The sequence below is a fragment of the Macaca nemestrina genome, chromosome 1, assembly GCF_043159975.1.
Source record: "Macaca nemestrina isolate mMacNem1 chromosome 1, mMacNem.hap1, whole genome shotgun sequence".
NCBI classification, from domain to species: Eukaryota; Metazoa; Chordata; class Mammalia; order Primates; family Cercopithecidae; genus Macaca; species Macaca nemestrina.
The window spans coordinates 54,639,200-54,886,963 of NC_092125.1; the positions used below are offsets into that span (position 1 = coordinate 54,639,200).

Consider the following 247,764-nt stretch of genomic DNA (forward strand, 5'->3'; position numbering starts at 1 on the left):
TAGTCTCTATACTTTTTAATCTTGTTTCTCCTTCACTACACATAGACTTCTGGTGTTGGGCATATTGATATGTGCTGTCTTCAGACACTTGATTTTTGTGTTATGATGCCAATTGATTTGGCACAGGGGTGGTAGGAGTATTCCTGGAAGTCATTCTTACACTTGGAGGACCATCAATTATCAAATTATATTTAATTGTGACTGTAAAATATACGACGTAAATCTCAAACTAATAGCATTCTAAGTGTCTTTTTGTGGCATCCTTCAAATGCCTAAAACTGTAATATCAACTGACTCAGTGGAAATGCAGTGAAGGGGAAATCAGCATAGAATAAGAGAGACAGCCGTTCATTCTCTTGCAATTAAGATATTAATTCTCTTCAATTTTTTACAAAATAGATGACCATGCAGAAACGTTACTAAGGGCCAGCTCAGGTCCTTGATGGTGTCTATTCAAATTAGGAGCCTTGAAACTTCAACTTCATTAGCTTCATAGAAAAATCAAGCTCTGTTATAAATATTAGTTTTTACACTTTTTCTTTACATTGAGATGCTACGTAATTGTTGTATTATGAATTCATTCAGTAATTTATTTAATTTATATCCATTTCTCTGAGTCCTTTTTCTTCCATCCATTTTAATACAACTGCCAAAGCACCATTACTTAAATAACGCATTACCTACATTTCTTCCTCAGTTAGATCTATCAAAGATTCTTTATTGCCTGTAAAATAATTCACAAGTTTTTGATCTGGAATTCAAACCATTCCTCATTTAAAGCTCCTTTTACTTCTTCCACAATTTCCTTGTGCAAAACCACTGCTCCAGTGTGAGTCTTCTCATTAATTCTAGATTTGTCCCTACACTTTCCTATTCTTCACAGTCTCAGAGTGTTCTTAAAATCATCACTGACCAAAACCAGTGTTCAGTAATTTCTCTTTCCTGTAAACGTCCTTCGAAAATTTCAGTCATAACAGTCATTTGTTACTTAGCATAGATATTAACTATTTCTAATTTTTTAACTATGGATTTTTCTCTAATACAAATTTATATCCTTACCCTTCTAAATTTTTAATGTCCTATGTATACATAGTACGTATTTGCTGAGAATGAGCCAACATGAATATTGAAAATAAATTGGATCCATTTCAGGTTTAATCTTAGTATTAAGAGTTAAGTATTTACTATCTGTTCTTCTAATGGTAATCTAATACTACATAATAATTTTATGAGTTTAAGGAATAATATGTTGCTAATTTTCTTATGTTCTTCTAAATCTCTTTGTAATAGACTTCTATAGTTTTGAAAAGCATTGATGAATAAAAGGAAACAAAAGCACTCAATTGACGTCTTAACCATCAGTCTTTGAAAAAAGGTAGAATAAAGAAAAAATTATAAAAATAATACATCTGAAAGATATTTGTTGAAATTAATTCAAGAGGATTATTTTTACTTGGATAGAAGAGTGGCATTTTACATTCAACAATTGCAACTTAGGTGAAGATTGCATAGTAAAATCATTCCTGCATGTACTTTAAATTATCACAAACATATATATATGTGTGGGTGTGCGTACATTCAATACTTTTACAGTATATAATTTATAATTACAAAATAAATAATGTGAAGCATGCACTAGAGTACATATGTAAATATTTTACCATATTTTTAAACACATATTTTAAACACAGACCACTGGATTTGATACCTGGTTCTAGCAATGTCTTGTGACTTTAAGGGAGTTGCTAAAATGTTCTGTGGCTCAGTTCAGTCATCTATACCTTTGAAAGAGTAATAGTCTCCCATTTCATTGTATTGCGTTAAGTATTGAATAAATGTGCTTAGATCTGTGCCTGGTATATAATTAACACTCAATAATATTAATCTTGATAAATTTCTGGAACACTCTCCAAGTGATAATATTGTTATTAGAATAGAAACCGCTATTGGAAATTTAAGCCCAGGTAAAATATTTGGATTCATACTCAAACAGATAAAGCTAAGGAAAGAATAAAGAAGAAGTTTAAATGATCTATTATGTCAGCATATGTGTTACCAGTTAAACTTCAGAATGATAGTTCAGAATTTGTATTTACTTGATTATTTACATTTCTATGTTATTTTATTTCTTATTTTTCTCAGAACAAATGACTAAGTCTAACTCTTCAATCCTTATATTTTTATTATACAAATGAAAATAAAAATAAAATAAAATGTAAAATTCATACTGGAAGCAAAATTAGAGTTAGGGTGGGCCATTTAATGTGAGAAAATGACCAAGAGGAGGATATCACAACTCTAAATACGTATGTAGACATCATCATAGCCCTAAAACATATAAAGATTGACAGCATTAAACAGGGAACTACACAAATCCACATTTATAATGGGAAATGTAATACACCCATTCAATATCTGATAGAATAACCAGACAAAAACATAGTAAAAATACAAAAGATTTTAACAAATTACAAACTTGACCTGCTGACATAGGTAGAATTTTGGCTATAATGGGCTGTAAAGAAAGACCCATTAAATTTTAAAACAGTATAATTATTTAGAGTATGAAATTAAATAAGAAATCAATTTAAAAGATAACTAGAAAGCCAAAGTTCCCAGAAATTTACACTTTAGAAAAGTTTTAAAAATAGACTATTACAGTCAGAAGAGCTTGGTGATATAGGCCCACATATATCCAGTACCTGACTTATGACAAAGGTGAAAGCGTGTCATTACAGAGGAAAGACTGACACTTTCATTAAATAATGCTATAACAATTGGATATCTCTATTTTAAAAATGCATTTTATTCTGCTATTCACAAAAGACAATTACAGCTGTTCTAAAGGTCTTAAATGTGAAAGATAAAATAATTATTTTAGAAGAAAAGCATTGTGCTCTAGGACTAGGCAAGATTTCATTAAATAAGACATAATGCACTAGTCATGGAAAAAAATTGAAAATGTGCTCTATTTTAAAATTAAGGAATTGTGCTTATTATTATAAAAGCCGTGTAACACTGAATGGAAAGAAAACCCACAGACTGGAAGAAGGCATTTGTAATACATATTATAAGAATATTTCCATATCTAGAGTATATAAATATAACAATTCCCACAATGCAATAAGTCAAAGACAAACAACTCAATAAGAAAAAAAATATGCAAAGGATTTGAATAGAACCTTCACCAAAGAGGATATCTAAATGACCAATTACTACAGGAAAGTTTCTCAACTTCATGATGTTAAGGACAGGAGACAGGGAAATACTGGGTACAAGAGGGTGGTCACCAAGTAAAGGCCCCAGCCTCAAGCCTGAAGCTCTGTGGACCGAAATGAGGACAGGCATTTCAGTTTTCACACTCAAAAAGTTGCCTTTTGGTCCGCCATGCCCCCCTGTCCTACCCCCATATAAATCCCAAACTCCAAGCTCCAGAAGAGACCTGCAAATGAGGAGAGGGGGAGGCAAGGTGACAAACAGGCCTGCGATGGCAGAACGATGCAGCAGAGAAAGAGAGGAGGCACGTCTGGACTCCGAGGGGAGTTTGGCCAGGGACGGGTGGAGAATAGTTCGGCCACTGGGAGGCCTGACTCTGGGCGAAGGTCACCTTCCCACTCCATCTCGCTGACAGCCACCTCCACCACTCAATAAAATATTGCCCTTGTCCCTCGAGCCCGCGTGTGATCCGATTCTTTTGGGACACTGGGCAAGAGCTCGGGATACAGAAGGCTATTTCACTGTCCCACTGCCCATGACATAAGGAAGAGGTCTGTTGAGCTGATCAACACATAAACCATTTGCAGATGGTAAAGCTAAAGGAGCACACTGTAACATATGCCCACTTGGGCTTCGGAAATCGCAGACACCCACCCCTAGATGCTGCTGTGAGGCCAGAGCCCGAAAGCGCTCACCCCAGTTCCTGCACCTGTCCATCTGTGTGCTCCCCCTCCCATAAGGGGTTTGAGCTGTAGGGCGACCTAACTGGCAAACCGCATGGCTGTTGCACGTCCTTCAAGGGGAATCAGGGATCTCTTACATTCCAATTAGTCATCAGGAAAATTCATATTATAACCACAGAGAATTATTGCTTTGTGTTACCAGAAAAGCTAAAACTACAAAGATTAAAATTGTCAAGTATCTCTGAGGGTGTGGAGCAACTTGGACACTGCTGATAGAAATGTGAAGTGATGTCCAAGTGTTATAATCCATTTGGAAAATTGTCTAATTTTATCCATTACACCTAAACATAAGTTATGTCCCAGTGTTTCACTCCCAAGTACGCACTTACCAGAAATGTGAATTGTGTTTACCAAAAACCACTTAACATAAGGCTCACAGAAGCACTATTCATATCAGCTCCAAACTAAAATCTGCTCAAATGCTCACTAATAGGCACACAGATAAATAAAATGTGAACTATTCAAAAAATGGAATATGAAATCACAATAAGAATGAACTATCTATAACTACATCTCACGATGTGTTTGAATGATCCAAACATAATTCTTGGTGAAAAACTCTAAACATAAGAGTAAACTGCTTCTTCTTCATTATACAAAGTACAAAAGCCAGACAAATATATTCCATGTTCTTGCAGATCACAACTGTGGTCTCTGTTTGTGGGGGATGTGGGAGAGGGTTGAGAGGAGTATTGACTGGAGAGGAGTACTGGGGTTTTCTGGGAGGTAATAATGTTCAGTGTTTTGACCTCGGTGGTGGTTTCATAGGTATCTTTATCTTCTCAATTTCAGCATACAATTTGTTTATGTTTTCCTTATACGTATTACACAAAACAAAGTTTCAAAAATCAGGATTTTAATTTGTTGATTTTGGAATTATTAAACCTATTTATGTCAAATGAGAGTGAGCCAGTTGCTTCAAAAACGTATATATAAAAAGTATTTAGAAAACTAATTTTATGAATTGCTAGAAAAGCAGGCCCCTAAATTCATCCAGCACTGCATTCTTGGCAAAGTTTCCACACATTGCCTGGGTGCTGATTGTGAAAACATTGCCTAAACCAAAGTTTTGTATGTGATTTCTTTTAAAGTTTCTCTTATTTCCTGTTCTGAGGTTTATACACAATAGACCGGAATAGAGTTTGAATAATTGAAGGATTTATGAAATCCAGAGGGTATCACCAGCTGCTGCTTTGCACATACCAAGGACATGAACATTTTCCAATGGAGAATTTACCTAGCTTAATAAATAAAAGTCCAAGAGCAGGTCACAGCATTAACATTCAGTGGGAGTGCAGCGAGAATCAGATTCAATCTCTGGCATTGCTGGGCTTGTGGCTTGTGGTTGATTTTTTATTTACTTTGCAAAAGTTCCTGATAGGCGGAGCATCTAGTTTCAACTTCCTTTTGCAGCAAGTTCTTTCCTGCACTAATCACAGTTCTTGGAAGAGGAGAATTGGACATTGTGAACAGAGTTAGCTGGTAAATGTCCTCATAAAAGATTCAAAAAATGAAACTTCTAGCAAAGATTATTTGCCTTATGTTATGGGCTATTTGTGTAGCAGAAGGTAAGATTAAAAGAGTCTCTTTTCCTAAAACTGTGTTATGAAACATTTGCTAATGATGCTTTTCACAGTAGTAATAAAAATTTGATTTAGAAAATGTGCTTAAGTATTTTGTAGCTTGACAATTGAGTGACTTTTGACATTTTGAGTTAAAAAACTAAAAGTACCTTATTTGAGCGATATGTCTAAATATTCATCATAATTGTATTTAATATAAAATAGAATAAAATATTTCAATGATCATTTCTGAAAAACTATAATGTGGAATAATCATTTCCATTGTAATTATCATAAAATGTAACTTACTTTTTTTGCTTAGAAGTATAACCAAAATGTATCATGTGAAAGCATTAAGAAGGATGTGAATATACAGTCAATAAAAGCTGTCAAATCATAATGATTAGATTTATTTCAAATATGATTTTAACTCTTCCTTAAGAAAAATTCATTTATTGTTTACAACTGATATTGTCATGACCTTAGAATTCTTGTAGACAAGCATTACTTGTATTATCAGAATAAAAATATTATACAAATTTGAAACACAATTGAATATACAATATTCGTAACAATTAAGTTGTTCAATAGGGATTTTTTTCCTGTAGTTGTATATAACATATATTCTTGAAGACCAGTCTTTTGAAGTAGTGAATATGAGTGTAGGAGTTTTTTTCTGACCTCCAGTAAGACAATTTCTGGATTCATAATAAAATTTAATTATATCATTGCTTCTTGATAGATTAAAAAGCTTATTCTTGGAGGAGGTTTGCTTTCCTAGTCTATGATAGGTAACCAGTTATGTGATAGATATTTGATCAACATTTTTAAACTAAATGAATTACATATTATTCATAATTTCCAAAATATTTTCACTTAGTAAAGAAATTTTAATTGAGTGACCATTACATAGCCTCTAGGAACTGAAGAATATTAGCAAATAACACAAAATCTCTGTTTGAGTCTTCCAATCTAGAAAATAAAGGCACATATGTATTTATATTTATATATTTCAGTAATTTAAAAAATATTCAAATATGTTTAATACCTTTTGAAAGGTTGAACTTTTTTCAGCTATATTTTCTAACGTTATTGCTTGTTATTTGGCTTATAAACTTTATATGTAGCCACTTTTTAAATGAAGAAGACAATTATTTCCTTGTACATATAAATATTATCATTAGTATTTTGAAATGAAACATTTTTATATTTACAAACAGTTCCAGACCAATGTTCATATTACCAATCATAACAGACATCTTTTTCTGTTTCTTTGTGCAAATATTTGTCTTTTCTTACTAAATTTATGGGAACGTTTCTAATATTTCATACTTACATACTGTTTACTCAGGTTTTACATAGATATCATTTGTAATATGAGGGAGATTTGTTTTATTTCTAATCTTTAAAATCAAGAATCAATGGCAAGTTTAATAAACAGTATAACTTTTTTAAAAGTTGAATTTGAAATATTGTTAAAATAGAGTACATCAAAGTATATGTGGTAATTAAACTATAGTGATTTAAACATCTTATTTACATAATTGATTATTGTTGACTCGTTTCACTTGAATTTTATTTTTCATCAATGTGTGTTTAAATGTGATATCGGTTTCTACTGGTGAATTGAACATCAGCACTATATATGTTATGGTGAAAATGACCTAAAAGATAAAGCACAACTTCAGTATTTAAAGCAATGCTTAGGTCAGTCTCATAATTTTCATAAAAGCACTTGTAAAAAGCCAATGGAGAAAAACTACATGAATTTCCAGTGGATATCAAACTCCCATTTTATTCCTCATTTCCCAAATACTCTCTGAAACTAAACTAGTTCGAGATGTCAATCAATTCTGTTAATCTACCATCTCTAAGAAATTTTTACTTAACAGAGTAGCCTTGATCATGAAAAAATACTCACATATACTTCAATATTTGCTTCTGTTTATATTTTCCACATTGAATACTGAATACCAAATTGAGAAAAGATAGTTTGAATACTATCACAATCTGCTTTACTCAACTGCATAACGTTTTAGCATTACTTCTGCTCTGTTAAGAGTGAATTTTCTTAAAAAAAATACTATTCATCACTAAGAAAGAATTTTAGCCAGCAGGAATAATTTATGATTTCAGCTTTCTATTTGTTTTCTTTTTTTAATATATTGGGTATTACATAGTACCTTTTTAATGCAATACATTGTCTACAGTAACATTCCCAATTATGTAAGAACGTTAATTGCTTCCTTGTTGTAACGGTCTGTGGCTCAGGGAATCACTGCAGGCTACTAAGAATTGGGTCAGATTTACAGGAAAGTTTAAAATAACAGTTTCTTAATCATACCACCTAATTTCACCTTTTCAAAATATATTATGACCATGCTTTTGAACATATTATGATCAAGCAGATTTTTTAGATTTAGGGTGTAACAATTGTGTACTGTATGAAATTAGGCCACAGCCCAGAAATTCCAAGATGATTGAAGTGAATAAATTAAAACTCTACTGAAACATGTCCAAGTAAATACTGGCTGCGTTGTTTGGCAGACATGTTTTTTAATCCTAGAGATTTTAGAGTGCAAAAATATTATTTCAGGTCCTAGAAGACATTATAGATCAAAGATTGATGGATTCCATTACAATCAGAAAAAGGAGAATAGTGGTTTAAAATTCCAAATTGTATGTTTGAATTTCAGTGTGATAAATAAGAATTCCACCTTGCTCCCCCAAAACCCCCACATTTTCAGAGATAGCAGTATGGGTAGTTACCTATATGGTGTGATTTAAAGTTTTGCAATGGCCCAATTGGCTTCAATATCTCATCTCCTCCTAAAATATTTTACATGTTCATATTAATATTACTATAAATTTAACCAATCTGTCATTTATATGGAATGACAAATACACTGAATATGTGTTTTAGGATAGTTAAATTTAGTATTATTCATAATTTACTTTGAATTATTATCATCTGACAACTTCCCTGGAACAATTTCAGTGGGTGGGGTAGGGTAGAAATGGATGTTGATGAGGGTAAGGATAGGACAAAGTGATTCGGGAAGATGAGGTATTCCCAGGTAGGACAGATCTGCTGGTTGAAGTGTTATAGTGAGTGCTACAAGAGAAGGGATAGAGAAAATGCCCACAGAAATGGCACGAGCCTGAGACGTCTGCCAAGGCAAGCTTTGCTTATTTTAAATTTAGGCATATCCTGGGAATGCATATGCTACTCTTTTGCCTACATATAATTTAAACTAAAAATGAAATATCTAAGTATTGCTAACTAAAATTATTCTTAGGTAGAAGTAAGTTCCCAAATATAAGTGCAAAAGCAGATCGGTAAATATTCTTCATGTGTGGCCTTTGGTTTCTAAGATCTGAGCCAGTCTACATTGACCCACTTTTATTTGTTTAATGCTTGGTTGTTTATTCTGCAGTCTTTTGCCACTTTTCATTCTCCCCAGTTATGCCTCCTCCTCCTCCCCCACACACCATCCCCCACCTGCCTAGGCCTTCGAGATTCTGCCACCTAATCTATCCTGTGCTCAGTTAACTAATGTGTACTTTACCCATTTCCTCACAAAACCATAGTATGTGGAAAGGGGATGATGTAATTGACAAAAAAGTATTGCATTTTAGCTTAAAATTATAAGGAGTCATAAAAAGATAGCTCAGAGGAAATAAAGTAACTGAACATCAAAAAATGAAACAATAAAAAGGAAAGAAAAAACATTTGACAGAACACTTTTATTTCTTCTGACATTTTAACTTAGCCAAGTTTTTCATAAACCTTGTTAACTGGAAATGTAATAGATGGAAAAGTGATTATAGAAATCTTCTTTCAGGCTGGGCGCGGTGGTTCATGCCTGTAATCCCAACATTTTGGGAGGCCGAGGTGGGTGGATCATGATGTCAGGAGTTTGAGACCAGCCTGACCAACATGGTGAAACCCCATCTCTACTAAAAATACCAATATTAGCTGGGCATGGTGGTGTGCGCCTGTAATCTTAGCTACTGAGGAGGCTGAGGCAGGATAATTGCTTGAGCTCGGGTGGCGGAGGTTGCAGTGAACTGAGATCATGCCATTGCCCTCCAGCTTGGGCGACAGAGGGAGACTCCATCTCAAAAAAAAAAAAAAAAAAAAAAAAAAAAAAAAAAAGAAAGAAAGAAAGAAAGAAAAGAAAAAAGAAATATTCTTTCAGAAATTCCTAAACTGTGACATAAATTTAAGCTTAGGACACATAGGTCAGATGTATTCCACAGGCTGTCCATAATCTACAGATATAATGGAAAGGCTTCCAAATCGTTTCGTTGTTACTCATCTGTTCTTTCGCTCATTTTTCCATCACTTTAACTTCCTCAAGTACTACTTAGTAATACTTGGTACAATGGTGTGTTGTGTTTTTTTTTTCTCTCTATTTTCAGGGTCCTAATTGTACTGTCTCTTTGTGGCTGAGTTCCTTTTTCCTGACTGGAACAGTAACTGGCATTATAAATTAGCTAACTAAATACTACACATTTCAAGAAAGTTCTGGAATTTCAACCCATGTTCTGATAGTATCTTGTTTTATCTCTAATTATGATAAACTTGTTATTCTATCCAACTTCATATGACCGTCGGCTATTCTCTCATCTGCTTTTTATGATTCTGGAATGTTCTTCATGCTCTTTTCACTGTTAAGGTTTTTGTTTGTTCGTTTGGTTAGTTGGTTTTTTTGAGACAGGGTCTCGCTTTGTTGCCTGAGGCTGGAGTGCCCATGCTGGAGTGCAGTGGTGTGATCATAGTTCACTGCAGCTTCCAACACCTGGGCTCAAGCAATCCTCCTGCCTCAACCTCCCACACCTAGCTACATTTTTATCTTTTCTTTTTTCTTTTGCTTTCTCAAATGCCTATTAAGTGTGACATAATCTCTATTCCACTTTGTCTAGAGTTTATTTCTTTAAACAATTCTTTACTCTCTTTACAAAGGTATATATGTTACTTCTGAAATGATCTTTAGTTACTCTCATGTTATTTATAAAATAATTTGAATATTTCTTATTTTGAAATGCTAATTAGATCATATCATATATATATATATATATATGCATATAGAATTGACCCTTGACCAATATGGGCTTGAACTTCAGGGGTCTGCTTACTATGTTAATTTGTTTCAACTAAACCAAGGTAAAACAGATAGTATTGCTGGGATACAAAACTTACGCTTAGGAAAAACTGACTTTTCGTACATGCGGTTTCCACAGAGTCAAGTGTAGAATTTAAATATGTGCAGATTCTGGCATATGTGGGAGTCCTGAAATATATATACCCTGTGTATACCAAAGGATGATTGAATAAATAGTGTTAATATAGATCAGTGAGGAGATAAGAAAGAAATTTAATGCAAAATACCTATTTTTGCTATTTCTGTTTTGTTCATTTGCTTTATTTTTTTCCAAATTGATGTTGTAGTTTTGCTTTATAGTATATTCTGATATCTACTAAGTTTAGAAGTAGGCTATTTAAGAAGTAATAGGTCTTGATTTTTTACCCACAAAATAATTTTAGAAAAATAGAATAATTGAACAAAGAGATCAATTTTAGTCTACCAAAACAATCTGGCACAAATTTGATTAAAGTTTTTGCAAATATATAATTTTATCATGATTTATTTCATTTGAATAGAAACACTTTTCAAGTAACAGTTAAAAGACATATTGACATTGAAAATAAGTAATTAATTCTATGTTTGTATGTCAATATGCCCCCTTAAAATTTGAAAGTGAAAAAATTAGGTAAATTAAGGTTGTAAAAAATATAAAGTAACATTGATTTTTAGCTTGAACCAAAATTATATAACTATTTTCCTCAAATTATAATAAAAATGTTCTTACTCTTTTCCAGTAGCTAAACATATTCACACTCCTAATACGTGGGCTTAAAAAATATATGTTTTGTTTAGTATTATTCTTATTTTTTTTTTTGAGACAGGGAGTCACCTTGTCACCCAGGCTGCAGTGTAGTAGTGCAATCATGGCTCACTGCAGCCTCGATCTCCTGGGCTCAAGCAGTCCTCCCACCTAAGCATCCCAAGTAGCAGGGATTACAGCTACCTTGCTCATGTGATTTTAAAATTTCTTTGTAGAGACAAGGTTTCTCCATGTTGCCCAGGCTGGTCTTAAACTCCTGGGTCTATTGATCCTCTTGAACTTGGCATGCAAAGTGGTGGGATTATAAACGTGACTCACTGCATCCAGACTAAAAATAATTTTAAATTGTAAAATAAAGCCAAATGAATTAAAGCTTCAACAATGTGGTGTTTTGTAAACAAAATTAACTGGCAATTAAATGACTATAAACGTAAGATGAAGTATTCATTTAAACAATGAATACTCAAATACTTAGATATGATGACCTAGTCTACTCATAATCTAGAATGAGAAAAATGATATGGCTATTTTTTAAAAAGTTTTAAGATAAATCACATCTCAAAAAATGTTTCTGTGCCTTTGAATTTGTATGTTTCCTATTTAATAAGCCTGTGCCCTATTTCCTTCAAGAATTGCCAATTTAAGGCAAGCAAATGTGGCTGTTGTCCATATATGCTGAGAGTTTGACTACTTGGGCCAAAATAACGGTTGGTTGTCTAATTGGAAGTCTTCGAGAAGGGGCGTTAACTGAGCTTGAACATTCGATTGTTAGTCAATTCAGGCAAATAAAAGTCATGTTACAAGATATATGTAATTATTATTAGAACTCAGTGCAGTGAATCATTACCTTAAATATTTTTGCTATGGCATGAGTTGATAATTATATAGGACAGCAAGCCCCCAAATTGGGTCTTGCCTGGGAAGTTTCTCGGTTTTGTCCAATAAAGAATTCAAGGGTGAGCCAGTGGTGTTAAACAACACTTTTTGTTGAAGTGGCAGTGTATATAGCAGCAGCAGAGGTACTGCTCCTTGCTGGGCAGGGCTACCCATAGGCAGTGTGCCCACAGTAGCAGCTCAGAGGCAGTTCTGCACTCATATTTATACGTACTTTTAATTATATGGAAATTAAGAGGTAGTTAATGCTGAAATTGCCAGGATGAGGATGGTAACTTTCAGTTGTTGGGTCATTGCTGTGGAAAGGGCTCGTAACTTCTGGGTGTTGCTATGGTAATGGTAAACTGGCATAGCACACTGGTGTGTGTGTCTTACAGGGAGGGACTTCCACCCAGACCTGTTTTGGACAATCCTCAATTTGGTCCAGGGTCCAAGTCCCATCTCCTACCTCAGTAATACTGAATATAATAATGGTTAGAACAAAAGCAGGCAGGAAAGTGTATTTGAAGTGAGAAGACCTAGACATTGATGAAAATTCTTCCACTAACTGTGAAAAACATTGTTCTTCAATTGCGGGGAGCTTACATTTTGATGTGAGGGGATAGATAGAAAACTTAGTCAACAAAAATAGTTATAGCATTGTGAACAATGTTGTGAAGGAGGTAAAGTAAGGCCTAAGAGAAAATAAGAGATGTGGATGGTAGTATGTAGAGACATTAGGTGGGCTGGTCCTGGGGACTAGAATGAGTGGATCACTTTGAGGACAGAACATTTGAGTAGAGGCCTGAAAGATGAGACAAAGCCAGTCATCAGAAATCTGTCATAAAATTATTCTAAGAGGAGGAAATAACCTGTGCAAAGGATCTAAGAGAAAAAGCGAGTTTGAAATGCTCAACAAAATATAAACAAATAAATCAGCGTGGCTTTGCATGGTGAATACATGCAAGATTTAGCATGAGATCCAAGGAAGTGGCAAGAGCCAGATAAGGGGGTCCCAAACCAAGGGAAGGAGTTAGCAATGATGGATAAGTAAAAAGGGAAGTCATGGAAGAATTTTAATCACAGGAATGACATGACCAGATTTGCAAAAATCACTTGTCACTCTGTGAATAGACTGCAATAACAGGAGAGTAGAGGACTGGAGGCTGGTTAGCAGGCAGTTTCATGACCAAGGTGACAGTTGATGATCTGAACTAAGATTTTGAAGATGGTAGCAGGAACATGGGAAAATAGAACAGGGAAGATCATATCTTTTTCTTACAAGCAGAATCAAAAGATGCCATTTAACATTGATGGAAAAGCACCAGAATTTTAAGTACTATTTGAAGAATAAAGGTAATCAATATGAGAATTCTTTATATATAGTAAACATATTCACGGAGTAAATATTGTGAAAAGCTGGCAGGAAGATTTTGCGGAAGAGATGTATCCTTATTTTCTACATCTGGTTAAAAGCAATTAACTATATTTGGAAATCAAGAATTAGGGGCGCAAATATATCATCTGGAAATATAATAATAACCAGAAGGGAAAGCATTTACTTCTCACCGGGAAGTGAGCGGGCTAAACTATTGACGGATTACTTAACTTACTTTTTTTTTCCAGTAACCTGAACATCATCAAGTGGATCTGAATTTTGAAAGTGAAAAACACACGTATCAGCTTGTAATTAAACTGTTTTCCTTTTGTGCGGAAGGGGCCGGGGATTGTGTTGTTATGATAGAGTATTAGCACCATCTAGTGGAGTAGAATATGTTTACTGAAATTATTATAAACATCCAAACAGTGCAATGTAGAATCACATATTACACGAGTTCACTAACACAAATGTATCAGAAACTTGCAAAATGTTCAAGGGAAAATTAGTGCCCATGACAACTTTCATAAGCATTTGTTTTATTTTGTAACATATAGTTTTATATGGAGCTTACTTTCTTATGAAATATTGCAAAATGTTTTCACATGGATATGTTCCACCATGTTAATGGGCACTTCTAAAACTTGTCTCTTTGGGCTGCTACAACAAAATATTATTAACTGCATAGCTTATAAACAACAGAAGTTTTTTTTCTTACACTTCTGAATGCTGGAAAGTCTAAGAGCAAGATAGTACCAGCAGATTCAGTGTTTGGTGAGGGTGTACTTTCTGGTTCATAGATAGTGTGCCTTTTGACTGTGTACTCCAATGATGAAAGGGACAAGGCCGCTCTGTGGTGCCTCTTCTATAAGGTCACACATCCAAATCATGACAGCTCCACTTTCACGACCTAATCATTTCCCAATGTCCTCACCTCCTAATACTATCACATTGGTAATTAGGTTTAAACATATAAATTGGAGGTTGTGGGGAGGTTGCATATATTCATAGCATAGCATATGCCTTCTTAACTTACCAAAGTCCAATACTAATTTATCACTCAGGGTTCAAAGCGGAAAGCTTAAGTAGAAGTAGAAGATTACCTATCTATCAGTCAATTAATCGATTGACATACCAATCTACCTATCTAGCTACTTAAAACGAGTTTTTTTAAAAAATAAATTGCCTTATGGAACTGTGAGCATGAGATAAGCAACTCTGATATCCACAGGGCAGGTAGTCAGAAAAGAAGATTACAGACAGCCTGGAACTCACAGGAAAGGAAGCTGCTTTCCACAGAATTCCCTCTCTTTTTCAAAGGAGCCTCAGCCCTGTGTTTCACACCTTTCAAATGATTTGATCTGGCCTATCTAGATTACCTAGAATGATCAACTTGTTTAAAGTCAACTGATTGGGAGTATACCTGGCAACATATTTTCCCACCAACATTTAGATTAGTTGGACTGAATAACTGGGGATGCTGACTTAACCAAGATGACTTATTAAGAAAACTATCACAACTCATTAATACCTTTCTGTTTTTCTGGATACTGTGAAGAACTTAAAAGACATTAATTTTATTTATTCTTCTCACACTTTACACGCTATTGTTATGTGTTTTATGTATATGGGTGTGTACACATACATGTTTGTATTTAAAACCATATAAGGTAATATTTTTATTGTTTTATAGTTAGTATTCATTTATATTTACTTGAACATTTACCATTTTCTTTGTTTTTCATTTCTTCTTTCATCCTAAGACCTTATATTTAGGATCGGTTTCAGTTTTCTGAAATATATCTTTTTTCTCTCCTTAGTGTGTATTATATTGGCAGATTATCTCAAATTGTGTTAATCAGCCCAGGCACGGCGGCTCACTTCTGTAATCCCAGCATTTTGGGAGGCCACGGTGGGTGGATTGCTTGAGCCCAGGAGTTTGAGAACTGCCTGGGCAAAATGGCAAAACCTTGTCTCTGCAAAAAATACAAAAATTGGCTGGAAGAGGTGGTTTGTGACTGTAGTCACAGCTCCTTGGGGGGCTGAGGCAGGGGCCACTTGAGCCCAAGAGGTCAGTGCCTCAGTGAGCTAAGATCACGCCACTCCACTCCAGCATGGGCAATAGAGATCTTGTCAAAAAAATAAAATAAAATAAATGCTATGAATCAAAAACTTTATTCTAGAAAAATTATTTCTGTACATAGAATTCTATATAGATAGCTATTTCTTCCTGCAAATGGAAGTCATTTATATCTTCTGGATTCTGCTATTGCTATTGAGAAGTCCTTGTAAATCTACCATTACTGCTTTTAAACTAATATTTCTCTCCAACAAGGTTAAGATATTTTCTCTTTGGTTTTCTAAATATTCCTTATGATGCATATTGGTGCATTTTTTTTTTACTGATTGGAATTTTTTAATTCTTGAATTTATTAATTGGTATGTTCCATTCATTTTCTAAAATTCTCTTCCAACATTGCTGTGGCTTTTCTATCCTCATTGACTCTTAGCTCATCTTGCGTATTTTCCACATATTTGTGTCTTCATGTTGCATCCTGTATTATTTCTTTCGACCTGCCCTCCTGTCCATGAATTCTTTTTACAACTGTGTTATCTGCTTTTAAGCTGTCCATTGATGATTAAAACGGGTTTTTTTCATTTTTAGAAATTATATTTGGTTCTTTTTAAAATCTGGTACTACTTTGTTATAATTTCTTTCCTCAGATATCATTAGTCAATCTTTTCTCTTACATTTAAACCACAGAATTAGTATTTTTGATTATAGTCCATATACATTTGTTCCAATATCAAATATCTATTTTGTTCCTTATGAAGTTTACAGTGGCAAGGTGCTTTTTCCCCTATAATGTCTTTGACATTTGTAATAATAATTTGGTACTTAAGAAAACAATCTTCCTCATATTAAAGTTGCAACTTATCTTTTCTGGGTGGCTATGAGAACTTTCAGTGTAAGACTACCTTAAGCCAAATTTGTGTTTTGAAATTCCTTGGTCCTCTAAGCAGTTCAAGGCTGGGTTCCTGTAAGAAGAGCGTGGTTTACTTCCAGTTTTCCTTTATCCTGTGGGTGAATTCGTTTAGCTTTCTAACTTTGAATTTTGTTGCTTTAGCCTAACACGGCTATCAAAAAGCAAGCTCTTATCTTCCCCAAACGGCGAATGCCCTCATTGCAGACAAAATTAGGCTGCTTGTTTTCCTCTCTGGGTTCTGATTATATGAAGATTTGTTATGGCAATTCTTTACTGTCTTGTCAACTTTCTAAATGCCTCTATGAAAGTATTTATTTCAAAACATATGTTTTCCTGTTTTTATTTCCCCTTTTGTGACAGGGTCTAACCCTGTCTCTCAGGTTGGAGTGCAGTGACATGATCATAGCTCACACACATCCTGAGCTCAAGAGACCCTCCTGTCCCAGCCTCTCACAGAGCTGGGACAAGAAGTGTGTGCCACCATGCCTAACTAATTTGTTCCTTTAATTTTTTGTAGAGATGGGATCTTGCTATATTGCTCAGGCTTGTCTCAAACTCCTGGGCTCAAGGGATTCTCCCACCTCAGCCTCCCAAAATGTTGGGATTATAGGTGTGAGCCACCATGGCCGGCCACCTGGTTTTATTGTGAAGATGTCCTAAGTGATAAGATTAATCTGAAATAATGCATCTCAAGGCACTCAAACTTTTTGTGAAATAGCCAGGCAATAAATATTTTAGACTTTATGTGTCATAATGTCTCGCTACTCAGCTCTTCTATTGTAACATAAAAGGAGTTATAGACAACATATAAATGCATGAACATAGCTATGTTCTACTAAAATTTTATTTACAAAACAAGCAGCAATTGAATTTGGCCCACAGGTTAGTTTTCTGGCCCCTGACCTAATGTATCTCACTATAACAGAAAATATATACTACCTTTCCTCCTTACTATTGTAAATTTTATGCACATAATTAAATATTACCCAAACCACAGTTTTTAATTCAGATGGGTGTAGCATAATTTGACAATTTTCATAAATATTCTAATTATATCTGTTATTAAAAATGCTGGAATAAACACTCTGTACCTAAATATTTCACAAAATCTTTAATTATTATTTGTTACTTTTAAAAAATTGAAATTCTTTATCAACTAATATACTAGTATTTTTAAGATTCTTTATTGCTAAGTTGCTTTTTAGTGAGCTAATAGTCATTTATACTTCATTTTTATTTAATAATAATATTTATATTACCTAATTTTCCAGCAAAATTGAATATCATCTCCTTTACATTTTTGTCATTAAAATTGGTCAAAAAATAATTTTCTTTTAATTTTTATCTCTTTTAAAAATGCCTGTTCTTAAGTAAATGATCTATTCTACTCTAACATTTTTCTTTAGTTAGTGTTTAGTGCTTTTGTTACTGCAAGAAGGGTGTTTGTGTTAAGAATAATTTTTCAGCTAAATTTTCTTTAAATTTTGTATATATAATTTTTTCACAAATATAGTTTTTAATTTAAAAATGTTGTAATGTGTATATGTTCTGTTTGCAAATTGCTTTATGCATTAAGCCTTACATTTTTGATATTTACTCATACTTTTTAATAAATATATTTATAAAATAAATATGATTATAGATAGATGGCACTAAGATAATAGTAAGTTAAAAATGACACAGCATCAAATATAGCAGACAATTTAAAAAAGAATGAAACATATATGTATTTTAAATTTGTTTAAACCTAATTCTTTAATCTACCTGGCATTTGTGTGCATGTGTCTGTGCATGCTTACAAATAAAGTAAGGATTCAAATTTATTCCATTTCATTTCCAGTGGGTTTTATTTTTATTATTGTTATTATTATTATTATTATTATTTTGAGACAGAGCTTCCCTCTTGTTGCTCAGGCTGGAGTGCAATGGCGCGATCTTGGCTTACTGCAATCTCCGCCTCTAAGGTTCAAGAGATTCTCTTGCCTCAGGCCCCCACGTAGCTGGGATTACAGGCATGTGCCAAAACAGCTGGCTAATTTTGTATTTTTAGTAGAGACGGGTTTCACCATGTTTGTCAGGCTGGTCTCGAACTCCTGACCTCAGGCAATCCGCCCGTCTCAGCCTCCCAAAGTGCTGGGAATAGAGGCGTGAGCCATCGTACCCGGTTCCCTTGGGTTTTAATTGCAAGACTGCCAGAGTGAGTCAATTTGAGATTGTCCAAGGTTACACAGTACAATAGACTTACCCATTGTCAACGTTACTCAGTTTCAAGGAAAATATAGAATAAAGATAAAGGCAGTATGCACAAGAACAGCTTGATGGAGATTTCAGGTACTCAAACTCAGCTTCTGATATCTTAACCATTCCATAAGATAATTTTGCTGAAGAAGGATGAAAGTTGATGCCAGTATAGATCACATCCATGCTGGGTAACAACAGAATTGGGTATCCTTAAATACTTTAGTCGTCACCTTGAACTTGGAGGGTGATTTATGTGATCATCACTATTATTTGCAGTCCTCTATTTTCTTTAGATTTAATTTAATGTTTTACTAGTTTCTTGAATTAGAAATTTGGATAATTGATTTCCAACAGTTTTTTTATTTCTAATTCATTCAGGTTATATATATTTTTCTCTCTAATCACTGCTTCAGCATCAGCCCACAAATTTTAACATATATTTCCATTACTGTTTATTTCAAATCATATTCTAATTTATGTTGTATTTTTTCTTTTACTCGTGAGTTATTTATAAGTGTTGCTTCCCGGGCGCCGTAGCGCATGCCTGTAATCCCAGCACTTTGGGAGGCCGAGGCGGGTGGATAACGAGGTGAGGAGATCTAGACCATCCTGGCTAACATGGTGAAACCCTGTCTCTAGTAAAAAAGCACACACACACACACACAAATAGTCGGGCGTGGTGGTGGGCCACTGTAGTCCCAGTTACTTGGGAGGTTGAGGCAGGAGAATGGTGTGAACCCGGGAGCGGAGGTTGCAGTGAGCCGAGATTGGGCCACTGCGCTCCAGCCTGGGGGACAGAGGGAGACTCCGTCTCAAACAAAACAAAACAAAACAAAACAAAAACAAAAACAAAAAAACAGCAACAACAACAAAACAGCGTTGCTTAACTTCAAAAATTTTGTGACTTTTCCAGTTTTTTTCTATTAGTAATGTCCAGTGGTCAGGGAGTATACTTAGAGTGATTTTAATTTTTTGAAATTGGTAGAGATTTGCTTGGAATGAATATGCACCTTACAATTGTTGAAGACAGTGTTTTATTAATATAAAAAAGCTTAATTTGGTTAATAATGTTGCTCATATCTTGTATATCCTTATTTTTCTATTTCTTTGTCTATTGGATATTGGAAACAGTGTGCTTAAATCTCAAACTATGATGGTAGATTGCTTACTTCTTTTATTTCTGTTATATTTGGAAGATATATTAATAGTTTTATGCAAAGAAGCATGCTGGTAAATGTAAAACAACCAACTATTTTTTGAAAGGAAAGGAAACAACCAAGATTTGTAAAATTTGCTGAGATTCATGTGTAAATTCTCACAATATGGTCAATTTCAAGTTACCAACGTGTCATCAGTGAACATTGTTTTAGCAAAAGATGTGTATAATTGACTCCTATGAGTCAGTATGAGCCAGCTCCAGTAAACATTGTTCAAACACATTTAGAATTATTATGTCTTTCTGTTAAAGTAGCCTTTTTATTAATATGAAATGACTCTCTTTTTATCTAGTAATACTTTCTAACTTAATTTATAATTTGCTTGATATTAATACATTAATATCATTCTGACTTTAGTTGATACTTTTCTAGCATGTTGGTTTTTATCATTTACTCTCAGTTTGTATGTACAATTTTATTAAAAGTAATCATCATATATTTGAGTTTTCTTTTATGCTTTTATCCAGTCAGACAATCTTTGCATGTTAAGTGTAGTGATGAATCCATTTACATTTAATGTAATTACTGATACACTTCAGTTTAAGTCTAGCATCTTGCTATTTATTTTTGCCTCATTTTTTCTTTTTTCTTTTCCTGCCTTCTCTTATTTTAATCAAATAATCTTGACTATCTCATTACATCATGTATACTAGTTATTTTATGCATCTCAATATTTTTGGTTTAGTGGCTAACCTAGCAATTACAACAAAACATACTTAAATTATTACAGTTTATCCTAAATTAATATTTTTACCACATCAATACTATGGGGAAAATATCACAACACTTTTATTTGCTTTACCTTTTCCTGACACTTTTCCTATTATTGTTTCATATTATACTCCTGAATTTATTAAAAACACTATTGAACATGGTCATTATTGATTTAAACAGTCTAGGTTCTTTTTCATTTGAGTAAAATATACATAGCATGTTTATCATGTTTCAATAGCTTTTTTATTTACTCATCTATTTATTTTCTTCAGTTCTGCTTATTCCTTTTCGTACTTCTTTGCTTATATTTTAGATCAGTTTCCTTCAGCCCAGATAACTTTTTCAGTATTTTTATATAGCTGAGTCTGCTCTTGTTGAATTCTTTCTGCTTTTGTTTGCTTAAGAATGTGTTTGCATGCTCTTTCATTTTTGAAGTATATTTTCACCATTTATAGAGTTCTCTGCTGACTTTTAATTTTCAACACTTTAGTGATGCGAAGACATATATATTCAGACTTCAGTATTTACTTCCACAGACTTGGCTGTTATTTTTACTATTCTCCTGAAAAAAAAAAATGTTTCCTCTGTCTGTGATATGGTTTGGCTCTGTGTCCCCACCCAAATCTCATCTTAAATTATAATCTCCATAATCACCACATGTCAAGGGAAGAACTCAGTGGGAGGTGACTGGATCATGGGGATTGTTTGCCCCATGCTGTTCTCATGATAGTGAGTGAGTTCTTATGATATTTAATGGTTCAAGCATCTGGCATTTCCCCAACTTGCACTTCTCTCTCCTGCTACCATGTGAAGAAAGTCCTCTCTTCTTCTTCACCTTCCACCATGATTATAAGTTTCCTGAAGCCTCCCCAACCATGTGAAAGTGTGAGTCAATTAAACTTCTTTTTCTAATGAACTACTCAGTCTCAGGTAATTCTTTATAGCAGTGTAAAATGGACTAATACAGTCAATTGGTACTGAAGTAGTAGGGCACTATTATAAAGATACCTCAAAATGTGGAAGTGACTTTGGAACTGGGTAATGGCCAGAGGTTGGAACAGTTTGGAGGTCTCAAAAGAAGATAGGAAGATGTGGGAAAGCTTGGAACTTCCTAGAGACTTGTTGAATGCTTTAGACCAAAATGCTGATAGTGATCTGGAATATGAAGTCCAGGCTGAGGTGGTCTCAGATGGGGACAAGGAACTTATTAGGAGCTGGAGCAAAGATCATTTAGCAAAGAGATTGGCAACATTTTGCCCCTTCCCTAGAGATCTGTGGAACTTTGAACATTGAGAAAGTTGATCTGAAATTGGAACTTATGTTTAAAAGGGAAGCAGAGCATAAAAGTTTGGAAAATATGCAGCCTGATGATGCAATAGAAATAAAACCTCAATTTTCTTGGGAGAAATGCAAGCTCACTGGAAAAATCTGTGTAAGGAATGAGGAGTCAAATGTTAATCACCATGACAAAGGAAAAATGTCTCCAGGGAATGTTAGTGATCTTTAAGGCAGCTTCTCCCATCACAGGCCCAGATGCCTAGGAAAGAAAAATGGTTTTGCAGGCCTGGGCCCCACTGCTGTGTGCAGTCTCAGGACTTGGTGACTTGTATCCTAGCTGCTCCAGTTGCAGCCATGTCTAAAATGGGACAACATACAGCTTGGGCCATTGCTTCAGAGGATGAAAGTCCTAAGCCTTGGCAGCTTCCACATGGTGTTGGTCCTGTGGGTACACAGAATGCAAAACTTCCACCTAGATTCAGAGAATGTGTGGAAATGCTTAGATGTCCAGGCAGAGGTGTGTTGAAAGGGAGGAGGCCTTATGGAGAACCTCTGCTAGCGCAATGAGCAGGGAGAATGTAGGATTGGAGCCCCCACACAGAGGTCCCACTGGGGCACTACCTAATAGAGCTGTGAGAAGAGGGCCACCGATCCTCCAGACCCTAGAATGGTAGATCCACTGACAGGTTGCACCATGTGCCTAGAAAAGCCACATAGACTCAATGCCAGCAGTGAAAGCAGCCAGAAAGGGGGCCATACCCTGCAAAACCATCGGGGAAGGTCTGCCCAAGGCTGTGGGAGCTCACCTCTTGCATCAGTGTGACCTGAATGTGAGACATGGAATCAAAGGAGACTGTTTTGGAACTTTAAGGTTTAATGACTTCCCTATTGGATTTCCAACTTTCATGGAGATTTTGGCCCCTTTGTTTTAGCCAGTTCATCCCATCTGGGATGGGAGCATTTACCCAATGCCTGTACTCCCATTGTATCTTGAAAATGACTAATTTGCTTTTGATTTTACAAGCTCATATGTGGAAGGAACTTGCCTTGTCTCAGATGAGACTTTGGACATGGACTTTTGGGTTAATGCTGTAGGGAGTTAAGAGTTTGGGGGACTGTTGGGAAGGCATGATTGTGTTTTGAAATGTGAGGGCATGAGATTTGGAAAAGGCAAGGGGCAGAATTATACGGTTAGGCTCTGTGTCCCCACCCAAATCTCATCTTAAATTGTAATCCCGATAATCCCCATGTGTTGAGGAACGGACCCAGTGAGAGGTGATTGGATCATGGGACTGTTTCTCCCATGCTGTTCTCATGATAGTGAGTGAGTTCTCATGAGGTTTGATGGTTTTATAAACATCTGGCATTTCCCCTGTTTGCACTTCTCTCTCCCACCATCCCATGTGAAGAGGTCTGGTCCTTGCTTCCCCTTCCACCATGATTGTAAGTTTCCTGAGGCCTCCCCAGCCATGTGAAACTGTGAGTCAATTATATCTCTTTTATTTATAAATTACCCAGTCTTGGGTATTTCTTTATAACAGTGCAAAGATGGACTAATACAATCTGCTTTTAAGATTTTGCCTTTATCTTTGGTTTTCAGCAGAGTATCAGTATAGGTTTTCTTGGTATATAGCATTTTGGGGGTTTGTTGAAATTTTGATTTTGTGAGTTGATTTCTTTCATCAGTTTTGGAAACCTTTGAGCTATTGTTTCTTCAAATATTGCCTATGTTCATTCTCTTCTGTGTTGTTAGAATTCCAATTACACATGTTTTATAACTTTACACCACATTTTTTTTGTACTCTGTTTTGTTTGTTGTTGTTTATACACTTTTGTCTTTCCATACTTCAGTTTGGATATTTTTACATTAAACTTCCTCCAAGTTTAACAAGTTTGTATTGTGCTATGTCCATTTGATTCTTAACACCATCTGACAAGTTGTTATTTCTGATTTTTTATGCAATTTTAAGATAACACTGATTTATTATGAGTCAATTTTATTTTGAATATCTTCTTAAAATTTACATCTACTTTCTATAGTTCCTTTAATGTCCCTAAAATAGCTGTTATAAAGACCTTAACACTAATTCTAACATCTGAATCTGAGTGTCTAGTTCTACTGAATATTTATTTTCTCTTTTTCGTTCACAGCTGTTTTGCTTCTTTATGTATCTTTTAATTTTTATTCAAGATCGTATTTTTAAACAAAAATATGTAATGAGCAAAGTTTATGTAACTTACTCTCACCAACAAGATTGTTTGCTCTTTCTTGAGCCACTCAAAAATTTAACTCAGAGGGACCTGGGTAACACTTTTAGTTTGAGTCAGTTCCACTTCTGGTTTCTAAAGTCTCAAAGATTAAACCTTCTTGGGTTTTTAAAATCTAGAGTCTGGTTGGTTTCTTCTATCCCAAAAGACGAACACACACACACACACAGAGTATATACATACATACATATATATATATATATATATGTATATATTATACTATATGTGTGTGTATATATATTAGATTTTGAGATAGAAGAAGCCAACACATATATATTATGTATGTGAGCATATGATATATATATAATAGTTGTTTATATATGTTTGCTTTTCTGCTGTTTTGACATCTGCTCTTATATATATAATCTTAAATGCTCATATATATATGAAACAGCAGAAAAGCAAACATATATATAAAGAACTTTTATTGTATATAAATAATACATGTGTATATACGTATGTATATACATAAATACATATATGTATACAGCTTTTCTGCTGTTTTGACAACTGCTCTTAAATATCACCCAGAGTGACTTTCAAATATGGCATATTTTGATGAGAATGCTAGCTGTGTATTTGAGTCAGATCCCTTTTCTTATTGAGACTTTTTTTCTATGAGACAATGGGAAAGTCAGTCTTCTTGTCAGAAGCTACCTAGACTGTAGCAAAGCAACCTGATTTGGCAAAGTTTCAGAATTTTTCATGCTAGATATAACCTCCTTATGTTTGGTTCTTTCTTACCTCGTTACCATTCTTCCATTCAGAGGAAGGATCTTCAATCCATATCCAGAGTTGACAAACATAACCAGGTAAAAAATGGCCAGAGACCCTATATTTACTTGAAACAGGTCCTTCCTACTTGGATTTTGTTCATTTAATCCTCTTTGCTCCCACAACTTTGAGTGTACACATGCACACACAATTTGTTGTTGTTCCAATCTGGAGTAGAAACGTTGTTCTTTTCCATCCTATTCTATCTTATTTGGAGAGCTCATATAATTTTGTATTAACTTATCATGCTTCATTTTTGTAAATAGAATTTTTCTACCTGTAATTCATATTTTACATCTCTTTGACTATTTATTAAATAACTGGCTTCCCTACTAGAATGGAAATGCTTTGAGAACAGATAACTTGTTTCTTCATTGTTTTTGCTTTACAACTTACGATAGTGCTCAATAAATATTTCCCAAATTAATGGAAGAATAGTAGAATGCTCTCCAGCAATTAAGCGTAGTATAACAAAATATATCTATTGCTTTGCAAAGTTTTTAAGGTATTCTTCCACAGTAAACATTCTTATAAAATTATGTAGATACAAGTTTTATAAGGTGAAAGGTATACTTACAGTACATGCATGAAATGTATGTTTACTCCATAGATATGGGAGTAGGAAAGAGAGAGGAAAATTTAGGTAGGTCTGTAACTGTCTAGACATTTTTAAAAGCAACAATTACCCAAACATACTGTACATTTAAATAGAGACTTTATGCACTTATTTTGTTTTTATTTTTTTTTAGATTGCAAGGAACTTCCTCCAAGAAAAAATACAGAAATTCTGACAGGTTCCTGGCCTGACCATACATATCCAGAAGGCACTCAGGCTACCTATAAATGTCGCCCTGGATATAGATCTCTTGGAAATATAGTAATGGTATGCAGGAAGGGAGAATGGGTTGCTCTTAATCCATTAAGGAAATGTCAGAGTAAGTACTTCATACATTTGTGAAATTTATGAAAACTTTTGGTTGTAAAAATACTTAAGATTTAATATTATAGCAATTATGGCTGAATTATATCACTGTTGCTGCTCAAATACAAAATAATACATCATACATCTTTTTTTTTTTTTTTTTTTTTTGAGATGGAGTCTGGCTCTGTCACTTAGGCTGGAGTGCAGTGGTGCAATTTTGAGATGGAGTCTCCCTCTATTGCCAGGCTGGAGTGCAGTGGCCCTATCTCGGCTCACTGCAACCTCTGCCTCCCTGGTTCAAGCAATTCTCCTGCCTCAACATCCCGAGTAGCTATGACTATTGGCATGTGCCACCACACCTGGCTAATTTTTGTGTTTTTAGTAGAGATGGGGTTTCACTATGCTGGACAGGCTGATCTCGAACTCCTGGCTTCGTGATCCACTCACCTTGACCTCCCAAGGTGCTGGGATTACAGGTGTGAGCCACTGTGCCCAGCCAATACATCATCATTTTCAAAAAGGGGTGGTCTTCCTCCAAAATTAAAAAAGCAAGCATATAGTTTAAGTCCAATTATGAAATAATAGCTCTACTATATTTAATTTTCCTTGTATTCAATCTGTCTTCTTATATAATATCAAATATACTTGTACCCCCACTCCTACATAGAATATATTCCTTGTTATTACATACTAATTTATAACTTTTTTTGTTTTCGTTTTAGAAAGGCCCTGTGGACATCCTGGAGATACTCCCTTTGGTTATTTTAGCCTCATAGGAGGAAATGTGTTTGAATATGGTGTAAAAGCTGTGTATACATGTAATGAGGGGTATGTAGTCCATACAAAAAGAGGTTTATAATTAAGATAGTAAATAGGAACTGTACTAGTTTATATATTTTAAGGTTATTATATTTTTCTATGGACATTTTAAAATGTAACATGCAAGTACCTGAAAATTTAACTATGATGAAAATAATTAAATCTGGATAACATATTTTCTCCTTAACATTGAAAAATTTAAATGAAGTATAACTTCTCTGGTAGAGTATAATTATAGGAGAGTGGGAAAACAGTATGCACATATATAAGTATTCACCCAACAAGTCTTCATGACATTCTATTTTGTGCAGAGTGTCATGGGAGTTCAATGTGTCAGGAACAATAGGAATTGAAACCAATTTATATTGTATGATAACTGTTTTGACAGATTTTATAAAATTTAAGGAAAGCAAGACTTTTACCTGCTTATAAGTTTTACTTACAACTAATGTAACTTAATGTCCCAGGTCTGCAAATTATTCTTACCACATCGACTAAAAATACTACTCTTTCAGAATCATTGACTCTGCTCCTTCTAACCAACTGCTGGGTTTTCATTGCCAAAATCATCACTGTGTATCCTCAGTGTCTCAGTGTCCTTTTATCCCCCCTATTCTCTGCTAGATCAAAAATTATTTTGAAGAAAAAAATATATATGGGAAAACTAGGATTAGATCACTATGATCTTATACTTCATAAATATAAATGTAACCAAATATTACAAATGGAATAACATCATTCTTTCCTCATTTTTTTTTCTTAATTCGAAGCAATAAAATATAATAGCTTAAAACTCAATCACTGGAGTAAGCCTGCCTTTCAAAACTCTTCCACTTAACATTTATGGGTATTTAAAAAAATGTCTCTTCACTACCATTTCCTTTCCTACAAAACAGACACATTTCATGTGCTTCATGGATTGGTAGGAAAAATAAATAAGACACACATCTGCATCCCTTAGAAGAGACCTTGAGATATTGTAGATACCAAATAAGTATTATTTCTTATGAATTTATTCTCTCCTTAGTCACTACCTCAGGGAGGATTTTCAAATACATTTTTAGCCCTTCAGTCATTACTGCTTATCGTATCACACATAACCAAATAGGTTGTAATTTCCTGGGGCTGAATTTTTTAATTTGCTACCTTCGTCACCTCTGAAATATTTGTTTTATCACAGACTTGTGTCCTCTCTTTAAGTTCAGCACTTGATTTGGCTAAGGAGATAAAAATGTATAGATCTGAAGCCTCTAGCAATGATTGCACATTTTGTACATGCCCCAGGGAGCTCATATTCAAATAGAGCATTTTTAGATTCAAAGGGCAGGCTTCATGGGTTATTAAAATTACTTAAGTTCAACATTAGATGGATTGGATAAGCAGATTTGATTCACTGGGTATTCTCTGGAAAAAAGGTCTAGGATAGAGATGGGGAGATGGAGGCAAGTGCTGAAATTAAATCACACACTAACAACTTTTTGCTGGCACTATCTTAAATTATGTAGAAAGCCTAAGGTGTTTAGAAAATATCAGAATCGTGGAGGACAGAAATATGGTCTAAGACTGGAGGAGAGGGAAACATAATGTTAGCTGTTGGTTACTATGATATTTTTAGCTTTTGTTTTGGTGATAGTTCATGGAGCTTACTATATTATTGAATTTAACTAATTAGATAATTCAATGAAAAATAAGAACACTTTGTATGAAACAATAATGAGTTTGTCATGAACCAAAGGTTATGATTATTTTCAGTCCATGCACCAAGGAGAGAAAGATAAAGGGAGATAGAGATTAAGAAAGAGAGAAACTTAAGAAATCTAAGAAAGTGAAGGAGGAAGAGAAGGAGGAAGGGAAGACAAGAAACAAGAAAATGTATATGCTGTTCATTTTCCTTATTATGGAGTTTCTTAACACTCAGAATGGCATTGAATTTAAAACTGCATATAAACACACATTATCTCAACACTGTTATTTTTGGGTTTTCAGGTATCAATTGCTAGGTGAGATTAATTACCGTGAATGTGACACAGATGGATGGACCAATGATATTCCTATATGTGAAGGTAGACATAAAATGTATTTACAAGTATATCAAAATACCTTAAATAATCTAAGATTTTTTAAAATGTCTTACATTGAAATATCTTAAAGTCTCTAATTAAATATTTTTATTTATTTATTTTTGTTTCTCATATAATGTAGAGTGGGAATCTAGTCATTTTATGACTATATTCTTGGTGTTTCAAAAGCCAAATATGAATGCAACCTGATCTAATCTAATAATTGAAGTATTAGACATTAGAGAATCTAAAACTCATTTTTATTTCCTTTTGGATTTTAATGGCTAGAAATGCATATAAGCATCATTAGCTATGCTTCATTAGCTATGCTAATGAAGACCAGAATTTTACCTTTATTAATGAAGAGGCACTCACCCAATAACCACCCAAATGCAGGGATCTATGGTAACAGCTGAAGTGGAGAACATGACTGAGACCTCCCACCAAGGGAGGTTGCCTGTGAACTTACCTTTACCGAAAAGAGGAATAAACTAAGGGCGAGCTCTGTTATTTCTTACTGTTCTGTAAAGCAAACAGTGAAAATGAGAAAACGTAGATTCTGTTTTCATGCTGTGAGCTAATAATTCAAATCCCTAGTCATTATGGAAATAAAAGAAATCAATCAGGGTAGTATTTCCTAATTCCACAGTAAGTAGTAAGTGGAGAGAGATACAGAAGAAGTGTGACAATCATTCAAAAATTCTGTCAACTACAGAAAAGAATGGAAGATATTTTTCATCTATGAAAATGAGAGGAAGAACATTAATGTTCTAGAGAACATCTACATTGAAATCACCTGGGATGCTTGTTAAAAATTAAAATCTTTGGTTACTAAAAAATGCCCTACTGAATCAGTATCTTTGGCGTGAGCATACAGGAAGATATCCCTAAAACTTTTATTTTAACAGGCATCCTGAGTCATTCGATAGTACGATAAAGTTTGACCACAATCTTAGAGAAATTGGAAAATATTAAGTAGAATCAAAAGAAGTACTCAAATTATTTTGAACACTGAAGTCGAAGAGGATGGAAAATTAAGGATGATTTCTCTATTGAAGTTAATGTCATAACGTTTGCTTTTATATCTTTTAGGCATGCGGTGCTATATTATGCTGGGGCATAAATTAAAATGTTGTATTTAATTATCTCAAGCTTTATATTTCTTAATTATTTAAAAATATTTGTTTGTTACTACAAAAATGCAAGCTAGCATTGAAAGTAGTAATTTTCATTGTCCACTCCCATAGAAAAGAATCAGGAATAAACATTCCATTTGCTTGTTTCTTAGAAACATGTATCTCTAGCAAACAGGTATATCAAATGCTTCTAAAAATAATTTAAGTACATTCCTCCAATCTTATCCTGAGGATGATTTTATGCATACACATATTTTTCACAATAAACTTTTGAAATTCTGTTAGAAAACATTGTATGTATTTTCTTCAGTTGTGAAGTGTTTACCAGTGAAACCACCAGAGAATGGAAGAATTATCAGTGGTGCAATGGAAGCAGATCGGGAATACCATTTTGGACAAGTAGTACGGTTTGCATGTGACTCAGGCTACAAGATTGAAGGAGATAACGAAATGCATTGTTCAGAAGATGGTGTTTGGAGTAAAGAGAAACCAAAGTGTGTGGGTAAGATACACTTACTCTTTTAGTATTTTTAGCTTTTCAAATGTAAATATACATTTAAAACATCATTCATTCTAAGGAGTATCAGCAATATTAACAATAGCTAATGTTTATTGAGCACTTACTATCTACCTGTAATTGAGCTAAGTTCTTTGCATGCATCATTTCATTTTACCTTTCAAAAAAATTCCATGATTTATTTACTCATCACTTTTATTTTATAATTGAGGAGACTGGTGCAAAGAAGTTAAATACATTCCCTGGATTATCATGGCATAAAGAGTCAAGTTAGGATTTAAATGTAGGTTATCTGACACCAGAGTCCATGCTTTAACCATAACTCCATTGTAGTTGCCTCTTAGGCTGAAAGAGAATGCTGAGCATTTTTGCTGCAAGTTGTAAGACCTCTGGAATAGACATTTGTTTTTAATTTTGAAAGCCATAGATTCATTATGTATTTCCAGAGATACATTAAAATGACATTCATTTTTGAATAACACTTCTGGGAAGCAGACCTGTTTTATATTTGTACTGCAAGTTTACTATAAGTGTTGCTGAAATGAACAGAATCCACTAAATAAATCATTGCCTCTTAAAAGAAGTTTTATAGTAAACTGTAAGCCAGAATATTTTTAGTCATAATACTGCCAACTTGTGCATCACGACCAATCAATGATTTTGACTGCTGTGGTAAAAATCGTGGTTGATTTGTTTAGTAGTACCATAGTGCAAGTTCATTTTACCAATAAATGTTTGGCCGAAGTTTCTGTTATATTTATATTTTAATATTATCTAAAATCTCTAAATTATTTTTACTTTTAAAGTCTTTTCTATCTTATAGTTAGATACAGAGAAAAGAATTTCTCTTCTTAAGAACTCTTTCTAACAACAATAGTTCTTTATGTTAAAAACTAATATTTTTATTCAGCATAGCAAATATCATGTACTTTAGAAGTACATGGACGGAATTTACATCCTTACAACTAGATTCTTGTGGTTAGTGAAACCTTCCTGGAATGGCTGATACCTACGATTAAGTCTTAAAGAAAAAAATGAGATTTGGTACATGAAAATGAGAGCAAAAGCATACCAGAGTTCAGGGAAAGGGAAGTGGAAGGGCAGTAAGGTTTTAAGGAGCATGAAGCACCACTGATTCTTGTCCATTGTTCCTAGGCACATTAGTGTAGAATGCAAGTAGGGAATGAGTCAGTGATAAATAGAAGGTGGGCCAATACAGAGTGCTGCATGCACCATGCTGAAGAACACGCCTTTTATTCAGACTGAATTGGGAATCAATGAAGGATTTCAAATGGAGTTATGATGTGTCTACTTGAGAGGTCATTAAGCTACACACAAGGAAAATGGATTAGAAAGTGGGAGAACAGAGTTTGGGAAACTACTTATGATTGGCATAATCCAAGGTAAAAATGTCTGAGACAAGTGGGTATAAAAGAAGATGGCCCTTTTTTTTTTTTTTTTTTTTTTCTGAGGAAATCTTGGCTAAATAGTGATGGCACAAAAACAGGTCAGTTGCTTTTCAGAGGTATAATGACAATGAGTTAAATCAATGTCTTTGACAAAGAGTCCTGTTGATAATTGCTGTCTTACCAATAATTTGAAGATGTGTAATTTTTTGCAGGTCATTCAGTGAAAACATCACAATAAAACTGTATTTATGGTCAATTTTATATATACACTTGATGAATGTTACTGGTCACTATTTATTTCAAGAAGGCTAATTTGTCCTGAAACTAAATAAAATTAGGAGGATAATTTTAATCAGAATTTTAACTTTCTTCAGATAAATCATTTATTAAGTGGTCAAGTCAAAACAGAACTTTTGTTTGGTTGACTGATTTACCTGATGGAAACATTTCTGTTTTCATATAATTATGTCCTGGTCACAGTCCTTTAATTTGCAATAAACATTTTGGAATTTAATCCCTTCTATTTAGAAATTTCATGCAAATCCCCGGATGTTATACATGGATCTCCTATATCTCAGAAGATTATTTACAAGGAGAATGAACGATTTCAATATAAATGTAACATGGGCTATGAATACAGTGAAAGAGGAGATTCTATATGCACTGAATCTGGATGGCATCCGTTGCCTTCATGTGAAGGTAATGTTACATTTATTTTCTGGATCTATACAAATTTATCACATATTTTAATTAATTCTTTTAATAAAGCCACTTATTTTAATCAAAAATAAAGTGCTAATTTATGTAAATAAACTATTATTTAAAATACATAGAATTTTCTGTGTTCAAGGTTCATTTTGAGAACACTTCATACGATACACACACTCTGAAAACAGACATAAACAGGGCCGGAAAAGTTCAGTAGCTTATTAAGTCATTGATTTATCATCAAAAACCATGTCTGGAGCAGAGCCAGGACAATAATAGACTTCCTAATGCTCAGTAACATACAACTCTCAAACAAGTAGATTGCTCTACTAATGCCCAGAATTTATTTAAATTATATTAATATTTTAAAATACTTTAAAAGTAACTTATATTACTAACAGGTGAGGAAACTCTCAACTGACAATGGAATTAAGTGGAAGGAAATGAATATTTTGGTTAACAACAGGCTCAGTATGACTCAACAGTGATAATGGTGCTGGAAAATGGAAAAACCAAAAAAAAAAAAAAAAAAAAAAAACACCCTAAACTCTCTTAAGTTTCGTTATGGAGGGATGTTATACAGAGCCAAAGAGTTCATTTCAACTGTGCTCTTTGCCCACCAAAAAGTATATCTGGAATAGAGTGTTCTACTTAACCCACTTCATTTTAAAAGGGAAAGTTTCAAACTATCATGGCCAAGAAGAGAGAATACAGACAGTGGCGGACTTTAAGAAATTATGCCATAAGAAGTACAGTAAGAAGCTATAGCTATAGTGTGGTGATAACTCTTTTGAGGTATTTTCAAACATTTATAAAATGAGTGAGTTTGCTTTTGATGAGGACTCCTACAATGAGTGAAACGAGGAACAGTGTTACCACATATGGTCTGGAAATCTAAACAGGTGATACTGCCATACTGTGAGAGAAAGAAGAGTTGAACTCTTAAGAGCCCTCTGAACTTTAAATCCTGTGATTCATAAATACATGTTTAAACTGTGCTTTAGTAATCCTCTTTTATAAAAAGAATAGTTAATTTTGGGTTAATTTTATACACTAAAAAAATTTTGGTTTGAGCTCACAAGTGTCTCCTTGGAAAACATATTTTTCTTCACAATTGCGTGATCTCTACTTTTAGGCACTGTTAAGAACATATTTTAGAAAAAAAAAATGAACACGAGACAGTAATAACCCACATCAAATCCATGTTTGGCTAATGGTGTGTGGGGTCCAACTATTTGTCTTCATGGCATTCATAGTTCCTAAGCAAAGGAAGTGCATACACAAGTCCTTTGACATTAACTTCTACCTGAAGTATATTACTTCCAGAACCCCTCTCAAATCTACAGTGAATTTATCGAATTTATCCATCCAATAATCAAAATGTAACTTATAAACCACTTATTTAACATCAGAGCCTTGCTGTGTATTGAAGATAAACATTACAATAAACCACCATTTCAGCTTTCAATGAATTCAAAATAAGACTCTAGGAATTTAGTTTTATTTGAACATGTAACTCTGTAGCATGACTACCCCCTTGTAGTCATCTGATTATTTCACCTCTTTTACTTGTTCACTTTGCTACCTACTTAAAAGTCTTCCTTAGCACATATTTGTTTTCACAATGAGAAATTCATCTGTTTTTCCCAAATGTGTTACTGCATTTCTATTCTTGCTTCTCTTGAACACTGATTGATTCACACACACACACACATACACACACACACACAAACCAAGACTCTATATTTATAAAGCATTTTTCTTTTATATATTTTTTTCCATTTCTCAGTCACAAATACAAGTAAAACCTGAATATTCAAGGCTATGCTTGAGGGTCCTGCTTTCTTTAGGAAAAGAGATACCAAGAGAAGGCACTGGGATTGAGTACTCCTTTTCAGAAGACAGTTCACTAATAATCAATATAAATAAAGGAAAATTCATCCAAAGTTAGTTAAGCATACACTCTCTCACCATGTTTTATTTTATTGAAATATATTTTACACTGATTAGATATAGAGAAGTCTTTCTTAATAAAAGAATTCCACTCTTTGTATGCCAATATAGCATAAACATGACTATTTTCTTGGTACAAAGCAAAGATCTACTTTCTGATATAAGATGAATTCAAAATCTATGCACATCATTTTCTCTGAAATCAGGTAACTTCAAACTCTCTTTGTTGCTTCTAAATCTATAAGAAGTTTGGAACTAAATAATAAGATAACATTAAAGTAAAATAATCTACTTAAATTTTAAATACTTAAATTTTCTTCAATCTGGTCTATGGCACATACATGTCAGAGGACTGATTGAATTGTCAAAACTTTGGTCTCTGTGTCCAATAGGAACAATCTGTAACAGAAACAATCAAAGGTACCAAGAACTGTTAAATTAAAGCTATCTTTGATCCAAATCTATTTCTTCCCTGTACAGATTGGATTTTCTATTGGTTCAAAACACAGAGTGCTAACCTTGAATTAGTATTCTAACTTCAAATGACTAATGCTTGTTTCCAATAGTAGGAAAATATGGATAATCTCAAATATTATTTTGGATAAAGGTACAGGTTTGAACAATGTTTTAATAACATGATTTATTTTAAAAATGATTGTGAGTATACGAAATTAAGGTTTATCACAGGATTTATGTCTACTGCTCGAGCATAATCACCAGAAGTCCTTCTATTCTTAAAAAAATTGTTCCGTATTATTTTATTGATTTCTTAGTTAAACTCTTGTTTTTTTGTATCTCATAGCTTTTGACTTCAAAAATTGGTATTAAATTGAGCTATATCATAAGGAAAAATAATTGAAGATACATAAACTGAACTTTAATGAGTATATGAAAATATGATAGAGAAGAATGAAGTGACAGAAAAAAAGAAAAAAGGAATACATTTAAGACTCATTTGAAGTTAGTGTCAACATCAAACACTGAAGACATTTTACATAAAATAGTAAAATTTTAAAATAGTAAAACTTTAAAACTTGTATACTAAGTCACATACATATTATTTCTCATATTATTATTGCTAATCTAGATATATTATCCTGTTAGCTATAGAGATATATTAAAGTTTATTCTGTCAGAATGAAGTATAAACTTAGGAGCTGAATGGACACAGTGGAAGTATGGTATTGAGAAGAGGAAATATGTAATGAATAATTAAAACTTTATAAAATTTTATGTTTAACTAAATATACAAGTTATAAGAAAGGAACAGTGGTAGTATAGAGAAGAAGTAGGAAAATGGCAGGAGATGAGATGTGACAAGTAGGCAGGGCCTAAAAATTAAGTAAAGTAGAAGATGAGAAGCAAAAAATATAAAGTAAAGGAAAATAATAAAATATAAAAGAAAAGCATCACTTAGACAAAGACAAGGAGAAGCAGGAGAATATAAATATATGAGGTAATGGAGAACACCAAAAAGTCCATAATCAACAGAGTCAAATATTACAGAGTTTTGTCTGTTCAGTTCAATACATAATTAGGAAGCCCATAGTATGTACCAGTGACTAGAATATGTGAAATGCAAAGCATTTCTGAATTTGGACATTGGAGCTCATTGGTAGCTTTTATCAGAGCAATGACAACAAAAGAGAGGTGTCAGAAACTAGGCAGTAGTGAGTTGAAGAATAAATGTGAGACTGGAAAGTGGAGACAGCAATTATAAAATGGTATTTTAAGGATTTTGGTTTTGAAGGGGTGGGGAAATGTAGTACATTAGCTAAATTTGAACAAAGTGTTGAGAGAAGGGATTTAAACTGCAAAAGCTTCCATATCAATTTAAGAGCATGGTTGATAAGGTAAGAAAGAAGGAAGGAATAAACAATGGTTTAAAATACAGGGGGAAATGAAAGAATTAAAGCTAACCTGAATTTGAAAGCAACACCTTACCATTGAAGACTAAACAAAATACTTAAATCAGTATAGATACAGATATTGTAGAGGAATGCTGGAAAGAAGTATAGGGAACTCACTACTGGTGGTCTCAATTGTTTTGTGTGAATGGAGACTTATTATCTGTTGATGAAGAGGCAATTGTTTCAGGTGACTTGAGAAAAGTGAGGAGACTATGGATCATTTACTGTGGGAAATCAAATAGTAAATAAATTGGGGGTATATAAATTGATTTCAAGCAATGCTGAATGTCCACCACAGCTTTTTAGTCCAAAATAAGACTCCAATATAAGTGGTCATATAGCTTTTCTACAATACTTAAAATGCATAGTATTTTATTTTAAAAGGAATATGGCAAAAGGATCCAATATTGAGATATAGCAGAGTTAATGGAAAGGAATGAGAAGGTGCTTTATAGATTAGGACACACTGGGCCAAAGGATGGCAAACTATAGGCTGCAGGTAAAATACAACTTGCCCCCTTTGTGTAAACAAAGTTTTATTGAAACACTGCTGTGTTCATTTGTTTATGTATTGTCTATCACTACTTTTGTACTGTAATGGCAGAGTTGAGTTGTTGCAGCAGAGACCTTTTATCTGGCCCTTTACAGAAAAGGTTTTCCAAACCCTCTGCTCTTTTATCCTATTATAGTAAGAAAAATGTAATGCAATATCTCAATGTTTAAGATATTAAGACTAAAGTTTATTTTCATTCATGTTCACTTTCAATGTAGATCAGAAGAGACTTTACTCATTGTATTAATTGTAAGAATCAGGTGACAGAAACACCATTTTTTTCATGTCCTTCTTTACTCACTGTGTCATTGGGAAAGAGAAAATAAAAATTCACACAATGGCTTTTAAAACTTCTCTCTAAAGTGAAAGATACTACTTCCACTTTTATTATAGTCTCTTACGCAATCACATGGCCACAGTTACTTCAAAGAGAAAGGGTTGCGCAGTCCTATCAATTGTCCAAAAAAAAGAAACCCTGAATATTCGTAAACAATCCTTATGAGAACCACAGAAACCAAAGAATAGAAGGAAAATGAAAGTAAGAATTGAAGTTATATGTGATGAGATCATTGCCAGTTATGGAAAGTCATGAAGTATGGAACGACTTTGGAGAAGAAGGGATTAAGAGCCCAGGAGATACAAATATGTCAGATGACAATATAGTGAAGGAAAAAATAAGTGACATACCAGAAAGGATACTATGATGTGTTCATTTTAATGCCATTTTGTATTATGCTAAGGACAAATAAATAATACCTACTTTTAAATGTTTGTATAAATGATGAATTTTAATGGATATTTCTACATTATCCACACATCCATTTTCTTTTCAGAAAAAACATGTAATGTTCCTTATATTCCAAATGGTGTCTACTCACCTTTAAGGATTAAACACAGAACTGGAGATGAAATCAGGTACCAGTGTATAAATGGTTTTTATCCTGCAACCCGGGGAAATATAGCAAAATGCACAAGCACTGGCTGGATACCTGCTCCAAGATGTTCCTGTAAGTTCCATTCATATCTTGACCCATTTCTTAATTCTGAAATTTCTTTTAAATGCATAAAAATGGGGACTCAATAGAACCAAATATTTGTCTTATTGTGTATATAAAGTAAGGTTGTTGGAAGTATTCCTTAGTTTTGGAAGTTGCCAAAACTCAATTTTTTTGCTACTCAAAATTAAATGTGTATGTGTGTTTATGAATGTATGTTTCCCTTGTTAATAAATTCTTCCAATATCTGAATTAAAAAACTAGATTAAAATAATGTCATCTAACACATACTATATTAGTTATTTAATGCATTGTAACAAAATACCCCAGAAATATATTTACTTAAAACAACTAACCTTTATTATCTTACAGTTTCTATCGGTCAGGAATCTGAAAATGGCTTATATAAGTAGTTGTGCACCAGACTGTCTTCTTGTGTTGCAACCAGGATCATGGCCCAGGCCACAGTAATGGGAACTGCTACACACTTTTAAACAACCAGGTCTCATGAGACCTCACTCACTATCATGAAAACAGCAAGGGGGAGATCCACCCCCATGACCAAATCACCTTCCTCAACATTGGGAATTAGAATTCAACATGAGATACGTGTGGGGACACAGAGCCAAACCATATCAATTATCTACTCACACACCGTTAACTACAGTCATATCTATTTTTTTGAAGTGAGACACTAAGTCCTGCATATATCCAAGGGGAGAGAAATTAGGCACCACTATTTGGAGGAAGGAGTGTTGAAGGACTCCAAGTCTTAGTAATTTCCTAGTGTTGGAGGTAATTTCCTAAAACCATTACACGTAGCAAAATACCACTCAAGTCAACAGAGTATTTTATTTCTGGGATGCTCCTTTACCCCTTTTTAATATTTTTCCTATCTCTACGATCAAATTTATTTTCTTTCTATCTAGCAGTACATAGACAAGATGTACCACACTTAAACTATATATTCCATGAAAGAAAAATACGATACAAATGATTGATCAATGACTTCAACTCTAATTCCTGGCATAATTCCAGTCCCTAAGAGAGGAAGCTATTATCAGTATGAAACAGATTTCAATGTGCATAAGAATTATAAGGAAAATATTTAATGATTTTATGGTTGGCTTATGACAATGTAGTTCAGCCCAAATGTATCTAAACTGAGATCCAACTATATTTGGATTTCAATTATTAATGTTCAACAATGAACCATTTGGCGTTCTCATGGGCAATATAAAGAAGTTGATCAGTTATATGGTTTATCAGTTTGTAATTTCATTAAATAACCATATCTAATTATCAGATGCAAGACTTTATTCTCAGGCCTGCTTCATTACTCACTGTGTCATTGAACACTTTAATGATTTAGGGGAAGGGCAGTACAAATTAACAATTGGAATGATACAGACGATGATAATGAATCTGCAATAGGGCAGATTCAGCATTCAAAGAGGATCTTATGTTCTAAGCTGAATCTAATAAGATGAAATTTAACAATGTTGATTCTAAGATCCTGGGCCTGGGTCAAATAAATTACAGTATGAATATATTAGCAGTAGTTATAAAAATTAGTGAATATTTTTATCAATTTCAAGATCTGTCTGAGCCAACTTTATGATGGAAGCACCATAAATGCTGTGAAACCAAAAACTACATTTGCAGAAGGGTAACAAGTGAAATGAGGCTATTTGAAGTCCTTCTATTCTCAGCCCTGATGAGACCCTCTGTGGGTACTAATATTTGCTTCAAGGAATCAATTTGTAAAATGGATAAAAACAGATGTAAATGTGACAAAATTAGAGAATAGCTAAATAGCTCGAGCCTGTGGTAATGATATACGTTTTTAATTATACCTCCTTTTTATTCCTCTTGGAAAGAAATCTCAGTGGACAATTTTATTTTATGACATTCTGGGAAAACCCGTAATAAGATGGATACTCATACTTGTTTTGAAATCAACCACAAGCTTTCAAATCCCTGCTCTACCATTTAATGTGAAATTCAATTGAAATCTTTAAGACACAGTTCCTGCAAATCTAAGACTCAAGCTTTCTCAATGCAGAATTATTGTTAAGCAAAGTCCAATAGTAAATAGAAACCATTCCAAATCTTTAAAAAGTGATGGGGAAAAATGTAGAATGTTACTTAAAAGAGATAAGACTAAGTAAATGTTTTAATTTCAACACGGGGAGCTTCCAATAAATAGGGAAAAAATCTATCAATTACAAGATATGTGGATTGCAGGCCAAGAAACTATACTGAAAGAAGTATCATTCACTAGTCTTTGTTAGAGAAAGACATTTAGGATATACAATTGTTCAGTTTATAATCCACATAATAAATATTTGTAGAAACTACATGAAAATTTCTCTAATCAAATACCAAAGAAAATAAATCTCTGAATTTAAGAAAGGGAGATGAAAAAGAATATTTATATGAGTGTGTGTGTGTGTATGTGTGTATTGAAATTCTTTTTAACCTATTGCATAAGGTTTATCAAAACTGAATCAACTTTCATGGAAAACATTAATACCATTTTGTTATTGAAAGTGCTAGATGGTTGCAAATAATCTCATGAAAAGAGCAAATTTTCTGAAAAATATATAAACCTGTTAATATGATAAGCAAGATAGCACTCAAATGTATTTGTCAAAATAAATATATAGTAACTCGGTAAAATGTAATTATATTGTACCTTACTTAAACATAGTTTATGACATTAAAATTATTTTGCTGTCCAATTAAAATTGGGAATAAACAAAAAATGTTAATCAAAATCTTAACTATTTGGATATGAAGAAATATTTCTAGTGTGTTTCTCTGGTTAAATAAAGACTGGAGAATTTGGCTCAATGAATTGTTTGAGGCATGAATTAACTGTTATTTTTCTGTGTGGTATCATCAAAGAAAAATTTTTGTGTTTCTGTATATTTTTACATTGTCTTAAATAAATAGGAAAGCGCCTTATTTATTTATTTATTTAGATTTTTTCGAGATGGAGTCTCGCTCTGTAAGCCATGCTGGAGTGCAATGACACAATCTCGATTCACTACAACCTCTGCCTCCTGGGTTCAAGCGATTCTCCTGCCTCTGCCTTCTAAGTAGCTGGAATTACAGAGGCGCACCACCAGACTGGGCTAATTTTTTTTTTTGCATTTTTAGTAGAGACAGGGTTTCATCATGTTGGCCCGACTGGTCTCAAACTCCTTACCTCAAGAGATCTGCCTGTTTGAGCCTTCCAAACTGCTGGGATCACAGGTGTGAGTCACTGCGCCCAGCCCATGAATTCAATCTAAAACAAATAAAAACCTTAAATCCCTCAAAATACTACCTCCTTACATTGAGTTGTTCTGAGAAGAAAATGCAGGGCTCTTGTTTACTGAAGAGAATAGAAAAAAAAAAAAAAAGAAATACATGAGCTAAGCAGTAACACTGACATATTTCTCAATCGAAAACCTTGTTTAATTAGCCAGAGATAAGGTATGTGTATTTAAGGGAAATACATTAAATAGGTCTGTACATTTTTCTTTCTGGAGAGCCTTCATACAAATTTACGCATCATATGATCCACAGACATAATTTCATCTTCATTAACAAAGACCTTCTCGTCACATATCTCAGTCATCAGTTCTATCATTTGTTTGACCTAGAAACCCTAATGGAATGTGTAATTATACTAAGAAGAGAATATAATTCAGTGATAAAAATTTATCTCTAATATGATTATTTGTTACAGTAAAACTTCTTTATACTTTCTTTAATTTTTGTTGCAAGTGAGACCTTGTGATTATCCAGACATTAAACATGGAGGTCTATATTATGAGAGCATGCGTAGACCATACTTTCCAGTACCTGTAGGAAAATATTACTCCTATTACTGTGATGAATCTTTTGAGACTCCTTCAGGAAGTTACTGGGATTACATTCATTGCACACAAGATGGGTGGTCACCAGCAGTACCATGCCTCAGTAAGTAAACCTCTAAACTGCTATACATGTATAAAACTTTCAAAGATCGAAGAGAGGAGGGCACTTAAGTGATTACACTTGTCTTATGTAACAGAAATAGGGCCAAGAAAAGAGTTGTTCAAGCAAAATGACCAAAATAGTTCTTTCCTATTATGAGGATTTCTTCTTGAAAATCACAGGCGAAATAAATATAGGGACTTGATGAGAATATCTATGTAATTTATACATCTTTTAATTACAAAAACTAAAGATAAGTAATATTGAATATTGATATTTCTTTTTGTACAAACCTTTGTTAGTCACTTCAGTTCGTCTCCAGTCATACATTATTTTTGGATATTTATGCAATCTTATTTAAATATTGTAAAAATAATTTTCATATACTATTTTGAGCAAATTTATGCTTCTCCTTTACTTTATTTATTTATCATTGTTATGGTCCTCAGGAAAATGTTATTTTCATTATTTGGCAAATGGATATAATGAAAATAATGGAAGAAAGTTTGTACAGGGTAACACTGTAGAAGTTTCCTGCCATCCTGGCTACAGTCTTCCAAAAGAGCAGACCACAGTTACATGTACAGAGAATGGCTGGTCTCCTACTCCCAGATGCATCCGTGTCAGTAAGTACACTGCTCTGAGATCCCAGCATGTTCATGTCTTTCTAAATAACAGAGATGACATTCTAAGACTCATCTATATTAACTGTGGCAAAATGTTTATGTCAACTTGTTTTGCCAGCAGACCTATTTCATTTTTGGTTTTTCAATTGTGTATAAATAAATATACAAATTTCTTGATAAGTACATAGTAAAATAAATTATCCTATTAATGGGCATTAGTCAAGAATACAGTAAAATAATTTGAACACAATACTTGTTGGTTAAATTAAGTCATAATGAAGCGGCATCACTCTCTGGGTAAATACCCGAGGTTCATTATCTCACACCAAGAAGATTAAGGGCATGGACACACACACGGAGTGAGTTTAGGGGCACAGATTTAATAGGCAAAAGAAAGAGAAAGGACAGCTTCCTCTCTCGTGAGAGAGAACGGCACCTGAAAGTGAATCCCTGCCCCTGGTGGGGTGCACTGGATTTTATAAACAGCCTTGAGGAAACAGTGTCTGATTTAAATAGGGCCCAAAGATTGGTTAGACCAGGAGTGATATTTACATAATATGCCGGGAAGTTGGCCGCCACACCCTAATGTTATAAAGCAAATGGGATCTTTGCCTGGCCAGCGTCGTGTTGCCTTCTCCTTACTGTACACGTGGCTGGCAAAGAGAAGGAAAGATGCAGCTGCCATATGAACATGCCTAGTCCCAGGTGGCCTTTTCCTATTGGCACAACTGCTGGCATTCACCTTGCAAGCTTCCAGCTTGCTTGTCTATGTTTGCAGTTCAATTTTATAGGCTCCTCTTATTAGAAAGAAAAGGATTTGGGGGCTGCTTTTCATTAGAAGGAAAAATCTTACCATTGACAACTGTACCCGCATTATCTGCCTAAACAATTTTTTCTTAACTCCTATATCAATATTAATATTTACATTGGAATCAATCATTCGACTCAAAGTAATTATACAATTTTATTTTAAAATAGAAAGTAAATATAGTGATAGCCAAAAATTCATATATTCAAGCAGTGATATGACATTTTTACAGTAAAGCTATTTGACTTTCTCTAGTATATGTAAGTACAAATGGGTATTCTGGGATATCGTGCATATTCTACTCTTAGAAGGTTTCCTACAGTGTTTATTCTAATATACATTTATATCAACAGTTCCTTCTTTGTTTACATGTTGTTAATGATTGGTGATGTCACATTTTAATATTTACAAATTGAGTGGCTATGAAATGTTATAGCACTGTAGTGTAAATTTGCATTTCTTTCTTTTTTTTAAATTATACTTTAAGTTCTAGGGTACATGTGCACAACGTGCAGGTTTGTTACATATATATACATGTGCCATGATGGTGTGCTGCACCCATTAACTCATCATTTACATTAGGTATATCTCCTAATGCTATCCCTCCCCCCGACCCCCTTCCCACAATAGGACCCAGTGTGTGATGTTCCCCTTCCTGTGTCCAAGTGATCTCATTGTTCAATGCCCACCTATGAGTGAGAACATGCGGTATTTGGTTTTCTGTTCTTGTGATAGTTTGCTGAGAATGATGGTTTCCAGCTGCATCCATATCACTACAAAGGGCACAAACTCATCCTTTTTTATGGCTGCATATTATTCCATGGTGTATATGTGCCACATTTTCTTAATCCAGTCTGTCACTGATGGACATTTGTGTTTATTCCAAGTCTTTGCTATTGTGAATAGTGCCGCAATAAGCATATGTGTTCATGTGTCTTTATAGTAGCATGACTTATAATCCTTTGGGTATATCCCCAGTTATGGGATGGCTGGGTCAAATGTTATTTCTAGTTCTAGATCCCTGAGGAATTGCCACACTGTTTTCCACAATGGTTGAACTAGTTTACAGTCCCACCAACAGTGTAAAAGTTCCTATTTCTCCACATCCTCTCCAGCACCTGTTGTTTCCTGATTTTTTAATGATTGCCATTCTAATTGGTGTGAGATTGTATCTCATTGTGGTTTTGATTTGCATTTCTCTGATGGCGAGTGATGATGAGCATTTTTTTCATGTGTCTGTTGGCTGTATGTTTTCTTTATTATTATTATTATTATACTTTAAGTTCTAGGGTACAGGTGCATAACGTGCAGGTTTGTTACATATGTATACTTGTGCCATGTTGCTGTGCTGCAGCCATCAACTCGTCAGCACCCATCAACTCGTCATTTACGTCAGGTATAACTCCCAATGCAATCCCTCCCCGCTCCTGGGTGCTGGGAAAATTGGCTAGCCATATGTAGAAAGCTGAAACTGGATCCTTTCCTTACTCCTTATACGAAAATTAATTCAAGATGAATTAGAGACTTAAATGTTAGACCTAATACCATAAAAATCCTAGAGGAAAACCTAGGTAGTACCATTCAGGACATAGGCATGGGCAAGGACTTCATGTCTAAAACACCAAAAGCAACGGCAGCAAAAGCCAAAATTGACAAATGGGATCTAATTAAACTAAAGAGCTTCTGCACAGCAAAAGAATGTTTTCTTTTTAGAAGTGTCAGTTCATATCCTTTGCCCATTTTTTGATGGGGTTGTTTGTTTTTTTCTTGTAAATTTGATTGAGTTCTTTATAGGTTCTGGATGTTAGCCCTTTGTCAGATGAGTAAATTGAAAATATTTTCTCCCATTCTGTAGGTTGCCTCTTCACTGTGATGGTAGTTTCTTTTGCTGTGAAGAAGCTCTTTAGTTTAATTAGATCCCATTTGGAGATTTTAGCTTTTGTTGCCATTGCTTTTGGTGCTTTAGACTTGAAGTACTTGCCCATGCCGATATCCTGAATGGTATTCCCTAGGTTTTCTTCTAGGGTTTTTATGGTTTTAGGTCTAACATTTAAGTCTCTAAACCATCTTGAATTATTTTTGTATAAGGAGTAAGGAAAGGATCCAGTTTCATCTTTCTACTTATGGCTAGCCAATTTTCCCAGCACTATTTATTAAATAGGGAATCGTTTCCCCATTTCTTGTTTTTGTCAGGGTTGTCAAAGATCAGATGGCTGTAGATATGTGGTACTATTTCTGAGGGCTCTGTTCTGTTCCATTGGTCTATATCTCTGTTTTGGTACTGTACCAAACCAGTACCATGCTGTTTTGGTTGCTGTAGCCGTATAGTACAGTTTGAAGTCAGGTAGCGTGATGCCTCCAGCTTTGTTCTTTTGGCTTAGGAGTATCTTGGCAATGTGGGCTCTCTTTTGGTTCCATATGAACTTTAAAGCAGTTTTTTCCAATTCTGTGAAGAAAGTCATTGGTAGCTTAATGGGGATGGCATTGAATCTATAAATGACCTTGGGCAGTATGGCCATTTTCACAATATTGATTTTTCCTATCCATGAGCATGATATGTTCTTCCATTTGTTTGTGTCCTTTTTTATTTCACTGAGCAGTGGTTTGTAGTTCTCCTTGAAGAGGTCCTTTACTTCCCTTGTAAGTTGGATTCCTAGGTATTTTATTCTCTTTGAAGCTATTATGAATGGGAGTTCATTCATGATTTGGCTCTCTGTTTGTCTGTTACTGGTGTATAAGAATGCTTGTGATTTTTGCACCTTGATTTTGTATCCTCAGACTTTGCTGAAGTTGCTTACCAGCTTAAGGAGATTTTGGGATGAGACAATGGGGTTTTCTAAATATACAATCATGTCATCTGCAAACAGACACAATTTGACTTCTTCTTTTCCCAACTGAAAACCCTTGATTTCTTTCTCTTGCCTCATTGCCCTAGCCAGAACTTCCAACAATATGTAGAATAGGAGTGGTGAGAGAGAACATCCCTGTCTTGTGCCAGTTTTCAAAGGGAATGCTTCCAGTTTTTCCCATTCAGTATGATATTGACTGTAGTTTTGTCATAAATAGCTCTTATTATTTTGAGATGCATTCCATCAATACCAAATTTATTGAGAGTTTTTAACATGAAGGGCTGCTGAATTTTGTCAAAGGCCTTTTCTGCATCCATTGAGATAATCATGTGGTTCTTGTCTTTGGTTCTGTTGAAATGCTAGATTATGTTTATTGATTTGCATATGTTGAACCAGCCTTGCATCCCAGGGATGAAGCCTACTTGATCATGGTGGATAAGCTTTTTGATGTGCTGCTGGATTCGGTTTGCCAGCATTTTATTGCATATTTTTGCATCGATGTTCATCAGGGATATTGGTCTAAAATTCTCTTTTTTGGTTGTGTCTCTGTCAGGCTTTGGTATCAGGATGATGTTGGCCTCATAAAATGAGTTAGGAAGGATTCCCTCTTTTTCTATTAATTGGAAGAGTTTCAGAAGGAATGGTACCAACTCCTCCTTGTACCTCTGGTAGAATTCAGCTGTGAATCCGTCTGGTCCTGGACTTTTTTTGGTTGGTAGGCTATTAATTATTGCCTCAATTTCAGAACCTGCTCTTGGTCAATTCAGGGATTCAACTTCTTCCTGGTTTAGTCTTGGAAGAGTGTAAGTGTCCAGGAAATTATCCATTTCTTCTAGGTTTTCTAGTTTATTTGCATAGAGGTAGTTATTGTATTCTCTGATGGTAGTTTGTATTTCTGTGGGGTCCGTGATTATATCCCCTTTATCAGTTTTTATTGTGTCTATTTGATTCTTCTCTCTTTTCTTCTTTATTAGTCTTGCTAGTGGTCTATCAATTTTGTTGATCTTTTCAAAACACCAGCTGCTGGATTCATTGATTTTTTGGAAGGTTTCTTGCGTCTCTATCTCCTTCAGTTCTGCTCTGATCTTGGTTATGTCTTGCCTTCTGCTAGCTTTTGAATGTGTTTGCTCTTGCTTCTCTAGTTCTTTTAATTGTGATGTTAGGGTGTCAATTTTAGATCTTTCCTGCTTTCTCTTGTGGGCATTTAGTGCTATAAATTTCCCTCTACACACTGCTTTAAATGTGTCCCAGAGATTCTGGTATGTTGTATCTTTGTTCTCATTGATTTCAAAGAACATCTTTATTTCTGCCTTCATTTTGTTATGTACCCAGTAGTCATTCAGAAGCCGGTTGTTCAGTTTCCATGTAGTTGAGCGGTTTTGATTGAGTTTCTTGGTCATGAGTTATAGTTTAATTGCACTGTGGTCTGAGAGACAGTTTGTTATAATTTCTGTTCTTTTTCTTTTTCTGAGGAGTGCTTTACTTCCAACTATGTGGTCAATTTTGGAATAAGTGCTGTGTGGTGCTGAGAAGAATGCATATTGTGTTGAATTCGGGTAGAGAGTTCTGTAGATGTCTATTAGGTCCGCTTGGTGCAGAGTTGAGTTCAATTCCTGAATATCCTTTTAACTTTCTGTCTCGTTGATCTGTCTAATGTTGACAGTGGTGACAGTGGAGTGTTAAAGTCTCCCGTTATTATTGCATGGGAGTCTAAGTCTCTTTGTAAGTCTCTAAGGACTTGTTTTATGAATCTGGGTGCCCTGTATTGGGTGCATATATATTTAGGATAGTTAGCTCTTCCTGATGAATTGATCCCTTTACCATTATGTAATGGCCTTCTTTGTCACTTTTGATCTTTGATGGTTTAAAGTCTGTTTTATCAGAGACTAGGATTGCAACCCCTGCTTTTGTTTGTTTGTTTGTTTTCCATTTGCTTGGTAGATCTTCCTCCATCCCTTTGTTTTGAGCCTATGTGTGTCTCGGCATGTGAGATGGGTCTCCTGAATACAGCAAACTGATGGGTCTTGACTCTTTATCGAATTTGCCAGTCTGTGTCTTTAAATTGGACCACTTAGTCCATTTACATTTAAGGTTAATATTGTTATGTGTGAACTTGATCCTGTCATTATGATATTAGCTGGTTATTTTGCTCATTAGTTGATGCAGTTTCTTCCTAGCATCGATGGACTTTACATTTTGACATGTTTTTGCAATGGCTGGTACTTGTTGTTCCTTTCCATGTTTAGTGCTTCCTTCAGGATCTCTTGTAGGGCAGGCCTGGTGGTGACAAAATCTCTAAGCATTTGTTTGTCTGTAAAGGATTTTATTTCTCCTTCACTTATGAAACCTAGTTTTTTTTTTTTAACTTTTTATTATTATTATTATTATTATACTTTAAGTTCTAGGGTACATGTGCATAACGTGCAGGTTTGTTACATATGTATACTTGTGCCATGTTGCTGTGCTGCACCCATCCACTCGTCAGCACCCATCAACTCGTCATTTACATCAGGTATAATTCCCAATGCAATCCCTACCACCTCCCGCCTCCCCATGATAGGCCCCGGTGTGTGATGTTCCCCTTCCCAAGTTCATGTGATCTCATTGTTCAGTTCCCACCTATGAGTGAGAACATGCAGTATTTGGTTTTCTGTTCTTGTGATAGTTTGCTGAGAATGATGGTTTCCAGCTGCATCCATGTCCCTACAAAGGACACAAACTCATCCTTTTTTATGGCTGCATATTATTCCATGGTGTATATGTGCCACTTTTTCTCAATCCAGTCTGTCACTGATGGACATTTGGGTTGATTCCAAGTCTTTGCTATTGTGAATAGTGCCGCAATAAACATACGTGTGCATGTGTCTGTATAGCAGCATGATTTATAATCCTTTGGGTATATCCCCAGTAATGGGATGGCTGGGTCATATGGTACATCTAGTTCTAGATCCTTGAGGAATCGCCATACTGTTTTCCGTAATGGTTGAACTAGTTTACAATCCCACCAACAGTGTACAAGTGTTCCTATTTCTCCACATCCTCTCCAACACCTGTTGTTTCCTGACTTTTTAATGATCGCCATTCTAACTGGTGTGAGATGGTATCTCATTGTGGTTTTGATTTGCATTTCTCTGATGGCCAGTGATGATGAGCATTTTTTCATGTGTCTGTTGGCTGTATGAATGTCTTCTTTTGAGAAATGTCTGTTCATATCCTTTGCCCGCTTTTTGATGGGGTTGTTTGTTTTTTTCTTGTAAATCTGTTTGAGTTCTTTGTAGATTCTGGATATTAACCCTTTGTCAGATGAGTAGATTGCAAAAATTTTCTCCCATTCTATAGGTTGCCTGTTCACTCTGATGGTAGTTTCTTTTGCTGTGCAGAAGCTCTTTAGTTTAAAGAGATCCCATTTGTCAATTTTGCTTTTGCTGCCGTTGCTTTTGGTGTTTTAGACATGAAGTCTTTGCCCATGCCTATGTCCTGAATCGTACTACCTAGGTGTCCTCTAGGATTTTTATGGTATTAGGTCTAACATTTAAGTCTCTAATCCATCTTGAATTAATTTTCGTATAAGGAGTAAGGAAAGGATCCAGTTTCAGCTTTCTACTTATGGCTAGCCAATTTTCCCAGCACCATTTATTAAATAGGGAATCCTTTCCCCATTTCTTGTTTCTCTCAGGTTTGTCAAAGATCAGATGGCTGTAGATGTGTGGTATTATTTCTGAGGACTCTGTTCTGTTCCATTGGTCTATATCTCTGTTTTGGTAACAGTACCTTGCTGTTTTGGTTACTGTAGCCTTGTAGTAAAGATTGAAGTCAGGTAGGGTGATGCCTCCAGCTTTGTTCTTTTGACTTAGGATTGTCTTGGAGATGCGGGCTCTTTTTTGGTTCCATATGAACTTTAAAGCAGTTTTTTCCAATTCTGTGAAGAAACTCATTGGTAGCTTGATGGGGATGGCATTGAATCTATAAATAACCTTGGGCAGTATGGCCATTTTCACGATATTGATTCTTCCTATCCATGAGCATGGTATGTTCTTCCATTTATTTGTGTCCTTTTATTTCACTGAGCAGTGGTTTGTAGTTCTCCTTGAAGAGGTCCTTTACTTCCCTTGTAAGTTGGATTCCTAGGTATTTTATTCTCTTTGAAGCAATTGTGAATGGAAGTTCATTCCTGATTTGGCTCTCTGTTTGTCTGTTACTGGTGTATAAGAATGCTTGTGACTTTTGCACATTAATTTTGTATCCTGAGACTTTGCTGAAGTTGCTTATCAGCTTAAGGAGATTTTGGGCTGAGACAATGGGGTTTTCAAAATATACAATCATGTCATCTGCAAACAGACACAATTTGACTTCTTCTTTTCCTAACTGAATACCCTTGATTTCTTTCTCTTGCCTGATTGCCCTAGCCAGAACTTCCAACACTATGTTGAATAGGAGTGGTGAGAGAGGGCATCCCTGTCTTGTGCCAGTTTTCAAAGGAAATTTTTCCAGTTTTAGACCATTCAGTATGATATTGGCTGTGGATTTGTCATAAATAGCTCTTATTATTTTGAGGTACGTTCCATCAATACCGAATTTATTGAGCATTTTTAGCATGAAGGGCTGTTGAAATTTGTCAAAAGCCTTTTCTGCATCTATTGAGATAATCATGTGGTTCTTGTCTTTGGTTCTGTTTATATGCTGGATTATGTTTATTGATTTGCGAATGTTGAGCCAGCCTTGCATCCCAGGGATAAAGCCCACTTGATCATGGTGGATAAGCTTTTTGATGTGCTGCTGAATCCGGTTTGCCAGTATTTTATTGAGGATTTTTGCATCGATGTTCATCAGGGATATTGGTCTAAAATTCTCTTTTTTTGTTGTGTCTCTGCCAGGCTTTGGTATCAGGATGATGTTGGCCTCATAAAATGAGTTAGGGAGGATTCTCTCTTTTTCTATTGATTGGAATAGTTCCAGAAGCAATGGTACCAGCTCCTCCTTGTACCTCTGGTAGAATTCAGCTGTGACTCCATCTGGTCCTGGACTTTTTTTTGTTGGTAGACTATTAATTATTGCCTCAATTTCAGAGCCTCCTATTGGTCTATTCAGGGATTCAACTTCTTCCTGGTTTAGTCTTGGAAGAGTGTAAGTGTCCAGGAAATTATCCATTTCTTCTAGATTTTCTAGTTTATTTGCATAGAGGTGTTTATAGTATTCTCTGATGGTAGTTTGTATTTCTGTGGGGTCAGTGGTGATATCCCCTTTATCATTTTTTATTGCATCTATTTGATTCTTCTCTCTTTTCTTCTTTATTAGTCTTGCTAGCGGTCTGTCAATTTTGTTGATCCTTTCAAAAAACCAACTCCTGGATTCATTGATTTTTTGGAGGGTTTTTTGTGTCTCTATCTCCTTCAGTTCTGCTCTGATCTTAGTTATTTCTTGCCTTCTGCTAGCTTTTCAATATGTTTGCTCTTGCTTCTCTAGTTCTTTTAATTGTGATGTTAGAGTTTTAATTTTAGATCTTTCCTGCTTTCTCTTGTGGGCATTTAGTGCTATAAATTTCCCTCTACACACTGCTTTAAATGTGTCCCAGAGATTCTGGTACGTTGTATCTTTGTTCTCATTGGTTTCAAGGAACATCTTTATTTCTGCCTTCATTTCGTTATGTACCCCGTAGTCATTCAGGAGCAGCTTTTTCAGTTTCCATGTAGTTGAGCGGTTTTGATTGAGTTTCTTAGTCCTGAGTTCTAGTTTGATTGCACTGTGGTCTGAGAGACAGTTTGTTATAATTTCTGCTCTTGTACATTTGCTGAGGAGTGCTTTACTTCCAATTATGTGGTCAATTTTGGAATAAGTGTGATGTGGTGCTGAGAAGTATGTATATTCTGTTGATTTGGGGTGGAGAGTTCTATAGATGTCTATTTGGTCTGCTTGCTGCAGAGTTGAGTTCAATTCCTGGATCTCCTTGTTAACTTTCTGTCTCGTTGATCTGTCTAATATTGACAGTGGAGTGTTAAACTCTCCCATTATTATTGTATGGGAGTCTAAGTCTCTTTTAAGTCTCTAAGGACTTGCTTTATGAATATGGGTGCTCCTGTATTGGGTGCATATATATTTCGGATAGTTATCTCTTCCTGATGAATTGATCCCTTTACCATTATGTAATGGCCTTCTTTGTCACTTTTGATCTTTGATGGTTTAAAGTCTGTTTTATCAGAGACTAGGATTGCAACCCCTGCTTTTTTTTGTTCTCCATTTGCTTGGTAAATCTTCCTCCATCCCTTTATTTTGAGCCTATGTATGTCTCTGCGTGTGAGATGGGTATCCTGAATACAGCAGACTGATGGGTCTTGACTCTTTATCCAGTTTGCCATTCTGTGTCTTTTAATTGGAGCATTTAGTCCATTTACATTTAAGGTTAATATTTTTATGTGTGAACTTGATCCTGCCATTATGATATTATCTGGTTATTTTGCTCGTTAGTTGATGCAGTTTCTTCCTAGCCTCGATGGTCTTTACATTTTGGCATGTTTTTGCAATGGCTGGTACTTGTTGTTCCTTTCCATGTTTAGTGCTTCCTTCAGGGTCTCTTGTAAGGCAGGCCTAGTGGTGACAAAATCTCTAAGCATTTGCTTATCTGTAAAGGATTTTATTTCTCCTTCACTTATGAAACTTAGTTTGGCTGGATATGAAATTCTGGGTTGAAAATTCTTTTCTTTAAGAATGTTGAATATTGGCCCCACTCTCTTCTAACTTGTAGAGTTTCTGCCGAGAGATCTGCTGTTAGTCTGATGGGCTTCCCTTTGTGGGTAACCCGACCTTTCTCTCTGGCTGCCCTTAAGATTTTTTCCTTCATTTCAACTTTGGTGAATCTGGCAATTATGTGTCTTGGAGTTGCTCTTCTCGAGGAGTATCTTTGTGGCGTTCTCTGTATTTCCTGGATTTGAATGTTGGCCAACCCTACTAGGTTGGGGAAGTTCTCCTGGATGAAATCCTGAAGAGTGTTTTCCAACTTGGTTCCATTTTCCCCTCAGTTTCAGGCACCCCAATCAGACGTAGATTTGGTCTTTTTACATAATCCCATACTTCTTGCAGGCTTTGTTCATTTCTTTTTCTTCTTTTTTCTTTTGGTTTCTCTTCTCGCTTCATTTCATTCATTTGATCCTCAATCGCTGATACTCTTTCTTCCAGTTGATCGAGTCGGTTACTGAAGCTTGTGCATTTGTCACGTATTTCTCGTGTTATGGTTTTCATCTCTGTCCGTTCGTTTATGACCTTCTCTGCATTAATTACTCTAGCTATCAATTCTTCCACTTTTTTTTCAAGATTTTTAGTTTCTTTGCGCTGGGTATGTAATTCCTCCTTTAGCTCTGAGAAGTTTGATGGACTGAAGCCTTCTTCTCTCATCTCGTCAAAGTCATTCTCCGTCAAGCTTTGATCCGTTGCTGGCGATGATCTGCGCTCCTTTGCAGGGGGAGATGCGTTCTTATTTTTTGAATTTCCAGCTTTTCTGCCCTGCTTTTTCCCCATCTTTGTCGTTTTATCTGCCTCTGGTCTTTGATGATGATGGTGTTGTACTGATGGGGTTTTGGTGTAGGTGTCCTTCCTGTTTGCTAGTTTTCCTTCTAACAATCAGGACCCTCAGCTGTAGGTCTGTTGGAGATTGCTTGAGGTCCACTCCAGACCCTGTTTGCCTGGGTATCAGCAGCAGAGGCTGCAGAAGATAGAATATTGCTGAACAGCGAGTGTACCTGTCTGATTCTTGCTTTGGAGGCTTCCTCTCAGGGGTGTACTCCACCCTGTGAGGTGTGGGGTGTCAGACTGCCCCTGGTGGGGGATGTCTCCCAGTTAGGCTACTCAGGGGTCAGGGACCCACTTGAGCAGGCAGTCTGTCCGTTCTCAGATCTCAACCTCCGTGTTGGGAGATCCACTGCTCTCTTCAAAGCTGTCAGATAGAGTCGTTTGCATCTGCAGAGGTTTCTGCTGCTTTTTTGTTGTTGTTTAGCTGTGCCCTGTCCCCAGAGGTGGAGTCTACAGAGACAGGCAGGTTTCCTTGAGCTGCTGTGAGCTCCACCCAGTTCGAGCTTCCCAAGTTCTTTGTTTACCTACTTAAGCCTCAGCAATGGCGGGCGCCCCTCTGCCAGCCTCGCTGCTGCCTTGCGGTTAGATCGCAGACTGCTGTGCTAGCAATGAGGGAGGCTCGGTGGGCGTGGGACCCTCCCGGCCAGGTGTGGGATATAATCTCCTGGTGTGCCTGTTTGCTTAAAGCTCAGTATTGGGGTGGGAGTTACCCAATTTTCCAGGTTTTGTGTGTCTCAGTTCCCCTGGCTAGGAAAAGGGATTCCCTTTCCCCTTGCGCTTCCCAGGTGAGGCAATGCCTCGCCCTGCTTCAGCTCTCACTGGCCGGGCTGCAGCAGCTGACCAGCACCGATTGTCCGGCACTCCCTAGTGAGATGAACCCAGTACCTCAGTTGAAAATACAGAAATCACTGGTCTTCTGTGTCGCTCACGCTGGGAGTTGGAGATTGGAGATGTTCCTATTCGGCCATCTTGCTCCGCCCTTCTCTCCTTCACTTATGAAACTTAGTTTGGCTGGATATGAAATTCTGGGTTGAAAATTCTTTTCTTTAAGATTGTTGAATATTGGCCCCCACTCTCTTCTGGTTTGGAGAGTTTCTGCTGAGAGATCTGCTGCTAGTCTGATGGGCTTCCCTTTGTGTTTAACCAACCTTTCTCTCTGGCTGCCCTTAACATTTTTTCTTCATTTCAACTTTGGTGAATCTGACAGTTATGTGTCTTGGAGTTGCTCTTCTTGAGGAGTATCTTTGTGGCATTCTCTGTATTTCCTGAATTTGAATGTTGGCCTGCCTTACTAGGTTGGGGAAATTCTCCTGGATGATATCCTGAAGAGTGTTTTCCAACTTGGTTCCATTTTCCCCGTCATTTTCAGGCACACCAATCAGATGTAGCTTTGGTCTTTTCACATAATCCCATATTTCTTGGAGGCTTTTTTCATTTCTTTTTACTCTTTTTTCTCCACCCTTCTCACTTCATTTCATTCATTTGATCTTCAGTCGCTGACACTCTTTCTTCCAGTTGATCGAGTCCGTTACCGAAGCCTGTGTATTTGTCACATATTTCTCGCATTATGGTTTTCATCTCTGTCAGTTCTTTTAAGGTCTTCTCTGCATTGATTATTCTAGTTATCCTTTCATCTATTCTTTTTTCAAGGTTTTTAGTTTCTTTGCGCTGGTTACATAGTTCCTCCTTTAGCTCTGAGAAGTTTGAATGACTGAAGCCTTCTTCTCTCAACTCGTGAAAGTCATTCTCCATCCAGCTTTGTTCCGTTGCTGACGATGAGCTGCATTCCTTTGGAGGGGGAGATGCGCTCTGATTTTTTGAATTTCCAGCTTTTCTGCACTGCTTTTCCCCCATCTTTGTGGTTTTATCTGCCTTTGGTCTTTAATGTTGGTGACATACTGATGGAGTTTTAGTGTGGGTGTTCTTTCTGTTTGTTAGTTTTCCTTCTAACAGTCAGGACCCCCAGCTGCAGATCTGTTGGAGTTTTCTCGAGGTCCACTCCAGACCCTGTTTGCCTGGGTATCAGCAGTGGAGGCTGCACAAGATAGAATATTGCTGAACAGCAAGTGTTGCTGTCTGATTCTTGCTCTGGAAGCTTCGTCTCAGGGGTGTACCCCACCATGTGAGTTGTCAGTCTGCATCTAGTGGGGGATGTCTCCCAGTTAGGCTACTCAGAGGTCAGGGACCCACTTGAGCAGGCAGTCTTTCCATTCTCAGATCTCCACCTCCATGCTGGGAGATCCACTGCTCTCTTCAAAACTATCAGACAGGGGCATTTACCTCTGCTGAGGTTTCTGCTGCTTTTGTTTAGCTATGCCCTGTCCCCAGAGGAGGAGTCTACAGAGGCAGGCCGGCCTCCTTGAGCTGCAGTGGGCTGCACCCAATTTGAGCTTTCCAGTGGCTTTGTTTACCCACTTAAGCCTCAGCAATGGTGAGCACCCCTCCCCCAGCCTTGCTGCCACCTTGTAGTTAGATCTCAGACTGCTCTGCTAGCAATGAGGGAGGCTCTGTGGCCGTGGGACCCTCCTGTCCAGGTGTGGGATATAATCTCCTGGTGTGCCGTTTGCTAAGACCCTTGGTAAAGTGCAGTATTAGGGTGGAAGTTACCCGATTTTCCAAGTGTTGTCTGTCTCAGTTTCCGTTGGCTAGGAAAAGGGATTCTGTTCCCCCTTGCGCTCCCCAAGTGAGGTGATGCCTCGCCCTGCTTCAGCTCTCGCTGATCGGGCTGCACCAGCTGACCAGCACAGATTGTCCAGCACTCCCCGGTGAGATGAACCCAATACCTCAGTTGAAAATGCAGAAATCACCTGTCTTCTATGTCCCTCATGCTGGGAGCTGGAGGCTGGAGCCATTCCTATTCGGCCATCTTGGGCGTGCCCCCAAATTTGCATTTCTTTTACCACCAGCTGGGTTTAGAATATATATTCACAGTTTAATTGGTATTTAATGATTCTAATCTTTGGAAATGCAGTTTGATTTTTTTTTTTTATTTACCTTTTTGGGAGTTTTGGTATTATTAGTTGGAATCATCTTAATAATTCTGAATATAAAATCTCTTTTAATTATATGTAATGCAAATGCATTCTCTTTGTGGCTAGTACTTTTCTTTCCTTTTTTATGCATTATGAACATAAGTTGCTCATTTTACTGCACAATAGTCAATCTCTTTTCATGATGAATGTTTCTTGTTTCTATTTAAAGGAATATTTCAAAAACACAGAGCCACTATACTATTCTTTATTCTAAAAGTTTATATGTTATCTATTCTTTTCAAATTTTGAAAATATTTTGTGTTGATTTTTTCATGATAATGGCTGTATTTCATTTCTAAATAAAATATGGTAAACTCAACATTTCCCTAACAATTTTTGTAGTACCTTTCTCATACAGTATATTTTTATTGTATATTTTGTACATTGTGCATGTATATACACACACAATGACTATTATTCTGAATATTCTCCACTATTAGTAAATAATTTTTTAACCAGCATTTCAGTAACCCTCTGTTGAATTTTATTTATTTATTTTATTTTTTGTCAGAATCTCACTCTTGTCACCCAGGCTGGAGTGCAATGTCACAATTTTGCTTTGCTGTAACTTCCACTTCCTGAATTTCAATTAAGATAGGTTTTTAATAAGTATGGATATGACTTTTCACTCTAATAATGACCTTTCACCCAAGTATTTTTGCTTCATCATTTTCTTTTTTGTGTCTCATCATTCAGTGTCAAATGATACCATTGCTTTCATTTTTTCTTCATAGATTAATTGAGGCTAATAATATGCCTTGATAAGATATGCAATTTCTCCTGATATTGAACAACTCAATCAAGGTTTATGCTTCTTGCTTTGGTTTTGGAGCTGATTGTAGAGTCAACTACTCTTTTCTTTCTTTCTTTCTTTCTTTCTTTCTTTCTTTCTTTCTTTCTTTCTTTCTTTCTTTCTTTCTTTTCTTTCTTTCTTTCTTTCTTTCTTTCTCTTTTTCCCTTCCTTCCTTCATTTCTTTACTTTCTTTCTTTCTTTTTCTTTCCATCTCTTTCTTTTTCTCTCTTTCATTCTTTTTCTTTCTTCCTTTCTTTGTTTACCTTTCTCTTTGTTTTTCTTTTTTCTCTTTCTTTATCTCCTTTCTTTTTCTTTCTCTTTTTTTCTCTTCCTTTCTCTCTCTCTCTCTTTCTTTCTTTCCTTCCCTCCCTCCCTCTCCCCCTTCCTCCCTCCCTCCTTCCCTCCCTTCCTTCCTTCCTTCCTTCCTTCCTTCCTTCCTTCCTTCCTTCCTTCCTTCCTTCCTTCCTTCCTTCCTTCTGTCCCAAGTTTTTCTGGCTCAAGTTATTCTTAAGAATGTTTCTATTTTACTCTTCATGCTAGACCCTGTACTTCAGTCAGGTTGTTTAGCTGCTTTACAGTGGTAATATAATTAACAAGTCTTAACTTCATCTTCAGATTGAGATATCAAAATTTTATTTTCAATGGACAGTCAATTGTCAGTGAATCACAGTACTTTTCAATTTAATAAAATCTAAATTCCTCATAACCATGTTGTGAAAATATGCAGAAAAAAATTTGGCTGGGCATGGTGGCTCACGCCTGTAATCCCAGCACTTTGGGAGGCCAAGGCGGGTGGATCATAAGGTCAGAAGATCGAGACCATCCTGGCAAACTTGGTGAAACCCTGTCTCTACTAAAAATACAAAAAAAATTAGCCAGGTGTGGTGGTGGGCACCTGTAGTCCTAGCTTCTTGGGAGGCTGAGGCAGGAGAATGGCAAGAACCCGGGAGGTGGCGGAGCTTGCAGTGAGCAGAGATCGTGCCACTGCACTCCAGCCTGGGTGACAGAGCGAGATTCTATCTCAAAAAAAAAAAAAAAAAAGGAAAAAAATAATTAAATATACTTGTGTGAGTACAGTAGATATATATCGGAGTGTATCCTGTATGAGTGCAAACTAGCTGCAGTTTCCTTTAAAATAGTCATTTAAAGAAAAGAATTGCCAGATAAATCATAGAATATAAATTTCTCTTGACTTGTAAAACTTGAATTACTAGTGCCATCTGAATGATTCTTCTGAAGGTAGATAGAGTAGTCTCTCCTTACGTGTGAAAGAAAAAGGCTGCATTAGTCCCTCTTACTCATGTGGGATATGTTCCAGGCTCCCCAGTAGATTCTTGAAACGATTAATAGTGTAAAACCCAAGTAGACTATGTTTTTCCACCTGATAACTTGGAAGACTGCTAAGTAACTAACAGGCAGGTGGTATAAACTATGGATACACTAGACAAGAAAGGATTCATGCTCTGGGGAGAATGGAGCTGAATGGCATAGGATTTTGTCACACTACCCAGAACACCTTTTTTTATTGCTAAGTATTATTCTATTGTATCATGTATCACGGTCTGTTAATCCATTCACTTGTTGAAGGCCATTTGCGTTGTTTTTGGCATTTGTGAATCATGCTGGTAAGAAAAATATTCATCTACAGTTTTTATATAAACACAAATTTATTCATCATGGATACATATCTAGGAGTGGGTTTGTTGGGTAAATGGTGTGTGTGTGTGTGTTTTCTTATTATACTTTAAGTTCTGGGATACATGTGCAGAATGTGCGGTTTGTTACATAGGTATACATGTGCCATGGTGTTTTGCTGCACCCATCAACCCGTTATCTAGGTTGTAAACATCACATGTATTAGCTATTTGTCCTAATGCTATCTTTCCTCTTTCTCCCCATACCCCAACAAGCCCTGGTGTGTGATATTCCCCTCCCTGTGTCCACGGGCTTTCATTGATCAACTCCTACTTATGAGTGAGAATATGTGGTGTTTTGTTTTCTGTTCCTGTGTTAGTTTGCTGAGGATAATGGTTTCCAGCTTCGTCCCTGTCCCTGCAAAGGACACTAACTCATTCAATTTATGGCTGCATAGTATTCCATGGTGTATATGTGCCACATTTTCTTTATCCAATCTATCATTGATGGGCATTTAGGTTGGTTCCAAGTCTTTGTTACTGTAAATAATGCTGCAATAAACATATGTTTGCACATGTCTTTATAGTAGAATGATTTATAATCCTTTCGGTATATACCCAGTAATGGGATTGCTGGGTCAAATGATATTTCTGGTTCTAGATCCTTGACGAGTTGCCACACTGTCTTCCACTATGGTTGAAATAATTTACACTCCCACCAACAGAGTAAAAGTGTTCCTATTTCTCCACATCCTCACCAGCACCTGTTGTTTCCAGACGTTTTAATGATTGGCATTCTAACTGGCATGAATTGGTTTCTCATTGTGGTTTTGATTTGCATTTCTCTAATGACCAGTGATGATGAGCTTGCTTTCATGTGTTTGTTGACTGCATAAATGTCTTCTTTTGAGAAGTGTCTGTTCATATCCTGTGCCTACTTTTTGATGGGGTTGTTTGTTTTTCTCTTATAAATTTATTTAAGTTTCTTGTAGATTGGTGATATTAGACCTCTGTCAGATGGATAGATTGCAAAAATTTTCTCCCATTCTGTAGACTGCCTGTTCACTTTGATGATAGTTTATTTTGCTGTGCAGAAGCTCTTTAGTTTAATTAGATCCCATTTGTCAATTTTGGCTTTTGTTGCCAGAGCTTTTGGTGTTTCAGTCATGAAGTCTTTGCTCATGCCTATGTCCTGAATAGTACTGCCTAGGTTTTCTTCTAGGGTTTTTATGGTTTTAGGTCTTACATTTAAGCCTTTAATCCATCATGAGTTAATTTTTGTATTAGGTGTAAGGGAAGGATCCAGTTTCAGTTTTCTGCATATGGCTAGCCAATTTTCCCTGCACCATTTATTCAATAGAGAATCTTTTCCCTATTGCATGTTTTTGTCAGGTTTGTTGAAGAGCAGATGGTTGTAGATGTGTGGTGTTATTTCTGAGGCCTCTGTTCTGTTCCATTGGTCTATATATCTGTTTTGGTACAAGTACCATGTTATTTTGGTTACTGTAGTCTTGTAGTATAGTTTGAAATCAGGTAGCGTGATCCCTCAGCTTTGTGCTTTTTGATTAGGATTTTCTTGGCTATATGGGACTTTTTTTGACTTCATATGAAGTTTAAAGTAGTTTTCTTAGTTCCGTGAAGAAAGATAATGATAGCTAGATGGGAATAGCATTGAATGTATCAACTACTTTGGGCAATATGACCATTTTCATGATATTGATTCTTCCTATCCATGAGGATGGAATGTTTTTCTATTTATTTGGTCCCTTTCTTATTTCCTTGAGAAGTGGTTTGTAGTTCTCCTTGAAGAGGTCTTTCGCATCTGTTGTAAGTTGTATTTCTAGGTATTTTTTTCTTTGTTTGTTTCAATTGTGAATGGGAGTTCACTCATGATTTGGCTTTCTGTTTGTGTATTATTGATGTATAGGAATGCTTGTGATTTTTGCACATTGATTTTGTATCCTGAGACTTTCCTGAAGTTACTTATCAGCTCAAGGAGTTTCTGGGCTGGGATGATGGGGATTTCTAAATATACCATCATGTCATCTGCAAACAGAGACAACTTGACTTCCTCTTTCTATTTGAATACTTTTTATTTCTTTCTCTTGCCTAATTGCCCGGTCCAGAACTTCCAATACTATGTCAATAATAGACAGATCGATGAGACAGAAAATTAATAAGGATATTCCAGATTTGAACTCAACTCTAGACCAAGCAGATCTAATAGACATCTACAGAACTCTCCACCACAAGTCAACAGAATATACATTCTTCTCGGCACCACATAGCACTTATTCTAAAATCGACCACATAATTGGAAGTAAAACATTCCTCAGCAAATGCTAAAGAACGAAAATCTTAACAAAGAATCTCTCAGACCTCACTGCAATCAGATTAGAAATCAGGATTAAGAAACTAATTCAAAACTACACAACTACATGGAAACTGAACAACCTGCTACTGAATGACTACTGGGTAAATAATGGAAATACTGCAGAAGTAAACTTGAGACCAATGAGAAGACAGACACAACATACCAGAATATCTGGGACACAGCTAAAGCAGTGTTTAGAGGAAAATTTATAGCTCTAAATGCCCATATCAGAAAGTGGGAAAGATCTAAAATTGACACCGTAACACCTCAATTAAAAGAATTAGGGAAGTAAGAGCAAACAAATTCAAAAGCTAGCAGAAGCCAAGAAATAACTGAGATCAGAGCAGACCTGAGGGAGATAGAGACACGAAAAAACCTTCAAAAAATCAATGCATCCAGAAGCTGGTTCTTTGAAAAGATTAATAAAGTACACTACTAGCCATACTAATGAAGAAGAAAAGAAAGAAGAATCAAATAGATACAATAACAGTGATAAAGAGGGTATCCCCACTGATCCCAGAGAAATACAAACTACCATCAGAGAATACTATAAACACCTCTACACAAATAAACTATAAAATCTGTAAGAAATGGAAAAATTCCTGGACACATACACACTCCCAACACTAAAGCAGAAAGAAGTTGAAACCCTGAATAGACCAAACACAAGTTCTGAAATTGAGGCAGTAATTAATAGCCTACCAACCAAAAATAGACCAGGACCAGATGGATTCACAGCCAAATTCTACCAGAGGTACAAAGAGGAGTTGGTACCATCCCTGTGGAAATTATTTCAAAGAATAGAAAAAGGATTCTTCCTTAACTCATTTTATGAGGCCAACATCATCCTGATATCAAAACCTGGCAGACACAACCGAAAAAGAAAATTTCAGTCTAATATGACTGATGACCATCGATGCGAAAATCCTCAATAAAATACTGGCAAAGTGAATCCAGCAGTATATCAAAAAGCTTATTCACCATGAGCAAGTTGGCATTATCTCTGTGATGCAAGGCTGTTTCAGCATACACAAATCAATAAATGTAATCCATCTCATAAACAGAACCCATGACAAAAAAAAAAAAACAAAACATAATTATCTCAATAGATGCAGAAAAGGCCTTCAATAAAATTCAGCACCCTTCATGGTAAAAACACTCAATAAACATATCTCAAAATAATAAGAGCTATATTTTAAAAACCCACAGCAAATATCATACTAAATATGTGTGTTTATTTTTATAAGAAATAGACAAACTGTTTTCCTGAGTGATCATATGTTCTACTTTCACATACTCAGTGCATACGAATTCCAATTGTTTCTCAACCTTGCCAGCCTTTGAGATAGTGTTTTTTTTTCCATTAAATTATCCATTCTAATATGTGTGTGATAGTATTGCATTCCCTAGTGACTGATGCTGCTGAGCGTCTTCTGTGTGCTTATTTACCATCTATGTACCTCCTTTGGTGAACACTGTCTAAATTTTGCCCACTTTTCATTGAGCTGTTTCTTCCATTACTGAATTTTGAGACTACATAATATATTGTGGCTACAAGTCCTTCAATGAGTAAATATTCTGCAAATATTTTTCTTGCATCTGTAGCTTTACTTTTCTTTCCCCTAACAGTCCCTTTCAATGAGCAAAAATATATAATTTTGATGTTATCAAATTTTTCATTTATAGATTATGCTCTTTGTGTCACCTAAAATTTCCTTGCCTAAACTGGGGACATATTCAGTTCTAGAAGTTAACATTTTACACTTAGCTATATGACCAATTTTGAGTTATTTTTTGTATGAGGTATGAGGAATATGTAGAGGGTTATTATTTTGCATTTGGTGCCTTGCTGTTCCAGTATCACTTGTTGAAAAGACTATGTTTTCTTTATTGAATTGTCTTTTCTCCTTTTTTAAATTGAAAACATCTTCAAAAAAATCTTGTAAAAACAGTTAAGGAAGAAAAAGTAAAATTCAACTAGGCTTGCAGGACAATCAATGGTAATCATTAGGCTAGCTTTCCATTGACCCACTTCCTTATAGTTGGTCACTGATTACTAATCTAGGATAACATAATCTTTGTCACTAGAATCTTTGTTCTCTTTCTGTTCTTTAGATAAAACATAAGACACTAAGAGATGCCAATCTTTCCACTTGAATTTATCCTTTAGGTTCTTCATACTAACAAAACTACTGATGCCAGCCCTTCTGAAATGCTTGGCAAGAAACTCAACTTAGGGAAGAATGTAGTTTCCATATCCTAATGATTTCAGCCGCCTTGCCCAAATCAATTGATGACCTCAATTTTCCAGCCACTCGCCCTTCAAAGATTCTTGCCCAGAAACCTTCAGTGAAATGAGTTTGAGTCTTGAGAATTCTTCTCATGTCCTTTTTCAGTGATCTTGCAATTAGTAAACTCTTTCTCTGTTGCAAACCCCACTATCTCGGTGTATTGTTCTGTTGCTGCACAGCAGGCATACAAACCTTACAATCTTGTAAAAATTCATGGCAAGCAACTGGGCATGGTGGCTCACACCTGTAATCCCAGCACTTTGGGAGGCCACGGAGGGCAAATTACTTGAGGTCAGGAGTTCGAGACCAGGCTGGCCAACATGACAAAACTCTGTCTCTACTAGAAGTACAAAAATTGCCCAGGCATGGTGGCCCATGCCTGTAATCCCAGCTAGTTGGGAGACTGAGGCTGGACAATCACTTGAACCTGGGAGGCAGAGGTTGCAGTGAGCCGAGATTGTGCCACTGCACTTCCTCCTGGGAGACAGAGTGAGACTCCTTCTTAAAAAAAAAAAAACAAAAAGAAAAAAAAAATTCATGGCAAGTCCCCACTGGGACTGACCCAAAGACAAGCCCAAACAGCTGCTTAGTTATGATGAGCTAAGGGCCATTGCTGGGGCCTTCTTTGTTGGCAGGGCAGTGCTGAATTTCAGCACATAACCTTGTCTGCAGCAGAGAAACCATTTCTGGTCTAAGAAGAAGTCTCAGGTGAGTTTTCTCAGAGCAGCTGGCACCCCACTTCCTTCTGTGTGTGTGTGTGTGTGTGTGTGTGAGTGTGCGCGCATGTGTGTTTCAAACTTAGAGGTCTTGTGGCCTCTTTTGAGGTCTTGTTGAACTCCCTAAGTCTAGGTAGGGATTTATTTGAGGAGATCTCCCTTCAGATGGAAGAAGACTAGAGGGCATTGCTTGGGAGAAATGGTCTTAGATTTTGGAATCTGAAACTTTATATGGAAAGGTCTTTTGTTTGTCTTTGTCTTGTTATATGTATTTATGTTTGTGGAGGGGATCCTTGAGGAAATTACCAGTGGAAGAAATTACTAACTCAGGAAACTCTTCCTGTTTGGTCAGTCACATTCAGTTAGTCCTGAAGGAGTTGCTAGTGGAATCTCAGCAAGCCTAACTCAGGGTAACCGTCTGCTCTTCATTCTTTCCCAGGGTTCACCCACTGAACTCCTGATCAAAGGCCATCCCTCTCCAGCTTGAGTGGATCAAAGGTGACAAGGGCCAATGGAACCAAGTTTGAGCCTTGCCAGGTCAATACTTGGGTCCTGAGTATGGTGACTAGTATCTGTGTTTTGTTACGTCTGTATTATTCCAGCCAGAATGGGAAAAGCTAATTCAGTTCCTCCAGGCAGCCCAATGGGGCTGGTTGCTTTGAGATTATTAAACTCTTTCTCTGCTGCAAACCCCACTGTCTCAGTGTATTGTTCTGTTGCTGTGCAGCAGGCATACAAATCTGACAATCTCATAACTATTTGTGGCAGGTCAGGTAGAGGTCACTCTCCTTGAGGGCATTTACTCACAGCCTAGTGCCCCCTTGCCACTGGGGCAGACCCAGAGACAAGCCCTAGCGACTTCTCAGTTCTGATGAGCTAAGGGCTGTCCCTTAGTTCTCCCCAAGTAACCCACAATGCAACCCTGATGGGCTAGAGCTTCCAAAATTGAAAGATCTTTGTCTATTATTCTGTGAAACTAAAAAAGATTATCTTATTTTGTAGCATAGCTTGACTTTAATACCCGCTGGATTTCAGAGAACGGTGGCCCCTGCATGTTTCTCATGCTTACAGTACCATCCTGTAGCTAGATTTGTTTTGTAAGAAGGAAGAGGAATGAGATGAAATCCTCTATGTATAATGTTTTATGTTGTTTTGGAAAAGTAGAACAATGTAGAAAAAGGTAAAATCATGATAAAGCAAGAAATTAAAAACTGTTTGGACTGATTTACAAGAAAAAGATGATGATGCTATGGTGGTTCAGTTAAAGGAACCTATGACTTACCCCCCTCCACCTTATGGGGGAGCTGCAGCAGCACTACTGGCACCTCTCCAGAGTCCCTACCACCAAAAAGTCACAAATCCAGGGCAACAGGTATGATCTCTGCTTCTTATACCCAACAGGGGACTCCATTTAAGCAGGGTGTCCCTTCTTATACCCAGCAGGGAACTCCCTTTAGCCAGGGTGTCACTCTGGTTCTGAGAGGCAGTTTCCTCATAACAACTGCTTATAGGAGGTGTTGCTGCCACAGGTCAGCCTACAGGATTTATCCTGGTTTATTCTCTGTTCTCCACTTCCAACCTACTTAATTAGAAAACTAATAGGCCTGTTTATTGAGAAGATCTAAAGTTTACAGAAGGAACAGGATTAAAAATACATATATATAAAGATCCAAAGTATATGGAGAATCTATTCTCCTCTGTATTTGCCACCCACAACCCTATTTGAGCAGATACTCAAATTTTGCTCAATATTTTGCTGAGTTCAGAGAAGCAAAGTATGGTTTTAGATAAAACTAAGGAAAAGGCTGATCTTATTCACACTGACTCTCCCAGTAATCCAGTAAGGGCAGCTGCTCAGATTGCAGTTCCCACCTCTGACCTGGGATGGAATATAAACACTGGAGATAGATTTAACCTCAAACATAATCAAGACTGCATTTTGATCAGCCTCTGGAAGGGAGTGCCCAAGAAAAACAGCCTCACTAAGATCCAGGAGATGAAGCAGAAGCCTAATGAGGGTTGCTTTGGAATTCTTAGAACAAGTCTTTGAAGCTTTCAGGCAATAAATGGATATTGGCCCAGAAGCCCCAGAAAATTTAATGATAGCTAACATGATGTTTATCCAACAAAGTGCCCCAGCTATGCAGAGAAAGTTACAAAATGTAGCTGAGGCTTTGGACATGTTTATGTCTCAATTAGTGAAGACTGGTTTTAATGTATTTACTGATCACAAAACATAAGGAATAATGAAGAGGCAAGCTGACTTGTTAGCTGTGACTCTGACCCTAGTAGTCCCTGGACCACAACAAGGGCCACCATCAGACACTCCATCTATGGTAGAACCACCTGGGCCCCCAAAAGCCAATAAAAAGGCACATCCCATTGCAGGTCCTAAACAGTGTCCTTACTGCAACAGGGGGGACACTGAAAGGAAAATTGCCCACGCCTTACAAAGCCTAATGTTAAACAGAGTCAGCCTTCTGCCCACCGAATGCCTGGGATAGCTGGGGAGCTTGAGAGAGATGCTGAAGAAAAAGACCAGAAATGGTGGCATCCGGGGACTTCTCCTGACCCAAACAACACCCTCCATATTTCCCATATGGGACTCCAGATCCTGATGATGGTGAGAAATCAGCTTCTGGACTTTCTAGTAGACATGGTGTCTCCTATTTGGTGTTAAATATCTGGTTGTCTAAACTTTCCTCAGAAACTATGAAGGTGACTGAAATCTCGGAAAAATTTCTGATGAGGTCATTCCTCCAAATTTTGAATTGTCAACTAGAGCAAGATCATTTGAAGCAGAGCTTTTTGGCTGTGCGCGGTGGCTCACTTCTGTATTCCCAGCAATTTGAGGCTGAGGTGTGTGGATCGTGAGGTGAGGAGATCGAGACCATCCTGATCGTCTTGGCTAACACGGTGAAATGCTGTCTCTACTAAAAATACAAGAAATTAACTGGGCATGGTGTTAGGCATTTGTAGTCCCAGCTACTCAGGAGGCTGAGGCAGGAGAATGGAGTGAACCTGGGAGGCAGAGCTTGCAGTGAGCCAAGATCATGCCACTGCACTCTAGCCTGGAGGACAGAGCAAGACTCTGTCTCAAAAAAAAAAAAAAAAAAAAAAAAAAAAAAAATTAGAGTTTTTCTGTACATCTGCCAATGTCCTATCCCTTTGTTGGGGCAAGTCTTTTTTTTTTTTTTTTTTTTTTTTGAGACAGAGTCTTGCTCTGTCACCCAGGCTAGAGTGCAGTGGCACGATCTCGGCTCATTGCAACCTCCACCTCACGGGCTCAATTCTGCCTCAGCCTCCCAAGTAGCTGGGATTACAGGTGTGTGCCACCACGGCTAGCTAATTTTTGTATTTTTAGTAGAGACGGAGTTTCACCATGTTGGCCTGGCTGGTCTCGAACTCCTGACATCAAGTAATCTGCCCCACTTGGCCTCCCAAAGTGCTAGGAGCTGGGATTACAGGTGTGAGCCACCATCCCCGGCCTGTTGGGGCAAGTACTCTTTTTTTTTTTTTTTTTTTTTTAAATTATTATTATTATACTTTAAGTTGTAGGGTACATGTGCATAACGTGCAGGTTTGTTACATATGTATACTTGTGCCTTGTTGGTGTGCTGCACCCATCAACTCGTCATTTACATCAGGTATAACTCCCAATGCAATCCCTCCCCCCTCCCCCCTCCCCATGATAGGCCCCGGTGTGTGATGTTCCCCTTCCTGAGTCCAAGTGATCTCATTGTTCAGTTCCCACCTATGAGTGAGAACATGCGGTGTTTGGTTTTCTGTTCTTGTGATAGTTGGGGCAAGTACTCTTAACCAAACTAAATGCTAAGATTACTTTTTCTCTGAGGATGATTGGACATCCAGGTGCTTTCAGACCAAGTATGTGTTCTTCAGGCCACATTACTACAACTGGAGATCCTTGAAAGTGCCTGCAGCCCTGAAGAGATACTCCAAAAGGTTAATCCAGAAGCATGGGCAGATGGGAGGCCAGGGAAAACAAAAACTGCATCTCCAGTACAAGCCAAGTTTTGTGCAGGAGTAGCACTGTCAAATCTAAAGCAGTATCCTTTGAGAGAAAAGGCATAGCAATGCATTTAACCTCTGCTAATGGCCTTCCTGCAATATAGGAAGAATTCCTCATTTCCCATGAAATATACCTGTCTTGCCAGGACAAAGAAATGGGACTGAGGAATATTGGTTTGTACAGGATTTGAGGGCTACTAGCCAAATTTTCAAAACCATTTATCTGGTGATACCCGATGCTTATACATTCTTCATGACTTTAACCAGTGAGTTGTACTTGTGTTCAGTCTTGGATCTGACGGGTGCCTTCATCTGTATTCCCCTGAGTCCAGAGTCCCATGTAGTGTTTGTCTTTGAATAGGAAGACTCTGACACCAAAGTTAAATGATGGTATTGTTGGACAGTGCTTCCTCAAGGCTTCAAAACCTCACTAACCATCTGGGGGAAATACATGCTAAGGAGTTTTTGGACTTTCAGTTGAAAAATGAGACTTTGCTTACATATGTTGATGGCATATTAGTAGCTGGCACAACTAAGGCAAATTGACCAGAATACTATACTGACTTTACATTTTTTGTCTGGATGAGGATCCAGAGTATCCAAGAAAAAAGCACAAATCTTGAAACCCTCAGTTATGTATCTTAGGTTTGAACTTTCTCAGGAGCAGAGCAATCTGCTTTTGGACTGGAGAGAAACTCTTGTCAGGGTGGCCAGATTCAGGACATGGCAGCAACTATGAGGGGTTTTTAGGTATGGCTGGATGTTGCCATATTTTATTTTATTATTTTGGGCTGATAGCAAAATGTCCCTATGAAGCCCTAAGACCAGACACTTGACTCCTAGAATGGACTAAGGAATGTCAAAAGGCGTTTCTAACCATTAAATAAAAATTATTAATGGACCTGACTACTGGGACTGCCTGAACTAAGAAAGCCATTTAATTTGTTCATACATGAGAGAGAAGGGGTGGGTTTAGGAGTACTAACCCAAGACTTGGGAATATCATGAGACCTGTAGCCTACTTTTCGAAAGAGCTGGACATTGTTATGATGGGTTGGACTTCTTGTCTCTGAGCCATTGGCACACTTGTGATCTTCTCCAGGAGGCAGAAGAGTTCACTTTGGGTTAACCTAGCACAGTACACACCCCACACTGTGTATGCTATTTGTTGGAACAGAAGTGGAGCTACTGATTTACTTCTAGAAGAATGAATAGATATCAGGCCATCCTCCTGTATAATCCTAGTGTTACTTTGAGAGCCGTTCCTACTCTAATTCCTGCTAAATAAACCTATACAAGATTGTATATAAATTATTGAGCAAGTGTGTTCTATTCAACCAGACATGACCAAAATTCCCTTTAAAAACCTGGACTTAGAAATATTTACTGAGGAAAGCAGCTTTATGAACCACGGACAACAGAGGCTGAGTATGCTATGGTAACCCTGTGACAGATCCTAGATGCAGAGACACTCCTTCAAGGTTCATCGGCACAGAAGGCAGAACTTAGAATCGTAATCAGGGCATCCCAACTAGGTAAAGACTCCTGAGTCACCGATTACTCTGCTTCCAGGTATTTTTTATTGTTGTCCATGCTTATGGGGCTATTTAGAAAGAAAGGGGACTCTTAACCTTTAATAATTAAAAAAAAAAATAAGCATGCTAAAGAAATCTTAGCCTGACTAAAGGCAGTCTTGTTACCCAAGAAAGTAGCTATAATACACAACCCTGGACATCAGTGGATGGACAATTTGGTAGCAAGAAAATAAATCACTAGGCAGACCAGGCCACTAAAAGGGTGACCAGAGAAAAAAACGCCCAAAGCTTTGCTAATGCCATTAATCCCTGAAATAAACTTCAGCCTAAAGTCCATACCTATTTGGAAGAAGATCTAAAACCACTCGATTGAGGCTTTGACTCCAATCAAAGAACCCAAACTGAGTAGATATGTAACACAGAAGAAAAGGTTCTGGTACCCAAGTATCCTATGACAGGTATCATCAAAGACATACATGATACCACACAGTATGGCAGGCATGCCACCCTTCAACTGATCCAGGACTACGTCTTTGGGACACACTTAAAGAAGGTGATCCAAAAGATAATTTTTAAATACCTACTTTGTGTCCAGAACAATCTTAAGACTGGTCCTCCACCCCAAGTACCAGGGATTTAAGCAAGAGGTTCAAGGCTAACAGAGGACTGGCAAATTGATTATACTGTGATGCCAAGGGTTGCAGGAAATTTTAAATACTTGTTTGTATTTGTAGATATATTTTCAAGATAAATGAAAGCATTCCCCTGCAAGACCAAAAGAATGTCTGAAGTTATGAAAGCCTTCATAGAGAAGATTATTCTCGGGTTTAGATGGCCTGTCTTCATCCAGTGTGAATATATTGCCACTTTTGTAGCCTAGGACACCATGTATTCCAGGTTCTCCGCATAATCTGGAATCTTCATACAGCCCGGAGACTGAAGTCTACTGAAAAAACTGAAAAGATAAATCATACTATAAAAAACAAAACAAACTTTAGCTAAGATTTGCCAATAAACTAACAGCCTGGAATAACATTCTGTTCATTGCCCTGCTCAGAGTAAAGGTGGCCCCCAACAGTGGGCTTAAATTAAGCCTTTATAAATTTTATATGGGAGATCATTCTTCTGTTCTCTTCTCAGACTAAGGAATGCCAATAATGTACACATAAAGAAATTAGATATTATCAAATATACACAATCTTTAGCTTGCACTTTAATTGCTATTAATGAGTTTGTGGTTCCAGCAGATTGTGGTATCCAGCTGACATTCTCTTTCATCGCCTCCAACCCAGAGACTGGGTTCTGCTCAAGACCAGGAAAACTCAACATCTTGAGGACCATTTAAAAACACAGTGAACGAGGCCATGCAAAGCATGACTGGTGACTCATTTCTCTCTTCAGCTTGAAGGACGTAGACCCTGGATTCACCACAGCCATATAAAACCCACCCCGCGAGACACTAGAGTTATCAATAAACGTAGAGAGTGTCTTCAACTTCAGAGACTGTCTCAAACCTATTTGAATGGATAAGTAAATCCTTTGATGGACCTCAAATATCTTTTGAAGAAAAATATCAGATAAATAACTAACTTTAATGAAATTAGACAAAACACATGTCCTCTTGACTACTACAATAGTTACTTTGAACATAATAGGAATTTTCGTTATTATAATTATTTTATATAGAAAGGTGAGATAACTTCCTGTCTATTCCCTGCCTTACTGAATGCATAACCCATATATTTACTTGGTCATTATAATTGCCTAAGTCATTATAATTACTACATTTATAAATTTTACTTCATAATTGTCTTGGTCATTACAATTGTTAGACTTACCGATTTGCTAGACATCCTATGCCATGCTAACTTAGTCTGTCCCTCATTATTTGGACATTCTAACATTTAGAAATGGTCACTCTTGTTTTAAAACTTCTAATTATACCTTTCCTGTTACTACAATGCCTAGACAGGCATAACAACACTGTAGCTCAACTGTTTCAAGGTATTGCCACTGGAAGAAACTTACCAAAATGTTCGATCTGTCAGTTACTCCCCCAAACTATTCAAAATAAGCATTTTCTGTTAGTCATATTTGGCATTGACCTTCTGGGTGCCCCAAATACGACTACCTATGTGCACTAGCTTCTTTCCATGGCTACTTTCCAGGTCCAACTAGTAGTACACCAAGAAATCACTACCCCATGTTTCAATCTCTCTTTCCCCATCATAAATGGAAAGTCATTCCATTACATAGGCCCTCCCTGGCCCATGGCATACTGGGCAGACAAACGCAGCCAGGAGAAAGGAAATGCAACTAAAAGTTTCTCCTTACTATGCCAAAAATATTTACAGTGGGGAATATCAAATTCTGGGGAGCCTATAAAAAAAGATTCATAGTTCAATTCCATTTGTCTACATTCCCCATGAAAAAAATCCATGAATAAATGCACCCTTGAGGGCTTTACCTGTGCGCCCCCTTGGTACATGTTTTTTTTTTGTGGCATAGGATCAGACCCTCCTCTGTTAGGACAAGCCCACTGGTGTCTCAATAACCTGTATATTAAGGGCTCTCACTTATTGAGATACTTCTCAGTTCATGCTAATGACAAAAGATTCCCACGGACTCCAAAAAGGACTACCAGGCATATATCAATATATCGGATGGCAGAGCCTTCTAGGCATCACGAGTCCTAGCTATGGAGTATACACTCACTGGGACGTGATCAGAAACTTATTGGCAACCATAGACATAATTGCAAAAGAGGCTGCTAAGAACATTAAGGCTGAGAAAACTCTTCAAATTTACTTGCCCAGATAGTTCTTGACAACAGAACTACACTTGATTGTCTCTTGAATTTACAGAGAGGAGTCTGTACAGTGATGAATACCACCTGTTGTACTTATATCAGTGCTTCTGGTAAAGTAAAAGCCAAGCTAAAGAAAATCTTTCAGCAGTCTCACTGGAGACCATACATCTCTACCACAGACACTATGTCTGAGTAGTTTTTTTGAGATTTTCCCCTGCACACTCCATGTTTTCCAGTCCTTTTTTCAAGGGCTCTGAAAGTTCAAGCTCACAATTCTGTTTATAGGGCTTATAATTTACATCATAGGCTGCTATTCAATTAAATATTACAGTAAAACCATAGACTGAAGTACTAGCATGTTCATGCCACACCCTCAGCCGGGTATAACAACTTGCAGGTTGTTACAAGACGGATTCATTCCTCTAATCCTGACTCATTCTCTGTACCCCTTGTCAGCAAAAAGAAGCTAGAATGGCCATTGCCCGATTTACACCATATTAGCTGTTACACCTCAGGATTAAGAAGGGATCAAGTCCTGGAGGAATTGAATGTGTCCCTAGGAAAATTATATAAAATTGATTAAGGGGGAAAAATTCAACTATGTTTTCAGGACAATCAGCAGTAATCATTAAGCCAGCTTTCCCTTTGTCCTGCTTGTCTGTAACTGGTCACTGTTTACTACCCTAGGATAAAGAAGCCTTTGTCAGAAGACCTTTTGGTCCTTTTCTTTTCTATAGATAGAATCTAAGATGTTGCGAGATGATAATCTTTCTGCATGAGTTTCTCTTTCAGGTTCTGCATACCAAAAAAAAAAAAAAAAAGAAAAGAAAAAAGAAAGAAAAAAAACAAAAACTGCCAACATACTGGTCAACAAGACAAAACCTTATTTTCACAAAAAATTAAAAAATTAGCTAGGCATCATGGCACAGGTCTGTAGTACCAGCTGCTCAGGAGATCTGAGGTGGGAAGACCACTTGAGCCTGGGAGGCAGAAGTTGCAGTGAGCAGAGATCATGCTACTGAAATCCAGTTGGGCAACAGAACAAGACCATGTCTCAAAAACAAAAAGCAAACACACACACACACACACACACAAACACACACACATCAGCTGGTCAAAAGAGCCTGGCAAAAAGCTGACTCAGGAAATAATGCAGGTTCCACATCCTGGTGATTTCATCCCCCTCACCCTGACCAATTGATAACCCAAATTTTCTAGCCCCTCACCCTCCATGATCCCCTTGAAGTCTTTAGCACATAGCCCCTTCCCAGAACAGATTTGAGGCTTGACAGTCCTCCCAATTCCTTGTTTGGTGCCCTTGTGTTGATTAAAGCACTTCTTTGCTGCAAACCCTACTGTCTCAGTGTATTGGCCTATTGTTAAACAGTGGACTTGTGAACCTGATAGTGTTATAACAAAATACAATAGAAGCTATTTAAAGGATCAGTCCATGCACGAGTCTATTTCTGGACACCCTTTTCTCTTCTATTGTTCTGTGTGTTTATCCTTTCACCAGTGTCAGGAGATCCTTTTACTCACTGTAGCTTTTTCTAAGTCTTAAAATTTGGTAATGTGAGCTTTTGACTTCTCTTTTCTTTTGAAGAATTGTTTAGCTGTTTTAGCCCCTTTGCCTTTCCATATGACTTTAGAATCAGCATGTCCATATGTGCAAAACATTGTGCTTGGCTATTCACCAGAACTGGGACACATTCATAGATGAATCTGGGGAGAAATGATATGTAACAGTATTAAATTTTTCAGTCCATGAACATTATATATCCTTTGATTTAGTAAGATCACACATTCTTACACTAGTTTTTTATGATTTTCAGCCTACAGATCCTGTATTTTATTAGATTTATAAGTACATATTTTGTTTTTCATCCTTCAACTACAAATTCAATTTGTTTAATAGATATAATTTATTAATGCTGCCTAATTCTTCTTTAGAGAGCTATGATAGTTTGTGGCTTCAGTAATTTTTTAATTAATTCAAGTTCTTGAATTTATTGACATGGCATTATTCAGAATATTTTTTATTTTTCTTTTAATATATGTAAAAACCATAATGATATCATTTCTGTCATTGCTGACATAAGCAATTTGTGTCATCTTTTTTTCTGATTTGGTCTGTCTAAAGGTTTCTCAATTATAGAGATCTAAAATAAGCTTTTGGTTTCCTTGTTTATATACATATTTACTTCTTTATTATTTCATCTCTGATCCTTATTGTAGTATTTCTTCTGCTTACTTTGAGACTATTTTTTTCTATTTTTTCTAATGTCTAATTGTAGAGGCTAAGATTATTGAAGGGGAACACTGTCATTTTCTATCCCAACTATTTAGTGACACCAATTTATTTCATACTGCTCTAGTGCCATTTCACAACTTCTGATGTGTAGTTTATCCATCAGTGTTTGACTGGAGTAGGGTGAGTATTCCATAAAAGATTTACTGTGTTTTTGGAGGGAGGTGGGGAGAGGGTATTATTGCCAAAAGGTGGATTTTTTTTTTTTTTTTTTAACTCCACTCTGCATTTTAGCTAAGAGAAGCAGCTTTGGAACTTCTAAAGTCTGTACATCTGTGAGACCCCACGGATAACTTGTTTTAATTTTTTTTTAAGTCTAAGTTTGTTATGGGTCAACTTGGTTCTTTCAAGACTTATTTTTAAGGTTTTAAAGGGCTGGTTTAGGGAGGCTACTGTGTCCCAGTTCTAGGTAAACTGTTTACCTGCAGACAGTTTGTTCAGAATGTTAAGCTACTTCTGATGTATCTACTAAATGACCTAGATGTTCAAAAGAGTCTTTCTACTCTGATTGATTCCATTTAAATGTCTCCCTGTGTTGTGTGTGCTCTGGGAATCTTTTACCTTTTTGTTCTCTGGTAGTGTTCTTCATCTGATAGGTATCCTTGGTCCATTCTTGGGGAGTTTTGCTCTACTCTCCAGAGTGTCAATATTCAGCCAAATAATCCAGGGAGTTGCTGTGGATATTTGTAGAGCCCTTTCACTCCATAGTTTCTTCTTTTTTTCACTCTCTTTCCTGCGGATTCTAGTGACCTCCCCTTCTTTCCTGCAGATTCTAGTGACCTCATCTTCTTTGGGAACACTGACTTTTGTTTCTTCTACTCAGCAAGTGTGTCATTTTCTGCTTGAATTCTCCTCCTCTCTGCTGCTATTTGGAAAATTTCTCCCAGCATAAAGTCACTTTGATGATGGAACTCATCTCATTGTCACTTTTTCTCTGGAATTAGGTGCTTCCCGTTTTCCAATGTCTGAAAATGTTATTTTCATCTATTTGGTTCCATTTCTTTATTTGTGGCTGGAACTCTGTTTTACTTCATTATTCTTGCCTGGCCTTTTACCTTTTTAAATTGTGTCTACTGTTTGATTTCTGTTTGATTTCTGCTCATATTTGGATTTGTTTTAAAATTTGTAGTCATGCTGGATTTTGTTTTCTTTGTTATAATTTATTATAAATCATAATTTATTTTCAGTTTTTATTATTTTCTTTTAGAGCTATGTAATGATAAATTTCCCTCTGAGCACTATTTGAGTGTCATCTCACCAAGTTTTATTTAATATATTCTTATTATCATTCAATTCAAAATATTTAATGTTTCCTCTTCTGATTTTCTCCTTATCCCTGTGTTATTTATAAATGAAGCTGAGTTCCGGGAAGCAACCTAGTAACTGACAGTAATTTCTGTCATCCATTTACAGAAACAGTGACTTCCACTCTTTCAAGTTAAGTTCTACATAATTTGAGGAATCATCATTTTGGCCTTTCAAGATAAATAAATCTGTTACTGTCTCTCATCTTCTTTGAACTCCGCATGTCCATTTACTTTGAAGCACACAGTAAGAATGGCATTTCAAATTCTTGGAGCCAAAGGCTATGACAGTTATTTTGGCAGATTTTCTAACATCATCACAGGATCTCAGATACTCCAATTGGCTAAGTGAATTTTGGAATTGCCTAAAAGATCTAAAATAGGCAAGATTAAAGAGTCCTCAGAAATAATATTCATTGTCTATTGACTTCTAACATGCTGGAGAATTCCAAATGCATTAGACAACAGATTTCCAATAATTTCTTAGAAAGAATTATAGATATCTTAAATAGAGCCTTGTTTTAAAAAATGATGAAGAGTATTGATATAATATCTTTGGCAACTCAGAACTTATTTTCCTTGACTTAAGTATTTGAATGCTTATGATTACCCAGGTTTTCAGTTACAAATGACTTACTATTTTTTATATTCACATATTATTTAAGTTCTCATAAAATGTTATCGAACATTTGGTTGTCTTTTTCTTATTCTCTTCCCTTTTAGAAACATGTTCCAAATCAAGTATAGATATTAAGAATGGGTTTATTTCTGAATCTCAGTATACATATGCCTTAAATAAACAAGCGAAATATCAGTGCAAACTAGGATACATAACAGCAGATGGTGAAACATCAGGATCAATTACCTGTCGGAAAAATGGATGGTCAGCTCAACCCACGTGCATTAGTAAGTAATTTATTACATTTGTATTGATTGTCCAGATGATACACAAAAGTTTACTAACTTTAGTCTCTTTTGGGGGGCTGACATAATTTCATTTGAAAAGATAAGAAGAAGAAACCTAGAGGAACATAGCAGACATCAATTTTTTCCTTTTCATATTAATTACTCAAATATTAGTCTGTCTTTCCATTCAGGCTTTTCCTACTCTAAAGCATTCTGTGTTAAACAAGTTAGGGAGCTTTATGTGTATTCTGGTTTAAACTGATTGTGCTTTAGCTGAGACCTTTATGACTGTTATATATACCTGTTTTATGTGATTAGCCTTTTATATCAAAGTCTTTGCTCCTAGATATAAAAGTAATGTTTTTAATGAAGATATGGGTGCATAGTGCATAATATCAAAATAATTTAAACTCTATAATGTGTAGATTTGGCACTGTAGGAGATGTCCAATTCTGAATATCTTCCCCCTTAGAAAATTTTTGCAAATATATAGGTAGTAGAGAGACAAAATATTCCTAGATGGTACCAATTTCTGCTCTATTGCATGATTTTCCTACCACACTATGTAGATATTTATGAAGATTTTCTAGGAACAACTGGCTCAGTTTGTCTTACTTTTTTGCAAAACCACTCAGTTACATTTATATATGTATGTGTGTGTGTGTGCATGTGTGTGTGTGTGTGTGTGTGTGTGTGTGTAGAGAGAGAGAGAGAGAGAGAGAGAAAGAGAGAGAGAGAGAGAAAGAGATGGAGTCTCACTCTGTCGTCGTCCAGGTTGGAGTGCAGTGGCGCGATCTTGGCTTACTGTAACCTCCGTTTTCCGTGTTCAAGCGATTCTCCCACCTCAGCCTCCTGAATAGCTGGGATTACAGGCACCTGCCATCATGCTCACCTAATTTTTGTATTTTTAGTAGAGACGGGTTTTTGCCATATTACCAGGCTGGACTCGAACTCCTAAACTCAAATCATCTGCCCGCCTCTCAGTAATATATTTGAAGTAATGTTTAATATATTCATGTTAAGTAAAGTGAGTATCTAGGTTATTCATGTACACTGTTTTCATTTTTTTAATGTCTATGCTTAATATGAGGTCTAGTTTACAAAAAATGTTACTCCTCATAAAAAACTGATTTTATACTAATTTTTTTGTTGTTGTTTTTTGAGACGTAGTCTCGCTCTGTCACCTAGGCTGGAGTGCAGTGGCCGGATCTCAGCTCACTGCAAGCTCCGCCTCCTGGGTTTACGCCATTCTCCTGCCTCAGCCTCCCGAGTAGCTGGAACTACAGGCTCCCGCCACCTAGCCCTGCTAGTTTTTTTGTATTTTTTAGTAGAGACGGGGTTTCACCGTGTTAGCCGGAATGGTCTCGATCTCCTGACCTCGAGATCCGCCCATCTCGGCCATCCAAAGTGCTGGGATTACAGGCTTGAGCCACTGCGCCCGGCCTATACTAAATTTTTAATTATTCTTTTAAGATTTTCTTATTATGAAAGAGAAAATGTCTTGTATAACATGCGAATTCATCTTTTCAATCTTTTTTTTCCTTTTTACATATGTCTTAACTACAGATTAGTCTGGACTCTTAATTTACAAAATTCTGTTATGATTTTCTTTAAAAAAGTAATATACACCTGTAGTGACTTGTTTTATTACTAGCATTGTCATAAATGCTTTATATAAATGAATTAAGAAAAACGTTCCTAAAATAGATTTTGGGGCTTAAGCAATGAAAAAAAATGCTGTGTAGAAACATATACTTTCACTTTTGGCAACTATTTTAGGACAATAAATTCTCACCATTCACAGGTTATTTTTGTACAGTACTTATTTATTAGTGTATCTAATCAATGAAGCTTTTTATTCTTAGAATGGGAAATACTCAGGTTGTTTATCATATGACATTAGAAATAATATTCTAAATTTTTTATGACTAGAATCTTGTGATATGCCAGTATTTAAGAATGCCAGAGCTAAAAATAACATCACATGGTTTAAGCTGAATGACACATTGGACTATGAATGCCATGATGGTTATGAAAGCAATACTGGAAGCACCACTAGCTCCATAGTGTGCGGTGACAATGGTTGGTCTGATTTACCCGTATGTTATGGTAAGTACTGGTTTTTCAGAAATTCATTTTTCAAAATGAAAATAAATCTGTGTTCCAATTTTAAAAATTTGAATTATATAGAGAAATTCTTAAGGAATGTTGACTAAAATCAAGGTATCTCCTGATTTAACATAAACTGGGAAAAGAAGGGGGGTTTTGAAAATATTTCTAAAATAGTGCATTAAATTAATGTTTCCTATGGGCCACCTACCTTCCAGATTTGTGATTATAGTACAATTGCTTTTGTTACCCTAAATAAAAGCTTTCAAATTATTTAGAACCTAGCACTCATTACCAAAATTATAATTTGTTACAATTTCTTCAGCTAATTTGTTTTTTAATTTCTATTTTACATCTACTATATTTTGTGTTAAGTTCTGTACTTTCTGAGCGTAGTTCTTTATTTTCTAACTTTAACAAGTTCTGAGAACTATTACATGAATCTCATTTATGTTTTCCAATCAGCCATCTATTTTTCAAGGTTAGAAGAAGGATCGACTCTGTAGGAAAACAAGTGTATAAATAGAGTGTTCCAAGGCAAAGAAAAATACGTGCAAAGCTGTAAAAACAAAACAATGTATTTCAAGGTGATAAAGCAGAGTCTAGCCTGCTGAGGCTAGATGGGAGGCAAGGAAACAATTGTCAAGATCAGCTCAGGGCATCCTATCATTTGGATTCATTTTATGACTGATGAAAGCCCATAAAAGAGTTTTAAGAAAAGAAATGGTATAATTTGATTTCTAGTTTTGTTGAATTGTTTTCCTGGATGCTGTACTTTTTGTAGGCAAGAGGCGACACAATGAGTCCAGGTAGAATGAGAAAGTGTGGGGACTGAGAGCGAGTGATGATAGAAGAGGTGCAGAGTGGAAGGCTGATTTGGAAAACATTTTGGTGTTGGAAAGTACAGGTGATGTTACTAAACGTTGGGTGTGAAAAAGAGTGAGATCAAGGGACTCATGTGTTTGTTTTTAATTGTTTTCTCACAAGTATGTAGGTAAATGGGAATACCATTTTGGAAAATTGTACTGACTGGAGAGAAAGCATTTTGAGAGGGCTGTTGCAACTTTTGACTTGGTCACATTATGGTTCAGTTGCCAATGGAAAATCAAAACTGGATATGTGAACTGTGGAGTTGGATATGCATCTAGCGAGGAGATATGCATTTCGGAGTATCATCATATAAATGATGACACTAAATTGGATAAGAATACAGAATGATAAGAGCGAAGAGTTCAAGACGCAGCCCTGAAACATTACAACATTTCAAAATAAGGCAGAAGAAGAATAAACAGTAAAGAAAATGGAAAAAAAGGGGAAGTACCCAGAGAAACAGGAGAAAAAATCTAGAATGTTGCCATAGACATAAAAATAAGGAATTATTCATGAAAAGGGAGTGTAACAGATTGCTTAAGAAGTCATCCTGTCTGAATTCTACTTCCACTACTTGCTAAGCCTGTATCTTTGGTCAACACAGCAAGTCTATTTGAAGCTTTGTTGACTCTTTCTTATTGGTAAAATGTCACAATATTTACAAACAGTTCTAATATTTCAAAGGATTGTTTTGGTTAGCAGACTAAAATATGTATAAATATTTATTGCCATAGTGTCTTGTATAATAAAGTCAAGGAAGTTGTAATTTAATTACCTTATCATTATCAAAGTGATAAATATTTCTAATTTAGTTATTATGTTCTGTTCAGAAATTGGGATGGATTAGGTAAGGTGCAGGCCAATGGCAAGTGTAACAAAAATGGTTTTTAATAGAGTAGAAAAGACAGATCCTAAGTAGGATCTGTCAATAAAAATAATGAGCAAGATATTTAATACAGACTACGGACATAACTCTTTCAAGATTCTGGCTGTTCATCAAATAGGAAATTCAGAATATAGCTAGAGGAAAGTTGTGCACTGAAGGAAGATTAAAAAAAAAAAAAAAAGATGGAAGACACCAGAGCAGACACAACAGAAGGGAAGCTGCAAAGGCTGAACACATGACTTACATATTGCCCTGAGAAAATTCAAGGGGAAGGGATTCAGAGCTACTGTGGAGTTATTGTACTTTGGTGGCAACAGGACTGCTTACAACCTTGTGACAGGTGGCCACAGGACTGCTTACAACTTTGTGACAGGAGATGGGAAGGAAAATGAGCAGGAAGGTTGGAAAATGGTAAAAGCTGATGGATTCTGGGAAGTATGAGACATGGTCATCTGAGATTGAATAGTGTGTGGGTGAAGGAGGAAGAGGAGTACTAGGTAGAATAGGAAAGTTTTGAAATAGTCGCAGCTGAGAAAGAGAATGAGTAAATTATAGATGAACGACAGTGTCAAAGGCCCAGTTAAATTTGAGTCATTCCAGATGTAAATACCTATCATAGGACAGTAGAAAATGGTGAAAACACAAGCACAGGTCTACCTGTCCAGAGATTTTTTTCTAATATAAGAGAGTGGAAAACAAAACAAAACAAAACAAAAATAAGCCAAATATCCAAGTAATAAAAATATTTAAAATATATTTTATAGATCACTGGGTTCAGAGAAATAGAAAATCCAATGATTGAGATAGAAAATAGTAGGAAAGGAACTGGAGATCTGTTTTACATAGGAAGTCATCTATGCAAAGAATGGTTGAAAGCCATTCATTTAGTGAGAAGGGTATGTGCAACAGCTGAGGCAGGAAAAAACTTTACCTTTTAATAAAATTCAAAGATTGTAAAATCTGAATCCTGGATTTAGTGGAGGAGAGAGATATTTGATAACACTGGAAGAGTAGGCGTGGATCATAAAGAGTTTGAATTTTATTCTAATTGAGAGGGGGAGGCTTAATTTAAGAGAATCATAAATTTCTTTTCTGTTATGATAGGTAAATTTAGGTTTTATGAAGCCAGAAGCTTTTACAATTTTGAGGGGTCTTCTTCAGAAAAGAACACAAAATCGCGAATATATTATTTGAATAGTCTTTCCAATCACCAGACATGAAATGAAAACCTAAAGGAGAGAAAGTTGGAGTGGCGGACATAGCAGTAGAAGCTGATGTAGAAAATGGCTTTCTATTGCAAACTGTACAAAGACTTAGGATCATTTGAACACATAACTAGGAATTTGCTAGTGTAGTACAAGCCTCCAAACATTAAATGAAGAAATGCCAGCTTAGTATTCGTTTCAAATATTCTTCTCTCAGCCATGTAACAGAAAACTGCATACAGATTGACAGACATCTGAGTGCATTTCAACTGTCCTAGGAGGTCTCTCTTTGTTGAAAATTTTCCACAGTGTTATTCCAAGTGTTATTACAGAGCACTTAAGCTAAATAAGTTTTATAATCTTCAAGGAGTATATACCTCAGAGTTAAAAATTCATACTAATATTTCACATATCTAGTACTAGGACTTAGGGTTCTGAGTTTTAGATGAAGAAAAATATTTCTAATTCAGGGAGTGTCCATTCACATTCTTCTCTAAATCACGTTTCCTAAGTTATTACCTCTATATTAAATACAGCAATTGAATAATATCCAATAATCAAGATCTTACCTTTTCTTTTTAAGATAATGCTTTTCACAGTATTATTACAGAGAGAATTTATATAAAATTAACACCAAAAAATGTAAATAAACACCCATACAAATAAAAGAATTGCTATGTAGAAGATTGGTATACACTTTTAGGAGAGAAATCCCGTTAATTCTCATTCAAGTGTGATTTTCTGAAATAATCTGCAAAACTCGTTAAAACAAACACAAAAGCAAATTTCTGTAGTTATTATTTTGTGACATTACTTTTAAGAATAGGTTTAAATCTAATTTTGTAATTATATAGTAATAATTGGGATTATGATGTAATTAATTTTCCTTTTAGTATGATTCTAATTTTTGAATTCTAGCTTGTACTTTTCTAAGCAAGCAAGAAAGGAGGATTCTGAATAAGAAAAACAGTATTTTGGATAATATTTGGTAATGTTGCTGGTTTTTAAAAATTATAAACATGTAAGAGATAATTTTACACATTTCTTATTTGAATCAGAATAATTATCAAATTTATTAAACATTGATATAAATAGTAGATATAACAAAATTATTACTTTGTTTTATTTTTATTTTTTTGAGATGGAGTCTTGCTATATCACCCAGGCTGAAGTGCAGTGGCACAATCTCGGCTCACTGCAACCTCTGCCTCCTGGGTTCACGCCATTCTCCTACCTCAATCTCCCCAGTAGCTGGGACTACAGGCGCCCGCCACCACACCCGGCTAATTTTTTGTATTTTTAGTAAAGACAGGGTTTAACTGTGTTAGCCAGGATGGTCTCGATCTCCTGACCTTGTGATTCGCCCGCCTCAGCCTCCCAAACTGGTGGGATTACAGGTGTGAGCCACTGCGCCCAGCCCCAAATTGTTATATGTTAGCATAAATATTCGGGATACCTAGAATTTGCCTTTCCATGTGACCTTGAAAATATATCTTAGTTTGTTTTCTTTATTTGTAATATATTAATTATGTGATTTTTATGTTTTTCTAACTTAAAATACATTAGAAATGCTATTTTGGGTTCTTTTTCCTTGATTACAGTAAACAAAAATACCAATTTTAATTAATTTCTTAGTGCATACATCTTCACTAATAAATCTTTGATGATAATTTACCTTTTTGTGATGTATATGTCGATCACCAAGAATTATAAACATGACGAGACCAGGAATTATTTGAAGGTGGTTTAGTTTCAGTTAAATAAAGGTATCTTTGACTCTGCAATGACAGATACTATATCATCATTATTCTCAGGATCCTCTCCAGTTCTATTATAAATTTAACTTCTTAAGATATTCCCATGGTGTTTTATGATGCGTTCTTTTCTTTTTTAAATTTTAATTTCTATGTTTTATACGTTTAGAGGGTCCAAATGCAGTTTTGTTGCATGGATGTATTGCCTAGCGGTGAAGTCTGTACTTTTAGTGTATTCGTCACTCGAATAGTGAACATTGCACCCAGTAGGTAATTTCTTATTCTTCACCCTCCTGCTATCCTGCCAGCTTTCTGAGTCTCCAATGTCTATTATTCAGCACTCTCCGTATGTGCACTTTATTTAGCTCCCATTTATAAGTGACAATACACAGGATTTCACTTTCTGAATCTGAATTATTTCACCTAAAATAATGGCCTCTAGTTTTATACATGTTGCTTCTGAAGGCATGATTTTTTCTTTTCTTTTCCTTTTTTTTTTTTTAAGTTGTGTAATATTCTATGGCATATATATATACGTGTGTGTGTGTGTGTGTGTGTATATATATATATATATATGTGTGTGTGTGTGTGTATGTATGTGTGTGTGTGTATATATATATGTGTGTGTGTGTATATATATACACCCCCCCCACATATTCTTTATCCAATCATCTGTTGATGGACCATTAGTTTGATTCCATATAATTGTTGCTGTGAGTAGTGAAGCTATAAACGTATGAGTCCGGCTATCATTTTGATATGATAATTTATTTCCTTTGGGTAGATACACGGTGGGATTGCTGGATGAAATCGTAGTTCTGTTTTTAGTTCTTTGAGAAATGTCCGTTCTGTTTTCCATAGAGGTTGTACTAATTTATATAGCTACCAACAGCGTATAAGCATTCTTCTTTCTTCTCACTGTCACCAACATTTAATATTTTTTGAGTATTTCACAGTGGCCGTTGTGTCTAATATAACATGATAATCATTTTTAAATTTTCATTTCTCTGATTATTAGTGATATTGAGTTTTTTTCATGTTTCTTGGTCATTTTTATGTCTTCTTTTGCAAAATGTCTCTTCATATCCTTTGCCCACTTTTTCATGGGATTACCTGATTTTTTTCTTGTTGAGTTGTTTCAGTTTTTTGTAGATTCTGAATATCAGTTCTTTTTCAGATTCATAGTTTGCAAATATTTTCTTCCATTCTGAGGTTGTCTGTTTACTCTGTTTATTACTTCTTTTGCTGTGCAAAAGATTTTTAGTTTAATTCAGATGTATTTGTCTGTACTTGATTTTATTGCATTTCCTTTAGAAGTCCTAATTGTAAATTCTTTGCCTAATCCAATGTCCGGAAGAGTTTACCATAGGTTTCTTGCATGATTTTCATAGTTTCAGGTTTTACATTAAATTATTTAATCCATTTGGGATTAATTGTTTTATGTGGCAAGAGATAGGAGTCCAGTTTCATTCTTTTGCATGTGGCTATCCAAATTTCTTATCACCATTTACTGAATAGTGCCTCTTTTCCTCAGTGTATGTTCTTGACTACTTTGTTGAAGTTCAGTTGGTTGTAAGTTGTGATTTTATTTCTGAATTCTCTATTCTGTTCCATTTTTCTGTGTGTCCATTTTTATACCAGTACCATGATGTTTTGGCCACTGCAGGCTTGTAGTATAATTTGAAGTCAGGTAACGTGATGCCCTTGCTTAGAATTTCTTTAGCTACTTGGGATCTTTAGGGTTTCATATGAATTTTAGAGCAGTTTTTTTCTGAATTAAGTGAAAATCGATGTTGCCATTTTCTTTGGAATTGCATTGGATGTATAGATGGTGTTGGGCAGTATTGCCATTTTAATAACGTTGATTCTTCCATTCCATGATCATGGGATGTTTTCCCATATTTTTGTCTCCTCTACAGTTTCTTTCATCAGTGTTTGTAGTTTTCCTTGCAGGGATCTCTCACTCTCATGGTTAATTGCATTCTTAGATATTTAATTTGTTTTATGGTTACTGGAAATGAGATGATTGAGTTCTGATTTGGTTCTCAGGTTGGCCATTATTGATGTACAGAAATGCTACCAATTTTTGTACATCAATTTTGTATTCTGAAATTTTACTAAATTCATTTACATAATTTAGGAATTTTTAGAGGAGTCTTTAGGATTTTCTAGGTATAAGATCATATCATCAGTGAACAGAGAGAATTTGACTTCCTCATTTTCCATATGAATGCCGTGTATTCCTTTCTCTTGCCTGATTACTCTGGCTAGGACTTCCAGCACTATGTTGAGTAAAAGCAGAGAAACTGGGCATTGTTATCCTATTCTAGTTGTTATGGGGGAACACTTTCAACTTTTTCCATTTAGTATAATGTCGGCTGTAGGTTTTTGTGATATATGGCTTTTATTTTGAGATATGTTCTTTCCACGACTAGTGTCTTGACTATATTCATTAAGAAGTAATACTGAATTTTATCAATTTTTTTCCGCATCTATCGAAATAATCATCTAATTTTTTAAAAAATTCTGTTTATATGGCAAGTCACATTTATTGATTTACCTTATATTGAACCAATTTTGCATCCCTGAAATAAAAGCCACTTAATTGGGATGTATCATCACTTTGATATGCTGTTGGATTAAATTTTCTAGTATTCGTTTAGGATTTAGCAGGTATTCTCAATGGGGATACTGAACACTAGTTTATTTGTTCTGTTGTCGATGGCCGGATTTATAGAATGAGTTAGAGAAGATTTTCTCTTCCTTGATGTTTTTGGAGCAGTTTCAGTGGATTGATATTGATTCTCCTTTGTATGTCTGGTAGAAATTGGCCATTTATCCTTCTGGCACTGGGCTTTTATATTTTTTTAACTGGTAGAGATTTTATGACAGATTAAATCTCACCGCTTGTTATTGGTGGTATTGATCTGTTCAGTATTTCTATTCCTTCCTTGTTCAATTTTGAAGGTTGTATGTTTCTAATCAATTTATTCATTTTCTCTAGATTCTCTGGTGATTTTTTTATTTCTGTGGTATCAATTGCAACATTTCTATTTTTTATTTCTACTTGTGTGGAAGTAAAGTACTTGTGTTTATTGTAACCTTTTTTCTTCTTCTCCCAATTAGTCTTGCTAGTGGTCTATTAATCTTGTTTATCATCTCAGAAAACTAACTTTGTGTTTTTTGATCTTCTATTGTTTATTTGGTCCCAATTTTACTTAGTTCTTCTATGATTTTTTAAAATTTGTTTTCTTCTGCTAGTTTTGGGTTTAGTTGTTCTGTTTTCTCTAGTTTCTTTAGGTGCAAGGTTAGGTTAATTTATGACTTTTCTATCTTTTTATACAGGCATTTCACACTGTAAACATTCCTATTAGCACTGCTTTTGCCATATCCTAGAGGTTTTCGTATGCTGTGTCTGTATTTTCATTTGTTTTAATTTTTTTTTAATTTCCATCTTAATTTTATCACTGACTCAAAAATCACTCAGAAGTAAGTCATTTACTTTTCATGTATAGGGATAGTTTTGAAAATTATTTATGACATTAATTTCTAGTTATATTTCACCATGTTCTGATAAGATACTTGTTATTATTTCTAAGCTTTAAAGTTTTTTGAAACTTGCTTTGTGGCTGTAGCCTAGCATATGGTCTATTTTGGAGAATGTTCCATGCACAGGTGTGAAGAACATATATTCTGAGGTTGCTGGGTGGAATGTCATTTAAATACCTGTAAAGTCCATTTGTTTTAGAGTCCAATGTAAGTATAAGGTTTCTTTGTTTATTTTTTTTCCAGAAAATCTGGCTAGTACAGTCATTGGGCGTGTGGAGTTTGCTTGCCCTCATTATATTGCCATTTATCTTTCCACTTAACTCTAGTAGCATTTCCTTTATGAATATGGGTGCTGAAGTTTTGAGTGCATATATATTTAGAATTATTATATCTTCTTGCTTCCTTTATCATTATATGATGATCTTCACTGTCTTTTTTTCTGATGTTGATTTAAAGTCTTTTTTATATATAAATATATCTATACCAAATACTTTTTGTTTCTGTTGTTCAAAATACCTGTTTCCATACATTTATCATGAGTTTGTATAAGATACTCTCAGTTAGGTGGGTTTCTTGTGAGCAGCATGTGGTTGGTTTCTGTTTTCTAAATTTGGCCCACAAATCTGTATCTTTTAAGTGGAACATTTAATCTATTTATGTTAGAAGTTAATATTGTCATGTGAGGTTTTGTTCTTGTCATTATGTTAGTTGTTACCTAGCTGGTTTGTAGTCTCAACTGTGTAATTATTTAATAAGACCTGTGAGTTTTGTACTTTTGCATGTCTTTATGATGGTGAGTATTGACCATCTGATTTCATGTTCAGAACAACCTGGATCATTTATTGTGGGGTGAATTCCTAAAGTGGATTTCTACTGGTGATGAATTCCCTTAGTATTAGCTTGTCTTGGAAAGATTTTATGTATTCCTCATTTATGAAGCTTAGTTTAGCAAAATACAAAATATAACTCTAATAGGTGTTTTTTCAAGAAATATGAAATAATCTTTCTGAAAAGAACTCTGAAAATAGGACACCAATCTCTTCTGGCTTGTAAAGTTTCTGCTGAGAAGTCCACTGTTAGTCTTATGAGATTTTCTTTATAGTTGATTAGATGTGTTCTCTTGCTGATTCTATAATTTTTCCCATTCACATTGACTTTAGATAGCCTGATGACTATATGTTTGTAGAAGTTCATCTCACAATGTATCTTCCTGGTGTTATCTGAGCCTCTAGTGTACAAACATCTATATCTCTACCAAGAAGGCAAGAGGAGACAAATTTTCCTCAGAAAGGTTTTCTAACTTTTAGCTCTTTCTTCTCCCTCAAGAATACCTATAACTCTTAAGTTTTCTCTTTTTTTTAGAACACCACTTTTCTCAAAACCTTTGCTCATTAAAAAAAAGCTATTTGCTCTTTATTTTTGTCTGACAGGGTTAATTTGAAAGACCTGTCTTCCAGCCCTGAGAGCAAGTTTTTCTGCTTGATATAATCTGTAATTAAATCTTTCAACTATATATTGTAATTCTTCAATGAATTTTTCATTACCATAAGTTCTGTTTGTTTTTTTAAAACATATTTTGGTGCATTTTTCAGTCATATCCTGAGTTTCTTTTCTAATTTCTTTGTGTTGCTTTTCAACTTTCTCTTGGACTCCATTTAGCTACTTTAAAATAAATGTTTTAAATTCTTTATCTGATATTTCAAAGATTGTATTTTGGTTAGGACTTATTGCTGAAGAGTTAGTGTGATCCTTTGGGAGTGTTGTAATATGCTCTTTTAAATCATACTTCCAGAAATGTTTCAATGGTTTCTTCTCATCCAGATGAACTATCTCTTCTTATTTTTGACTGTAGTTTCCAATAGATAGGATTTGTTTTTCCCTTTGAGAATATGACTATGATGTATGTTGTATAGAGTTATTTGGTTTAGGTTCTGGGTTCTTTCCATGGTAAAGACGCTGTATGAGTACATTGGTTAGCGACAATTTTTGTGTGATGGTTTTCTTAATTGCTGGTTGTAGTAGTTATGTACTGGGTGCATGACGAGGCTTACTGCCTCCTGAAGGGCTGGTATGGAAGACTTCGCAGAAAACTAACTTCGTTCTCCAGCATCATGCCCTAGTGTCAGCATTTTGCATTGGGCTGTGCAGTTTGACATTCAGGACAGTAGGTGGCGTGGACAGGCAAGAGCCAGCTGCAGCAGAAGCAGTTGAGCCTGTGCTTGTCATTGTTTATGGGAGAAACTCTCTGTTGCCCCAGGAAATGGACTGATCTATGAAAGGTACAATGGTCTGAGGAGCTGGGGACAAAACGGGGTGGATCTGAACCACTAAGCTCACCCTTGGATGCTCCAAGGATGAGCACAAGCACCAGCCCTGACAGGGGTGTCAGGGGAAGACCCTGGTGAGATATCCCTAGCTTGTCTTTCTTGCAAGCCTGGGTTCACTGGGCACATCACCAATGGAGATGTAGCCACCCTTAATACACCTAGAATGTCTGTCCTCTGGTGTGTCTGCACCAGTCTCCTTTGCGAGTGACCACAGCTATGTCCACAGAATTGGGCAGAGGGGAGATGTCCCCCTCTCTACATCTGTGCCCAAGCACTGGGACCACTGGGCCCCTGAGATGGATCTATACTCCTCCCTTGCAGAGCCAAACACCGCGTCTATGGGTCTGCTGGAAGTGGTGTAGTCATTTTCAGCCCACAAGCAGGTTGCTCTTGCACACGGGAAAGTGAATGCTACAGTCTTCTTTGTCAAAAGGGGTGTCCCTTTGTTGCAGTTTCCATTAGGAATAGCAGTCCCTGATGGTTAAACTACTGAGAATGCTGTAACTCCCTTGGGTCCAACCAGCTATGGGGGACTGCCACATCCAACCAGGTGCCAGGGAATATCTGTGCGGCTCTGGTGTTATGGGATCAGAGGGCTGAGGTTCCTGTGTAGGATACAGTCCCCACATGAGTGCACTACAGGCATGAAACCTACCACTGTATCTTAGGTCCAAGGGGAAGGCAAATGACCCTGTTCAAGCTAGTAGTTTGGTGTAATGCCCTCAAGAAGTTCCCAAATCTCCACTCACACCAGTGTGTGGGTTCATGAAGGCAGAAGAGCTCTCGACAGCTTGGATCCACATGGTGAGCTGCAGGGAGTCCAAAAGACTCCTACCTACATTGCCTATGAAGTCCCACAGGATCCTAGTCAACCTTTGAGGCTCTTGCTTCTATCTCTTTCCATGCTTTGGCTTTTCTCCATGATTTCTCTATGACGCTCCTGCACCGTCTCTTTGATATTTTTCAAGTTGTGATCATTTTCCTGTAACTTTGGTTCTTCTTTCTGAGAAGAACTGGTGTCCAAACTCCTTAGCCATCTTGTTTTTAAAAAGCCCCAATTCTGGTCTATATGCACTTTTAAAATTGTAAATTAGTCTTTTTTTTTTTTTTGAAACGGAGTCTCTCTCTGTCGCCCAGGCTGGAGTGCAGTGGCCGGATCTCAGCTCCTGCAAGCTCCGCCTCCCGGGTTTACGCCATTCTCCTGCCTCAGCCTCCCGAGTAGCTGGGACTACAGGCGCCCGCCACCTCGCCCGGCTAGATTTTTGTATTTTTTAGTAGAGACGGGGTTTCACCGTGTTAGCCAGGATGGTCTTGATCTCCTGACCTCGTGATCTGCCAGTCTCGGCCTCCCAAAGTGCTGGGATTACAGGCTTGAGCCACCGCGCCAGGCCAAATTAGTCTTTTTTTAATATGAGAGAGTAATTTCATGTTTTGAGTAAAAAAAGTAATATTAAATTTCATAAATATCAGTGATTAAAACTAATTTCATTGTAAATAAGTTGAATTTACAAATTAATTTTTAGAACAGATACACTTCAATACTGTAACATTTATCATAAAGTTCCATTTCAATTTAGACAGTATATAAAACATAATATGTAGCATTCTTTACAGGGAAAAGGATTTATCTGATGCCCTTCTGTATACCCAGTATCAACCTGGCTTTATTGTGGCACATGTAAAATTTACTTTGGCAACGATTAATTGTATATTCTCATGAAATTATTTTACCTTTTTTCAGAAAGAGAATGTGAACTTCCTAAAATAGATGTACACTTACTTCCTGATCCCAAGAAAGACCAGTATAAAGTTGGAGAGGTGTTGAAATTCTCCTGCAAACTAGGATTTACAAGAGTTGGACCGAATTCAGTTCAGTGCTACCACTTTGGATTATCTCCTGATCTCCCAACATGTAAAGGTGAATGCTTATCTTACAATTGCTGAAATAAGAATTAGAACTTTGGATACCAAATATTTTTTTCTTTATTTATTTGGGCTTCTATTGTCTAATGAATTAAGTCAAATATTTGCCTGCGAAGGATATGTGTTGGGTACTGAATACCTAAGGTTCAGTTACTTAAGTTAATCCCCATTGTTTCTTGAACGGTGTACTAGAAGTGTTCTTAGACACACAGGTGTTGTCAGTCTTAGTCTACTTTAGGTTTATGTTTCCATAAAGGAATAACTGAGGCTGGATGATTTATAAAAATGTTTTATTTGGCTCACAGTTCTCATGACTATAAAATTCAAGATTGGGCATCTGCATTCGGTGAGAGCCACAGAATGCTGGTAGAAGGGAAAGAGGAGCCAGTGTGTCCAGAGAACACATGATGAGAGAGGAAGCAAGAGAGAGAGCAGGGCAGTGACAGGCTCTTTGTAAGAACCAGCTCTTACAGGAACTAATAGAATGAGAACTCTCCCTGAGTGGGGGCATTCATCTGTTCATGAGAGATCCATACCCATGACCCAAACATCTCCCATTAGGCCCCACCTGAAACATTTGGGATGAAGTTTCAACATGGGGTTAGAAATGACAAACATTTAAACCATAGCATGGCTGACAATGGAGGGATTTCTTTGTAAATTTTCATTTTGCCTGAAATGTCAGCATCCATTTTGGACATTTTATATAGTGTGAGCTGTAACTTAAGTTTCACTAAGTGTGTCTAAACAATATTTAAGCAGTTTATATTCAATTCAGTTGCTTGTATTGATTAGTCAAACTTAAAGTATGTTGATCAAATGTTGCCTCAGTTATGATATTTTTCCAAAATGTTATGACAAAATGTTTCCGTGAAAGGTAAAAATTAACATGATTTTCATAACCACATTTGCTAATTGATTTTCTTGCATCTTTAAGATATCTGGAAGTCTGAGTATATTTTAACCTTTTATCATACCTTCAATATGACATTTTAGTATAAGTAATACAATATGAACACCATTCTTGATTGTTTACAATGCTGTAATAAGTTACATAATGAAGAATACATGAATAAAAGAAGAAAGTCTTTCCATTTTACTGAATTTTTATATTGTAAAACAGACAATTTAACCATTATTTACGTAGTATTTCTACTATAGAGCAAGTACAGTCGTGTGGTCCACCTCCTGAACTCCTCAATGGGAATGTTAAGGAAAAAACGAAAGAAGAATATAGACACAGTGAAGTGGTGGAATATTATTGCAATCCTAGATTTCTACTGAAGGGACCTAATAAAATTCAATGTGTTGATGGAGCGTGGACAACTTTGCCAGTGTGTATCGGTAATGTATAAAATATTAATATTTAGACTCGTCAAAACTTTTGTATTTTGTATCTAAAACACATAAATCATGTTTTCACAATAAACTTTTTTTGTAAAATTTACATAGAGGAGGAGAGTACCTGTGGAGATATACCTGAACTTGAACACGGCTATTCCAAGCTTTCTTCCCCTCCTTATTACTATGGAGATTCGGTGGAGTTCAATTGCTCAGAATCATTTACAATGATTGGGCACAGATCAATTACGTGTATTCATGGAGTATGGACCCAACTTCCTCAGTGTGTGGGTGAGAATACACCTCTTAAATCAACATTTAATAAAGTTTAATATTTTTATTGTAAAAACAATATTAGCAACTGAATTTTTGAAATTTACAGATATGGCTCAAAATGTCCAGTCTTCAATATAATGAAACCAATCTTTCTCATATTGTTTATAATTCAACGTGTGTCTAGAGAGAAAAAATAAAGTTAGCAATATAATTTTATGACTCTTTCTGCCTCTGATATCAGTATTGTTTATATTTAAAAGCATGAAGCAACATTTTATTTATAAAATTGTCATGTGAGGCCAGGGTGGTTGCTCACGCCTATACTCCCAACACTTTGGGAGGCCAAGGCAAGAAGAATGCTTGAGGCCAAGAGCTAGAGACTGGTGTGGGCAATATAGCAAAAGCCCATCTCTATAAAAAAAATTCGTGTAATTAGTTAGGTATGGTAGTGCATGCCTGTAATCCAGCTACTCAGGAGGCTGAGGAGGGATGATTGCTTAAGGCCAGGAGTTCGAGATGGCAGTGAGCTTTATTGTGCATTCCAGCCTGGGCGACAGAATAAGACTCTTTCTTTAAAAAATTAAAATATTAAAAATTTGTCATATGATTAAATATGAGTACTATTACTGAGAAATTATAACTGTTTTATATAAAATGAAAATATTATTGTTATTATATGGTACTCCTTTTTGGCACTGCAAAGCAAAGAAACAAAGTTGACAAAATATCTACTTACTACTCTCCCATAGGATTCTTTTCTCTCTTAAAGCTTCCAAAAGCAATAATTTTTCAGTTTGTTCCATATCAACCAAAATAAGTTAATGTGCTGCAGGGTTGGTGGGCCACAGGCCCTCTATGTCAGTGATATAGCTAAGTGACGTGAGGTAGTCAGAGACTGAGTCAGGACGTAAATCTCATTGATGGACTTCACACTGTAAGTCTCATGTCTTGATCAGCAAGAAGGTAAGGTGATTCACTTACAGTGCGACTTGAGATTTACAATCTTTAAAATCATTTTGCCTCCTTGATGACTAACCGGGAGGATCTTGGGGACCCTCATTCACTTTTCTCTAAAACTGAGTTATTTCCTAAATTTTCCTGGGTCCTAATTCTAAGAGTCCTAAATGTCCAGTCGTACTTATTCATCCAATGAAATATCCAATAATATTTTGTATTTCCCAAAGAACAAAATGTCTTATGATAGATATCTCTAACATTTCAGCGACAGAATGCAGGGCTTATATTTTTACATAATAGCATTTTGATGCAATGTAATCAGGAATAACTTGGTGAAATTTATAATGATAACTCATAATTTTATGATGCTAATACTGTTTACTTTGTAACTATTTTTATGTGATAGTTGGTTTTATTTTTATAATTTGAATTTTCATAAAAATATATTTATTTTATAGCAACAGATCAACTTAAGAAGTGCAAATCACCAAATTCAATTGTAATTGTGGAAAATTTAACAAGCAAGAAGGAATTCGATCATAATTCTACCATGAGGTACAGATGTAGAGGAAAAGGAGAACACCTACACGCAGTCTGCATAAATGGAAGGTGGGATCCGGAAGTGACCTGCTCAAGTAAGCTCTTATTTTGTTTTCAGAAAAGTATTCTATTTCTCATTTGGAAAAGTATTATGTATGTGTGTCTTAAAAACTTTAACTATTTATTATTACAAATGCTCCTGAATAAGGCAGGTAATTTAGAAACTAATGAAAACATTGTTCCTAATACTAACTGTGCCATGTGAATTAGTTACCTTTAGTATAAAACACACACACACGCCCACACACAAATCAGGCACTTCATGTCATAATTACTGTTGGAGGACCAGTGCTTCTCATTCCTTTCCTTGTCAACAAATGTTCCTGTGCCTATACCTCTGTTTATGCCAATAACTACTATGTATCTGTTTGTGTATGTGTGTATTTATGTATGTATCTATATTTATTTCCATTGATTCATTTATTTAATCTATCTCTCTATTCATCTATCTGTTCATCTACCTAATCATCTATTTATCTATTAATTTATTGTTTATCTATATTGAAAAGTTAGTCATATTGACACATACAATTTCACTTGAATAGTGTAGGGTTTATTCCAGTCTTCCCACATTTGATACATGTATTTTGCTCTCCAATTGTGGTGTTCCTTTCCTCACTAGCTTCAATATTTTTACCAGTATCTGCCAGTCTAGGAAAAACAGAAAGCATTGACAACCAATACAAAAACTAATCTACTATCGACATTTCAATATGTTTAGAGTCCTTAAAGAAGCAAATAATATATACATGCAGTGAAGTGTACATGTTCTACAGATTTTTCTGGAAGTTTTATAGTTTTAGCACTTCTATAGAGCTTTATTAAAATGATCGTATGGTTATTGTCCTTTCTGTTAATGTGATGCATCACCTTTACTGATTTGCCTTTGTTAAACCACCTTTACATTCCTTGGATTAAACTCACTTGATCATAGTGAATTATCTTTTTAATGTGCTGTAGGATTTGTTTTCCTAGTATAATGTTGAGGGATTTTGTACCTATGTTCATCAGGGGATTTTGCCTGTAGTTTTCTTTTTGCGTTGTGTCCTTGTCTGGTTTTGGTTTCAGAGTAATATTGGACCACTACAATGAGTTAGAGAAATGATCTCTTAAAAGTTTTGGAGTCGTTTTAAAAGAGTCGGTATTAGCTCTTTTAAAATGTTGTTACAATTCAGCAATGAAACCATCGGGTCATGGATTTTCTTTGATGGGAAACATTTTATTACTGACTTAATCTCTTTCTTCATGATTACTCTGTTCAGACTTTCCATTTCCTCTGAATTAATCTTAGTAGGCTGTGTGTGTCTAGAAATGTATCCATTTCTTCTAGATGATCCAATTTGTTGGTGTATAATGGCTAATAATTGTCTCTCATTATTCTTTATATTTTTGTGGTATCAGTTGTAATGTCACCTTTTTCATCTCCAATTGTGTGTTTCTTTAAGCCATCTCTCTCTTTTTTAGTTATTCTGGTTAAAGCTTTGTCAATTTTCTATCATCTTAAAAAAACTATTCTTTCATTGATATTTTGTACTGCTTTGGGGGCTCTACTTTACTCTAATCTTTATGATTTCTATCCTTCTACTAATTTTGGAATTGACTAGTTTGTTCATGGTTTTCTGCTTCTTTGAGGTGTACTAGTAAATTGTTTATCTGAGTTCTTTCCATTGTCTTGATGTAGGCAATTATTCCTAAAAACGTCCATCTTATAACTACTTTTGCTGCATCCCATAAGTTTTGCTACGTTTTGTTTCCATTCTCCTTTTCTCAAAATATTTTTAAATTTATTTGAAATGTTTTGACCCTATTATTGTTTCAGAGCATATTGTCTAATTTTCACCTAATTTAAAATTTTCCATAATTCTTCCTATTATTGATTTCTCCTTTCATACCTTTGTTGTCAGAAAAGTGACTTGATATAATTTCTGTCTTCTTGAATTTGATAAGACTTGTTTTGTGGCCTAACATATAATATATTCTGGAGAATATTCTGTGTGCATTTGAGAAGAATATGTGTTTTGTTGTTATGTGGAATGTTCTTTATGTGTCTGTCCAATCTATTTGGTATAAATTATTGTTCAAGTATAATGTTTCCTTATTGATATTCTGTTTGGATGATCTGTCTCAATGTTGAAAGTAAAATATTGATATCCCCTACTATTACTATGTGGCAGTCCACAACTCCATTCAGATTGCTAAATGTTTCCTTTATATATTTAGTTGCTTTGATGTTGAGTGCATATATAGGTTTAAAATAGTTGTATTATCTTGACAAATTTACCACATTATCATTATATAATAACCTTCTTTGTACCCTTATACAATTTTTCCCATAAGTCTATTTTGTCTGAAATGAGTATAACTACCCCTGTTCTCTTTTAGTTTTTCTTTTTATAGATTTTTCCATGCCTTCACTGCAATCTATGAATGTACCTTACAGTTAAGTAAGCAGTTTATAATTGCATATTAATTTTTAATTTATTTAGTCATTCTATGCCTTTTGATTATAGAATATATTCCATTCCTATGTAAAGTAATTTTAGGTAGGTAAGGATTTATAGTGGCAATTCGTTAATTGTGTTCTGGTTGTTTTTTAAATTCATTGTTTCTTTCTCTCTTGCTTGCTTTATTCATGGTTTGATGACTTTTGTAGCCATATGCTTAGGATTTTTTCTTTTAATCTTTTGTGTATCTATTAGAGGTTTTGCTTTGTGGCTATCCTTAGGCTTGCATAACATATATTATAAAAGGCTATTTTATGTTGATAGAAACTGAATTTTGATTACATATAAAATCTCTAAATTTTACTCTGCTCCTTCCATGTTTTGTCTTTGATCACATACTTTGCATCTTTCAATCATTGGTATCTCTTAATAAAGTTTGTAGCTTCAGTTGTTCTTAGTACCTTTGCCTTTTAACCTTCATGCTAGCTATATTTACCCATCACCATTACAGTATTAGAGTGTTTGAATTTCATGTTGTACTTACTTTTACCAGTAAGTTTTATACTTTAACAACTTCATCTTACTAATTAGCATCCTCTTCTTTCACCTTCAAGAACTCCTTTTAACATTTCTGGTAAGGCAGAAAAGCGTACTTATGCTCTCTCAGTTGTTTTTTTTTTTTTTTTTAATACTTTAAGTTCTAGGGTACATGTGCACAATGTGCAGGTTTGTTACATATGTATACATGTGCCATGTTGGTGTGCTGTACCCATTAACTCATCATTTACATTAGGTATATCTCCTAATGCTATCCCTCCCCCATGCCCCGCCCTCACAACAGGCCCCGGTGTGTGATGTTCGCCTTCCTGTGTTCAAGTGATTTCATTGTTCAGTTCCCACCTATGAGTGAGAACATGCGGTGTTCGGTTTTCTGTTCTTGCGATAGTTTGCTGAGAATGATGGTTTCCAACTGCATCCATGTCCCTACAAAGGACACAAACTCATCCTTTTTTATGGCTGCATAGTATTCCATGGTGTATATGTACCTCATTACCTTAATCCAGTCTGTCACTGATGAACATTTGGGTTGATTCCAAGTCTTTGCTATTGTGAACAGTGCCGCAATAAGCATACATGTGCATGTGTCTGTATAGCAGCATGATTTATGATACTTTGGGTATATACCCAGCAATGGGATGGCTGGGTCAAATGGTGTTTCTAGTTCTACATCCTTGAGGAATTGCCACACTGTTTTCCACAATGGTTGAACTAGTTTACAGTCCCACCAACAGTGTAAAAGTTCCTATTTCTCCACATCCTCTCCAGCACCTGTTGTTTCCTGATTTTTTAATGATTGCCATTCTAACTGGTGTGAGATGGTATCTCATTGTGGTTTTGATTTGCATGTCTCTGATGGCGAGTGATGATGAGCATTTTTTCATGTGTTTGGTGGCTGTATGAATGTCTTCTTTTGAGAAGGGTCTGTTTGTATCCTTTGCTCACTTTTTGATGGGTTTGTTTGTTTTTTTCTTGTAAATTCGATTGAGTTCTTTTAGGTACTGGATATTAGCCTTTTGTCAGATGAGTAGATTGCAAAAATTTTCTCCCATTCTGTAGGTTGCCTGTTCACTCTGATGGTAGTTTATTTTGCTGTGCAGAAGCTCTTTAGTTTAATTAGATCCAATTTGTCAATTTTAGCTTTTGTTGCCATTACTTTTGGTGTTTTAAACATGAAGTCCTTGCCCATGCCTATGTCCTGAATGGTATTACCTGGGTTTTCTTCTAGGTTCTTTTATGGTTTTAGGTCTAATATTTAAGTCTCTTATTGATCTTGAATTAATTTTTGTATAAAGAGTAAGGAAAAGATCCCGTTTCAGCTTTTTACTTATCCAATTTTCCCAGCACCATTTATTAAATAGGGAATCCTTTCCCCATTTCTTGTTTTTGTCAAGTTTGTCAAAGACCAGATGGCTGTAGATGTGTGATATTATTTCTGAGGGCTCTGTTCTGTTCCATTGGTCTATCTCTCTGTTTTGGTACTAGTACCATGATGTTTTGGTTACTGTAGCCTTGTAGTATAGTTTGAAGACAGGTAGCATGATGCCTCCAGCTTTGTTCTTTTGGCTTAAGCTTGTCTTGGCAATGTGGGGTCTTTTTTGGTTCCATATGAACTTTAAAGCAGTTTTTTCCAATTCTGTGAAGAAAGTCATTGGTAGCTTAATGGGGATGGCATTGAATCTATAAATTACTTTGGGCAGTATGGCTATTTTCACGATATTGATTTTTCCTATCCATGAGCATGGTATGTTCTTCCATTTGTTTGTGTCCTCTTTATTTCACTGAGCAGTGGTTTGTAGTTTTCCTTGAAGAGGTCCTTTACATCCCTTGTAAGTTGGATTCCTAGGTATTTTATTCTCTTTGAAGCAATTGTGAATGGGAGTTCATTCATGATTTGGTTCTCTGTTTGTGTGTTATTGATGTATAAGAAGGCTTGTGATTTTTGCACCTTGATTTTGTATCCTGAGACTTTGCTGAAGTTGCTTATCAGCTTAAGGAGATTTTGGGCTGAGACGATGGAGTTTTCTAGATATACAATCATGTCATCTGCAAACAGGGACAATTTGACTTCTTCTTTTCCTAACTGAATACCCGTTATTTCATTCTCTTGCCTAATTGCCCTAACCAGAACTTCCAACACTATGTTGAATAGGAGTGGTGAGAGAGGGCATTCCTGCCTTGTGCCAGTTTTCAAAGGGAATTTTTCCAGTTTTTGCTCCTTCAGTATGATATTGGCTGTGAGTATGCCATAAATGGCTCTTATTATTTTGAGATACGTTTCATCAATACTGAATTTATTGAGAGTTTTTAGCATGAAAGGCTGTTGAATTTTGTCAAATGCCTTTTCTGCATCTATTGAGATAATCATGTGATTTTTGTCTTTGGTTCAGTTTATAAGCTGGATTACTTTTATTGATTTGTGTATGTTGAACCAGCTTTGCATCCCGGGGATGAAGCCCACTTGATCATGGTGGATAAGCTTTTTGATGTGCTACTGGATTCAGTTTGCCAGTATTTTATTGAGGATTTTTGCATCAATATTCATCAAGGATATTGATCTAAAATTCTATTTTTTTGTTGTGTCTCTGCCAGGCTTTGGTATCAGGATAATGTTGGCCTCATAAAATGAGTTAGGGAGGATTCCCTGTTTTTCTATTGATTGGAAGAGTTTCAGAAGGAATGGTAGCTGTCCTCCTTGTACCTCTGGTAGAATTCGACTGTGAATCCCTCTAGTCCTGGACTTTTTTTGGTTGCTAGGCTATTAATTATTGCCTCAATTTCAGACCCTGCTATTGATCTATTCAGGGATTCAACTTTTTCCTGGTTTAATCTTGGGAGAGTGTATGTGTCCTGTAATTTATCCATTTCTTCTAGGTTTTCTAGTTTATTAGCGTAGAAGTGTTTATAATATTCTCTGATGGTAGTTTGTATTGCTGTGGGGTTGGTGGTGATATTCCCTTTATCATTTTTTATTGTGTCTAATTGATTCTTCTCTCTTTTCTTTTTTATTAGTATTGATAGTGATCTATCAATTTTGTTGATCTTTTCAAAAAACCAGCTCCTGGACTCATGAATTTTTTGAAGGGTTTTTTGTGTCTCTATCTCCTTCAGTTCTGCTCTGATCTTAGTTATTTCTTGCCTTCTGCTAGCTTTTGAATGTGTTTACTCTTGCTTCTCTAGGTCTTTTAATTGTGATGTTAGGGTGTCAATTTTAGATCTTTCCTGTGTTCTCTTGTTGGCATTTAGTGCTATAAATTTCTCTCTACACACTGCTTTGAATGTGTCCCAGAGATTCTGGTATGTTGTATCTTTGTTCTCATTGGTTTTAAAGAACATCTTTATTGCTACCTTCATTTCATTATGTATGCTGTAGTCATTCAGCAGCAGGTTGTTCAGTTTCCATGTATTTGAGCAGTTTTGATTGTGTTTCTTAATTCTGAGTTCTAGTTTGATTGCACTGTGGTCAGAGAGACAGTTTGTTATAATTTCTGTTCATTTACATTTACTGAGGAGTGCCTTACTTCTAATTATGTGGTCAATTTTGGAATAAGTGCGATGTGGTGCTGAGAAGAATATATATTGTGTTGCTTTGGAGTGGAGAGTTCTGTAGATGTCTATTAGGTCTGCTTGGTGCAGAGTTGAGTTCAATTCCTGGTTATCCTTGTTAACTTTCTGTCTCGTTGATCTGTCTAATGTTGACAGTAGGGTGTTAAAGTTTCCCATTATTATTGTGTGGGAGTTTAAGTCTCTTTGTAAGTCTCTAAGGACTTGCTTTATGAATCTGGATGCTCCTGTATTGGGTGCACATATATTTAGGATAGTTAGCTCTTCCTGATGAATTGATCCCTTTACTATTATGTAGTGGCCTTATTCTTTGTCTCTTTTGATCTTTGTTGGTTCAAAGCCTGCTTTATCAGAGACTAGGATTGCAACCCTGTCTTTTTTTTTGTTTTCCTTTACTTGGTAGATCTTCCTCCATCCCTTTATTTTGAGCCTATGTGTGTCTCTGCATGTGAGATGGGTCTCCTGAATACAGCAAACTGATGGGTCTTGACTCTGTATCCAATTTGGCAGTCTGTGTCTTTTAATCGGACCATTTACTCCATTTACATTTAAGGTTAATATTGTTATGTGTGAACTTGATACTGTCATTCTGATATTAGCTGGTTATTTTGCTCGTTAGTTGATGTAGTTTCTTCCTAGCATCGATGGACTTTACATTTTGGCATGTTTTTGTAATGACTGGTACCTGTTGTTCCTTTCCATGTTTAGTGCTTCCTTCAGGAACTCCTGTAGGACAGGCCTGGTGGCGGCAAAATCTCTAAGCATTTGCTTCTCTGTAAGGGATTTTATTTCTCCTTCACTTATGAAACTTAGCTTGGCTGGATATGAAATTCTGGGTTGAAAATTCTTTTCTTTAAGAATGTTGAATATTGGCCCCCACTCTCTTCTGGCTTGCAGAATTTCTGCCGAGAGATCTGCTGTTAGTCTGATGGGCTTCCCTTTGTGTGTAACCCAACCTTTCTCTCTGTCTGCCCTTAACATTTTTTCCTTCATTTCAACTTTGGTGAATCTGACAATTATGTGTCTTGGAGTTGCTCTTCTTGAGGAGTATCTTGTGGCATTCTCTGTATTTCCCGAATTTGAATGTTATCCTGCCTTGTTAGGTTGGGAAATTTCTCCTGGATAATATCCTGCAGAGTGTTTTCCAACTTGGTTCCATTCTCCCTGTCACTTTCAGGTGCACCAATCAGACATAGATTTGGTCTTTTCACATAATCCCGTGTTTTTTGGAGGTTTTGTTCATTTCTTTTTACTCTTTTTTCTCTAAACTTCTCTTCTCGCTTCATTTCATTCCTTTCTTCTTCAATCTCTGATACTCTTTCTTCCAGTTGATCGAGTCAGTTACTGAAGCTTGTGCATTTGTCACCAAGTTCTCATGTCATGGTTTTCATCTCTATCACTTCGTTTATGGACTTCTCTGCATTGGTTATTCTAGTTATCCATTCTTTCATTCTTTTTTTAAGGTTTTTAATTTCTTTGTGCTGGGTACATAATTCCTCCTTTAGCTCTGAGAAGTTTGATTGACTGAAACCTTCTTCTCTCAACTCGTCAAAGTCATTCTCCGTCCAGCGTTGTTCCATTGCTGGCGATGAGCTGCATTCCTTTGGAGGGGGTGATGCACTCTGATTTTTTGAATTTCCAGCTTTTCTGCACTGCTTTTTCCCCATCTTTGTGGTTTTATCTGCCGTTGGTCTTTGATGATGGTGACATACTGATGGGGTTTGGTGTGGGTGTCCTTTCTGTTTGTTAGCTTTCTTTTTAACAGTCAGGACCCTCAGCTGCAGGTCTGTTTGAGTTTGCTTGAGGTCCACTCTAGACCCTGTTTGCCTGGGTATCAGCAGCGGAGGCTGCAGAAGATAGAATATTGCTGAACAGAAAGTGTTGCTGTCTGATTCTTGCTCTGAAGCTTCATCTCAGAGGTGTACCCAGCTGTGTGAGGTGTGAGGTGTTGGTCTGCACCTAGTGGAGGATGTCTCCTAGTTAGGCTACTCAGGGGTCAGGGACCCACTTGAGCAGGCAGTCTGTCCATTCTCAGATCTCAACCTCTGTGCTGGGAGAACCACTGCTCTCTTCAAAGCTGGCAGACAGGGATATTAACATCTACAGCGGTTTCTGCTGCTTTTTGTTTAGCTATGCCCTGTCCCCAGAGGTGGAGTCTACAGAGGCAGGCTGGCCTCCATGAGCTGCGGTGGGCTCCACCCAGTTTGAGCTTCCTGGCAACTTTGTTTACCTACTTAAGCCTCAGCAATGTCAGGCACCCCTCTCCCAGCCTATCTGCTGCCTTGCAGTTAGATCTCAGACTGCTGTGCTAGCAGTGAGGGAGGCTCTGTGGGCGTGGAACCCTCCAGCCAGGCATGAGGTATAATCTCCTGGTGTGCCATTTGCTAAGACCCTTGGTAAAGCACAGTATTGGGGTGGTAGTTACCTGATTTTCCAGGTGTTGTGTGTCTCAGCTTCCCTTGGCTAGGAAAAGGAATTCCCTTCCCCCTTGGGCTTCCCAGGTGAGGCAATGCCTCACCCTGTGTCAGCTCTCACTGGTTCGACTGCACCCACTGACCTGCACCAACTGTCTGACACACCCCAGTGAGATGAACCCAGTACCTCAGTTGAAAATGCAAAAATCACCTATCTTCTGTGTTGCTCATGCTGGGAACTGGAGGCTGGAACTGTTCCTATTCGGCCATCTTGGGTGCTCCCAGCTTTTTTCAATCTCAGAAAGCCTTTATCACTCCTTTGTTTTTAAGACAGAATAGTGGAATCTAGAATTATTGGTTGGCAGTTATTTTCTTTCAGAATTTTGAGTGTATCATTCCACATCCTTATGACCTGCAGGGTTTCTGTTGAGTAATCCACTAATAGTCTTGTGGAAATTCCATTTTATGTAACCATTCACTTTTCATTGGCTTTTTTCAGCACTTCATCTATATATTTTGATAATTTTATTGTGTTATGTCTTTAAATGACTATCTTTTATTAAACTTACTTGATATCCTTTGAGATTTCTGGATGTCAGTTTCTATTTCTTTCCCAGTTGTTGAAAGTTTTCTATCATTGTTTTTTTGAATATATTTTCTATATTTTTGTGTCTCTTTCTATTTTTAACATGCTGATAATGCATACATTATTCCACATGGTGATATTTCATCTGGATCTTAAGCTGTCTTCACTTTATTTATTTATTTATTTATTTTGGTTCTCAGATTCGGTGATTCTCAGTAATTTGCCTTCAAGTTCACTAATTCCTTCTTCTACTTCGTCTGATCGGCTGATGAATACCTCCTTAAAACTTTTCCATTCAGTTATAGTATTCTCAAATTTGTGATTTTTGTTTGGTACTTTAAAAAATACTTTCTACCTCTTTGTTGAAGTAGTTAATTTGTTTTTGCATTGCTCTCTTGGTCTCAGTGAATATCTTTATGACCATTATTTTGAATTCCTTCTTGAGTAAAACACCTATATCCACTTTCCTCAGGTTAATTTCTGGAGACTCATCTTGTTCTTTTGTTTGGAGTATATTCTCTTATTTCTTTATTTCCTTTAACTCACAGTGTTTCTACGCAATAGATGAGACAATGGCCTTTCTCAGTCTCATCAGACTGGCTTCATATAGGAGAAAGATCTCACTAATTTTTCCAGCCAGAGATTTTCATGTGCCTCTCAAGTCTTTGTTCAGACTGCTGTCTCTTAGTTTTGGTGCCACCCTGGAGGTTAGAATGCACCACATCTTTTCAGGACTTGGTACCAATAACTTAGGAGCCAGGCTGTCTAGATGTAGCTGAAAATACTGAGGACTTGGCTGTATATTTACTTCTTTCTACTTTCATAGTGAAAGTGAATGTGCATGTTAATCTCCCACTCTCTCTGTATTGCACCAAGTAAAGAATCTGTGGCAAATGCCTGTACTAATATTCAGGCTGCATACTCTGATCCTGAAGAGGTAGCTGCTTGAAATGAGTCCATTGTATTATCAGCTTTTTGTATTCTGAGATGTAGGGCCTTTCAGGAATGCAAATATCTATCATCTCCCAGTGTGAGTTTGTTAAGGAGACAATCTCTTGAGTCAGAGCTATAGAAGTAATGACATTTGACTGCATGGCTAAACTTGGTCTGGGAAGAATGGATAAATCTGATTTTATCATTGGGGTGAGACTCATGAAGTGCCAAACTTTGGATTTGGCTGCAGGAAGATTGTTGTTTGTTTGCATCGTTAGATGCCCTGTGCAAGCTCGCTAGAAGCCAGTTCCTTAAGTAGCCAGTGGAAGTATGTGCCCTAAGTTGTTTCTACAGAGAAGTGGAAATTGAACTTTCTCTTCCCTTTTCTGCTCTGCTCCAATTTGGCATGGTGCCTGGAGTTTTTACATAGCATTTTAAGACTACCTATTTGCTTTATGATCTATGGAGACTGGTATTTTTCTAATATCATCTGCTGTGAGAATTAAGAGTTTTAAGAGGAGTGCTTTTAGAGGTAACTGTAAAGGTTGCAGGACTTGATGGATGACATAAACCTTTTTGAGGATAAACAGGGAGCTGCATTTTAAAAACTTTTTCTCTGCACTGCTCTTGGGCAATGAAGCTCCTGGAAGTGCTTACAAACCCATAAAAAACTGCCATTTCTTTTTTCTGTGTTCTAGATAGACTCTGAATATATTTTGTGTCTTCTACTCCCAGAACTAAGAGCTTTAGAATACAGTCCCTGAATGAAAGTTGTAAAAGTTAGAGCACTCAAGTTTTGTGTGGACAAACTTGTTCTAAGAGTGATTAATGTACCTGGATTTGTCACTGGGGGTGAGCCATGGGAACTAGCTAAAGAAGTGCCTGATGCAAGTTTGTTATAATCCAGACTGCAACTTTTTTAGAATTCAGACTTCAGCCCCTTCTCTGAACTGCTATTAAGGAATGAAATTCCTGGAAGCTCTTCAGCACTTGTATCATACCACTGTTTTTCCTGTGATCTAGAGGGATTCTCATGTGTCTAATCTCCTCTGCTTCCAAAATTAGTGAATTAAAGGCCAAAGAAAAGGAAAGTTAAACTTTGGATGCTTTATGTGAGATCCAAAAACTCCTCTCCACGAGGAGAAATTGGGTTTTTTGAGATTCCTTTTCTAATTGTGTGGTGCAATGAACAAGGCTGGGGTCCATGCTCCATTGTGTTGTAACTTTTCTTACTTGTTCGATGTGAATGTTTTCTTCCTTGCCTGGTAAGTAGGAGTCCCTTTATTGGTCTTTGATTTTCTTTCAGAAGGAGTTCATTCATGAATAGATATCTGTTTAGGACATTCTTGGATGGAAGAAGAGTCAGGAGCTTCCACTTCTGCCATGTTGCTGACATCACTCCATGCCTAGCTCTTTATTTTACTCCCAAGAAACTAGAGTGTTGCAGGTATCATTAAGTGCTCCTACCGAAGCGAGAGAGAAACCAGTACTTTAGAATGCTCCCCAAAAAGCTAGGATGATAAATACTTAGTTAACTCTTATCTTTCCTCTCTGAGGGAGAAGCAGCCAAAATATATTGGTCTCTGTTTACTTTAGGGGTTTACAGGAGGCTCTGACCTGGTTTCTTGATTTCTCATAAAGGGAATTGGTTCCAGTGTCGTCATTGAATCAGTGTGCCTGTGCGGGGGAGAGTGGTGACTCCTATGTTGCCATCTTGCTGATGTCACTGCCCTCTTTCATACTCAATATTGATCATTTAAAAAATCTTGGTCATTGTTTTTACTTTGTCCTCAATTTTATTAATATTTTCAAAAACCAGTTTTAATACCTTTAAATTTTCTCCATTGCTCTCTATTTTTTAGCTTTCTTATATTTTACTGATTTTAGCTTTGTTAATTTTCTCCCTTTTCTGTGTTTCTTTGTCCGTTTTCTCTTCTTCACTGATTTTATTGTTTTCTTCCTTCTAATGATTTCAATTTTAATTTCACTTCTCTCTATCTTAGGGTGAAAAAATGAAAACATGGTCATAAAATATCATACTTTGAAAATATAAAACTTTAAAGCTCCAACCTTTTAAGCACTGCTTTAGCTGTGTTCCAAAATGTTACACGTCTCTGTGTGTGTGTGTGTGTGTGTGCGCGTGTGTGTATGTTCTGTGTGTTGGGAGACAGAGAGAGAGAGTTCATTTTTATTTGATTTGAAATATTTTCTCATTTGTCTTGTGGTTTGTCTGTTGATGATCAATTATATAGAAGTTTATTGTTTAATTTCAAAATATTTGTTGTATCTAGATAAGTGATTATTTTCTGGTTTCTAGTTTAATGCTGTGTGAAAGAATACTGGGAAATTTTCAATATTTTGAAACACTCAGTTTTTTCATTGCACAGCACATGGTCTACCTTGCTGATGATTCTATTTACAAATAAAAATATGCATACACACTAAATGTAGAATTAGGTTATACTGGGTCACAATGTTCTTTAAATTTATTTGCCCATCTCACAAATTTGTTAAATAATCTCTTTCTCAATTGCCTACTATCAGAAAATACTTTAAATTAAATAATAATGGTTGTGGTACACATTAAAATCAATGGGATACAGCTGAAACAGAGATCTAGAAGATAGACAGGAACATACACTTAACAAAAATAGAAGGAAAGAATCATACAAGCATAAATAGTTGATCGTTAATCTTAAGAAAAATAAATTGATGAGAATATTGAAAACATATTAAAATATTGAAAAACAGAAATAGGCAAAATACTTTTGATAAATATGAAATACTTTAATTATCATAGGTGAAAAAAGAAAACTTGACATTACCAATAACCTTTAATGAAGTTTTATTCACCCAAACATCTCCATGAATTGATAACAAAATGTCAGACTCTTGAAATCATTGCCATGATTTCCTGGAGTATGCTGACAGAAAGCTTTAGGTGAAGTAGAGCATACACTATAATAGGAGAAAGTAAGATCAAGGGATAATAAAGTGCTGAATGCTGCCAGATGCTTCTAAACTCCCCCGTCAGTCAAGCAGGACATGCTTCATTTTCATATTATGAAAAAATAAGATATTTCTGATGTATCGCAGTTTAACAAGAGCTTAACTGTGAGCTTACAAAGGTGTCTTTATATGTGATTATATAGCTAAAGCCAGGCTGTGCAATGCATTAAAGTGGGTGCATAACATCCATTTAAATATCCCTAAACAGTACAGATAAGCTAGAAAATAAAAATTCTATTGGAGTTTCAAGCTTTAAATAGCACACTATAAATACTAATGATTATATTTAATGCTTATATTGGCCAAGTGTCAGTACCAAATTGATTATTAACTAAATATAATTCTACTTCTGGCTAATAAGATTCCATTGGCAGAAAATTTGTGAGGGTTTTAATGCAATACTAATGTATTTGATCATATATATCAATTTTTATTTAATGCATGTAATTAAGAGGGTGTAATTCTATTAAAACTTTCTAAAGGCTCAAAATAATTGAAATCAATATTACATAAATTATAAAAAATTTGTTAAACAAAAAATATACAAAAAAACTACAAGAAAGTCTATGAGAATGCAAGCCAAAAGTTCTATTGTTTTATGTAACTGTTACACAGTTGAAAAGTATAATATCTGCATACAAGAAAATCATAATTAATATGTGATGATTTATGAAACAGTTATTGAATTTTTCTATTGATTCTATTTTAATCATATAAATTGTTATTTTTAAACTAAAAGCCTAATTTTAATATTTTTATGTTTAATTTTTATTATAAAATTAATTATATTTTTAATATTTTTTAGTGGCGCAAATACAATTATGCCCACCTCCACCTCAGATTCCCAATTCTCGCAATATGACAACCACATTGAATTATCAGGATGGAGAAAAAGTATCTCTTCTTTGCCAAGAAAATTATCTAATTAAAGAAGGAGAAGAAATTACATGCAAAGATGGAAGATGGCAGTCAATACCACACTGTGTTGGTCAGTAGTGTGTAATTTGTTTTACATAATTCTTTCAAATGAGGTTAATATTCTCTTGTGCTTCATGTAAACAAGAGAAGTTCTTTCTCTATATCTGTTACTTTATCCTGACAAAATAAATTAGGACCTAGGCACATTAATCAATCACCACTCTTTCAGTTTTTTGAACAAAATACAGTCAAATGTTTGGAATGTTTTGTAAATATCAGATAACATTTCCATTCATGCATATTTCAATTGTCATGATGAACAAGACATGAATGAAGAGGATTATTGAACAAGAGGATGGTAACATATATATGGTAGAGGAATATATCTTTGCAAGTTTCTAATAAGTTTTTGTTTTTAAATAATTTTATTTGTTCAAATTATACTCACTTTAGAATCCAAAATAGTGTTTGATTTTATATTTCAATTTAAGTATTTTATTTGTTTTTGACCCTTTGATTTTCATTCTTCATTTAGAAAAAATTCCATGTTCACAACCACCTCAGATAGAACATGGAACAATTAATTCATCCAGGTCTTCACAAGAAAGTTATGCACATGGGACTAAATTGAGTTATACTTGTGAATATGGTTTCTGGCTATCTGAAGAAAATGAAATAACATGCTACATGGGAAAATGGAGTTCTCCACCTCAGTGTGAAGGTTAGGACAATATGAATACTCAATTTCTGCTTACAGTAGAATTCATTAAAAATAATCTCTTGTTATCAAATGAGGGGAAAGAATAATTGAGATTACTGACTATATGAAATTATTTATGCATTATGCCATTAAAATACTTTTTGCATGATTGAATCTACTCTATTTATGTTAATTTTATTTGTTCATGATAGAGTCACTCTTTATTCTGTCATTAAAAAATAATATCTAGTGAAATTAAACTTGTCTGTATTATTCTCATGCTGCCATAAAGGACTGCCCAATAATGGGTAATTTATATATATATATATATATATATATAAGTTTAATTGGCTCACTGTTCTGCATGGCTGAGGAGGTCTTAGGAAACTTACAATCATGGTGGTAGGAGAAGCAAACGCATGATGGCAGGAAGGAGAAGTTCTGACCAAACAGGGAAAAGCCTCTTATAAAACCATTAGATCTCATGAGAACACACTCACTATCCCAAGAACAGAAGCATGGGGATAACTGCTCCCATTATTCATGTATTTTCTACTAGGTCCCTCACACAAAACGTGGAGATCATGGAAACTACAATTCAAATTGATATTTGGTTGGGGATACAGTCAAATCCTATCATTCCACTGTGTCGCATACCAAGTCTATTGTCCTCACAATTCAAAACACAATCATGCCTTCCCAACAGTCCGCCAAATCTTAACTTATTCCAGCATTAACTCAAAAGTTCATGTCCAAAGTCTCATCTGAGACAAGGCAAGTTCTTTCTGCCCATGAGCCTGTAAAACCAAAGCAAGCTAGTTATCTCCTAGGTACAATGGGGATACAGACATTGGGTAAATGCTTCCATTCCAAAAGGGAGGAAATGGCTGAAATAAAGTGGCTACATGCCTGATGGAAGTCTGAAATTTAATAGGGCAGTCATTAAACCTTAAAGTTCCAAGATTATCTCCTTTGACTCCATGTCTCACATTCAGGTCATGCCAATGCAAGAGGTGGGCTCCCACAGCCTTGGGCAGATGTGGTTTGTCCCCCTCCCAGCTGCTTCCATGGGTTTGCATTGAGTGTCTGTGGCTTTTCCAGGAGCACAGTGCAAGCTATCGATAGATCTACCATTCTGGGGTTTCAAAAATTGTGCCCCTGTTTTCACAATTCCACAAGACAGTGCCCCAGTGGGGACTCTGTGTGAGGGCTCTGACCCCATGTTTCCTTTTCTCAATGGCCTACCAGAGGTTCTCCATGTGGGCTCAACCCTGCGGCAAACTTCTGCCTGGACATCCAGGTATTTTCATATATCCTCTGCAACCTAGTTGTAGGTTCCCAAACCTCAATTCTTGACTTGTGTGCACCCACAAGGCCAAGACTACATGTAATCCACCAAGGCTTGGGGTTTTCACCCACTGAGGCAAAGGACCAAGCTGCATGTTAGCCCCTTTTAGCCACAGCTGGAGCTGAAGCAGCTGGGATACAGGACACCATGTCCTCAGGCTGCATAGAGCAGCTGGGACCTGATCCAGGTCCATCAAACCATTTTTCCCTCCTGGGCTTCTGGGTCTGTGATGGGTAGGGGTGGCATGAAGGCCTCAGACATGCCCTGGAAATATTTTCCCCATTGTCTTGGTGATTAACATTTGGCTTATTATTTTTGCAAATTTCTGCAGCAGGCTTGAATTTCTCTCCAGAAAATGAAGTTTTATTTTCTATTGCATTTACAGGCTGCAAATTTTTCAAACTTTTATGCTGTGCTTCCTCTTGAGCTCTTTGCCACTTAGAAATTTATTCTGCTGTATACCCTAAATCATCTCTCTCAAGTTCAAAGTTCCACAGATCTCTAGGGCAGGGCAATATGCCACTAGTCTCTTAGCATAACAGAAGTGATCTGTACTCCAGTTTACAACAAGTTCCTCATCTTCATCTGAGACAACCTCATCCTGGACTTCATTGTCCATGTCACTATAAGCATTTTGGTCAAAGCCATTCAGCAAGCCTCTAGGAAGTGCCAAACATTCCCACATCTTCTTGTCTTCTGAGGCCTCCAATTCCCTAGGAAGTCCCAAGCATTTTCACATTCTCCTGTCTCCTTCTGACCCTTCCAAATTGTTCTAACTCCTGCCTGTTATCCAGTTCCAAAGTTGCTTCCACATTTTGGTTATCTTTACAGCAACACCCTACTCTCTGCAGTACCAATTTACTGTATTAGTCTGTTACCATACTGCTCTAAAGAACTACCAAAGACTGCATAATTTATAAAGGAAAGAGGTGTAATTGACTCCCAATTCCACAAGGCTGGGAGGCCTCAGGAAACTCTCAACCATGGTTGAAGGGTAAGCAAACATGTCCTTCTTCACATGATGACAGGAAGGAGAAGTGCAAAGAAAAGACAGAAAAGCTCCTTATAAAACCATCAGATCTCAGGAGAACTCACGCAGTATCATGAGAACAGCAGCAGAGGAATAATCGCCCTGATGATTCCATTTTCTCCCATCGGGTCCCATCCACAACGCATGTAGATTATGACAATTGCAATTCAAGATGAGATTTGAGTGGGGACACACCTAAACCTGTTCTGCAAGTTGTCATGTTTGCTTTGCCACTATGTTTTAAAACTTCTTTTACATTCTTCCCACAATGCCCCTTCTGATTTTCTACAATACATTATGTTTTACCTGGAACCGTTAAACCTCAATATGTATCTTATTATCACTAGTAAGTTTACAGAGGCATTGCTTACCAAGGCATTGAAGATATCTTTCTGAAATATATTGCTACTTTTAGTTTCAAGTCCTTCCTCAGTTGGTGACAGTCGGATAGATAGACAGACACCAGAAGGCTGGTTTTAGGAAACATTTGTGTAGTTCTCTGTGATGTCTTAGTAGCTCCTGTATTGTATATTTTCAAATGAAACTACTTAATATAAAAACAGGCACATAAAATTAAATTTCTGAGTTAGTGAAACCTGAATTCATTGTTTTTTATTTTTTAGGCCTTCCTTGTAAATCTCCACCTGAGATTTCTCATGGTGTTGTAGCTCACACCTCAGACAGTTATCAGTATGGAGAAGAAGTTACGTACAAATGTTCTGAAGGTTTTGGAATTGATGGACCTCCAATTGCAAAATGCTTAGGAGAAAAATGGTCTCACCCTCCATCATGCATAAGTATGGTGTATTGAGTTTATTATATATACGATAAATATTCTTCATTCAAAGTGTACGTCTTACCAATAAGAAAGAAAACAGTGACTCTAGAATTTCATAAGGTTTTCTTGAATATTCTAGATTGTTGTGGGAAATTATAAGTCTAGTAATTAAAACATTTGACTTCATAAGCCAAATTGGTTCATTTTCACATCATCTTGTGTGAACTTTAAGCATCCTCTGATGTATAGTCTCAGACTTCTCATCTCTGTTCTTAGGGCACAACTGCCTCTACTCATCAATCTCATCATTCTTCAATCTTCTGTCAGTTTATCAACAATCTCCCTATAAGTATATTTTCTAAAATATTTACAAAATTATTATAAGTATTTCACATTTGACAGGAGCAAAACATTTGGAAATAATACATACAATACATGCATAATTGGTGTATTATTCCGTTCTCACACTGCTGTAAAGAACTTCCTGAGACTGGGTAATTTATAAGAGAAAAAATTTTAATTGGTCACAGTTTTGCATGGCTGAGGAGGGGTCATGAAACTTACAATTACCATTGAAGGGGAAGCAAGCACCTTCTTCACAAGGTGGCAGGAGAGAGAGGAGTGAGCAAAGGAGGAACTTCCAAACACTTATTAAACCATCAGATCTTGTAAGAACTCACTCACTATTATGAGAACAGCATGTGGGAAACTGCCTCCATGATCCAATCACCTCCCACCAGGTCTCTCTCTCAACACCTGGGGATTATAATTCAAGATGAGATTTGGGTGGGGACACAAAGCCTAACCATATCAGGTGGCAAGTATGGACAAAAAATAATGTGAAACAAAAAATGTGTAATCTCAAGTGCTACGGCTACCAATATCTCTTGAGGCTTCTAATATCCTTCCTATCTTGTATTTTTAATAGATTTAGAAGAATTTAATGTAATTAAGAGAAAAAGGCTAGTGTATTTTCTCAAGTTATAAGAAAAATGTTGTACAGTATTCATTGATTCTATATATCGCTATTATTAGAATACATTACATTCATTGTATATAACCTGTTTTTAAAGATTTACTGAATAAATACATATTTTTCCTATTTCAGAAACAGATTGCCTCAGTTTACCTAGCTTTGAAAATGCCAAACCCATGGGAGAGAAGAAGGATTCATATAAGTCTGGTGAGCAAGTGACTTATACTTGTGCAACAAATTACAAAATGGATGGACCCAGTACTGTAACATGCATTAATAGCAGATGGACAGGAAGGCCAACATGCAGAGGTACTTTGATGAATTTTAAAAATTTATTTATGTAATGCATGGGCCCGGCCCAGTGACTCACACCGGTAATCCCAACACTTTGGGAGGCCAAGGTGAGTGGATCACTTCAGGTCAGGAGTTCAAGACCAGCCTGGCCAGCATGGTGAAAACCCGTCTCTACTAGAAATACAAAAAAATTGCGGGGCATGGTGACATACATCTGAAGTCCCAGCTACTCAGGAGGCTGAGGCAGGAGAATCACTTGAACCAGGGAGGTGAAGACTGAAGTGGCCCAAGATTGCGCCACTACATTCCACCCAGGGTGACAGAGCGAGATTCCATCTACAAAAAATAAATACATATAAAAATAAATATATAAGTACAATTTATTTACATAGACTGTCTTAGGCAATAAAATATAGAATTGCCTCTAACATCATTAAAATGGACATAAATTAAGTTTTTTAGGGCAGGACAAAGTGGGCATATGCCTAAAAATAAAAAGATGGAACTGAGTATTTGATGATTAATCTTAGCTCAATAATTCTCAAAGTGTAGTTGCTAAACCGGTGGCATCATCATCTTCTTGGAGATTGTTTGAAATGAAAGTAAAATTCCATGAGCTCATTCTAGACATACAGAATCAAAAGTCTCGAAATAGAACCCTGAAACTGTTTTACCAACCCCTCGAGGAAATTCTATGCACACTTCTGTGTGAAAAGCATTGCTATAGCCTGTTATTACTACACATGAACATGAAACTCTCTGATGAATTTTGCATTGTTCAGCATAGTATCCTTATTCATTGGCAATTAAAATATATGAAGTTATTTTTATTATTGTAGAAGTATTTTCTTTTACTTTTCCACATCTCCAATTTAGATCCTTTGATTAACCATCCTTCCTCTCTTTTAACTTGGGTCATTTTCAAAATGTGTTTTTAATTCTTTGCTTATTCGCTAAGAAAATGTCTATTTGTGTTTATTTTTAAGAGGCTAAAATGTATAAGCAGGATGATTGCAAAGCACAATCCAATACCACATAATCTGTATATGCTGACTTTTTTGCATTTTATGAATTAATGTTAAATAAATAGAAATGATAATTGTTGTACTCAAACTTAAAGAGAGATATCCAGGAAAACTTTAATTTACACAGGTTTCCAGAAGGAAAAAAAAAAGGTCTAACAATGTTCTAGCATAGGATGAAGAAGAAATTTAAAACATCAAAGCTTGTACCTTACAAAAAATAGTTTTATGTCTCTTCCTCAATGTTACATTTAAATTTATCAAAATCAACAAAATATTTGATAAGACATTATCTACTTATTTTAAATTTATCTTGAAATATATTTGTAATTGTATTAGTTGATTGGCTACTCAAAACGAACACGAGGTGGAACCACTTCTTTTTTCCTATTCAGACACTTCCTGTGTGGATCCGCCCTCAGTAAAAAATGCTCATATAGTGTCGAGACAGATGAGTAAATATGCATCTGGTGAGAGAGTACGTTATGAATGTAGGAGCCCTTATGAAATGTTTGGGGATGAAGAAGTGATGTGCGTAAACGGAAACTGGACAGAACCACCTCAATGCAAAGGTAGAGTATTATATTTCCTTTAATATTTTGGGGGAGTATAGCAAGGTTAAAATATGTTGATTTAAATAAAAAGAGGTAATTTTTATTAATAGATTTTTCAAATGCAAATAAAATGATTGATGGTGCTTAAAATTCAATTCTTCTTGTGAACAGAGCACAAGTAATAGCGTATATTATTTTCGAGAAAGATTCGGCCAAAGTAAAAGACTTGGAACCTGAAAAAAAAAGTATCTTAAGCATTACAACACTTAGCTCTTCTCAGGAATACATGTAATAAAAGATACATTATGTGCATTTGACAGTCATAAGTGGTGTGCATTCTAAGATATGGAATAGGCAGTTGAAGAGAGATCATAGATTGTGATATAAATATGGGCATCTTCAGTATATAGATTTTATTTCAAGGTGTGTGACTGTATTTATAAAAAAAAAAGTCTAATCACACATTCCTGGGTCATTCTAATATGTAGACATGAAGTAAGGGAAACCAACAAAGGAAATTGTATCTTACCCACTTTTATTTTTTAAAATTAATGTTGGGTTTTTTTTCACTATTTTACTTAGACTCTACCTATATTTTATATTGAAGTGAGTCTTCCATTCATCATCTGTTAACTGATGAACTTGGACCATTTACACTTAGAATAATTATTGATACATAAGACTTAAGCCCTTGTCATTTATTTGTTTCTGTGTGTTTCCTCTCAGTTTCAGTTCTATTTCCCTATTCTTCTGTCCGGGGAAAATTATTAAGGAGATTAATTTTGATTCATATGTATTGTGTATTGTTTTTGATTGTATCTCCTGTATAGCTTTTCTCTTCCTTTTAAAAAATTGTTGCTCTAACTAATACTATATACATGTAATAATATATTACTCTCTACTGGTAGTGACATTAAAATCTTCAATTGGAATATGGAAACCATATTTTCATGTAGATCCATTTATACTCTCCACATTTTAAGTATAAATGCCATTAGTATTTTCTGTACATACGTTGAGCACCATATTAAACTCATTTGCTTCAAACATCAAACATAATGGAAAAATTTATGAGGAAAAAGATATCCTGTTATATTGACTCCTCTTTTTATCCATTGTAATATTCTATTTTTTTCAGTATCCTAAAGTCTCAGGCTCTTATTTTTATCATTTTATTTTAATTTGAAGAATTCCTTTATTAATCTTTAGGCACAGGTCTACTGGAGACAAATTCTCCTGGTTTCCTTGTCTCTAAGAATGTCTGTATTTACCCCTTTACTTGTAAAGGATAGTGTCACTGGATATAAAATTTGAAGTTGACAGCTCTTTAAACACTTGAAAACTGTACCACATGGTTATAGATGAAAAGCTCACCATCACTGTAATTGTTGATCCCCTCAAGGAAAGGCATGGATTTGTATAGTTGCTTTCAATATTTTTTTCTTTTTTAAAGTAGTTTTTAAAAAAATGTATGCTGCTATAAATTCCAGTGTGTTTATAATCTTTGGAGTTCACTCAACTTCTTAAATATAAGTTTATGCCTTATGGTAAAAATGGGAAGTTTTCAGGCATCACTTTATTTATGCATTTTTCCAGCCCAATATTCTTTCTCTTCTATTTCTGCATCTGCATTATTTGTTTTTGTATTTTTCTGACTGTCTCAGCTCAGTTTTTTGTTTTCAGTCTATTTTCGGAGCAGGAATTGTATATTGCTCTTTCTTCAAGTTCACAGATTTATTTGGCTGTCAGCTCCCAATGTATTATTAAGTATATTCATTGTTTTTAAAGAATGTTTAACATACTTTTCCATTTTATAATTCATATGGGATTTTTAAAAACCATTATCAATTTAAAGACCTCTGTCCTTTAGTGTTACTCCAAAGAATGTTGAATATAAAATAAGAAACTTCCTCTGTCATAGTTTTCTAGTTTAACATATATTCATTCAGAAAGACATTTCTTAATCCTTTTCTACTGTAAGCAGCAATATTTGGTAATATTGTATGTGTTCTTTCAGTAAGGAGAAAAGAACTTAAATACATTACTTCCAATTTCAAGGGTTAAAATTTCTTCCAGGATTCATTTCTTTCACCAGAAATCATAAAACTGTTGATATTATATAAAGTGCTGTGTTTGTATTTGCCTTACTTGAACTCATAGTTTGATTTTCTCTCATAATAAATCAAATGATGAAATGATGTTTTTTAGATTCTACAGGAAAATGTGGGCCCCCTCCACCTATTGACAATGGAGACACTACTTCATTCCCATTGTCAGTATATGCTCCAGATTCATCAGTTGAGTACAAATGCCAGGACTTGTATCAACTTGAGGGTAACAAGCGAATAACATGTAGAAACGGACAATGGTCAGATCCACCAAAATGCTTACGTAAGTACTTTAATATCCACATGGACCCAGGAAAAATCAATGTGATGAGTCTGAAATTTCACTCTTTGTAACAAAATAATCACAGATTATTGAACAATCATTCTGTTGAATGCTTGCCTACCAAATATTTATGTTAGAAAGTAAAGTTTAGAAATTTTTCTCTTTAAGGCTGGGCGCAGTGGCTCACATCTGTAATCCCAGCAGTTTGGGAGGCCGAGGTGGGCAGATCAGGAGGTCAGGAGATCAAGACCATCCTGGCTAACATGGTGAAACTCCGTCTCTACTAAAAAATACAAAATAATAATAATAACTGGGTATGGTGATGGACAACTGTAGTCTCAGCTAGTCAGTAGTCTGAGGCAGGAAAATGGTATGAACATAGGAGGCAGAGCTTTCAGTGAACCAAGATCGTGCCACTGTACTCCAGGCTGCGAGAAAGAATGAGACTCCATCTCATTAAAAACAAAAATAAAGAGAAGTTTAGAGAAAAAAGAGTAAAAAGAAATGAACAAAACCTCCAAGAAATAAGGGACTATGTGAAAAGACCGAATCTACATCTGTCTGGTGTACCTGAAAGTGACGGAGAGAATGGAACCAAGTTGGAAAACACTGTGTATGGTATTATGCAGGAGAACTTCCCCAACCTAGCAGGGCAGGCCAACATTCAAATTCAGGAAATACAGAGAATGCCACTAAGATAATCGTTGAGAAGAGCAACTCCAACACACATAATTGTCAGATTCACCAAAGTTGAAATGAAGGAAAACATGTTAATGGCAGTGAGAGAGAAAGGTCGGGTTACCCACAAAGGGAAGCCCATCAGCCTAACAGCAGATCTATCAGCAGAAACTCTACAAACCAGAAGCGAGTGGGGGCCAACATTCAACATTCTTAAAGGAAAGAATTTTCAACTCAGAATTCCATATCCAGCCCAACTAAGTTTCATAAGTGAAGGAGAAATAAAATCCTTTACAGAGAAGCAAACGTTTAGAGATGTTTTCACCACCAGGCCTGCCCTACAAGAGCTCCTGAAGGAAGCACCAAACATGGAAAGGAACAACCGGTACTGGCCATTGAAAAAACATGCTAAAATGTAAAGACCATCGATGCTAGGAAAAAACTGCATCAACTAACGAGCAAAATAACCAGCTAATACCACAATGACAGGATCAAGTTCACACATAACAATATGAACCTTAAATGTAAATGGACTAAATGCTCCAATTAAAAGACACAGACTGGCAAATTGGATAGAGTCAAGATGCATCAGTTTACTGTATTCAGGAGACCCATCTCACATGCAGAGACACACATAGGCTCAAAATAAAGGGAGGGAGGAAGATCTACCAAGCAAATAGAAAACAAAAAAAAGCAGGGGTTGCAATCTTAGTCTCTATTAACACAGAATTTAAAGCAACAAAGATGAAAAGAGACAAAGAAGGTCATTACATAATGGTAAGGAATCAGTTCAAAAAGAAGAGCTAACTATCCTAAATATATATGCACCCAATACAGGAGCACCCAGATTCATAAAGCAAGTCCTTAGAGACTTACAAAGAGACTTAGACTCCCACAAAATAATGGGAGACTTTAACACCCTACTGTCAACATTAGACAGATCAATGAGGCAGAAAGTTAACAAAGATATCTGGGAATTGAACTGAGCTCTGCACCAAGCTGACCTAACAGACATCTACAGAACTCTCCACCCCAAAGCAACACAATATACATTCTTCTCAGCACCACATCACACTCATTCCAAAACTGACCACGTAGTTGGAAGTAAAGCACTCCTCAGCAAATGTAAATGAACAGAATTTATAACAAACTGTTTATCAGACCACAGTGCAATCAAACTAGAACTCAGAATTAAGAAACACAATCAAAACTGCTCAAATACAGGGAAACTGAACAGCCTGCTGCTGAATGACTACAGCATACATAATGAAATGAAGGTAGCAATAAAGATGTTCTTTGAAATCAATGAGAAAAAAGATACAACATACCAGAATCTCTGGGACACATTTAAAGCAGTGTGTAGCGGGAAATTTATAGCACTAAATGCCCACAGAGGAAAGCGGGAAAGATTTAAAATTGACATCCTAACATTATAATTAAAAGAACTAGAGAAGCAAGAGCAAACACATTGGAAAGCTAGGAGAAGGCAAGATATAACTAAGATCAGAGCAGAACTGAAGGAGAGAGAGACACAAAAAGCCCTTCAAAAACTCAGTGAATCCAGGATCTGGTTTTCTGAAAAGAGAAATACAATGGATAGACTGCTAGCAAGACTAATAAAGAAGAAAAGAGAGAAGAATCCAATAGACACAATAAAAAATGATAAAGGGGATATGACCCCCAACCCCACAGAAATAAAAACTATCATCTGAAAATACTCTAAACACCTCTGTAAAAATAAACTAGAAAACCTAGAAGAAATGGATAAATTCCTGGACACATACACCCTTCCAAGACTAAACCAGGAAGTAGTTGAATCCCTGAATGGATCAATAACAGGCTCTGAAATTGAGGCAATAATTAATAGCCTACCAACCAAAAAAAGTCCAGGACGAGAGGGATTCACAACTGAATTCCACCAGAGGTACAAGGAGGAACTGGTACCATTCTCTGAAACTATTCTAATCAATAGAAAAAGAGGGAGTCCTCGTCAACTCATTTTATGAAGCTAACATCATCCTGTTATCAAAGCCTGGCAAAAACACAACAAAAAAAGAGAATTTTAGACCAATATCCCTGATGAACATCTATGCAAAAATCCTCAGTAAAATACTGGCAAACCGAATCCAGCAGCACATCAAAAAGCTTATTCACCATGATCAAGTGGGCTTCATCTCTGGGAGGCAAGGCTGGTTCAATATACTCAAATCAATGAATGCAATCCAGCATATAAACAGAACCAAAGACAAAAACCACATGATTATCTCAAGAGATACAGAAAACGCCTTTGACAAAATTCAACAGCCCTTCATGCTAAAAACTCTCAATAAATTCCGTATTGATGGAACATATCTCAAAATAATAAGAGCTACTTATGACAAACCCACAGCCAATATCATACCGAATGGGCAAAAACTGGAAGCATTCACTTTGAAAACGGGCACAAGACAGTGATGCCCTCTCTCACCACTCCTATTCAATATAATGTTGGAATTTCTGGCCAGGGCAATCAGGCAGGAGAAAGAAATAAAGGGTATTAGATTAGGAAAAGAGAAAGTCAAATTGTCCCCATTTGCAGATGACATGATTGTATATTTTGAAAACCCCATCGTCTCAGCCCAAAATCTCCTAAAGCTGTTAAGCAACTTCAGCAAAGTCTCAGGATACAAAATGAAGGTGCAAAAATTGCAAGCATTCTTATACACGAATAACAGACAAACAGAGAGCCAAATCATGAGTGAACTCCCATTCACAATGGCTTCAAAGAGAATGAAATACCTAGGAATCCAACTTACAAGGGATGTGAAGGACCTCTTCAATGAGAGCTACAAACCACTGCTCAATGGAATAAAAGAGGACACAAACAAATGGAAGAACATGCCATTCTCGCAGATAAGAAGAATCAATATCGTGAAAATGGCCATACCGCCCAAGGTAATTTATAGATTCAATACCATCCCCATTAAGCTACCAATGACTTTCTTCTCACAGAACTAGAAAGAACTACTTTAAAGTTCACATGGAACCAAAATAGAGCCTGCATTGCCAAGACAATCCTAAGCCAAAAAAACAAAGCTGGAGGCATCACGCTACCTGATTTCAAACTATACTGCAAGGCTACAGTAACCAAAACATCATGGAACTGACACCAAAACAGAGATATAGACCAATGGAACAGAACAGAGGCCTCAGAAATAATACCACACATCTACAACCATCTGTTCTTTGACAAACCTGATAAAAACAAGAAATAGTGAAAGGATTCCCTATTTAATTAATGGTGCTAGGAAAACTGGCTAGCCATATGTAGAAAGATGAAACTGGATCCCTTCCTTACACCTTGTACAAAAATTAATTCAAGATGAATTAGAGACTTAAGTGTTAGATCAAAGCCATAAAAACCCTAGAAGAAAACCTGGGCAACACCAATCAGCACATAGGCATGGGTAGGGATTTCATGTTTAAAACACCAAAAGCAATGGCAAGAAAAGTCAAAATTGACAAATTGGATCTAATTAAACTGAAAAGCCTCTGCACAGCAAAGGAAACTACCATCAGAGTGAACAGGCAACCTACAGAATGGGAGAAAATTTTTGCAATCTACTCATCTGAGAAAGGGCTAATATGCAGAACCTACAAATAACTCAAAAAATGTATGAGAAAAAAATAACCAACCTCATCAAAAAGTGGGCAAAGAATAGGAACGGACACTTCTCCAAAGAAGACATTTATGCAGCCTACAGACACATGAAAAAATGATCATCATCACTCACCATCAGAGAAATGCAAATCAAATCCACAATGAGATACCACCTCACACCAGTTAGAATGGCGATTATTAAAAAGTCAGGAAGCAACAGGTGCTGGAGAGGATGTAGAGAAATAGGAACACTTTTACAGTGTTGGTGGGACTGTAAACTAGTTCAACCATTATGGAAGACAGTGTGGCAATTACTCAAAGATCTAGAACTAGAAATACTATTTGACCCAGCCATCCCATTACTGGGTATATACCCAAGGATTATAAATCATGCTGCTATAAAGACACATGCACACGTATGTTTATTGGGGCACTATTCACAATAGCAAACACTTGGAACCAACCCAAATGTCCATCAATGACAGACTGGATTAAGAAAATGTGGGGCTGGGCAAGGTGGCTCAAGCCTGTAATCCCAGCATTTTGGGAGGCTGGAACGGGTGGATCACGAGGTCAGGAGATCGAGACCATCCTGGCTAACACGGTGAAACCCCATCTCTACTAAAAAAATACAAAAAACTAGCTGGGCGAAGTGGCGGGTGCCTGCAGTCCCAGCTACTCAGGAGGCTGAGGCAGGAGAATGGCGTAAACCCGGGAGGCGGAGCTGCAGGGAGCTGAGATCCCTCCACTGCACTCCAGTCTGGGCGACAGAGCGAGACTCAGTCTCAAAAAGAAGAAAAAAAGAAACTGTGGCACATGTACACCATGGAATACCATGCAGCCATAAAAAGGATGAGTTCATGTCCTTTGTAGGGTCTTGGATGCAGCTGGAAAACGTCATTCTCAGCAAGCTATCACAGGAACAGAAAACCAAACACCGCATGTTCTCACTCATAGGTGGAAATTGAACAATGAGAACACTTGGACACAGGATGGGAAACATCACACACTGGGGCCTGTCCTGGGGTGGGGGAAGTGGGGAGGGATAGCGTTAGGAGATATACCTAATGTAAATGACGAGTTAATGAGTGCAACACACCAACATGGCACATGTTTACATATGTAACAAATTTGCCCATTGTGCACATGTAACCTAGAACTTAAAGTATAATAAAAATAAATAAAAATAATTTTTCTTATTATATTTATATTTTATTTTAAAGCATTTTGTTGACATATAAAAATATATTTTCATGTTTGACAATATGCTGTTTTGCTATATTTATACTACAGTGATAACCACAGTCAAATTAATTAGCACATTATTCATCACCTATGCTTGCCATTGGGTGCAGGTGGGTGTGTGCGTATGTGTGTGTGTGTGTTTGTGGTGAGGACATTTAAAATCTGCTTTCTTACCAATTTTCAAATAAACAATACAATATTATTAACTATAAATATCACTAGATCTCTGTGTTTGATTCCAAGTTCTTATTCATATTATAGCAGAAAGTTTGTACTCTTTGACCAATATCTTAATTAAACAAAAGCATCAATGATAAGTTCTAAAATGCAGGGATCCTAAAATGACAACTGATGTAATGAATCTTTGATAACACACCTCTAATTCTCAAGCATTAAACACAGAACTTCATTTTCACATCGATTACCATTTTAACTTTATTTAAATCAATATGATGTTTTTACATAGTCAGTTTGGATAGTATTTTGAGAAATAATTCCTCAACCATCCTGACTACTTGAAAACCTGAAAGTCTATGAAGATTTGCATACTACTTAATGTTTTATGTTTACTGTTTTCTATTTTCAGATGCATGTGTTATATCCCCAGAAATTATGGAAAAATATAACATAACATTGAAATGGAAAGCCGAAGAGAAACTTTATTCGAGAACAGGTGAACCAGTTGAATTTAAGTGTAGATCTGGATATTATCTTTCATCAAACTCTCACCCGTTGCGAACAACATGTCAGGATGGGAAACTGAAGTATCCAACTTGTGTAAAAAGACATTATCGATCATAAAATGCACACCTTTATTCAGAACTTTAGTATTAAATCAGTTCTCAATTTCATTTTTTAAGTATTGTTTTACTCCTTTTTATTCATTAGTACATTTTCGGGTTAATTTGTGTAAATGTAATTATAATCTGAGACCGGTGGCTCTCATCTTTAAAGCACCATATTAAAACTTGGAAAACTAACTGTTGTGTCTAGTTCATAAAATTTTTGTGGCAAGAAATTAGATGCAATTTTTCCTACTTTATTTCTGTTCATCACTCTTAAATCTCTCAAAGCTTCCTTCATAGCTTCTGAGGCTCATTATTTTACAGTAAATGGAAAACATATCATTGTCTCTGGTTTCCAAATTATATAACTTTACAAAGAGGTAAAAACCAAGTCAAGTCTCAACTCATGTTGGAAATAAAATAAAAGTAATTACTATTTATCAATACATAAATTCACCAAAACTGATGAAATGTAGATACTTCTATCAGATGTCAATCTAGCACACATAATAATGCAAACTAATCATAAAGAGGAATTAAAATGTAATTTGGTATATGAATATTATGACATAAACATACAAAAAATAACAATATAGTATCAGTTATAACATACTTGTGTGCACTCACCTGCAAACACGGAAACACAATACTTTTGCCCTGAATTAATGTCTTAGAAAAAATATTGCCAGTAAATTTAAAACTATAGATAAATGTGTGTGTGTGTGTGTATATATATATGTGTGTGTGTGTATATACATATATGTGTGTGTGTGTGTGTGTGTGTGTGTTTAGAGATAGTAGGGGTAAACGTTATGGTTTAATTCCTTTGTATATATCAGCATTCTCTGAATTTTCTACTTTTAACATATATCAGTTTTGAAACAAAAGCACAATTTATTTTAAAATAATGAGTCTAACAAGCAAGGCTGTGCATGTTGAGAATGATAAAGATGTCATTGGTAATGATCTTAACATCAAATAGCCTCAACTATATTTGGAGTAGAAGAGTTCTGAGTTTTGGAAATTTCAATAATAAGGTTCTGAAATGTAGTTTTTATATTCATTCACTTTAATCAGCACTAGTTAGGTAAAATCATTTTTGACTAGGAACATTTTAAACTCATAAAGGAGGTGAAGCCATTATATGAAAAGTAAAGATATCAAAAATACAACACAAATATGATTTAATGCTACCTTATTACATCTTATTGTGTAAAATCAGGTGGCTTATATACTTAGGCTGTCCCCTTGTTAATGATCCCGATTTAGATAAATTACTTGAGTTGAGGAAAGCCAGATTTCAAAAACCTCAAGGACATTTGTTATAATTAGCAAGTTATGTTGACAGCAGTGTTAACTCTTAGGAATATACATTTATTCCTAAATTGTTTTAGTACATTTGGGCCACTTTAAGAAATTACCATAAACTGGCTAATTTATAAAAACTAGAAATTTATTTCACACAGTTTTAGAGGCTGAGATTTTCAAGCTTAAGATGCCAACTGATTTGATGTCTTGTAAGGGCTTGCTCCCTGTTTACTGGTGCCTTCCCGCTATGGTGCCTTCCCACTCTGTCCTTACAATGTGGAAAGGGCAGGGGAGTTCCATGACTCTTCTTTGTAAAAAGACTAATCCAGTCTCTGAGGGTGGGATCCTCATGACCTAATCACCTAAAAAGGACTCACTTTCTGATACTATCACCATAGTGATGAGGATGTAACATACAAATTTTGAAGGGGCACTACCATGCAGACCATAGCACAGCATAGGGATAAACAAATAGGTTCCATGTAAATGGAAACCAAAAGAAAGCAGGGTGGCTATACTAACATTAACTAAAATCAAATTTTAAGTCAAACCTGTAAAAAGAAACAAGGAAGGTCATTATATAGTAATAAAGGAGTCAATTCACAAATAGATTGTAACTATTGCAAGTATATACGCACTCAACATGGGAGCAATGAAACCTATAAAGCAAACATTAATACATCTAAAGGAAGAAATAGACAACAATGAAATAATAGTAGGGGACTTCAATACCCCACGTTCAACAATGGATAGACAGTCTATACAGAAATCAATAAAAAATTGGACTTGAACTATATGCTAGAACAAATGGACCTATCAGACCTACATAGAACATTCCATTTGACAACAGTAGAATAAACATTCTTCTCAAGTACACAAGGTACAGTCTTCAATATAGATCTTATGTTGGGCCACAAAACAAGTCTTAAACATTTTTAAAAAGATTGAAATTACATACAAATTTTTTAAGCTTTGTGATATGAAACTGGAAAACCACAGCAGAAGAAATGTTAGGAAATTCACAAATACATGGAAATTAAACATGATCCTGAACAACCAATGGAGCAATGAAGAAATTGAAAGGGAAATTTAAAAATATCTTGAGACAAACAAAAATGGAAAAGCAACATACTAAAAAGCATATGGTATGCAACAAAAGCAGTTTAAAGGGAGGTTTAGAGACATGAATGACTCCATGAAGATCCCAATAAAGCAAGTATCTTTGTATCTCTGGAAACTAGAAAATGAAAAAAAAAAATTAACCCAAAGGTGGTGGGAAAAACAACAACAACAACAACAACAACAACAAAAACAATAAGGTACAGAACAGAAAAAAAAAAAAAAAAACAGGCTGGAAAAATAATAGTGAGGATCCACAAAACTTGAAGTTGGCTTTTGAAAACATAAATGAGATTGACAAAACTTTAGCTGAACTAAAACAAAGAGAAGGAACAAACAAATAAACTTATAAATGAAAGAGGAAACATTGTAACTGATAACACAGAAATACCAAAAACCAGAAGAGACCACCATGAACAGTTATATGCCAACAATAACTGTTGGATAACCTAGTGGAAACAGACACATTCGTAGCCACCCACAACCCACTAAGATTACTGAAGCATAAAGAAATACAAAATTAATTCAGAACAGTAATGAGTAAGAAAAATGAACAAGTAATAAAAAGTGTATCATCAAGAAAAAAGAGAGAAAAAAACTAGTGGCTTCACGACGGATGGAATCCTAGCAAACATTTAAAGAATCAACACTAATCCTTCTCAAATTCTGTCAAGAAATTTAAGAGTGAACTCTCAATTTTATTATATGAAGTTGAAATCACACTGACACCAAAGCCACACATGAATACTACAAAAAAATTATAGGTCAATATTCTTCATGAATATAGAGACAAAAATGCTCAACAAAACACTTGCAAAGTGAACACAACACACTAAAAGGATCATTCACCATAATGAAAGGGGGTGTATATCTGGGATGTAAAGATAGTACACATACACCAATCAATTATTGTTCCACACCAAACTGAAAGAACGAAACACAGAAGTTGTATATTCATCTCAATAGATAAAGAAAAGACATTTAACAAAAATCAACATCCTTTCATGATAAAAAGTCTCAACAAATTAGGCAGAAAAGAAATTACCCCAAGACAATAAAGGCTGTATATCACAAGCTCACTATATATCACAAGTTCACATTTAAAATTATACTCAAGAGTGAAAAGTTGAAACATTTTTCTCTATGATCAGAAAAAAAAGAAAAAAACAAAAACAAAAACAAAGAGGCTCAATCTCACCACTTCTGTTCAACATAGTGCTGGAAATTCTGGCTAGAGCTATTAGGCCTGGAAATTGGATAAGAAGACAGTTGTCTCTGTTTGCAGATGACATGATCTCATTATATATACACAGAAAACCCAAGGACTTCACCAAACCCTGCTAAAACTAATAACCAATTCAGTAAAGTTGCAGTGTACAAAATCTACAGACAGAGTCAGTTACATTTCTATACACTAACAGCAAACTATTGAAATAAGAAATTGAAAAAAAATAAAATTTACAATAGCATCAAAAATAATAAAATACTTGAGACTAAATCAAAGCAAGGAGATGAGAGTCCTGTACTCCAAAAACTAGAAAATATTGATTAAAGAAATTGAAGAAAACACAAATGAAAAGATGTCCTGTCTTCAAGGATCGAAAGAATTAATGTTATAAAATTGTCTTCAATACTTAAACCTCCAGATTCCATGCAATATTGTCAGTACTCTAAACACATCTTTCACAGAAATGGAAAAAATATTAAATTAATATAGAACAAGAGACACCAAATAGCTAAAGCAGCCTTACAAGAGAAAAAAGCTAGAGACAGCACACTATCATGCTCTCTGGTTTCAAATTACACTACAAATCTGTAATAATCAGAACAGTTTAGTCCTGACACAAAAAAGATACATAGACAGAATTAAAAGCTCCTAAACAAACTCATGCATATATAAAGGCACTTGATAATATTCATGGAAAATTGAATTAAAATAAGAAAATTTAAAAAATACAGTTTATTTCTTAACATAAGCTCCATCAAGTTCAACACACATTTGTAAACAGTGATACAAGCCATTTAGTCCATCCCTAAAATATCGATAGTTCTGAGAATATAGCCATGTTAAGCAGTCTTTTTTACGTAATTAACTGAAACAATGGGTACCTTTTGTAAGATTTTTTTAAATTAGGCAGAAGAAAAAAGTCAGGGGAAGGCAAATCAGGACTGTAATATAGGAATGCTCAATGATTTCCCATAAAAATCCTCACAAAACTGTTTTCGTTTGATGAGAGGAAGGGGCAGGAGCATTGTTCTGGTGGAGGAGGACTCTCTGATGAAGTTTTCCTGGGCATTTTTCTGATAAAGCTTTGAAAACTTTCTCAAAACATTCTCTTAAGAAGTATATGTTATTCTTTGGCCTTCCAGAAACTCAACAAGTGAAATGCCTTGGCCATCTCACAGACTGTTGCCGTGATGTTTTTGCCTGACTGTTCTGCTTTTGTTTTCATTGGACCACTTCCACCTTTGCTGTGTCATTTCTTCGATTATGCTTGGTATTCAGGATCATACTGATAAACCCATGTTTCAGCTCTTGTTACAGATCTTTGAAGAAATGTTTCAGGTTCTTGTTCCCACTTGTTTAATACACTTTCCATTAAAAACTGTTCTCTTGTTGGCCGGGCGCCGTGCCTCATGCCTGTAATCCCAGCACTTTGGGAGGCTGAAGTGGGCGCATCACCAGGTCAGGAGATCAAGACCATCTTGGCTAACAGGGTGAAACCCCGTCTCTACTAAAAATAAAATAATAATCCAGGTGAGGTGGCAGATGCCTGAAGTCCCAGCTACTGGAGAGGCTGAGGCAGGAGAATGGCGGGAACCGGGAGCCAGAGCTTCCAGTGAACTGAGATTGCCCCACAACACTCCAACCTGGGCAATCCAGGGAGATTCCGTCTCAAAAACAAACAAACAAACAAACAAAAAACAAAAAAGCACTATTCTCTTGTCTACTACACTTCATCTGGGTGCAATGGTCTTGGCTCTCATTGAATGAAAATTTTGCTTTAACATTATTTTTTCCATCAAAACTTGTAAGGTTAACTAATTATGGTGTTGACTATTAATTCTGCTCTCAATCGTCAGTTCTCTTTAATCCAGGTATGAGCAAAATTATTTTTTTCTCCCAAATTAGTGTGGCTAATCTGCCGCTGTGGGCTTCATTCTTAGCATTGTCTTGCCTCTGCCTAAAATGAGTTATCTCTTTGTCAACTGCTGACTTCTTTTGGGGTTTCGTCTCTATAAATTTTTCAGTAATTTCACTGGTGCTCTGTGACAACTGTTTCTTAGGATGTGGAAAAAAGGAAACACTTTTACATTATGAGTGGGAATGAAGATTGTTACAGTCATTGTAGAAAACTCTATAGAGGTTCCTCAAAATATTAAACATAGAACTATCGTAGGATTCAGCAATTTCACTTCTGGCTGTATAAACAAAGAAAATGAAATCAGTATGTCAAATAAATATATGCACATTACGTGTTTTGCAGGATTGTTCACAATAGCTACAATATGGGAACAACTTATGTTTCTGTCAAAGGTGATTAAATAAAATAAAGAAAATGCAGTGCATGTATACAGTGGAACACATTAAATTGTGCCTTTAAAAAGAAGGCAAATCTACCTTTTTTCACAACATTGACAAACACAGCAGATATTAAGTAAGTGAAGTAAACAAGACACAAAAAGACAAGTGCTGCATGATGTCATTTATATGTGGAATCTAAAAAACACCTGAGCCCATAGAAACAGAGAGTAGAAGTGTAGTTAGCAGGGGTTGCACAGTGGGAGAAATGGAGAGATGTCAGTCAGGGGATGCAAGTTATAAGATGAATAAGTTCTGGAGACCTGGTGTAAAGCATGGTGACTATAGATATTAATAATATATTATATACTTGAAATATACTTGAAATTACAAAGACAATAGTTCTTAAGTGTTCTGATGTCAATCACACACACAAAAGGTAACTAGGGGAGATATTGGATATTTGATTAACTTCATTATGATAATCATTTAAAAATGTTATATGTATCAAAATAATATGTTGTATAACATTAATATAAAAATTTGTACTTGCCAATGATATTTTTATAGCAGTGAAAAAATTTATTACATTAATCAATAAAAATAGATTAACTAATGAGCAAAAGAACCAGCTAACATCATAATGACAGGATCAAATTCACACATAACCATATTAACCTTAAATGGAAATGGGCTAAATACTCCAATTAAAAGACACAGACTGGCAAACTGGATAAAGAGTCAAACTCATCAGTTTGCTGTATTCAGGAGACCCATCTCACATACAGAGACACACATAGGCTCAAAATAAACAGATGGAGGAAGATCTACCAAGCAAATAGAAAACAAAACAAAACAAAAAGGGAGGGGTTGCAGTCCTAGTCTTTGATAAAACAGAATTTAAAGCAACAAAGATCAAAAGAGACAAAGAAGGCCATTAAATAATGCTAAAGGGATCGATTCAACAAGAAGAACTAACTATCCTAAATATATGTGCACCCAATGCAGGAGCACCCAGATTCATAAAGCAAGTCCTTAGAGATTTACAAAGAGACTTAGACTCCCATACAATAATAATGGGAGACTTTAACACCCTATTGTCAATATTAGACAAATCAATGAGGCAGAAAGTTAACAGGATATCCAGGAATAGAACTCAACTCTGCACCAAGTGGACCTAATAGACATCTACAGAACTCTCCACCCCAAAGCAACAAAATACACATTCTTCTCAGCACCACAACACATTTATCCCAAATTGACTACATAGTTGGAAGTAAAGCACTCCTCAGCAAATGTACAAGAACAGAAATTATAACAAACTGTCTCTCAGACCACAGTGCAATCAAACTAGAACTCACTACTAAGAAACTCAATCAAAATGGCTCAATTACATGAAAAGTGAACAACCTGCTCCTGAATGACTACTGGGTACGTAAATAAATGAAGGTAGAAACAAAGATGTTCTTTGAAACCAATGAGAACAAAGATACAACATACCAGAATCTCTGGGACACATTTAAAGCAGTGTGTAGAGGGAACTTTATAGCACTAAATGCCCACAAGAGAAAGCTGGAAAGATCTAAAATTGACACTCTAACACCACAATTAAAAGAACTAGAGAAGCAAGAGCAAACACATTCAAAAGCTAGCAGAAGGCAAGAAATAACTAAGATCAGAGCAGAACTGAAGGAGATAGAGACACAAATAACCCTCCAAAAAAATCAATGAATCCAGGAGTTGGTTTTTTGAAAAGATCAACAAAATTGATAGACCGCTGTCAAGACTAATAAAGAAGAAAAGAGAAAAGAATCAAACAGACACAATAAAAAATGATAAAGAAGATGTCACCACCGACCCCACAGAAATACAAACTACCATCAGAGAATACTATAAACGCCTCTGCGCAAACAAACTAGACAACCTACAAGAAATGGATAATTTCCAGGACACTTACACTCTCCCAAGACTAAACCAGGAAGAAGTTAAATCCCTGAATAGACCAATAGCAGGCTCTGAAATTGAGGCAATAATTAATAGCCTACCAACAAAAAAAAGTCCAGGACCAGATGGATTCACAGCTGTATTCTACCAGAGGTACAAGGAGGAGTTGGTACCATTCCTTCTGAAACTATTCCAATCAATAGAACAAGAGGGAATCCTCCCTAACTCATTTTACGAGGCCAACATCATCCTGATACCAAAGCCTGACAGAGATACAACCAAAAAAGGGAATTTTAGACCAATATCCCTGATGAACATCCAGGCAAATATCCTCAATAAAATACTGGCAAACCGAATCCAACAGCACATCAAAAAGCTTGTCCACCATGATCAAGTGGGCTTCATCCCTGGGATGCAAGGCTTGTTCAACATATGCAAATCAATAAATGTAATCCAGCATATAGACAGAACCAAAGACAAAAACCACATGATTATCTCAATAGATGCAAAAAAGAACTTTGACAAAATTCAGCAGCCCTTCATGTTAAAACTCTCAATAAATTCGGTATTGATGGAACTGTCTCCAAATAATAAGAGCTATTTATGACAAACCCACAGCCAATATCATACTGAGTGGGCAAAAACTGGTAAAATTCCCTTTGAAAACTGGCACAAGACAGGGATGCCCTCTCTCACCACTCCTATTCAACATAGTGTTGGAAGTTCTGGTTAGGGCAATCAGGCAAGAGAAAGAAAAAAAGGGTATTCAGTTAGGAAAAGAAGAAGTCAAATTGTCCCTGTTTGCAGATGACATGGCTGTATATTTAGAAAACCCCATTGTCTCAGCCCAAAATCTCCTAAAGCTGATAAGCAACTTCAGCAAAGTCTCAGGATACAAAATCAATCTGCAAAAATCACAAGTATCCTTATACACCAGTAACAGATAGAGAACCAGATCATGAATGAACTCCCATTCACAATAGTTTCAAAGAGAATAAAATACTTAGGAATCCAAATTAAAAGGGATGTAAAGGACCTCTTCAAGGAGAACTGCAAATCACTGCTCAGTGAAATAAAAGAGGACACAAATAAATGGAAGAACATACCACGCTCATGGATAGGAAGAATCAATGTTGTAAAAATGGCCATACTGCCCAAGGTAATTTATAGATTCAATTCCATCCCCATTAAGCTACCAATGACTTTCTTCACAGAATTGGAAAAAACTGATTTAAAGTTCGTATGGAACTGCATTGCCAAGACAATCCTGAGCCAAAAGAACAAAGCTGGAGGCATCATGCTACCTGACCTCAAGCTATGCTACAAGGCTACAGTAACCAAAACAGCATTGTACTGGTACCAAAACAGAGATGTAGACCAATGGAACAGAACAGAGGCCTCAGAAATAATACCACACATCTACAGCCATCTGATCTTTGACAAACCTGACAAAAACAAGAAATGGGGAAAGGATTCCCTATTTAATAAATGGTGCTGGGAAAATTGGCTAGCCATAAGTAGAAAGCTGAAACTGGATCCTTTCCTTACTCCTTATACGAAAATTAATTCAAGATGGATTAGAGACTTAAATGTTAGACCTAATACCATAAAAACCCTAGAAGAAAACCTAGGTAATACCATTCAGGACATAGGCATGGGCAAAGACTTCATGTCTAAAACACCAAAAGCAATGGCAGCAAAAGCCAAAATTGACAAATGGGATCTAATTAAACTAAAGAGCTTCTGCACAGCAAAAGAAACTACCATCAGAGTGAACAGGCAACCTACAGAATGGGAGAAAATTTTTGCAATCTACTCATCTGACAAAGGGCTAATATCCAGTACCTAAAAGAACTCAATCAAATTTACAAGAAAAGGGCCGGGCGCGGTGGCTCACACCTGTAATCCCAGCACTTTGGGAGGCCGAGGCGGGTGGATCACAAGGTCAGGAGATCGAGACCACGGTGAAACCCCGTCTCTACTAAAAATACAAAAAATTAGCCGGGCGTGGTTGTGGGCGCCTGTAGTCCCAGCTACTCGGGAGGCTGAGGCAGGAGAATGGCGTGAACCCGGGAGGCGGAGCTTGCAGTGAGCCGAGATCGCGCCACTGCACTCCAGCCTGGGCGACAGAGCGAGACTCCGTCTCAAAAAAAAAAAAAAAAAAAAAAAAAAAAAAAAAAAAAATTTACAAGAAAAAAACAAACAACCCCATCAAAAAGTGGGCAAAGGATATGAACAGACCCTTCTCAAAAGAAGACATTCATACAGCCAACAGACACATGAAAAAATGCTCATCATCACTGGCCATCAGAGAAATGCAAATCAAAACCACAATGAGATACCATCTCACACCAGTTAGAAAGGCAATCATTAAAACGTCAGGAAGCAACAGGTGCTGGAGAGGATGTGGAGAAATAGGAACACTTTGACACTGTTGGTGGGATTGTAAACTAGTTCAACCATTGTGGAAAACAGTGTGGCGATTCCTCAAGGATCTAGAACTAGAAATAACATTTGACCCAGCCATCCCATTGCTGGGGATATACCCAAAGGATTATTAGTCATCCTGCTATAAAGACACATGCACACGTATGTTTATTGTGGCACTATTCACAATAGCAAAGACTTGGAATCAACCCAAATGTCCATCAGTGACAGACTGGATTGAGAAAAAGTGGCACATATACACCATGGAATACTATGCAGCCATAAAAATGGATGAGTTCATGTCCTTTGTAGGGACATGGATGCAGCTGGAAACCATCATTCTTAGCAAACTATCACAAGAACAGAAAACCAAATACCGCATGTTCTCACTCATAGGTGGGAATTGAAGAATGAGATCACTTGGACACAAGAATGGGATCATCACACACCGAGTCCTAGGAGGTAGGGACAGCATTAGGAGCTATACCTAATGTAAACGATGAGTTAATGGGTGTAGCACACCAATATGGCACATGTATACATATGTAACAAACATGCACGTTGTGCACATGTACCCTAGAACTTAAAGTATAATAATAAAAAAAAGACATTAGGACTACCATTTGATCCAGCAATCTCATTACTTGGTATATATCAAAAAGAAAATAAATTATTATACCAAAAGACACACATGCTCATATGTTCATTGCAGCAAAACTCACAATAGCAAAGACATTGAATCAAACTAAGTGCCCATCAACAGTGAATTACATTGTTAAAAATGTGGTACACATACACAATGGAATACTGTGAAGCCATAAAAAAGAATGAATTCATGTCCTTTGCAGCAACAAGGATGCAATTGGAGACCATTGTCCTAAGCATATTAACACAGTAATATTAAGCTAAATACCACATAGTCTCACTTATAAGTGGGAGTCAAACATTGAGTACTCATGGATATAATTATGGAAACAAATTTGAAAAATTAGCTATCAGGTAATACACACACTACCTGGGTGATGGGATCAATAGTACCCAAACCTCAGCTTCATACAATATGCCCATGAAACAAACCTGTGTATGCACCCCCTGAATCTGAAATAAAAGTTGAAATTATATTTTAAAAAATAAAATAAATAAATAAATAAATAAAATTAAAAATAGGCAATATACCTGAATACACATTTCTCAAAAGAAGACATACAAGTGGCCAAAAAGTATTATTATCAACAATACAAAAAAAAAAAAAAAACAAGTGTTATCAGACATGTGGAAAAAAAGGCACACTTGCAAATTGTTGGTGGAAATGCAAATTAGTACAGCCATTATGGAAAATAGTATACAACTGGTCAAAAAATGAAAAACAGAACATATGATCAATCCAATAATACCACTACTGAATATATGTACAAAGAAAATGGAATCAGTATGTCAAAGGGTTATCTGCATTCTCAAGTTCATTGCAGCATTATTTGTAATAGCCAAAATGTGGAATCAACTTAAGCATCCATTACAGATGAATAGATAAAGAAAATGTGGTCTATATACACAATGTAATACTATTCAGCCTTGAAAAAACAAAATCCTGTATTTTCAAGAACACAGAATAAACATGGAGGACACTAATTTCAGTGAAATAGGACAGACAAAACCACATGATCACACTGATACGTGGAATCCAAAAAAGCTGGATTCATGGAAATGGTAGAATGGTAATTACCAGGACTAGGGTGGGAGTGAGGGTGGAGAGATGTTGGTCAAAAGGTAAAAAATTTCAGTTAGATAGGAGAAATAAATAAAAATATCAGTTGTAAAATATGGTGACTATAGTTAGTAATAATATGCTGTATTCTTGAAAACTACTGAGTGTAGATTTTTAGCAGTCTCACCACACAAAAAAAGAGAAGTATGTGAAGTAAAGCATGTATTTATTAGCTTGATTTAACAATTATATAATGTACACATATTTCAACACAATATGTTTTACATAATAAATATATGCAATTTTATTCACTAAAAAATAATTAGAAATGTTTACAAAAATAGAAAATGAGGTATATATACACAGTAGAATAATATACAAACCAAAAAGAAGACAATTCTGTCAATAGCGAAAATGTGGATGAATCTAGAAGATATTATGCTAACTAAAATAAACTCAACACAAAGACAAATCCTACATGATCTTACTGATACATGGAATCTAAAAAATTCAAATTTACAGAAGGTGAGAGTGGAGTGGTGGTTACCAGAGGCTGAAGGGATGGGGGTGGTTCTAGGGAGGTGTTGGTTCAAAAGGTGTAAAGTTTCAGTTAGACTGCAGGAATACATTGTACTATCTATTGCACAGCATGGTGGTCACACTTAATAATAATAACAGCAATAATGTTCTATATTTCAATATTGCTGTGAGTAGATATATTTTATTTAATATATTTAAGCCTAGCCTTTCTGACTGCTACAGAAATAGGAGCTAAACAATTGTTGTAAATATGCTTATCTTACAAAAAATAAGTTCACTTCACATTCATGTAATAAATCTAATCTTTGTTTTATTGATTTTAAGATTAACAAAGACCTTATCTGAATACTCTTTACAAATTTTATGTAAATCTATAATTATTCCATAAGAAAAATTTTATGTACAAAAAAGATAAAAGTCTGAAGCATGTTTTAGTTTGGGTATTTCACTTTATATTCACTGAATATTGAAACAATTAAAATAGTATCAAATAATACACATAGTCATATAACCTCCTAAAAATACGTTGAGGAACCTACTTACTTTTATGTGTCATTTTCGATAGTCAAGGTTTTTTGCTATGCTATACTTTAAAAAGTAATTAATGAAGGGACTTACTCTTTTTTTCCTAACAGCACACTCAACAATATTAGTGGATTCCTTGCGTTATTCACTAAGGTCCTTGGTCAGTAATTTCTGATTATATTTTATGCAAAAAACTTTGAAAACACCTTGTGCTACATTTTAAAGTTTATTATAATCCACATTTCTGACCAATCACAGCTGTTGCAAAAAGTTGGAACACTTGGAAAAATAAAATTATTTTCAAAAATATTTCTTTGTCTCTTTATTATTATTATTATTATTGTTATTATTATTATACTTTAAGTCTAGGGTACATGTGCATAATGTACAGGTTTGTTACATATGTACACTTGTGCCATGTTGGTGTGCTGCACCCATCAACTCGTCAGCATCCATCAACTCGTCATTTACATCAGGTATAACTCCCAAATGCAATCCCTCCCCCTTCCCCCCTCCCCATGATAGGCCCCAGTGTGTGATGTTCCCCTTCCCGAGTCCAAGTGATCTCATTGTTCAGTTCCCACCTATGAGTGAGAACATGCGGTGTTTGGTTTTCTGTTCTTGTGATAGTTTGCTAAGAATGATGGTTTCCAGCTGCATCCATGTCCCTACAAAGGACACAAACTCATCCTTTTTTATGGCTGCAGAGTATTCTATGGTGTATATGTGCCACATTTTCTTAATCCAATCTGTCACTGATGGACATTTGGGTTGATTCCAAGTCTTTGCTATTGTGAATAGTGCCCCAATAAACATACGTGTGCATGTGTCTTTATAGCAGCATGATTTATAATCCTTTGGGCATATACCCAGTAATGCGATGGCTTGGTCATATGGTACATCTAGTTCTAGATCCTTGAGGAATCGCCATACTGTTTTCCATAATGGTTGAACTAGTTTACAATCCCACCAACAGTGTAAAAGTGTTCCTATTTCTCCACATCCTCTCCAGCACCTGTTGTTTCCTGACTTTTTAATGATTGCCGTTCTAACTGGTGTGAGATGGTATCTCATTGTGGTTTTGATTTGCATTTCTCTGATGGCCAATGATGATGAGCATTTTTTCATGCGTCTGTTGGCTGTATGAATGTCTTCTTTTGAGAAATGTCTGTTCATATCCTTTGCCCACTTTTTGATGGGGTTGTTTGTTTTTTTCTTGTAAATTTGTTTGAGTTCTTTGTAGGTGCTGGATATTAGCCCTTTGTCAGATGAGTAGATTGCAAAAATTTTCTCCCATTCTGTAGGTTGCCTGTTCACTCTGATGGTAGTTTCTTTTGCTGTGCAGAAGCTCTTTAGTTTAATTATATCCCTTTTGTCAATTTTGGCTTTTGTTGCCGTTGCTTTTGGTGTTTTAGACATGAAGTCCTTGCCCATGCCTATGTCCTGAATGGTACTACCTAGGTTTTCTTCTAGGGTTTTTATGGTATTAAGTCTAACATTTAAGTCTCTAATCCATCTTGAATTAATTTTCGTATAAGGAGTAAGGAAAGGATCCAGTTTCAGCTTTCTACTTATGGCTAGCCAATTTTCCCAGCACCATTTGTTAAATAGGGAATCCTTTCCCCATATCTTATTTTTGTCAGGTTTGTCAAAGATCAGATGGCTGTAGATGTGTGGTATTATTTCTGAGGCCTCTGTTCTGTTCCATTGGTCTATATCTCTGTTTTGGTACCTGTACAATGCTGTTTTGGTTACTGTAGCCTTGTAGCATAGCTTGAGGTCAGGTAGCATGATGCCTCCAGCTTTGTTCTTTTGGCTCAGGATTGTCTTGGCAATGCGGGCTCTTTTTTGGCTCCATATGAACTTTAAAGCAGTTTTTTCCAATTCTGTGAAGAAACTCATTGGTAGCTTGAAGGGGATGGCATTGAATCTATAAATAACCTTAGGCTGTATGGCCATTTTCACGATATTGATTCTTCCTATCCATGAGCGTGGTATGTTCTTCCATTTGTTTGTGTCCTCTTTTATTTCACTGAGCAGTGGTTTGTAGTTCTCCTTGAAGAGGTCCTTTACATCCCTTGTAAGTTGGATTCCTAGGTATTTTATTCTCTTTGAAGCAATTGTGAATGGAAGTTCATTCATGATTTCGCTCTCTGTCTGTTACTGGTGTGTAAGAATGCTTGTGATTTTTGCACATTAATTTTGTATCCTGAGACTTTGCTGAAGTTGCTTATCAGCTTAAGGAGATTTTGGGCTGAGACAATGGGGTTTTCTAAATATACAATCATGTCATCTGCAAAGAGGGACAATTTGACTTCTTCTTTTCCTAACTGAACATCTCTTGCCTAATTGCCCTAACCAGAACTTCCAACACTATGTTGAATAGGAGTGGTGAGAGAGGGCATCCCTGTCTTGTGCCCGTTTTCAAAGGGAATTTTTCCAGTTTTTGCCCATTCATTATGATATTGGCCGTGGGTTTGTCATAAATAGCTCTTATTATTTTGAGGTACATTCCATCAATACTGAATTTATTGAGCATTTTTAGCATGAAGGGCTGTTGAATTTTGTCAAAAGCCTTTTCTGCATCTATTGAGATAATCATGTGGTTCTTGTCTTTGGTTCGGTTTATGTGCTGGATTACATTTATTGATTTGTGAATGTTGAACCACCCTTGCATCCCAGGGATGAAGCCGACTTGATCATGGTGGATAGGCTTTTTGATGTGCTGCTGAATCTGGTTTGCCAGTATTTTATTGAGGATTTTTGCATCAATGTTCATCAGGGATATTGGTCTAAAATTCTCTTTTTTTGTTGTGTCTCTGCCAGGCTTTGGTATCAGGATGATGTTGGCCTTGTAAAATGAGTTAGGGAGGATTCCTTCTTGTTCTATTGATTGGAATAGTTTCAGAAGGAATGGTACCAGATCCTCCTTGTACCTCTGGTAGAATTAAGCTGTGAATCTGTCTGGTCCTGGACTTCTTTTTGTTGGTAGGCTATTAATTATTGCCTCAATTTCAGAGCCTGCTATTGGTCTATTCAGCGATTCAACTTCTTCCTGGTTTAGTCTTGGAAGAGTGTAAGTGTCCAGGAAATTATCCATTTCTTCTAGATTTTCTAGTTTATTTGCGTAGGGGTGTTTATAATATTCTCTGATAGTAGTTTGTATTTCTGTGGGGTTGGTGGTGATATCCCCTTTATCATTTTTTATTGCGTCTATTTGATTCTTCTCTCTTTTCTTCTTTATTAGTCTTTCTAGCGATCTGTCAATTTTGTTGATCTTTTCAAAAAACCAACTCCTGGATTCATTGATTTTTTGGAGGGTTATTTGTGTCTCTATCTCCTTCAGTTCTGCTCTGATCTTAGTTATATCTTGCCTTCTGCTAGCTTTTGAATGTGTTTGCTCTTGCTTCTCTAGTTCTTTTAATTGTGATGTTAGAGTGTCAATTTTAGATCTTTCCTGCTTTCTCTTGTGGGCATTTAGTGCTATAAAGTTCCCTCTACACACTGCTTTAAATGTGTCCCAGAGATTCTGGTATGTTGTATCTTTGTTCTCATTGGTTTCAAAGAACATCTTTATTTCTGCCTTCATTTCGTTATGTACCCAGTAGTCATTCAGGAGCAGGTTGTTCAATTTTCATGTAGTTGAGTGGTTTTGATTGAGTTTCTTAGTCCTGAGTTCTAGTTTGATTGCACTGTGGTCTGAGAGATAGTTTGTTATAATTTCTGCTCTTGTACATTTGCTGAGGAGTGCTTTACTTCCAATTATGTGGTCAATTTTGGAATAAGTGTGATGTGGTGCTGAGAAGAATGTATATTCTGTTGATTTGGGGTGGAGAGTTCTATAGATGTCTATTAGGTCTGCTTCCTGCAGAGATGAATTCAATTCCTGGATCTCCTTGTTAACTTTCTGTCTCGTTGATCTGTCTAATGTTGACAGTGGAGTGTTGAAGTCTCCCATTATTATTGTATGAGAGTCTAAGTCTCTTTGTAAGTCTCTAAGGACTTGCTTTATGAATCTGGGTGCTCCTGCATTGGGTGCATATATATTTAGGATAGTTAGCTCTTCCTGTTGAATTGATCCCTTTACCATTATGTAATGGCCTTCTTTTTCCTTTGATCATTGATGGTTTAAAGTCTATTTTATCAGAGACTAGTATTGCAACCCCTGCTTTTTTGTTGTTCTCCATTTGCTTGGTAGATCTTCCTCCATCCCTTTATTTTGAGCCTATGTATGTCTCTGCATGTGAGATGGGTCTCCTGAATACAGCAAACTGATGAGTCTTGACTCTTTATCCAGTTTGCCAGTCTGTTTCTTTTAATTGGACCATTTAGTCCTTTTACATTTAAGGTTGATAATGTTATGTGTGAACTTGATCCTGCCATTATGATATTAACTGGTTATTTTGCTCATTAGTTGATGCAGTTTCTTCCTAGCCTCCATGGTCTTTACATTTTGACATGTTTTTGCAATGGCTGGTACCGGTTTTTCCTTTCCATGTTTAGTGCTTCCTTCAGGGTCTCTTGTAAGGCAGGCCTGGTGGTGACAAAATCTCTAGGCATTTGCTTATCTGTAAAGGATTTTATTTCTCCTTCACTTATGAAACTTAGTTTGACTGGATATGATATTCTGGGTTAAAATTATTTTCTTTAAGAATGTTGAATATTGGCCCCCACTCTCTTCTGGCTTAGAGTTTCTGCCGAGAGATCTGCTGTTAGTCTGATGGGCTTCCCTTTGTGGGTAACCCGACCTTTCTCTCTGGCTGCCCTTAAGATTTTTTCCTTCATTTCAACTTTGGTGAATCTGGCAACTATGTATCTTGGAGTTGCTCTTCTCGGGGAGTATCTTTGTGGTGTTCTCTGTATTTCCTAGATTTGAATGTTGGCCTGCCCTACTAGGTTGGGGAAGTTCTCCTGGATGATATCCTGAGGAGTGTTTTCCAACATAGTTCCATTTTCCCCCTCACTTTCAGGCACACCATTCAGACGTAGATTTGGTCTTTTTACATAATCCTATACTTCTTGCAGGCTTTGTTCATTTCTTTTTCTTCTTTTTTCCGTTGGTTTGTCTTCTCGCTTCATTTCATTCATTTGATCCTCAATCGCTGATACTCTTTCTTCCAGTTGATTGAGTCGGTTACTGAAGCTTGTGCATTTGTCACGTATTTCTTGTGTCATGGTTTTCATCTCAGTCATTTCGTTTATGACCTTCTCTGCATTAATTATTCTAGCTATCAATTCTTCCACTCTTTTTTCAAGATTTTTAGTTTCTTTGCGCTGGGTACGTAATTCCTCCTTTAGCTCTGAGAAGTTTGATGGACTGAAGCCTTCTTCTCTCATCTCGTCAAAGTCATTCTCCGTCCAGCTTTGATCCATTGCTGGCGATGATCTGCGCTCCTTTGCAGGGGGAGATGCACTCTTATTTTTTGAATTTCCAGCTTTTCTGTCCTGCTTTTTCCCTATCTTTGTGGTTTTATCTGCCTCTGGTCTTTGATGATGGTGACGTACTGATGGGGTTTTGGTGTAGGTGTCCTTCCTGTTTGATAGTTTTCCTTCTAACAGTCAGGACCCTCAGCTGTAGGTCTCTTGGAGATTGCTTGAGGTCCACTCCAGACCCTGTTTGCCTGGGTGTCAGCAGCAGAGGCTGCAGAAGATAGAATATTGCTGAAGAGCGAGTGTACCTGTCTGATTCTTACTTAGGAAGCTTCCTTTCAGGGGTGTACTCCACCCTGTGAGGTGTGGGGTGTCAGTCTGCCCCTAGTGGGGGATGTCTCCCAGTTAGGCTATTCAGGGGTCAGGGACCCACTTGAGCAGGCAGTCTGTCCCTTCTGAGATCTCAACCTCCGTGTTGGGAGATCCACTGCTCTCTTCAAAGCTGTCAGACAGAGTCGTTTGCATCTGCAGAGGTTTCTGCTGCTTTTGTTTTTGTTGTTGTTGTTGTTTAGCTGTGCCCTGTCCCCACAGGTGGAGTCTACAGAGACAGACAGGTTTCCTTGAGCTGCTGTGAGCTCCACCCAGTTCGAGCTCCCCAGCAGCTTTGTTTACCTACTTAAGCCTCAGCAATGGCAGGCGCCCCTCCCCCAGCCTCGCTGCTGCCTTGCTGTTAGATCGCAGACCACTGTGCTAGCAATGAGGGAGGCTCCGTGGGCGTGGGATCCTCCCGGCCAGGTGTGGGATATAATCTCCTGGTGTGCCCGTTTGCTTAAAGCGCAGTATTGGGGTGGGAGTTAACCGATTTTCCAGGTGTTGTGTGTCTCAGTTCCCCTGGCTAGGAAAAGGGATTCCCTTCCCCCTTGCACTTCCCAGGTGAGGTGATGCCTCGCCCTGCTTCAGCTCTGGCTGGTCAGGCTGCAGCAGCTCACCAGCACCGATTGTCTGGCACTCCCTAGTGAGATGAAACCAGTACCTCAGTTGAAAATGCAGAAATCACCGGTCTTCTGTGTCGCTCACGCTGGGAGTTGGAAACTGGAGCTGTTCCTATTTGGACATCTTGCTCCGCTCCCCCTTCTTTCTCTCTTTTATGGAATTTCAAAAACAACCATGTTTAAAATAATAATCATAGTTTTGAAAATCACAATAGCTTTATAAAGTTTTTACAAACACTAATTACAGACAGAGGAAAATTTCATTATACCTGAGAATGTTTTCATTAACATGTTATACTTGGCTAAATGTCATTATCCAACTAAAATTCCACCTCTCTTCACCATTGACATATATATTTTCCTGAAGATTCTTTAACTTATATTTTTAAGTTATTTTAAAGTTATGGAGGAGGCTTTGCTTATTTTAATATATTTATTATATGATTTGTCTTCAACACTGTTTATAGATCTTTTTCACCTAAATATGAGCCATATTTTCTGCTTCTTTACATATCTAGTAGTGTCTATTCTACTCTGGGCAATGCCAATAAAACATTGTGATGATAGCTGTGGAATATAAAAGTTACCTATGGGTTTCTCATATATGCTATTTATGGTATTGAGGTAATTTTCTTCTATACTTACATTTTTAAAATTTATGTGTACAACATAGGTGTATAGTAGGTGTATGTATTCATGGAGTCCTTGCAATGTTTTGACACAGGCATACAATGTGAAATAAGCACATCATGGAGAATGGGCTGTACATTCCCTCCAGCATTTATCCTTTGAGTTCCAACAATCCAATAATATTCTGTATGTTATTTTAAAATGGACAAGTAAGTTATCATTGACCATAGTCAACTGATTGTGCTATTAAATAGATGGACTTACTTATGTTTTCTATTTTTTTTTTTTTTTTTTTATGCACATTGACCATCCCCACCTCCCCTCTAGCCCTGTACCACCCTTCACAGTCTCTGGTAACCATCCTTCAACTTTCTATGTCCATGAGTTCAATTGTTTTGATTTTTAGATGCCACAAATAAGAGAGAACATGTGAGGTTTGTTTTTCTGTGCCTGGCTTTTTTCACTTAAAATAACGATCTCCAATTCCATCCATATTGTTGCAAAAGACTGGATCTCTTTCTTTATTATGGCTAAATAGTACTCCATTATGTATGTGTACCACATTTTATTTCTTCGCTCATCTTGTGATGGACACTTACATTCATCTTATGATACAAATCATAGCTATTGTATACAGAGAGGCAACAATCATAGGCATGCAGATATCACTTCCATATACTGATTTCCATTCACTGCTGGTGTATACACAGCATTAGGATTGCTGGATCATAAGGTAGCTCAATTTTTAGTTTCCTAAGAAACCTCCTAACAGTTCTCCATAGTTGTTGTACTAATTTGCATTCCCACCGACAGTGTACAAGAGTTCCCTATTCTCCACATCCTCATTAGCATCTGTTATTTGCTCTCTTTTGGATATAAACCATTTTAACTGGAGTGAGATGATAGCTCACTGTAGTTTTGATTTGCATTTCTCTGATGATCAATTATGTTGATCATCTTTTCACATGCCCGTTTTCCATTTGAATATATCCTTTTAAGAAATCTATATTCAGATCTTTTGCCCTTTTTGATCTGATTATTAGATGATTTCTGATAGAGTTGTTTGAGCTCTTCAATTATTCTGGTTATTAATCCCTTGTCAGATGGGTAGTTTGCAATATTTTGACCCACTCAGTTAGTTATCTCTTCTCTTTGTTCATTGTGTCCTTTGCTGTGCAGAAGATTTTTAACTTGATGGGATCTCGTTTGTCCATTTCTGCTTTGCTTGCCTGTACTTGTGCGTTATCGCTCAAGAAATTTTTGGCCAGAGAAAAGTCCTTGAGATTTTCCCCAGGGTTTTCTGGTAGAAGTTTCATAGTTTGAAGTATTAGACTTAAGTCTTTATCCATTTTGATTTGATTTTTGGATATGATGAGACACAGGGGTCTAGGTTCATTCTTTTGCATATGAAAATCCAGTTTTCCCAGAACCATTAATTGAAGAGACCATGTTTTCTCCAGTGTATCTTTGTCAAAAATGCATTCACTGTAGATGTGTGATTTTGTTTCCGTGTTCGTTATTCTGTTCCATTGGTCTGTGTGTCTGTTTTTATGCCAGTATTATGTTGTTTTAGTTACTATAACTCTGTAGTATAATTTGAAGTCAGGTAATGTTATTCCTTCAGTTCTGTTTTTATTGCTTAGGATAGTTTTAACTATTTTGGATATCTTTCACTTTTGTGGTATCATATAAATTTTAGGATTGTTTTTCTCTATTGCTGTGATGAATGTCCCTGGTATTCTCATAGTGATTGCTTGAATCTGTAGATTCCTTTGATTAGTATGGACATTAAAACTATATTGATTCTTCCAATCCATGATCGTGAAATATCTTTTTAATTTTTGGCATCCTCTTCAACTTCTATTTTTAGTGTTTTACTGTCTTCCTTATAGAGATTTTTGAGTGCGTTGGTTAATATCTAATTATTTATTTTTATCTGTGATTATTGTAAATGGGATTACCTTTTGGATTTTTTCAGATTGTTTGCCACCGACATATAGAAATGCTAGTGATTTTTTATGTTGATATTATATCTTGCACCTTTACTGGATTTGTTTATCAGTTCTAATAGTTTTCTGGTGATTACCTTAGGTTAACAAAAAAAGTTACACCATCTGCAAACAAACATAATTTGGCTTCGTTCTTTTCAATTTGGATACGTTTATATCCCTCTCTTGTCTAATTGCTATAGCCAGGACTTCCAGTATTATGTTGAATAACAGTGATGACAGTGGGCATCCTTGTCATGTTCCAGTACTTTGAGGAAATGACTTCAGTCTTTCTCCATTCAGTATGATAGTAGACGTGTATCTGTCAAACGCAGCTTTGATTATGTTTGGGTGTGTTCCTTCTATCTTCAGTTTTCTTTAGTATCGTATCATGGAGGATTTTGAATTTTGTCAAATGCCTTTTCAGAATCAATTAAAATAATCATGTGGTTTATATCCTTCATTGTGTTGATATGATGTATCACATTGATTGAGTTGTGTATGTTGAATCATCTTTGCATCGCAAGGATAAATCCCATTTGGTCATGTTGAATGATCTTTCTAGTACGTTGTTAAATTTGTTTGCTATTGTTTTGTTGAGAATTTTTGCAATTACATGTATCAGAGATATTGACCTGTAGTATATTTTTATTAAAATGTGTCTTTGTCTGATTTTCCTATCAGGGTAATATTAGCCTCATATTGGAAGTATTTGCTTCTCCTCCTCCTCCTCTATTTTTCTAAATAGTTAGAGTAGAATTGGTACTAGTTCTTCTTTAAATGTTAGGGAGAATTCAACAGTGAAATCAATATGTCCTGAGCTTTTCTTTACTATGAGACTTTTTATTCTGGTGTTGATCTCATCACTTATATTAATAGTTGGTCTGCTCAGGTTTTGGACTTCTTTCTGGTCCAATCTTAGTAGGTCTTAGGTGTCCAGGAATTTGTCCATTTCTTCTAGATTTTCCTATTTATTGGAATATCATTGCACATACTGGGCAATAATGATTCTTTGAATTTCTACACTATCAGATGTAATGTTTCCTTTTTCATTCCTGATTTTATTTATTTGAATCTTCACTCTTTTTCTCTTAGTCTGGATAAAGGTTTAACAGCATGTTTAATATTTCAAATAAAACGACTTATTCTTCATTGATCTTCGTATTTTATTTATTTCAATTTCAAGTTTTTTTACTCTGATTTTTATTATTTATTTTCTTCTAATAATTTTGGGTTTGATTGCCCTTCCTTTTCTAGTTCTTTAACATGAATCACCAAATGGTTTATTTCAAGTTTTCCTTTCTATTTTATGTAGTCACTTATAACTATAAACTTTTCTCTTGGTACTAATTTTGCTATATCCCATAGGCTTTGTGTTTCTATTTTCATTTGTTATACAAAATGCTTTAATTTCTTCTTAATTTCTTCATTGTTCCACTGGGCATTCAGGGGCATATACTTTAATTTCCATATTCTTTAATTTTTGGTTTCAACTTACCGTAAGGACTGCAAATACTATTTTATAACCTGTTCTTTTCACCAGAAAACAACTTAACACTGTTTGCATAAACTAACAAGCCAAAAGAAAACTCATAACAACTCTCCATCTTAATTTTTCCTTCTGCTTTCAAACTTTTTGTTGTTTCTATTTTTATCTTATTGTACCAACTATGTCTTGAAAAGCTGTAGTTATTATGTTTCATTAGTTCATTATTTAGTCTTTCTACTTTGGATAATGGTAGCTTACACAACCCAGTTTCAGTGTTTTAATATTCTGTATTTTTCTATGTACTTACTATTAGCAGTGAGATTTGTGTCTTCAGGTGATTATTTATTGTTCATGAAATTTTTATTGAAATATTCCCTTTAACATTTCTCGTAGGACAAGTCTGGTGTAATAAAATCCCTCACCTTTTACTTATCCGAGAATATCTTTATTTCTTCTTTATGTTTGAGGGATATTTTCACCAGATATTTTATTCTAGGATGAAAAGATTTTTCCTGTCAGCATGTGTCATGTCACTCCATCCTGACCCATAAGGTTTCCTCTCAAAAGCCTGCTGCCAGATGCAATGGTGCTTCATTTTGTGTTATTTCTTTCTTTTTTCTTACTGATTTTAGAATAGTCCCTTTATCCTTGAAGTTAGAGAATTCGATAATTAAATGTCTTGAGGTAGTCTTCTTTGGGTTAAATCTGCTTGGTGTTCTATAACCTTCTGTACTTGATATAGATATCATTCTTTAGGTTTGGGAAGTTCTTTGTGATTATCCATTTGAATAAGCTTTCTACTCCTATCTTGTTCCATACTTCTTCCTTAAGATGAATACATATAGACTTGCTTTTTGGAGATTATTTATTAGATCCTGTAACCATAGTTCATTGTTTTTAATTCTTTACATTTTGTCTCCTCTGACTGTGTATTTTCACATAGCTTGTCTTCAAGCTCAACAATTCTTTCTTCTGCTTGATCTATTCTGCTATTAAAAAATGGCATGTCTAATATCTTCTTCAGATTGTCAACTACATGGTTCAGCTCCAGAATCTCTGCTTGATTTTTAAAAATTATTTCAATCTCTTTGTTCAATTTATCTGATAGAATTCAGAATTCCTTCTCTGTGTTATCTTGATTTTCTTTGAGTTTCTTCAACAAAACTATTTTGAATTCTTTGTTTGAAAGGTCACATATCTCAGTTTCTCTAGGATTGTTCCCTGGTGTTTTATTTAGTTCATTTAGTGAGGTCATGTTTTTTTGGATGGCATTAATGCTAGCAGATGTTCTTCAGTGTCTGGGAACTGAAGAGTTAGGTATTTATTCCTTTCTTCACTGTCTGGGTTTAATTTTATCCATCCTTCTTGGCAAACGTTCTACGTGTTTGAAAGGACTTGGGTGTCATAACCTAAGCTGTATCTTCTTTACGGGATGCCCGAAACTCAATAATGCTGTGGTTCTCGCAGACTTCTAGAGGTATGGTATTAATGATCTTGTACAAAATCCGAGAGAATTCAGGGTGATGACGGCCCCTGGACCAGGGTGGTTTAGAGATATAATCTGTGAGTCAGGGACCAGATTCAAAATCCTTAGAAGTCTGTCTGATGTTCAATGGTACTACAGCTGGGCTGGCAGTCATATTGCAAATTGGAGTCCTTCTCACTGTTCCCTCCCTTTTCCAAAGGCAGAGGAGCCTAACCCTATGGTCGAACATCACTCCAGGCTATCAGGAGTACTGCTAGACAACTGCTGATGTCCTCTTAAAGTTTAGGTGCTCCTAAGTCAGTTTGTCGTGAATGGTGGCTGGCCTAGGATTCACCCCCCTGGGCACTGGACTCCCATCTGGTCCAGCGTATGTCTACTAATGCCATCCACTAGTCAAGTCCTGGAACTCGGGACACTGGGAGCCCAACTAATTCTATAACCCCTGTGGCCGTGCTGGTACCAGAAGCCAGCAAGTCTCAGAGGCTCACCTAAGGTCTTCAATGTAGTATCTGAGTATCACTGCAGGTTATTCAGAGACAAGGGGTCTTCAGTTAGCCTGGATGAATGCTGCCATGACTGCATCATTTCCTTCAGGGCAGTGAATTCCCTCTTGCCTCAGGGTATGTCAAGAAATGTTGGCTAGCAGCAGGGGCCTCATTACTTTGACTGTTGCCCTATCCTGCTGTGGTTGATCTGATATCCAATATATAAGACAAAGTCTTCCCCATTCTTCCCTCCGCCCTCCTCAAGCAGAAAGAAGGGGTTCTATTGGAGCCGTGAACTGTGAAGCCTGGGATTAGGGGCTGAATTTTGCCAAGACTCCCTTGGCTACCCCAGTTGGTATAGCTGGTGTCTCTGAATATCATGTGTCTTCCCCCAATCCACTGTCTCTGAGCCTAGTTCAGTACTAGGACTCATATACGTGTTGTAATCCTTATGTCCTAGACTGTCTTGCTAGTTTACTTAGAGAAACATTGCAGAGTAGGTAGCCCCAGGTGGCAAGATTTGTGGGAATTCGATTTCAGAACCATGCGATCAGCAATTACATCATGGCTAGCGTTGGTTTAAATGCTCCCTCCATGGGCAGATGTTAGCTGAGTTTGGTTTGGTTTTCCTTTCTGCTCTAACAGCACAGCACTTTGTTCAATGCCTCACAATTGCTATGTTCTCCCTCCCTCAGTGCCTAGAGCGAGGCTCTGTACACCATGACACAGCTGCAAGTGTGGATAGAGGGGAAAGGGTAGTGTCAATGATTCAAGACTGTCTATCTATCTCTTTCATGCCTCTTTCAGGGATATGAAGTTACAAACATGTACCTTGAGTGCTAACCTGATTTATTTTGTTTGTTTTATGAAGGTGTTTTTTCTGTGTAGATAGTTGTTAAATTGGTATCTTTGAAGGGGAACGGTTGGTGTCGCTTTCTATTCCACCATCTGGCTCTGCTCTGCCTAATTTGTTGAGAGTCTTTGTCATGAAGAAATGTCAAATTTTCTCAAAAGCTTTTAGTGTCTCTGTTGAAATGATCTTATAATTTTGTTCATTCTGTAATTTTGATATGTAACATCTATTGATTTGCATATGTTGACCCATCTTTGCTTCCTTGAGATGAGTTCCACTTGATTGTGCTGAATGACCTTTTTAATGTGCTATGGTTCTGTTTTCCAGGCTAGGCACGGTGTCTCATGCCTGTAATCCTAGCACTTTGGGAAGCTGAGGAGAGCCAATTGCTTCAAGCCAGGAGTTTGAGACCAGTCCAGGTAACATGGCAAAACTCCATCTCTATGAAAAATACAAACATTAGTTGGGTCTGTTGACACAGGCCTATAGTCCCAGCTACTCTGGGGAATGAGGTGAAAGGATTGCTTGAGCCCAAGAGATCGAGCATACAGCCAGCCAGGATTGTGCCCCTCCATTCCAACCAGGCTGACAGAGAGAGACCCCATCTAAAAAACAAACAAACAAACAAACAAACAAACAAACAGAAATTAACTTTTTTTGTATTTTATTACGAATTTTAACACTTCTGTTCAACAGACACATCAGCCTGTAGTTTTCTTTTTGTGTTGTTTCTTTGTTTGGTTTTGGTATCAGGGCAATGCTGTCATGCTATAAAGAGTTGGAAAAATTTCATTATCTTTACTTTTGGCATAGTTTGAGAAAAATTACTATCAGTTTTTTTTTTTTTTTTAATGTTTGGTAGAATTCAGCAATGATGATAACAGGTTTTGGGTTTTTTTGATGGGTGAATTTTATTACTGATTTAATCAACTTACTCATTATTTGTCTATTTAGATTTCTATTTATTCTTAATTCAATCTTGATATGTTGTATGTGTCCAAAAATGTATCCATTTCTTCCAGGTATACCAATTTATTGGCAAACAATTTTCCCTATAGTTTTTATGATCCTTTGTGTTTCTGTAGAACCAGATGTAATGTCTCCTTTTTCCTCTCTGATTTCACTTATTTAGATCTTCTTCCTTGTTTTTCTTAGTCTAATAAAAGGTTGAAAGGTTTGTCAATTTTTTTTTAAATCTTTGCTTTACTGATTCTTTTTGTACTTACATTCAGTCTCTATGTTGTTTTTTTGTGCTCTGATATTTATTATTTATTTTCAAATTGTTTTTAGTAATGTTGTTCTTTTATTTCTAGCTCCTTAAGGTGCAATGTTTGTTGTTTATCTGAGAGCTTTCTTCTTTTTGATAAGGCATTTATTGCTATAAAGTTTCCTCTTAGAACTGGTTTTGCTGTATCTCGTCTATTATGGTATATTGTGTTTCCATTGTTATTTGTCTCTAAAACTTTTCAAATGTTTTTTTTAGTGCCTTCATTGAGCCATTGGTTTTAAATGAACACGTTGTTTAATTTCCAAGTGTTTGTAAAGTTTCCAAGTTTTCTTCTGTTATTACTAGTTGTATACCATTAGGATCAGAAAAGATTCTTGATATAATTCCTGCTTTTTTAATTTGTTGCAACTTGTTTTATGACCTAACTTATTATCTCTTCTGGAGAATATTCTATGTGCAGTTAAGGACAATGTGCTCTTCAGCAGTCAAATTAAATATTCCAAAAATGCCTGTTAGATCTATTTGGTCTACAATGTTCTTTAAATCCAATGTTGTTTTGTTGATTTTCTGTGAGAAGTATCTTTCCATTGCTGAATGTAAGGAGTTGAAAACTCTTACTATTATTGTATTGCACTCTCTCTCTCTCTTTAGCATTATTAATAATTGCTTTATATATATACACACACACACACATATGTGCTCTAATGTTGAGAATATATATGTATGTTTATGATTCTCACATGCATATGCTGATTTGATGCCTTTATCATTATATAATGACTTTAATTGTTTCTTTTTCTGTTATTATTTAAAGTCCATTTTATCTGATTTACATATTTCTGTTTCTGCTCTTCTTTTCCAACAGCATGGAATATCTCTCTCTTTTCACTTTCAGACTACGAGTCCTTAGAGGTACCATGTGTCTCTTGTAGCAAGAATAAAGTTGAGTGTTTTTTTTTCTAATCCACAATCAACTCTATGTCTTGTAATTCAATAATTCAATCCATTGACATTAAAGGTAATTATTGATAGATAAAGATTAACTATTGCCATTTTGTAATTATTTTCCAGTCGTTACGCAGAATTTTTTTTCTTCCTTTCTTCTTCACTCTTTTGTAGTTAAATGATTTTTTTCCATTAGTGTTGTTTGACTCTTCTCTTTTTACTTGTAGTGCAATTATTACAGCTTTGTGCTGTGGTTATTCTGAGGCCCACAAAATTCTTGTATTTATAACAGCTTATTTTACCATGATAACAACTTGTAGTTCACTTTTTAAAAGAAAAAAAAACAACTCTACGTTTTTACTCTACTTTGGCACACATTTTGAATTTTTGAAGTTACAACTTATAACTTTTTAAATTGCATGTTCTTTAACCAATTTTGTAGCTCTTATTTTGAATTGTTTGCTATATTATAGCTTCACTCCCGAGTTCTGGGATATTCAGGGTGGTAATCTTGGCTCTGGGTGGTTGCTATTAAGTTTCTGTAGGAGGGAGAGAAGCTGGAGAACTCTTATACTGCTGTTTTGCTGATGTTATTCTCTCCATGATTCTCTTATTTTAATGAACAGTATCTTAAAACACAGCAAGTATAATAATGTAAAATAAAGAATAAACAGAAGAAGTCAATGAGAGAACATGTGTAGACTTGAGTTATATTCTTCCAACAAAGCAGAAATTTATATGTGTGTGTGTGTGTGTGTGTGCATAAATGTATTGTACCTTAAAATAAAAGATACCCCAAAACACAACTTTAAAAATATTTAAATATCAAGAATATGCTGAAACTTTTGTACTCAGTATGATCTATTGTGAGTTTTGAAAATCAGTCTGCTTCTTTCAACACATAAAGATACAGACAGTGGAATGTGGTCCAGACACACTGGTTTGTTTTCGTACATCCTGAAATAATTAAGTTGGGTACTGCAAAGCAAAGGACAACAGAAAATTTTAGTGACATGGACCCTGAGAGTTATTCATTCGTGATTCGTCTGTATGTGGAAGAAACTCACCTATTTTCCAGTGTTTAATTTTAAAATTAGTGCTCTCATTGTAAGAAGAGTATGTTGGATAAGAAATTGTATATTGATCATTTGTGAGGAAAAAAAAAAAAAAAGCTTGCCAAGCTCAACAGCAGGATTTTCAGAAGATTAGTGTGCCAGATGTTTATTTTCAATGTGACATCAACCCAGTTCCTATTTTCATTTTCTTCTGCATTGCAGACCATAAGTTTGAAACTATAGTTTCTGAGGTTCCTTTCTCCATAACTTGCTTCTCCCTTAGATTCCCCCATGAGATGTACTTAAAGAAGATTTGGAAGAAGAGAAAGACAAGGTATTATCTGGTAGCAGCTGCTCGTAGCAGCTGAGATCACCAACAGTAGCTTTTCTTGATTCTGGAAGTTTTCCTGAGAAACATCCATTGCAGCACCATGAATAATCAGTGAGAGCATCACTAAGATTCTTGAATATCAGAATTTTCTGGAAATAGCATTTCTGACCTCGGTTCCCTCAGTTCTTCCAATAGTTGCAGAGGCTTTCCGTTCCCTTTATTAATACTCTCTTTACTCAAAAAAATAAGAAATAATATAAATTAATATTTTATATTACTTTTGGATTCAGTCCATTACTGTCCCTAAATAAAATTGTACCAGTACACATCAGGGAATCAATTCCACAGATGATTGTGAAACCACTAACTGGAATTATTGAAAGATTTTGCAAAACTCTCTGAACTTTGATATTTACTAAGTGACCTTAAAGGCCTAGCTTTGTGGTAGTGCACTTAAATTCAGAATCACACTTGGTAACTAGCAAGGAAAGATTTCAAACCCCAAACAGTGCAATTGAGACCTTTGTATTAATTTATACTACTGAGAATATCTAACATGTTGTTACTAATCAATATCATTCTCACCTTGTGGGTTTCCCGTGCTAATGGACAAGGTAAGTTAAAAGCAATCTAGACACTCAGCTTCCCTCTTAAATATAACTTCAGGTAATATCTAGCTTTGTATGTCTATCTTTTTTTTAATGAATCAAAGAGGATTTATTCACTATGCTAGTGGAAGTGGCATATATTTGTGGGAGTATAAGAGAAACTAATTTTATAAAAAGTTGTCTCATTTTAACTTAAATAAAAAATGAATAATATTTTATTTGTTTTCTAAGTTCTGCACTGTAAAAGGTATTCAATATTGATTAAGGATATATGTGAACATACTCATGAAACTTTATTAGGAAACATGTCATTAGACAGATTATAAGCTTGAAACATTCAGAATTTTCTTATCCGTAATACAAGGGGAACATTGGGAGTGATTGATATTTTCATAATCTTACATATGGTGATTTTTATAGATTTACATATCAAAAATCAAATAATAATTTGAAATTATGCAGTTTCATATATTTCTATTATATCTTAAGAAAGCTGCTAAAACTAATTAACATTATCATCAACTTACTGTTTCAACAAAATTAGCAACATATATATAGAGAGAGAATATAAACTTATATCGGAATGACATAAAAAGTAGAATATAAACTTACATTGGAATGACAGTAAGTTTTGATTGGCTTTTCTGAGTCCACTAGCAAATGTTCAATAAGTAAATACACAGAAAATACTTTTCAGAGTTTTATGTCATTGTTCACTGATTTCTTTTCTCCTTGGAAGTCATATATTTTCTATATTAACTATCTTTTTGAATGCAGGCTTTCCATGTTAAAGAACTATATCATAACATTAGCAGCTGAACCATATGGGTCAAAAATCATGGCCAATCAAGGGTGTGTGGCCATTAATGAAGAATACAAACTTTATTATTATTCAAGATTTTATAATATTTCAACAAACATAACAGAGGGTAATACTGGAAATACCATTGTCAATTTATGACAGTATCTTTTCCCTCAGCCTTTCCTCTCAAAACTAGGCCACCTTATTTGATTCTAGGGAAAGAGCTTTAAGTTTTATGATATTATCTATCACATGATTTGCTAGTTTTATTTGTTGTGCAAAACAAACTTGATCTATGCCAAAATGGAAAAAAAAGGAATTACTCCGGTTATTTGCTTTTTTAACTGAACTGTTCCAGGTACATTTTTTCAAATAAAGATTAAATAGATTAAAGTAGAATGCAAAGAAGAAAAATAGTACTAGTTTGAAATGACTGGAATTAGAGAAGCATATGGGCTATACTTTCTTACTTACTTTCTTAAAAGCACTATAGAAAAGAATGATGACAAATTCTTTCTTATCTGATATTCCAGTTGAAAACTTGTCTCCTCCAATGAACTCTTTGTAAGAGTAAACTTGATTAAAATGTCTTGGAAATTAGGGTCGCACCTATATTTCCCAAAGGCGAAAGTAACTCATTTAGTGGAATAACGTCTTGGGTAGAGAGAAACATCTTTGTGTATTCAGTAGCATTGGCTCAACTGCATCCTTCCAAAATTCATTTGTTAAAGTCCAAACTCTCAATACCTGAGAATGTGAGTGCATTTGGAGAAGGAGTGTTTAAGAGGTAACTATGGTAAAGGTCAATGATTCAGCTGCGCCCTACTCCAATATAACTGGTGTCTATATAAGAAGAGAAAATAAGGACACACCATATAGATAGAGAAAGACCACACAAGGCATGGAGAGAATACAACCATTTACAAGACAAAGGAAGAGGTCTCAGAAGAATTCAATCCCTTTGATACCTATATCTCTAACTAGTAGCTTCCAGAAATGTGAGAAAATAAATTTCTATGAAATCTGTGGTACTTTTTATGGTAGTTCTAGCAGATGAATTGAATGATATTTACACAATTTATTAAAACAATATTAATAATTAAACGTAACTTTTTTTTTTTTTTTTTTTTTTGAGACGGAGTCTCACGCTGTTGCCCAGGCTGGAGTGCAGTGGCGCGATCTCGGCTCACTGCAAGCTCCGCCTCCCGGGTTCCTGCCATTCTCCTGCCTCAGCCTCCTGAGTAGCTGGGACTACAGGCGCCCGGCTAATTTTTTTTTGTATTTTTAGTAGAGACGGGGTTTCACATTTTACTCAAGGATGGATAGATAGATAGACAGATAGATACACACACCCATCAACACAGATTTTAGAGGGTATTCATCAGAATTTGGTAATAATATCTTGGGTGTATTGTCCTTGCTGATTTTTGTCTTGCTGAATACTTTATGTTTATATATTATCTGTATTCATCTATATTCAGAATCTAGTAAATCAAATCAACAGATATTTTTCTATGATTAATGAATGATATACTTTGTGAGTTGCTTATGCTAAGAATTTTTTTTTAATGGTAGTTGATGTTTCAGTTCTGAACAATCAAATCAACATGCCAATTCTTTTGGAAGCCACACTATTTGAAAGATAAACTTGACAGAAAATTTGCAATTGTAACTTCTTATAATGTTCATTGAATTTGTATTGACCAATATTTCTTTCATCAACTCATAAGTTATTTACACTTATTTAAAAATAGGGTGTCAAGAACATTATTTTTAATTTTGAATATCCTTTTAGTGTTGTATAAATTGTACATTCATCTACTAGAGTTGCCATAACAAAGTGTCAAGGGTGACAATTCATATTGTAGAGCAGGGTTGCTTCTAAATCCCTTTTAAACTGATCATTTTCAGTACCCAATGCATTACAATCAATTGCCATTGTATTTCTTTGGGACGCTCAAATCTGTTTCAAATCTCACTAAGAAGCTGGCTTCTGTGTATATTTCACTTGTCCCCATTAAGCTTTGGCATAACAAAAGGTCCCAGGCTTTCCTTGACTTTTCCTACTACAGACCAAGTTCCTTTAGTTTCTCTATGGAATTCCAGTGGCTTTTAGTGGGAAAAATGATTTTTAGAAACAAACCTAAACTATGAAAACCTTGCTACAAGTTCGAAATTATCGTTGACTAAGAAAAGTAATTTTTGACCAAGCCGGGGGCTCACGCCTTAATCCCAGCACTTTGGGGGGCCAAGGCGCGCGGATCACTTGAGGCCAGGAGTTGGAGACCAGCCTGGCCAACATGATGGAACGCTGTCTCTACTGAAAATTCAAAAACTTAGCCGGGTGTGGCGGCGCACACCTGTAATCCCAGCTCCTCAAGAGGTTGAGGCAGCAGAATAACTTGAACCTGTGAGGCAGAGGTTGCAGTGAGCCGAGATCCTGCCACAGTACTCTAGCCTTGGCGAAAGAGCAAGACCATCAAAACAAAGTAGAAGAAAAAGAAAAAAGAAAGAAAAAGAAAAAGAAAAATGATTTCCTTTAATATATGTCCATTTTTTTCTCAGACTAAATATCTTGCAATCATAAGAAAATGTAAGAGTATCTCAGGAGGTTACACAGAGCAGGGAAAGTTAGATTTTCCAATATGGAGGAGACACTCAGCAGAAAACTGTGCATCCATGTTTGAAAGGCTGGGTCAGAGAAGCTGTCATGCGTCATCCAACAAGCCTCTGGAGCCAGTTCTGTAACTAGCAAACGCTTCCCACTAAGTAAAGATGTCGCTTCTCTGAACTTAAGTCTTCTCGTCTGCACACTACAGCTGTTGTGCCGCTAGCCTCTTTCCAGTTCTGATTTATGATGATTCAAACGTAAAGATTTTTCTTAAGTTACATTCTAAGTTTTCACAATATATAGGTTGTAAATATTATTTTCTATCACTTTTTCCAGAATTATAAAAGAAATATAAATTGTATGCTATTTAAATTATGGTGTAAATATATATACACACACACACACATATATATATAAAAATATATATATATTTGAACTTTCGTGTATGGACCTATATTTTTTATGTCAATAATATACTCCTCCGATACACGAATTCGAACTATGGTAAGAATGCATGCCATCGAATACAAACAAAATGCCACGAAATTCAACAAAATGTTTTATTTCTGAAGATAATTTGCTACATTTCTGATTTTTTTTTAATGTTAGAGTCGTATTTCTTGTTTCTCTTTTCCAAAAAACAATTAATGCTAATATGTACACCCTGAACTGACAGCTTTAGCATAACTTGGTATAGAGTTAGATAAGCTCAGTTTAGCCGGGCGCGGTGGCTCAAGCCTGTAATCCCAGCACTTTGGGAGGCCGAGACGGGCGGATCACGAGGTCAGGAGATCGAGACCATCCTGGCTAACGCGGTGAAACCCCGTCTCTATTTAAAAAAATACAAAAAACTAGCCGGGCGAGGTGGCGGGCGCCTGTAGTCCCAGCTACTCGGGAGGCTGAGGCAGGAGAATGGCGTAAACCCGGGAGGCGGAGCTTGCAGTGAGCTGAGATCCGGCCACTGCACTCCAGCCTGGGCGACAGAGCCAGACTCCGTCTCAAAAAAAAAAAAAAAAAAAAAAAAAAAAAGATAAGCTCAGTTTAAATTAATGCTGATAAAACCTCCAGAATTGCTGAAGAGACCATACTACATTAGTAGAAGTAGAGAAAGTAGAATGAGGTTCTTCTTGTCCTGTTAATTGATTTGGGATCCATTAAGGATTGTAAGTGGAGAAATAAAATGGCCAGATGATGGGTTATTAATTTATACAAAAGAAAATAGATTATAAAGATGAGCAGTCAGGATCAAGAAACTAGTCATGGTTGCTGTAATTCCAGAAGAAAATGTTTGAGAGAAGGTGATATCAAAATTTATCTCTAATATGAGTTATTACGGCAAAAATTATTTATACTTTGTTTGTTTTATATTGCAAGTGAGACCTTGTCATTTTCCCGACATTAAACATGGAGGTCTATATTATGAGAGCATGCGTAGACCATACTTTCCAGTACCTGTAGGAAAATATTTCTCCTATCACTGTGACGAATCTTTTGAGACTCCTTCAGGAAGTTACTGGGATTACATTCATTGCACACAAGATGGGTGGTCACCAGCAGTACCATGCCTCAGTAAGTAAACCTCTGGACAGCTATACATGCATAAAACTTTCAAAGATTAAAGACAGAAGAGTACATAAGTGATTACTCTTGTCTTATGTAACAGAAATAGGGCCAAGAAAAGAGTTGTTCAAGCAAAATGATGAGAATAGATCTTTTCTATTACGAAGAGTTCTTGAAAATCATATGAGAAATAAATATAGAGACTTTATGAGAATATCTATATAGTTTATACATATTTTAATTATTTAAACTAAAGATAAGTAATCTTCAATGTTGATATTTCTTTTTGTGCAAATCTTTGTTAGTAATTTTAGTTCATACTAATTTATACATTTTTTTGGATGTTTATGCAATCTTATTTAACATTGTAACAATAATTTTAATAAACTTTTTTTTTTTAGCAAATTTATGCTTCTCATTTACTTTATTTATCCTTGTTATGGTCCTTAGGAAAATGTTATTTTCCTTATTTGGAAAATGGATATAATGAAAATAATAGAAGAAAGTTTGTACAGGGTAACTCTATAGAAGTTGCCTGCCATCCTGGCTATGGTCTTCCAAATGAGCAGACCACAGTTAACTGTACGGAGAATGGCTGGTCTCCTCCTCCCAGATGCATTCGTGTCAGTAAGTACACTGCTTTGAGATTCCAGCATGTTCATGTCTTTGTAAGTAACATGGATGACATTCTCAGACTCATCTATATTAACTGTTGTAAAATGTTTTTGTTAACTTGTTTTGCCAATGGACCTATTTACTTTTACTTTTTTAATTGTGTGAATATACAAATTTCTTGATAAGAACATAGCAAAATAAATGCTCCTATTAATGGACATTAGTCAAGAATACAGTAAAAGAGAGCACAATACTTGTTGGCTAAATAAAGTCATATCGAAGTGGCATCAGTGTCTGGGGGTCAATACTCGAGGTTGGTCATCTCACACCAAGAACATTAAGTACAAATGGGTATTCTGGGATATTGTGCATATTCGACTCTAGAAGGTTTCCTACAGTATTTATTCCAATATATATTTATATCAACAGTTCCTTCTTTTTTTACATGTTACTAATGAGTGGTGATGTCACATTTTAATATTTACAAGTTGAATGGCTATAAAATGTTACAGCACTGTAGTGTAAATTTTCATTTCTTTTACTACCAACTGGATTTACAGTATATGTTCACAATTTAATTGTTATTTAATGATTTTAATCTTTGGAAATGCAGTTTGATATTTTTTTGATTTACCTTTTTGGGATTTTGGTATTTATTAGTTGGAATCATCTTAATATTTCTGAATATAAAATCTCTTTTAATTATATGTAATGCAAATGCGTTCTCTTTGTGGCTAGTGTTGTTCTTTCCTTTTTCTTGCATTATGAACATAAGTTGCTCCTTTTACTAAATAATTGTCAATCTGTTTTCATGATGAATTTTTTTGGTTCTTTTTAAAGGAATAGTTTTTCAAAAGCACAGAGGTATTATACTATTCTTTATTCTAAAAAGTTATATGTTATCTTTTCATATTTGAAAAATACTTTTTATTTTATTCTTGATAACAGCAATATTTAATTTTTAAATAAAATATGGTAAACTCAACAATTCTCTAACAATTTTTATGGTACCTTTCTCATACAGTATGTGTTATGTTGTATATTTTGTACATTGTGTGTGTATACACACACGGGCATACACACACACAATGACTCTTATTCTGAATAGTCTATTCTGCAGTATTAGTAAGCAATTTTTTAACCAGCATTCCAGTAACCCTCTATTGAATTTATTTTATTTTATTTTATTTTATTTTATTTTATTTTATTTTATTTTATTTTATTTTATTTTATTTTGAGGCAGAATCTCACTCTGTCACCCATGCTTGAGTGCATTGGTGCGATCATGGCTCACTGTAACCTCCAACTCCCGAATTTTAACTAATATCAGCTTACAATAAGTATGCATATGACTTTTCACCCTAATCATGACCTTTCATCCAAATCTTTTTTCTTCATCAGTGTCTGTTTTGTGTCTCACCATTCAGTGTCAGATGATCCCATTACTTTTATTTTTTTCTTCGTAGATTACTTGAGGCTAACAACAAGGCTTGATTAGATGTGCAATTTCTGCTGATATCAACCAACTCAATCAAGTTTGATGCCCCTTGCTTTGGTTTTGGAGCTGTTTGTAGAGTCAACTACTTATTTTCTCTTTCTTTTCTTTCTTTCTCTTTCTTTCTTTCTTTCTCTTTCTTTCTTTCTTTCTTTCTTTCTTTCTTTTTCTCTCTTTCTTTCTTTCTTCCCTTTCTTTTTCTTTGTTCCTTTCTCTTTCTTTATTTCTGTCTCTGTCTTTCCATTTCTTGTTCCTCTATTTCTTTTCCTCTTTGTTTTTTCTTTCTTCTTTTCTTTCTCTTCCATTCTGTCTTTTTTCTTCTTTCTCTTTCTTTTCTTTTCTTTTCTTTTTCTTTCTTTCTTTCTTCCTTTCTTTCTTTCTTTCTTTCTTTCTTTCTTTCTTTCTTTCTTTCTTTCTTTCTTTCTTTCTTTCTTTCTTTCTTTCTTTCTTTCTTTCTATCTTTCTTATTGCAAGTTTGTTGGGCTCAAATGTTTCTTAATAATGTTACTATTTTACTCTTCAAGTTAGACCCTGTACTTTAGTCAGGTTATTTAGCTACTTTGTGGTGGTCATATCATTAACAAGTCTTAGCTTCATCTTCAGATTGGGATATCAACATTGCATTATCAATGTACAGTCAATTATCAGTGAATCACAGCACTTTTCAATTTAATAAACTCTAAATTCCTCAAACCATGTTGTGAAAATAAGCAGAAAACTTTAAATATACTTGAGTGAATACAGCAGATACATATTGGAGTGTGTCCTGCATGAGTGCAAACTGGCTGTGATTTCCTTTAAAATAACCACTTAAAGAAAACATTTGTCAAATAAAGCACAGAATACCATCATGGCATGGAAGAAAATATATAGATAGTTGAAGAGTTAAAGAAATTATAGCATAAAAAAGCATACAAAAAGATACAGTTAGAGCATTATAATGACTATCCTGAGATATTTGAAAACATTTATGGAGGGGAGCAAGTTAGCTTTTGATGAGGACTGTCACAGTCAGTGAAGCAGGTAACAGTATTATCCAACGTCGAATCAGAGGTCAAGTGACTTTCTGAAAATGTGACCTTTACAGATATTGCCATATGTTGAGGGCCGGGGTGATAGTGGTGGTAGAAGAGTTGATCTCTTCTGAGCCCTCCACATTTTAAGTGGTATGATTCAAAATTACACATACAAATCTTGTTTTAATTATACTCTATTTTAAAAACTGCAGTTATCTTTTGAGTTGATTTTTAAATTTTTGACTTGAGCTCACAAGCAGCTCCTTGGAAAATATGTTTAACTACACAATTGAGTGAACTTCACTTACAAGCACTGTTAAGAAAATATGTTAGAAAGAGTTTAATGAGGTTAAAGAGGCACCACTTTCTATCTCCAGGCTGTGATGTAGATGACGGCTGTGTCACCTTTGTAAGTTAATTCACCTCTCAAAATGTATACTCATGCTGGATTTTGTTTGCTTTCTTTGTTAGAATTTATTGTAAATGATACTTTATTTCCAGTTTTTATTATTTTCTTTTATAGCTATATAATGAAAAATTTCTGTCTAACCACTATTTGAGTATCTTCTCACCAAGTTTTATTTAATATGTTCTTATTTTCATTCAATTCAAAATATTTAATGTTTCCTCTTCTGATTTTCTCCTTATTCATGAGTTGTTTATAAATGAAGCTGAGTTCTGGGAAGCAACGTAGGAACTGACAGTAATTTCTATCATCAGTTTACAGAGACAGTAACTTCCACTCTTTCAAGTTAAGTTCTACATAATTTGAGGAATCATCATTTTGGCCTTTCAAGATAAATAAATCTGTTACTGTCTCTCATCTTCTTTGAACTCCACCTGTCCATTTACTTTGAAGTACACAGAATGGCATTTCAAATTCTTGGAACCAAAGACTATGACAGTTATTTTGGCAGATTTTTTAAGATCATCACAAGATCTCAGATACTCCAATTGGCTAAATGAGTTTTGGAATTGCCTAGCAGATCTAAAATAGGCAAGATTAAAAACTCCTAAGAAATAATATTCATTGTCTATTGAGTTCTGACATGCTGAAGAATTCCAAATCCATTAGACAAACAGATTTCCAATAATTTCTTAGAAAGAATTGTAAGTGTCTTAAATAGAGCCTTGTTTTAAAAAATGACAAGGAGTCTTGATATAATATCTTTGGCAACACAGAACTTATTTTCCTTGTCTTAAGTATTTAAATGTTTATGATTATCTAGGTTTTCAGTTACAAATGACTCATTATTTTTTATATTTGCATATTATTTAAATTCTTAAAAAATGTTATTGAACATATGCTTGTCTTTTTCTTACTCTCTTCCATTTAGAAACATGTTCCAAATCAAATATAGACATTGAGAATGGGTTTATTTCTGAATCTCAGTATATATATGCCTTAAATAAACAAGCAAAATATCAGTGCAAACTAGGATATATAACAGCAGATGGTGAAACATCAGGATCAATTACCTGTCGGAAAAATGGATGGTCAGCTCAACCCACGTGCATTAGTAAGTAATTTATTACATTTGTATTGATTATCCAGATGATACACAAAAGTTTACTAACTTTAGTCTTTTTGTGGGAGCTTATATAATTTCATTTGAAAAGATAAGAAAAAAAAAGTTTGAGGAACAAAACAGACATCAATTTTCTTTCCTTTTCACATTAATTACTCAAATGTTAGTCTGCTTTTCCATTCAGGATTTTCCCCCTCTAAAGCATTCTATGTTAAACAAGTTAGGAAGCTTTATGTGTATTCTGGTTTAACCTGATTTTGCTTTAGCTGAGACCCTTATGACTGTTATATATACCTGTTTTATGTGATTAGCCTTTTATATCAAAGTCTTTGTCCTAGATATAAATGTTTTTAATGAAGATACAGATGCATAGTGAATAATATCAAAATAATTTAAACTCTATAATTTGTAGATTTGGCACCGTAGGATATGTCCAATTCTGAATATCTTCCCTCTTACAAATTTTTTGCAAATATATAGGTAGTAGAGAGGCAAAACATTCCTAGACGGTACCAATTTCTCCTCTACTGCACAATTTCCCTACCACACTATGTAGATATTTAAGAAGATTTTCTTGGAAGAGTTGGCTCAGTTTGTGTTATTTTTTGCAAAGCAACTCAGTAATATATGTATATCTGTATATAATATTTTATATGTGTATACACACACACACACTCACACACACACACTCACGGAGACAGAGAGAGAGACAGTCTTGCTCTGTCATCGTCCAGGCTGGAGTGCAGTGGCGTGATCTTGGCCACTGCAAATTCCGCCTTCTGTGTTCAAGCAATTCTCCTGCCTCAGCCTTTCAAATAGCTGGGATTACAGGCACCCGCCATCTCATGCCCACCTAATTTTTGTATTTTTAGTAGAGACGGGATTTCATCATGTTAGTCAGGCTGGTCTTGAACTCCTGACCTCCAGTGATCTCCCCACTTACCAGTAATATTTGTGAAGTAATGTTTAATATGCTCATATTAAGTGAACTTAATATTTAGGATATTAATGCATACTGTTTTCATTTCTTTTTTTAATGTCTATGCTTAATATGAAGTCTGGTTTACAAAAATGTTATCATAAAAAACTCATACTAAATTTTTATTAATTTTCTTTTAAGGTTTTCTTATTATGAAAGAGAAAATGTCTTGTATAACAAAGGAATTCATCTTTTCAATCATTTTTTTTTCCTTTTTACATACGTCTCAAGTACAAAGTAGCCTGGACTCTTAATTTACAAAATGCTGTTATGATTTTCTTTAAAAAAATAATGTACACCTGTAGTGGCCTATTTTATTACTAGCATTGTCATAAGTGCTTTTGTATAAATGAATTAAGAAAAGTGCTCTTAAAATAGATTTAGGAGCCTACACAATGAAAAACATGCTGTGTAGAAACATATACTTTCAATTTTGGCAACTATTTTCGAATAATAAATTTTCTCCAGTCTTATTTTTGTACAGTACTTATTTTTTCTTCTTAGAATGGAAAATACTCAGGTTGTTTATTAGATGACATTAGAAATAATATTCTAAATTTTTATGCACTAGAATCTTGTGATATGCCAGTATTTAAGAATGCCAGAGCTAAAAGTAGCATCACATGGTTTAAGCTGAATGACATATTGGACTATGAATGCCATGATGGTTATGAAAGCAATACTGGAAGCACCACTAGCTCCATAGTGTGCGGTGACAATGGTTGGTCTGGTTTACCCATATGTTATGGTAAGTACTGGTTTTTCAGAAATTCATTTTTCAAAATGAAAATAAATCTGTGTTCCAATTTTAAAAATTTGAATTATATAGAGAAATTCTTAAGGAATGTTGATTAAAATCAAGGTATCTCATGATTTGACATAAACTGGGAAAAGGAGGAGGGTTTTGAAAATATCTCTAAAATAATGCATTAAATTAATGTTTCCTATGGGCCACCTACCTTCCAGATTTGTGACTATAGTGCAATTGCTTTTGTTACCCTAAATAAAAGCTTTCAAACTATTTAGAACCTAGCACTCATTACCAAAATTATGCTTTGTTACAACTTCCTCAGCTAATTTGTTTTTTAGCATCTACTTTACATCTTCTGTCTTTTGTGTTAATTTCTGTACTTTCTGAGTGTAGTTTTTTATTTTCTAACTTTGACAAGTTCTGAGAACTATTACATGAATCTCATTTATGTTTCCTAATCAGCCATCTATTTTTCAGGGTTAGAAGAAGGATCGACTCTGTGGGAAAAACAAGTATATATAGAGTGTTTCAAGGCAAAGAAAAATATGTGCAAAGCTGTAAAAACACAACAATATATTTCAAGGTGGTAAAGCAGAGTCTAGCCTGCAGAGGCTAGATGGGAGGCAAGGAAACGATTGTCTAGATCAGCTCAGGGCATCCTATCATTTGGATTCATTTTATGACTGATGAAAGTCCATAAAAGAGTTTTAAGAAAAGGAATGGTATAATTTGATTTCTAGTTTTGTTGAATTGTTTTCCAGGATGCTGTACTTTTTGTAGGCAAGAGGCAACACAATGAGTCCAGGTAGGGTGAGAAAGTGTGGGGACTGAGAGCGAGTGATGATAGAGGAGGTGCAGAGTGGAAGGCTGATTTGGAAAACATTTTGGTGGTGGAGAGTACAGGTGATGTTACTAAATGTTGGGTGTGAAAAAGAGTGAGATCAAGGGACTCACATGTTTGTTTTTAATTGTTTTCTCACAAATATGTAGGTAAATGGGAATACCATTTGGGAAAATTGTACTGACTGGAGAGAAAGCATTTTGAGAGGGCTGTTGCAACTTTTGACTTGGTCACATTATGGTTCAGTTGCCAATGGAAAATCAAAACTGGATAAGTGAACTGTGGAGTTGGATATGCATCTAGTGAGGAGATATGCATTTCGGAGTATCATCATATAAATGATGACACTAAATTGGATAAGAATAAAGAATGAAAAGAGCAAAGAGCTCAAGACGCAGCTCTGAAACATTACAACATTTAGATATAAAGCAGAAGAGGAAGAGATAGTAAATAAAATGAAAAAAAAAGGAGTAACCAGAGAAACAGAAGAAAAAATCTAGAATGTTGCCATAGACATAAAAGTAAGGAAATTATTAACGAAAAGGGATTGTAACAGATTGCTTAAAAAGTCATCGTGTCTGAATTCTGATTCCACTACTTGTTAAGCCTGTATCTTTGGCCAACACAGCAAGTCTATTTGAAGCTTTGTTGACTCTTATTGGTAAAATGTCACAATATTTACAAACAATTCTAATATTTCAAAGGATTGTTTTGGTTAGCAGACTAAAATATTTATAAACATTTATTGCCATAGTGCCTTATATGGTAAAGTCAAAGAAGTTGTAATTTAATTACATTATTATCATTATTGACATGATAAATATTTGCAATTTAGTTATTATGTTCAGTTCGCAAAGTTTGATGGATTTGGCAAGGTAGAGGCCAATGACAAGTGTAACAAAAATGGTTTTTAATAGAGTAGAAGAGACAGACCCTACATACAATCTGCCAATAAAAATAATGAGCAAGACATTTAATACAGACTGTGGACATAACTGTTTCAAGATTCTGGCTGTGCATCAAATAGGAAATTCAGAATATTGCTTGAGGAAAGTTTTGCACTGAAGGGAAAAAAAAAAAAAAAAAAAAGATGGAAGACACCAGAGCAGATATAGCAAAGAGGGAAGCTGTAAATACTGAAGCCATGACTTACACAGTTGCCCTGAGAAAATGCGAGGAGAAGGGTTTCAGAGCTACTGTGGAGGTATTGTGCTTTGGTGGCAACAGAACTGCTTACAACTTTGTGACCGGTGGCAACAGGACTGCTTACAACTTTGTGACAGGTGGCAACAGAACTGCTTACAACTTTGTGACAGGAGATGGGAAGGAAAATGAGCAGTAAGGTTGGAAAATGGTAGAAGCTGATGGATTCTGTTTTGAAGTATGAGACATGGTCATCTGAGATTGAATAGTGTGTGGGCAAAGGAGGAGGAAGAGTACTAGGTAGTATAGAAAAGTTTTCAAATAGTCACAGCTGAGAAAGAGAATGAGTAAATTGTAGATGAAAGGCAGTGTCAAAGGTCCAGTTAAATTTGATTCATTCCAGATGTTGTAAACACCTATCATAGGACAGTAGAAAAGGGTGAAAACACAAGCACATGTCTACCTATCCAGAGATTTTATTCATATTTCAACTATCCAGGGAGGTCTCTTCTTTGGGGAATGGTTTCCACAGAATTGTTATTACAGAGCACTTAAGCTAAACAAGATTTACAATCTTCAAGGAGTATATACCTCAGAGTGAAAAACTCATACTAACATTTCACATATCCAGTACTAGGACTTAGGCTTTTAAGTTTTAGATGAAGAAAAATATTTCTAATTCAGGGAGTGTCCATTCACATTCTTCTCTAAATCACGTTTCCTAAGTTATTACCTCCATATAAATACAGCAACTGAATAATACCCAATAATCAAGATCTTAACTTTTCTTTTTAAGGCAATGCTATTCACAATATGATTACAGAGAGAATTTATATAAAATTAGCACAAAATATGTAAAGAAACACACATAGAAATAAAAGAGTTGCTATGTAGAAGATTTTTATGAGAGAAATCCCAGTGATTCTCATTCAAGTGTCAGTTTCTCAAATAATCTTCAAAACTTAATATTAAAACACATACAAAAGCAAATTTCTGTAGTTATTATTTTGTGACATCTCTTTTAAGAATAGTTTTAAATGTAATTTTGTAATTATGTATTAATACTTGAAATTATGATGTGATGAACTTTCTTTTTAGTATGATTCTAATTTATGAATTCTAGATTTTACTTTCCTAAGTTAGCAAGAAAGAAGGATTCCAAATAAGAAAAATAATTGTTTGAATAATATTTGGTGATGTTGCTAATTTTTAAAAATTATAAACATGTAAGGGATAATTTTATACTTATTTGAATCAGGATAATTATCAAATTTATTAAACATTGTTATAAATGGTAGAGATACTAAAATTGTTGTATGCTAAAATAAATATTCAGGACACCTAGAATTTGCCTTTCCATATGATTCTGAAAATATATCTTAATTTGTTTTCTTTATTTGTAATATATTAATTTTGTGATTTTTACATTTTTTCTAACATAAAATATATTAGAAATGTTATTTTAGGTTTTGCTTCCTTGATTACATTAACAAAATACCAATTTTAATTAATTTCTTAGGACATACATCTTCACTAATAAATCTTTGATGGTAATTTACCTCCTTGTGATGTATATGTCAATCACCAAGAATTATAAACATGACAAGACCGGGAATTATTTGAAGGTTGTTTAGTTTCAGTTAAATAAAGGTGTCTTTGACTTTGGAATAACAGATATTACATCATCATTATTCTCAGGATTCTCTCTAGTTGTATTATAAATTTAACTTCTTAAGATATTTCCATGGTGTTTGATGGTGTGCTCATTTCTTTTTTAAAATTTTGATTTCTATGTTTTATATGTTTAGAGGGTCCAAATTCAGTTTTGTTGCATGGATATATTGCACAGCAGTGAAGTCTGTACTTTTAGTGTATTCGTCACCCAAATAGTGAACATAGCGGCAATTAAGTAATTTCTTATTCCTCACCCTACTGCTATCCTGCCACCTTTCTGAGTCTCTAATGTCTATTACTCAGAACCCTCTTTCCATATGTACACATTATTTAGCTCCCACTTATAAGTAACAATATGCAGGATTTTACTTTCTGAATCTGAATTATTTCACCCAATTCATTGTGTACTAAAGTTTTTTTTTTTTTTAATTTAGTATTTGTGTAAAACCACCTTTTGAAGCAGCAACTATCAAGTCTGAAAAGCAATTGATGTTTCCATTGATCTTTTTCTTGGGGGAAAAACCTTAGTTCTAAGGATTTAACATTCTGTAAGTGAGGTTTAACATAACAGTATTCCATAAGCAGCCTTTTTATTGTCAGACCATTGCCTGATTTTAATATAATTTTAAAAAGTATACGTTAAAAAAAATTATTTGTTCTTTATTTTTGTCTGACAGGGTTAATTTGAAAGACCTGTCTTCAAGCTCTGAGAGCAAGTTGTTCTGCTTGGTGTAACCTATAATTAAGTCTTTCAACCTTATTTTGTAATTCTTCAATGAATTTTTCATTTTCATAAGTTCTATTTGCTTTTTAAAAATGTTTTAGTACATTTTTCATTCATGTTTGGAGTGTTTTTATTCTAATTTGCTTGTGTTGCTTTTCAACTTTCTCTTGGACTCTACTGAGCTACTTTAAAATAAATATTTTAAATTCTTTGTCTGGTATTTCAAATATTTTATTTTGGTTAGGACTCATTGCTGAAGAGTTAGCATGATCGTTTGGGAGTGTTGTAATACTCTATTTTATCATACTTCCAGAAATGTTTCAGTCGTTTCTTCTCATCCAGATGAACTATCTCTTCCTATTAATTTTGAGTGTAGTTTTCCATAGACAGGATTATTTTCCCTTGGAGGATGTACTATGATGTATGTTGTATAGGGTTATTTGGTTTAGGTTCTGGGTTCTTTCAGGGCTAAAGACTGTGTTCGTCGTTTGGTTAGAGATAACTTTTACATGATGGCTTTCTTAATTACTGGTTATAGTCGTTATGTACTGAGTGTATGACAAGACTTACTGCTTCCTGAAGGGTTGGTATGGGGGACTTCACAGAAAACTAACCTTGTTCTCCAGCATCATACCCTAGTGTCAGCAGAATTTGCATTGGGGTGTGCAGTTCAACATCCAGGACAATAAGTGGCACGGACAGGTAAGAGCCAGCTGCAGCAGAATTAGATGAGTATATGCTTGTCCTTGTTTATGGGAGAAACACTCTGTTGCCCCAAACAATGGACTGATCTGTGAAATGTACAGTGGTCTGAGGAGGTGGGGTCAAACTGAGTGGATCTGAACCACTAAGTTCACCTTTAGATGCTACAAGGATAAGCACAAGCATCAGGCCTGACAGGGATGTCAGGGAAAGACCCTGGTGAGAGACTCCTAGGTGTCTGCAGTGTGGGAGGTAGTTGCCTGTACTGCACGGCCTGGGCAGGCAAGAACCTGATCCACTTACCTGTCACACCCCAGTCCGAGTGCCCAGTACACTCAGGTTACACAGGCACCACTTTCTTTCTCCAGGCTGCAATGTAGATGATAGCTATGAAAGGCATTTGCCCTGCAGTTCCCTGTCAAAATGTCTTCTATGTGGAACGGCCTCGCTCAGCCCAAAACACACAGCTTTTCAGTTCTCCTGCTCCCTCCTACAGGAACACTGCTGTTCTGTGTAAAGAGGGGAGGGGCCTTGTCTTTCTTGCAGACCTGGCTCCATTGGGCACATCACCACTGGGGATGCAGCCAACCCTAACACCCCTAGAATGTCTGTCCTCTAGTGTGTCTGCACCAGTCTCCTTTGCAAGTGACCACAGCTGTGTCCACAGAATTGGGTGCAGGGGAGATGTGCCCCTCTCTACATCTGTGCTCAAGCACTGGGGTCACCTGGCTCCTGGGATGGATCTATACGCTTCCCTTGCAGAGCCAAGCACAGTGCCTGTGTGTCTGCTGGAAGTGGTGTAGTCACTTTCATCCCACAAGAAGCTGGTTACTCTTGCACACAGGAAAGTGAATGCTACAGTCTTCTTTGTCACAAGGGGCGTCCCTTTGTTGCACTGCACTCTCCCTTCCTTCCCATTAGGAATACTACTCCCCGATGGTTAAACTACTGGGAATGCTGTAGCTCCCATGGGTCCAGCCAGCTATGGGTGACTGCCACATCCAAGCAGGTGCCAGGGAATGTCTGTACAGCTCTGGTGTTATGAGGATAGAGGGCTGAGGTTCCTGGGTAAGAAACAGTCCCCGTGTCAGTGCACTGCAGGCATGAAACCTACCACTGTAACTCAGGTCTGAGGGAAATCAAATGACCCTGTTCAAGCTAGTAGTTGGGGTAATGCCCTCAGGAAGTATCCAAATCTCCACTCACACCGGTGTCTGGGTTCACAAGGGCAGAGGAGCTCTCTGACAGCTTGGATCCACATGGTGAGCTGCAGGGAGCCCAAAAGACTCCTACCTACACTGTCTATGAAGTCCCACAGGATCCTAGTCAACCTTTGCAGACTCTTGCTTCTGTCTTTTTCTGTGCTTTGGATTCTCTCCATGATTTCTCTACGACGTTCCTGCACCCTCTCTTTGACATTTTTCAAGTTATGATCATTTTCCTGTAACTTTGGTTGTTCTTTCTGAGGAGAACTGATGTCCAAACTCCTTCGTCACTCATCTTGTTTTTAAAAAGCCCCAATTCTGGGCTATGTATCCAATTTTAAAATTGTAGTATTAGTCTTTTTTAATATGAGAGAGTAATTTCATGTTTTGAATAAAAGAAATAACATTAAATTTCATAAATATCAGTGATTAAAACTAGATTCATTGTAAGCAAGTTGAATTTACAGATCAATTTTTAGAACACATACATTTCAATACCGTAACATTTCTTGTAAAGTTCAATTTCAATTTCAACAGCATATAAAACACAGTATGTAGCATTCTTTACAGGGAAAATGTTTATCTGATGCACCTCTGTATGTATGACCCAATATAAACCTCATTTTGTTGTGGCACATGTAAAATTTACTTTGGCAATGATTAATCAAATATTCTCATGAAATTATTTTACCTTTTTTCAGAAAGAGAATGTGAACTTCCTAAAATAGATGTACACTTAGTTCCTAATCCCAAGAAAGATGAGTATAAAGTTGGAGAGGTGTTGAAATTCTCCTGCAAACCAGGATTTACAAGAGTTGGACCTAATTCAGTTCAGTGCTACTACTTTGGATTGTCCCCTGACCTCCCAATATGTAAAGGTGAATGTTTATCTTACAATTGCTGAAATAAGAATTAGAACTTTAATATCAATTTTTTTTCTTAATTTTGTTTGGGCTTCCATCGTCTGTAATCTAATGAATTAAGTCAATTTAACCATTATTTACATAGTATTTCTACCATAGAGCAAGTACAGTCGTGTGGTCCACCTCCTGAGCTCCTCAATGGGAATGTTAAGGTAAAAACAAAGGAAGAATATGGACACAGTGAAGTGGTGGAATATTATTGCAATCCTAAGTTTCTAATGAAGGGACCTAATAAAATTCAATGTGTTGATGGAGCGTGGACAACTTTGCCAGTGTGTATTGGTAATGTATAAAATATTAATATTTAAACTTGTCAAAACTTTTGTATTTTGGATCTAAAGCACATAAATCATGTTTTCACAATAAACTTTTTTGTAAAATTTACGTAGAGGAGGAGAGTACCTGTGGAGATATACCTGAACTTGAACATGGCTATTCCGAGCTTTCTTCCCCTCCTTATTACTATGGAGATTCGGTGGAGTTCAGTTGCTCAGAATCATTTACAATGATTGGGCACAGATCAATTACGTGTATTCATGGAGTATGGACCCAACTTCCTCAGTGTGTGGGTGAGAATACATTTCTTAAATCAACATTTAATAAAGTTTAATATTTTTATTGTAAAAACAATATTAGCAACTGAATTTTTGAAATTTACAGATATGGCTCAAAATGTCCAGTCTTCGATATAATGAAACCAATCTTTCTCATATTGTTTATAATTCAACGTGTGTCTAGAGAGAAAAAATAAAGTTAGCAATATAATTTTATGACTCTTTCTGCCTCTGACATCAGTATTGTTTATATTTAAAAGCATGAAGCAACATTTTACTTATAAAATTGTCATATGAGGCCAGGTTGGTTGCTCACGCCTATACTCCCAACAGTTTGGGAGGCCAAGGCAAGAAGAATGCTTGAGGCCAAGAGCTAGAGACTGGTGTGGGCAATATAGCAAAAGCCCATCTCTATAAAAAAAAATTGTGTAATTAGTTAGGTGTGGTAGTGCATGCCTGTAATCCAGCTACTGAGGAGGCTGAGGAGGGATGATTGCTTAAGGCCAGGAGTTCGAGATTGCAGTGAGCTTTATTGTGCATTCCAGCCTGGGCAACAGAGTAAGACTCTTTCTTTAAAAAATTAAAATATTAAAAAATTGTCATATGATTAAATATGAGTACTGTTACTGAGAAATTATAACTATTTTATGTAAAATAAAAATATCATTGTTATGTGGTACTCCTTTTTGGCACTGCAAAGCAAAGAAACAAAGTTAACCAAATACTACTCTCCCATAGGATTATTTTCTCTCTTAAAGCTTCCAAAAGCAGTAATTTTTCAGTTTGTTCCATATCAGCCAAAATAAGTTAATGTGCTGGAGGGTTGGTGGGCCACAGGCCCTCTATGTCAGTGATATAGCTAAGTGACATGAGGTAGTCAGGGACTGAGTCAGGACGTAAATCTCATTGGTGGACTCCACACTGTAAGTCTCATGTCCTGATCAGCAAGAAGCCAAGGTGATTCACTTACAGTGTGATTTGAGATGTACAAGTCTTTAAAATCATCTTGACTCTTTGATGACTAACTGGATGGATCTTGGGGACCCTCATTCCCTTTTTTCTAAAACTGAGTTATTTCCTAAAGTTTTCCTGGGTCCTGCATGGTAAGAGTCCTAAATGTCCAATTCCACTTGTTCATCCAATGAAATATTCAGTGATATTTTATATTTACCGAAGTACAAATTGTCTTATGATAGATATTCTCTCTTGACATTTCAGCAACCGAATACAGGGCCTATATTTTTACATAATAGCATTTTGAGGCAATGTGATCAGGAATAACTTGGTTGGTGAAATTTATAATGATAAATCATAATTTTACTATGCTGATACTATTAACTTTTAGCTATGTTTATGTAACGGTTTGATTCATATAATTTGAATTTTCATAAAAATATATTTATTTTATAGCAACAGATCAACTTAAGAAGTGCAACTCATCAAATTTAATTATAATTGAGGGAAATTTAGCAAACAAGAAGGAATTCAATCATAATTCTAACATAAGGTACAGATGTAGAGGAAAAAAAGAACACATACACGCAGTCTGCATAAATGGAAAGTGGGATCCAGAAGTGACCTGCTCAAGTAAGCTCTTATTTTGTTTTCAGAAACGTATTCTATTTCTCATTTGGAAGAATAATACATACATTTTTGTCTTTTAAAACTTTAGCTATTTATTATTACAAATGCTCCTGAACCACGAAGGTAATTTAGAAACTAACGGAAACACTGTTTCTTAATACTCACTGTGCCATGTCAATAACTTACCTTTACTATTAAAAGGAAAAAAAAAACACATAAACTCATTGGTTTTTTAAATTAACATTCAGGCATTCCATGTCATCATTACTGTTGGAGGACCAGTACTTCCCATTCCTTTTCTTGTCAACAAATGTTCCGGTGCCTATACCTCTATCTATTCCAATAACCACTATGTATCTGTTTGTGTGTATGTGTGTATGTATCTGTATCTATTTCTATCTATTCATTTATTTAATCAATCTGCCTATTCATCTACGTAACCATCTATTCATCTATCTGTCCATCTATCTAGTCATCTGTTTATCTATTAATTTATTGTTTATCTATTTTGAAAAGTTAGTCATATTGACACCTACTGTTTCACTTGAATAGTGTAGGGTTTATTCCAGTCTTCCCACATTCGATACATGTATTTTGCTCTCCAGTTGCGTTCGTTGACTCACTAGCCTCAATATTTTTACTAATGTCTCTCAGTCTAGGATATACAGAAAGCATTGACAACCGATACAAAAACTAATCTACTGTCAACATTTCAATATGTTTAGGGTCCTTAAAGAAGCAAATAATGTATACATGCAGTGAAGTGTACATGTTCTACAGTTTTTTCTTGAAGTTTTATATTTTATATTTTCTTGAAGTTTTAAAAATATTTATATTTATATTTTACCTAACTTCTACTTAGGTTTATTGAAATGATCGTATGGTTATTGTCCTTTCTGTTAATGTGATGCAGCACGTTTACTAATTTGCCTATGTTAAACCACCTTTACATTCCTTGGATTAAACCCATTTGTTCATAGCAAATGCTCTTTTTAATGTGCTGTGGGATTTGTTTTGCTAATATAATGTTGAAGTTTTTTTGTACCTGTGTTCATCAGGGGAGTTTGCCTGTGGTTTTCTTTTTGAGTTGTGTCCTTGCCTGGTTTTGGTTTCAGAGTAATGCTGGGCCACTGCAATAAGTTAGAAAAATGATCTCCTCTTCCAATTTTGGAGTCGCTTTAGAAAATAGTTACTAGCTCTTTTTAAAATGTTTGGTAGAATTCAGCAATGAAGCCATCAGGTCTTGGATTTTCTTTGATGGGAGACATTTTATTACTGATGTAATCTCTCTTTAGGATTAGTCTGTTAAGATTTTTCCATTTCCTCTGAGTTAATCTTAGTAGGCTGTGTGTGTCTTGGAATTTATCCATTTCTTCTAAGTTATTCAATTTGTTGGTATATAATTGCTAGTAATGGTCTCTCGTTATTATTTATATTTTTGTGGTATCAGTTGTAATGTCTCCTTTTTCATCTCTGATGGTGTTTCTTTAAACCATATCTCTCTGTTTTCAGTTATTCTTGTTGAAGCTTTGTCAATTTTGATTATCTTATAAAAACAATTCTTTCATTGATATTTTGTACTGCTTTTGGAGCTCATTTTTCTTACTTTTGCTTTATGATTTCTATCCTTCTACTAATTTTGAGATTGATTAATTTGTTTATGTTTTTCTGCTTCTTTGAGGTGTACTACTAGATTGTTTATTTGAGTTTTTTCCACTTTCTTGATATAGGCATTTATTCCTATAAATGTCCATCTTAGAAGTACTTTTGCTGCATCCCATAAGTTTTGCCATGTTTCGTTTCCATCTTCCTTTTTCTCAAGATATTTTTAAATTTCTTTAAATTTTTGGACCACATTATTGCTTCAGAGTGTATTGTTTAATTTTCACCTAATTTTAACTTTTCCCTAATTCCTCCTTTTTTGATTTCTCCTTTCATACCATTGTTGTCAGAAAAGATACTTGATATGATTTCAGTCTTCTTGAATTTGATAAGACTTGTTTTATGGTCTAACATATGACATGTTCTGGAGAATGTTCGGTGTGCATTTGAGAAGAAAATATTGTATGTTGTTTTTAAGTAGTATGTTCTTTATATGTCTGTCCAATCTATTTGGTATAAATTATTGTTCAAGTTTAATGTTTCCTTATTGATATTCTGTCTGGATGCTGTCTCTAAATGTTGAAAGTAAAACATTGATATCCCCTACTATTACTGTGTTGCAGTCCACATCTCCATTCAGATTCCTAAATGTTTCCTTTATACATTTAGTTGCTCTGATGTTGAGTGTATACATATCTTTGCAATAGTTGTATTATCTTGACAAATTGACCCTGATATCATTATATAGTAACCTTCTTTGTCCCTTTGTACAGTTTTTCCATGAAGTCTATTTTGTCTGAAATAAATATAACTACCCCTGCCCTCTTTTAGTTTTTATTTTTATAAATTTTTTTCCATTCTTTCACTGCAATCTATGAATGTACCTTACAGTGAAGTAAGTCAATTGTAAGCAATTTATAATTGAGTATTAATCTTTAATTTATTCATTCTAGGCTTTTTGATTGTAGAATAGATTCCATTTCCATATAAAGTAATTTTGATAGGTAAGGATTTATAGTGGCAATTTATTAATTGTATTCTGGTTGGTTTTTAAACCATTTGTTTCTTTCTCTCTTGCTTGCTTTATTTATACTTTGGTGTCTTTCTGTAGTCATATGCTTAGGATTTCTTCTTTAATCTTTTGTGTATCTATTAGAGGCTTTGCTTTATTATCCTTAGGCTTGGATAACATATCTTACAAAAGTCTATTTTAAGTTGATAGAAACTGAATTTTGATTATATACCAAATCTCTAAATTTTACTCTGCCCCTCTCATGTTTTCTGTCTTTGATGATACACTTTACTTCTTTCTATAATTCATATCTCTTAACAAAGTTTGTAGCTTCAGTTGTTCTTAGTAGCTTTGCTTTTTAACCTTTATTTGCCTAGCTATATTTACCCATCACCATTGAAGTATTAGAGTGTTTGGATTTCATATTGTACTTACTTTTACTAGTAAGTTTCATACTTTAACACCTTCTTGTTACTAATTAGCATCCTCTTCTTTCACCTTCAAGAACTCCCTTTAGCATTTCTTGTAAGGCAGAAAAGTGTCCTTATGCTCTCTCAGCCTTTTTTAATCTCAGAAAGCTTTTATCACTCCTTTGTTTTTAAGACAGAATAGTGGAATCTAGAATTATTGGTTGGCAGCTATTTTCTTTCAGAACTTTGAGTATATCAATCCACTTCCTTATGTCCTGCAAGGTTTCTGTTGAGTAATCCACTGACAATCTTGTGGAAATTCCATTTTATATAACCATTCACTTTTTATTTGCCTTTTCTGCACTGCTCCAATTTGGCGTTGCGCCTGGAGTTTTTACATACCATTTTAAGACCACCTATTTGCTTTATGATCTAGGGAGACTGGTATATTTCCAGTATCTTCTGCTGTGAGAATTAAGAGTTTTTGGATAGAGTCCTTTTGGAGGTAAGTAAAAGTTGCAGCACTTGATGGAGACATAAAACTGCATTTTAAACACACTTTCTCTCCACTGCTCTTGGGCAATGAAGCTCCTGAAAGTGCTTACACACCCATATAAAACTGCCATTTTTTTGTGTGTGGTCTAGATAGACTCCGGATATATTTTGTGCCCTCTACTCCCAGAACCAAGAGTTTTACGATATAGTCCCTGAATGAAAGTTATAAAAGTTAGGACACTCAAATTTGTGTGGACAAACTAGTTGAAAGAGTGATCAGTGTCCCTGGATTTGTCACTGGGGTGAGCCACTAGAACCGGCTAGAGAAGTGCCCGATGCGAGTTCGTTAGAATCCAGACTGCAAGTTTTTTAGAATTTAGACCTCCAAGTAGCCACAGGAAGAATATTCATAAAACCCTTTCTTCGGAGGAACAGGGGTCTGTGTTTTTTCAGCCCATTCTCTGAACTGCTATTAGGGAATGAAGTTTCTGGAAGCTCTTCAGCACCTGTATCAAACCACATTTTCTCCTGTGATCTAGAGAGACTCTCATGTGTCTAATCTCCTCTGCTTCCAAAATTAGTGAATTAAGAGCCAAAGCACAGGAAATCTTACACTTTGGATGTTTTATGTGAGATCCAAAGACTCCTCTCCACAACGAGAAATTGGGTTTTTGAGATTCCTTTTCTAATTGGATGGTGCAGTGCACAAGACTGGGGTCCATGCTCCAGTGTGTGGCAACTTTTCTTACTTGTTCAATGTGAATGTTTTCTTCCTTGCCTGGTGAGTAGGAGTCCCTTTGTTGGTCTCTGACTTTCTTTCAGAAGGAATTCATTCATGAATAGATGTTTGTTTAGGACATTCTTGGGTGGGAGAAGAGTCAGGAGCTTCCACTCCTGCCATGTTGCTGACATCACCCCATGCCTAGCTCTTTATTTTACTCCCAGGAAACTAGAATATTACAGGTATCGTTAAGTGCTCCTACACAAGCAAGAGAGAAACCAGTACTTCAAGATGCTCCCCAAAACACTAACATGATAAACACATAGTTCACTCTTACCTTTCCTCTCTGAGGGAGAAGCAGCCAAAATATATTGGTTTCTGTTTACTTTAGGGGGTTGCAAGAGGCTTTGCACTGGTTTCTAGATTTCTCACAAAGGGAATTGTTTCCAATATCATCATTGAATCAGTGTGCTTGCCAGGGCAACAGTGAGTTGTGGCTTCCTATACTGCCATCTTGCTGATGTCACTGCCCTCTTTCACCCTCAATATTAATCGTGTTTTTAAAATCTTGATCATTGTTTTACTTTTTTCCCAATTTTATTAATATTTTCAAAAACCAATTATAATACCTTTAAATTTTCTCCATTTGCTATTTTTTTAGATTTCTTATATTTTACTAATTTTAGCTTTGCAGCTTTCTCCCTTTTCTATTTTTCTTTGTCTGTTTTCTCTTCTTCACTGACTTTATTGTTTTCTTCCTTCTGATGACTTCAATTTTAATTTCACTTCTCTCAATCTTAGGGTGGAAAACGAAAACATGGTCATAAACTATGACACTTTGAAAACATAAAACTTTAAAGCACCAACATTTTGAGCACTGCTTTAGCTGTGTCCCAAAATGTTACATATGTGTGTGTGTGTGTGTGTGTGTGTGTGTGTTTATGCTCTGTGTGTGGGGAGACAGAGAGAGGAGAGAGAGATTTATTTTTATTTTATTTGAAATATTTTCTCACTTGCCTTGTGGTTTGTTTGTTGATGATCATTTATATAGATGCCTATTGCTTAATTTCCAAATATTTGATTTTTTCTAGATAACCTATTTTTGCAGGTTTGTAATTTAATTCTGTTGTCAAAGAATACTGGGAAAATTGCAATGTTTTGAAACAGTGTTTTAATTGCATAGCATGTAGTCTACCTTGCTGATGGTATTATTTACAAATAAAAATGTGCATACACACTAAATGTAGAATTAGGCTATACTGGATCAGAATGTTCTTTAAATATATTTGGCTGTGTCACAAATTTGTTAAATAAACAATCTCTTTCTCAATTACTTACTATCAGAAAATACTTTTAAAATGAGTAATAATGATTGCAGTACACATTGAAATCAATGGGATACAGCTTTAACAGAGATGTATTTGACATCACAACGTGCATTAGAAGAAAAAAAAATAAAAGTAACAAGTACTACAATCAAGAAAGTAGACAGGAACATACACCTAAGAAAAACAGAAGGAAATTATCATTCAAGCATAAATAGTTGCTCATTTGTCTTAAGAAAAATAAATTGACAAGAAGGCTAAAAACATGTTAAAATATTGAAAAATAGAAATAAGTCAAAATACTTTTGATAAACTGTGAAATACTTTAATTATCGTAGGCAGAAAAAGAAAACTTGAAGTTATCAATAAATAACCTTTATAAAGTTTTATTCACCCAAACGTCTTCCTGAATTGATAACAAAATGTCAGACACTTGAAATCATTGCCATGGTTTCCTAGAGTATGCTTGCATAAAGCGTTAGGAGAGGTAGAGCATACACTGTGATAGGAGGAAGCAAATCAAGGGATTATAGAGGGCTGAATGCTCCTAGATGCTTCTAAACTCCCCCATCAGTGTCAAACAGGACATGCTTCATTTTCATATTATGAAAAAATAAGATATTTCTGACGTATCGCAATTTAACAAGAGCTCAGCTGTGAGTTTACAAAGGTGTCTTTATATGTGATTATATAACTTTATATGTGATTATATATATTAGTATATATATAAACTATATATAACAGGCTGTGCAATGCATTAGACTGGGTGCATACCATCCATTTAAATATGCCTAAACAGTATAGGTTAGCTAGTAAATAAAAGCTCTAGGGGAGTTTCAAGCTTCAAATAGCACACGATAAATTACTAGTGAATATATTTAATGCTTATATTGGTCAAGTGTCAGTACCAAATTGATTATTAACTAAATGTAATTCTACTTCTGGCTAGTTAGATTCTATTGACAGAAAATTTTGTGAGGGTTTTAATCCAATTCTAATGCATTTGATCATAGATATCAATTTTTATTATTGCACGTAATTAAGAGTGTGTAATACCGTTAAACATTCTAAAGGTTCAAAATAATTAAAATCGATAATACATAAATTATGCAAAATTTATTATACAAAGAATATATGAAAAAACTACAAGAAAATCTGAGAATACAAGCCAAAAATTTTATCGTTTAATGTAACTGTTACACAGTTGAAAGGTATAGCATATGTATACATAGAACATCACAATTAAGATGTGATAATTTATGAAACATAGTTATTGAATATTCTATTTATTCTATTTTCATCATAGAAATTATGATTTTTAATCAAAAAGCCTAATTTTAATATTTAAATATTTAAATTTTTATTTTAATATTAATCATATTTTTAATATTTTCAATAATTTTTAGTGGCACAAATACAGTTATGCCCACCTCCACCTCAGATTCCCAATTCTTGGACTATGACAACCACATTGAATTATCGAGATGGAGAAAAAGTATCTGTTCTTTGCCAAGAAAATTATCTGATTCAGGAAGGAGAAGAAATGATGTGCAAAGATGGAAGATGGCAGTCAATACCACGCTGTGTTGGTCAGTAATGGATAACTTGTTTTACTTAATTCTTTCCAATGAAGTTAATACTCTCTTGTGCTTTGTGTAACCAAGAGAGAAGTTCTTTCTCTGTGTCTACTCCTTTATCCTGACACAATAAATTAGGATGTAGGCTCATTAATAACCACTCTTTCAGTTTTTTGGATGAAATATAGCCCAAATCTTTGGAATATTATGTCAATGTCATGTAACTTTTCAATTCATGTATGTTTTAATCATCATGATGAATAGGACATGACTGAAGAGGATTATTGAACAAGAGGATGGTAACATAGATATGGTAGAGGAATATATCTTTGTAAGTTTCTAATATGTTTTAGTTTTTAAATAATTTTATTTGTTCAAAGTGTACTCACTTTAAAATCCAAAATAGTATTTAGTTTTATATTTCAATCTAAATATTTTGTTTGTTCTTGACCCTTTGATTTTTGTTCTTCATTTAGAAAAGATTCCATGTACACAGCCACCTCATGTAGAACATGGAAGCATTATTTCATCCAAGTCTTCACAAGAAAATTATGCACATGGGACTAAATTGAGTTATACTTGTGAAGATGGTTTCAGGCTATCTGAAGAAAATGAAATAACATGCTACATGGGAAAATGGAGTTCTCCACCTCATTGTGAAGGTTAGGACAATACGAATACTCAATTTCTGTTTATGGTAGAATTCACTAAAAACAATCTCTTCTTATCAAAGTGAGGGGACAGAATAATTCAGATTGCTGCATATATAAAATTATTTATATGTTATACCATTAAAATACTTTTTGCATGATTGAATCTATTTTACTCCTGTTAATTTTATTTTGTTCATGATAGAATCATTTTTTGTTCTGGCATTTAAAAAATAATATCTAGTGAAATTAAACATATCCATATTAGTTCGTTCTCATGATGATATAAAGAACTGCCTGATACTGGGTAATTTATAAAGGAAAAAGGTATAATTGGCTCACAGTTCTGCATGGCTTGGGAGGTCTTAGGAAACTTACAATCCTTGTGAAAGGAGAAGCAAACACATGATGACAGGAAGGATAATTGCTGAGTAAAGAAGGAAAAGCCCCTTATAAAACCATTTGATCTCATGAGAACTCACTCACCGTCACAAGAACAGAAGCATGGAGATAACTGCCCCCATTATTCAATGTCCACCCACTGTGTCCCTCTTATGAAACATGGGGATTATGGGAACTACAATTCAACAAGAGACTTAATTGAGGACACAGACAACCCATATCATTCTACCATGGCCCATCCCAATTCTCATATCCTCACATTTCAAAACATAATCATGCCTTCCCAACAGTCCCCAAAATCTTAACTTATTCCAGCATTAACTCAAAAGTTCATGTCCAAAGTCTCATCTGAGACAAGGCAAATCCTCTCTGCTTATGAGCCTGTAAAATCAAAAGCAAGTTGGTCATTTCCTAGATACAATGGGGATACAGGCATTGGGTAAATGCTCCCATTCTAAAAGGGAGGAAGTGACCCAAACAAAGTGGCTACATGCCTGATGAAGTCCAAAATTTAATAGGGCAGTCATTAAAACTTAAAGTTCCGGCCGGGCGCGGTGGCTCACGCCTGTAATCCCAGCACTTTGGGAGGCTGAGGCGGGCGGATCACAAGGTCAGGAGATCGAGACCACGGTGAAACCCCGTCTCTACTAAAAATACAAAAAAAAAAAAAATTAGCTGGGCGCGGTTGTGTGCGCCTGTAGTCCCAGCTACTCGGGAGGCTGAGGCAGGAGAATGGCGTGAACCCGGGAGGCGGAGCTTGCAGTGAGCCGAGATCGCGCCACTGCACTCCAGCCTGGGCGACAGAGCGAGACTCCGTCTCAAAAAAAAAAAAAAAAAAAAAACTTAAAGTTCCAAAATTATCTCCTTTGATTCCATGTCTCACATTCAGGTCATGCTAATTGATGCACGGGGTGGGCTCCCACAGCCTAGGGCAGAATCCATCCCCGTGGCTTTGTCCCCTTCCTGGCTACTTTCTTGGGCTAGCATTGAGTGCCTGTGGCATTTCCAAGAGCATGGTGCAAGCTATCAATAGATCTACCATGCTGGGGTTTTAAGTACTGTGGCCCTGTTCTCACAGATCCACAAGGCAGTGCCCCAGTGGAGACTCTGTGTGAGGACTCTGACCCCACATTTCCCTCACTCAATGTCCTAGCAGAGGTTCTCCATGTGGGCTCCACCCTGCAGCAAACTTCCGCCTGGACATGCAGGCATTTCCATATATCTTCTGCAATCTAGGCGGAGGTTCCCAAACCTCAATTCTTAACTTCTATGCACCCACAGGCCCAAGACCACATGTAACTCCCAGCAAGGCTTGGTGTTTTCACACTCTGAAGCAACAGACCAAGCTGTATGTTGGCCCCTTTAAGCCACAAATGGAGCTGAAGCAACTGGGATAGAGGATATCATGTCCTGAGACTGCATAGAGCAGTGGGAGCCTGGGCCTATTCTATGAAAGCATTTATTCCTACTGGGATTCTGGGCCTGTGATGGGAGAGGTATCATGAAGACCTTTGACATGCCCTGGAGACATCACCATTGTCTTGGTGATTAACTTTTAGCTCATTATTTTTGCAAATTTCTGCAGCAGGCTTGAATTTCTCCCCAGAAAATGAGGTTTTCTTTTCTATTGCATTATCAGTCTGCAAATTTTCCAAACTTTTATGCTTTGATTCCTCTTGAGCTTTTTGCCACTTAGAAATTTATTGTGCCAGATACCCTAAATCATCTCTCTCAAGTTCAAAGTTCTGCAGATCTGTAGGGCAGGACCACTATGCCACCAATCTCTTTCCATAGCAGAAGTGACCTTTACTCTAGTTTCCAACAAGTTCCTCATCTTCATCTGAGACCACCTCATCATGGACTTCATTGTCCATATCACTAAGCATTTTGGTCAAAACGATTCAACAAGTCTGTAGGAAATGCCAAACTTTCCCATATCTTCTTGTCTTCTGAGCCCTCCAAATCCCTAGGAAGTTCCAAACTTTTTCACATTTTCCTGTTTTCTTCTGACCCATACAAACTGTTCTAACCTGTGCCTTTTACCCAGTCCCAAAGAGGCTTCCACATTTCTGGTTATCTTTACAGCAGCACCCAACTCTCTGTGGTACCAATTTACTGTATTAGTTTGTTCTCATACTGCTATAAAGAACTGCCCAAGACTGCATAATTTATAAAGGAAAGAGGTTTAATTGACTCACAGTTCCATAATGCTGGAGAGGCCTCGGGAAAGTTACAACTATGATGGAAGGGTGAGCAAACATGTCCTTCTTCATATCATGGCAGGAAGTAAAAATGCAAAGCAAAGTGCAGAGAAAAGCAAAGACAGAAAAGCCCCTTATAAAACCATCAGATTTCATGAGAACTCACTCACAATCATGAGAACAGCGGCAGAGGGATTAATCGCCCCATTGATTCACTTTACTCCCATCAGGTCCCTCCCACAGCACATGAGGATTATAGTAACTGCAACTCAAGATGAAATTTGGGTGTGGACATAGCCAAACCTGTTCTGCAAGTTGTCATGTTTGCTTTGTCATTATGTTTTAAAACTTCTTTTACATTCTTCCTACAATGCTCCTTCTGATTTCCTACAATATATTATGTTTTATCTGGAATTGTTAACCATAAATGTGTATCTTATTATCATGAGTAAGTTTACAGAGGCATTCCCTACCGAGGCATTGATGATCCTTTTCTTAAATGTATTGCTATTTTTAGTTTCAAGTCCTTCCTCAGTTGGTGACAGTCCGATAGATAGACAGACACCAGAAGGCTGGTTTTAGGAAATATTTGTGTACTTCTCTGCAACATTATGGTAGCTCCGGTGTTGTTTCTTATCAAATGTAGCCACTCAATATAAAAACAGGCACATAAAATTAAATTTCTGAGTTAGTGAAACCTGAATTCATTCTTTTTTTTTTTTTTTTTAGGCCTTCCTTGTAAATCTCCACCTGAGATTTCTCATGGTGTTGTAGCTCACACATCAGACAGTTATCAGTATGGAGAAGAAGTTACGTACAAATGTTCTGAAGGTTTTGGAATTGATGGGCCTGCAATTGCAAAATGCTTAGGAGAAAAATGGTCTCGCCCTCCATCATGCATAAGTATGGTGTATTGAATTTTATTATATGTATGATAAATATTCTTCATTCAAAGTGTAAGTTGTACCAATAAGAAGAAAACAGTGACTCTAGAATTTCATAAGGTTTTCTTGAGTATTCTGGATTGTTGTGGAAAATTATAACTCTAGTAATTAAAACATTTGACTTCATAAGCCAAATTGGTTCATTTTCACATCATCTTGTGTGAACTTTAAGCATCCTCTGATGTATAGTCTCAGACTTCTCATCTCTGTTCTTAGGGCACAGCTGCCTCTACTCATCAATCTCATCATTATTCAATCTTCTGTCAGTTTATCAACAATCTCCCTATAAGTATATTTTCTAAAATATTCACAAAATTATTATAAGTATTTCACATTTGACAGGAGCAAAACATTTGGAAATAATACATACAATACCTGCATAATTGGTGTATTATTCCGTTCTCACACTGCTGTAAAGAACTTCCTGAGACTGGGTAATTTATAAGAGAAAAAATTTTAATTGGTCACAGTTTTGCATGGCTGAGGAGGGGTCATGAAACTTACAATTACCACTGAAGGGGAAGCAGGCACCTTCTTCACAAGGTGGCAGGAGAGAGAGGAGTGAGCGAAGGAGGAACTTCCAAATACTTATTAAACCATCGATCCTGTGAGAACTCACTCACTGTTATGAGAACAGCATGTGGGAAACTGCCACCATGATCCAATCCCCTCCCACCAGGTCTCTCTCTCAGCACCTGGGGATTATAATTCAAGATGAGATTTGGGTGGGGACACAAAGCCTAACCATATCAGGTGGAAAGTAAGGACAAAAAATAATGTGAACAAAAAAATGTGTAATCTCAAGTGCATGGCTACCAATATCTCTTGAGGCTTCTAATATCATTCCTATTTTGTATTTTTAATAGATTCAGAAGAATTTAATATAATTAAGAGAAAATGGCCAATATATTTCCTCAAGTTATAAGCAAAATGTTGTACAGTATTCATTGATTCTATATATCGCTATTTTAGAATACATTACATGCATTGTACGTAACCTGTTTTTAAAGATTTGCTGAACAAATACATATTTTTCCTATTTCAGAAACAGATTGTCTCAGTTTACCTAGCTTTGAAAATGCCATACCCATGGGAGAGAAGAAGGATTCATATAAGTCGGGTGAGCAGGTGACTTACACTTGTGCAACATATTACAAAATGGATGGACCCAGTACTGTAACATGCATTAATAGCAGATGGACAGGAAGGCCAACATGCAGAGGTACTTTGATGAATTCTTAAAATTTATTTATATAATGCATGGGCCTGGCCCAGTGGCTCATGCCTGTAATCCCAACATTTTGGGAGGCCAAGGGGGGCAGATCACTTCAGGTCAGGAGTTCGAGACCGGCCTGGCCAACATAGTGAAAACCCGTCTCTACTAAAAATACAAAAAAATTGCGGGGCATGGTGACATGCATCTGAAGTCCCAGCTACTCGGGAGGCTGAGGCAGGAGAATCACTTGAAGCAGGGAGATGAAGATTGAAGTGGGCCAAGATTGTGCCACTACACTCCACCCAGGGTGTCAGAGTGAGATTAAATCTCCAATAAATAAATAAATATATAAGTACAATTTATTTATATAGACTGTCTTAGGCAATAAAATAAAGAATTGTCTCTAACATCATTAAAATGGACATAAATTAAGTTTTTAGGGCAGAACAAAGTGGGCATATGCCTAAAAATAAAAAGATGGAACTGAGTATTTGATGATTAATCTTAGCTCAGTAATTCTCAAAGTGTGGTTGCTAAACCGGTAGCATCATCATCTTCTTGGAGATTGTTTGAAATGAAAGCAAAATTCCATGAGCTCATTCTAGACATATGGAATCAAAAGTCTCGAAATAGAACCCTGAAACTGTTTTACCAACCCCTCAAGGAAATTCTATGCACACTTCTGTGTGAGAAGCATTGCCATAGCCTGTTATTACTACACATGGACGTGAAACTCTCTGATGAATTTTGCATTGCTCAGCGTAGTATCCTTAATCATTGGCAATTAAATTATCTGAAGTTATTTTTATTATTATAGACGTATTTTCTTTTATTTTTCCACATCTCCAATTTAGATCCTTTGATTAACCATCCTTCCTCTCTTTTAACTTGGGTCATTTTCAAAATGTGTTTTTAATTCTTTGCTTATTTGCTAACAAAATGTCTATTTGTGTTTATTTTTAAGAGGCTAAAATGTATAAGCAAGATGATTGCAAAGCACAATCCGATATCTCATAATCTATTTATGCTGACTTTTGCATTTTATAAATTAATGTTAAATAAATAGAAATGGTAATGTTTTTTCTACTCAAACTCAAAGAGAGATACCCAGGAAAACATTCATTTACACAGGCTTTCAGAAGGAAAAACAAATGGTCTATCAGTGTTCCAGAGAAGGATGAAAAAGAAATTTAAAACATCAAAGCTTGTACCTTACAAAAAATAGCTTTATGTCTTTTCCTCAATATTACATTTAAATTTATTAAAATCAACAAAATATTTGATAAGAGATTTTCTCTTTATTTTAAATTCATCTTGAAATATATTTGTAATTGTATTGGTTGATTTGCTACTCAAAATGAACACGAGGGGGAACCACTTTTTTTTTTCTACTCAGACACTTCCTGTGCGAATCCGCCCACAGTACAAAACGCTCGTATAGTGTCGAGACACATGAGTAAATATGCATCTGGTGAGAGAGTGCGTTATGAATGTAGGAGCCCTTATGAAATGTTTGGGGATGAAGAAGTGATGTGTGTAAATGGAGACTGGACAGAACCACCTCAATGCAAAGGTAGATTATTATATTTCCTTTAATATTTTGGGGGAGTATAGCAAGCTTAAAATATGTTGATTTCAGTAAAATGAAGTATTTTTTATGAATAGATTTTTCAAATGCAAATAAAATGATTGATGGTGCTTATAATTCAATTCTTCTTGTGTACAGAACACAAGTAATACTGTATATTTTCGGGAAAGATTCGGTCAAATTAAAGAGTCGGAACCCGAAAAATAAAGTATGTTAAGCATTACAACACTGAGTTCGTTCTCAGGAATACGTGTTATAAAGATACACTATGTGCATTAGACAGCAATAAGTGATGTGCATTCTAAGATATGAAATAGGCAGTTGAAGAGAGATCATAGATTGTGATATAAATGTGGGCATCTTCAGTATATGGATTTTATTTCAAGGCGTGTGACTGACTATATTTATAAAAAGAAGTCTGAGCACATAGTCCTGGGTCATTCTAATATGTAGACATGAAGCAAGGAAAACCAACAAAGGAGATTGTATCTTACCCACTTTTACTTTTTAAAATTAATATTTTTCTCTTTTTTTCCACTATTTTACTTAGACTCTACTTATATTTTATATTAAAGTGAGTTTTCGTAGACAGCATGTAGCTGGATATTGTTTACATATCCATTCATCCTTTCATGGCGTGTTAATTGATGCCCTTGGACCATTTACACTTAAAATAATTATTGACATATAAGACTTAAGTCTCTGGCATTTATTTGTTTCTGTCTGTTTCCTCTCAGTTTCGGTCCTATTTCCCTATTCCTATGTTCCGTATGAGGAAAATTATTAAGGAGATTAATTTTGATTCATATGTATTGTGTATTGTTTTCTATTGTATCTCTTTGTATAGCTTTTCTCCTCTTTTTAAAAAGTTGTTGCTCTAGCTAATACTATATACATGTAATAATATATTACTGTCTACTGGTACTGACATTAAAATCTTCAATTGGGATATAAAAACGTATTTTCATGTAGATCCATTTATACTCTCCACATTTTATGTATAAATGCCATTGATATTTTCTGTACATACATTGAGCACCATATTAAACTCATTTGCTTCAAACATCAAACATAATGGAAAAAACTTATGAAGAAAAAGATATCCTGTTATATTGACTCTTCTTTTTATTCATTATATTATTCTATTTTTTCAATATCCTAAAGTCTCAAGCTCTTTCTTTTATCATTATATTTTAATTTGAAGAATTCCTTTAGTTAATCTTTAGGCATAGGTCTACTGGAGACAAATTCTCCTGGTTTCCTTGTCTCTAAGAATGTCTATATTTACCCCTTTACTTGTAAAGGATAGTGTCACTGGATATAAAATTTGGAGTTGACAGTCCTTTAAACTCTTGAAAACTGTGCCACATGGTTATAGATGAAAAGCTCACCATCACTGGAATTGTTGATCCCCTCGAGGAAAGGCGTAGATTTGCCTAGTTGCTTTCAAGATATTTTTTTCTTTTTTTAAGTAGTTTTTTTTTTTTTTAATATATATTGGTATAAATTCCAATGTGTTTATCCTCATTGGAGTTCACTCAACTTCTTAAATACAAGTTTATACCTTATGGCCAAAATAGGAAGTTTTCAGGCATCACTTTATTTATGCATTTTTTCCAGCCCAATATTCTTTCTCTTCTTTTTCTGCATCTGCATTATTTGCTGTTGTATTTTTCTGAATGTCTCAGCTCATGTTTTTGTTTTCAATCTATTTTCAGAGCAGGAAATCTATACTGCCCTTTGTTCAGTTCACGGATTTTTTTGTCTGTCAGATGCAAATGTATTATTAAGTATATTCATTATTCATTTTTTTAAAGAAGTTTATCATGCTTTTTCATTTATAATTCCTAAGGGATTTTTAAAAACCATTATCAATTTAAGAACCTCTGCCGTTTAGTGTTACTCCAAAGAATGTTGAATACAAAATAAGAAACTTCCTCTGTCATAGTTTTCTGTTTAGCATATATTCATTCAGAAAGACATTTCTTAATCCTGGTCTACTGTAAGCAGCAATATTTGGTAATATTGTATGTGTTCTTTCTGTAAGGAGAAAAGAACTTAAATATATTACTTTCAGTTTAAAGCGTTAAAATTTCTTCCAGGAATCATTTCTTTCACCAGAAATCATAAAACTGTTGATATTATATAAAGTGCGGTGTTTATATTTACCTTATTTGAACTCATAGTTTGATTTTCTCTCACAATAAATCAAATGATGAAATGATGTTTTTTAGAATCTACAGGAAAATGTGGGCCCCCTCCACCTATTGACAATGGAGACACTACTTCATTCCCATTGTCAGTATATCCTCCATATTCATCAGTTGAGTACCAATGCCAGGACCTGTATCAACTTGAGGGTAACAAGCGAATAACATGTAGAAACAGACAATGGTCAGATCCACCAAAATGCTTACGTAAGTACTTTAATATTCACAGGGACCCAGGAAAAATCAGTGTGATGAGTCTGATATTTCACTGTCTGTAACAAAATAATCACCGATTATTGAACAACCATTCTGCTGAATGCTTGCCTACCAATTATTTATGTTAGAAAGTAAAGTTTAGAATTTTTTCTCTTTAGGGCTGGGGGCAGTGGTTCACATCTGTAATCCCAGCAGTTTGGGAGGCCGAGGTGGGCAGATCACGATGTCAGGTGATCGAGAACATCCTGGCTAACATGGGGAAACCCTGTCTCTACTAAAAATACAAAATAATATAATAGTAACTGTGTATGGTGACAGGCACCTGTAGTCCCAGCTAGTCAGGAGTCTGAGACAGGAAAATGGCATGAACCCAGGAGGCAGAGCTTTCAGTGAACAAAGATCGTGCCACTGTACTCCAGGCTGGGAGACAGAACGAGACTCCATCACATTAAAAACAAAAATAAAGAGAAGTTTAGAGAAAAAAGAGTAAAAAGAAATGAACAAAACCTCCAAAAATAATTCACTATGTGAAAAGACCAAATCTACATCTGTTTGGTGTTACTGAAAGTGACGGGGAGAATGGAACCAAGTTGGAAAACAACCTGCAGGATGTTATCCGGAAGAACTTCCCCAACCAAGCAGGACAGACCAATATTCAAATTTAGGAAATACTGAGAATGCCACAAAGATAATCCTCGAGAAGAGCAACTCCAACACACATAATTGTCAGATTCACCAAAGTCAAAATGAAGGAAAACATGTTTATGGCAGCCAGAGAGAAAGGTTGGGTTACCCACAAAGGAAAGCCCATCAGACTAACAGCAGATCTCTCAGCAGAAACTCTACAAGCCAGAAGAGAGTGGAGGCCAATATTCAGCATTCTTAAGAAAAGAATTTTAAACCCAGAATTTCATATTCACCCAAACTAAGTTTCATAAGTGAAGAAGAAATAAAGTCATTGACAGACAAGCAAATGCTTAGAGATGTTGTCACCACCAGGCCTGCCCTACAAGAGCTCCTGAAGGAAGCACTAAACATGGAAAGGAACAACTGGTAGCAGTCACTGCAAAAACATGCCAAAATATAAAGACCATCAATGCTAGGAAGAAACTCCATTAACTAACGAGCAAAAGAACCAACTAACATCGTAACGAAAGGATCAAATTCACACATAACCATATTAACCTTAAATGTAAATGGGCTAAATGCTCCAATTAATGACACAGACTGGCATTTTCGATGAAGAGTCAAGACACATCAATTTGAACAGTTTGCTGCATTCAGGAGACCCATCTCACATGCAGAGATACACATAAGCTCAAAATAAAGGGAGGGAGGAAGATCTACCAAGCAAATAGAAGAAAAAGGCAGGGGTTGCAATCCTAGTCTCTGATAAAGCAGACTTTAAACCATCAAAGATCAAAAGAGACAAAGAAGGCCATTACATAATTGTAAAGGAATCAATTAAATAAGAAGAGCTAACTATCCTAAATATATATGCACCCAATACATGAGCACCCAGATTCATAAAGCAAGTCCTTAGAGACTTACAAAGAGACTTAGACTCCCATGCAATAATAATGGAAGACTTTAACATCCCACTGTCAACATTAGACAGATCAATGAGGAAGAAAGTTAACAAGGATATCCAGGAATTGAACTGAGCTCTGCAACAAGCGGACCTAATAGACAACTCTCCACCCCAAAACAAAACAATATACATTCTTCTCAGCACCACATCACACTTATTCCAAAACTGACCACATAGTTGGAAGTAAAGCACTCGTCACCAAATGCAAATGAACAGAATTTCTAACAAACTGTCTCTCAGACCACAGTACAATCAAACTAGAACTCAGGATTAAGAAACTCAATCAAAACTGCTCAACTACATGGAAACTGAACAATCTGCTGCTGAATGACTACAGGGTACATAACGAAATGAAGGCAGAAATAAAGATGTTCTTTGAAACCAATGAGAACAAAGATAAAACATACCAGAATCTCTGGGATACATTTAAAGCATTGTGTAGAGGGAAATTTATAGCACTAAATGCCCACAAGAGAAAGCAGGAAAGATATAAAATCAACACCGTAACATTACAATTAAAAGAACTAGAGAAGCAAGAGCAAACACATTCAAAAGCTAGCAGAAGGCAAGAAATAATTAAGATCAGAGCAGAACTGAAGGAGATAGAGACACAAAAAACCCTTCAAAAACTCAATGAATCCAGGAGCTGGTTTTTTGGAAGGATCAACAAAGCTGATAGACCACTATCAAGAGTAATAAAGAATAAAAGAGAGAAGAATAAATAGATGCAATAAAAAATGATAAAGGTGATATCACCACCGACCCCACAGAAATACAAACTATCATCTGAGAATACTCTAAACACCTCTATGCAAATAATCTAGAAAACCTAGTAGAAATGGATAAATTCCTGGACACATACACCCTTCCAAGACTAAACCAGGAAGTAGTTGAATCCCTGAATGGATCAATAACAGGCTCTAAAATTGAGGCAATAATTAATAGCCTACCAACCAAAAAAAAGTCCAGGACCAGAGGGATTAACAGCCGAATTCCACCAGAGGTACAAGGAGGAACTGGTACCATTCCTTCTGAAACTATTCTAATCAATAGAAAAACAGGGAGTCCTTGCCAATTCATTTTATGAGGCTAACATCATCCTGATACCAAAGCCTGGCAGAAACATAACAAAAAAAGAGAATTTTAGACCAATATCCCTGATGAACATCAATGCAGAAATCCTTAGTTAAATACTGGCAAACCGAATCCAACAGCTCATCAAAAAGCTTATTCATCATGATCAAGTGGGCTTCACCTTTGGGATGCAAGGTTGGTTCAACATACTCAAATCAATGAATGCAATCCAGCATATAAATGGAACCAAAGAATAAACCACATGATTATCTCAATAGATGCAGAAAATGCCTTTGACAAAATTCAACAGCCCATCATGCTAAAAACTCTCAATAAATTTGGTGTTGATGGAACGTATCTCAAAATAATAAGAGATACTTATGACAAACCCACAGCCAGTATCATATGGAATAGGCAAAAACTGGAAGCATTCCCTTTGAAAATGGGCACGAGACAGGGATGCCCTCTCTCACCACTCCTATTCAATATAGTGTTGGAAGTTCCAGCCAGGGCAATCAGGCAGGAGAAAGTTATAAGGGTATTTGATTAGGAAAAGAGGAAGTCAAATTGTCCCTGTTGGCAGATGACATGATTGTGTATTTTGAAAACCCCATCGTCTCAGTCCAAAATCTCCTTAAGCTGATAAGCAACTTCAGCAAAGTCTCAGGATACAAAACGAAGGGGCAAAAATCACAAGCATTCTTATACATCAATAACAGACAAACAGAGAGCCAAATCATGAGTGAACTCCCATTCACAGTTGCTTCAAATAGAATGAAATACCTAGGAATCCAACTTACAAGGGATGTGAAGGACCTCTTCAAGGAGTGCTACAAACCACTGCTCAATGGAATAAAAGAGGACACAAACAAATGGAAGAACATCCCATGCTTGTGCTTAGGAAGAATCAACATCGTGAAATGGCCATACTGCCCAAGGTAATTTATAGATTCAATACCATCCCCATTAAGATACCAATGACTGGCCGGGTGCGGTGGCTCACACCTGTAATCCCAGCACTTTGGGAGGCCAAGGCATGTGGATCTCCTGAGGTCGGGAGTTCAAGACCAGCCTGACCAACATGGAGAAACCCATCTCTACTAAAAATACAAAAATTAGCCAGGCATGGTGGCGCATGCCTGCAATCCCAGCTACTCAAGAGGCTGAGGCAGGAGAATCACTTGAACCCAGGAGGCGGGGGTTGCAGTGAACTGAGATCGTGCCATTGCACTCCAGCCTGGGCAAAAAGAGTGAAACTCTGTCTCAAAAAAAAAAAAAAACAAAAACAAAAACCAATGACTTTCTTCTCACAGAATTGGAAATAACTACTTTAAAGTTCATATGGAACCAAAAAAGAGCCCGCATTGCCAAGACAATCCTAAGCCAAAAGAACAAAGCTGGAGGCATCACGCTACCTGGCTTCAAACTATACTGCAAGGCTACAGTAACCAAAACGTCATGGTACTGATACCAAAACAGAGATATAGACCAATGGAACAGAACACAGGTCTCAGAATTAATACCACACATCTACAATCATCTGATCTTTGACAAACCTGACAAAAGCAATAAATGGTGAAAGGATTCCCTATTTAATTAATGGTGCTGGGAAAACTGGCTAGCCATATGTAGAAAGATGAAACTGGATCCCTTCCTTACACCTTATATGAAAATTAATTCAAGATGGATTCGAGACTTAAGTGTTAGACCAAAGCTATGAAAACCATAGAAGAAAACCTAGGCAACACCAATCAGCACATAGGCAAGGGGAGGGACTTCATGTGTAAAACACCAAAAGCAATGGCAACAAAACCCAAAATTGACAAATGAGATCTAATTAAACTGAAGAGCTTCTGCACAGCAAATGAAACTACCATCAGAGTGAACAGGCAACCTACAGAATGGGAGAAAATTTTTGCAATCTACTCATCTGGCAAAGGGCTAATATGCAGAACCTACAAAGAACTCAAACAAATCTACAAGAGAAAAACAAACAATCCCATCAAAAAGTGAGCAAAGGATATGAACAGACACTTCTCAAAAGGAGACATTTATGCAGCCTACAGACATATGAAAAAATGCTCATCATCACTCGCCGTCAGAGAAATGAAAATCAAATCCACAATGAGATACCACCTCACACCAGTTAGAATGGTGATTTATTAAAAGTCAGGAAACAACAGGTGCTGGAGAGGATGTAGAGAAATAGGAACACTTTCACACTGTTGGTAGGACTGTAAACTAGCTCAACCACTGTCGAAGATAGTGTGACAATTACTCAAGGATCTAGAACTAGAAATACCATTTGACCCAGCCATCCCATTACTGGGTATATACCCAAAGGATTATAAATCATGCCGCTATAAAGACATATGCACATGTATGTTTATTGTGGCACTATTCACAGTAGCAAAGACTTGGAACCAACACAAATATCCATCAATGATAGACTGGGTTAAGAAAATGTGGCACATATACACCATGAAATACTATGCAGCCATAAAAAGGATGAGTTCATGTCCTTTGTAGGGACATGGATGCAGCTGGAAACCGTCATTCTCAGCAAACTATCACAAGAACGGAAAAGCAAACATCACATGTTCCCACTCATAGGTGGGAATTGAAGAATGAGAATGCTTGGACCCAAGATGAATAACATCACACATTGGGGCCTGTTGTGGGGTGGGGGAAGTGGGGAGAGATTGCATTAGGAGATATATCTAACGTAAATGAAAAGTTACTGGGTTCAACACACCAACATGGCACATGTATACTTACGTAACAAACCTGCCCGTTGTGCACATGTACACTAGAAATTAAAGTATAGTAAAAATAAATAAGTAAATAAAAGTAATTTTTCTCATTATATTTTATTTTAAAGCATTTAGTTGACATATAAAAATATATTTTCATGTTTGATATTATGCTGTTTTGCTATATTTATACTACAATGATAACCACAGTCAAATTAATTAGCACATTATTCATCACCTATGCTTGCCATTGGGTGCAGGTGGGTGTGTGCGTATGTGTGTGGGTGTTTGTGGGGAGGACACTCAAAATCTGTTTTCTTACCAATTTTCAAATAAACAATACAATATTATTAGCTATAAATATCACTAGATCTCTGTGTTTGATTCCAAGTTCTTATTCATATTATAGCAGAAAGTTTGTACTCTTTGACCAATATCTTAATCAAACAAAAGCAGCAATGATAAGTTCTAAAATGCAGGGATCCTAAAATGACAACTGATGTAATGAATCTTTGATAATACACCTCTAATTCTCAAGCATTAAACATAGAACTTCATTTTCACATCAATTACCATTTTAACTTTATTTAAATCAATATGATGTTTTTACATAGTCAGTTTGGATAGTATTTTGAGAAATAATTCCTCAACCATCCTGAATACTTGAAAACCTGAAAGTCTATGAAGATTTGCATACTACTAAATGTTTTATGTTTACTGTTTTCCATTTCAGGTGCGTGTGTAATATCCCCAGAAATTATGGAAAAATATAACATAACATTTAGATGGAAAGCCGAAGAGAAACTTTATTTGAAAACAGGTGAACCAGTTGAATTTAGGTGTAGATCTGGATATTATCTTTCATCAAACTCTCACCCATTGCGAACAACATGTCAGGATGGGAAACTGGAGTATCCAACTTGTGTAAAAAGACGTCATTGATCATAAAATGCACACCTTTATTCAGAACTTTAGTATTAAATCAGTTCTCAATTTCATTTTTTAAGTATTGTTTTACTCCTTTTTATTCATTAGTACATTTTCGGGTTAATTTGTGTAAATGTAATTATAATCTGAGACCGGTGGCTCTCATCTTTAAAGCACCATATTGAGACTTGGAATACTAACTGTTGTGTCTAGTTCATACAATTTTTATGGCAAGAAATTAGATGCAATTTTTCAGACTTTATTTCTGTTCATCACTCTTAAATCTCTCAAAGCTTCCTTCATAGCTTCTGAGGCTCATTGTTTCACAGTAAATGGAAAACATATCATTGTCTCTGATTTCCAAATTATATAACTTTACAAAGAGGTAAAAACCAAGTCAAGTCTCAACTCATGTTGGTAATAAGATACAAGTAATTGTTATTTATCAATACATAAATGCACCAAAACTGATGAAATGTAGATACTTCTATAAGATGTCAATCTAGCACACATAATAATGCAAACTAATCAATAAAGAGGAATTAAAATGTAATTGGGTATATGAATATTACAACATAAACTTACAAAAAATAAAAATATAGTATCAGTTATAACATACTCACTTGGGCGCACTCACCTGCAAACACAGAAACACAATACTTTTGCCCTGAATTAATGTTTATGGAAAAAATATTGCCAGGAAATTCAAAACTATAGATAAATGTGTGTGTGTATATGTGTGTGTGTGTGTGTATGTGTGTGTGTGTGTGTGTGTTTAGAGATAGTAGGGGTAAAAGTTATGGTTTAATTCGTTTGTATATATCAACATTCTCTGATTTTTCTACCTTTCACATATATCACTTTTGAAACAAAAGCACAATTTATTTTAAAATAATGAGTCTAACAAGGAAGGCTGTGCATGTTGAGAATGATAAAGATGTCATCGGTAATGATCTTAACATCAAATAGCCTCTTAACTCTTTTTGGAGTAGAAGAGCTTTGGAAATTTCAATAATAAGGATCTGAAATGTAGTTTTTATATTCATTCATTTTAATCAGCACTAGTTAAGTAAATTCATTTTTGTCTAGGAACATTTTAAACTCATAAAGGAGGTGAAGCCATTATTTGAAAAATAAAGATATCAATAATACAACACAAATATGATTTAATGTTACCTTATTACTTCTTATTGTATAAAATCAGGTGGCTTATATACATAGTATACTTAGGCTGTCCCCTTGTTAGTGATCCTGATTTAGATAAATTACTTGAGTTGAGGAAAGCCATTTTTCAAAAATCTAAAGGACATTTGTTATAATTAGCAAGTAATGTTGACAGTAATGTTAACACTTAAGAATATACATTTATTCCTAAATTGTTTTTGGGCATTTGGGTCACTATAAGAAATTACCGAGGTGGCGCATCCAAGATGGCCAAATAGGAACAGCTCCAGCCTCCAGCTCCCAGCGTGAGCAACACAGAAGACGGGTGATTTCTGCATTTTCAATTGAGGTACCGGGTTCATCTCACTGGGGCATGTCAGACAGTTGGCACTGGTCTGTGGCTGCAGCACAACCAGTGAGAGCTGAAGCAGGGTGAGGCATCACCTCACTTGGGAAGCACAAAGAGGAAGGGAATTCCTTTTCCTAGCCAAAGGAAATTGAGACACACACCTGGAAAATCAGGTAACTCCCACACGAATACTGCGCTTTACCTAGGGTCTTAGCAAATGGCACACCAAGAATTATATCCCACACCTGGCCCAGAGAGTCCCACGCTCACGGAGCCTCCCTCATTGCTAGCACAGCAGTCTGAGATCTAACTGCAAGGTGGCAGCGAGGTTGGGAGTGGGGCGCCTCCAGGAAGCTCAAATTGGGTGGAGCCCACCGCAGCTCATGGAGGCCAGCCTGCCTCTGTAGATTCCTCCTCTGGGGACAGGGCATAGCTAAACAAAAAGCAGCAGAAACCTCAGCAGAGGTAAATTTCCCTGTCTGACAGCATTGAAGAGAGCAGCGGATCTCCCACCATGGAGGTTGAGATCTGAGAACAGACAGACTGCCTACTCAAGTGGATCCCTAACCCCTGAATAGCCTAACTGGGAGACATCCCTCACTAGGTGCAGACCAACACCTCACACCTCACACAGTGGGGTACACCTCTGAGATGAAGCTTCCAGAGCAAGAATCAGACAGCAACACTCGCTGTTCAGCAATATTCTATCTTCTGCAGCCTCACTGTTGATACCCAGCCAAACAGGGTTTGGTGTGGGCCTCAAGCAAACTCCAACAGACCTACAGCTGATGGTCCTGACTGTTAGAAGGAAAACTAACAAACAGAAAGGACACCCACACCAAAACCCCATCAATACCTCACCATCATGAAAGACCAAAGGCAGATAAAACCACAAAGATGGGGGAAAAGCAGTGCAGAAAAGCTGGAAATTCAAAAAATCAGAGCGCATCCCCCCCTCCAAATGAATGCAGCTCATCGCCAGCAACAGAACAATGCTGGACAGAGAATGACTTTGACAAGTTGAGAGAAGAAGGCTTCAGTCAATCAAACTTCTCAGAGCTAAAGGAGGAACTATGTAACCAGCGAAAGAAACTAAAAACCTTGAAAAAAGAATGGATGAATGGATAACTAGAATGATCAATGCAGAGAAGACCTTAAAAGAACTGATAGAGATGAAAACCAAAACACGAGAACTACATAACAAATGCACAAGCTTTAGGAACCAACTCGATCAACTGGAAGAAAGAGTATCAGCAATTGAAGTTCAAATGAATGAAATGAAGTGAGAAGAGAAGTGTATAGAAAAAGAGTAAAAAGAAATGACCAAAGCCTCCAAGAAATGTGAGATTATGTAAAAAGACCAAATCGACGTCTGATTGGTGTGTCTGAAAGTGACGGGGAAAATGGAACCAAGTTGGAAAACATCCTGCAGGATATTATACGGGAGAACTTCCCCTATCTAGTAAGGCAGGCCAACATTCAAATTCAGGAAATACCGAGAACACCACAAAGATACTCCTCAATAAGAGCAACTCCAAGACACATAATTGTTAGATTCACCAAAGTTGAAATGGAGGAAAAAATGCTAAGGGCAGCCAGAGAGAAAGGTCGGGTTATACACAAAGGAAAGCCCATCAGACTAACAGCAGATCTCTCGGCAGAAACTCTCCAAGCCAAAAGAGAGTGCGGGCCAATATTCAACATTCTTAAAGAAAAGAATTTTCAACCCAGAGTGTCATATCCACCCAAACCAAGTTTCATAAGTAAAGGAGAAATAAAATCCTTTACAGACAAGAAAATGCTTAGAGATTTTGTCACCATCAGGCCTGCCCTACAAGAGTTCCTGAAGGAAGCACTAAACATGGAAAGGAAAAACAGGTACCAGCCATTGCAAAAACATGTCAAAATATAAAGTCCATCAATGCTAGGAAGAAACTGCATCAACTAGAGAGCAAAATAACCAACTAATATCATAATGACAGGATCAAGTTCACACATAACAATCTTAACCTTAAATGTAAATGGACTAAATTGTCCAATTAAAAGACACAGATTGGAAAGTTGGATAAAGAGTCAAGACCCATCAGTCTGCTGTATTCAGGAGACCCATCTCATATGCAGAGACACACATAGGCTCAAAATAAACGGATGGAGGAAGATCTACCAAGCAAATGGAAAACAAAAAAAGCAGGGGTTGCAATCCTAGTTTCTGATAAAATAGACTTTAAAACTTCAAAGATCAAAAGTGACAAAGAAAGCCATTACATAATTGTAAAGGGATCAATTCATCAGGAAGAGCTAACAATCCTAAATATATATGCACCCAATACATGAGCACCCAGATTCATAAAGCAAGTCCTTAGAGACCTACGAAGAGAATTAGACTCCCATACAATAATAATGGGAGACTTTAACACCCTACTGTCAACATTAGACAGATCAACAAGACAGAAAGTTAACAAGGATATCCAGGAATTGAACTCAGCTCTGAACCAAGCAGACCTAATAGATATCTACAGAACTCTCCACCCCCAATCAACACAATATACATTCTTCTCAGCACCACATCGCACTTATTCCAAAATTGACCACATAGTTGGAAGTAAAGCACTCCTCAGCAAATGTAAAAGAACAGAATTTATAACAAACTGTCTCTCAGACCACAGTGCAATCAAACTAGAACTCAGGACCAAGAAACTCAATCAAAACTGCTCAACTACATGGAAACTGAACAACCTGCTCCTGAATGACTACTGGGTACATAACGAAATGAAAGCAGAAATAAAGATGTTCTTTGAAACCAATGAGAACAAAGACACAACATACCAGAATCTCTGGACACATTTAAAGCAGTGTGTAGAGGGAAATTTATAGCACTAAATGCCCACAAGAGAAAGCAGGAAAGATCTAAAATTGACACCCTAACATCACAATTAAAAGAACTGGAGAAGCAAGAGCAAACACATTCAAAAGCTAGCAGAAGGCAAGAAATAACTAAGATCAGAGCAGAACAGAAGGAGATAGAGACACAAATAACCCTCCAAAAAATTAATGAATACAGGAGGTGGTTTTTTGAAAAGAGCAACAAAATTGATAGACTGCTAGCAAGACTAATAAAGAAGAAAAGAGAGAAGAATCAAATAGACGCAATAAAAAGTGATAAAGGATATATCACTACTGACTCCACAGAAATACAAACTACCATCAGAGAATAGTATAAACACCTCTACACAAATAAACTAGAAAACCTAGAAGAAATGGATAATTTCCTGGACACTTACACTCTCCCAAGACTAAACCAGGAAGAAGTTAAATCCCTGAATAGACCAATAGCAGACTCTGAAATTGAGGCAATAATTGATAGCCTACAAACCAATAAAAGTCCAGGACCAGACGGATTCACAGCTGAATTCTACCAGAGGTACAAGGAGTAGTTGGTGCCATTCCTTCTGAAACTCTTCCAATCAATAGAAAAAGAGGGAATCCTCCCTAACTCGTTTTACGAGGCCAACATCATCCTGATACGAAAGCCTGACAGAGATACAACAAAAAAAGGGAATTTTAGACCAATATCCCTAATGAACACCGATGCAAATATCCTTAATAAAATACTGGAAAACCAAATCCAGCAGCACATCAAAAAGCTTATCCACCATGATCAAGTGGGTTTCATCCGTGGGATGCAAGGCTGGTTCAACATATGCAAATCAACAAACATAATCCAGCATATAAACAGAACCAAAGACAAAAACCACACTATTATCTCAATAGATGCACAAAAGGCCTTTGACAAAATCTAACAGTTCTTCATGCTAAAAATTCTCAATAAATTTGGTATTGATGGAATGCATCTCAAAATAATAAGAGCTATTTATGACAAACCCACAGCCAATATCATACTGAATGGGCAAAAACTGGAAGCATTCCCTTTGAAAACTGGCACAAGACAGGGATGCCCTCTCTCACCACTCCTATTCAACATAGTGTTGGAAGTTCTTTCTAGGGCAATCAGGCAAGAGAAAGAAATCAAGGGTGTTTAATTAGGAAAAGAAGAAGTCAAATTGTCCCTGTTTGCAGATGACATGATCGTATATTTAGAAAACCCAATTGTCTCATCCCAAAATCTCCTTAAGCTGATAAGCAACTTCAGCAAAGTCTCAGGATACAAAATCAACGTGGAAAAATCACAAGCATTCTTATACATCAATAACAGACAAACAGAGAGCCAAATCATGAATGAACTCCCATTCACAGTTGCTTCAAAGAGAATGAAATACCTAGGAATCTAACTTACAAGGTATGTGAAGGACCTCTTCAAAGAAAACTACAAACCACTGCTCAGTGAAATAAAAGAGAACACAAACAAATGGAAAAACAATGCTCATGGATAGGAAGAATCAATATTGTGAAAATGACCATACTGCCCAAGGTAATTTATAGATTCCATGCCATCCCCATTAAGCTATCAATGACTTTCTTCACAGAACTGGAAAAAACTGCTTTAAAGTTCATATGGAACCAAAAATGACCCCGCATTGCCAAGAAAATCCTAAGCCAAAAGAACAAAGATGGAGGCATCACGCTACCTGACTTCAAACTATACTACAAAGCTACAGTAACCAAAATAGCATGGTGCTGGTACCAAAACAAAGATATAGACCAATGGAACAGAACAGAACCCTCAGAAATAATCCCACACACCTACAGCCATCTGCAAATTAAAACCACAATGAGATATCATCTCACACCAGTTAGAATGGCAATCATTAAAAAATCAGGAAACAACAGGTGCTGTAGAGGATGTGGAGAAATCAGAACACTTTTACACTGTTGGTGAGACTGTAAACTAGTTCAGCCATTGTGGAAGAGAGTGTGTAGATTCCTCAAGGATCTAGAACTAGAAATACCATTTGTCCCAGCCATCCCATTACTGGGGATATACCCAAAGGATTATAAGTCATGCTGCTATAAAGACACATGCACACGTATGTTTATTGCAGCACTATTCACAATAGCACTGACTTGGAATCAACCCAAATGTCCATCAGTGACAGACTGGATTAAGAAAATGTGGCACATATACACCATGGAATATTATGCAGCATAAAAAAGGATGAGTTCACATTCTTTGTAGTGACATGGATGCACCTGGAAATCATCATTCTCAGCAAACTATCGCAAGAACAAAAAACCAAATACCGCATATTCTCACTCATAGGTGGGAATTGAACAATGAGATCACTGGGACACAGGAAGGGGAGCATCACACAAGGGGTCCTCTTGTGGGGGGGGGGGATGGATAGCATTAGGAGATATACCTAATGTAAATGATGAGTTAATAGGTGCAGTACACCAACATGGCACATGTATACGTATGTAACAAACCTGCATGTTGTTCACATGTACCCTTGAACTTAAAGTATAATAATAATAATAAAAAGCCAGGCATGGTAGCCACACCTGTAGTTCCAGCTACTTGAGAAGCTGAGGTGGGAGAATGACCTGAGCCCTGGAGTTTAAGGCTCCAGGGAGCTGTCATTGCACCACTGTACTCCTGCCTGGGCAACAGTGAGCATCCGTCTCTAAGAAAAGAAAAGTAGCCAGGAGCAGTGGCTCACACCTGTAATCCCAGCACTTTGGGAGGCCGATGTGGGTGGATCACTTGAGGTCAGGAGTCCGAGATCAGCCTGGGCAACACGGTAAAACCCCGTCTCTACTAAAAATACAAAATTAGCTGGATGTGGTGGCACATGCCTGTAATCCCAGCTACTCGGGAGGCTGAGGCAGGAGAATCACTTGAACCTGGGAGGCGGAGGATGCAGTGAGCCGAGATCGCACCTTTGCACTCCACCGTGGGCAACAAGAGTAAATCTCCGTCTCACCGAAAAAAACAGAAAAAAAGAAAAAAGCTAGTGGCTTCACGATGGATGGAATCTTAGCAAACATTTAAAGAATCAACACTAATCCTTCTCAAATTCTGTCAAGAAATTTAAGAGTGAACTCTCAGTTTTATTATATGAGGTCAAAATCACACTGACACCAAAGCCACACATGGACACAACAAAAAAATTATAGGTCAATATTCTTCATGAAAATAGAGGCAAAAATGCTCAACAAAACACTTGCAAAGTGAACACAACACACTAAAAGAGTCATTCACCATAATGAAAGGGGATGCATATCTGGGATGTAAAAATAGTACACATACACCAATCAATTACTGTTCCACACCAAACTAAAAGAATGAAATACAGAAGTTGTATATTCATCTTAATAGATAAAGAAAAGGCATTTAACAAAAATCAACACCCTTTCATGACAAAAAGTCTCAACAAATTAGGCAGAAAAGAAATTACCCCAAGACAATAAAGGCTATATATCACAAGCTCACATTTAACATTATACTCAAGAGTGAAAAGTTGGAACTTTTTTCTCTATGATCAAGAAAAAAAAAAAAAAAGAAGAAGAAGCTCACTCACACCATTTCTGTTCAACATAGTGTTGGAAATTCTGGCTAGAGCTATTAGGCCTGGAAATTGGATAAGAAGACAGTTGTCTCTGTTTGCAGATGACATGATCTCATTATATATACACAGAAAACCCAAGGACTTCACCAAACCCTGCTAAAACTAATAACCAATTCAGTAAAGTTGCAGTGTACAAAATCTACAGACAGAGCCAGTTACATTTCTATACACTAACAGCAAACTATTGAAATAAGAAATTGAAAAAAAAATAAAATTTACAATAGCATCAAAAATAATAAAATACTTGAGACTAAATCAAAGCAAGGAAATGAGAGTCCTGTACTCTGAAAACTAGAAAATATTGATGAAAGAAATTGAAGAAAACACAAATAAATGAAAAGATGTCCTGTCTTCAAGGATCAAAAGAATCAATATTATAAAATTGTCTTCAATACTTACACCTCCAGATTCCATGCAATATTGTCAATATTCTAAACACATCTTTCACAGAAACAGAAAAAAAAACTAAAATTAATATAGAACAAGAGACACCAAATAGCTAAAGCAGCCTTAGAAGAGAAAAAAGCTAGAGACAGCACACTATCATGCTCTCTGGTTTCAAATTACACTACAAGTCTATAATAATCAGAACCGTTTAGTCCTGATACTAAAAAGATACATAGACAGAATTAAAAGCTCCTAAATAAACTTATGCATATATAAAGGCACTTGAAAATATTCATGGAAATTTGAATTAAAATAAGAAAATTTTAAAAATACCGTTTATTTCTTAACATAAGTTCCATCAAGTTCAACACACTTTTGTAAACAGTGATACAAGCCATTTAGTCCATCCCTAAAAAATTGATAGTTCTGGGAAAATAGCCATCCATGTTAAGGAGTCTTTTTTACATAATTAACTGAAATGATGGGTACCCTTTGTAAGATTTTTTAAAATTAGGCAGAAGAAAGAAGTCAGGAGGAGGCAAATCAGGACTGTAATATAGGAATGCTCAGTGATTTCCCATACAAATTCTCACAAAATTGTTTTTGTTTGATGAGAGGAATGGGCAGGAGCATTGTTCTAGTAGAGGAGGGCTGTCTGAAGTTTTTCTGGGCATTTTTCTGCTAAAGCTTTGAAAACTTTCTCAAAACATTCTCTTAAGAAGTATATGATACTCTTTGGCCTTCCAGAAACTCAACTAGTGAAATGCCTTGGCCATCTCACAGACTGTTGCTGTGATGTTTTTGCCTGACTGTTCTGCTTTTGTTTTCATTGGACCACTTCCACCTTTGCTGTGCCACTGCTTTGATTATGCTTTGTATTCAGGATCATACTGATAAACCCATGTTTCAACTCTTGTTACAAATCTTTGAAGAAATGTTTCAGGTTCTTGTTCCCACTTGTTTAATACACTTTCCATTAAAAACTGTTCTCTTGTTGGCCGGATGCCGTGGCTCATGCCTGTAATCCCAGCACTTTGGGAGGCCGAAGAGGGTGGATCACGAGGTCAGGAGATTGAGACCATCCTGGCTAACACGGTGAAACCCCATCTCTACTAAAAATAAAAAAATTATCCGGGCTAGGTGGCCGGCGTCTGAAGTCCCAGCTACTGGAGAGGCTGAAGCAGGAGAATGGCGGGAACCCGAAAGCCAGAGCTTCCAGTGAACTGAGATTGCTCCACAACACTCCAGCCTGGGTAACAGAGCAAGATTCCGTCTCAAGAAAGAAAAAACACTATTCTCTTGTCTACTACACCTCATCTGGGTATAATGGTCCTGGCTCTCGTTGAATGAAAATTTTGCTTTAACATTATTTTTTCCATCAGAATTTGCAAGGTGAACTAATTATGGTGTTGACGATTGATTCTGCTCTTAATCATCAGTCCTCTTTAATCCAGGTCTGAGCAAAATTATTTTTTTCTCACAAATTAGTGTGGCTAGTCTGCCGCTGTGGGCTTCATTCTTTTTTTTTTTTTTTTTTTTTTTAATTATACTTTGAGTTCTAGGGTACATGTGCATAATGTGCAGGTTTGTTACATATGTATACTTGTGCTATGTTGGTGTGCTGCAGCCATCAACTCGTCAGCACCCATCAACTCGTCATTTACATCAGGTATAACTCCCAATGCAATCCCTCCTCCCTCCCCCGTCCCCATGATAGGCCCCGATGTGTGATGTTCCCCTTCCCGAGTCCAAGTGATCTCATTGTTCAGTTCCCACCTATGAGTGAGAACATGCGGTGTTTGGTTTTCTGTTCTTGTGATAGTTTGCTAAGAATGATGGTTTCCAGCTGCATCCATGTCCCTACAAAGGACACAAACTCATCCTTTTTTATGGCTGCATAGTATTCCATGGTGTATATGTGCCACATTTTCTTAATCCAGTCTGTCACTGATGGACATTTGGGTTGATTCCAAGTCTTTGCTATGGTGAATAGTGCCGCAATAAACATACGTGTGCATGTGTCTTTATAGCAGCATGATTTATAATCCTTTGGGTATATCCCCAGTAATGGGATGGCTGGGTCATATGGTACATCTAGTTCTAGATCCTTGAGGAATCGCCATACTGTTTTCCATAATGGTTGAACTAGTTTACATTCCCACCAACAGTGTAAAAGTGTTCCTATTTCTCCACATCCTCTCCAGAACCTGTTGTTTCCTGACTTTTTAATGATCGCCATTCTAACTGGTGTGAGATGGTATCTCATTGTGGTTTTGATTTGCATTTCTCTGATGGCCAGTGATGATGAGCATTTTTTCATGTGTTTGTTGGCTGCATGAATGTCTTCTTTTGAGAAATGTCTGTTCATATCCTTTGCCCGCTTTTTGATGGGGTTGTTTGTTTTCTTCTTGTAAATTTGTTTGAGTTCTTTGTAGGTTCTGGATATTAGCCCTTTGTCAGATGAGTAGATTGCAAAAATTTTCTCCCATTCTGTAGGTTGCCTGTTCACTCTGATGGTAGTTTCTTTTGCTGTGCAGAAACTCTTTAGTTTAATGAGATCCCATTTGTCAATTTTGGCTTTTGCTGCCGTTGCTTTTGGTGTTTTAGACATGAAGTCTTTGCCCATGCCTATGTCCTGAATGGTACTACCTAGGTTTTCCTCTAGTAGAAAGCTGAAACTGGATCCTTTCCTTACTCCGTATACGAAAATTAATTCAAGATGGATTAGAGACTTAAATGTTAGACCTAATACCATAAAAATCCTAGTGGGCTTCATTCTTAACATTGCCTTGTCTCTGCCTAAAATTAGTTATCTCTTTGTCAACTGCTGAGTTCTTTTGGTGTGTCTTCCCCTTAAATTTTTCAATAATTTCACTGGTGCTCCATGACAAATGTTACTTAGGATGTGGAAAAAAGGAAACACTTTTACATTATCGGTGGGAATGCAGATTGTTACAGCTACTGTAGAAAACTCTATGGAGGTTCCTCAAAATATTAAACATAGAACTATCGTATGATTCAGCAATTCCACTTCTGGGTATATAAACAAAGAAAATGAAATCAGTATGTCAAAGAAATATCTCCACTCTTACGTGTTTTGCGGGATTGTTCACAATAGCTATGATATGGGAACAACTTATGTTTCTGTCAAAGATGATTAAATAAAGAAAATGTGGTGCATGTATACAGTGCAACACATTAAATTGTGCCTTTAAAAAGAAGGCAAATCTACCTTTTTTCACGACATTGACAAACATGGCAGATATTAAGTGAGGTAAACCAGACACAGAAAGACAAATGCCGCATGATGTCATTTATATGTGGAATCTAAAAAACACCTGAGCCCATAGAAACAGAGAGTAGAAGTGTAGTTACCAGGGGTTGCACAGTGGGAGAAATGGAGAGATGTCAGTCAGGAGATGTAAGTCATAAGACGAATAAGTTCTGGAGACCTGGTGTAAAGCATGGTGACTATAGTTATTAATAATATATTATATACTTGAAATTACAAAGACAATAGTTCTTAAGTGTTCTGATGTCATTCATACACACAAAAGGTAACTAGGTGAGATATTGGATATTTGATTAGCTTCATTATAATCATTTTAAAATGTTATATATATCAAAATAATATGCTGTATAACATCGATATAAAAATTTATATTTGCCAATGATGCTTTTATAGAGGAGAAAAAATTGATTACATTAATCAATAAAAATGGAGTTAATGGACCAAAATACTACTTCCAGGTTTTGAAATATAAATACTTCTTTTTATAAAATAAGAAAAGATTTTTTGTTTGTTGTGTCACCTGGGAGCTGTGTATTTTGATTTATTCAATCTGTTTAAAATAAATACAGTATTTATTCCATTTAAAGCTCAAATTATCCCAAATTTGGCAACTGGGTATCTCTGGAAACTGGCTCCTCGTTGCTTCTCATGTGTCCTAATTTCATTTTAGCAATTCTCTTTTTTTATTCCAGCATAACATGTTCTAAGTTCACCTTATATTTCCTCTGCCCAACATTCAAAATCTTACATATTTCCAAAAAGTCTGATTATTTTTAAAGCCGAATAAAATTTAGAACTCAAGAACCATGAAGTATTGGTGATAGATGGGAATGTTCAATACTTTGGAAATATAATTATTTTCAGGGATTTTTGGTGGCAAAATCTTTGAAACATAAATAAAATATAAAAGTTTGTAGTTCTCACTGGATTTTACAATTCAAATTTAATAATAAATTGGTGAAAACAACTTTATTATATATGTTTTTTCATATTTGTGAATATATGGAACGTCTATGTCTGTATGAGGTACATAAAATATTTTGATATAGGCCTACAGTGTTTAATAATCACATCAGGGTAAATAAGGTACTCATCATCTCTAGCATTTATCCTTTCTTTGTGTTACAAACAATCCAATTATACCTTTTATTTTAAAATGTACAATAAATTACTTTTGACTATAGTCACCCTGTATAGGTGACTATACAGTGACTGGTGACTATAGTCACTAGATCTTATTTATTCTAACAGTATGGTTATACTCATTAAATATATTCTTGTTTTATTTGTCTTTACTGACTGATTCGTGAAAATGTCAAAATTGTAATGAAACGTTGATATTACTAGTTAAACTACTAAGTGAAAATTAAAATTTCTTTGTGTTTATTTTGCCCCTAGATAGTTGACTCTGAGTGTGAATCTTCTTTTCAAAAATGACTTAAAATACTTCTTATCTCTGGTTCACCCTATTACCAGATCCATAGAGTTGTATATTAATTTTCATTTGTTTTCTTCAGTCTTAGATTTTGCTTCTTTTTTCTTTCTTATAAACTAACAATAAACTGTCTGAAAGAGAAATTTAAAAATATATTCCTTTTCTGATAATATCAAAAAATATAATTAGGAGTAAATTTAACCAAGGATCTCAAAAATCTATATATTTTAAACAATAAAATATTGATGAACTAAATTGAAGAAGACACACATAAACAGAAAAATAGCCCATGCTCATGGACTGCAAGATTTAATGTGTTTAAAATGTTCATATTACACAAAAAGATGTAAGGATTCAATGCAGTCCCCATCAAAATTCTAATGTCATTTTTTTTACAGAAAAATGAAAAACAGTTTGAAAATATGTATGAAATGACAAAAGATCCTGAAGGTTAAAATAATTTTGATCAAAAAGAACAAAGCTGGAGGCGTTACACTTCGAAATTTTGATTTATGGTATAATGCTATCATAAGCAAGGTCACATGACATTGGCATCAAACAAGACATATCCACCAATAAAACAGAATAAAATTCAATATATTTTCAATAAAGATGACAAGAATACACAATGGGAAAATAGTCTCTTCAATACATCTTGCCAGGAAAATCGGATACTCACATACAGAAGAATGAAATTGATCCCTTGTTTCACACTACATAAAACTTTGTACTCAGAATATATGTAAGACTGAGATGTAAAGCCTGAAACTATAAAACTGCTAGAGGAAAATAAAGGAGAAAAAAATACATGACATTGGTCTGGGCTATGATTTCTTGGATCGAATCCTCAAGCATCAGCAACCAAAGGAAAAATACACACATTGTATTACATCAAACTAAAAAGCTTCTGCACAGCAAATTAAACAATGTCCAGAGTGAAGAGAAAACTCATAAGGTGGAAAAATATTTGCGAGTCATATATCTGATAAGGGGTTAATATTCAAAATACATAAATAACTCAACTCAATGGCTAATAAAAAGGAATTAACCAATTTAAAAATAGGCAATGTACCTGAATAGATATTTCTCAAAAGAAGATGTACAAATGGCTAACAAGTATTATTATCAACAATACAAAAAAAAAAAGTGCTATCAAACATGTGGAAAAAAGGGCACACTTGCACATTGTTGGTGGAAATGCAAATTAGTACAGCCATTATGGAAAATAATATGCAGCTGGTCAAAAAATGAAAAACAGAACATATGATCAATCCAGCAATCCCACTACTGAATATATATACAAAGAAAATGGGATCAGTATGTCAAAGAGTTATCTGCATTCCCATGTTCGTTACAGCATTATTTATAATAGGCAAAATATAGAATCAACTTAAGTATCCATTACAGATGAATAGATAAAGAAAATGTGGTCTATATACACCATGTAATACTATTCAGCCTTGAAAAAAGGAAATCCTGTATTTTCAAGAACACAGAATAAACTGGAGGACACTAAGTTCAGTGAAATAGGACAGATAAAACCACACAATCGCACTTAAACGTGGAAACCAAAAAAGTTGGACTCAGAAAAATAGTAGAATGGTGATTACCAGGACTAGGGTGGGAATGAGGGTGGAGAGATGTTGGTCAAAAGGTAAAAAATTTCAGTTAGATAAGAGAAATAAATAAAAATATCTGTTGTAAAATATGGTAACTATAGTTAATAATAATATGCTGTATTCTTGAAAACTACTGAGTGTAGATTTTTAGCAGTCTCACTACACAAAAAAATGAGAAGTATGTGAAGTAAAGCATGTATTTATTAGCTTGATTTAACCATTAATGTATACATATTTCAACACAATATGTTTTATATAATAAATATATGCAATTTTATTCACCAATAAAAAATAAATAGAAATGTTTACAAAAATAGAAAATGAGGTATATATACACAGTAGAATAATATACAAACCAAAAAGAAGACAATTCTGTCAATAGTGAAAATGTGGATGAATCTAGAGGATATTATGCTAACTAAAATAAACTCAACACAAAGACAAATCCTGCATGATCTTACTGATATTTGGAGTCTAAAAAATTCAAGTTTACAGAAGGTGAGAGTGGAGTGGTAGTTATCAGAGGCTGAAGGGATGGGGGTGGTTCTAGGAAGGTGTTGGTCAAAGGGTGTAAAATTTCAGTTAGACTAGAGGAATACATTGTACTATCTATTGCATAGCATGGTGACCTTACTTAATGATAATAACAGCGATAATATTGTATATTTCAATATTGCTGTGAGTAGGTATATTCTATTTAATATATTTAGGCCTAGCCTTTCTGACTACTACAGAAAGAGGAGCTAAACATTTGTTGTAAATATGCTTATCTTACAAAAAATAAGTTCATTTCACATTCATGTAATAAATCTAATCTTTACTTTATTGATTTTAAGATTGATAAATACCTTATCTGAATACCCTTTACAAATTTTATGTAAATCTAAATTTATTCCATAAGAAAAATTTTATGTACAAAAAAGATAAAAGTCTGAAGTATGTTTCAGTTTGGGTATTTCACTTTGTATTCACTGAATATTGAAAAAATTAAAATAGTATCAAATAATACATACAGTCATATAATCTAAAAATACGCTGAGGAAACTACTTACTTTTCTGTGTCATTTTTGTCATTTTCGATAGTCAAGGTTTTTTGCTATATTATACTTTAAAAAGTAATTAATGAAGGGACTTACTCTTTTTTTCTTAATAACACACTTAACAATATTAGTGGATTCCTGGTGTTCTTCACTAAGGTCCTTGGTCAGTAATTTCTGATTATATTTTATGCAAAGAACTTTGAAAACACCTTGTGCTACATTTTAAAGTTTATTATAATCCACATTTCTGACCAATCACAGCTGTTGCAAAAAGTTGGAACACTCGGAAAAATAAAATTATTTTCAAAAATATTTCCTTCTCCTTTTTCCAGAATTTCAAAAACAACTGTGTTTAAAATAGCAACCATAGTTTTGAAAATTACAATGCTTTTATAAAGGTTTAACAAAGACTAATTACAGATAGAGGAAAATTTCATTATAACTGAAAATGTTTTCATTAACATGTTATACTTGGCTAAAGGTCATTATCCAACTAAAATTCCATCTCTCTTCACCATTGACATATATATTTTGCTGAAGATTCTTTAACTTATGTTTTTGAGTTATTTTAAAGTTGTGGAGGAGGTTTTGCTAATTTTACTATATTTATTATATGGTTTGTCTTTAGCACTATTTATAGATCTTTTTCTCCTAAATATGAGCCATATTTTCTGCTTCTTTACATATCTAGTAGGTCTATTCTACTCTGGGCAATGCCAATAACACATTGTGGTGATAACCATGGAATATAAAAGTTACCAATGGGTTTCTCATATATGCTATTTATGGTATTGAGGTACTTTTCTTCTATACCTATATTTGTAAATTTTTATGTGTACAACATAGGTGTACAGTAGGTGTATGTATTCATGGAGTCCTTGCAATGTTTTGACACAGGCATACAATGTGAAATAAGCACATCATGGAGAATGGGGTATACATTCCCTCCAGCATTTATCCTTTGAATTCCAACAATCCAATAATACTCTATAAGTTATTTTAAAATGTACAAGTAAGTTATTGACCATAGTCAACTGATTGTGCTATCAAATAGATGGGCTTATTTATTTTTTCAATTTTTTTTTTCTTGGTACACATTGACCATCCCCACTTCCCCTCTAGCCCTATACCACCCTTCACAGTCTCTGGTAACCATCCTTCAACTTTCTATGTCCATGAGTTCAATTGTTTTGATTTTTAGATGCCACAAATAAGAGAGAACATGTGAGGTTTGTTTTTCTGTGCCTGGCTTTTTTCACTTAAAATAATGATCTCTAATTCCATCCATATTGTTGCAAAAGACTGGATCTCTTTCTTTATTATGGCTAAATAGTACTCCATTATGTATGTTTACCACATTTTATTTATTCATTCATCTTCTGATGGACACTTAGGTGGCTTCCAAATCATAGCTATTGTATTCAGAGAGGCAACAATCATAGGCATGCAGATATCACTTCCATGTACTGATTTCCATTCACTGCTGGTGTATACACAGCATTAGGATTGCTGGATCATAAGGTAGCTCAATTTTTAGTTTCCTAAGAAACCTCCTAACAGTTCTCCATACTTGCTGTACTAATTTGCATTCCCACTGACAGTGTACAAGAGTTCCCTATTCTCCACATCCTCATTAGCATCTGTTATTTGATCTCTTTTGGATATAAACCATTTTAACGGGAGTGAGATGATATCTCATTGTAGTTTTGATTTGCATTTCTCTGATGACCAATTATGTTGATCATCTTTTCACATGCCTGTTTTCCATTTGAATATATCCTTTTAAGAAATCTATATTCAGATCTTTTGCCCTTTTTGATCTGATTATTAGATGATTTCTGATAGAGTTGTTTGAGCTCTTCAATTATTCTGGTTATTAATCCCTTGTCAGATGGGTAGTTTGCAATATTTTGACCCACTCAGTTAGTTATCTCTTCTCTTTGTTCATTGTGTCCTTTGCTGTGCAGAAGATTTTTAACTTGATGGGATCTCGTTTGTCCATTTCTGCTTTGCTTGCCTGTACTTGTGCGTTATCGCTCAAGAAATTTTTGGCCAGAGAAAAGTCCTTGAGATTTTCCCCAGGGTTTTCTGGTAGAAGTTTCATAGTTTGAAGTATTAGACTTAAGTCTTTATCCATTTTGATTTGATTTTTGGATATGATGAGACACAGGGGTCTAGGTTCATTCTTTTGCATATGAAAATCCAGTTTTCCCAGAACCATTAATTGAAGAGACCATGTTTTCTCCAGTGTATCTTTGTCAAAAATGCATTCACTGTAGATGTGTGATTTTGTTTCCGTGTTCGTTATTCTGTTCCATTGGTCTGTGTGTCTGTTTTTATGCCAGTATTATGTTGTTTTAGTTACTATAACTCTGTAGTATAATTTGAAGTCAGGTAATGTTATTCCTTCAGTTCTGTTTTTATTGCTTAGGATAGTTTTAACTATTTTGGATATCTTTCACTTTTGTGGTATCATATAAATTTTAGGATTGTTTTTCTCTATTGCTGTGACGAATGTCCCTGGTATTTTCATAGTGATTGCTTGAATCTATAGATTCCTTTGATTAGTATGGACATTATAACTATATTGATTCTTCCAATCCAAGATCGTTAAATATCTTTTTAATTTTTGGCATCCTCTTCAACTTCTATTTTTAGTGTTTTACTGTCTTCCTTATAGAGATTTTTGAGTGCATTGGTTAATATCTAATTATTTATTTTTATCTGTGATTATTGTAAATGGGATTACCTTTTGGATTTTTTCAGATTGCTTGCCACCGACATATAGAAATGCTAGTGATTTTTTATGTTGATATTATATCTTGCACCTTTACTGGATTTGTTTATCAGTTCTAATAGTTTTCTGGTGATTACCTTAGGTTAACAAAAAAAGTTATACCATCTGCAAACAAACATAATTTGGCTTCATTCTTTTCAATTTGGATACGTTTATATCCCTCTCTTGTCTAATTGCTATAGCCAGGACTTCCAGTATTATGTTGAATAACAGTGGTGACAGTGGGCATCCTTGTCATGTTCCAGTACTTTGAGGAAATGACTTCAGTCTTTCTCCATTCAGTATGATAGTAGCTGTGTATCTGTCAAATGTAGCTTTGATTATGTTTGGGTGTGTTCCTTCTATCTTCAGTTTTCTTTAGTGTTGTATCATGAAGGATTTTGAATTTTGTCAAATGCCTTTTCAGAATCAATTGAAATAATCATGTGGTTTATATCCTTCATTGTGTTGATATGATGTATCACATTGATTGAGTTGCGTATGTTGAATCATCTTTGCATCACAAGGATAAATCCCATTTGGTCATGTTGAATGATCTTTCTAGTACGTTGTTAAATTTGTTTGCTATTGTTTTGTTGAGAATTTTTGCAATTACATATATCAGAGATATTGACCTGTAGCATATTTTTATTAAAATGTGTCTTTGTCTGATTTTCTTATCAGGGTAATATTAGCCTCATATTGGAAGTATTTGCTCCTCCTCCTCCTCCTCTATTTTTCTAAATAGTTAGAGTAGAATTGGTACTAGTTCTTCTTTAAATGTTAGCGAGAATTCAACAGTGAAATCAATATGTCCTGAGCTTTTCTTTACTATGAGACTTTTTATTCTGGCGTTGATCTCATTACTTGTATTAATAGTTGGTCTGCTCAGGTTTTGGACTTCTTTCTGGTCCAATCTTAGTAGGTCTTAGGTGTCCAGGAATTTGTCCATTTCTTCTAGATTTTCCTATTTATTGGAATATCATTGCACATAGTGGGCAATAATGATTCTTTGAATTTCTGCACTATCAGATGTAATGTTTCCTTTTTCATTCCTGATTTTATTTATTTGAATCTTCACTCTTTTTCTCTTAGTCTGGATAAAGGTTTATCAGTATGTTTAATATTTCAAATAAAACAACTTATTCTTCATTGATATTCGTATTTTATTTATTTCAATTTCAAGTTTTTTTGCTCTGATTTTTATTATTTATTTTCTTCAAATAATTTTGGGTTTGATTGCCCTTCCTTTTCTAGTTCTTTAACATGAATCACCAAATGGTTTATTTCAAGTTTTCCTTTCTATTTTATGTAGTCACTTATAACTATAAACTTTTCTCTTGGTACTAATTTTGCTATATCCCATAGGCTTTGTGTTTCCATTATCATTTGTTATACAAAATGCTTTAATTTCTTCTTAATTTCTTCATTGTCCCACTGGGCATTCAGGGGCATATACTTTAATTTCCATATTCTTTAATTTTTGGTTTCAACTTACCGTAAGGACTGCAAATACTATTTTATAACCTGTTCTTTTTACCAGAAAACAACTTAACACAGTTTGCATAAACTAACAAGCCAAAAGAAAACTCATAACAACTCTCCATCTTAATTTTTCCTTCTGCTTTCAAACTTTTTGTTGTTTCTATTTTTATCTTATTGTACCAACTATGTCTTGAAAAGCTGTAGTTATTATGTTTCATTAGTTCATTATTTTGTCTTTCTACTTTGGATAATGGTAGCTTACACAACCCAGTTTCAGTGTTTTAATATTCTGTATTTTTCTATGTACCTACTATTAGCAGTGAGATTTGTGTCTTCAGGTGATTATTTATTGTTCATGAATTTTTTTATTGAAATATTCCCTTTAACATTTCTCGTAGGACAAGTCTGGTGTAATAAAATCCCTCACCTTTTACTTATCCGAGAATATCTTTATTTCTTCTTTATGTTTGAGGGATATTTTCACCAGATATTTTATTCTAGGATGAAAGGATTTTTCCTGTCAGCATGTGTCATGTCACTCCATCCTGGCCCATAAGGTTTCCTCTCAAAAGCCTGCTGCCAGATGCATTGGTGCTCCATTTTGTGTTATTTCTTTCTTTTTTCTTACTAATATTAGAATAGTCCCTTTATCCTTGAAGTTAGAGAATTCGATAATTAAATGTGTTGAGGTAGTCTTCTTTGGGTTAAATCTGCTTGGTGTTCTATAACCTTCTGTACTTGATATAGATATCATTCTTTAGGTTTGGGAAGTTCTTTGTGATTATCCATTTGAATAAGATTTCTACTCCTATCTTGTTCCATACTTCTTCCTTAAGATGAATACATATAGACTTGCTTTTTGGAGATTATTTATTAGATCCTGTAACCATAGTTCATTGTTTTTAATTCTTTACATTTTGTCTCCTCTGACTGTGTATTTTCACATAGCTTGTCTTCAAGCTCAACAATTCTTTCTTCTGCTTGATCCATTCTGCTATTAAAAAATGGCATGTCTAATATCTTCAGATTGTCAACTGCATGGTTCAGCTCCAGAATCTCTGCTTGATTTTTAAAAATTATTTCAATCTCTTTGTTCAATTCATCTGATAGAATTCAGAATTCCTTCTCTGTGTTATCTTGATTTTCTTTGAGTTTCTTCAACAAAACTATTTTGAATTCTTTGTTTGAAAGATCACATATCTCAGTTTCTCTAGGATTGTTCCCTGGTGTTTTATTTAGTTCATTTAGTGAGGTCATGTTTTTTTGGATGGCATTAATGCTAGCAGATGTTCTTCAGTGTCTGGGCACTGAAGAGTTAGGTATTTATTCTTTTCTTCACTGCCTGGGCTTAATTTTATCTATCCTTCTTGGCAAACGTTCCACATGTTTGAAAGGACTTGGGTGTCGTGACCTAAGCTGTATCTTCTTTACAGGGTGCCCGAAGCTTAATAATGCTGTGGTTCTCGCAGACTTCTAGAGGTACGGTATTAATGGTCTTGTACAAAATCCGAGAGAATTCAGGGTGATGAAGGCCCCTGGACCAGGGTGGCTTAGAGATATAATCTGTGAGTCAGGGACCAGATTCAAAATCCTTAGATGTCTGCCTGATGTTCAATGGTACTGCAGCTGGGCTGGCAGTCATATTGCCAATTGGAGTCCTTCTCACTGTTCCCTCCCCTTTCCAAAGGCAGAGGAACCTAACCCCATGGTCTAACACCACTCCAGGCTATCAGGAGTACTGTCAGACAACTGCTGATGTCCCCTTAAGGTTTAGGTGCTCCTAAGTCAGTTTGTCGTGAATGCTGGCTGGCCTAGGGTTCACTCTTCTGGGCACTGGACTCCCATCTGGTCCAGCGTATGTCTACTAATGCCATCCACCAGTCAAGTCCTGGAACTGGGGACACCAGGAGCCCAGCTAGTTCTATACCCCCTGTGGCCACGTTGGTACCGGAAGCCAGCAAGTCTCAGAGGCTCACCTAAGGTCCTCAATGTAGTATCTGAGTATCACTGCAGGTTATTCAGAGACAAGGGGTCTTCAGTTAGCCTGGATGAATGCTACCATGACTGTATCATTTCCTTCAGGGCAGTGAGTTCCCTCTTGCCTCAGGGTATGTCAAGAAATGTTGGCTAGCAGCAGGGGCCTCATTACTTTGACTGTTGCCCTATCCTGCTGTGGCTGATCTGATATCCAAAGTCTTCCCCATTCTTCCCTCTGCCCTCCTCAAGCAGAAAGAGGGGGTTATATTGGAGCTGTGAACTGTGAAGCCTGGGATTAGGGGCTGGGTTTTGCCAAGACTCCTTCGGCTACCCCAGTTGGTAGAGTTGGTGTCTCTGAATATCATGTATCTTCCCCCAATCCACTGTCTCTGAGCCTAGTTCAGTACTAGGACTCATATACGTGTTGTAATCCTTGTGTCCTAGATTGTCTTGCTAGTTTACTCAGAGACAGAGTAGGTAGTCCCAGGTGGCAAGACTTGTGGGAATTCGATTTCAGATCCATGCAATCAGCAATTACATCATGGCTAGTGTTGGTTTAAATGCTCCCTCCATGGGCAGGTGTTAGCTGAGTTTGGTCTGGTTTTCCTTTCTGCTCTAACAGCACAGCACTTTGTTCAATGCCTCACAATTGCTGTGTTCTCCCTCTTTCAGTGCCTAGAGCGAGACTTTGTACACCATGACACAGCTGCAAGTGTGGATAGAGGGGAAAGTGTAGTGTCAATGATTCAAGACTGTCTTATCTATGTCTTCTTGTCTCTTTAGGGATATGAAGTTACGAACATGTACCTTGAGTGCTAACCTGATATTTTTTTGTTTGTTTTATGAAGGTCTTTTTTCTGTGTAGATAGTTGTTAAATTGGTGTGTTTGAAGGGGAACGGTTAGTGTCACGTTCCATTCCATCATCTGGCTCTGCTCTGCTAATTTGTTGAGAGTCTTTGTCTTAAAGAAATGTCAAATTTTCTCAAAAGCTTTTAGTGTCTCTGTTGAAATGATCTTATAATTTTGTTCATTCTGTAATTTCGATATGTAACATCTATTGATTTGCATATGTTGACCCATCTTTGCTTCCTTGAGATGAGTTCCCCTTGATTGTGCTGAATGACCTTTTTAATGTGCTATGGTTCTGTTTTCCAGGCTAGGCACGGTGTCTCATGCCTGTAATCCCAGCACTTTGGGAAGCTGAGGAGAGCCGATTGCTTCAAGCCAGGAGTTTGAGACCAGCCTAGGTAACATGGCAAAACTTCATCTCTAGGAAAAATACAAACATTAGCTGGGTCTGTTGACACAGGCCTATAGTCCCAGCTACTCCGGAGGGTGAGGTGAGAGGATTGCTTGAGCCCAAGAGGTCGAGCATAGAGCCAGCCAGGATTGTGCCCCTCCATTCCAACCAGGCTGACAGAGAGAGACCCCATCTAAAAAACAAACAAACAAACAAACAAACAGAAATTAACTTTTTTTGTATTTTATTACGAATTTTAACACCTCTGTTCAACAGGCACATCAGCCTGTAGTTTTCTTTTTGTGTTGTTTCCTTGTTTGGTTTTGGTATCAGGGCAATGCTGGCATGCTACAAAGAGCTGGAAAAATTTCATTATCTTTACTTTTAGCATAGTTTGAGAAAAATTACTATCAGTTTTTTTTTAATGTTTGGTAGAATTCAGCAGTGATGATAACAGATTTTGGGCTTTTTTGATGGGTGAAGTTTATTACTGATTTAATCAACTTACTCATTATTTGTCTATTTAGATTTCTATTTATTCTTAATTCAATCTTGATATGTTGTATGTGTCCAAAAATGTATCCATTTCTTCCAGGTATACCAATTTATTGGTAAGCAATTTTTCCTTATAGTTATATATAATCCTTTGTGTTTCTGTAGAACCAGATGTAATGTCTCCTTTTTCCTCTCTGATTTTATTTATTTGGATCTTCTCTCTTATTTTTCTTAGTCTAATAAAAGATTTGTCAATTTTGTTTTTATTAAATCTTTGCTTTACTGATTTTTTTTTAACTTACATTTAGTCTCTGTGTTGTTTGTTTCTGCTCTGACATTTATTATTTATTTTCAAATTGTTTTTAATAATGTTATTCTCATATTTCTAGCTTCTTAAGGTGCAATGTTTGTTATTTATTTGAGAGCTTTCTTCTTTTTGATAAGGCATTTATTGCTATAAATTTTCCTATTAGAACCGGTTTTGCTGTATCTCATCTATTATGGCATGTTGTGTTCCATTGTCATTTGTCTCTAAAACTACAATTTTTGTTTTTTTCTTACTGTCTTCATTGAGCCATTGGTTTTAAATGAACCTGTTGTTTAATTTCCAAGTGTTTGTAAAGTTTCCAAGTTTTCTTCTGTTATTACTAGCTGTGTACCATTATGATCAGAAAAGATTCTTGACATAATTCCTATTTTTTTCAATTTGTTACAACTTGTTTTATGACCTATCTGATGATCTATTCTGGAGAATATTCTATGTGCAGTTAAGGAGAATGTGCTCTTCAGCAGTCAAATTAAATATTCCAAAAATACCTGCTAGATCTATTTGGTCTACAATGTTCTTAAAATCCAATGTCATTTTGTTGATTTTCTGTGGGAAGTATCTTTCCATTGCTGAATGTGAGGAGTTGAAAACTCCTACTATTATTGTATTGCAATCTCTCTCTCTCTCTTTAGAGCTATTAATATGTGCTTTTTATATATATATATATATATATATATATATGTGCTCTAATGTTGAGTATATATATGTATGTTTACAATTCTCATGTGCATGTGCTGATTTGATGTCTTTATCATTATATAATGACTTTCATTGTTTCTTTTTCTGTGTTTAGTTCAAGTCCATTTTATCTGATTTACATATTTCTGCTCCTGCTTTTCTTTTCCAACAGCATGGAATATCTCTTTCTCTCCTTTCACTTTCATACTATGAGTCCTTAGAGGTATCGTGTGTCTCTTGCAGCAAGAATAGAGTTGAGTGTTTTTGTTTTTTTAAATCCACTAACCGAGTCTGTCTTTTAATTGAATAATTCAATCCATTGACATTCAAGGTAATTACTGATAGATAAAGATTAACTATTGCCATTTTGTAATTATTTTCTAGTCATTAGGCAGTTTTTTTTTTTCTTCCTATCTTCTTCACTCTTTCGTGGTTAAATGATTTTTTCTATTAGTGTTGTTTGACTCTTCTCTTTTTACTTGGAGTGTTATTATTAGAGCTTTGTGCTGTGGTTATTCTGAGGCCCACAAAATTCTTATATTTATAACAGCTTATTTTACCATGATAACAACTTGTGATTCACTTTTTAAAAGAAAATAAAAAACTCTACATTTTTACTCTACTTTGGCACACATTTTGAATTTTTGAAGTTACAACTTACAACTTTTTAAATTGCATATTCTTTAACCAATTTTGTAGCTCTTATTTTGAATTGTTTGCTATATAATAGCTTCACTCCTAAGTTCTGGGATATTCAGGGTGGTAATCTTGGCTCTGGGTGGTTGCTACTAAGTTTCTGTAGGAGGGAGAGAAGCTGGAGAACTCCTACACTGCTGTTTTGCTGATGTTATTCTCTCCACGATTCTCTTATTTTAATGAGCGGTATCTTAAAACACAGCAAGTATAATAATGTAAAATAAAGAATAAACAGAAGAAGTCAATGAGAGAACATGTGTGGACTTGAGTTATATTCTTCCAACAAAGCAGAAATTTATATATATATATAATATATATATTGGAAAATAGGTGAGTATCTTCCACATACAGAGGAATCACTAATGAATAACTCTCAGGGTCCACATGTCACTAAAATTTTCTGTTGTCCTTTGCTTTGCAGTACCTAACTTAATTATTTCAGGATGTTTGAAAACAAACCAGTGTGTCTGGACCACACTCCACTGTCCGTATATATATATAATATATATATATGTAAAATATATATTATATATATGTATGAATGTATTGTACCTTAAAATAAAGATACCCTAAAACACAACTTTAAAAATATTTAAAATCAAGAATATACTGAAACTTTTGTACTCAGTATGATCTATTGTGAGTTCTGAAAATCAGTCTGTTTCTCTAAACACATAAAAATACAGACAGTGGAATGTGGTCCAGACACACTGGTTTGTTTTCAAACATCCTGAAATAATTAAGTTAGGTACTGCAAAGCAAAGGACAACAGAAAATTTTAGTGACATGTGGACCCTGAGAGTTATTCATTAGTGATTCCTCTGTATGTGGAAGACACTCACCTATTTTCCAGTGTTTAATTTTAAAATTAGTGTTCTCATTGTAAGAAGAGTATGTTGGATAAGAAATTGTATTTTGACCATTTGTGAGGAAAAAAAAAAAAAAAAAAAAAACAGCTTGCCAAGCTCAACAGCAGGATTTTCAGAAAGAGATTAGTGTGCCAGATGTTTATTTTCAATGTGACATCAACCCAGTTCCTATTTTCATTTTCTTCTGCATTGCGGACCATAAGTTTGAAACTATAGTTTCCGAAGTTCCTTTCTCCATAGCTTGCTTCTACCTTAGATTCCCCCATGAGATGTACTTAAAGAAGATTTGGAAGAAGAGAAAGACAAAGTATTATCTGGTAGCAGCTGCTCATAGCAGCTGAGATCACCAACAATAGCTTTTCTTGATTCTGGAAGTTTTCCTGAGAAACATCCACTGCAGCACCATGGATAATTAGTGAGGGCATCACTAAGATTCTTGAATATCAGAATTTTCCGGAAATAGCATTTTTGACCTTAGTTCCCTCAGTTCTTCCAACAGTTGCAGAAGCCTTTCGTTCCCTTTATTAATACTCTCTTTACTCAAAAAATAAGAAATAAAATAAATTAATATTTTATATTACTTTTGGATTCAGTCCATTACTGTCCCTAAATAAAATTGTACACATCAACTGATAAGCTACACATCAGGAAATCAATTCCACAGATGATTGTGAAACCACTAACTGGAATTATTGAAGGATTTTGCAAAACTCTCTGAACTTTGATATTTACTAAGTGACCTTAAAGGCCTAGCTTTGTGGTAGTGCACTTAAATTCAGAATCACACTTGGTAACTAGCAAGGAAAGATTTCAAACCCCAAATAGTGCAATCGAGACCTTTGTTTGAATACATATTACTGAGAATATCTAACATGTTGTTACTAATCAATGTCATTCTCACCTTGTGGTTTTCCTGTGCTAATGGACAAGGTAAGTTAAAAGCGATCTAAACACTCAGCTTCCCTCTTAAATGTAACTTCAGGTAATATCTAGCTTTGTATATCTATCTGTTTTTTAATGAATCAAAGAGGATTAATTCACTATGCTAGTGGAAGTGGCATATTTTGTGGGAGTATAACAGAAACTAATGTTATAAAAAATTATCTCATTTTAACTTAAAGAAAAAATGAATAATATTTTATTTGTTTTCTAAGTTCTGCAGTGTAAAAAGCATTTAATATTGATTAAGGAGATATGAGAATGTACTCATGAAACGTTATTAGGAAACATGTCATTAGACAGATTCTAAACTTAAGACGTTCAGAATTTTCTTATCCATAGTACAAGGGGAACATTGGGAGTGATTGACATTTTCATAATCTTACATATGGTGATTTTCATACATTTATATATTAAAAATCAAATAATACATTTTAAATTATGCAGTTTAATGTATTTCTATTATATCTTAAGAAAGCTGCTAAAACTAATTAACATTATCGTCAACCTACCGTTTCAACAAAATTAGCAACATATATATATGTTGAATATAAACTTATATCGGAATGACATAAAAAGTAGAATATAAACTTACATTGGAATGACAGTATGTTTTGATTGGCTTTTCTGAGTCCACTAGCAAATGTTCAATAAGTAAATACACAGAAAATACTTTTCAGAGCTTTATGTCATTGTTCACTGATTTCTCCTTGAAAGTCATATATTTTCTATATTAACTATCTTTTTGAATGCAGGCTTTCCATGTTAAAGAACTATATCATAACATTAGCAGCTGAACCATATGGGTCAAAAATCGTGACCAATCAATGGTGTGTGGCTATTAATGAAGAATACAAACTTTGTTATTATTCAAGATTTTATAATATTTCAACAAACATAACAGTGGGTAATACTGGAAATCCCATTATCAATTTATGAGAGTATCTTTTCCCTCATCCTCTCCTCTCAAAGCTATGCCACCTTATTTGATTCTAGGGAAAGAGTTTTTAGTTTTATGATATTAACTATCATATGATTTGCTAGTTTTATTTGTTGTGCAAAACAAACTTGATCTATGCCAAAATGGAAAAAAAAAAAGGAATTACTCCGGTTATTTCCTTTTTTAACTGAACTGTTACAGGTATATTTTTTCAAATAAAGATTAAATAGATTAAAGTAGAATGCAAAGGAGAAAAATAGCACTAGTTTGAAATGACTGGAATTAGAGAAGCATATGCGCTATACTTTCTTACTTACTTTCTTAAAAGCACTATAGAAAAGAATGATGACAAACTCTTTCTTATCTGATACTCCAGTTGAAAACTTGTTTCCTCCAATGAACTCTTTGTAAGAGTAAACTAGAGCAAACTGTCTTGTAAATTTGGGTCTCACCTGTATTTCTCAAAGGAGAAAGTAACTCATTTAGTGGAATAACGTCTTGGGTAGAGAGAAATATCTTTATGTATTCAGTAGCATTGGCTCAACTGCATCCCTCCAAAATTCATTTGTTAAAGTCCAAACTCTCAATACCTGAGAATGTGAGTGCATTTGGAGAAGGAGTGCTTAAAGAGGTAACTAAGTTAAAGGTCAATGATTCAGGTGGGCCCTACTCCAATATAACTGGTGTCTATATAAGAAGAGAAAATAAGGACACACCATATAGAGAAAGATCAAGCAGGCATAGAGAGAATACAACCATTTACAAGACAAAGGAAGAGGTCTCAGAAGAATCCAACCCCGTTGACAGCTATATCTCAAACTGGTAGCCTCCAGAACTGTGAGAAAATAAATTTCTATGAAATCTGTGTACTTTATTATGGTAGCTCTAGCGGATGAATAGAATATTTACACAATTTATTAAAACAATATTAATAATTAAAATAACTTTCTGCTTTTTCCTCAAGGATATATATACACACACACACACACACACACCCCCAACACAGATTTTAGAGCGTATTCATCAGAATTTGGTAATAATATCTTGGGTGTATTGCCTTGCTGATTTTTGTCTTGTTGAACACTTTATGTTTACATATTATCTGTATTCATCTATAATCAGAATCTTGTTAATCAAATCAACAGATATTTTTCATATGATTAATGAATGATATACTTTGTGAGTTGCTTATGCTACGAATTTTTTTTTAATGGTAGTTGATATTTCAGTTCTGAACAATAAAATGAGCACGCCAATTCTTTTGGTAGCCACACTATTTGAAAGATAAACTTGACAGAAAATTTGTAATTGTAACTTATTATAACATTCATTGAATTTGTATTGACCAATATTTCTTCCATCAACTCATAAGTTATTCACACTTATTTAAAAATAGGGTGTCAAGAACATTATTTTTAATTTATAATATCCTTTTAGAGTTGTTTAAATTGTACATTCATCTACTAGAGTTGCCATAACAAAGTGTCAAGGGTGACAATTCGTAATGTAGAGCAGGGTTGCTTCTAAATCCCTTTTAAACTGATCATTTTCAGTACCCAATGCATTACAATCGTCATTGTACTTCTTTGGGACGCTCAAATTTGTTTCAAATCTCACTAAGAAGCTGGCTTCTGTGTATATTTCACGTGCTCCCATTAAGCTTTGGCATAACAAAAGGTCCCAGGCTTTCCTTGACTTTTCCTACTATGGACCAAGTTCCTTTAGTTTTTCTATGAAATTCAAGTGGCTTTTAGTGGGAAAAACGATTTTTAGAAACAAACCTAAACTATGAAAAACTCACTACAGGTTCGAAATTATCGTTGACTAAGAAAAATAATTTTTGGCTGAGCCGGGGGCTCACGCCTTAATCCCAACACTTTGCGGGGCCAAGGTGCGCGGATCACTTGAGGCCAAGAGTTGGAGTCCAACCTGACCAACATGATGGAGCGCTGTCTCCACTGAAAAGTCAAAACTTAGCCGGGTGTGGTGGCACACACCTGTAATCCCAGCTCCTCAAAAGGCTGAGGCAGGAGAATCACTTGTACCTGGGAGGTAGAAGCTGCAGTGAGCCGAGATCGTGCCACAGTACTCTAGCCTTGGCGAAAGAGCAAGACCGTTAAAAAAAAAGAAGAAGAAGAAAAAGAAAAAAGAAAGCAAAAGAAAAATTAAAATGATTTCCTTTAATGTATGTCCCTTTCTTCCTCAGACTAAATATCCTGCAAACATAAGAAAATATAAGAGTATCTCAGGAAGTTATACAGAGCAGGGAAGGTTAGATTTTCCAATATGGAGGAGACACTCAGCAGAAAACTGTGCATCCATGCTTGAGGGGCTGGGTCAGAGAAGCTGTCATGCGTCACCCAACAAGCCTCTGGAGCCAGTTACGTAACTAGCAAACGCTTCCCACTAAGTAAAGATGTCACTTCTCTGAACTTAGTCTTCTCGTCTGCACACTAAAGCTGTTGTGCCGATAGCCTCCTTCCAGTTCTGATTTATGATGGTTCAAACTTAAAGATTTGTCTTTAGTTACATTCTCAGTTTTCACAATAACTAGGTTGTAAATATTATTTTCTATCACTTGTTCCAGAATTATAAAAGAAACATAAATTATATGCTATTTAAATTATGGTGTAAGTATAAATATATATATATATATTTTTGAACATTCGTGTATGCACCTATATTTTTTATGTTAATAATATATCTCATCCGATACATGAATTCGCACTATGGTAAGAATGCATGCCATCGAATACAAACAAAATGCCACGAAACTCAACAAAATGTTTTATTTCTGAAGATAATTTGCTACATTTCTGATTTTTTTTAATGTTAGAGTCGTATTTCTTGTTTCTCTTTTCCAAAAAAACAATTAATGCCAATGTGTACACCCTGAACGGACAGCTTTAGCATAACTTGGTATAGAGTTAGATAAGCTCAGTTTAAATTAATGCTGATAAAACCTCCAGAATTGCTGAAGAGACCATACTACGTGAGTAGAATTAGAGAAAGTGGAATGAGGTTCTTCTTGTCCTGTTAATTGATTTGGGATCCATTAAGGATTTTATGGAGAAATAAAATGGTCAGATGATGGGTTATTAATTTATACAAAGGAAAATATATTATAAAGATGAGCGGTCAGGATCAGGAAACTAGTCATGGTTGCTGTGATTCCAGAAGAAAATGTTTGAGAGAAGGTGATATCAAAATTTATCTCTAATATGAGTTATTACAGTAAAAAATATGTATACTTTTTTGTTTGTTTTTTATTGCAAGTGAGACCTTGTCATTTTCCTGACATTAAACATGGAAGTCTGTATTATGAGAGCATGCGTCGACCATACTTTCCAGTAGCTGTAGGAAAATATTTCTCCTATTACTGTGATGAATCTTTTGAGACTCCTTCAGGAAGTTACTGGGATTACATTCATTGCACACAAGATGGGTGGTCACCAGCAGTACCATGCCTCAGTAAGTAAACCTCTGGACAGCTATACATGCATAAAACTTTCAAAGATTAAAGAAAGGAGAGCACATAAGTGATTACTCTTGTCTTATGTAACAGAAATAGGGCCAAGAAAAGAGTTGTTCAAGCAAAATGACGAGAATAGATCTTTTCTATTATGAGGAGTTCTTGAAAATCATATGAGAAATAAATATAGAGACTTTATGAGAATATCTATATAGTTTATACATATTTTAATTATTTAAACTACAGATAAGTAATCTTCAATGCTGATATTTCTTTTTGTGAAAACTTTTGTTAATAATTTTAGTTCATACTTATTTGTATATTATTTTTTGATGTTTATGCACTCTAATATGGTAACAATAATTTTAATATACTATTTTGAACAAATTTATGCTTCTCATTTACTTTATTTATTTATCATTGTTATGGTCCTTAGGAAAATGTTATTTTCCTTATTTGGAAAATGGACATAATGAAAATAATGGAAGAAAGTTTGTACAGGGTAACTCTATAGAAGTTGCCTGCCATCCTGGCTATGGTCTTCCAAAAGAGCAGACCACAGTTACATGTACAGAAAATGGCTGGTCTCCTCCTCCCAGATGTATCCATGTCAGTAAGTACACTGCTCTGAGATCCCAGCATGTTCATGTCTTTCTAAGTAACAAAGATGACATTCGCAAACTCATCCATATTAACTGTGGCAAAATGTTTTTGTCAACTTGTTTTGCCAACGGACTTATTTAGTTTTACTTTTTAATTGTGTGAATATACAAATTTCTTGATAAGAACATAGCAAAATAAATGCTCCTATTAATGAGTATTAGTCAAGAATACAGTAAAAGAGTTAGAACACAATACTTGTTGGTTAAATAAAGTCATATCGAAGCAGCATCACTGTCTGGGGTAAATACTTGAGGTTGGTCATCTCGCACCAAGAACATTAATTACAAATGAGTGTTCTGGGATATTGTGCATATTCAACTCTAGAAAGTTTCCTACAGTATTTATTCCAATATACATTTATATCAACAGTTCCTTCCTTTTTTACATGTTTCTAATGATTGGTGATGTCACATTTTAATATTTACAAGTTGAGTGGCTATAAAATGTTACAGCATTGTAGTGTAAATTTGCATTTCTTTTACTACCAACTGGATTTACAATATATGTTCACAATTTAATTGGTATTTAATGATTCTAATCTTTGGAAATACAGTTTGATGTTTTTTGATTTACCTTTTTGGGAGTTTTGGTATTTATTAGTTGGAATCATCTTAATAATTCTGAATATAAAATCTCTTTAATTATATGTAATGCAAATGCATTATTTTTGTGGCTAGTATTGTTCTTTCCTTTTTTCTGCATTAGGAACATAAGTTGCTCATTTTACTAAATAATTGTCAATCTTTTTTCGTGATGAATGTTTTTCGGTTCTTTTTAAAGGAATACATTTTCAAAAGCACAGAGCCATTATACCATTCTTTATTCTAAAATGTCATATGTTATCTTTTCATACTTAAAAAATATTTTTTTATTTTCTTGATAACAGCTATATTTCATTTTTAAATAAAATACGATAAACTCAACATTTCCCTAACAGTTTTTATGGTACCTTTCTCATACAGTATATGTTATGTTGTATATTTTGTACATTGTGTGTGTATACACACACAGGCATACACACACACAATGACTATTATTCTGAATACTCTGTTCTACAGTATTAGTAAACAATTTTTTAATCAGCATTCCAGTAACCCTCTATTGAATTTTATTTTATTTTATTTTTTTTAAGACAGAATTTCACTCTGTCACCCAGGCTGGAGTGCATTGGTGGGATCTTGGCTCACTGCAACCTCTATCTCCTGAATTTTAATTAATATAGGTTTACAATAATTATGGATATGGCTTTTCACTCTAATGATGACCTTTCACCCCAGTCTTTTCTCTTCATCAGTCTCTTTTACGTATCTCATCATTCTGTGTCAGATGATCTCATTACTTTTAGACTATTTTTAAAGATTGAGGCTGATAATAAGCTTTGATTAGATGTGCAATTTCTGCTGATATCAACCAACTCAATCAAGGTTTATACCCCTTGCTTTGGTTTTAGAGCTAATTGTAGAGTCAACTACTTATTTCCTTTTTATTTTTCTTACTTTTTTCCTTCCTTCCTTCCTTCCTTTCTTTCCTTCCTTCATTCCATCCTTCCTTCTTTCCTTCCTTTCTTGTTTCCTTGCTTCCTTTCTTTCTTCTTTCAGCTGTTGAAAGAGTCAACTACATTTTTTCTCCTTTCCTTTCTCTTTTCCTTTCTCCTTTCCTTTCCGCTTTCCTTTCTCTTTTCCTTTCCTCTCCTCTCCTTTCTTTCCTTTCCTTTCTTTTCCTTTCCTTCCCCTTTCCCTGTCCTTCTCCCTTTTACTTCCCTTTCCTTTCCTTTTTCCTTTATTCTACTTTTCTCTTCTCTGTTTTTTCTTTTTTTCTCCCTTTCTCTTTCTCTTTTTTCTCTTTTCTTCCCTTCCTTTATTTTTCCTTTTTTCTTTATTTTTCTTTCTTCTTTTTTTCTCTGTTTCCTTCTCTTCCTTCTCTTTCTTTCTTTCTTTTTCTCTGTCACTCTTTTTCCTTTATTCCTTTCTTTCTTTATCTTTCTTTTTCTTTTTTCTCTTTCCTTCTCTTCCTTTCTTTCTTTCTCTTTCTTTCTTTCTTTCTTTCTTTCTTTCTTTCTTTCTTTCTTTCTTTCTTTCTTTCTTTCTCTCTTTCTTCCTTCCTTCCTTCTTTCTCTCCCTTCCTCACTCCTTCCTTCTTTCCTTCCCTCCTTCCTTCCTTCCTTTCTTCTGTCTCAAGTTTGTCTGGCTCAAGTTATTCCTAATAATGTTACTATTTTGCTCTTCATGCTAGACTCTGTACTTTAGTCAGGTTATTTATCTACTTTGTAGTGGTCATATAATTAACAAGACTTAGCTTCATCTTCAGATGGATATATCAACGTTATATTATCAATGTACAGTCAATTATCAGTGAATCACAATACTTCTCAATTTAATAAAATGTAAATTCCTCAAACCATGTTGTGAAAATAAGCAGAAAAATTTAAATATACTTAGATGAATACAGCAGATATATACTGGAGTGTGTCCTGCGTTTGTGCAAACTGGCTGTGATTTCCTTTAAAATAATCATGTAAAGAAAACATTTCCAAATAAATCACAGAATACCAATTTTCCTTGACTTCGGTCTTATTTACATATCCATTCTGCCTTTCTTGGCCTGTTAACTGGTGCACTTGGACTATTCACACTTAAAATAATTATCGATATATAGGACTTAAACCTCTGTCATTTATTAGTTTCTGTTTGCTTCCTCTGGTTTTCAGCCCTATTACCCTATTCCTCCATTCCCTGTGGGGAAATCTTTAAAAAAGATTAATTTTGATTCATATCTATTGTTTTTGATTGTATCCCTTGTATAACTTTTTACCTTTTTTAAAAAAAGTTGTTGCTTTAGCTAATACTGTATACATATAATAATATATTACTGTCTACTAGTACTGACATTTAAATCTTCAACTGGAATATGGAAACCTTACTTTCATGTAGATCCAATTTTACTCTCCACGTTTTAAGTACAAATGCCACTAGTATTTTCCATACATATATTGAGCACAATATTAAACTCATTTGCTTCAAACATCAAACATAATTGAAAAAACATATGAGGAAAAAGCCTGTTATATTGACTCCTCTTTTTTTTTTTTTTTTTTTTTTGAGACAGAGTCTTGCTCTGTCACCCGGGCTGGAGTGCAGTGGCCGGATCTCAGCTCACTGCAAACTCTGCCTCCCGGGTTTACGCCATTCTCCTGCCTCAGCCTCCGGAGTAGCTAGGACTACAGGCGCCCGCCACCTTGCCCGGCTAGTTTTTTTTTTTTTTTTTTTTTTTTTTTGAGACGGAGTCTCGCTCTGTCGCCCAGGCTGGAGTGCAGTGGCCGGATCTCAGCTCACTGCAAGCTCTGCCTCCTGGGTTTACGCCATTCTCCTGCCTCAGCCTCCCGAGTACCCAGCTAGTTTTTGTTTGTATTTTTTAGTAGAGACGGGGTTTCACCGTGTTAGCCAGGGTGGTCTCGATCTCCTGACCTCATGATCCGCCCGTCTCGGCCTCCCAAAGTGCTGGGATTACAAGCTTGAGCCACCGCGCCCGGCCTGACTCCTCTTTTTATCTATTATATTGTTCTATTGTTTCAGTCTCCTAAAGTCTCAAGCTCTTTCTTTTATCTTTTTATTTTAATTTGAAGAATTCCTTTAGTTAATCTTTAAACATAGGTCTACTGGAGACGAATTCTCTTGGTTTCCCTTTTTCTGAGAATGTCTATATTTACCCCTTTACTTGTAAAGGATAATGTCACTGGATATAAAATTTAGTATGACAGTTCTTTAAACACTTGATAACTGTGCCACATGGTTATGGATGAAAAACTCACCGTCATTGAAATTGTTGATCCCCTAGAGGAAAGGCATAGTTTTTGTCTAGTTGCCTTCAAAATATTTTGTTCTTTTTAAAAGTAGTTTTATTTTAAAGTATATTTGGTATAAATTCCAAAGTGTTTATCCTCTTTGGAGTTCACTCAGCTTCTTAAATATGTAAGTTTATACCTTATGTACAAAATGGGAAGTTTTCAGCCATTATTTTATTTATTCATTTTTCGAACCTAATACCCTTTCTCTTCTTTTTATGGATCTGCATTATTTGTTGTTGTATTTTTCTAAATGTCTCAGTTCAGTTTTTTGTTTTCAATCTTTTTCAGAGTGGGTAATTTATATTGCTCTATGTTCAAGTTTATGGATTACATTGTCTGTTAGCTCACAATGTATTATTAAGCCTATCAAATGTTTTTAAAAATTTTTTTTCAAATTTTTCAATTTTGTAACTCCTATTGGGTTTTTAAAAACCATCATCAATTTCAAAACCTGTATCCTCTTAGTGTCACTCCAAAGAAGGTTGAATACAAAATAAGAAACTTCCTTTGTCATAGTTTTCTATGTTTAGCATGTATTCATTCAAAAAGACATTTCTTAATTCTGGTCTACTATAAGTGGCAATATTTCTTAATGTTGTATGTGTTTCTTCAGCAAGGCAAAAATAACTTAAATATATTACTTTCAGTTTGTAGAAGTAAAATTTCTTCCAGGAATCATTTCTTTCACCAGAAATCACAAAATTGTTGATATGATATGAAGTGCTGTGTTTGTATTTGCCTTATTTGAACTTATATTTTGATTTGCTCTCACAATAAATCAAGTGATGAAATGATGTTTTTTAGATTCTACAAGAAAGTGTGGGCCCCCTCCACCTATTGACAACGGAGACACTACTTGATTCCCGTTGTCACTATATGCTCCAGATTCATCAGTTGAGTATCAATGCCAGAACTTGTATCAACTTGAGGGTAACAAGCGAGTAACATGTAGAAATGGACAATGGTCAGAACCACCAAAATGCTTACGTAAGTACTTTAATATTCGCATGGACCCTGGAAAAATCAGTGTGATGAGTCTGATATTTCGCTGTTTGTAACAAAATAATCACAGATTATTGTATAACCATTCTGCTGAATGCTTGCCTACCAAATATTTATGTTAGAAAGCAAACTTTAGAAATTTTTCTTTACGGCAGGGACGGTAGCTCAGGCCTGTAATCCTGCAGTGTGGGAGGCCGAGGCGGGCGGATCACGAGGTCAAGAGATCCAGACCATACTGGCTAACACACTGAAACCCTATCTCTACTAAAAATACAAAAAAAATAGCCCTGCATGGTGGTGGGCGCCTGTAGTCCCAGCTAGTCGGGAGGCTGACACAGGAGAATGGCCTGAACTCAGAAGGCAGAGCTTGCAGTGAGCCGAGACTGGGTCCACAGAACTACACCCTGGGCAACAGAGCAAGACTGCATCTCAAAAAGAAAAAAAAAAAAAAGAAAGGAAATCTTTCTCTTTATATTTACATTTTATGTTAAAACATTTACTTGACAAAGAAAAATATTTTCAAGTTTGACAATATACTGTTTTGATATATTTGGAATACAATGATTACCACAATCAAATTAATTAGCACATTCTTCATCACCTATGCTTACCATTGTGTGTAGGTGGGTGTGTGAGTATGTGTGTGTGTGTTTGTGGTTAGGACACTTAAAATCTGTTTCCTTACCAATTTTCAAATAAATAGTACAACATTATTAGCTATAAATATCACTAGATCTCTACATTTGATTCCCAGTTCTTGTTCATATTATAGCTGAAAGTTTGTACTCTTTGACCAATATCTTAATCAACAAAAAACAGCAATGATAGGTTCTAAAATGCAGGGATCCTATAATGACAATTGATGTAATGAATCATTGATAATACACCTCTAATTCTCGTACATTAAACATAGTACTTCTTTTTTACATCGTTTCCCATTTTAACTTTATTTAAATCAATATGATGTTTTTACATAGTCAGTTTGGATAGTGTTTTGAGAAATAATTCCTGGACTGTCATATAACATTCTACTTGAAAACCTGAAAGTCTATGAAGATTTGCATAATAGTTAATGTTTTTATGTTTACTGTTTTCTATTTCCAGATGCGTGTGTAATATCCCCAGAAATTATGGAAAAATATAACATAACATTTAAATGGGCAGCCAAACAGAAACTTTATTCAAGAACAGGTGAACCAGTTGAATTTGTGTGTAGATCTGGATATCATCTTTCACCAAACTCTCACGCATTGCGAACAACATGTCAGGATGGGAAACTGGAGTATCCAACTTGTGTAAAAAGATATTGATCATAAAATGCACACCTTTATTCAGACCTTTAGTATTAAATCAGTTCTCAATTTCATTTTTTAAGTAATGTTTTACTTCTTTTTATTCATAAGTAAAATTTTGGGGTTGATTTGTGAAAATGTAATTATAATCTGAGACTGGTGGCTTTCTTCTTAAAAGCACCATATTAAAACTTGGGAAACAAACTATTATGTCCAGTTCATAAAATTTTTATGGCATGAAATTAGATGCAATTTTTTCAGACTGTATTTCTGTCCATCACTGTTAAATCTCTCAAAGTTTTCTCCATAGCTTCTGAGGCTCATTGTTTTACAGTAAATGGAAAACATATTGTTGTCTCTGACTTCAAAATTATATCACTTCACAAAGTTGTAAAAACCAAGTCAAGTCTTAACTCATGTTAGTAATAGAAGTAATTACTGTTTATGAATACATAAATGCACCAAAGTGATATCAACACATAAATGCACCAAAACTGATGAAATGCAGATAATTCTACAAGATGTCAATCAAGCACACATAATAATGCAAACTAATCACAAAGAGGAATGAAAATGTAATTGGGTATATAAATACTATAACATAGACATACAAAAAATACAAATACAGTATCAGTTATAACACACTCACATGCACGCACTCACCTGCAAACACAGAAACATGATAGTTTTGCCCTGAATTAATGTTTATAGAAAAAAATGTTGCCAAGAAATTCAAAACTATGGATACAATTCTATATATGTGTTTAGAGATAGTAGGGGTAAAATTTGTGATTTAATTCCTTTGTATATATCAGTATTCCCTGATTTTTCTACCTTTAACATATATTACTTTGAACCAAAAGCAAAATTTATTTTAAATAATGATTTATAACAAGCAAGGTGGTACATGTTGAGAATGATAAACATGCCATCAGTAATGATCTTAACATCAAATAACTTCTTAACTATTTTTGGAGAAGAGTTTTGGAAATTTCAATAATAAGGTTCTGAAGTGTAATTTTAAAATTCATTCATTTTAACCAGCACCAGTTAGTTAAAATCATTTTTGACTAGGAACATTTTAAACTCCTAAAGGAGGTGAAGCCATTATGTGCCAATAAATATATAAATAATACACCAAAAATATTATTTAATGATACCTTATGACTTCAAATTGCATAAAATCAGGTGACTTGTATACTCAGGCTTTCCCCTTGTTAGTGATCCTGATTTAGATAAATTGTTTGAGTTGAGGAAAGCCAGATTTCACAAATTTAAAGGATATTTGTTATAATTAGCAAGTAGTGTTTGTAGTAATGTCAACACCTGGGAATATACATTTATTCCTAAATTGTTTTAGTACATTTGGTCCACTATAAGAAATTACCATAAACTGGCTAGTTTATAAAAAATAGAAATTTATTTCATAGAGTTTTAGAGGTTGAGATTTTCAAGATTAAGATGCCAACTAATTTGATGTCTTGTAAGGGCTTGTTCCCTGCTTTGGTGCCTTCCTACTATGGTGTCTTCCCACCATGGTGACTTCCCACTACGTCCTTACGATGTGGAAGGGGCAAGGGAGTTCCATGAGGCTTGTTTGTAAAAAGACTAATCCAGTCTACGAGGGTGTAATCCTCATGACCTAATCACCTAAAAAGGCCTCTCCTTCTGATATGATCACCATAGGGATGAGGATGTAACATATAAATTTTGAAGGGACACTACTATGCAGACCATAGCACAGCATATGGATAAACAAATATATTCCATGTAAATGGAAACCAAAAGAAAGAAGGGTGGATATACTGACATTAACTAAAATAGAATTTTGAGTCAAATCTGTAGAAAGAATTAAGGAAGGTCATTACATAATAATACAGGAGTCAATTCACCAAGAAATCATAACTATTGAATATATATATATATATATATATATATGCACTCAACATGGGAGCAATGAAATGTATAAAGCAAACAATATATCTAAAGGAAGAAATAGACAACAAAACAATCATAGTATGGGACTTCAATGCCCCACATTCAACAATGGATAGACAATCTATACAGAAATCAATAAAAACATTGGACATGAACTATAAGGTAGACCAAATGGACCTAACAGACCTATATAGAATATTCCATTTAACAACACTAGAATTCTTCTCAAGCACACAAAGTACATTCTCCAATATAGATCATATGTTGGGCCACAAAACAAGTCTTAAAATTTTTAAAAAGATTGAAATTACATAAAGTATTTTTTTCAGGCATCGTGATATGAAACTAGAAATCCATTGGAGAAATGTGAGGAAATTCACAAATACATGGAAATTAAACAACATCATCCTGAACAACCAATGAGGCAATGAAGAAATTCAAAGGGAAATTTAAAAATATCTTGAGACAAACAAAAATGGAAAAGCAACATAGTAAAAAACATATGGTATGCAGCAAAAGCAGTTTTAAAGGGATGTTTAGAGACATGAATGACTCCATGAAGATTCTAATAAAGCAAGTAACTTTGTATGTCTGGAAACTAGAAAATGAAGAAAAAATTTAACCCAAAGCTAGTGGAAAGAAAAAAAAAGCAAGGTACAGAAATAAATAAAACAGACTGGAAAAATAATAGTGAAGATCCACAAAACTAGAAGTTAGCTTTCGAGAACATAAACAAGATTGACAAACCTTTAGCCTAAATGAAAAAGAGAGAAGGAATAAATAAATAAAACTAGAAATGAAAGAGGAAACATTGCAACTGATAGCACAGAAATAAAAAAAACTGGAAGAGACCACTAGGAACAATTGTACACCAACATATATCTGTTGTATAACCTGGTGGAAACAGATACATTCATAGACACATACAACCTACCAAGACTGAAACATAAAGAAATACAAAATTAATACAGAACAGTAATGAGTAAGAAAAATGAACAAGTAATAAAAAGTCTCTCATCAAAAAAAACCCAAAAAGCTAGTGGCTTCATGACGGATGGAATCTTAGCAAACATTTAAAGAATCAACACTAATGCTTCTCAAATTCTGTCAAAAAATTAAGAGTGAACTCTCAGTTTTATTATATGAGGTCAAAATCACGCTGACACCAAAGTCACACATGAACACTACAAAATAATTATAGGTCAATATTCTTCATGAACATAGAGGCAAAAATGCTCAACAAAATACTTGCAAAGTGAGCACAACACATTAAAAGAATCATTCACCATAATGAAAAGGGGATGTATATCTGGGATGTAAAGATAGTATACACACACCAATCAATTACTGCTCCACACCAAATTAAAAGAATGAAAAACAAAAATTGTATACTCATCTCAATAGATACAGAAAAGCATTTAACAAAAATCAACATCCTTTCATGAGAAAAAGTCTCAACAAATTAGGCAGAAAAGAAATTACCCCAAGACAATAAAGGCTACATATCACAAGCTCACATTTAACATTATATGCAAGAGTGAAAAGTTGAAACATTTTTCTTTATGATCAGAAAAAAACAAGGAAGTTCACTGTCACCTCTTCTGTTCAACATAGTGCTGGAAATCCTGGATAGAGCTATTAGGCATGGAAATTGGATAAGAAGACAGTTGTCTCTGTTTGCAGATGACATGATCTCTTTATATACACATAGAAAACCCAAGGACTTCACCAAACCTTGCTAAAACTAATAACCAATTCAGTAACACTGCAGGGTCCAAAATCTTCAGACAGAACCAATTACATTTCTATACACTAACAGCAAACTATTGAAATAAGAAATTGAAAAAAATTCCAATTTACAATAGCATCAAAAATAATAAAGTACTCAAGACTAAATCAAAGCAAGGAGATGAGAGTTCTGTACTCTGAAAACTATAAAATACTGTTGAAAGAAATTGAAGAAAACGCAGATAAATGAAAATATGTCTTGTCTGCAAGAGTCAAAAGAATCAATATTATAAAATTGTCTTCAATACCTAAAACTCTAGATTCCATGCAATTTTTTTTTTTTTTTTTTTTTTTTTGAGACGTAGTCTCACTGTGTCACCCAGGCTGGAGTGCAATGACTGGATCTCAGCTCACTGCAAGCTCCGCCTCCTGGGTTTATACCATTCTCCTGCCTCAGCCTCCCAAGTAGCTGGCACTACAGGTGCCCGCCACCTCGCCCAGCTAGTTTTTTGTATTTTCTAGTAGAGACGAGGTTTCACCATGTTAGCCAGGATGGTCTTGATCTCCTGACCTTGTGATCTGCCCATCTCGGCCTCCCAAAGTGCTGGGATTACAGGCTTGAGCCACTACTCCCAGCCTATTCTAAATAAATCTTTCACAGAAATGGAAAAAAAATCTAAAATTAATATAGAACAAGAGACACCGAGTAGCTAAAGCAGTCTTAGAAGAGAAAAAAGCTAGAGACAGCACACTATCATGCTCTCTGGTTTCAGATTACACTACAAATCTATAATAACGAGAGAGCAGTTTAGTCTTGATGCAAAAAAGGTACATAGACAGAATTAAAATTTCCTAAACTCATGCATATATAAAGACACTTCAAAATATTCATGAAAAATTGAACTAAAATGAGAAAAATTTAAAAATACACTTTATGGCTTAACATAAGCTCTATCAAGTTCAACACATTCTTGTCAACAGCTATGCAAACCATTTAGTCCATTGCTAAAGAATTGATGGTTCTGGGAATATAACCATGTTAAGCAGTCTTTTTTACACAATTAACTGAAACAATGTGTACTCTTTAAAGATTTGTTTTTAATTACACAAAAGAGGGGCAGTTCAAAGATGGATGAACATGAACAGTTCCAAGCTACAGCTCCCAGCATGAGTAACACAGAAGATTGGGGATTTTTGCATTTCCAGCTGAGCTTTGAAGAGAGTAGTGGTTCTCCCAGTATGGAGTTTGAGATCCAAGAATGGACAGACTGCCTCCTCAAGTGGATCCCTGACCCCCGAGTAGCCTAACTGGGAGACACCTCCCATTAGGGGCCAACTGACACCTCATACAACCAGGTGCCCCTCTGAGACAAAGCTTCCAGAGGAACGATCAGTCAGCAACATTTGCTGTTCAGCAATATTCACTCTTCTGCAGCCTCCGCTGCTGATAACCAGGCAAACAGGGTATGTAGTGGACCTCCAGCAAACTCCAACAGACTTACAGTTGAGGGTCCTGACTTTTAAAAGGAAAACTAACAAACAGAAAGGACATGCACACCAAAACCCCATCTGTATGTCAGCATCATCAAAGACCAAAGGTAGATAAAACCACAAAGATGGGGAAAAAGCAGAGCAGAAAAGTTGAAAATTCTGAAAACCAGAGCACCTCTCCCCTTCCAAAGGAGCGCATCTCCTCACCAGCAATAGAACAAAGCTGAATGGAAAATGACTTTGATGAGTAGAGAGAAGATGGCTTCAGATGATCAAAATTCTCCGAGCTAAAGGAGGATGTTTGGACCCATCGCAAAGAAGCTAAAAACATTGAAAAAAGATGAGATGAATGACTAACTAGAATAACCAATGTAGAGAACTCCTTAAATGACCTGATAGAGCTAAAAACCATGGCATGAGAACTATGTGATGAACACACAATCTTCAGTAACCAATTTGATCAACTGGAAGAAAGGGTATCAGTGATTGAAGAGCAAATGAATGAAATGAAGTGAGAACAGAAGTTTAGAGAAAAGGGTAAAAAGAAATGAACAAAACCTCCAAGAAATATGGGACTATGTGAAAAGACCAAATCTGTGTCTGATTGGTGTATCTGAAAGTGATGGGGAGAATGGAACCAAGTTGGAAAACAATCTGGAGGATATTATGCAGGAGAACTTCCCCAACCTAGCAAGGCAGGCCAACATTCAAATTCAGGAAATACAGAAAATACCACGAAAATACTCCTTGAGAAGAGAACCTCCAACACACATAATTGTCAGATTCACCAAAGGTGAAATGAAGGAAAAGATGTTAAGGGCAGCCAGAGAGAAAGGTCGGGTTACCCATAAAGGGAGCCCATCAGACTAACAGCGCATCTCTCAGCAGAAACTCTACAAGCCAGAAGAGACTGTGGGCCAATATTCAACATTCTTAAAGAAAAGAATTTTCAACCCAGAATTTCATATCCAACCAAATTAAGTTTCATAAGAGAAGGAGAAAAAAAATCATTGACAGACAAGCAAATGCTTAGAGATTTTGTCACCACCAGGCCTGCCCTACAAGAGCTCCTGAAGGAAGCACTAAACATGGAATGGAACAAATGGTACCAACCATGGCAAAAACATGCCAAAATGTAAAGACCATTGAAGCTAGGAAGAATCCTCCATAACTCATTTTATGAGGACATCATCATCCTGATACCAAAGCCTGGCAGAGACACAACAACAACAACAACAACAACAACAACAACAAAGAGAATTTTAGACCAATATCCCTGATGAACATCGATGCAAACATCCTCAATAAAATACAGGCAAACCAAATCCAGCAGCACATCAAAAAGCTTATTCACCATGATCAAGTGGGCTTCATCCCTGGGATGGAAGGCTGGTTCAACATATGCAAATCAATAAATGTAATCCAGCATATAAACAGAACCAGAGACAAAAACCACACGATTATCTCAATAGATGCAGAAAAGGTCTTTGACAAATTTCAACAGCCCTTCATGCTAAAAACTCTCAATAAACTAGATATTGATGGAACGTATCTCAAAATAATAAGAGCTATTTATGACATACACACAGCCAATATCGTACTGAATGGGAAAAACTGAAAGCACTCCCTTTGAAAACTGGCACAAGACAGGGATACCCTACTCTCCACTCCTATTCAACATAGTGTTGGAAGTTCTGGCCTGGGCAATCAGGTAGGAGAAAGACATAAAGGGTATTCAATTAGGAAAAGAGGTATTCAAATTGTCTGTTTGCAGATGTCATGATTGTATATTTAGAAAACCCCATCATCTCAGCCCAAAATCTCCTTAAGCTGATAAGCAACTTCAGCAAAGTCTCAGGATACAAAGTCAGTGTGCAAAAACACAAGCATTTTTATATACCAATAACAGACAAACAGATAGTCAAATCATGAGTGAACTCCTATTCACAATTGCTTCAAATAGAATAAAATATCTAGGAATCCAACTTACAAGGGATGTGAAGCACCTCTTCAAGGAGAACTACAAACCACTGCTCAGTGAAATAAAAGAGGACACAAACAAATTGAAGAACATACCATGCTCATGGATAGGAAGAATCAATATCGTGAAAATGGCCATACTGCCCAAGGTAATTTATAGATTCAATGCCATCCCCATCAAGATACCAATGAGTTTCTTCACAGAATTGGAAAAAACTGCTTTAACGTTCATATGGAACCAAAAAAGAGCCCGCATCTCCAAGACAATCCTAAGTCAAAAGAACAAAGTTGGAGGCATCATGCTACCTGACTTCAAACTATACTACAAGGCTACAGTAACCAAAACAGCATGGTACTGGTACCAAAACAGAGATATAGACCAATGGAACAGAACAGAGGCCTCAGAAATAATACCACACATCTACAGCCATCTGATCTTTGATAAACCTGAGAAAAACAAGAAATGGGGAAAGGATTCCCTATTTAATAAATGGTGCTGGGAAAATTGGCTAGTCATAAGTAGAAAGCTGAAATTGGATCCTTTCCTTACTCCTTATACGAAAATTAATTCAAGATGGATTAGAGACTTAAATGTTAGACCTAAAACCATAAAAACCCTAGAAGAAAACCTAGGTAATACCATTCGGGACATAGGCATGGGCAAGGACTTCATGTCTAAAACACCAAAAGCAACGGCAACAAAAACCATAATTGACAAATGGGATCTAATTAAACTAAAGAGCTTCTGCACAGCAAAAGAAACTACCATCAGAGTGAACAGGCAACCTACAAAATGGGAGAAAGTTTCTGCAATCTACTCATCTGACAAAGGGCTAATATCCAGAATCTACAAAGAACTGAAAAATATTTACAAGAAAAAATTAAACAACCCCATCAAGAAGTGGGCAAAGGATATGAACAGACGCTTTTCAAAAGAATACATTTATGCAGCCAACAGACACATGAAAAAATGCTCATCATCACTAGCCATCAGAGAAATGCAAATCAACACCACAATGAGAAACCATCTCACATCGGTTAGAATGGCGAACATTAAAAAGTCAGGAAACAACAGGTGTTGGAGAGGATGTGGAGAAATAGAACACTTTTACACTGTTGGTGGGACTGTAAAGTAGTTCAACCATTGTTGAAGAGAGTGTGGTGATTCCTCAAGGATCTAGAACTAGAAATATCATTTGACTCAGCCATTCCATTACTGGCTATATACCCAAAGGATTATAAATCATGTAGCTGTAAAGACACAGGCACACATATGTTTATTGTGGCACTATTGACAATAGCAAAGACTTAGAACCAACCCAAGCGTCCATCAGTGACAGACTGGATTAAGAAAATGTAGCACATATATACCATGGAATAATATGCAGCCATAAAAAAAGGATGAGTTCATGTCCTTTGTAGGGACATGTATGCAGCTGGAAACCATTATTCTCAGCAAATTATCGCAAGAACAGAAAACCAAACACTACATGCTCTCACTCATAGGTGGGAATTGAACAATGAAATCAGTTAGACACAGGAAGGGGAACATCACACACTGGGGCCTGTTGTGCAGTTGGGGGAGGGGAGAGGGCTAGAATTAGGAGATATACCTAATGTAAATGACGAGTTAATGGGTGCAGCACACCAATATGGCACATGTATACGTATGTAACAAACCTGCATGTTGTGCGCATGTACCCTAGAACTTAAGTATAATAAAAACAAAAAAATAGGCAAAAGAAAGAAATCAGGAAGAAGCAAATCAAGACTGTAATGTAGGAATGCTCAATGATTTCCCATAACAATTCTCACAACATTGGTTTTGTTTGATGAAAGTAATGAGCATGAGCATTGCTGTGGTGGGGGAGGACTCTGATGAAGTTTTCCTGGGCATTTTTCTGCTAAAGCTTTGAAAACTTTCTCAAAACATTATCTTAAGAATCAAATGTTATTCTTTGGCCTTCCAGAAACTCAACTAGTGAAATGTCTTGGCCATCTCACAGACTGTTGCCATGATGTTTTCTTCTGACTGGTTTGCTTTTGTTTTCATTGGACCACTTGTGCCATATTCAGGATCATACTGATAAACCCATGATTCAACTCTTGTTACAAATCTTTGAAGAAATGTTTCAGGTTCTTGTTCCCACTTGTTTAATACACTTTCCATTAAAAACTATCCTCTTGTCAGCCAGGCGCCATAACTCACAACTGTAATCCCAGCACTTTGCGAGGCCGAAGTGTGTGGATCACGAGGTCAGGAGATCGAGACCATCCTGGCTAACATGGTGAAACCCCGTCTCTACTAAAAACAAAAATATTATCTGGGCAAGGTGGCTGGCACCTGTAGTCCCAGCTACACTGGAGGCTGAGGCAGGAGAATGGTGTGAACCTGAGAGGCAGAGCTTTGCAGTGAGCTGAGATCTCAGCCTCTCAGGTTCTCTCAGGTTCACGCCATTCTCCTGCCTCAGCCTCCAGTGTAGCTGGGACTACAGGTGCCAGCCACCTTGCCCAGATCACCCAGGCTGGAGTGCAGTTGGGGGAGGGGAGAGGGCTAGAATTAGGAGATATACCTAATGTAAATGACGAGT

The 247,764-nt window shown here is 35.6% G+C and overlaps 2 protein-coding genes across 8 annotated transcripts; both read left to right on the forward strand.

The window, feature by feature from the left end:
* The first annotated feature begins 5,283 nt into the window (after positions 1-5,283).
* LOC105484651 (complement factor H) lies at positions 5,284-199,597 on the forward strand. 7 transcript variants are annotated; one of them, XM_071077488.1, is made up of 24 exons: positions 5,284-5,527; positions 25,914-26,099; positions 26,809-26,914; positions 28,892-28,968; positions 30,412-30,603; positions 32,556-32,726; positions 37,985-38,158; positions 41,924-42,118; positions 42,565-42,741; positions 160,692-160,886; positions 161,328-161,504; positions 165,341-165,523; positions 167,083-167,259; positions 174,253-174,429; positions 174,574-174,756; positions 174,864-175,043; positions 176,439-176,615; positions 183,584-183,766; positions 184,231-184,416; positions 187,737-187,910; positions 188,997-189,173; positions 190,564-190,740; positions 192,990-193,172; positions 199,333-199,597. In XM_071077488.1, the coding sequence occupies exons 1-24, from the start codon at positions 5,470-5,472 to the stop codon at positions 199,539-199,541; spliced, it is 4,074 nt and encodes a 1,357-aa protein (XP_070933589.1). In that variant the 5' UTR covers positions 5,284-5,469; the 3' UTR covers positions 199,542-199,597. The 7 variants fall into 7 exon arrangements, with proteins under 7 accessions (XP_070933589.1, XP_070933604.1, XP_070933620.1 ...); XM_071077503.1 differs by lacking the exons at positions 160,692-160,886; positions 161,328-161,504; positions 165,341-165,523; ... (7 more) ...; positions 187,737-187,910; positions 188,997-189,173 and adding exons at positions 77,507-77,689; positions 79,622-79,798; positions 92,131-92,307; ... (5 more) ...; positions 113,614-113,787; positions 114,877-115,053 and having other exon boundaries at positions 5,325-5,527; XM_071077504.1 differs by lacking the exons at positions 160,692-160,886; positions 161,328-161,504; positions 165,341-165,523; ... (10 more) ...; positions 192,990-193,172; positions 199,333-199,597 and adding exons at positions 77,507-77,689; positions 79,622-79,798; positions 92,131-92,307; ... (8 more) ...; positions 118,823-119,005; positions 125,155-125,548 and having other exon boundaries at positions 5,336-5,527.
* Positions 199,598-226,675: 27,078 nt separating this feature from the next.
* Positions 226,676-238,240, forward strand: LOC139358074 (complement factor H related 3). Its single transcript, XM_071077538.1, is given in 5 exon segments — positions 226,676-226,814; positions 231,040-231,234; positions 231,672-231,848; positions 236,547-236,729; positions 237,849-238,240. Coding segments are annotated over 5 exon segments (819 nt in total). The 5' UTR covers positions 226,676-226,756; the 3' UTR covers positions 238,055-238,240.
* Positions 238,241-247,764: the final 9,524 nt, after the last annotated feature.

What these genes read in the sequence shown, in the direction of transcription:
- LOC105484651 (XM_071077488.1), top strand. Translation starts at nt 5,470, where the DNA reads ATGAAACTTCTAGCAAAGATTATTTGCCTTATGTTATGGGCTATTTGT. An exon ending in TTCTCCACCTCATTGTGAAG is followed by an intron (nt 184,417 to 187,736) that starts GTTAGGACAATA and finishes TTTTTTTTTTAG; the next exon opens with GCCTTCCTTGTAAATCTCCA. An exon ending in AGATCCACCAAAATGCTTAC is followed by an intron (nt 193,173 to 199,332) that starts GTAAGTACTTTA and finishes TTTCCATTTCAG; the next exon opens with GTGCGTGTGTAATATCCCCA.